Source organism: Cuculus canorus, chromosome 8 (assembly GCF_017976375.1).
Source record: "Cuculus canorus isolate bCucCan1 chromosome 8, bCucCan1.pri, whole genome shotgun sequence".
NCBI lineage: Eukaryota > Metazoa > Chordata > Aves > Cuculiformes > Cuculidae > Cuculus > Cuculus canorus.
Window position 1 is genome coordinate 11,117,004 of NC_071408.1, and position 288,358 is coordinate 11,405,361.

Genomic DNA, 288,358 nt, shown 5'->3' on the forward strand with positions numbered 1-288,358 from the left:
ATAATATTGTCAAATAAAATACTGGCCAAGAGACAGACCTACTAGCTAGGTTGTTGAGGATGTCTATTCAATTAAAAAAAACATGCAAAGAGAAACACAAATATAACAGAACAAGAATGATAAAAAAAAAACATGTTTGCAACAAGAAGTGCCTTTACATTACAGTCCCCCAACCTCAACAAACAACCAAGGAAAAAGATGCACAAAAGATCATATGAAGAGCACCTCTGTTCTGATCACTGTTTTTACTGAGCAAGCATGCCAAGAGAGAAAGAGCTTCACAAACTCTTGCTTTGCAAGAGAAAAAAAATCATTACTGACAATGAATAAATGTTATTAAATCCATATTCTTTTTAAACAAAGGCATTAATATTATCAAAACTCCTGTTACCTTAATTTATTAAAAGACATAATAAAAAGTGATTATATCTTATCTGTTTCCCTAAGAAGGAAGGGATTTTATTATGTAATGAAGTAAAAATATTGAGAGACAGGAATTGCTTTGATTATGTGATGATTTAATTGTTTATTCTGTTACCACAGAAGAGACAGCTTAAATAGCCTTTTGTTGATTTGGTTTTTGTTTCTTTTTTACCTCTGCTGATTTGATGTGCATCCTCACTACATACAAAGAGAAACAACACTAAGCTAGAACAATTGTCAAAGAATACAAGTATTTTTCGCTACCGTGGAGCCCAAGGGTGCTTTATCATAGACTCATAGAATGATTTGGGTTGGAAGGGACCATGGGGCCATCTAGTCCAACCCCCCTGCAAGGAGCAGGGACATCTTCAACTTGATCAGGGTGCTCAGAGCCCCATCCAGCCTCATCTTGAATGTTTCCAGGGATGGGGCACCCACCACCTCTCTGGGCAACCCGTTCCAGCATTTCATCACCCTCAGAGTAAAAAAAAAATATTCCTAATATCTAGTCTAAACCTCTCATTTTTTTAGCTTAAAACCATTACTCCATGTCCTATCGCTACAGGGCCAATTAAAAAGCTTTTCCCCATCTTTTTTATAAGTTCCCTTTAAGTATTGAAAGGCCACAATAAGGTCTACTGAGAGTCTTCTCTTTTCCAAGCTGAACAAGCCCAATTCTCTCAGCCTTTCTCCACAGAAGTGGTGTTCCAGGCTTTGATCACTTTCATGGCCTCCTCTGGACCCACTCCAACAGGTCTGTGCCTTTCCTGTCCTGACGGCTCCAGAACTGGACACAATACTCCAGGTGAAGCGACGTCTTGCCAGAGCAGAGGGGCTGAATCACCTCCCTCACTCTGTTGACTGTCTTTTGATGCAGCACAACACATGGTGTCCAAGACTGTGTGATCCTTACTGACCCTCCCTGCCCCCACTCTGAATATGCGCATAACTGTTCACCTGTGAGCAGAGGGTGGGATGGGCCAGATTACAGAAATGAACACAGCGTCTTGTTGATGAACATCGAGGCAAAAAAACCGTGAGTACTTCAGCTTCATGTGTAGCTGCTGTCACTAAAAACACCTACCCCATTCAGTGAAAGGATACACTTTTTCTTATTTTTATTTAATGCTAGTGTAGTCTTAGGAAAGCTTCTTCTGACCCTTGATGTCCTTGGCAAGTGTCACTCTAGGTGAGCTGCAGCTTTCCTAGTAGTATATATACATGCCAAGGTAATGTACAGTTCACCTTGTACCCTGGTTAAGCCTCAATCTCCGGCACATTAATTATTTTTTCTTCTTTTTCTTCTTCCAGGAACTGGACAAAGAAGTCACCCCACCTCCACCCAGGAATCAAAATTACCTGCATCCCAACACCCTGCATTCCAGAAAATGTCAAGTAGGCTCAAGTCCCCCATAAGAACTGGGACAAGAGATGTCCTTGATTTGTTTAAAGGAGACAACACTCACTCATGTATCCTGATCAGGTGTTTAGAACACACACCTCTGCCATGACCCCAGGGTAGTTTCCAGGCAAGCACACAGAGAAGTAGCTAAGAGCAGAAGAGGCCAAACACACTCTAACTGCTGATGATCAAATTACCTGTGAGCTTTAATTCTTGTCTCTGGAGGCCACCAAAGCCTGCCTGTCTCAGGACACAAGTGTCAATAGAAAATAACAGAGAGACCGATACGGAATAGATAAAATGTAAGAACAACCATTCAAACGGATAAAATGTAAACATATTAACAAAATGTTAAAACGGCATAAAATTGTATAAAAAATGAAAACATAATTATCCAACAATAAAAGATTAAGAAGAATCAAATTCCAAGACAGAACATTGGCTACGCTGCAAACAGAGCACAGCGAAACAGGAAACTTCAGGCAAAACTGAGCTCAAATCTGTGGGTTGGTTGAGAGATCTTTCATTTCCAGAGCTGGGCTCCTTCATGCCGTTTCCATTTATCCAAATCTTGCTGCAGTGTAAAGAGAAAAAAGGGGAAAAGGAGTGAAGATGAAGCCCAATGCACCACAGTGGTTCCTCAGAGCAGGCGACAGTCAATTTCAGAAAAGCTGCCTCCCACAGCCCCACCACATCTTCACCACCAAGCACTTACGTTCACACGTAGGATACTTAATCACTCCATCCATGCACGCTGCTCTGAATGTCTCAGGGCGTGACGTTTGCCGGTGCCACCATTTGCATTCAAACAAAATATAATCCCCAGAAAGATAGGTCCTCAATGAACTTGAAGACTGTAGTTGAATCTTGTTGCTTTCCAAACTCTCCTCATCTATGGTACAATTCTCTGGAAAAAGCACTTTCATCATTTGCCTGCAGACCCCACACCGGACAACTGAGGCTCCCTTTGCCCAGCAAACTTTCCCACTCAGGTACACCAGTCAACAGCTGCTCGGGGGCATGGCCCCTCAACGGCTGTAGTTTACAGGATGATCCCACCCCGTGGCGCCCTGCTGCTATCTCCCCGGTGCTTCCCCAGGAAAGCTAAAGGCTTTCCCCTTGGCTTCAGCACAAAAAATGCAACAACACAGTGGCTAAGCTGTGGCCAGATTGGAGATGACTTACTGCCTGGCTTGCATCGTGGATATTCCAGTTTCCCCTCTACACACTGTACTCGGAAGGGGGGAGATGCTGGGTCTGACACATATCCTCTTTTACAGCAAAACTCAATAAAGTCGCCCGATCTGGAATACAGCTTTTTTCTGAAGATCCATTTCAACTCAACACTGTTTCTGTCCATGTCTTCTTCAGATGCTGTACAGGCCACTTGGAAAAGGCAAAGGAAGAGTGTCGTCACGTCAAACAGATGCACCACAGACCACTTTTATTTCCTCTAGAGCCTACAGAAGTTCTCCGCATCATGACATGCATCCAGCACTTTGCTCTGACCCTCTTTTACTTGCAACAGGACCCAAGTTAAAGGGGAAAAGACCATGGCTGACACCCAACATAGAGCTATGGAGAAGCCTTTTTGTTCTGACACGGGGTGAGATCAAGGCACAGGTGGGGGAAGTCACCAGGCACCGACTGCCTTCCCCTTGGTCTTTTCTGAGGTCCCTCCTTCTTTGCCTGTGCCCAGCACTTCTCTAAATTCATTTCCCCATGGCCATGTAACGGCCGCACCCCAGATTGCCCCAGCACTGCCACTCGCACCCATCCTCCCCACTCACAACCTGCTGACCTTAGCAGCATCCCCAGCTTGGCAACACGCAAGGAGCCCTGCACAAAAAAGGGACTCGTGGTTGTTCTGCCCTGCCAGCATTGCATCCCCAGCACAAGTGCCGGGATATGAGAAAAAGCAGTTGCACCGCCTTTGGCCACACAGCACATGCGCGAACCTACCGAGGCAAACTGGGGGGTTTGTCCACTGCCCGTCAGTACAGGTAATACTCTCAGATCCTTCCAGGACGTAGAGATTTGGGCATTTGTATTTGACCACTGCACCTTGGGCATATTCTCGCATGGGGAAGGAAAGGAGGTCTCCATTTTCAATAACTGGAGGTGGCCCACATTTCCCACCTTTCCCTGGAAGAAAATTCCAGTCAGAGAGAAAGCCACGAGAGCTGAATTGCAACGGAGGCCCGGCCACAGATACTACCGGACAGTAGGTTGGCACTACTCTGGGACCCAGAGGAAAGCAGAGAGAAAGCCAACTACCTGGCAGGCGCAAAAGAGTAAGAGTTTCTCATTTCTCCTGTGCTGGGATTTACAACTGCCATTTACTTGTGTTGTCCACAGCTGGAGTGCTTGCAGCTGTCTGCAGGACTTTCTCTCGTCCTGCGTAACTGTGCAGCGTTTGGCGTGGCTCTGCAGGAGAGCCTGATGCCCACCTCCACCCTGCACTGCCTGAGCCATGAGAAGAGTGGATCCAATTGCAAACATTAACAACTGTCACTGAAATGCACCACTGCAATCCCTAATGGGATAGCCCTCGGGCTCTGTGGGCCACTTATGGCCACTGAGGAGTTCACACTTGCCAACCCTCAAGTGCTGCTGCCTCACAAATTCTTATACCTATCTAAGCACCATGCTGCTGCCAAGTGAGGCCTTCTAATGACCTTGCGTTGGGAAATCTTCAGAAAAGGCCCTAGGTACCAGCAGTGGCAGTCTTTGCACTTGGCATTGTGTTCTGGAGCCACAATATTCAGCCTGGTCTGAATTCAGCTGCTACTTCTACATCCCTTTCAGCTCCCAGCTGGGTAGTGTTGGAGTCAAATGGTTTTGCACTGGTTCACAGGCTGAAACTTTCTGTATGTCTAGTGAAAACAAATGAGGTTATTCAGCGCACACAAGAAACCCCAGGAGACACCAACAGAGTGCCCAGGTATCGGCTCACCCCTCAAATTCTGCCCTTAGTTGATTTAACAGTTGATTTAACTCCGTGGTATTCAAAATATCAATGCATCATCTGCAGTATCTGGATGTCAATTAGCAGGGATGCTGTGGGCTCTGCTCTCTAAAGCCACTTCGGTCACTCAGCTGGTCAACTCACTGAACCAGATACTTGGGAAAATGTGGTTTTGTTTTCCCCAAGTGTGCCAGATATCTGTACTTGTACACAGAAATGAGGCTAATATCTGGAGAAGTAAATGCTACTGTGTCAACCTCATGACAGTGGCACTGTCAGGCAGAGGTACAAAGACAGAGAAATTACCTTTGCACTTTGGCCGCTCTGTCCAGGTCCCATGCTGACATGCTATGGTGGGATCTCCAGTCATCTCAAAACCTTGCCAGCACTGATAGCGAGCATTCTCCCCAGGCAAATACCGTGACTTTTTAACACCTTGAACTTTGCCACCAGGAATTTCTGGAGGAGGTTCACATGTCACATCTGAAAAGAGATACTTCTGCAGTCACAGAATCGTTGAGGTGTTTTCTCTATACAACCGACAGTCCAAGGAATTAATCTTGTTATAATTTCTGTCCAGATTTTCTGCCTCAGGCAAGTCACAGCTCCAAGAGTCCTCCATGGAGAAAGCAAAGAGGTGTGACAGTGGCAGCACCATCTCTCAGGAGATAGCACCGTCAAGGAGAATTTCTAGAAAAAAGCCAGTGTTTCTGTAGCTACACCTCGGTGCACAAGAAGCCAAAGCAGCCAGCCTGCCTGCCAGGGTCATTCCCCAGGGAGTAAGCACAGTCAGCCCCATGGAGATGTGTGGGAGCCAAGCAGCACTTATTCGCCCCACAGCCACAGGCTCGGGCACAAGACACAGGAGCACAGCTCCTGACAGCTCCTTGTCACAGGAACGCTCTTGCCACTTCCATAGCCCTAGCAGATCCTACACGGTTTACATCTGAGTCTCTGTGGGGATCTGCATTGATCAGGTCAGTCAGTGTGCAGCCCTGGAGAAGAACAGCTGTCTCTCTCCCCTGCTGCTTCTTCCATTCAGACAGAGCAGGGCGTTTTAGGCCCTGCTTCTTCAAGACAGTTTTGGTGCTGATAAAAATATCCTCAGTACTTCTAGAAGGCTGAAGCTAAATTGAAGTGCTCTGCAAGGAAGCAATAACAAGCACAAAGTGGGGGTACACAAAGGAACAGAAGTAAAATGGTGAAGTTATTAGAGTATTCGGGTAAACAAACAGTCCCCTCTGAGCTAACAGGTGAGATGAAAGCACAGATCCCTACCTCTGCACAGCGGTGCTTGTGACCATTCTCCATTTGTACAAGTGACATAATTTCCACCTATCATCTGAAAATTCTTTTCACATTCATACTGCACTCGAGCACCGGGCAGATATCTCTCCTGTTGAGCACTAGTAATATGAGCATTGGGAATTTCAGGTGCAGCTCCACAGGTGGCATCTGAAAAGAGAGGAGCAGTTAAGAACAGTAGTGCAGCAACACAACAAACAGAGAATATTGAATTCCAGAGCACTGCTGTTACCGATCAGGAAAAAAAAGATCTGCATTATGCAAACCACTTTCTACAAGTAGAAAAGAAAGAGACGAGAATCTATGTTCTGCAGCGCATCACCAGACACTACTAATTTTGCCTAGAGTGACTGAAAAAAAAGAAAAGGAGTTGCAGAGATCAGCCAAAGGTACGGGTTGGCTCTGTACAGCACTGTGTACCAAAGGGTTGAGGACTGAAGTGATTTCTTTATTATTTGAAGGTAACTTTCAGGAAGTGACATTCTTAGCGATGCACAAATAAGAGACATTACCAGTTATCTCCTCCTTTGCAGCCAGTATCCATTTCTTCATAACCCTCTGGTTTTTGGCTTCTCAGAAGCAAAAAAAATAGGTAGTGTAGCAGTACAATCAAAACAAGTCCCTGGTTGTCTCTATTGGCCTTACTTTCCTGTGTGCCTGAGTTGACATTATTTTAATTCACAGCATGAATGACTAAGAAGCATCATAGAAGAAGTAGAACCTATACCTTCACAGTAGGGTGGTGTTGTCCAATTTCCTTCTCTGCAAATGATTTCAGGGACACCAATAGTCAGGAACCCTGCATCACACTGGTAGCGAATTGTTTCACCGGGCTCATAAATTTTCTTCTTTCTACCTTCAAACTGAGCATTGGCAACTTTTGGAAAACTTCCACACGGCATTTCTGAAAAGACAGAGAAAGCTGATGCTTCTGCTAATGTGATACACATAGAATGATTGTACACTTTCCACCAAACAGATGCTTTAGAGAGCTTTTTCTAGTGTCTACATAGTCATTCACTGACAGGGGATTTTATATAAAAGGTAGCATACGGAAGATTAAATAAGTCATTCCTCTAAATAGCACAGATTTCTGGCAGTGAAATATTTAGATCCTGTTTCTAACCACACCAGAAAATTTTAATAATCCTTGGATTATGAAGATGTGACCAGAACACAATGTCATAGCTGTATAAACAGTATGAAGATTTCAAGAATGCAAAGTAATATTTAAAACTAAACTTCATCTAAAAAGCTGTCCTTGCATCCAGTCTGTTTTTCTCTGAAGACACCTGAAAAATATGGAGTTAGTGTCTCTTACTAATCAAACTCCAGTTTAAAATGCTTTCCATTTCATTGCTAAATGAACTACAAAACAAGTATTTTTGTGTATTACCCAGGCATGTAGGAGCTGAAGTCCAGTTTCCCATAGAGCAAGTTATTTCTGGTGGGCCATTTAACTTGTATCCAGGATGAGGAACATACTTAAGTCTAGCACCAGCCAGATAAATCGTTTTCCCTTCTTTTTCAATTTTTAAGTTTTGATTTTCCAGCCTGGGGACATCAGCACATTCTAGAGGTTGAGGTGGCAAACATGGTCTTTCTATAAAATACAGAAAACACAGATAAACAATAAGGCAAGATACTCAATATTCCAATAACAGATGCTGTCTGAAATGGGAAAGAAAAATATATAATCAACCAAACATAGATTAAATGGCTTGAAAGGAAGATGAAGAAATAGCTAAAATAAGTAACGCAAAACTTCTCTCTCCTTTCCCTCCTACGTGGGGTATCTCTCTTTTCCTTTGAAGCAAAGAAAAGCCATTTTCCTTTTCATACCAAGGAGATACAGTTAAAACAGCGTTAATAACAGGGAAAAATTAATAGCCAGAGAAACAGAAGATACATTATCTTGCTTCGAGATACTGAAATTGAGTTTCTACAATGTTAGCTATTAAATTTTTCTGCCATTAATAAAGTTGTATCAGTATCCTGCAGGGTTGTGTGATGATGACATGACAAAAACGAAAAAGAGAACTTTTTTTTTCCTAACTTATTTCCTGATACGTTCAGTGGATTAAATCTCTACAGAGCCCTCCTGAGACAGGACTGTCCCAACACTTCCTTTTTCTATGCTACTATATAGTGAGTGGACCTAAATTATGTTTTATATTCATTTTGAGTTCATAGTAAATTAGGTTTTATTAGTTGACAGATCATTTTTAAATAATATGTTTGCACTTAATTCCATAATATGAATGACCTAATCCCCATCAAAGTTCCTGTTCAGTAATTGGGAGTAAGACTTTTATTTCAGTAAAAGCTGTTTTATGAACTGCTCAAGAATTTATTTTTTTTATTCTTCTCTATGTCTGCTACTTATCAGCAAATATGAAGACTCACATTCAATGCAAAAAAGAGAAACCATGTGGCATCAGAATTTTGCAGCTTAAAAATACAGACGTGGTTGACACGTTGTGCACATCTGCCACCAGCTGACACCTCATTTGTCCTGTGCTCAGCTATCTCCTATTAATTTCTCAAAACACTTTCTCCAACCTTTTAACAAGTTTACAAGATGTCATATGCACTAGTAGTATTTTAACAATTGCTTTCTTGGCATTTCTTGGACTAGATGGCTTGAGTTATAACACATCATTTATTCTTCTATTACAGGAAGAAGCCACAGAAAGAAAAGGAGAACAATTAAGAAGGAATAAAAATAAAAAACCTCAAAGATTGCTACTACCACAGCTGAATAATACATAATACTATTTTGTTCAGCAGGATACTGTTGTGGGTACCCAGTTAAAATTGAGACTCCATTCTGTACTGCTATAAACATGCACACAGCTCTTGAGGGACTACCTACAACTTTTATATGCCATGTTAAATAAATTTGTGTGAATAGAAAGACTTACTTACTGTCCAGCAGTTGGTTAACTGCACTTTCTTCAGCAATTTATGTGCCATTGTTTTTCTGCAGTTACCTGTTCACGATAATCTTAACATGAATAACACAATCCTCCTGCTGATGACTGCAAATGCATAACACAGAAATTCATAATAAACTAAATGAAAAAAAATAATCCACTACTGACCCAGACAGTGAGGTGGCGATTGCCATTTCCCTTCTATACACGTTATTTCATTCACACCGATGAGCTGGAAACTCTCCAGACATGAAAATGTTATTTTACTCCCATGCTTGTAATTTCTTCCAACTGTTATCTGTTGAGCACCAGGAACCTGAGGCGGAGGTGGGCATGTAGTCTCGTCAGCTAAGGACACATACTCATGTTATAATAGGACGTAAGATAGTGTAACAGTTCATCTCTTATTACAACACGAACAACTAAGAAAACACTGATGTTAGATCATAGCATCTCAAACTTTAATTATAACATCATGATCATATCATTCTGCTTCAGAAACAATAGAGCGGCCCTCAGATGCTCATATGCTTTCAAACTTGTGGAAAAGACCATCACAGTTGTGACAACAATCTAAGTTGGAGCTCCTTGTAGTCCCCCCTTTCACTTACACACAGTTCTACACTCCTCTGGGCTCTCCCTGTTCCTCTCTCTATAAACTACTTTAGGAAAACTGGACCAGCTTCTGAGGTTCTTGTCTTCTTTTGGTTTGCTGTTGTTTTTTTTCTTCATAATTAGCTGATAACAAAGCTAAATAAGAATGACCAAAGGAAACAAAGAAATAAACTTCAGTTTTGCCACTCAAGGAATGAAGGGCTACTCCTGCCAACAGAAACTAAAAGGGAGGAGAGGAGGCAGACCTAGGAAGGAGGAGACCTCAGGGGCTTGATTTGTTGCTTCTAGTGGTTCCATAAAACTGGGAAGGTAGGAACAGTTTGTTTTGAAAGGAATTGCTCCTCAAGCAATTGCTGCTCCGTGTACTTCTCCCACTTCTATGTATCATTTCCCATGAATGTGGCACACCAAAAGCAGGCAATGAGACAATGATTGTTTTACAGTCATGCCTTCTGCAGGCAACATCCTACTTTTCCATAAAAAAAGGTAGACCTGCAGGTATCCAACATTTGGTGTGTATTAGATATGGGGAAACTTAGGTCTGTGCCTTTCTGTTGGTCAACTCAGCTTTTTACTTGTTTCACCAGGAAGCAATTGCAAAAAAAAAAAAAAAAAAAAAAAAAGCAGGGAAAAAAAAAGAAAAATTGAGAACAGAAAAGCTTTGAATGGTGTCAGGAAATTAAAGAACTTTGGCTGCAGCTTGAGCTATGTGCTATTCTCATTTGCACCAGAGTAAAGACCTTTAGAAGAACCAAGCTTAAATTTATCATTGTATCTTTACTCACTCAGAAGTGACAGTGTCAACTCTTCCCATTTGTCAGCGTAGAGATTATCAAGCCTGACTCACTAAAATAGTGTGTTTCTAAACTGAGTTAACAGTTCAAATTATTCCCATAATTATTCAAGACTATCCTTTAGCATATAATCAAGTAAGCACATATATAAGCATGTAAGCATTTCCATTTCTGACTAGTGGCACAGTCACACTAAGAAGCGTTAATAATGAGCATTTTTCATTCCTACATGAAAAGAAGAAATTGTATTCAAATCTCAAAACATACCTGTGCATTCAATATCTGGTGACCATTTTCCAGACACACAAGCTGCCTCTTTAACAATTTTATCAGCTGATGTACATTTATAATATATAACTCCATGGAACCCCTCCTTTTTTGTCTTGGGAAGACGAGCATTGCGCATTAGCCTAACGTGTGTTGGAAGCACACACTGAGGAGATGGATCTGAAAAAAATGAAGAGGAAGAGCTGTTAGATTTAGTCCAGATAATACATACACATTCACCAATAAAGAGGTCACAGTTTTCTAATGCAGGACCATGTGACAGTAATTTTTTCACTGTAGTTTGAGGTAACCCCAAAGATTCCTGAGTTACAGAAACAGAATAACTTTTTGTTCCTACTATCTAAAGCGGAGACTGTTCCCACTCACACAGCAATTATTTTTCTGTTGACAGGATCCTTTTCACTGAGTGTAGTAAACAATATAAAAACTAAGCACTCTTTTCTTCTCTAAAGCTATGAAAATATAGCAAAATGGGTGAGAAATCTTTTACTTGCAAAAACAGGAGAATAAAGAAGTGCTGCTTCACACTGAACAGTCTTCCGTGGAAGCATATCTAACCAGGTTCTTGTCTCCTTAACTGGTGATTCTGAGAGTCAGTACACAAACTACTCATGAAAGTTAAGCAGACTATGTTTTGTGCCAGATTCAATCCTCACATAATAGTAAATAAAGACACTGTGTAGTCAAATCACTGATGAACATAAAATCACTTCTGAAGAAAGGGGGAAACAAGAACTGGATATATCATAAAATATGTTCTGTTAAAGATAAGTGAAGTGCTGAAGTAATTTGTGTAATAAAAGACTCCTTATCGTGTATGGATTTTTTTTCTTAAATTACTGACTTCAATGTAAATTTCTTTCTATTTCTTAGGAAAAGGCTTTGGTTTATATATTTTTAAAAGACATTGCTTTATTTCCATTTATGCACTGCAAAACAAAATGGGAAGATGAAAAAGAAGGGAAAACTACTGATCAGAAAAGCAAAGGACTAATTCACATATAAATGGTGAGGATGGAGTAAGCCCAGCACATTGTGGTTATTTTTAATTTCCAATAGAAGTTTACAAAAAGCAAAATAGTATACACAGACATAAAAATAAAAATAATTAATGCACTTCACTACTACTTTATTGCAGGTATGTCCCTAAGCTTCTGAAGGTTCATTAACAGGGAGAAATGCTGGAATATGGGTGAAAGCAACCATACACCAAACATGTTGATAGATAGTTGATTTCACCCACTGTGCAAGGTCTGCTTTCTTCCCCAAACCTACTCAGAGCGCTTACAAAGTTGTAGGTGCAGAATCTTTCCAAGATGGAGAACATGTTCACGTTTAAAAGAGGAGTAAATTAAAAAAAAAGCCAACTTAGTTGAGATGCATAAAACTATAGTATCTCTGGCTACCTATTGGTCACTGAAGATCTTGAAATTCTGAATAGAATTGCACTCACATATGAAAGATTTATGGAAATATTATGGAAATAGATTACCAGCACACAGAGGTAAAGGCTTCCATTCCCCATTAAGGCATTTTATTTTCATTTTCCTAGAATTGCTAGAGTCTTGTTTACATCCACAAACTACTTCATCACCATGCAAAAACTCAGTCTGGTCTTCCTGATGAAGAACAACATTTGGAATAGAGGAAGGTGATCCACATGGCATTTTGTCTTCTGTTGAAAAGAGCAGAAGTATTTCCCAATAATATTAGTCTCACATGTATAGCTGAAAGAACTTAAATAAAAGTAACTGTATTTGCATTTGGTGAGTCAAACCTACTCCCATTGATTGTAACAACTAAGCTTCAACACAGCTGGAGTATATGTATGTTTTAGTCAGTTTATTAAATCCCTCTGCTGTCCTTTCCCTTCCTTTGCCATCACTGTGGTAATTCCACAGCATGCTCCATGGTAGCTTCAGGTAACATTGTCTTTCCAAACAGTTTTTCATTGGTACATAACCCTAAACTGTAAGAAAAACTTCAATTAATCCCACTCAATTGAATCCCTAAGTGAGATAAATCCAACTCGCCTAGATCCCTGATTCTGATCAGTAAAAATTATATTTGATTATACACATACACATTTGTAATTTGCATTTTCATTATTATTCTTACAAGAACTGAAAGCAACTGTAACATCACTTACAGGGCTGTGGTGTTGTCACATCTGTGTGATAACAGCAGTTCCTGCTTTGGGCTGTCACTGTTGCAGTGGTAGTGACAGCAAAGAGTAATAGTTTGCACAGATCAGCACAGCATGTGAGTGGGTTTTTTTGGAAGGTGGAAAAAGGCATGCAAGGGGAATGAAGGCATATGCCTGCTCTTAATGTGGGAGAGGGAAGATCTATGATAAAAACAGAAATTCGATTTGAAAATCTCTGCATTCAAGTTTGGACCACTCTTCTTTCAAGCCTGTGCACTGAAACTGTTCTCACTATTTCAAGGACTGAAAAGATGCATACTCCATGCTGTACATTTTTAAACCATCAGTGTTGCTCATAGAAGACATCAGACTATGTATATATAGGAACAAAAGACCAGCTTAGACCTGGAGCTGATCAGAACCACTTTTAGGGGTAAAACAAAGAACAGGTATCTAACACATTTAAAATATACAACATATCTAATTCAGAACTTGCAGACCTGTGGAAAAAGAGCAAGGCATAAAAGCATACTAGAAGACCTAAAAATTGCCCAGATCCTGTAAGAAGGAAGAGGAAATCATCAGTATCAACATCTTATTTCTCCCAGTGAATGACTTAAGATAATGATAATGTGCTGAAACTTCCCCTCAAAACACATCAGACTGAAGCCATTGACTTTAGGATCCAAAGAAAAAGTGGAAGGATGGGCATAACACCAGAAAAAGGGGTAAATAAGAGAAAGTGTGTGTATAACAATTGTAATTATAAATTATTTTTATTACTTAGCTATTCAGTATTATTTATATATTTATAATTAATCTTCATATATTATGTCTTTTTTTTCCTTCCTCTTTCTATGATAATTTGATCTAGACTCACAAAAAAATCTTTGATTGGACTGTTAAGATCTCAGTTATACTACTAATAAAGTTTTGGCTTTATATGCAGTGTGTGTTTACTTTCATCTACAACTTGATATTGATGTAATGTTATTCTTGCATATATGTAATTTTAATTGTGAAAATGTCTGTGAAGTATTGGAGTACAGTGAATAGACTTCTCACAAGCAAGAGTTATCTAAATTACCAATGCAAGAGGGAGAAGGTGACCATTGTCCATCAACACATTCTATTTCCTTTGATCCAATCAATTTAAATTCAATGTTGCATTCATATTGCTTTCTATCCCCATGCTGATATCGTTCCACAGAGCCGCCAGCAACACTTCCGTTGGTAATCTCAGGTGGAGGTCCACAGCCTCTGGCATTCACTGAAATCAAGAGATCAAATTTATGCTCTGAAATCAGTAACCTTAGTACAATTATAAGTTAAATGCAACACAAAATAAGTTGAATTTATTGTTTAAAGCTAAGAAAAACCAGTAGACCACATTAAACAGGTCATTGATTTATGTCATGGAACATCTGGATTTATGCTGAGTTGGAGATCACAGAGATATGCATGACTCTGGCTTACTCTACTGTTCTACTACCATGCACTGACAGTTTCCTGCTATCATAAAAAAAAAAAAGAGATTGATAAAACCAACCCAGTTTTAAGAGAAAATGTGTTACATGGATGGCAACTTCAGTATCCTTAAAAAAAAACAAAACAAAAAAAACCCCAACTTATGTTACGAAAATCGCCCAGCAAGTGAGACGCACTGTATGTTGAAAGCATAAGCTTCTGATTGAGTGAATAGAGCTCCTGTTAAAAGGGAGCTAAAAGTGTTCTTGAGATAAAGACCCAACTATAAGAAATATACTTTTTTAAAAATGCAAAAGTGTTCGAGCAAAAAGAAGGACAAGAGCATAGGAGACAACAAAGAAATTGACTGAATGGGGAAGGGAGATGAGAAAGATGAGATTCCTTCATCCTCTCAAGCTGCCCCATGAGAGGGCATAGGACCAGCAAAACACACTCTCTTCAGATGCCTCTAAGTTGTGCCCCGTCTTAAAAAGAATGAGAAGAACAGGGCCACATATCTTCCCTTCTGCATGAGTTTGTTCATCCTACTATATGAAGCTGAGTAATCATAGAATCATAGAATCATTAAGGTTGGAAAACACCTCTAAGACTTAAGAGCCCAACACCATCATGCCTACTAAATAATGTCCTGAAGTGTCACACAGTTTTTGAACACCTTCACAGATGGTAAATCCACCACTTCCTTGGGCAGCCTGTTCCAGTGCTTGACCACTCTTTCAGTGAAGATTTTTTTCCTAATATCCAATCTAAATCTCCCCTGGTACAACTTGAGGCCATTTCCTCTTGTCCTGTCACTTGTTACTTGGGCGAAGAGACCAACATCCACTTCACTACAACCTCCCTCCAGGTAGTTGTGAAGAATGATAAGGTCTCCCGTCAGCCTCCTCTTCTCCAGGCTGAACAGCCTCTATTCCCTCAGTCACTCTTCATAACACTTGTGCTCCAGACCAATCATCAGCTTTGTTTCTGTCCACTGGGATATCCTCTGTACTGCAGCGCTCAAATCAGAACACAGTATTTGAGGTGTGGCCTCACTAGCACTGAATACAGGGCATGATCACTCCCCTAGTCCTGCTGCCCACCACATTTCTGATACAAGCCAGGATGCAGATGGCTTCCTTGGCCACCTGGGCACGCTGTAGGCTCATGTTCAGCTGGCCCCACGTCCCTTTTCTACTGAGCAACTTGCCAGCCACTCTTCTCCAAGCCTGTAATACTGCATGGGGTTATTGTGACTGAAGTCCAGGACCTGGCACCTGGCCTTGTTAAGCCTTATACACTTTAACTTGTCCCATTGACCCAGCCCGTCCAGATCCTTCTGTAGAACCTTCCTACCCTCAAGCAGATCGACACTCCTGCCCAATTTGGTGTCATCTGCAAACTTACTGAGGGAGCACTCAATTTGCTCATCATTGATATTAAACAAGACTAGCCCCAGCTCTGAGCCCTGGAGAACACCACTTGTGACCAGCCACCAACTAGATTTAGCTCCGCTCACCACAACTCACTGGGCTTGGCCATCCAGTCAGTTTTTTACCCAGTAAAAAGTACACTTGTCTAAACCATGAGTTGCCAGCTTATCTAGGAGAATCCTGTGGGAGACATTATCAAAGGCTTTACTGAAGTCCAGGTAGATAACATCCACAGACTCTCCCTTACCCACTTAGGTGGGTCAACTGGTCATAGAAGTAGATCAGGTTTGTCAAGCAGGACCTGCCTATCATGAATCTCTGCTGGCTGGGCCTGGTCTCCTGGTTGTCCTGCACATGCCTGATAAGCACATTCAAGATGAAACACTACATAATCTTCCCTGGTACCGAGGTCAGCCTGACAGGCCTATAGTTCCCCAGACCCTCCTTCTCACCCTTCTTGTAGTTTGGTATCACATTGGCAAGCCTCCAGTCACCTGGGACCTCCCCTATTAACCAGGACTGCTGATAAATGATGGAAAGCTGGCAAGCTCCTCTGCCAGCTCTCTCAATACTCTCAAGTGGATCCCATCTGGCCCCATAGACCTGTGAGTCTACATATGGTATAGCAAGTTGTTAACTGCTTCCTCTTGGATTATGGGGGGTTTAATTATGGGGGGAATTTCACAGGGAAAACCCTTCAATAAGTTTCTTTGCTTGTGTGGCTCTGTGCCACCTCCAAAACATTTATTTTCAATATCATGTGGTCAGAAAAAGGAACATACGGTACAATATCTGGATGGTATCAATGTTAGGCAAAACTCAGGATATTTGAGATACAATAAGAGAGGTCATTACTCAAATTAATCACTCCTGGCTGTCATATTGCACAGTATTTATGCCTTTTTGAATACTGTATAGTTTTTCATACATCATAGTCAATAACGTGGGCAAAATTTTGCACAAGATGTTTATCAGCTCACTTTCAGTCATTGCGGAGCTCCAACTGGCATAACTGAAGCTAACAGAAAGTTAAACACTGAAAGTTACAAAATACAATGAAATGTTTCAAAGAGGACTAGTTCCTGCCTCTTTAGAGATGAAGATGAGATAACTGTATTTGGGAGCAAGACTGGCTTATAGAAGGTGCCCATAGTTGTCTTCAGGAGATTTGCATGTATTTGCATGTATTTCCTACTACAATGAAGTTAACAGATTTACCTTTACACACTGGTGGTGATGGAAACCATCCAAAGTAATAGCACTGAGTAGAGGCGGGTCCCACTCTCATGTAATTTTTTGCACAGGTGAATTTCACAACATCTCCATTGCGGTATTTACCCTCCTTGGGAGAAAAATCTCCATTGGGCAATGTCAGCATTTCACATTCTATTGCTACAAAGGAATAATATTTTAATGTAAAGGGTACACTCTACAAAAAGCACATGAAATACTAATTATTAGAACAAAATCAAAGAATGTCTTAAAGACAAATCTTCACAAAGTGTATACAGAGTTACACTGATTAGCAAACACAACAATATTCACCAAGACATTGGGGCGTTGGACTCCATTCACCGTTTATGCCACACCTTGTGGTAGCAGTTGGCATATTATTTGCAGTTTGATATCCCTCCAAGCATGCATACTCAATTGTATCTTCAGGCATGAACATAGTTTTATTTGCATGGTAATTCAATATCTCCCAATGAGGTTTTTTACACGATTCTGTAGAGCAAAACAAAGTTAGTGCATTTTGTGTCTTTTGGAACCATCATTTCTGCAGGTGCTTCAGCGTGTGCTGGTCTACTGAGCTACTCGATATATTTGATACATTACAAGTTCTGCATTGGCCGAATATGCATGTAGAATATCAAATGTAGAATATTCATATAACATATACTGCATTAATCCTCAGAAATACGTGCATAGAAGTAATATCGAGCATAAATATTTGTTCCTTAGATTCAATTCCTTTCCTTCTACTATATATTATTATTATTATTATTGGTGTCATAACAAACAGTTTGTATTCCTGTTCCCCAAAAACATTTGCGAGAGGGTCAGAAAAAAAATTTGCAAAATCGTAGGTAAGGGCTGTCTGAAATAAAATGACAAGATAAAACATCAGCTTTGTTCAATATCACAAGCTTTGGTATGATAACAATGGAAGATTAAGTCTCTTCTTTTACACTCCTGCACTCCTGTTCAGAAGAGGAAGGAAAACTGCAACAACAGTATGGAAGCATTTATTTGTTGATCTGTTTTTTTCCCCACAAATGTACTTTTTCACACCAGAGCAGACACATGCACAGTGCCTTTTATGCATAGTGACAACATCTTTCTAAATAATGAATACCCTGTTTTTCTAGTTTGGCCACGTTCAATGAAAGTTCTTGGTAGCGTCCCTTGGTTCACAGGCATTTCTTCATAAATCTTCCCTCACAAACGTGAAAGGTGGGAGAACTGAGAGCAAATTTGGGCATAAAGTACTCAGTGATTACTATTACCTTGATGCTACAGGGCCAAAAAGATGGCTCACCTAAGAGACAGAAGATATTTTACTTCCTTACTCACTTCCTTTAAGTTTTCTTTCTTTATTTATTAGAGCCCCAGAAAGGTTAATTTCTGGAAGATCAGTCCTCTGTTTGATTCTCCCCCTGCCGGGGAGAAAACTCTACCAATCTAGATGACAAAAAAATTGTATACAAAGGACATCATGCCTCTGCCAGTGACAATGATAGGGAGCTCTGAAGCCTTTATGCTACTCACTGATGCACTTTGGAGGTGGAGTCCAGCCATTCTCTTGACATTGTATCACTCCTGTTTCTTGTCCTTCTGCAGTTACAAAGCCAGTATGACAACGATAGGTGACCTCCTCCTGTAAATTAAATGTGTTCTTTCCCGAGGTGAAATAACCATTGTCAAAACGGATATTCTGGCATTTTTCTGAAAGAGATGGGCAGAATTTCCTCCAAAACACTGCTAAACTACAGGTTTATAATATGAAGAAGAAGAAGAAGAACAAACGAAATCGCAGCAGGATTTAGATCATTTCTAAGAGCACATGAGTTTCTACATGTGCATTGAGCTCTCTCCCTGGGGGACAAGTGGAAAGTTAAAAGTCAAAGTTCACAGTTACCAACTCATGCAACACAAACAGGGATGGACAGGGATTTGATCTGCTGCAATCTACAAGATTCCAAAATTGCATGTCCACACCTGTTTTCAGTATAAATGAAACTCATGGGCTTGCAGTGCACTGTGCACACATAAAGAGGACCTTCTGTCCATATTGTCAGTGAGGTCATGCTGAATATCACCACAGTGTGCAGGTATCATCTTCTACCAAAGAGAAGTGCACATACAACAAGACTAAAGCAAATTTGTGCCAATTTCTTGCACATTAAAACACTAGTGCAGACAGGACCAATGCTGTAACTGATTTCACAACACTTCAAATACATTGCTTAAGCCTGTCTAAATGGATGAAAATCAGTCATCTTGGTTGTATTTAATGTTCTCATATTCTGAAAGAAAACTTCTGTAGTATGCTAAATTCTTTACTAATAAATTAGTCTGTGAAGGAGTTTTTTTAGAAAAATTTAGAAAATTTTAAGAAATTAACACTACAATGTATAGCGATATTTGTGCACTAGAGAGTCAAGTAAAAATGATACAGAAAAGAAAGACTTTGAGGAACACTGGAGGATGTATTGGAATGTTGGGAGCAGAGCTAATCATACTTTTGTGTAACATCTTCAGAAGTTTAAATTTCACATAAAACTTGTTGTTGTTTATGCCAGCAATGCCCACGATTGTGTAACATTAGGAACCATAAAATTTTATTTTGCTTGTTCCTTGCTATGTTTAAATCTGAGTAGGTGGTGGTCTAAAACATTCCATGGTCGGTGCCTCTGTCAGGGTAGAATTGTTTCCTGAATAAATACTTTAACAGTCTAAGAAAAGTTAGGTTGAGTTATTTCTTTTGTCCATATGAAATTGTTGCCTAAAGTATTTCAAGTTCCTGTGAGACATTCTATCAATGTCAGGCTTATGGAAGTCAGGAGCAAATATTGGAAACGGAGTTAGGAGAGGTAGTCTTCCTATTCCTCCCCACTATCAGTCTGATGCCAATTGGAAAGGAAGCAAGAGAAACAAGGATCAGCTGGCATAGTAAGAAGCTGAAAGAAGACAAGGAAGTACAGATAAGCTGCGTAAAGTGATTACTGTATATTTCATTACTGCACAGCTATTTTTTAAGAAGTTTTCACTACTGAAGACAATGGGATGATGGCTCCCATCCCAGAGCTTCCATTCTAGGAGATCTGAATTAGCCACATGTGAATATTTTAGAGTTTTACATTCTGCACATTTGTACAGTGCTGGACCTCAGCAGCATACAGATATGAGATATGAGAGCTGCATGAGCCAGTTGAGAGAATCACAGCATTGTGTTTCAGTGTAGAGCACCTAAACTTAGAGTTACTAAGCAGTGGGGATAGATTAATGTCGGTGATGTGATGATGGTATTACTGGTTTTAGCTAGAAACCGTAACAAATTATGACACTCACTTTTACGGATACATCTTGGAGGAGGTGACCAATCATCCTTTGTGCATGTGACTTCCCCATCTTCATGTTCAGTTTGATAGTCAGTGTTGCATACATATTTAACTCTTTCACCTTCCTTGTAAACATATTTGCGGCTATATAAGAAATAACCATTTTCCAGGTGTTTGACTTCACAGTTTTCTAAAGAAGGAAGGTAAATACATTTAATCACAGTAATTTGTACAGCAAGAACTGAGGTACATTAATTCTTAGGAAAACATTTACTGAAGAAGCTCCTCCTAGCACTTTCCATATCTTTTTATCCCAAAATGACACTCATGTTCAAACCTGAATGAAAGCATGTTTTGTTTCACTGCCCAAGGTTTAATGGATCAGATGAACAGGAGTGCAAGTCACTGCATAAAGTGCTAAGAATTGACCTAGTAAACAATTGCTTAACTAGCACTAATAAGCAAGAGTGGCTAACTTCAGTGCATCTAGCATCATGTACACCAGCTCTGGTTTGATCTGCTGTCTTTAAAACGTTGGTCTGCCCCGAGTGATTTTCAGCATTTGCCTCCAGGAGATTTTATTGTATCTGTGCAAATGTATCAGCCTCTCAAACCAGCTCTAGAGATTTTTGCAACAGCAAAGCCCAGACGCAAGGAAGATGGCTGAATCCACTGTGGAGGCAAATGTTGTTTACTCATCTGCTACTGGAATTCCAGAAAATAATTGTGGGGAAGTTTGTATTTTGTTAACTCCTACCTTGGAAATAATCTAAGCTTGAGCAAATTATCTCATTCACTGCTTCTATCAGGGCAGATGGAAGGCATTAAGAGAGTGTAGTGGTAAGACTGAGGGTGTGTGAAGGGAAGAGTATGTGACTTCTTTTCTGCTACCTAACCAACTGAGAGCTGGAGGAGTTGCTTTTTACGCATTTAAGGTCCTGTCTACTCAAACTGACCCTCAGCAACCAAGATGTAGAAGTCGGGTACGTGCTGTCATCCTGCAAGGGACAGTCCTTTAACTCAGTGTTAGCATTGGGTTGGTGAAATAATTCTGTAACTCGGCTGGAATCAGATCCTGAGGCCTGACCTTGCCCTGGATGGGCGCCTGCTCAGCCAGGTACCATGTGGCGCTGCTTCCTCTCCCTGCTACTGTATCATAAGCAGCTGCCAGTTTGAGAGAGAAAAATCAGTTTGGGTGGGGAAGAGAAGGGAGCAAGCTGCACAGAAGGAGGAGTGCTTTAACTTTGTCTCATTTTTAGAAATTCTGGGTAATGGCGTTACTAATAAGGGGGTGGAAATGCGGAGGTGGAGAGAAATGTGCAAGAGTAGATCTTGTGATCAGGCATAAACAGGCAGCCTCTCTTGGCTTGCCAAGAAAGTAAACCAGCAGCTCCCAGGCCAGTCTCTTCTGTGCTGGCTGGTAACCCCAGGTGGTGCTTCCAGCGCTTGCAGAAGAGCCTGTTCCCTGCAGCAACACCTGTGGGAATGGGCACCAAGGACCTGTGCAAGCCAGAACATGAAAAACAATTCGGGGGCATCACATTCCTCTCACCCACATCCTCAGCTTTATAGTTAATTTTTATATAAAATGAGGTGTAATGGCTGGGGAGGAACCTGAGAGATATCTGTGTGACAATTTTTTCAAGAGGGAGCGGGGAGCAAGGCCTCACTTTACTGATAATCAAGTCATAGTTACTCAAGCACGTTCGTTATAATTCTGTGGAGGCTGAAAGGTCTGGGAGTCTTTTGGGCAGAGATTTAGGAAAAACTAAATTGCACTCAGTACTGTCTTTACCTGCGGAAGCAAGGGCTGAGGCTTAAAGATCCCTCCGTTGTGAGCTCTGCTGTGTCTTGGGAGTATTTATTATATCTAAGCAAAGACTGTGTCCTGTTTAGCTGTTGCCATAAGTGGATGCTGCCCAGATCTTCAGTGGGGCAGATAGGGGAGCACAGGGGCTCAGCCTTGCAAGATATAACTCAGTAAATTATTGGGTTTTTTGTTTTATTTTCTTTTGCTGATGAGGCCACAGCCTCCTTGCCTTTTATTCCTACCTATGTCTGGCAAAAGAATTCAAGGGCGACATTTCTTCTTATTTAACACTCCCGACATAACCATCTTACATTATGTCATACGTGCTGGATCCTGTGATATTCAAGAATATGAAAATGATTTCATTACATCGGAAAAGTAAAAGTAGCACTTATTTTAAAGGTTTCTGTTATTTTTTTGGAGTCTGATAGGTTAAAAAATTAAAAGGGCATTTCAGCAATTCAAAGTACTATGTGCAATAGAAAAACCTCCTTGCTCTCTTTTGGTTGCGTAGGTTTAAAAAAAAATAAATGAACTGCAAGCTGCTGCAGTGTTTCCAGCCCAGGCAGTGCAGAGCTTGGATCAGCCTGAGAGAACCAGACATGAGGCTGACAGTAACCCCTGGGGAAGCAGGGCGCTCTCCTGTCAGGATCTGCATCATGAAGCTCAGCTCAAATGATTGTGCCGGAGCCTCCTGCCACCTTGAGGGGCGTCAGCAGCATTGGTGAGAGAGAAGTTTCGTGCATTCTGGTTTTAAATAGCTTGTACCTCTCCATCATTAAAAAATGGAGTCGAGAGGAGAGATGTGCTGCAGCATGTGAGCCTGTGGAGTTGTTGCAGAGTTAAAACCTCATGACTTTGAGAAAGAGAAGAGCTTAATGCATTTTTAACCTTTTCCTTAAGCACCAGGGAACTTGCTGTTTAGAAGAATGCTTACTCGGCAGCATGCTGCTTGTTGTTCACCCATTGGACATCTCCCCTGAGGTTTCTCCTGAGCCTTTCAGCTACAGTGTGGTGATTCTTTTAATGCATTGGAGCCTGTATTTGGCCTTTAGCACATGAGAAGTTGGATGTGTTAGGAAGAAATCTGTTCCACTTGCCTTGGGGGAGACATCCTGAGATGCTCCCAGAGAGGGGTAACTTGGGTCAGTATTGAGGAATGGAACTAAAAGAGCAACAGGCTCAGCCATTGGAAATAATGTGATGCCTATGTCATTTGCAGCACAGAAAAGGGAACAGGCACTGGTGAGACCGCACCTCGAATACTGTGTTCAGTTCTGGGCCCCTCACCACAAGAAGGATGTTGAGGCTCTGGAGCGTGTCCAGAGAAGAGCAACAAAGCTGGTGAGGGGGCTGGAGAACAAGTCTTATGAGGAGCGGCTGAGAGAGCTGAGGTTGTTTAGCCTTGAGAAGAGGAGGCTGAGGGGAGACCTTATTACTCTCTACAACTACCTGAAAGGAGGTTGAGGAGAGGAGGGAGCTGGCCTCTTCTCCCAAGTGACAGGGGACAGGACTAGAGGGAATGGCCTGAAGCTCCGTCAGGGGAGGTTCAGGTTGGATATCAGAAAAAAATTCTTCACAGTAAGAGTCATTGGGTACTGGAACAGGCTGCCCAGGGAGGTGGTCGAGTCGCCTTCCCTGGAGGTGTTTAAGGAACGGGTGGATGAAGTACTTAGGGACATGGTTTAGGGAGTGTTAGGAACGGTTGGACTCGATGATCCAATGGGTCCTTTCCAACCTTGTGATTCTGTGATTCTGTGATTCTGTGATTCTGTGATTCTGTGAATGAATGCTATAGCTGTGTTACTTGAATAGCCTGCCCTTTCCTTCAGGCAGGACTCCACTCATTTCCTGCACCAAGCACCACTCCACTGAGGGCAACAGAGAAAGATTAACCTTTTACAATACACTTCCAAGCCCTACTGGTAATTAGGAACTTTACTGTGATGAGATGTATGTTAAGAGAGGAGGCCTCAGCTCACTGCTTTAAACCTATATTCTATAGTTCAATATATCGTTTCCACCTTACGCATTTCCGATTGTAACTTACCAGTAGACAATTTGAGCTCTGCAGATAGGATGACTGTCTGGGTGCAGTCCCAGGTGTCAACTAAAGTAGTTCTACCTTACCAAACTCTTCTTTCTTCCATCTTGTGCTGCGTTGGCACAATGTCTGCTGCACAGACCTTTGATAATTACAACAGAATTGAGCATATAATGCAAATGTACTTACTGAGGCATTTTGGCTCTGGCGTCCAGCCCATTTCAGAACAGATAATTTCAACCCAGTTTTCTCCTTTTGGAGATGAATAACCCGTATTGCAGCGGTAAAGAGCATACTGCCCAAATCTCATTGGAAAGTAGTGGTTTCTGTAGTACTCCAGACTTCCACTTAACCTGCCATTTTCTATGACTGGGTAGTCACATGGTTTCTCTTGAAACAGAATTTAACAGCGACAATATCAATACATGATGACAAAAAGCTCAAGACACAATTAATTCAGCTTCAGCTTCATCATCTGACTGTTTTTTGAAACTGACAGAATCAGAACTGCACACCTTGGCAGATGTCAAGGAGTGCAGGTACAACTGCGCTCTGTTTCTGGCATCTTCGGCATTACCTGTACCTATGCTGGTTCTCTCTATCTCCATTGCAACCAACAGAAATTCCAGTCAATAGTCACAGTGAATGACAAAGGCTGATTCATGAGACCAAATATAAGTATTCTATAGTGAGATGACAGTGTTTCTGTAGAGTGTCTCAACTACATTTTCTATACTGACCATAATGGAAGCCCAGACAGCTTGTTCAGATATAGCAACTGAACTGTGGACTCTTAAAATTGAGATGACTCTCATCACTGCTTACATTTGTAATTTTTGGGATCTTGCACCAAAAACTTTTTCCAGCTTTTCTCATTTTTATTTTAAAACTATAAGAGTTTTCTTTTGTTCTCTCAGTTCCTCAAAAGAACTGACCCTTTTCAGGAAGAAGCCAAAGAGAGAAGGAGCAGATTCCCAGAAATTTACCTAGGATCTCTTGCTTTGCCATAGCAGGCAGATTCCTCCTGAAGTGCTCTGACCTAGAGCCTACATACAGGGGAGATCACCCACTGGACAAACCGCTCAGTAACGAGTGAGGTGGTCTCAGAGTGATACCTGAATTTTAGAAACCACGCATAGATAGAGAAAAAAATTATCCAGATACTAACAGTGCACTTTTTTGGAATAGTTCAAATCATCCAAAGGTTCATTTACAAGGCTGATTTCATCAGGGTTTCTCTCACATCTTATTTTCTAGGTTTTTCTTTTGTTTTCAGTGGCCAAAGATCTACTACTCCTCAGGTCGACCACAAATATTTCCAACAGGGAGTTGACTATGGCATTTTTTAACACATACTTTCACAAATATGATAACAGATAACAGCTTTGTTTATAGACATAATGTATATGTAGATTAAACCATTGTTTCTATAGATGATTTTTCTAAATCATCAAATTAAGCTTTACATCATGAAGAAACACAATGAATAAGCTACTCTCATTTCTCACGCTTAAGTTTTTCTCTTGACCTCTCTTTGATGGAGATATTTCTATCAACTCTACATCTTGGGTTCATTCAGGAGAGCTACTTACGGACACATCCTGGGTCAGGCACCCAGCCATTCTTGGTGCATTCAGCTGTGGTTTTGCCAGTCAGTGTTTTAAAATGATATCCAGGATGACACTGTATTGTAATTATATCACCTGCTACGTATCTCCCTTTTTCAGGTCTAAAGCTCCCATTGGGAATTCTTGGAGCAGAGCATACGATTTCTAAACAAAAAGAGAAAAATAGGCAGCAAATTAGAATAATACGTTTATTTTTGTTGCATAAATTCTTATTCTCATAGTATATTGACCATAACTGCATGCAACTGTTAAAAAGATTTTTCTTAGTGCAAAGAAAAGGTTACATATCTCTCCCACTCTTGGGAGCAATTGTTTTATATATCTATTTAACTAAACTCAAGTAAGAAAGGACTGAATTAGCTGGTTTTGCTACTGCTTTCCATGGAAAACTCCTATCCAGTTGTCTCATCCCTTAAACACTCCATCCTTCAACATCTTCATGGGATATTGGCCACATGTGGATGGATTTCTTTTGTTACAAAACTTTTCTCATTACTAATACCAGAATTTACTTCCAAACACAACAAACGTGGAAAATAACTTTAGGCTAGGCTAACCAGTACAGTAGGGTGTTGGATTCCATCCCGATTCAGTACATTGTACATTTGCACTTTCACGATATCCGTATCCCTCATCACAGCCAAACAGTAGTTGTTCAGAACCTTTGTAAGACTTTTTTGGAGAACGTACATATCCATGCTCAATTTTTGGCACATCACAGATAATCTCTGAAATTGAGAAAGACAAAATTCATATCTTTTATTTATTTTTATTTTCTGAGAATAAAGGTGTATTGGGCAAAAAATTAGGCTTTATTAATTTGACTTCACAAAAACATTTGCATTTAGAAACTGCTTGAAACATATTTGAGAACGCTTAAATAAACTGATTTTGGGTGCCATGTAGAAAGGAGTGGTGTAACAGAGCATCCATAGCAAATTGGTTTATGAGGTGGATTTCCATGCTTTGCTTTGGATTTTAAGGGATCTCAGTATAAGTATAAGGTAGGGGACATTCTGAAATAAACAGGCTAGCTGAAATTTAGGGTTTTCAATTTTTCAGATAATTTCATTGCCTTGTAATTTTCAGTAAAATTAAAGCCTCTCATAGCAGATGACTAGTTAAATCATGGCATCAACTTGAAAAATTAATTCAGCTATCTGGAAAACTCACACTTGAACATCTCACTATCTGCAGAAGAACCTCAGCATCCCCAACTCCTTGCCAATATAAAATTTTCTCTAGACTCACTAAGCCTCTTTTTATTATGTTTCTTCCAATTCCTTAATTGCCTTCACATCCCTTCAGTGGATATGTTCCAATATGCACATGTCTTTCCTGTATTGAGGAGATCAGACTTGGACACAGCACTCCAGATGTGGCCTGATAGTCTCAATAAAACCATTGAGATCTTGGAGTTTCCAAAAACTGTGTTCATAAAGTCAGAAAATATTCAAGGCTTTGTTTTTTAGGCCACAGAGCAGGACACAAAGAATTCTCTTTTTCTGGATTTACTGTGTATTTAGGATGAAAAAGAGCTCAGTGTAACTGTGACTGTTTAAAAAAATTCATTATATTCTGCAAATGTTAAAAGCATGTGTTTAATTCCACTTCATGCTACTCAAATTATAATAAAAGGGGGCTTTAAAGCAGCAAAATGCAGCACTGAAATTGCAAAAAAAAATTGCATGTATCTGACATCCTGACATACGTACTTTGTTCTTCTAAATGCATACTTCCCAATCAGATAATACACACATAATCTAAAAACTTGATGAACTGAATATTCAACAGCAGTCGCTACTGTAAGCCTCCTGGGATTCATTCTTAAATACTGACAATCCAATCCTATATAATCTCTATTCACAAAATGGAAGGAATAATCTTATCCACCAGTACAAGCTACAGGCAGGACAGGGTGGGGTCAATTGCCTGAAAGTAGTTTTGCAGAAAAAAACTTGGCAGTTCTGATGGACAAGTTGAACAGAGGCCGGCGATGTGCCTTTGCAGCAAACAAACAAAACAGCATCCTGGACTCTATTCAGAAGAATGTTGCCAGCAAGTCAAAAAAGGTGATCCTTCCCCTTTATTCAGCACTGGTCAGGCCACATCTGGAGTGCTGTGTCCAAGTCTGATCTCCTCAATACAGGAAAGACATGTACATGCTGGAGCATATCTACTGAAGGGACATAAAGACAACTAAGGAATTGGAAGAAACATAATAAAAAGAGGCTTAGTGAGTCTAAGAAGGCACGGGCAGAGAAAGAGGAGCTTATTTATATGTATACATTCCTAACTGTGGTGGGGCAGGCAGAAAAAAAACGATGGAGCTAGACCCTTCATTGACAGTCAGTGACAAGATGGGAAGCAATGGCTACAAATTGAAATACAGGAAATACCACTTAAAGGTAAGAAAAAACATCTTTACTTAAGAGTGGTCAAACACTGGAATGGGTTACCAGAAAGGCTATGGAGTCTCAGTCCTTAGAGATGTTAAAAAATCAACTAGACGTGGTCTTGAGTGACTTGCCCTAGCTGACTGCTTTGAGTCCTTCAGAGGTCCCTTCAAACCTCACCTATTTAGTGATTCTGTGGTTCTGTGAAAAACTAAACATGAATTAACCTTCTAACTTGTCAAAACACATTAGTCTGAAGAAAGAGAACTCCATCATGATTTTTTTTGGGTTTTTTATATACCCTAAGAACACGAGTGAATTAAAATCATACTTGTTTTTTAAACTTGGTTCGCATAAATTCAAAACTGTTTGTAATTACTTTGGTTAAGTCAACAGTGAAGTGATTGATATACTCAGGCTAATTTCAAAGAAACTGAATGCATCCTGGCAAAACATACAGCTTGTTGTGAAAATGTAGATGGTCCACTATGACTATATTAGTACTCAATATTCTTCGATTTGTCTTTCTGTCCTACTTCTGCATATATGTAAAGGAGATTGTTTAGAGATAAACTATACTTAATTGCTGCAGAACAAAACGAAAGCTTTGTAGTTTCCATATAGTAACCAGTCCTTAGAAGTCTGTGATAATAAAACTTCTTAATCACACATAGTAAATAGTGTTCTTTTTACCTTGGCACTGAGGTACATCACTACTCCATTTTCCATTAGAAGAGCAAATTATTTCTTTAGATCCAATAAGCCTGTATTTTGCCTTACATTCAAAATGTATGACCTGGCCAAAAGAATATTCTTGTCCTAGCTCAAATGCACCAGTCACAATTATTCTTCCATTTTCTGGTGCTTGTACAGGTAAACACTTTGCCACTGAAAAATAAAAACAACAACAAACAAAACAAACAAAACAAACAAAAGGAAAGGAGAGGAAAAAACCAGCCATTTTGAGGTCTACTCTGTTAAATAAATTGTCATACAAAAAGGTTAAAATACAGAAAACTCACTGCAATTTCCTTACACATTTTAAAAATATACACTCTTGTTATGTATTCAGGTATCATTTGCAACAGATATAATACAAAACCCTAGGCAAAAAGACAGACTGACATAGGAAGAAGCTTGCAGACTAGCTCTCATCATCCTCTTCTCTGCCCTTAAAGGCTAAAGACAGAGTGCCCACTGAACTAGATGACTTCCTGAGGTCTTGCCCAATCTAAATTATCCTGAGTCTATGAATTCTATTGATGGTTAGATGAGCCAAGGCTCATTAGTTTAGGCCACTAAACTCAGCTAGGAGGAAACTAGCTAAAAACACACATGCTTTCACATATATACAAAATGCCTCATTCCTGTCTTTTTTAACTGTGTTTTGTAGACATCTACTCTATCAGGGTCTTTAGCTGAAGCAGAGCTTTCAGTCAGTCTAGGGGTGACACGACTCATTTTTGTGAACGCTTTTTAACGAAAGCATGAGTGATTGGGCTACAAAGGCTGAGCAGTCATTATAAGAGTGCTGCTTAACCCAGATTTAAATGTGTGTGTGAATTAATACTGGTAGAGAGATCACAGACTAGTTCTAGATAGTACCAGACAGATAAAAAGACAGTTTGATAAAGAATTAAATGTCAGACTCAATTTACCTTCACAGTGAGGGATGTCATTGCTCCATCCATCTGCCTGACACTCACGGTAATTTCTTTGGCTGAGCATCTGGTATCTTACCAAATAAAAAGTAAACAACGCTAAAATACAGTAGGCTTTATATGTTCTAGCACAGACTACCCAAAATGTGAAAAAATTACTAGTTTTTTGTTTCTTTAATTGCATAAGAACACAAAAAAACCAAACCAGAAATAAGGAAGTTGTCAGTAAGATGGCTTCTTCATTAGAGAGATAGCAAACTTTGGCTACATAACAAATACCTACGGGTGATTTACACACTCAACCGCAGAGCAAAATTCCTGTTGCCTGTGCTGTAGTATGACTGAAAGACACGTGACATCATCAAAATAGGACTTAATCCAAACCAACTGTATGTCGTGCTTTGATGAGGTAGTATTATCTTAGGTTTGAGGGCAACATGGCCACAATGCCCTGCCATGGCTTCTGCTTTGTCTGAACTGTAGACAGAGGAAGTACAGCTAGTCTGAAATGACAGTGAAAAACCGTCTGTACTTAAAAGATTAACAGGAATATTGATTTTGGAACTCTTTGCGGAACTCATACTAGATTCCAGTCATAAAAGACTGCAAAAGCATGGCTACATCAATGTACCATGCTTACAGCTGATTGCATTTCAAGAGAGAAGAATCCAGTCATAGCCATACTTAACTAAGCACAATACTATATGCTTGCCTTGCTGCATCTTTTATTGAGGAAAATGAATAGGGAAGGAAGAGTATCTTCCAAGCAGTCAGTGAAGACATGTTAGTGAGTCTACCTGAAATGCTGACTGCTGACTTTGCTAGCATAACTGCATCGTTACTGCCTACTGAAAGCACTGATTCCAGTTTACAAAGCTGCATTTCCACTAGAACTGGCTGGCTGGTGGAGTCATGAGGCAGCTTTACAGACAGATCACTATTTTAGTTTGCTACTTGGACAGCCATGATTTCAAGTTAGCTACAGTTTTACATAGTTTAGACATCTTGGATGACAGCTTCAGGCACACGAATTCAGTTACTCTAATAGCATCAGACATGAGAAAGGGTTATCTTTATTATTACTGTAATTACAGAAATTTAAATAAAACAGTAATCAAGTAATAAATATTAGTAAGTTGCAGCTGCATTACAAACCACAAATCTATAACTGACACTATTTTTAACATTAACACCTTATCTTAACTCCTACGTATTGAATTAATTACCCATCATTACAACTGTACTCAACTCTGGCACCAAATACAAATTCACTTCCACTGGTAAGTTCAAAGGAACCAAACTCAATATCACCAGGATGTCCACAGGGCTTATCTGGTAAAAACAAACAAACAAACAAACCATGCAATTTCATAGAAATGTGAAAATGTGAAAGATAGCACCTTCCTAGTAGTGATAGGCCTTTCAAAAATTAAAAAATGCGCAGTATTAGCTTGATTAACCTCCCCTTTTTGAATCACTATCCTAAACACAAACCTATTTGCATTAGCATCGGTTGTTTTTTAAAAAAATTAAATAACATATTAGCACTTGTTATTCCTTTAAAACAGCTGAGCTCACCTTAAGCTTTATGATAAATTTAATACCAGAATTTAACGTCAGTTTTTCATACAGCTTGTGATATAAACTGCTCCAAAACTTCCACTACAGAATCTATCATTGACCAGAAATTAAATTTCCTCAATAGAGATGGCGACTGTGCCAAATAAAGACAGATGATCTAAGACCCCAGGAGTCTTCTGGTCCTCAGTCCTTTCTGCTCAAAGTTTCCAATAAGACTTCTTGTGGTCTGACTATTTGCCCTGGATTCCCAAAATAAAAGTAAAGATGAGCACACCATCCCTCTCATTCATCCACTTTTGATGTTATAATACAGACTGCAAAATAAACTGCATAGCTAAAACCCATTAGGCCTCCTCAGAAGAAATCCTTCCTCATCCCTGTTGACCTAGACAAACTAGTAACAATTTTATTAATTGATTTTTACTATGATTTATATTCATCTTCATATGAATGACACTCGGGGCTTAATTTTACATGATCAAATCAAACACATATTCTATTAGTAAAAATGTTGTATGTTGGATGTGCAAGAAAAAAGCTTGTGTGTCTAAAGTTTCTTTGTTTAGAACTCATTTATTACAGAAAAGAAGTATCAGCTGACTAACAAAAATAAACATCAATTTCTTCACCAATTAATTCTTACTTAAATACTTACTTCTGCATTCTGCCTCTGGGAGGCTTTGTGTCCATGCTCCATCAGCACACTCAAACACAATTCGGCCAATTTTTATGTATCCAGGGCGACATCTGTATGTTACTTGAGTACCATGTGGATAGGGAGGTTTGTTCCATAGGTCAGTAGGCACTTCTTTAACCCTCCTAGGAGGAGGTTCTTCACAAGCTAAAATTTGTAAATAAAAATATTGGTGACTGAAGCAGATGCTACAAATGCCAAAATAATTATACAATAGAAAATGCAGCAAGAAATCCTGAGGATATTTGTGATCAAGTGAGCATATGTTTTCTGCTTAATCATCACAAAACAGTAAACTGCCAAGAATCCACATTTGATAGAAATATGAATAATTTACGAAGGACATAAGAACAGTCAAGTGCCAAGAAACCTAATAGGACAGTCATAATTCATGAAACAGACTTCAGTTACAAAGACTGAGGTGATATTAATGCCCTGGTTCTAACCACAGACATCTCTTACCCTTCCATCTGCAGGAACTCCTCCTTCCATTGCCTGTCCTTCCATTACCACAGAGAAAATCTCTGTGCACTCTGTAGAATTTCCTTCCAGTTTTCTTCTGCAGACACCATCATCCTTACTGACATTAAATTCATGTGTCACCTGAAGTTCTGGCAAATCCCCCCTCACTTTTACATTGCCTAAACTTTCTCTCCAGGCTGAGATCACCTGATATTTCCTGCTGTACATGAGATTACTTCTTATGACAAGTTACTTATTACACGATGTAATTGATTCTGGGTATTCACTTTGACCTTTGTCAGCTTCAAAGCATTTTTACTCAGTATGGAAGGTGGATGATGTTGTCTGATATTTCTCATTAGCTCAATTTTATACAGCCCTTCCTTAGAAACTCCTTCCTGGGCCTTCTTCAGTGTACAAGAAATGAATTAATTTTATTAAGAAGGTATTCAACAGCTCGAGAATGAGAAAAATCAGACTAAATAGTAAAGAAATAAATGTTGGGAAGTCGTTAATGAAAGATTAAATGATCTTTCTTAAGAAATATATTTTTTAATTTATTTTTAATAAATGACCTAAATTAAGTGACTAATTTTCTGTGCTTATGTGACTGAAATGTACTTATTTCAAAAGCTGAAGTTTTACCCAGAGTAATAGAGTCTGGATGGTCTAGCAAATTAAATGCAATGAAGTCTATTTTACATCAGAATATGAAAGGTGAGAATTCATCAAGAATAACTAACCTCTGAGAAATTAAGCCTTGTAAAAGAAATGAACCTCTGCATAGAAAATAAATGGGACAACAAATGTCCACCAGTGAAGAAAATTTCTTGATGACTAGATTCATTACTCATTAGAGTGCTGGCACAGTTTAGTAATAAGGTCACAGGTTTCATGAAGGAGCAATACTCTCACTGGTGCTCTCCTATGAATCGCCCAGGTGCTACCTGAAAGTGCCACTACAGGAAAAATATTCAGGATCCTTCCTTATGTGAGGAATGTGGAGTTACGGCTTGCTGGCTGAACTGAACTGTGGGCATTACACCACAGGTCAAGTAGCTGTGATTTCTAATGCAAAGTGAGCAGATTAAACACTCATTCTTCCACATCAAAGTGTGGAAAGTGAATTTGACTGTAGTTGCACAAAGAAATACCCTTGATAATTCATTGTTTTTACTTCAGCCAATGGAACACCTACCCAATTAGAGGCATAATTTCAGAAAATTGTTTAAAAATCAGGAAAAATATTTATTAAAACCCAAAACCCATAAAATGTGAAGTGTTCTGTAGCAATGGCATTTTGAAAACACAAACCAAAAAAGAATGTTAATTGTGAGGTGCAATAGCTACATTTTGGCTGTCTTTAGTAACCAGAAGAAGATGACAAGCTTTGACAGTACTGCTGAGTGCTAAAGGGCATGCACACACATTCATCTTCTTTCCAACTACCTTAATAAGTACGCTCCCTCCTACAAATGATTAAATCTGAGTAAAAAATATTGCTTCTGTCCACTAGAGGGTACTACCCTACTATCAAAAAAGGTAGTAGGTACTTAGACTTCTGAGAGCATGATTAAGACATTCACTTTTTGACAATATTTTTACAAAATGCAGGAATAACTGAAATGAACAAGACTCCTCTAGAGAGTTCTGTCTTTAAAATATGTTAAAACTAGTTTACCACAAAATAAAGTTCTTTGTAATGGTGAGAAAAGGAATGTTTCTAATTCTACCTATTTTTAATTAGAGCTTGTTAAAATTACTGTTCTCAGTCCACAAGCTGAGAAAGCACACTTCAAACTCTATGATTCAAAACCAACATTATTTAGTGCAGGTAGAGCTTCTGTGCTCTATTGCTCCCTTACTACTGAGTCATATTACATTTTTATTGTCTGTTGTGCAGAATGGAGCCTCTTAATTCCACCTAATTTTAGAAAAAATAATAATAATAATTCAAAAAATCATCAAAGAAAATATCCTGATAGTCTCTTCATCATTACGAAGACATATTTCTTTCTGGGTTTATTTCAACTCTCTCTGATTGTTCTTTACCACTCCTGTCCCAATATGAAACTATGCATTACTATCAAGTGTCATGGTATGTATGTGTATTTCTGATTACAGCTAATTATTATTTTGTTGTATTATTTCTTGTATTATTTGTTCTATTATTTCTTCTCTTAGTACCTTGAGAAGAAGAAATCTACTGTCAGCAGATACTTCAAAACATCAATTACATCATACACTCACCTTGTGTACTCAAGAGAATTGAGAGGGATTTATTTTTATATTAGAAAGCATGCACTAAATGCATACCTTCAAATTCTTTAGTGAGAGATCAGGAGAGCTGGAATTAATCATTTAGTATTTATATGTGACTTGACCTGTTAGAAATAGCTGAAGCTGTTTTCTTGCTGTCATTATGCTGGTTTCAACTTCTATAAAGAAAAGCACAAACTACGAATGCAGGTGGAAGTATTTTTCAGGCCTTGAGCAAAAAACAGCTCTTGAACAACTCACATAGACTTTCAACATGAAGCTTGAACTAAAAACCCTGCACGACACATGGTAGTAGTTGTCCTGGATAAGTCAAATATTGCTACATTTGCATTCCTTTCCAATCTCTTCGATCCAAAGAAAACACTATGAAAAGGAAGTGCAAGTTCAGGCAAACTTTCTTTTCAAATTCCAGGACTTTTCTAGACTACTTTGCAAACAAATTAGACTTTATTAGTCATTTTGGAGCCGTATTTCTTGTAAGTATATATAAGAAGGTAATATATTTCAACAATGTCCTAATTTTTCAGTTTTTTAAAAAAAATCCATTCAGTTGTTTTGATTAATAAGATCTTCATAACCTTCACCTACATTGAAAACAACCTGAAATAAGCAGACACACTAGCTCAAAAACACACAGCACCCTTTCTGCAACAGGCTATGTAAAGAAACACAGAAAGAAAGCAAAAGAATTAAAGTAATAAACGTATATTGAACAATGTAAACACAATATTAAGAAAAATAAATTGAACAGAGGAGCAGAAAATATCAGAGGCTTGTGAGAAGATGTCCAGAACATTAGCTACATCTTTAAATATGTATCGAAGCACAGCTGCGTAGATATATCTCAGTTGATGTATTAAAAGCAGTGACATTCAACAATCTGTAAGCTTTTCAGTGAATTTAGTAATCATTCCTCTTTCTCTGATTATCTCACAGACTATTCCAGACAGAATGAAATGTACACTTTTTGAATACTTTCTATTCTAATCTACCAGTTGTTTAGAGGTTCTAGATGTTAGTATAATTAACAAACTGAATGAATAACAAATTAATTTGCTCTAATTTAAAGGAATAATAACTATTAAAAAAGTCACACAACAGTATTTATCCAAATGAAAAGGTGAAATAAGACCTATAACAGGATTCTAAGCATTGCCAGAAGAAATCCCAATTATTTTTGTCAGAAGTTCATTGAATCAGGTGACAATGGAAACACTTTATTTACATATTGTTTTAGTAAACATCTTCACATATACTTTAAAAAAGAGTTGGTTTTTTTACATTAAAGCTTACCTCTTTCTGCACTACAATACATCCAACATAACAGCAGAGCCGTATAACCCAGGAGTGGCATCCTAGAGATTCAGAAACTCAGCAAACGCATTTAGTATCGTAGTCTACTTTTTGACTACTTAGTGTTATTTCCACTCCTATTTCACTCACTGACTGCTTCAGGGACTGACCTTGCAAAGTATTTAATCGCTGATTTCAGCAGTCACTTCCCCTAATCCTCTTGCAACACACAACTACTTTTTTTTTCCCCTCTCCAAACTTTGCTAAATGAATAAATAAATAAACGCCTTGCAATTTTGGTTGACACAGTTCTTCTCTGTGGTCTGCTTGTTTTTACATCATACCTCACTTTTTTCATACTAATGCCTCCTACTCTCAGCTCCATTCTTTTGGTATCCAAAATAAGCTGTATGAATAAATTATTTTGTGATTCCCCGTGTCTTGTATGCTTAGTTAAAACCCCCAAATTCACATTAAATGTATGAAAAAATGAACTTCTGCACTATATGCATAACATTCAAGATCTATTGGAAAATAATTGAAACAAAAAGCAGACAAAGTTGCAAACTGATTTACTAACCCACTGGTTCTTGCATAAGATAACCAACTACCCAGAGCAAAGCAAGTGTACTTGATCAAATACTTTATTAGATACACCTAAGTGATGTTGAAGCATTTGTTTCAGTATCACATGAGAAATTATAAGATGGAGAAGCTGTAAATTAATTATAATATGGATAATGAACTTTCAAAACAAGAATAATAAAGATTGTGCTAAACAAACTATACGTCAAACTGGGCTAACAAAGGACCTCCTCGTGGATTCATGTAAGTAACAGCATTATTAATATTTTCATTAAATGTCTTGGCTTTATAAGTAGTGCACTGCAGTGGAAATGTGCATCACAGGAAGAGTATTATTTCATACTGTGAGTTAGTGAAAAAATATAAGAGCACAAACTGCTCTCAGGAGATGGACACAGAACAGTTGCAGTATCCCATAGAGGTGATGTCTGACTGACATGGATTGTACACATACTGATCCTGTATATGCTCCCAAAAGACCACACAGCATAACTCACAGACTTAGTTAGCCTACTGATACAGGATAAAAATGAATGTGTTTAGAGAGAAGATCTCAAACCGAACCCGAATTCCAAAGCAGCTAAAACTTTATTTTTTCTCAAAATGCAGCTGGATTTAATTGTTTTTTCTTTTAACTTTGGCTATGTTTTGAGTTACCAATTCAAAGGATTGGTCTCAGTGAAAACTGTCACTCAGCTGTTTCACCTACAAGAACTTTTCCAGACAGCATAACATCTCTTCCCTTCCTTCCTCCTTTCTCTTGCCAAGCAACTCCTATGTGGACAATGAACTCTCGCTCTGCTCCATGAACCTGTGATAACTGGTGTGCATCCATTCTGCAGTTACTGGTGCATATGCGATAAATAGAAAGACATTTGCATCTGCCTAAGTTGAGTTTTAAGAAACATCTCCTCGTGGAACATCACTGACTGAATCTTTAATTCCTTTTGTTCTGTGGTAGAGAAGCATGAGCTGCTGCAGGCAGAAGTGCTCTAACTGCACCAAGACGGTTCCACTTGTCTTCTCTGTACTAATGTTATCGCACCACCATATGTGCATGTATTTACATGATTCTGCTGGCTAGTTCCCTTGCAATGGCGAGGAACTTAGAATGGTTCAACCTTCCCTGCTGCAGCAGCGGTATGAACTGCTTTTCAAATGTAGTATTGACACTGCTGCTTTCCAATACCTTAACCCCTGTAGGAAAGCTTGAGACGGCAAAAATCACAAAGGCAATGCGCTAGGAGGCACTCAGACCCAACCCAGAGACAGTGGCTCAAATCAGTTTTCCAACTGTGTTGTATCCTCTGAAGTTATGAAGTTTAAAATAATTCAGGCTTTATCAAATCATTTTTGGGTTATTAAACTACCTGCGAAATCATTACAGGCTTGAAAAATGGTCAAAGATACTTTCAGCTACAGCTGAACAAAAACTGGAACCAAATTGAAAATTTACCATAAATTTCTTGACTGCTTTCCATGAACACAGGCAATGTTAAAACTATTATGCTAAAAGATAACATCAGCAAACAAGAGCAGATAGGCATAAAATTCCTATGAATAAATTTAAGCCAAAAATTAGAAGACTTGCCCAAGTAGTGAGGCTTTGAACTGATCTTTGTGCAGGCATAATGTAGGCTGATACAAAGAAATCTTCTTTGATCACAAAGCAAGGGACCAGACTCCATGCCTTCCAGTCTTATGTTCATGATCTTCTTAGTTGCTGATTAAATTACCCTAACCAAACAGAAATAAAATCCAGAGTTTAATCTTTCTTCCTTTCCTTACCTCTTATATGTGCTATCAACTGAGTCGAAACACCATGCATGAATCATGTCTGACTTCCTTGGTCATCTCCAAAACATCTAATAAAGCAAAGTACAAAAGCAAACCATGCCTCAGAACATGGTTTAGACAACTGGTGTGATCACACTCAGATATTGCTGTGGGCACAGACAACCAAAATATTACCACTTATTCCTAGTACTAGCAAAACTGCATGTCAAGATATAAGCTGATAGGATAGTTCAGGTTGGAAGGAACCTCACAAAGTTATCATGACCAGATACTCCTGCACAAAGTAGAGTCAGTCATAAGGTTACCCAAGTGACTCAAGAGTTCGTTCATTCCTTGCTCAGTCAGTGTAGGGGCTTAACATCAAAATTCAGAGTGTTTGTTCAAACCTGAATAATTTTGGGAACGGTGTGTAGAAGCCATTTTTGTGATAGGAAGACAGATCTAAGGATGTTGGTCTCTTCCAGTAGGGAGCCAGTGATGAGTAGTAATAGGAGATTAGTTAGTCACTGATGTAATAACATCTGACCAGTATAATTTCAGCACGTTCTAACAGCATGCCTGCTGTCACATTTGAGTTTAATGATATCATTAGAGCCTGTAGAATTCTAGAACCAGTCATTGTTTTTCAGAAAATTGTTCATGAGAGGGTGAAGTATATTAATAGTGGGATTATCTTTTCATTGGCAACAGTTGTCTTTCCTTCCACTGGCACACAACTTCTCTAACTCACGATAACATTATATATCACGTGATATCTACAGTTACAACCTAATGGTGTGACAGGGAAAAAATGCACTGTTCATTACTTTAAATCAAATCACAATCATACTGGTTTACTGATTTATTAATAGCACATAATTAATGAGCAATCAGTGAACCATACATTCAGGTTCAGCACGGCAACAACAGGTAAGACACTGTTAATAGATAAAATGCTAATTAAACAGCTAATAAATTTCTTAATTACTTTTCTTTGCCAGTTCCCCAAAGTTCTAACCATGCACACAAGGTTGTGCACCCATCCACACACAGTTACGCACACAGTCCTCTGTTCATACCTGCCTTCTGTAGGAGATGCGGGTGCTTAATGTGTACCTGTGCTGTGCCTTACAACCTGATAACACACACAATGGGGAGAAAACACCACACAAGGTCACCTACACATGCCCAGTTGTGAATCCCTGCATGCTGCACTCCGCACTGTCACTACCTGGGCAGGATGCAGGCTGCTGTTCTCACTGTTCTCCCTAGTGTTATACAGTTTCATTTCCCGCTTATACTTCTTTCCAAACTGGCACCAGCCTTATTCCAAAACTCGCTTTGTAGCTCCCTGCTTGCTGGCAGAGAGCTGGCTTATTTTCCTTGTCCCTGTTAATATGATCAGCCGTGGGGGACACACTCTCAGACACCATGCTTGCTTCAATAGTTGAACTCGCATTCCTGTCATAACAGCTGTTGTTGTTCAGGCCATTTTACCAAGGATGGGCCAGATGGGCATCCTTGCAAACAGAAAAACAATACTAGGAATTCTTTGAATGTTCCTTCTGCTTCTTCTAATGCAAATTTTGCAGCAATGACAGGAGGCATATCATGTCCAATTGCAAAAGCATTTTGTACCATACTTCTGATTGCTCTTGTTTTGGTGCTCTGTACTCAAAATGGAAGTGAAAATTATTTAAAAAGGTGTTCTTTGCAAAAAAAATTAAAAAAAAAATCCTATATAAAAGCAGTTGTCAGTACCCCTTGTTTTAAATGAGATCCTCCCACTCACAGCCAAGTGGAGATTTACTGGAAGGCAATTCAGAGGTTATCACCATTTCCCTCCAGCTCTCTCTCCCCTGCAGTAGTACTGCTATTCCTCTTGTTCTCACAGTTTCTTTCAAGGCCACCACAGACGTTGGAGGACCATGGTGCACCAGGTCCTTTGGTGCACCAGGACCATGGGCAGCCCTGAAGTGGATGCTGTTCTGTTTGGGATCTGTGCTATAATGGTTTGGCATATAAGAACACAAAGACCAGGTCACATTGCGTGCCCTGTGTCTGAATCAGCCTTATAAGGATGATGCTTTCAGTAAAGAGTCTTCCTCACTGGGCTGTGGAAAACATGTCCTCTACCTACCAAGATTTCAGTTTAGACGCATCACAAAACCAAAGACCACCTCCATATAATTTTTTTTTTATTCCTTTCAGAGGAATTATCAAATTGGAAATTCCTCACATTTCTCCTCCTGCCCTAGCTTTGCAGCTTTACAGTGACCTTAAAACTCTGTTCTCACTTTGGGCTATTTCATTATGTTACTGTTTCTGAATCACTATCAAACCTTTTGTGCCAGCAGAACAGCTTGCTACTGCGCAGCCATTTAGACAATAGGCACCAAGGGGAAAGATAGGAGAACTCCAAGAACATTTTCCCCCTGAAGTTTAAATAATTCCAAACATTGCAGTATACTCTGAAAGGTGTATACGGCAGTAGAAGGAAGAGATATACAAAATCAAAATGCAAAATACACAATACAAAGTATATAGGGTCATAAAAGATTTAAAGATATGTAAGAATAGCAAGAATTGTTTAGAAATAAATTCTTCCTTTGGGGAAAACACATGGAACAGTTTGCAGCTTGTGCTGTGACTTGTAGAAATTTATGACTACCAGTTGTTCTGACGTTTTATTATGTCTTAGCATTATGTCTATGGCAGTGCTTTCTTAAAGGACAACTAAAATTATCATCAACTATTCCTGTTACTAGTCCAGCACACAACCCAGCTACCTAGCAAAGAGGTGACATAAGCACTTATTTCTGCAGAAACACTGCAGAAACTTACTGGAAAACATAAATTTTATTTATTCAGATTCTCCTTGCCCCCAGAATGTACTATAAGACTCAGAATGAACCAAAAAATGGGTCTCATCCCTAACAGCCAAGAATCTAGTAAGCATTAACAAATGTACATTTAAACTAATTGCCCTAATTCACTACCAAGTTCCTTTTGAGACAAGGATGTGAAAGAGAAGAGTGGCATTGCAGTGGCAACTCCTTTGCAGCAAGAGAGAAGGGAGAAAATGATGAAGCTTTCTAATTATAATGTGTGGGAACAGAGTATTAGGGAGAGATGGAAGATAAGTAGTTATCTGAATAGGAAATGACAAAAAAGAATAAGGCAAAATCCAAGCAGTCCTTGGATTTGAAATGGAAATAAGTAATTGATCTTTGGTCTAATAGATAAGGCATTATAGTCACCAAAATGGGGAAGGTAAAAAGGCTGTCCTTACCCAAGCAGTAACTGACACACAAAATGATAGGTATAAGAAGAAATGTATGTTAGATTATACGAAATACATGTGCAAGAACTAGTTACTATGGATGCAAGGATCTAAAATTACAATCTCAAATTACTGTGGGCCCTATAAATGTTGCACTGCTCAGCAACATCCCTTTGCTTTCCATGAACCTCAAGAAGTACAAGTATTGGGCAAAGATAAAATGGACAGCTATGTGACTTAAAGGTCATTTTGTCCTCTTGCAACTCAATAGGACACACTTAAATATCCTGGCCTGAACTATGTCCATTACTAAGTATTATTACTATAAAATGGTGATATACATGCTTTTTAGATATATATTTTAGAAAGTAAAAATTGCACTCAACGAGCTTAAATGCTCAAATCCATTACGACATCCTCTTGATAACCATTTCACATATATAGTTTTTTAATCATATACTCCATATACTCATATACTTCAATCACATCACTAAATAGCAGTTCATTATCATGGCAGGCAAATAAGTAGAGTCCTCAAAACACACCTCTCACCAGTTTTTGCTACTGGTTTGATTTAGCCTCACAGATCCACTTGGTTTGCAGGATGCTGTGACTCTCAGTCCAGCATGCCTAACTTTAGTCCTACAAGGCATCTATGTCCTGCTCTTTGGATTTGAGATTGCCAGGCCATAAAGAAAGAAAATATATATACTAACAGATCTCTTAAGAAAATAAAATATTGTCTTCTAACTGAGGAGCATACTTTTATTTTCTGAGATAAACAATACTTATCAGCAAGGACTCTTCATTTCAGAATTTCACCTAGGCACATTTTTACAGATAATGTCATTATGCTTTTTTTTCTACAGAAGACTCCAACTTGCAGACTATTTTGGAAGCAAAATTGCAGCTAAAGTGAATTAAATATTGTTTAAGTACAGTTTACTAATGTAAACCCGAAATAATTTTGTGAATTGTGAATGCTGAGTCCCTAATATTCTATTCAGCAGGCAAAGCTGCAGAACTGACATACTTTCCTATGCTATGAGTATGCTAGTCCCCATTTCTAGTCCCAAACGCAAAATCACACAAACACACTCAAGTGACAATTGATCAACATGCAGAAATGTGAGTGATCCAGAAGTTCTCATTAGCAACATAAACATCCAAATGCTTCTTACTTACGGGGAAAAAAAAAATCAAAAAAGCGAGTACATGGAAAAAAGCCTCAAAATGAACTTGAGCTTTATTAATTTATTTTTCAGTCAATCAGTTTTTCAGCCTGCCTAACCCTTTGCTAGCACCAATAGAAAAATAGCAGGAAGCACATAAACTTTGCAAAGACAGCATTTCCACTTACCATTTTTCATTGCAACCAAGACTGTTCTTTACGGTAAGTGCCTTGTGTATGTCTGCTTAGTGAGTTAACTGAATCCCATTCAGACAATACTAGATGATCTTCCTTGATAGGACAATAAGTATAAGTTCATTCATAAGTACATTACAGAACTGTTTAAAAGGATTCAGTGTGCATTTACTTCATAAATGACTCACCTGTCATTTTTTAAAAGTTTATCTTTACTCATATTCTTTCTTACCCATCATTATTTAGGAGAATAAAAACAACAGCTAGGATGATAACCTCATCTGCTGGGGAAGACAACTCTCTTGAATCATAATATTAAAGTGAAAACCAGTGGAGAAAATAGGATTAGGAACTGTCTGGTAGGACTATTTCAGCACAACAATGCAAAGGACCATCAGTGCTTCAAGGGGCTGAAATTTACCAGTTTGTCATGGGTAAGATTCTTTAACTCCTTGCAGTCAGGTTTGGCTTTATTTACCAGAATAATTTTAGGTATAGATACCAACAGTAAAGAATGTGCCAATGAGTGCCAATAATTAAACTGATTAATAAAGAAAACCTTACAAGTGTTTTGAGTAAAATATCAAAAATGAACCAAATAATCTGATTTACTTTATTACAGTAGAATGCATAATTCAGATTTAGATAGAAGGTAAGAACATCCTGAATTAAGGACAGTATTAATAACTGTGTACCTCCATACACACTGCAGCAGTTTGAAAAGTCCAGAGGCCATCTGCATTAAGCCAGCTGATTTTACCTATATACCATCAAAAATGTAAGTAAGCTAACAAGGAAATCTAAATACCTTTTTTGTTCTTTCTGTACCTTAGTATGATCCAAGAGTCATATACGGTCACTAGCAATAATCTCAGTAACACAGTTCTTAATCCTCCTCTCTCACAGACTTCAGAGTTAAGTACTTGGGAAGAGTCTACCTGTATCTAACTAGTTTTTTGTTTTGTTGGGGTTTTTTTTAAGAAAAAAAGAAAAAGAAAAAAAAGAAAGAAAGAAAAAAAGGAGATACATTGAAGTCTATTTTTAGTCCCCAAGTCAGGGGTACAGATGCTTCTGACACTTCTCAGGGCGAGAATCATCCCAAGAGTACAAACCTACATTTGTTCCTTGAAAGAACTGTGTGGCTCACAGCTTTTCTTTACCACACAAACACAGCAGAAGGAACGCTAGATTGAGTATAGTGACCCAATATAATAGCTCATATATAACAGCATCTGTCTCCAGGAGGATGATACAGCGTCTCCTCAGCTTGAAGGCATACATTTCCCACGTGTTTTGAGTTCTAATCAAAATATTAGATTAAGTTAAATAAAATCCCATCTCTGTCCAATTTTATATATTTAAGAGCTTTTCAGAGTGATCAGGTCAGACAAGTGAAAACACAGTTAGTTTCATATTGCATAAAGTTTATGTTACTTAGGGCACAAAATTAGGCTTCTGATTAAATTGCAGGTCTATAGTCTCAGTTATAAGTTTGCTTTCCATTAGCCCTGCTCAACTCTTTATCTGGTTGCTAGTTTACCAGTCAGTTATTACTGTTCTGAAATGCATTTCCGTGGTAGAACCAGTGCAAAGCTTCTATTGTTACTTAGCTCCTCAAGTATGAAAATAAATATTAAATTAATCGATTAAGGTGGAAAAAATAATGAGGCTGCTAGAAGATACTGTAGAAACACCACTGATTTCCCAACCAGTCTATGATTAATAGACTTCAGAAAAGGACTACAGTTAGCCTAACTACTTTACTTCTATAAGAAACTGTTATAACACATAGGCTCCACCCCACCTTAAGTTTTGGCAAGATGAAAAGATACCCAGGCAGAGAGAGGAAGAAATGTTTTTTTTTTTTAGAAGAAAGAGTCTGTTCTACTGAAGCAGCTGAGAAAGAAAAAATTGCCTGCACATGACAAACACTCTTAAGATGAAAGATCCTGGACTTTTTTATTTCAATTAGATCTCTAGAGAGCTCTGACCTCAGAGCACAGCTTGGGAAAACTGGCAAGAACATGGCAGGGAGGTAGTTCACTATTTCATTTTCCCTATCAGCCAAAGCAAAGAGTGAATTACCTTTGAACTCTTGCCACATATGTGCATTTGTTTTGCTTCAACCAACTACTGTTCTGAGATGCACACCCTCGTAAATGCTGAATGCAGCAAGCTGTGAAAAAGGGTAATCATCATACCCCAGTGACTCCAGCATTTTACAGGACTTGGAATACAATATTGCACTCTCCAAAGAACAGCAATCAGAGAAGGTATGCCGAAACTCTGAACTAAAGAAGCAAGGGAAAACGGATTGTCTGTAACAACAGCAGAGTGAATTTGAGTGCTAAATTGGACTACCTGTTGGTTACCTGTAGCAATCTCGCCACCACAGCATGAAGCTCAGAGCCGGATTCTCAACAGGGCACATGGCTATGTGGTACGCTCCAGGCTGCCATACTTAACGCTGATACTGTATGTGCCATATTAGCTTTTAGCTGGTCTACCTTCTACACAGAAATCCAGCTGAATGGAAAACAGAAGGTTCACTCTTCAATACACTGTATGAATGCATGCACTTAATTAAATATGTGATATGTAAATCACAGCTATAAAATAACTTTTTGTTTATCACTCAGCCTGATCCAGCAAAATCTAAATCTTAAAACTGCACCACTGTTAAGCCTGTTCACAACTTCAGTCTAGGAAAGGAATGCTACAACTGAATAGTTGAGGTGAAGAACTAATCTGGGAATGCAAATGATGACAGGCTGTGAAAATGTAGTAATATTTATGTTTGCCAGAAGTGGGGCATCAGACACAAAGGATGACAGTCTAGATTACAGTGTACGTTTAGGAGCAAATCTAAACACCAATTATTGACTGGGGAGACCATACCTCGAATCCTGTGTTGAGTTCTGGGCCCTTCACTACAAGAAGGATGTTGAGGCTCTGGAGCGTGTCCAGAGAAGAGCAATGAAGCTGGTGAGGGGCTGGAGAACAGATCTTACGAGGAGCAGCTGAGGGAACTGGGGTTGTTTAGCCTTGAGAAGAGGAGGCTGAGAGGAGACCTTATTGCTCTCTACAACTACCGGAAAGGAGGTTGTGGAGAGGAGGGTGCTGGCCTCTTCTCCCAAGTGATGGGACAGGACAAGGGGGGATGACCTCAGCCTGCACCAGGGGAAGTTCAGGCTGGACATCAGAAAAAAGTTTCACAGAAAGGGTCATCAGGTGCTGGCAGAGGCTGCCCAGGGAGGGGGTGGAGTCCCCATCCCTGGTGGTATTTTAAAAGACAGGTAGACAAAGTGCTCAGGGACATGGTTAGTAGCAGGCAGGAACGGTTGGACTCAATGATCCAAGAGGTCTTTTCCAACCTGGTGATTCTATGATTTCCATTTGGTGACAGTGAAATCAAACAAATCATCATATTGGAAATGTGTTTCACCAGTCATATAAGAAATTCTAGACTTTAGTCTAGAGTCTCTCCCAATTTCAGGCATCATCTACAAACTCCACTTCCCTGTATTCTTTCAGGGTCTGTGCACTCCCGGCACAAAAGAAGCGCATCGCTAAGCCAGATGCAAGAGGAGCCACAAAGTTGCCAAAACCCAAGCACGACGCCATGACCCACACGGGGCCGCGGAGAGGCCGCTTACAGCTCTCCGAGACAAAACACCCCATCCAAATCTCGGGGCCTGCAGCGAAGCCCTCCCGAGAACGCCCGGAACGGCGCAGCAGGCGGCCGCAGGGGGCCAGGCTGGGAACCTCCTCCCCCCCCCGGCCCCGCCCCGCAGGAGCCCCCGCGGCAGGAGCCCCCGCGGCAGCAGCCCCGGTCGGCGGGCGGAGGCTCCGCCGCTCGCTGAGGCGGGAGCGCCCACGGCTCCGCTTTGTTGTCGGCCGCGGCTCCCCTCAGGGCGGCGTTCGCTGCGCCCCCCCGCGGCGGGAGGCGGCACCGCCGGCCCGCGCTCCCTCAGCCGCCGCGCGCTCCCTCAGCCGCCGCTGCCGCTGCCGGTGCCGCTGCCGCCGCCACGCCGGGCGTCGGGGGCGACGGCCCCTCCTGCGGGCGGGATGGTGGACCTGGACAGCGAGGTGCCCCCGCTCCCGCCGCGGTACCGCTTTCGGGACTTGCTGCTGGGCGACCAGGGCTGGCAGAGCGACGACAGGTGAGCGGGGGCGGCGGCGGCAGCGCGGAGGTGTTTGTGGGCGCGCCGCCCGCCCGAGCCCGGCCCCGGCCAGAAACTTTGGCGGGAGAGGGGTGTAGAGGCGGCCGCGGGGCTGCGGGCGAGGCGGGGGCGCGAAGCGGGGCCGAACACGGGGACCCCGGGCACAAGGTGGCTGCGCTGCCCGCTGCCGGGTCCCTCCTGATGCCCGGTGTGAGAAACACTCGTTCACTGTTGAAATATTGAAAAGGACAAAGTCTTCGAAGCAAAGGCAATAATATTTTTATTTTTCAATTCAGCGCTGAATCGGATGCCCATCTAAAAAAAAAAGGCATAACATCTTACAATAGCAGTGGATATATATACTAGTTTTAGACAAAGAACCATATCCATCTTCAAAGAATGCTCATTAATGTTTTTTTTTTTTTTTGGATTATCCAGCCGTGTCCGGAGACTCCCTTCAAGTTATCTCCTACAACAGCTGCGTCTTAGAAGACAACTAAGCATATCAATAAATTCTCACTGCCCTAAGACAGATTATCTCTTAACCTAAAATAGCTACATCTTACAAGACAGATGTATGTGATGAGATAGTTAAACATACAAACCAGCTACAGCAAAACTTATCAATTAATTCTCACACCGGCATCCCGCTTCTCTATATACAGTTTCTTTTCATCTCGGATCCCACACTCGGGTGTGACTAGCATGAATGTATTCCTTTACCAATTATTTCAGGGACTGCCAGCATCTTTAGTTACAAACCGATAGGAAAAGGTATTTGTCTCAGGTCCAGTCTTTAAAAGAGAACCCCCCCTTCTGTTAAAGCAAATGAACCAACCAGGAGTATGTTTTTAATGTCAAAATGTGAAATGAGCAGGATGCGTGAGCACCAGCAGCGTCGTGCCGCTCTGCTTGACTGCACAACCGGGTGTGTCAATAGGCTCTTACAGGATCCCAGCTTGCCAGGTTATGTGACACTCACTCTGTAGTAACAGTTTGTTGTGGTCAAATGCGAAATGGTCTTGTAATATATAATGGATGTAATAAATAATGTAATATATAATGGATGTAATAGATAATGGATAAGTTTTAATTCAATATATTTACATTGTCAGATAGAGTCTTTAACACAGTAATTAGAAACTTTGATTTTAATGCTGGTCTACGTTTTTTGGATTTTAGCTACTCCTAAAGAAAGATGGATTCTCATTAATTGGTAATCACAAGATCATGCAGATATGTAACTAATTATTGCCTTTGCTTAGGAGAATATGCTATACACTGTAGTGATTAAACAGATTATGTTTATTCAGACAGTTATGAATTGGTGAATGACATCTTAAGGTAGTCATAAAAAATGAGCTCTGTTGGTTGGGAATGGCAGCATTGTAACTACATAATGGAGAGTTAATGGGTGCGTTTAACAAAATACAGTTTTATAATTTAAAAAAGTAAATTGTAATTATATTCTGCATTCATAACTTCTGATCACAGTATTCTTAGATATTTTAGAAAATGTAGCTCTTGGCATCTTATACCTACATTTTATTTTCTAGCGGAATAGGAAAAAACCCCGCAACCATTCTTATTTTATCAACTTTATTTACTTAGCTAGGGTTTTGATGGCTAAAATAAACAAAATATTCCCTATAGTTCTTTGTGGACCACTCTGTGACTTAACACTTTTCCTGCTCTAGTTTAAATTTCTGTCAAATACTTCCCTGATACCAGTTGTTCGACTTGAACTTTGTAAAGTTACCTTCTATGGAAGAAGCATGACCTGGTCTCAAATAGGAAATAGCATATAAGCAACTGCACAAATCATAGCATCCATTTAGCTATAGAAATGTCTATTTAAGTCTATATGCACTTAACAAAATGAAAATAAATAATCCTTAAAAAGCTATTGATAGAATTATTGCATGACAGTATTATAAAGCATGATCATTGTTGGAGAATTGTAGCAAAAGACTTGTGGGAACTGAATACTTCTCATTTTTTCATTAATATTCTTATAAGCGTCCAGCACATCTGAAATATAAAATATGAACCAGGGCTGCGAATGGCTAGTGGAAATGGCTTTCTAGATCTTCAAGTATTGTCCCGTGCTGAGGCTGGATACAACTGCCCTGTGGCAGGAAGGCTGTGCAGTTGTTTCCTCACAGTGCAGTCATGATTGTGCTTTACACGAGGCTGTGATAGCAGCACTCTCTCCTCCAGCTCTGCAAGTTGCCATAGCAGTCTTTTTTGATACTAGCTTTCAATTAACTGAACAAAGTCCATTCTTAAAAAATCTTGAGTATTGTCTGTTGTTTGTCCATCTTACAATAAGGTCCTGTCTAATTTCTCATTTTTCTGCTCTGATGGATATCACTTTTAATACTGAAATATTGTATTTTGCTACTGTTACAGAAAATAAAACATATGTATTCTGCTTAGAACTATTGTCAAATGGAGTATTTAGACTGTTAGACATACACTCAGGAAATATTTAATGAGAAAAACTGCAGACCTGTGGGGACCATGAGATAAACTGCTTATTAGTTAGTAATGATTACAGTTACACAAGAACTTCTTAATTTTTAATAGTTTGCTCTTTTGTGTTTTCTTTGCACCATCAGTGGTTCAAGTTTGGTTTTGGTGAAGTGTATGGTTTGTATTCAATTCTAATTAGTGTGTGAAACAGATATTGCCAGAGCTTGTGCCCTCTTCAACTGAATGGATATTAACAATGAACAGCATATCTGAACACTAAAATACAGTTGAAGTGGCTTTATAGAATGGCTACACAATGGCAAATGATCAAGATAGTTCATTTTAGGAGGTATTTGTCCTTGGCTGAGATACTGGAAATAATTTTCATGTTTCCAGTTCACTGCAACATCTTACTTCCACCTGCATTCAACTCTGGCGGTCTGATTTATATCAAGGGTTTTCCATCAGTGCAGACTGTGAACTTCAGGTCTGTTACCAGCTGAACTCTGTATCTTCTGTCTCAGTACCATTCCCTTTTTGTTCTTCCCTGTAGAGTCATCCTCGGGTTCTCTCTTTTCTCTTTCCATTCTGTCCTTTCTGGAAATGTGCTTACTTTTTGCTGGCTGGGAGGCATATGTTCCATCTCTGTGTTCACAAATGCTTGTTGATTTTTCGAAGTGGAGAGGAGATATTATAGAATTATTCCTCTCATCTGCCGCAAAGCACCCAGCATTCTGTCACCAGATCATGGTTTTGATAGTGTAGTCTGGCAGTATAGAAATGGTGTAGATCTCTTTTTTTGTTGAAATACATATTTCTGACATAAGCATTGTACCCAATTTTGAAACCTTATTGGTTATGTTTCATTAGGAAGAGAGTTTGCTGAATTATTTCTTTTAAGCGATCCTGTTCATTTATGAAATGCGCACTAAAATGCTTAGCTTAATGTAATAGAACACTGATTCAGGAATTCTGTTCTTAGATCTGTACACATTTGGGTACAGATTTCTAACCTTCATTTTTTCTTGAGGACCTCTCCTACTGAGCTTCACTCAGGCTTCTTTTTTTTTTTTTTTTTTTTTTTGGTGTCTAGATCATGGTCCATTTCTTACCTAGACATCTCCAAAACAGTAAAACCCATCTCCCTGCTTTTGCAATTCTTTTTCAGAAAAATAATCCTACTTGCATAGCTTAGATTCCTAAGCAACCTTGCAGCTGGCTTCAGTAACAGATGGGTTCTGGGCTGCCATACTCCACAAACCACCAAATTGAATCATATATTATTTTTCATAAAAGACGTTACTATGTGCAGAACAACATGGAGAATCTTTGACAAATGCAACTGTCCAGTAAATAAATTATTTTGAATAATTTACGAACATTCTTAAATTTGCTGAGTGACTTTTCCTAAAAGAAATTGGATTTTAAAACCAGTTTTTGTTTTTGAAGGGCTAGATTTTCAAAGTTTCCATTTGAAAACTGTGGAGAGGAAGCTTGATGCATACAGTACACACATTTTATATGGACTAGTTAAATATTCATTTACTCAGGGAGATAAAAAAACTCACCTGTTTTTCCTGTCACTGTATAAAATATTTAAATATTCCCTGGATCAGTCTGAAAAGATTCCACAGGACAGCATGTAAAAGATCAGGCTGGGAGTTAGAGTGTGTGTGTGTGTATCAGGTGGGTGATTTCTGTCTACCAGGTTCCTTCTGGCCATGTAAATAACTCAGTCACTAGGCTGAGTGTAAAGAGAATATTGAGTCCTTGACTTTTTCACTAGTTTTGTAAATATCACTAATACCTCTTTGCGAATCTCACATTCTGCTTTCATTATTGAAAATTTCTGAAATTGAAAGAAACTGTTTTGATTTGCTGGATGTTCTGAGATGTTTCTTGACAATCATAATGTGGTATGTCTTTCAGTTTGGCTGTTGGGGAAGGGAGCATAAGTAAAGGGGGAAGTTGGCGATTAACACGAGTTATTCAGCTGTTAATTCAGTGAGGTTTTACTGAATCCCAATTGTAACAGTATATTATGTAATAAAACATTTAATAAACCTACTGATCATCAATCCTTAGTTTTACCTGCTGTGCTGAAGAGCAACACAATTAAAATAGAAAATATCCTATGAAGTGAAGACCTGACATGTTTAATTTCCTTGTGTAAATATATAGTTACCACGTACTTCAAAATATCCAGACCATGGAATGCTAGAGATGTAAAGGAAGAATTGTAAGTTAAAAAAGTATTTACATTGGTTGGATGGTCGTATTCAGAGAGTAGTAGTCAGTGGCTGGAAGTCCAGATAGAGATCCATGACAAGTGGTGTCCCTCAGGGGTCCATACTGGGACCAATGCTGTTTAATATCTTCATGAATGATGTTGACAGCAAGTTTGCAGGTGACACCAAGCTGTGTGGTGCAGTTGCCACAGTGCAGGGATGGGATGTCATTCAGAGGCACCTGGACAGGCTGGAGAAGTGGGCCTATGAGAACCTCATGAGGTTCAACAAGTCCTACACCTGGATCAGGGCAGTCCCCGATTTCAGTACAGGATGGGGGATGATGTGATTGAGAGTGGCCCTGTGGAGAAGGACTTGGGAGTGCTGGTGGGTGGTAAACTTGACATGAGCTGGCAATGTGTGCTTGCAGCCCAGAAGGCCAACCGTGTCATGGGCTGCATCAAAAGAAGCGTAGCCAGCAGGTCGAGGATTCTGCCCCTCTATTCCTCTCTTGTGAGACCTCATTTGCAGTATTGTGTCCGGTTCTGGAATCCTCAACATAGGAAGGATATGGAACTATTGGAACGGGTCCAGAGGAGGGCTACAAAGATGGTCAGAGGGCTGGAGCACCTCCCATACGAGGACAGGCTGAGAGAGCTGGGGTTGTTCAGCTTGGAGAAGAGAAGGCTCTGAGGAGATCTTATAACAACCTTCCAGTACCTGAAAGGGCATACGAGAAAGCTGGGGAGGGACTGTTCACAAAGGCTTGTAGTGATAGGAATGGGGGCAATGGGTGTAAACTGGAGAGGGGCAGATTTAGAGTTGACGTAAGGAAGAATTTCTTCATGATGAGAGTGGAACAGGTTGCCCAGGAAGTTGTAGATGCCCCATCCCTGGAGGTGTTCAAGGCCGGGTTGGATGGGCCTTGGGCAGCCTGATCTAGTGGGTCGTGTCCCTGCCCATGGCAGGGGGTTGGAACTAGATGATCTTTAAGGTCCCTTCCAACCCAAACTATTCTATGATTCTACATTCTGTTGATATCAATGCTTTTTTAGTAAGGTCAGTCATGTAAATTTAGTGGCTAAGTATCTTATAGAGCATAATTTACCTCAAATTTCTCGGACCATTTATGTACAGATGTCTAGACCTTTCTTTAGAAGCTTATAAATTATAAAAACTGTTTTAGTAAATTTAAGCAAGCCAGGAATGTTTCCCGCCATTGAAGCATGACTGCTCATACTAGTGAATGGCATGCTATGGCCATAGCCAGCAGGCCAAAATTGTCTGTCACTCCTCAGCCTCGGCCCACCTGAATGGCAGCTAAAACCGGAGCAGCTGTGGTCCCAATTCCCTGCCCATGCCTGAAAGGAATGGGAATGAGAGCAATAAGTTTGTGGGTTGGAAACTAAAACTAGAACAGCTTTAATGAAATAATCGTAATAATAAAGGAAATACTACTAATAAGAAAATAAGATATATACACAAATACCTGGAATTGCCACTTCCCGCTTCCCCAAACACTGCTGCAGAGCAGGCACAGGGAAGGAGCTGGACCCAGAAAATGGATTCAGGAATGCACAGATTTGGAATCAGGGCCAAAAAGACAGAGGAGGTCCTCACTGGACATCACTCATTGAGGAAGACAGAATGACCCTTGTGATCCTTCAGTTTCATACTCAGTGTGACATATATGGGTCAGTTTGGGGTCACCTGTCCTGTCTGCCTCTTCCTGCAGGTGTGACCCTTTTTGTCTTTGACTCATGGCACTCCACCACCTCAAGGACAGCCTCAGTTACTATAGGAATAAGTGTAAGTGGTGGCCTTTCTGCTTACCAGTGTCCTGTGTTATCATATCTAGAAAAGCTGCCTGAAAACCGTGCAGTTAACTTTCAGAAAATGAAGTAACTTGGATGAAACTGAGCTGAAGTCAGAAAACTGATTCTATTCTAGCTCAAACCAGAACACTGTCTTGAACACTGCTTTGCCCAGGAACGATTTGGCAGTTTGAGCATCCAAGGAAACACTGAGGAGGCACCCTGGAGGGAGTCACCCAGCTTGGGAAACTGAAACAATGTGCTGATATGTATGTAGCAGTATTGTGCCATTTAAGGTCAGTGCCCGGGGAAGTTTAAATTACTTAAGGATGTATCCAGAGAGAGCCAAATAATTTTATTGTGAGGATAACCTCTACACTTTAACATTACATGCTGCTTCTCTCATGTGTGCTGCTAGTTCCATTTTTTCTGGTCTCCTGTTTACTGTGCAGTTGCACATTCAGGTGATGGTGAACTTATATGGTGGTCTGTGTTGCAGAGAGATCCATTTGTAAAGCACAGACCTGCTTATGCTTGACGCCTTCCTTCCTGAAATCTGCAGTACAGCCCTTGCACATAGGCTATGAGCATGTTTTGTTTCAGAGTCCTTAAAAAAAAATACTTGCTGTTAAGGAGCTTTGGCTTACTGGAATTATTCTTTTCACACAACATTTTAGTGAAAAATAGAAAAAAACATTGACTAGTTTTAAAATATGCAGAGTGAGATTAATTTTATTCACTAAATAAAAATGTGTATAGTATTTTTTTGTTTTATATATCTTTTACACTTTAAATCCCTTTGTGTTTAGGTAAGATTAAGCAGTATGTTGGGCTTTCTTTGGACTTTGCACATCAAAGTAAATTTTATCCATGCTGAATATTTCTAGCAATATTAATTAAGAGACCAGGAAGTACACATTCCAGCATAGAATTGCTGAATTAATAGTCAGTCATGTGAACAAGCCATTTGACAATTGTAAATATCTAATCCATACTACTATTTCATTCTACTGCCTGTTAACTGTAGCATTGGATACAGAGCTAGTACATTCTAGAAAGAAAAAGCAAATCACTATTACCATTTCACTTCAAAATCACATACAACAACTTGAATTGAAAGAACAAAAAAGAACATAAACCCAAATATATTTTCCAACCCTCACCCTCAAAGCATCAGATGTCATAACTTTTCTATATGCTGTTGCAAAAAGTGTTTAAAAATTCACAGTTATTGAACAAAAAATTTATATTTTCCAATACTGTAATCCTTCCCTTCCCTTCCCTTCCCTTCCCTTCCCTTCCCTTCCCTTCCCTTCCCTTCCCTTCCCTTCCCTTCCCTTCCCTTCCCTTCCCTTCCCTTCCCTTCCCTTCCCTTCCCTTCCCTTCCCTTCCCTTCCCTTCCCTTCCCTTCCCTTCCCTTCCCTTCCCTTCCCTTCCCTTCCCTTCCCTTCCCTTCCCTTCCCTTCCCTTCCCTTCCCTTCCCTTCCCTTCCCTTCCCTTCCCCCCCCTCCCCTCCTCTTCCCTTCCCCCCCCTCCCCTCCTCTTCCCTCCCCTTCCGCTCCTCTCCCCTCTCTTTTGCAACAAGACACGTTAACTGATACTGGAAATACATTTAAAATCCTGCTCCTCTACTGAGATGAAAATTTGAGTCATTCTGCTACAATATGTGCTTTCATGATGAAACTATGGAGCTAAATTTTACTTTTGTGCAAGAACTGTTCTTAAATTGGATATTTAAAGGATTAAATTAAAATTGACTTTCCCTTCTGAAGTGCTTACTGCATAAGTGAACATTACCACCTATCTGGAAAGGAAAGACATATAATACAGAACACCTCCACACATCACTTGGACAATTGTATACTGCTGACTGTCATGTTGACTGGTGACTTTCAAGGAACAACTCCCTACTGTAAATCTCAGAAGACACTTTAACAGTCATTTGTCACAGTGTGAATTAGTAAGTAAAGCCCTCCCTTTGCCTTTCCTTTTGGAAATCACCTGAGATTGTTAAACTAAAAGGGGATAAAAAGCCCACACATTTCTGAATCAAGTGATTTAAAATATCTGAGTCTAGATTCAACTCGCACAAAAATTCTACTGTAATTTCCTCAAAAGAAAATTCTATTATGGCTTCTTCAAAATAACCCTTCTCTTCCCTTCAAGAAACACTTAAGTCAATTTGGCCTCCGCTTTTTAGAAAATGTGTTAACTTTTATGAGATTATCGATTTAACAGAGGCTACATAATAACAGGACTTAAGCAAATATTTTCAAATTTATCTTGATTTGTCCTTGTAAGTAAATTTTCAAAACAAATTAAGGATTTAGAAGCCTAAAATCTATTTTAAAAGCCTGATTCTAATTGAAACTGCCAAAATTCTTAACAGTCTAATTCATTAAGAGAGCAAGTGTTTTCTTATCTGTAGTGGGGCTACACGGTAATAGCTGGAAAGTTTGAGTTGCCCTGAACTCTGAAAAAAATTGCTGCATATTCAGTCCAAGCCCTTTCTCCCCGTTCAAAACTGCCTAAATTAAAGAAGCATTAAAGAAAAACATTACATTTTTAAAACCACTACATTGGCGATACTGAGAAGTTGAAGTTTACACTTGCGTGGTAACTTTAGAAGTACAGTCCCACATAAGTAAACTGTTAACTATTTCTCTGTATTTATCTTCCTTCTAAAATTGTCTTAGGATTGGGCCTCTATTATAGGTAAAAGAGGGAATTGATTTACCTATGTGGAAGGAAGAGAAGTAATGCTTTGTGCAGAAGGCAGTTCTGTCAGCCTCATGCTAGTTTATATCTTAGCATCATTCTTGCAACAGCAATGGAAGCAAAATTGCATTGTTTCTCTATTCTACAAACTAGCACACAGGGGGGTTGGGGGAAGGATGTGAAAAAAGAGGAGGAACTCATCAATGTTGTTACAACTGTATCTGTCTGAGGAAGACTTTGGTGTATGCCTCTGTGACAGTTTTCTGGTGCAAAAAAGAGTTTAAGTGTCTCAGCTTAAAAGCTCCCACAGATCAAGTAATCTCCTTCCTCTGGGACAACATGATGCACAGTTTGTAAACGTGCTTAGTACTTCAATCATTACTTAATTATATACTTATTACTATGAAGCTCTTATTTTTCCACCTAGAACTCGATACATGCTGTTTTATGTCTGACAGACACTATAATACTCCATGGGGAACTGAAGTAGTTCTTTCCCAAATGGTTTCTCTCTCAGTTTTATAATTATTATTTTATCACAGCCAAGGATTATGATTCTTTATTTCGTAACAATAAACTTCTGTGCTGCTCTCAGAATGTGCATTACTCTCAGAATGACTCTTCTAGAACAAATGGTAGCATTGTTTGATACTGTCTCCCTTTTATCCTGTAATAATGAAGTAGATCGCTTAGAACATCAGAAATGTTTGAAGGCTCAAAATAGTTTTATTGTAAAATAAATCTGCCAAGCTCTTCAGTGCTACGCATTGAGTTTCCAGACTTGACACTTAAAGGTGATCAACTGTACTGAATTCTGATACGTACAGAGTATGCCCAAGTACTTGTACTAATCCACTAAATGCCTTAAAAATGGATTTTTCATATTTTTTCTAGTAAATGAGCAGGTTGTGTCCTTCCTAAAGGCCTGGACACCATGCTCCCATAATCTCTGTCACTGGAGAGAATGCCATTCCAAACCTCTAAAGGTTCTGCAGCACAGAAGATTCAGTACAGCATGCCTTAAAACAGCTGTTAAAGACTTCAGCCTCCCCCGTGCAATCATCTGCTAATTATGTTAGCAGTCAACTTCCTGGTGGGAAGTAGCAGTAAAACAGAAACAGTCATTAAGAGACCAAAATCCAGTGTTTGTACTCACAGATAAAAATGGCGATATTATTATTTACTCAGAAGTATCTCTTGAGGGAACAAATCCTACCTTCACTCACAGGGCTAACTGTTAGTAAGCTCTGTAGTTTTGCCGTGGAAAGCATATTGCTAAGTCTGACGTCCTTATGCTTGACTTGCCAAGCATTAAGCTATGGTAGATGAGGAAGGAAGGTGTTAGGTTAAAGATCAGTGCAAGATCTCTACTGAGTTAGCAAAAAGAAGAAAACTTTGCCTGTCCTCTGCCTGGGTCTTGCAAGTCTCCTACTAGCTATAGCCATTGATAACTGCATAGCATGAGGGTCATACGTCTGGCAGGGTTTTGAGCAACAGTTTTCACTATGGACTAGGTCTGCCAGGAAAATCCTGCCCTGCCTCCTAGATTCTGTACCCTGAGTCAAACCACCTTGGCTTTTTGTGAATAAGAGAGTTTACCCTTTAGCTTTTTGTGATGTTAAAGTTAATAGCATTTACTGTACTTCAAGTAGCTTTAAATTTAGCGCTCCTTCAAAGTATAGTGATTGTCAAAATATTTAATAAGGAGTAAACACTATAAAATAGCCTCTCTCTTTTATTGTTCTAAATAGCCAAAAATGCTCTAGAGGTTTTATGTTTTTCCCACTCTGTTTTCTCTTCCCCTTGTGACTAGAGAAAACTGCAGCACAAATAAAAACAGTGTTACCAAACCAAACCTGAAACAAATACAGATGGGAAAACCAAGCCGAGTTGCAAATGGAAAACTGTGGTTATATTTATTCCTTATATGACAGTACCTGTTAATACACAACATTACCTGACTCTGGAAGGGGATTTAGTTTCCCACCTTCACACCAAATAAGAAAGAAGCTAAGGGCAATGGTCCCTTATCACCATTGCCCTGAAATTCTCACCAATGAGCACAGACAGCTACAAAGAGACAGTCTAAAAGCTGAGCTCCATGTTTAGCTGAATGTACCCTTTTGAAAAGCAAGCAAGCTATGTTTTCACTGTGTACAACAATCTAGAATTTAATCACTTGTTCAAAGAGGTTTAATCAGTTAAAGAAATAACTTTAATAGACATTTTTGTAGATTTTTAGTATTCACTAAAAAAAAAAACTCAAACACAAAAAGTGGAAAAAAATACTCTGTAATGTGCAGATGTCAATTAATGAACCAGGTTTTATAAAGGCTATAAAAATCTAAGTAGATTTTTCACCCACCGAAGAATATGATAAAAGTGAACCTTATCACACAGGAGTAGTCCCAGATACCATTGTATCTCACTGATGCTGTGGAATTCATTTACAAACTATATTCAGCGACCCACATGATCATTTATGTCTGTACTGAGACTGACCACAGATTGCATGAAAATAACGGTTTAGCTAAAATGATACAACCAACATCAAAATGCACTGAATTAATTTTAAAGGCTAGATTAGGTTTTGTTTCCCACTTTTGCTATTATTTGGCAGTTCACAGATAGCAGTCTGAGGAAAAAAACACAAAGTAAGTTAAATTTGTACTGACGTTATGAATTCATTTAATACAATTGTGGCAGTTACTGTTTATGAAAACTCAAATGATGTTAAGTTTATGTCTTTGTGACTAGCACAACTGGTCATTAAGAATGCTGGCAATTTAGTGTGATGTTGGCATGTGGTAGGAAGGACAAGACTGGATACTAGAAATGTTTCAGAGTACAGAGGAAGCATCTCTGAGGGTGTAGGAGAAAGAGAACTTCCCTGATCCTCAGACAGTCTTCTGACATGTACCATGTGCTAGTTTGAGACTGTTGTGGAAGACCTCAGGCTTTGCTCTTAATTTCAGACAAAAATGAGGTGTTAGATAACCATTATCAAAATTATGAGGTGAATGTCTTCTTCCAAGTGCTATTTAAGTAAAGATGACAGAATTAAACTTTTAAAATATTGTGAAAATGGATATTTTAAATTTTTATTAATCTAAAAGACAATTAAGACCATTAATCAGGAAGGGTAATAGCTCACTCTGAGTAAGAAGACAGATTTAAATAAAGTCTGTAATTATATGTAGCTTGTTAGCTGTGGAGAGAACAGCATCAGACACATGACATTTTAGATATAATAATGACTTTTAAAATACTTGTTCTACTATGTGTTCAAAGTCCTTGAATCGTTGCCGTTCCATAATGAGATATGTACCATTTGTATTAAAATTTTGTGATTAATTTTAAATGTAAACCAAATATACTATGGTCGTATTGTCCAATGTTGGGTCTTTTGCTTTATGCCTTTTCATGAGTCTTTGCCTGAATACTCCTCCTCTTCTTTGTATTTATCTATTAAATATTCACCTTTGTCCTTTGTGTAACTGTTAAACATATGATCACGGGAGACTGAAAGCACATACAGCTCCCATAATTTCAGGGGAATTGCAATAATCTCAAAATCATGTCTATATTCCCTGCTCACAGTAGTTGTTATTCTAATGGCAGCCTTTAGGGTATTGTGTAAGTGTTTGCAGATTGCAAGCCTGGACTGTTTGAATATGTAACTTTAAAAAGAACAGCAAAACCCACTCTTTTTATTTGTAAAGTTACCCAGGTCCTTGTCATGTGTAAAAACCATGTGCAGTATCATCATTTTTTTTGTATTTTTCTTTTTTCTTTTTTACTTTTTAACACTTCAGCTATATATGGAATCTCAGATAAGTTCTTTCTGAGCTTGCTAAAGTATCTGTGGGAAGTTCCTGACAAATTTTATTTGACTTTTTAGTGTTTTTCTCCTTTTAGATCAGTCATGGCTCTTATAATTTCTTATCCTGTAATAAACAAATATTGCTAATCTAAGTAAAGCTGTAGACAAGTGGGGAATTGAGCAGAGTACAGACAACATGAACGAAACATTTAAACTAACTTTATTGTTTTGGATGTAATAGTCTTGCATCTTACATAATTCAGTACTACTTCTATCAGTAGAAGGAAAAATGTAGCTTGCAGAAGAAATACATGTTTGCACAAGAAAAATTAAATTTAAATGGTCGGATGTAAATGTTATTGCATGCTTTAGTGTGTTTTGTGACAACAATCAGTACACATTTTTGGAATATAATCCAGAAAACAATGGCATAATATTTTTATTTACTAAAAATTCTGAAAATAGCAAATCTTGTATCATTATCTTACAAGTACTATTATTAACCGGTGATATTTCCTCTTTGGGAATACTACTGCTTATGACTAGTTCCCAGGAAGAGGTATAAAACTAAACTTTGTTTTTTCTTCATAGAGTTCATATGAAGCTGAGGAATGATCAGAATTAGCTAGGTACTTAGTTTAGATGAAAAAGACTTTGTGCACTTAGTACACAATTTGGTCAGTAAATTTCTGTAATGACTTTCAGTGAGTCTGAAGAGGCTATTTTAATCCTTTCCTTAAAGTGTAGAAAGACGAAATTATACTGAATAGTGAGTTGATGAGAATTAGAACAAAGCCTGATTTTAATTGAAAGTCTAATCTCTTCAAAGCTGAAAAATCTTTGAAGTACTTTTCTGCTTCTCTGATCAGTAAAGATTCACCTTAGATGATTGGACAAAAAAGAGATTTCAGCATTTATTCCCTGCTGCAAGACCTAGTGTAGATAGCATGTAAAAAGCATTGTTTCTTAGAAATTATGCACAAATAGAAAACCCTCCAAATACCAACTCTATTCCTTATTTGCCATGCTCCCCCTCTTCTCATAATCCTTCGCCTCCAACAGGTTTAGAGTTGAAACATCGTATTGTGGAAGTGAAACAATTATATTTTATCTCTCAGATTTCCAGGCTACCTCAAGTGGATTTGCACAAATTCCAATCTGTGCAGCAAGACTGTAGAATGCTAGATTAGTATTGTACAGTATTGTTTTGGCTAGAGTTTCATTCCCTGTGTGTCATTAAGTACTCATCAAAATACTATTAAAGCACTAAACCTACCTGAAGAAAGTTAGCCAAAAAGTGTTCTGACAGTTACAGACATGTAACTGTAACTAATGGGATACCTATGTGCACACATGCACAACCCACAACTACTTTTTCAGTAACTTGCAGAGAGATTTTCATGTTTTTACATTAAATATCACCTTCTACTGCAAGGAGTCCTGTTTATTTCAATGTGAGTCTTTGTGGATCTTAGCCTGAATAAAGAGGTTGTTTGCCACTGAAGAGAAAGCATATGAGGCAATACAGTATTGAGCTTTATGAACAACTTTACTCATCGCATCTTATTAAGGCACCAGATACAACTGCACAGATTTTCGAATATATGAAAACCTCAAAGATAGCTTCAGTTCCCCTTATGACTAGAATGAATATGGGCATAATAGATAAAAAATAAACACAACTAATCTAAACATCCTGTGAATTCATATGCTGATTTTTTTCATTATTAAATGTGAAATGACAGTTTATTTTTCTGTTTGAAGTCCCAGTTTCATAAATGACATACATGTGTACATTTCTACCCCTACAAAGTTGGCATGATGCACTACTAATAATTACTGGCTCCATTCTGTGCTAGTCTGTATGTAGGTTAACAAAGCATTATGCCACTGAACTCCTCTCTTTTAAGTTACATACTATATTTATGGTAGTGCTAGCAGTACTTTAGATCCTAAATAGAGTATTTCAGGCAACATCTTAGTGACAGTGTTTTACCTTCTAAAAATATTCTAGAAGATTGAGAAGTTCACAGATAAGTCATGTATATGTCAAAATACTGAAAATAATATAATAACTTGTTGCTATTCCGTATTTTAAGAATGGAGATGCTTTGGGCACTTTTGAAAATACAAAGAACAAGCAGATATGAAAATGATAACTGAATATTGTAGCACTTGGTTTTCTTGTCAAATAATGAACCGAAACTTTTAACAATTTTTTGTGCGTGCAAAGCATTAAATGAGAATGTAAATATCTTACATCAGAGACAAACTAGCATTTAAAGTGGTGGCATTTAGGCAGCTTGGAGGAAGTTTTGCTTCATAAATTGCTACATAGCTCTCTAGCCATGTACAAAAGATCTAAAACTTCCTCTGAAGTCTTGACTGAGATTTTGATGTTACACAGATAAGTATAAAAAATAAAATTGCAGTGTCAAGTTGATGTTCAGAGTAAAAAAAAGATTAGTCATATGTGTTTAAAGTTAAGTCAATAAATTAATTGAAGGTTTGGTGATTTTCAAGGCACCAGAGAGAGAAGCCAGAGTGGAGTAGAAAATGTATCATTGGTATTTGATCATTTCACCCAGAATACAGTAGTATAAGTAGGATTGCTGGATAAATGCTTATATACTGACATAATTAGACTCCATAAAGAGAGTAGAAACACTTTTTAACAGTATATTTTAATATATCTGAGATGTAGGGAGATCGGAGGATCTTATGGATGGCTATAAATATCTAAAGGGTGAATGTCAAAAGGATGGGCCAAACTCTTTTTGGTGGAGCCTAGCAAGTGGCAGTGGGCACAAACAGGAGCACAGGAAGTTACACCTGAACCTGAGGAGGAACTTTACTGTAAGGGTGACAACAGCTGTCCCAGACAGGCTGCAGAGTCTCTTTCTCTGGAGACATTCAAATCCCACCTGGACACGTTCCTGCGCAACCCTCTCTAGGGGAACCTGCTTTAGCTGGGTGGTTGGACTAGATGTTCTCCAGAGAACATCTCTCTAATGTTCTGTAGAACATCTCCCTTTTGACTCTGACCATGCTGTGATTTCAAAGGGAGAAATAGTTCAACACAATCAACTGGAATAAACTTATTCTGTTGCTAAATTACGTTAGTTTTCTTTTCAACTCTACCAAATTACAAAAAAAAAAAAAAAAAAAACTAAACCCAAAAAACAAACAACAAAAACATTCCCAGAAAAAAAGAAGACTTTAGATAGACCACCAATTTATTTAATCTCTAAGTTTAGACTGAATTCGAACTACAGCTGTCTAAACAAATTTCCCCAAACCAGTCATTGTTTTATGGCTTCATTAATGATAAGAATCTGGATCATTTTAAGGACAAGACATTTTACACTCAGTCATTTTAACTCAGACTCTTTCCTTCACATCAGTGATTATAATGTATATTTCATAACACTGTGAGGTATATAAGCATGATTTTATAAGTTTTATCTATCTGTAGTTTTTGTGGTAACATTTTAGAGTTGGAGAGCAGAGTGCTGAAATAAGCAGGTGACCACGGACAATGCAAGAAGTTCAGGCTCTACAGAAGGGGTTTGAATCAAGACCTCAAAGACATGCAACAGAAGGCCACATTTTCTCTTACCTACCCATCATTAGATGGGTAGATGAGATGATAGAATGTTTAAAATGTAGACAGTGGAATAACCATAGTGTTTCTGCTTTGTCAATGCAGGTAGTAAACTACAAGTCCTAAGCTTTCCATTGTGTCCTGGTGTAGCTTCTTCCACCCTGAGCACATCAACAATTAAACTGTACAGCTTTATCCCATTTCCTGTCCCCCTCTGCCGGAAAGGGTGGAGAGAAAATGAGAGAGAGTGGCTTGTGGGTTGGAAACTAAAATACTTTTAATGAAACAATAATAATGATAAAAGAAAGATAATATTAATAAGAATATAATAAATATGTGAAAGTCTAAAAGCCCATTCAGACTTTGCAGATGACTCTGTCACCACTAACACTGCAGGGCAGGTGGGGGAAGGTCCTGGACTGGACCCAGTGGCAGGCAGAGCTGGACTCAGCAACTGGATACAGGAACTGGATTCTGGAACACATCATTGGAATCGAGCAGGCAGACAGAGCAGGTGTTCCCTGAACGTTACCCATTGAAGAAGAGGGGTAATCTTCATGATCTCTAAGCTTTTATACTGAGTATGAAGTTATGGCGCGGAATATTTCGTTGGTCAAGTTTGGGTTACCTGTCCTGTCTGCCCTTCCCAGCAGGTCGTCAGCCCTTGCCACCAACCCTGGGATGGCCTTAATTTGCACAGGAATAGGTGTGAGCAGTGGCCTCTCTAGCCAACAATGCCCTGTTATTTTGGTAACTATCATGCTTCTGTAGGCAGCCATTCTCTGAAAAACTGTGTTGGTCAGCTTCGGCATCTGAAGTTTTGTAAGAAGCTTAGCTGAAAAGTCAGAGTATCTGTTCTGCTTCAGCTCAAACCAGGACACAATGTCTTTCAGATCATTTCTGAGAACAATGCAATTTCAGAACTTAGAGTTTAGTCACAGAGATACCAGGAGGGGAAGATGGATACATGCAGTTTGTCTGAGCTATTAGAAAAGAAGAAGGAAAGAAAAAAAGTCTTGGAACTTTGGAACTGTCTGGTTTTCTGACTCACACAAACTTGGAAATTTTTCATATTTATTTTCCTTCTCCTTATTAAAGAATATATGCCCTCCATTTTCATTACATAAAAATCCTAGAAAATAGTGAATGAATCAGAATATCAGAATACCTGAAATATCAGAAAACCTGAGACTGAAAAGTTAGCAAAATAGGCTAATTACCTTATAATAAAGGGATGAAGATGGAAAAGTGAGCACAAATCAAAGTTGTTACATCTGCTCTTGCCTTATGGGACACGAAGATGCAATCTTAGCCCACAGTGACACAAACAGCAGAAGCTTATTTAATAGTGCAGGGTATATATGTGCATATAGGGGAAATGTACATTCTTGCCAAAAGAAAATGTCGTGTCAGCATAGGCATTCACTTTCTTTTATATCAACCCTGTTTATTTACTTTTTGAGTAGTTTACTTATATTCCTTATTTTAAGCATTAGATTTTTCACCTTCGGTATCAATCTCCAGAGAACCTTTTCAAATGCCTTACAAAAATTTAAGTACATAATGTTCACTTCAGACTTCCCCCTTATCTATCTCTCCCAATTATCTCATAATGGGGCAGAGTGCTACAGCTCATACTCTATTTATATCTGTCATTTGCTTCATTCTTAGTTTGTTCCCAGGCAAACTCCAACTTGTAGGTCTTGGCATGGGTGCTATTTTCTTTTTAACATCTCTTGATGTTCTAACCAGTACTTATATTTTTATAATTCTGAATATGCATTATAAGAATATTTTTGTTTGCCTTTTGCCATGATCTTATTTAGCTGCTATTCATATCTCCAATACTGTAGTTACAAAATGCATCAATTTAGTATCAGGCATTATAACCTAGTCTCTGTGTCTGGAAACTCCTAACAGTTCAGCAATGATATGATTATGATAGTCAATGAATATCATTAACTATATATGTTCACATCCAATTAGGAATTGTGTAGACGTATTTGTGCTAAGAGCATGGTGTATGCAAATCCACAGAAATTGAAATGACTCCACACTGAGCATTATCTCCTGTGCATTTAAAATATTAACTTGTTCTCCAACTTAAGTGGCTATAGAATTGGATCCTTGAGACTGTTATGTAAGACAAAGCATTCTTAGGAGTTCATAAAGAGAAAAAATGGGAGGAACCCAAGAACATTAGAAGGAAAACATTGTGGTATACCAAACCCTGATTTTGAACTTAATACACGCTTGCCTTGTATTTTTATTATTAATTGTATTTTGGTAAAATCCGGAGACCTTGAATCTAGGTCAGACCCCTATAGAAAAACACAGTAGGGAAAACAGAGGACCATATGGTTCCCACATCAAAAAGAATGTGGCAGAAGTCAAGCAATGTGCCACAAGTGGATGGAGCAGAGGACCAGAATGTATAGATCAAATATGAGTCAAACAATGAGGAATTCAGTGTACTGAACTACCCCTAATCCTGAAGACATACAAAAGACTGATAAACCTGAGAGGCAATTTTAGAGAAAAGAAGATATGAAGTGAGAAAAAAATAAGAATTGTGAAACTAGAAGAATGACTGAAGGAAAAATAGAAAAGGTTACAACAGTAAATGTGCAGATATGTGTTTGTGCAGTAGAGTAGGATGAGGGATTCAGCTCTTGACTGTGGTTGACTACTACTTCTCCAGAATCCCTGTGGCACAAAAATGATGGCCCATAAAAAGCTTACTTTTGGGAATACTGCATTTATGTGCCTTCTTAACTTGAATGTATTTCAAACACAGTTTTGGCTAAACCTGGAAAAGTATCAATTTGGATTTTATGAACACTACAAATTGAAATAGGGAACAATAGCATGCTTTGGTTTGGTAAGCTAGCAGTGTATAATGTTATTTCAGTTGACTGTATACATTTTTACAGCTAAAAGTTGAGATTGGAAGTTTTCTAATTCCCATTATAAAAGGGTGAAAGCTCTTAACAATACTCATTTTTTTCCTCAGCCATATTTCTCCTTGCTTAATTAGATTTCTTTTAAAATTGAAGAGTGACTGCACCAAGGCATACTATTTAGTCTGTTATTTAGCAGATTAAACTGGCCTGCTTGGTCAGTTGTTTAGCAGGCAGTTGCAAGTGATAAGAGGAATTAATGTAAGAGCAGAGCAATTAACACATTGCTGCTTATTCTAATATGGCCTCATTCTGGTATACCCCTTTTTTTCCCCCTCCATCAATGCTATTCCCATGTATATTCCCATATTCTCTCCATTTGTTCTTACCATCAATATTGTTATTATGTAAACAAATCAACAGCTTTTTCCTAATGATGCTGTTTTCTGAAATGCTAAAATGTACACTGGAACTTTTGTATTAGTTAATATTCACCAAATGTTGTTACACAGCCTAATACAGGCAGTGTGATTAAGGAAGGGTTGCAGAAAAACTTCTGTACTATCTTAGAGAGAATAACTTTGTTTGTGAAATGTGCTTTGGATGAATAGTAGCACGATCAAGTAAACAAGTGATGTATTCTGCTTAAACTATCCGTTGGAGCTCTAACATCCAAATAGCTACAGATACGTGATTTTTTTCATAGTGCACTTGGAAATATTTTAGTACTTTAAAAACACTGTTTAGTGGTTTGGCCTACAAAAATATTGTCTAGGTTTAGGGAATTAATTTTGAAAATAAGGTAATAACATTTGTTTAAATTTGAAGGAGACAAAAGTGAAACAAATAAGTATGTATAGCCAGCAAAAGTCTCATGGGTAATGATGCATAACAAGTTGTTATGCTAAATCAAGGCTTAGTTTTAAGCATAGTTATGGATAATACAGATTTTGTTTTTAAAAAAGGCTTGATAGCAACATAAACCCAGACCTATAATCAAATTTATGAATGCAAGTCCATGAACAATCCTTGTTCTGTGTACAATCCTTGAGTAGAGTTTTTGGATGTTGTCTACCTACCCTCCCTTTCCTGCTATTATTTTCATCGTCTGGACAACTGAAGACTTTTTTTTTTTTTTTTTAAATTTTTTTTTGTGGCAGCAAATTTATGCTGTCTTTTGTGACCAATACAAAGAGAGAGTTCATCACTGTAAGTCAATCAGACACTGCAGTTGCACTGGAGTCCTGCTGTTTCCACTAATCCAGTGGGTTTGCTTCTGCCATGCTTTTGCATTACCTATGATAATCACAACTAAGATGAGTTTGATCAAGAAATGTGATACACACAGATACAGTTGAAAACTCTTTGTCCAAAGGAAAGAATATAAATAGTCTTCAATTAGAGCAAATTCCTATTCAGACTCATTTAGAAATTGCCCCTTTGCAAGGGTGATATGAGCAAAGATTCTCCTTGTGGAGCTAGCAGGTTCTTACACTGGTCATAAAGCATCCTAACTTGTTGATGTATCTACTACTAGTTGACAAAAGTCAGGACAAGCCTATTTTACATGTTTGACAGATAAATGATTAGGAGTTTATACCTAATCAAGCAATTAGGTGACAAATCAGGCATTGATTGGTCAGTACTGGCATTTAATGATGGTTGGCAGACAATTGCATTGTTGAGAGCAGTGGAGAGAGCACTGAGCTACTTGTTGATGAGTAAACAACTAATTAGTTCTGAACATGGACAGCTACTGCATCTGTAAACTAAAAACTGCCTATATGACTTTCCTGAAAGCCAGTAGTAACCCAATCAATTAGATGATTTGGATCATCAGTTAGATGATTTGGCAAGGATGTGCATCTGAATATACCTTAATGATTTTGCTGCTTCTGCAGAAAGATCTCAAATCTATCCTGCTAAAAGGCCCCACGCTGAACACATGTACATATTTTCCATATTGTATATACACTTGACTGCAAGTTTGTCACTTATAGACCACAACATTAAAGAGTTTAGCTCATTCAAATTGAAATGGTTGACCTGGAAATGCAGTCTAAGCATAGCCTCATGTCCTGAACAGCGCTGTGTTCCCAGGCCTCTGGCAGCTGCTCTTTCTCTGGAGTGCAAGTGGCAGCAAGCTCTAATCAAAGCTGAAGGCTTATGCCTCTCCTCCTTTCAGGGCTGCTGTTCCCTCCACTGCAGGTTGCAAAAGTAAGGAAACTAAGGACCCCTCTCTTCTATCAGCCTGAGCCCAGCGACTTTGTCTAAAGTACCTACTACCCATGTTACAATCCTGGGCAGCTGCTTTTATTTGCCACTTTCATAGAGTCATAGAATCATTAGGTTGGAAAAGACCTTTGAGATCGTCAACTCCAACAGTACCTTTGTATGCTTCTTTGTGAGGCTCTGCTACTGCTTCCTCTAGCCTATGCGTATTTCATTATGGTAGTTGCTGTTTTATCGGTTTTATCGGTTTTATCATTTGGCCTTTGTGGATTACTGCTGTAATAGTGATTTGGACTGTCAGATTTTTGTTAAAACTCTATAGCACTATATGGCACCTGTCAAATAAGGATTTCAGTTCATTTCTCTGAACATGTAAAATCTTAATTTGCCAGTGCTACCAAGATATTTATGTTTACCTTGCTAGGTAGGTGTATACATGGATTTACCTTCCACACAGCATAAAACTCAGCCAGCCTTCTTCATGCTGTATAAACGTGTGAATGAATCTGCTGCACAGGGCCCTGGAGAACAACTTTGGCACTTATTCCACACTCATCATATTCTTCTGTGGAGGGGATTAGGATGTGACAAAGCAAATTGTGGTGACAGTTATGAGAATTAGGGATGGAAGGAAAGGAGTAAGTGGTAAGGGTGGTAGCAAAACTGAAGAAGTGTTCTACAGTTTTGCTGAAGAAAACAGACGAGAGGTCAAATAATCAAAGAATCAAAGATCTGTGTGTGACAGGCCTATAGAGGTGTACATACAGACTACATGTAATCTTACTGGAGACTAAAATTAGCAACAACTACATTCTGGTGAAGTAAAGGTCTTAATATTCGAAGGTCATAGTGTCTCAAGAGTTTTGCTGCCTACTTTCCCATGTCTTGACAGTAAAATCCACTAGTTTCTGAAAACGTTGTTTGTACAGATAAGAACTTGCCTTTGCAGAATAGGCACATGTGAATTGTAGACCAAGTACCAAACTTTCATTGACTTGAGAGGAGTTTTGAGGAACTGCGTGAATCAGGTTCCTGTATCATAGGAGATATAGAAGACATTTCATTGCCTTCATTCTGAAGTTGGATTTTTAGATCCAGCAACTGGAATATGTTCAGATGTTATTTTCTCAAGGTTAATGTTTATGTACGCTTCAGGTTTATAATTGTTTTAGAGAAATATGCTAAATTTCAGGCTTTGTTTCTCCTCCAAATATCCATAATGTGGACATTTTGTTTGTCTGAAGGAAGCAGCTTTAGAAGATGGAAGAAAGAAAAAAAACGGGTCAGTCTGAATGGGAACAAATGCAATGTTTTCTGAAACTACAGACTATCCCTATTCATCTGATGCTTCTTGTAAAACCTTTCTTAGTATTTCCAGTGAATATAGCCTTATTTTTGCCTTTTTTTTTTTTTTTTTACTGCTGAACTCTGTGGGAAGCTGTTAAGCAACTAAGAGTCATATCATCCCCATATAGTTATTCAGAAAACAATCAAGTAAATTCAGATAGAGGAATGTGAGAAGAATACAGCTTCCAAAAGGGAGGACACAGAATATAGATCGCATCCCACCAGGTCAATGTCTTTCATAGCAATTGTAGTTGTACAGGAAAGAAATTGAAAGCTTCAAAGACTTAAGAAATGTCATATGTTTTGTTTTAATTGTGTCAGAAAAAACAAGCAGTACCAAAATTCAAATGAAAACAAAACTATTCTTTGGGTTGATGAATGCATTTTCTTTGGAAAAATTCAATGGATTTTCTACTTAGAGAGCAATAAAGGAAATAGAAAATGTAACACCTTCTTGAATAAAGCAATTTTCAGTGGGAAAATAAGAACTTGTGATTTTGACATGACATGTTGACATTTCTGTTGTAGAACTCAGAAAATTCCTTTTCTGAAACTTCCCTCCTTATGAAATGTTGATTGGCAATTAAGATTCCATGCACAGATCATGTAAATACAGCAGTTTACACTGGATGCTGTAGTTTAAGACAATTTTTCATAAGCTTGTATTTCATTTTGGGTAGGTGCAGTTAACAGTTTCCTATAATTTTCTGTGTCTTTGGTATAAATGAAGTGTAACTTACTGAATCTCAGAACTTCACTTTGGAAAAAAAACCCTTCAAAATATGTTTTTCTGACTAGGTATAATTATGCTGTGCATTTTTCCTGGAAACATTGAATAAATTGTTGCTTATGATTGAAGATTACCAATTATAACTAGCGTAATAGAGTAAAAATGAAAAGCAGAAGAACCAGCCAAGAGAAGTAACAGAGAAGCAAGGTGGTAACAATAAAAAGCTGTGGATTTCTATTAGAGAAGTATCAATACCTATTTTCTTGTGAATCTGACACTGACCTGCCAGTTTTGTGTAAAAGAGGTGGTATAATTGCAATAGCAAGAAAATTGTTTCATTTTGGGAGAAAAAGAGTAACTAAGTAGTTAAAGCAATAGGGAAATAGCTTGTCTGAATATTTTTATTACACAGTTATTTTACTCAAATCTAAGTGAACAGAATCTTTCCATTGACCAAAGTGGGCATTGGATCAGACCTACTGGGAAGCTGGTTTTGCATTTCAGGTGACATTAACGAGTGATATTTAGAATTATATTTTACACTTGGTGATGTGATTCTTAAAAATGACAGATTGGGATTTACCCACAAACTTTTTTTGTTCCTTTTTTTGATTTTTTTTTTTCTATCCATCTGCTCTCTTTTACTTCTTCCTTCTGCTGCATTTTCAGAAAACTAAATCTTAATTTCTTACTTTTAAAGTAAAAATAAAACTGAGATCTAATCTGTGAGGATACCATGTGCGAACAGCTCTCAGCTTTGTTCCACCTGCTGTTTTTGAAAAGATGCAATCTTGAAAAATCAGGAGGAAGAAAAAGAGAACTTACTGAAGACGAGAGTAACAGAACAGTCAGATACATTTATCTTACATATGAGAAGCAGAATTCGAGTAAACAGTGATTTGGAATTCTCTGGTAATCAAAGGCTAACTTAAGTCACTTGCAAGGGACCAAATATAAGGAGAGTGTTTGCTCAGCATTTCCTTGAAGTCAAGCCATGTTGGACTCAACCTTTCTCTCTTTAAACGTGAGACCTATGCACATGCAGTGGTTTTTGCTGTTTTTTTTTTTTTCTTCTGGACTACAACTCCCATGCAAAAAAAAAGAAAAAGAGAAAAAAAAGTGCTAAGTAACTCCTATGCCTAAACAAAGAAGACATGTTTCATTCACAGGTATTTGGTTTTAATAATATGTGTAAGAAAGGTGTGTGTACCTGTAAACCCCCAATATTTGAAGGGGGTTATATTCTAGAGATGACAAAATCTAGCTGAACAACTTAAGCCTCCTATTTATCCGAACACCTGTTTCTATCTTTGTCTGGATAATCTCCATGACAATGTCCCTCACAGTGTTTAGCTGCTTGCTTTGTAAGAGAAGTGTGAAATGGGGAGCATGCAAACTGAGTCCCAACTTAATAAAATAAAATCTGCAAAGAAATAGCATCACATGTTAAGTGTTGGAGTAGGAGTGAACAACTCCATCACTGCTATCCATCTATTTTGAACATACAGTGGAAATTGTCATTTACTGTCACCATTAAATTTCAGATAGGCCTGAGGAAGAAGTAGCTTTTAAGGGCCATATAGTGCCAACAGTACAAGGGCCCATATGAAGTTTATGCAGTACTTCAGAGTTTTATTTATTAAAGCCAAGATATTTCTTGGCTATCCTAATATGCAGTACTAGAAGTAAGCTGAAAATTGTTGAAATAATTCAAGAGGAGACGAAAGCCAAATATCTCAAAAGACTGAGATATCTCAAGGTGTCAAAATGATAACTTCAAGAGTGTAAAAGTCCAGAGGTACTGGCAGCACAGGCCAGGACTTTGAACACCAGGAGTTCAGAAGAAAAGGAATGAAGTTTAGATTTACTGTTAAACTAAAAGGTAAAGTGACAGGAGATGGACAATGAGAAAGGAGGCGTTACCAGAGTTAAGACTAAATTAATGACACTCAGTGACAAAGAACCTTGAAATTGTTAACAGTGAAATGGAAGGAGGCCTACACAGAAGGCTCTACATTCTGTTTTGACTGGTTAGATTTAGTGGTAGTGGTGCTATGGGAAAGAATTCTTCCTGCAAAAGAAAAAGCAGAGGCAAAAATAACAGAATGAGATTTTGACCGGAAGAGAGAACAGAAGAAGAAGAACAGAAAAGAACAATTCCGGATGGTGAGAGTGTCAAGAAGAAAGGCTTGTTTTTAAAGCAAAGTTCCATGTAGGGATTTACAGCAAAAAAAGGAAACCACAGGAGGGACAGTGTTCTGTTTCCTCAGTGAGGTTCTGTAGCACACAGAGGAGGGCAAAACAGGGTGAGTTCTACAAGGAGCTAGAGAAGACGAACTGCTGAAAAGAAATGGAAGTCTTAATTTTGATGCATGAGTAGGAAGAATGAGGAATTGGAATGAGAGGATGATAGAGAGTAAATGGTAAGCTGAACATGGAGAGAGGTCTCAGAAGACCAAGTAAAGAATTTGAGGACAAGAAGGTAAATAGATGAACGGCTATAAGCAACTTCTAAAACAAACTACCTTTGACCCTGCAGACTGTCTTTAGTGTAGACACAAGTGTGTCTATTGGGGAAAATAAATAAGGTTTTTTTCTGGGAGAGAACAAGCTTGTTACTAAGGTAACAGTTAATTGGCAATGTTACAACAGACAGAAGTTTGGTAAGCATCAATACATGGATTCAGACAGAAGGTTTGCAATGATTAGCATTAAAATACTGTAGTAGAAAATACTGTTAAATTTTAAATCAACGAACCAAGGCATGTTGTTATTCTAAAACCAGAAATTTCAAATTCATTTATACAGTGTATGCTGGGTACCCAGGCAAACTGCTTGACCCTGCATAATGTCTTGTTTATCACAGAGACATAACATTCAATGAATAGACCACTGTAGTTGTAGGACAAGGATCTCTCATCTGACTTTAGTTTCAGAACATCAACGTTTGATAGGGACATATAGTTGTGATACAGAGGAATAGACTGTGTTAGGCACATGAAATCATCCTCCTAAGGCAGTTTCATTACTCATGAATCACTAGCTCTCCTGTTGTCTTTCATAGCAAAGCAACCTTTCCCTTGAAAAAAACCCAAACATTAAATGTTTATTGAATGACAAAGAGAAAAGCTGGTCAGAAAAATAATTTCAGGAAAGCAACAGAGAAATTGTTCTGGTGAACAGAGAATAAAATCTGAGCAGGAAAAACCAAAGATGTGGTAGTTCATAATGGTATCTATGTCTTTTGCTCCTAACGCTATAATACGGTGTTAAATTGCTGTGCAGGCTGACAGCAATGGAAAGTTTTTACAGTATGACTGATATGCAATAAGTTTGTTTCAAACTCTTTTTAACAAGTAGTTGCCAACATTACAAAAGCAAAAAAAACCCCAATGAACATTCCTGCTATTCAGGTGTGGTTAATCGGTGCAACTACGTACAAGTGAACAGTGTCTGGAATCAAACTCATGAAGCGTAGCCCATGACTTACACAGTTAAGAAGCCTTGCATAATGGATTTTCATTGCAGTAGTGTATATATCCTCCATATGAAGTACATTTGCCCAGAGGTTAAAAAGAGTTATTTTCACATGTAATAAATTCACTTTAAACTGTATACTTTCCTCTCCTTGTATGCTTTGGGCTGGTGTAGGAGCAGAAGCATCTTCCTCTAGTGATTTTCTTCCAAAATTTATCTTGAGTGCACTATTTCTTAATGAATCATTCATATTTGTGTTATTAATGTTCTAACCCTAGGAAATAGATTTGCAACAGGAAAATGTATTTGCAATAAGAAATAAGTATGTGATATTTGCAGGGCCACCAAAATGGAGAGGGAGATCGCTCTGAGATTTCCCCATAGTAAAACATCATAGTATTCCCCCCCTGCGTTTTCTTTTTTCTAAATCAAGTGACAAAAAATACAGATTGCAAATTCATTCTTTATTACTGCACCATCACTAGAATGGTGAATTTGTCACTGGTGTTCATGCGTGCAGGACTGAGAAGATAATTTCTTTTCTGAATTTGCAAGACTGATTGTGAATGGGGGATTTAAAAACAGTATTATTATTTGATAGAAAAACATGCATAACCACCCACCACAGAGTTTCAGTCGCTTGCTATCATCTTCCCTTCAAAATCTTTCTCTCAAAGGAATGGAAAACTGAAGATTCTTTGCACAGAAGAGTTTAAAAAATAAGGTAATTTCGTATCTCTATTGCTGTAAGTTACTGCCAAGGACCTGTATAGTATTCATGAAGATAGTTGATGTAATGAGGGCAGCTGATTGTAAAAAGGACCATGAAGCTGGCTTAATCAGACTTTTAAATATATTTCTATTTATATACATAAAAATATAGATAAGCATACATTATTTAAATTGTAAGGAAGAAAATTTTAATTAAGGCCTGAAATTTTTAGCATTTTGGCTTTTGAACAATTAAATAAAGAGAAAGGTTGCATGTGGAAAATATTTCCTGGTGGTAGCAGGTACAAATTTTTTGTTTGTGCAACCTGAAAAAATCTGTTTGGCCTACTTTGTGATGCTATCTTGAATTTGTTTCAATTGAAATAAGCAACATTAATTGGAAACACAGTATAAAGGGTTTGAGCACACATGCAGTTCTAAGCTACAAGGTTATTTATAAATTGTTGATCCTTTATTCTGTTACTTGTGATCAAGCTGAACTCAGCTCATGCTATTTCTATCTTTTTAGCGGTGACACTGATAACACCTGATCTCTATAAATCCATTAGTTATGGTAACATCAAATTACATAGTCAAGTGAATCTAGGTGTATCTGGGAAAACTTCACTAGATTAACTCAGATTCACTGATTTAGAAGATAACTTCTAAATAAATACATACATAGAAAAGAACAAAAGAAATGCCGAGGCACAGATATCATGGCATACACTCCAAGTATTAGGGTGAACAAACATGTCTTTTTTCATGGCAGTTCAAATTTGAACCAGGCAACTGTACTGTGTAAATTGATCTAAAGAAGTACTGCAAAATTTGGGAAAAATAAAGAAATAGTAGGTAATACTGCATGGTACAAGGCAATTATTAGAAGGTGTGGAACTTGTGTTCTGTCATGCAGATTCTTTATAATATCTGACATTGTGAGTGTATCATACAAGACGGTATTACATGAACACTGTTCTGCAGAGATCTTGAAAACATTCATTGGTTTATATAGGTATAATCCCCTATCGGAAAAATACTTACACCTGTCAGGGTTTATTTTGTTAGAAGTCATCTTAAAGAAAAATGCAGGACCATGTGCAGATGTTAGTTTTCATCAGCATAGTGCATGGCAAATGGGTTCAGTAAGGATGCAGCTTTCAAAGACTGTGTCCAAAAGTATCTAGAAAAATACTGAGGCCCTGTATCCACAACACACTCATGTCATGCTCATGCTGCTAGAATGAACTACCAGATTAGAAGGCTACAAAAGAAATTGCATCTTTTCTGTCTTTCCAATAAGCGGGAGGAAACAAGCCACCATTTCCTTCAGCTTATGATGATGAGCTATCATTCAACTACCAGCTTTGATCTGTCGTATTGATTCTGGTGGAACAAGCAGGCCTGGAAAGCCAAATAACCATTTCTCTGTGAAGCTCTAAGCAAATTGAAGTTCTGAGTATTTCAGGACTTGCAAAACTTCAATAAAAGGCAAGCTGCTATGCAGAGTAGCCATCATTAAATCTTTTATTCTATTTTATTGTATTTTTTTTCAATAAGATAAGCTCTGACAATAGCAGTTCACTTTAGCACTTCAAATGCTTCATTTGTAAGCCCCTGTCTACCCCCTAATATTTCAGGTTTGAAATCTAACAGGATTTCACATATATTGGATTGGCAAATAGCAATAAAAAGCATATTGTGTTTCTATTGCAATCCTCTTTTTGTAGGAAAAACGTGACATGTCCCTTCCCATAAAGATGGATTTAATTAAATTGATATAGTCTTTGTCAGAATAGCTGAATTTATACTATTAACAACTTTTCTTGATTCCATTATCAAGAGGTAGAATCATAAACATTTAGAGTTCTTATCATGGGCCATACTTTCACTTTCGAAGGGATTATTTCTGCAAAATCTGCTGTTTTCTAACACAAAAGGAAGATAATGTGTAGATTTGAGGATGGAAGGTAGTATTTTTACTATAGCAAAGTCTGGCTATGGGGTTCAAATGACATTGTAAATAGCAATAGAAAAATGCAGACAAAATTACTTAACTAACCAGGATGCAAACAGATTGATCCCAGTAATTTACAGTCATGGGAAGTGCTTTGCATTAGTGTCCTTGTTGTGAATTAGTATTTTCTTGCTATTCTTTGTATTACAGTGAAATGTACTACTCAAATTACATCTTGACTGAACTAGAAGAGTGGCATGTATACTTGTACTTTAGGTATTTCAAAGGTGCTTCTTACAATTTGAAAGATTCCACTAACATCACTGTTCCTTGGGGTTAAACTAGTGAAGAACACTATTAACAGTATTTCATTTTGAAAAGAAGGTTAAAACCCACACACTTTGTGTTCCCAAGAGAATCATATAACTTCAGTTATTTTTACCATGGGTATATCAGCCGCATATTTGTGCATGCTCAATAAAGTTGAAGCAAACATAAGACCTGTTCCTTAACTTCCAGAAGCAGCTTTTTATGGAATATTCAATGCCTACCACATGCATAGAAAAAGTCAGAAGTGATTGAACTGATTGCATACACAATCTGTATGTTCATCAAACATTTCTAGCCCAGTAACCATCCTCAAGGAACAGTGTTTTAATCCTTCAGCTTGATTTCCTTTTGGTCAGGGTGGTTTGAACTACAAATGTCTTTTACAGGAAGATCAGAAACATGAAAGGCAAATTATTTAAACTACACTTAAATTATTTACCTAGAAATATAGAACAAAACCAAACCTATTCCATAGGCCACGTGATGTGTGTACACATATACTATCCCCCCTGTATTGCATGTGTGCCATTTCATCAAAACTATTTGCTTGTAATTCCAACTGGTATTTAGATCTCTGCAACAAAATGGTCAAGTTTTATATAAGTATGTGACATGGATTTCACTCATTCACTTAAAATATCCTTACTAAGTTGTACTTAAGTCCAGAAAAAGCTTGTTAAAGCCCTTCACTACTACTACTAAGTGATTCAATTAGTATTGAAGCAAGAATCAGAATTTGTGTTACATTCCTGAAATACTCCTTTTCTAGGCTACACTTCATAGTAGGAAAAAGACAGAAAAGAGCAAATAGTTGAGATAAATTTTAAATCATTAAAAGTTTACCACAAAGGTTCAAGTAGAATGAGTGTTCCTCCTAAAAATAAAAAACAGAGTATTAGGTAGGAACAGTATCTGAGGTTTCAGCCCTTATCCCTGCCACTGGCTCCTTCAGCCATTCATTCTTAGCTTTAATTATAATAGCAACCTTTAAGAAACAAAGTGAAGTATTATCAGCCTGGTAGGCAAAGTATTGTCTAGTGTGCATTGATTGTAGATACATGATCATGTATTTCCTGAAAATGTAGAAGGCTGATAGAGTTTTTACTTAGTTTAAAAGTTTAAAAAAGTTTAAAAGTCACGGGTAGGAGAAGGAGGAGTTGATCCACAGAAGTGGTGTTAGCAACATTAATAATCCATTTTGCCATGGAAACTGATGCACTGTGGAATCCCAGTCTGCTGTGAGCATAGGCTGCTAAGGAAGGAGAAGTGCACAGCTGTTAGAAGGCTATCAGAGCAATTCGTAATGGTAGTGATAGGAGGGTGATTAGCTCCCACATCCTTTTTCCTCATTATCATTAAATCACGGCTTACTGTTAACATGTTGTTCTTTCATGATAAGTGACTACTGTAATTTTCTTATTGAAAAATCTCAGAGATTAGTTTAGAATATGTAAAAACAATCATCGACACTGTGCTCCTTTTAAATAATGTCCTTTACTTCAATAGCTGGTGCTGCTTTGTTTACTTACAGAATTGTGTCCTTGAAGACTGAGTATATACACTTAGCATGTGGCAGCTGCCAAATTATGGAAAATGTTTCCCACTAAAACTGTCACTGCATTAATGACAGTAAGTACCTTGGGAAATGTGCAGAAAAGAACTGAAGCAGAGCTCAGGCCTCCACAAAACTACTCACCTAATTAACCCATGGACATGCTCCTTAACTTGCATTGGGTTACCAACTATTTAAGTTGTACTTCTGTTAATGGCAACAGCACAACACTCGATCTCTCTTTAAGCTCAATAAGAGCTCAGAAACAAGTTACTGTTCATTTGATGCTCTGTTCCTCTAGTTTGGTGGCAGTTTCTAGGACATTCCTCTGGGCCCGAACTCTTTGAAATATGCAGTTGCAGCTACTCTTCATTTACAAAGCAAAGGGCAGGCAAGTTCTTCTTCTTTAATTCCAACTTAATTCCAGCCTTAAGTCTTTAATTCCAACTACTTAAAGATGTTGTTACAGAAGGGGTAGAGCCAGATAGGACAGAAAAGCTGGTCTGTGGTAGGGGTCGCTCATACCACTGGGTCAAACATGTCATTACACTAAAATAAATTCAAAGTTCTGTAAGTTAAGGAGCTTAGTGCCAGTATAGATTCTTAAAAATAAGGTTATGTTTTTGCCTCCTCTGAATAGGGGAAGCAGTGTAGTTCTCCATTCTGCAAGGCACGCTACAATAAACCACACCAAAGCTAAACGACTAGCTAAAATTTACTGACCTCACTAAGTGAGTCATAACCTTTTTATGATGTGCTGACCCTGATCTACAAAGTGATATGCCTAAACTTCTGGTAATGAGTAAGCAAGCACAAAAAAGTCATGTTACATGAGACACCATCTATTCTGGGCTCATAACTAAATAATCTTCCAATTTTGTAAGTCTAGAGAAATACAGGGAATGAGACAAGTATTTGAAAGGAAGAGAGAGACTATAGATAACATTAGATTATAAAAAAATTGTTTCAGCAAAGGCTTCAATTGCAAGAAGGAAAGAATAGAAAACAGGATCCTGCTTAAAAAACATGACAGTATATAAAAGAACAATTAACTGAAATACAGTCCTTTGATGACAGAAAAACTACTGAAAAGGAATGCTCAAATAAAGGTCAAGTATGTCTATGAACAGAGAAGGTATGTGCAATTTTGCTGCACATGATGGTATACAGAGAAAGTGAGAAGTATGAAAATAACTCACTGTGATGCCACTTTATTCTTTTGCTCAAAGCAGCACAGAAAGTGTGCTGCGTAAAGTGATTAATTGCTGGAGGAGAACTGGGATTGTCAAGGGAGATCCAGTCAGTTGGGTAGAGCAGGGACTTCAGTGGAAGTAAAGCTAGTGCCACACTCATCCTACAGCAGTGCAGCTCCACAACTCTGGAATGTCCCAAGTTTTTCTGTATTACTGATGCACCTCTGTCCCCCTTGCCAGCCCCTGCAACAGTTTTCTTCTCTCTTCTAGTCTGTAGAACTATTTCATGAATGGTACTCAGACTGAACTGAGGGATAGAAGTATGAAATACATCCTGGCAAATTTTTTGGGGAAAGGAGGAAAAAAGATGTTGCTGTTGCTTTAATATAATCAAGAAGGGGAGTTATCTTCCTTACAATATTGTACGATTGCAATATAATTTTGCTTTCAGATATCAGTATTTCATTGTGACAAAAGCAAAATTCAGAAAGGGTGGTTTGTTTGGTGCATGAGTATTTGAATAAAGGTGAATGCAAACGTGAGTGTTTAACTGAGACATGAATGCTCAAGATATGAACAAGACAGAAAAAAGAAGAATAATTAAAATGTCATTTAACAGGAAGAGAGTTAAACTGAAATGGAGGTTTAACCCAAACATTAAGGAAATCTTCCTTACAAAGATGCAGATATGGGAATAGTCTTCCAATGAAAATATCAAAAACATAGATGCTTCTGATTTTGCAGTGTACGGTCTCCAAGTAGTATGAAAATGATTCTGCATGTAAAGCGGATAAACTAAATAAGTTTTGTGGTTTGTTGTGATTTTTTTTGCCTGTTTGCTTATCCTTTTAACATTAGTCGTTCAAATCCAAGTGAGCTTTTGGCTGAACACTCTCATGTGTTCCTCTACTAATATATAAAGATCAGATGATTAGGGAAACAAAGTATTTTGAAAAAATAATTTATCAACTTCCATATTCAACTAATACTTCCTTTTATATTTCAGGGTGCAAGTTGAATTCTATATGAATGAAAATACATTTAAAGAGAGACTAAAGCTCTTCTTCATCAAAAACCAAAGATCAAGTAAGCAGTTGGATTCATTTCTGTTAAGCATAATTGTGGTACTTTGGGTAAAATCCAATTCCATTGAAGGCAACAGCAGTTATCATTCATTTTCTTCTAAGCTAAAATTTTACCCCATGTAGGAGTCAGTTAAAACTTAAAACCATCGTACTTACTTTGTAGGATCAGATACTAAGTGGTGAGGTTTTATTTCTGTATTGTGATCAAGTTGACTAATGTGCATGGATCTGACATTGCAATGCTCATTGACAAATCGTAAGCTCATATCTAGGAAAGCAAAAAAAACCTCTTAAGATGCTGGAGGAAAAAAGCTGCAGAATTACCTAGCTTGTTGAACTGTTTAGGAAACCAGTGGGGAAGACACACCTTCTGACCACAGAAGTTAAATTCTTGTCTTTAGTCTGATTTAATAATAGAATCGCAGAATCATTGAGTTTGGAAAAGACCTCTAAGATCATCTAGGCCAACTGTAATCTTCATTGACATATGCACTTAAATTCATAGAACATCCTAGAAGACAATATGTGGAGTAGCCAAGATATGAATCTTTTTATATATTCTGTGCACCTGTTCCAAGGGAACAGAAATACTGTATTTTATCAGATCTTGATATATACCAGTGGAGTTATAGCTGAGAAGAGTAACTTAATTTTCCTTTGTGTGGCAGAATTGAATTTCACTCCATTTTCTCTACACATGTTAAGAACTGAAATTACAGTAGCTTTATACATAAAATGTCTAGAATAGAAATAGTATATTTTGGCCTTTGTAATACAGTTAAAATAGTTCCATGGCTTAGTGTCTGGGAAAGAACAAAAAGGAGAAACCAAAGAACTTCTTTTTTTCGATGTCCTGATCTAAAAAAACCCAGACAAAAAATTCTGGGAGACTAGATCAACTTTTTAAAAATAAGACAGACCATAAGATCTTCTGTCTGTAAGAGCTAGTATTAAATAAATACCAGTTTTACATCTCGGAGCATGATGTTTTTATTGGCTAAGCTTCTCTAACTGTTATTTTCAATTTGAGCTTTGGAATTATTTGCTGGTTTCCAAATGGAGAATCAGGCTTAACAAAGTTGTTGGACATTCATCCATGGGGAAAGCTTTATTTATTACACTTACAGACACACAGGAAAAAAAAGTAATCTTAAATAGAGTAGAAAGCAGAGGACTACATCTGCTAGTAAATGACGTGGATAGCCTTCGGAGTATGTGAACTTCTAAAGTTCATCTGGGACACAGGTTTTTCCAAATTATTATGTATTTAACTAGATTTGGTTGGTAAATTTTTTTTCTTTTTTTTTTCCGATTTCTTATTTTTTATTTGAAATGTTTCTTATTCAGTATTAGCACACTTCAGAGCTGTTATTGCATTTTGGACAATATGAAAATAATATGTACAAAACCTCAGCATGCATAGAGAGAAAAAAAGGAGATATGTGAAGAATTTCCTACTCCATTTTATGTTTACAAATCTGTTGTGTTGCAGAGAGAATGAATTTTTGCTCATACATTTTTGTATGTAGGTTGTGGAGTGTCCCTCCACAGAGATATTAAAAAGCATTCTAGACGTGGTCCTGGGCAATCAGCTCTTAAGCGGCCCTACTTTGAGGCGAGGAGTTGGACAAAATGACCTCCAGATGTCCCTTCCAATTTCAACTACTCTGTGATTCTTGTTAGAGATTAATGGGTTTAAGTAGATCTGTATTTTAAATGCAATTAATTGCACTTCAACTTCTTAAATGGTTTTAGTTGTCTTCTACTTTTTTCCCTGTGACTTCACATGTCTAAGTGTTTTATATCTCTATAGCCTTTGACTTCTGATGCTGTTGATAAAGGAGTGTAACGGGGTAAGAAACAAAAGAGAAAAAGCATACTAAACTAGAAAAGAGTATTACTCCTGGTTAGAAAGGCAGTCTCAGAAGCTGTAAGCAACAAACAGCTTTTTTGTTCCAATCTAGTCCACAGCACAGGGAGATTTGATGCATTCTTTGCTAAGAACATCTATAAAATTGTGACCTAACTCACTCTAAATCTCTTTTCACTGACAAGTTAGGAAGGTTCGGAGTAGTACCTTCTTGCCTGAGATAAGCTGAATGAAAAAAAAAAAAAGAGTATTCAGAATTAGTAAGTTCAGTCAAACACGCCTTCTGCTTATACAGATCTTGATACTTGTCCAAATGCTCACAACCAGAATCCTTTAAAATATAATCTCCAAAAACCTGCTGCTGAGATAGTACCTGCCACTCATTCAAGTATACTCATTCAATCCTGCATTAAGACTGAAGGTTTCTCTTGCTCAGAGGTATAATAAATACAAATATAAACATAAATGTAGGTATAAATATAAACGTAAACATAAACATAAACATAAATATAAATATAAATATAAATATAAACATTGCCCTTCAGATCTCGGTCATTGTTCAGTAAGAGCACTGAAAACCTTGTTCATATACTAGGGTGCAACTGCTGTCATTGAGAAAATAATTGTCAGTAGTAAATTTTCAGATGTCATAATTATATCAGACTACACATGTTCAAACAGTTTTTGCTAATCCTTTAGACTTCAAAAGTGAATTTAACACATCAGAGTATAATATCATGTGTTTTGGTCAACCAGAGGAGTCGGTCGTAGAATTTATATGAATTTTCTACAGCATACTGTTCTGATCTAAATCACATACAGACTGGTAGCGTGAAATATCAAATGTTTTGTTCATTATTCAGGTTTTGGAAGTTTCTCTATAAACTGATAAAACAAGCCTTCATCTGTGTCTGTTGTCGACCTTTCACTCAATCCTGAGCAAGCAAATGCCCAATCAAGCTCAACCAATGCATGAAAAGCATTTTACAAAGTTGTCGGTTAGCCCCACTGACACCCTGCCTCCCTCACCCCAAAGGAAAAACATGCTGGTATTGGTATGACTTGCTTGTATTTGCCAAGATCATACACAGCATTATCATAGCCTAAAAGAAGTCCCAAGGGGAAAAAATAAGAGATGTTTCAATTCAGTGGAGATGGAATAAAAGATAACTATCACCAGGATATAAATTTTAACAGTATATTTTGTTCTAACTCCTCAAGCCAGCTGCTACTGAGATGATTTTGCTAGAAAACCAAAAATATGTTAGAGACTTATAAGAAAGGAATAATTGAAAGGGACTGTAAAATCTTCAGCTGCTATCTCTGTCAATCTCACTTTGATTTACATCAGCCCTTTAAATCCGAGGATCAATCCACAAAAATGCTTGTGAGGGAAGAGTCAAGAATTTAGAATAAAAATGAAAGTCGCATTATACTTCACCAGTACTGACTGTATCATTCTGTACTTAAAATGCTTGCGAAAAATAGCAAATACTTGTTCAAACTGAAAAGGAAACATTAGTGTTTGACATGTTTGTATTTATTTCACAAAACAAACAGATTTTGAACTATTACTATAAATTACTTCTTTTAAAGAAGACAAGAAGACAAAGAACACCATGGTTACATGGACACGGTAAAATTACAATCTCATTAAACAATACATAACTGTATAACAGTGTATGATTGATGTAGCTGAATACAAGTGTCAGGCACCAGTGTCAAAACATAGAGATATTCTGTACAAATAACCCTGCTACTTGAACAATCTGGCTGTAAATGGAATAAAAGAAATTAAGTAAAGCAGATCATGTTGATCCACTGACAGCATGTAAAACAGCTAACAAAAATAGCCAGCAAATGGGAGTATGAAATGCTTTCTTTGTAACAACGATAAATGAAAACTTATTTAAAATGCCTTCTCCACTGCCTGTTCTCTTTCCCATATTTGAAATCCTGGATTTGCATGATAGTGGAATAACAGCATTTCTTTCAAAAGAGGCAATATCCCCAACTGTGAGGCTACAGAAAATTTTGACCAGAGAAAATACTTTTTTAGTAGTCCTACATTGATTATTAAAGCTTTAGCAGGAACAACTTGCACATCTTATTTCTAAAGGCTGAGGCATACAGAACTCGGAGAGGTGACCTTCTGAAACAGGATAGACTTGAAATCTGTTCTTCTGTATCTAAACTATAGTAACTAAACCAATCACATATGGTAGACCTGTCCTATTGCTTTACTTTATGCATAATCCACTCCATGATATGCAATCTGTGTCTATGCTAACTAGAACTTTTGGATGAAAGCATGTCTGTTGTGAAAACTCTATTTTATATTCTGTGTGAAAAAGCTGTTCCTATGGACATGCCCAGAGCCTGAAACACTTTTGAGCATAGCCTGGAATAGGTCCACAGAACTTAAATATTTGAAAACTTAAGTAGTTCTAGATCTTTTTGAACTAAGATTTGATAGTTAAGGAGTTTAGGGCAGCAGCCAGGAGCATGGATCCCTTGTATTGATGTAGTTTGTAATCAGAAAAACACCATTTTCTTTTGGCATTTAAGCCAACATATAATTTCAAGTGATCATTGGAAACCAGGCCATTAGCAATGCAGAAGATTCACATCAAGACTAACTTTTACAGAACTGAAAAACAGAAGAAGCAAACAGTAGACTTTTGTAGCTGTCTAAGAAAGTTAGACAACACAAAAGTAGTAAGGAAAAGAAATCCTAGTGAGCTTTATTTGTTTTTTTTTGGGGGGGGGGAGTGGTTTTGTGGGTTGTTTATTGTTTGTTTGTTCTGTTTTGTTTTTTTTCCCTTGAACATTATCAGCTCTTCTTGTTGTAATAGCCTAGTTGTTATAGCAACCATTCATACTCCAGCAGACTTTCACGAAAGAGTGGGTACAGACAAACAATTCATGTTGTCTTCAGCCACAAAAACCTGAAAAAAAAAAAAATAATCATAACATTGTTCAAATAAAGTACTAGGGTTCTACCTAGTCAAATAATAGCATGATAAGACACCTATCTTCTACTTACCTTCAACCTCCTCAATCATATTGGGGAATAAATAGTCTGGTTAATTACTCTTGATAGGACAGCAGTAATCACTAGGTTAATGTTCACAAAACTAATTGCCTATATCAGCTGTGGGACTTCTTTTAGTTGAGACCACAGGATTTTAACCCTTAGCTTACAAATGACAAGATGCTGCAAAAGTCCATCCAGTTCTCGTGTGATAACTGCAACTTTGCATTTTAAAGTAGTAAGCAGTGCTGTGTAACAAACTTAATGATTCTTTCAGCAATTGCATGGTAGAATATTTAATATTTAAAATATTAAAAATTTTCTATTTACTGTTTGCTGTGGATTGCTGTGGATTTTAATGGGAGAGGAACGAGTAGATATAAAAGGTGATGTATCAGTGTTATCTATAAGGTGTTAATTTTGAAGTTAGGATTGAGTAAAGTAAAAATGTAATATTACCATAAGATAATTATAATTCTTTCCTTAAAAGGAAATGTATGCACACAGCTTTGAGTATGCGTAATGAAGTTGTAGTTCTTAAACCACAGAAGTAATTATATTGAGTTCAGCAGACTTGCTAATGTATTTGCAACACAACAACAAAAAATGCTATCTTTACTAAGAATAGGTGCAAATGAAGTCACATCTGTGCAAGACTCAGTCAGTGGTATTCTGCTTTAGACAGAAGGATTCAGCCACGCAGAACTGGACTCCCAATTCACAAGACTGAAAAAAATCAGTGCTTAAAGTGACGTCCCCCCATTTAAACTTAGTTAACTGACAGTTTTAACTTAATTAGCAAAAACTTAGAGCCAAGATTTAGATTCAAATATTTACACTGGTAAAATGTTAAAACTATTGAATTCAATAACAAGATTGAGAATTTGAACTCTAATCCTCTAATGACTAAAATCTGATTAAAGTACAGTCAAGTTCCACTGTAATAGTTAATGGCTCCAGTTAGCACTGAAATAAATTGCCTATGTGGTAGCAGCAAGTGCCCATGTGGATCCCTTTGAAAGAATCGTGTCTTCGTGCAGTAAACTGATGTTTTTTCAGAAGTCCTGTAATATTTTGTGATACATCCTTTCAGCTGGAACATTTCACTATTCACATGATCTGTAGAACAAGCTGTTGATTCTATTCAATTGTGCATTCAGCATGTCTCTCAGATGTCCTGTTTCTTGGACACGTAATTACACAACCTCAGCACTAAATAACTACTGTTTAATATTTTATAAGTTGGGATGGAACTAATATATTCTGTATGAGAAGCTACTGCATGAATACTTTCAGATATTATTTACATACTTGCCATTGCATATCCTCTTCCTGTGGTTAAAAATGTGTCTTCTTCATGTTTCCTTATCTTGCATCTCAAGTTCCACTTGTAGTTCTGGTTCCCCAGAAGACCTAAGGAATGGCATCATGGAAAACGAATGGCATAGAATAGCTTTCAGACAAATAACTATTTCTTTTCATTGAAACTGACTGAGTCTGAACCTAGAGTATTCTGGAAGCTGGAAAGGTGTATCATATGTGTATCTGACAGGCTTGTACTTACATTCTTCTGTACAATATACCAATTGCCCATATCAGGGACAGGTTACTGGCTACATCAACCTTTGCTCTGTTGCAGTATGGCTATTCTAGTTCCTTTTATTTTTACCTTCAAAGATGATAAAATTGTAAAGAACCTAAATTTACTTCTGTGTTTTCTTTCTTTTTAAAATAGGTCTGAGAATACGATTATTCAATTTTTCTCTCAAGCTACTAAGCTGTTTCTTATATATAATTCGTGTGCTCCTGGATGATCCTACACAAGGACTTGGATGGTAATATGTTTTTTTCTTGTTATTCCTGCTCCGAAAGCATTGTTTAAGTCATAAGAAATAAATGAATTTAAGGAAAAAATGTTTGCTATTCTCTTAACAGGGATTTGGTTTTATGTCTTACAGATGTTTTGAAAAAATTACAAAGTTAGTCTTATATTGTGAATGGAAATAAGAACCCAAATAGCAATGTTCTTTTTTCACTTTTCTGCTAAAATAATCCTGGCTGTTTACTCAGATACTGTGCATCAGATTTAGTTGTGCAAACTTAACTCTTTTGGTTGTGTTATTTCATAACATTTCTATGTAACATATTCATGTTTATATTTATAAAAATTCCAAATATCTAATTGCCAGTTTATGCAACGATGATTTTAGGATTTTGCTTAAATTATTTTACTTAAAATCTGTTACAGTCTGCAAGATAGGCTAACTTGCTGGGAATGTAGGTTCAGATACCTGCCAAGAGACTAAGGCACAAACAAGGACAGATATTGCCAATAACCACTTAACTGTTTATTAGAAGAGAAAGAAAGAAAGAAAGAAAGAAAGGAGTAAAAAGAGAAAAGAATAAAGGAAAGGAGAGTGTGTGAGAGAATAGTGCGACTCACCACTGGGCTTTTGCAACGTCCTGCCAGTCTCATGTCCTGGGTGTTGATGGGTGGAGGTGGTGCTCCAGTCTTGACGAAGGGCAGCAAGGTCTGCAGGTTCAGCATCCTTTTACACCTTCTCTTCTGCAGCTGCCATCCAATCTGCTTAAAGGTTGAGTTAGATGGTCCAGTCAGGGCCATCCAGTCTGCTCCCATATTGAGTTAGATGGTCTAGCCAGGGCTAACAGTTAATGCAGCCTTCATTACACAGCCCACTGGCTAAAGCCTGTCAATCCACCTTTTGTGCCCCAAGCTGCCACAAGCAAAAGCATCACAGTTATACAGACTTTATTACATATCTATCTTCTTTGTGCTCTTATTATAGAATTTCAGAGTCTTATTTTCTCTTCAAGCCCTGCCAAACAGTTTAAGACAAACATAAAATCCAGCAGACAAAACCCCAGATACCAGAAACAGACAAAATACATCCTATACTCATGATGTTCTACCGTCATGTTGTCAGCATGGGGTTCTACATGGGTTATTAGGTACTCTGCCTTTCCCATCTCACCATTGTGTATTATGCAATCAACTACCAATTGCAGAAGAAACTATAAATATAATAGTTTAATCAATCCTGTGATTCAGGTATTTGTATCCTGGATATATTTAGATTAGACATAAGGAGAAATTTCTTAACCATGGGAGTGGTGAGACGCTGGAACAAGTTGCCCAGGGAAGCTGTGGCTGCCCCATCCCTGGAGGTGTTCAAGGCCAGGTTGGATGGGCCTTGGGCAGCCTGGTCTACTGGGATGTCCCTGCCCATGACAGGGGCATTAAAACTAGATGATTTTTACGGTCACTTGCAACCCTAACTATTCTATGATTCTATTATTCTATAATTCAATGATTCTATATATTGAATTTTCTCAATTCTGAATGCTAATAAACATCACATTTTATTAACTTACTTATTTTCACTTGAATTGATTATGTTGGCCTTAAAAAAAGAAAACAAAGCCCAGATGAAAATAATAAGCTTGGGATGATAGAACTAGCACTCTTCGCAAAATCTTAGGCAAAGGACAAAGTATGACTTTTAATTTTAATAGTTGAAAATCAGTTAACTTATAAGGGCAGTACTATAAAAAAGCTAGTGCACAGGAGAAATACCATATTTCAAACCAATTGATTCCAAAGCAAAGTGAGTTAACAAATATCAGCTTTACTCAGCAAGTGCATGAGAGGAAGATGAGTGAATGGGAAATACAGAAGATGCAGTTGAGAACTTTTTGGGTCAAAATTTATTGTAAGAAATAAGAACATCTGAAAAAGGACCAGAGAGAAATCTCTGTGGAAAAGCAAGAACTATGAAAACCTATTTTTTGATTCCATATGTATCTTGGAATGTCTCTTCAAGGGGAGAAACTTTGTAGGGAGGAAGCAAGCAAGCAGTAGAGATTTTGCAAAACCTTTAACAGTGTTGGAGAAGAGAAAATCCACCCTTAGAAATTTAGGTGTAGTAGCACATAAACTCATAGATAGAACATCAGCACAGGTATTCTTCAATACTTTTGTATTCATATGCAAAGATTTTTCTGCATCTTGTAGGCTGCTTAATTCCTTAGACCTTTCTTGACATGTTTGTTCCTTCAATCCAAATGTTTAAAAATTCACCAGCTAGAGAGTGTATTTGTCTTTTCTGCATATATTTTTCCCTTGTATTGTGCTGTGGTACATTTAAGAGACTAGTTAGTTTGTTCTGTCTTTGTAAAACATTTGTCTGACTGAGTAGTTTCACAAAAGTCACTTCTGTCTGCTCTCCAAGACCCCAGTCTTAGAAGCTGTGCCAGATGAACCAGCCCTGGGCTCCCATGGTACCCCATTAACATCACTGGTTTTGCCCATAGAGATCCTGAAGGCTTGATACCTAAACTGCTGCCATAATGCATTCTTACCAGTTCCGTGTTAGGAAAAAAAGTCTTTCCTATATACTGTGTCACAGCCTGATGAAAGAAGCTACTTGGTGTGCCGAGACCATCGCCACAGAAATCACTATCACCTCATTGTTTTTAAAGTGACAGTTCTGTGCGGGATGCTTTTCATCACAGATTCCCCCTGCAGATTTATTTCCTGTTTTTCTAAAATGCCTGCACAACTTGCTGGTTTTTATTTATTCCTTCAGGCACAGCAGGCATACAGGGGAGAGCTTGAGACATAAAATGTCCTTGTTAATGGATGCCTTTTAGCACCTGTCCCACTCATACTCTGTGAAAATACAGCTGTTACTAACTTGTGGCCTGAAAATCGTTTTCTTTTCTGCTGACCTTGCTTGCCAAGGATAAACAAGGCTATTTTTCATCATTTACACAAATACATTTCCCACATCCTACCATGACTATTTGAAGGGAGGATTTCTCCCAGCAGTTCAAGGCAAGATAACGTCATATGTACACAGGAGCTATATTTTTACACAGATGTCACCAGTTTCTTACTTGAATTACTGCTGCATGAATCTCAAGCTCTCCTCACATCCTTGCAAGAGGGTACAAAATGTAGTTTGATGCAATCTTTCCCACTGAGACTATGGCTGGCATATGTGCTCTTTCTATCCCAGCTAATCCATGTGATAGAATTTCTGGTATCTCTTGATCTTCAATAATTTTTGAGTACTTAGTTCAGCTTTTGAAAGTCAAATTTCAATTGTTTTGTTTTTAAGTTGGTACACATTCAAAAAGAAATTCTTAAAAAATGTAACCTGAAATGCTTCATAGTCTATCTACAGGTACAGAACACATGTGAAACTAATTTGTAAAAGTTATTTTGTTTTTTAATATATATATACACCCATTGCCTAGTGTTTCAAATTATTGCATGCATTTTATAGAACACATAATAATGTAATTAATATACTTTTCCTCCCATATGTTTTTATGATGATCTTCCCATATAAATTTGCTGATGAAAATGGACTGTGTATGGATGGGATGAAAATGTATCAGTAAGGAATTAAACTGGAGTTGTTCCAGTCAAAACTACACACCTGGAACTATTGATTGGTGAGTTCCTAATTAAAAAAAAAGCAAACTAAAAGTCCACATAATGGTGGGAGGTGGAGGGAAACAGGAAGACAAACACATTTCCATCTGGAATGGTGACAATTTAACATGTAATAGTGATGTTCCAGTAACAAGCAATTGCTTTTGTGATCCTGAATATTCAAACTGCCTTTAATATTTTAATTGTTTTGTTGACTGCATAAGTGAAATGCTGGATTGGATGCTCTTTTAAGATCTGTATTCCATCAATGTTGAAAAAAAATGGATGCCCTTCTTTAAAAAATAATTAGGACTGGAAGTAATGACTAACAGTAAACTATTGTGCCATTTAGTGTGCCAGATCACAGTAGTACTGTATTAAGTGCCTATCATCATCGAATTTAGTAAGTAAATACTAAGACAGCATGAGATTTTTCAAAGATGTGACAATCCCAGTGAGTTAGATACCATTTATATAGTTACACAGATAACAAAAAAATCACATAAAAGAATTGTCAAGTTTTTTTTCCTACTACAAGTAGGATTCCTTTGCATCTTTAGAATCAAAAGGTTAATTTAATTTACTCTTTCTGGAATCACAGGAAATGAAGTAGTAGGCACTAAAGCCACTAAGAGATTTTGTTGTCATTGAATATCGGATTACTTCCATGGGAGCTCAGTGGTTGGTTCTGGATTAGAGTTACAAGCAGTGTCAATACTCAGTATATAACAATTGATTTAAAATTTATATTATTGAGAATTTTTGTAAAAAATGAGGCTGCTCTAATATCCATTCACATGTACAATTTTATTCCCTCCTGATCTTGTTCAAAACAGAAATGAGATTGTGACTACTTTAATAGTTATTTTCTTATTGTAATGAACAGGTCTCCTATTATTTGGGTGAATCGAAGCTTGCCTTTATGGGGATTACAGGTAATATGTAAATGACCAATTTAACTATTTGCATACAAATTGTTGTAGAAAACATTGATTTATAGCATTTTTATGATGTCGAAGGATACTTGGAAAAATTGATATTAACAATGAAATCTACTTACAACAAATCTGTAAAGATGAGCTGATCTGAGCACTGTGATTTTAATTTATATGGCTTTACAATATATTTATAAAGTATTAAAGCTTATAACAAAATATTGTAGCATTAGGTAGCCTTTTCTCTTAGAGTTATCAAGCTCTGTGGAGTCCAGTAGGCACTGCATGCCCTGAGGATGAGTTTAAATTTTGTGATTGCTTATGACAAGTTTCACGGGCTTTCTCATTAAATACACTAGAAACTAACGTTACTTCATGATATAGAAGCCTACATGTATAGAAGAGTATGTCACAAAAGATGCACTACATCAGTGCTTTGTAGGTCTTACAGGTCTTCTGAAGTTTGTGGTTCAGTCCTCTGTGTTCTGGAGCCTGCTTATTTTAGGAGTCATGCTTAGTGCAATGCCGCTATGATGATTTGCACTTCTGTGTAATTTATTATTTTGCTCAGGGAAGAATTCATTGATGAAAATGCCTTTCAATTTCTTGCTTAAAGTATGCACAGTTTGCACAAATTTTGACCTGGACATTCAGATTACTGTTTAATTAAAAAATATCGAGAGATTTATTTGCTTATGTTTACAGTCTTATTATAATATTTTTATTTGATAAATGTAGGAATTTATACAGAATATATATGTATATATGCATATGTATATACACATGCATTCACATTAGGATATATGCAAGGGTTGCAAAAAATGATTTATTTTTATTTGATATACAACCAGATTTTAAATAAAACAATAATACTTACTTGGAGAAACTGATATCATAATTTGATTGCATATTTTAATATTTTCCAATTCATAGAATGTCTTTTGATTCTAGGGAACAATATTGTGAGTGCAAGTAGTGCACTCTTTTGAGTTTTCAGTAGTGAAAAGCATTAGTTTGAAACAGGAAATCCTGTGGCTTGTCTGACTCATTAAATATTTGCTATGCAAAGAATTTAAGTAAATTTTGTGATTAGTTAATATGTATAAAATTTGAAGTATATTTTTTACTATTTTGGTATTTGACTTTTTAAATATTTTAATTCACATAATACATACACAAATTACATACAGTCTAAGTGAAGTTTGATAAGTAGAGCTGTTCCATTTAAATATTAAATTCAACAATGATTCATCTGTATATTTTTTCTGTTTTCTGCTTTTGAATTTATACACAGTAAAAAAGTGTTTTTCCACACATTCATAACATCTTTATAGAAAAATTAACAGCCAAACAGTTTCCATTATTTTAGGTTTCCTTCTACTCTCTCTTTCTCTGTCCTGTGAAAAGATCTTGTTACCTTTTAGAAACAGAAAACTGAAACTTGAGAAACAACCCGGCATACTGTGTATGGAGCTCTCTAAAAACCATGTAAAGGCCACCCTGGAGCATTATAATTGGAAAAGAGCAATGAGACTCAAGTCACAGACTGTGCTTTAGTCAGAAAAAATAACAATATTTAAGGTTCATGCTAAGTGTTGCTAGCTGAGATGGTTTCAGAGAACACATGGAAAGGCTGTTTATTATCTTTAACTTTTCATTGTAATGCTTAATATATGTTCTTTAAAAGCCAGTATTAATACACATATTTTTCACTTCACTTCACTTCACTTAAGGTTTCTGTGGCTTTAATAAGTCTCCTTGAAACTCTGCTGCTGAGTTATCTAAGCTACAAGGTAAGTAGTACATTTAGTTACTTTAGGCAGAATTCATCACAGAATGTTAACAGTGTGAAACGTGTCACTATAAAGTTCATGTGCCTTCATTTGTGCCCACACTGATGTTCAAGCAGGAAGTTGAGAAAAACATGCCTGTAGAGGACAGCATATTATCACAGGCAGCCCTATTCACATTTCCAAAATTTATGAGCAAACAGTAATATCTAGAGAGTGAAAGTCAGAAATGAAATTTCTAATTTTTTTCCATTGTCCATTGGCACACTGTAATTTGAAAACACATTCTCAAAAGTCACCTTGATTTTGGGGCAGTTTCATCTGTAATGCAGTGGACATGATTCTTATCGATGTCAAAGCTGTAGCTGCTCAGTTTCTGTAACTCCAGTTTCAGGCTTCTAAAACGGCACACCAAAAAATAAGAGCAAGAACAAGTTGGTTGTTTTTTTAGCTATGGCTACCTGCATGCTTGTGTTATCTATTTCTCTCATGCTATTGGAATACTGGAACATCTTTGTAAAGTGCCTTGGAATCATCTGATATGAATACAACATATTTTTGTATTTGCATTCTCCTTAAGAAGTTGTATTTTCTTACTACTCTTGCTTTATTTTCTTCATTACATTTTGTTGCGTGTTATACCAATGAGTTTTAGGTATTCTGCATTTTTAGTATCTTTAGGAGAAAAATGCTAAAATAATTTATCAAAGTATGTATGAAAAGAGTTTCTAAAGCTGAAAATATCTTGGAGCATAATATTTTTTAATTTTTTTATTTATTGACATTCAGTAGTTGTCAGAGCCGCTACTTAAGTTAGAGAGTTGTACTTTAGTGTGCTTATCAAGTGATCATGGCATAGATGTTTTCCTTAGCGCCCAATAATGCTAAGAAGCTTAAAACTATCTCCTGTCTAAAAATTATTCTTCTTAATTCTTGTAAGTAGCATATACTATTTAGGTGTTGGGAGTTAAAAGTGTAAATCAATTATAGGTAGAAGTGATCCAAAATTAAGACGTCTAGTGCCAAACCAGGGAAGAGCAATCACAGCTTACACTGTTCCTGAGTTTATTGGAGAGCATTTTATCCCTATCCATTCTGCTTGTGTTCTGCATCAATTCAGTGAGTATAGATGATGAGAAAAACATTTACTTATGAGTATGCAGTGGGTGTACATCTCTGCTATCCTCATTTGCTGCATTTACCTGTCACAGAAGTTGAGGCAATATTATGGTGGCTACATTTCCACTTCTCATAAGGGGATAAGAGTAATGTGAGGAAAAATAATAACACTGAAATGCACTTTGTCAATCCACCTCATGCAAGCCTGTCCTTCCGTCTGGTTCTGTCCTCTTAGTTACAATCTGGAAATGTCATGATAGTGCCATTTACCCCAGGGTCAGGAAGCCGAGAAGGCTTTTATTTCGTCCACTATAAGGTTTTTCTGCACAGCCAGGATGATTGTCTTTGTTCATGTGAATCTTTACCAGATTACTTATCTCATGCCAACGTTTCCAAAGCTTTTATGGCTTAAGCACAAGTCAGCGGATGAGCCAGGAGGAAAACAAAAAGAAAAAGATGATTGTGTTTGCGTTTGTGTGCGCTTTGCAAGGATTTCACAAATTACCTCTAAAATACATTGGTAATTTGAAAGTATACTCTGAGAAATTTACCTTTGTGATACTTGATTGATGACATATGGGAAATGATTCAAGATGCAGAGTAGTGGCACCATAATAGAATAAGATGCTACTGGAACACAATGAATTTGCATTTTTTGTGGCTTTTATATAGGAAGGAATGCTAAGAATGTAGCACTGTATTACACTGCTGATCACTTACATCGAAGAATGGGTGGTTTACAATCTGCATTCTCACCGCTTAACCCATTACATAAGGGTTAAACCTTGGCCAAAATTCTGAATGATATCTACGTTAGGAATTTTTGTTGCCAAAACTGGTCACAGACATTTGGCAATCCTACTACAGCACTGGCACGCAGGCAGTCTTAGCTGCTTTTATCAGTAGCATACATTCTCACTGCAAAATGCAGTTTTGCAGAAGGCATGATGCATCTGCATGCGGAAGCCAGAATCTTACAGGTGCGTGCAGCACTAAGTATCTGGAGCACATCTGCACAGGCATTTTGCCTGCATGATTAAATTATGTGACATTTCCGTACAGCAAAAAAAGAAAGCCTTAACATTAAAAAATGAGGAAATTGGTGAAAACAAAGAATCAGTCAGTTGGGAAAAATGAAATTTTTGTTTGATTTTTTTATTCCTGCAAATAGAACCTCAGCTTACAGTCTTGTAAGTTCACTTCTGTTTACAGGGCTGCTTATCATATGAAATATTTAAGATTATTCAAGTACATCCAACTCCCACCTGTTTCAGTTCTATAGAAGACAGTAATCCCTGCCCCATAGATACAATGGCTGCCAGATGAGAAAAGTTAAAAATTAATTAAAATTATTTGCTATGAGGCTTGTATTTAATTTTCAGTGATTATATCAAATTATTATCTTGGCAGGAAAGATTAATATATCATTGCAACTGAAAATATAGTGCTATATTGCAAATTCTTGTAATATTACCATGATATATGCTGCAATGCTATTTCATTACCTATGATGGAGTATTAATATACAGGGTTAGTAAAGCTTTAAATCATCGAATTCTAAACACCTTATTTTTTTAAATGTATGGATTTCCATCCCAGCATTTAATCATTTACAATCACTGCTCACATGTTGAACAGAAGTAGTTGTATTCCTTTCCTGTAGCTAGCAGTGAGCAGATTAGAAAATGAGTACCACTTTCATTGAAATATGTGGGAAGACCTCTAGTACCATGTTAGCAAGATCAAGTTCCAAAAAGCCCTGAAATATATTGAAGTGTTTGTGGCAGAAATAAAGAATTTTCATCTTGTAGTGCTAATTAAAATAATAAACACTAGATTGTCTTCCTTACTTCTCTTTCCAAAACAGTTGGGAAAGAGAAAATACAAAGTAAAGATAAAACAAGATAAACACAAAGGAAAGAAGGGCTCACTATAGAATACTGCTCTCTTTCATTCCTTAATTTCATTCCTCCTTTTTATACTTACTTTTTAGTAAGTTAATATCTTAATACCAGGATTTAAATTACTAAAGATAAATTTCCAGAACTCTGGAACTAACATGCAGAGGCTAATGAAACAAGATTAAGAAAAAAGGAGCTGGTATTTTTCTTTGGGAAATACTACATATTTGCAATCCTCTTTTGCTTGATATTTTGCCGTGCAGTTCTGTCAGAAGGATGTGCAGAGAGTGGCTCATTATTCAAAACAAATGAGTCACCTATGTATAGGTGTAACCAAACCAGTTGATTTGATGGTTAAATCTGAGTAGGGCATGCCTATATGTCTTTGCAACTCCTAAGGTCTACTAAGACTTTGTCTCTAGTTTTGATGCACTCTATGACAATAAGCATTAAGTTAAGAAAAAAACTCACACTCAAAAGCTAAAACATTGTAATGGAGAATTTTAAAGACTTGAGGATTCTAAGAAAAATATGTAAAAATAGTTACAGATAAAAGAACCTGCCAGCAGGGAAGTCTGTTACTTACATGAGGAGTCACTGAAAAATGAGATAGATTAAAAAGATAAATTCCTTAGGGCAGGAACCTCATAGGGCAGGAACCTTACCTGTGTGTAAGTGTGCGTGTAAAAATAAAAGTAAACTGTCTTTGAGGAACAACAAAGCAAAGACAAGATGTCTGTGTATGACTCCAAGGTATCTAAAAATGCAATAGAAGAAAACATGAGCGTATTATTCTCTGAATAAATGAAACCTTAATTTAATGAAGCTGTTCACAGAATCACAGAATCACAAGGTTGGAAAGGACCCATTGGATCATCGAGTCCAACCATTCCTAACACTCCCTAAACCATGTCCCTAAGCACTTCATCCACCCGTTCCTTAAACACCTCCAGGGAAGGCGACTCGACCACCTCCCTGGGCAGCCTGTTCCAGTACCCAATGACTCTTACTGTGAAGAATTTTTTTTCTGATATCCAACCTGAACCTCCCCTGACGGAGCTTCAGGCCATTCCCTCTTGTCCTGTCCCCTGTCACTTGGCAGAAGAGGCCAGCTCCCTCCTCTCCACAACCTCCTTTCAGGTAGTTGTAGAGAGTAATAAGGTCTCCCCTCAGCCTCCTCTTCTCCAGGCTAAACAACCCCAGCTCTCTCAGTCAGCTCCTCGTAAGACTTGTTCTCCAGCCCCCTCACCAGCTTTGTTGCTCTTCTCTGGACATGCTCCAGAGCCTCAACATCCTTCTTGTGGTGAGGGGTCCAGAACTGAACACAGTATTCGAGGTGCGGTCTCACCAGTGCTGAGTACAGAGGGAGAATAACCTCCCTGGACCTGCTGGTGACCCCATTTCTGATACAAGCCAAGATGCCGTTGACCTTCTTGGACTTTGCTAATCAACCTTCTGAACAGGCCAAAGTCTGCCCTCTGGAAGTTTAATGTGACTGTTTTGCTAACCCCCTTCTTAATCCCACCTAGAACTGAAAACCCTATCATCTCATGATCGCTTAATCCCAGGCGTCCTCCAACCGTCAAATCCCCAACAAGACCTTCTCTATTCACAAACAGCAGGTCTAGGAAGGCAACCTCCCTTGTTGGTTTGCTAACCAGTTGTGCAAGGAAGTTGTCTTCGATGCACTCCAGGAACCTCCTAGACTGTTTCCTTTCTGCTGTATTGTACTCCCAGCAGACATCCGGAAAGTTAAAGTCTCCCACAAGGACAAGAGGCAGAGATTTAGAGACTGTCCCCAGCTGTTTATAGAAGAGCTCATCAGCAGCTTCTTCTTGGCTGGGTGGTCTGTAACAGACTCCTATCACAAAGTCCCCTTTCTTGTGGGCTCCTCTGATTTTAACCCATAGGCACTCGATCCCGTCCTCACCGTAATCCAGTTCAAGAGTATCAAAGCACTCTTTGACATAGAGGGCTACCCCGCCTCCTTTCCTACCCTTCCTGTCCCGCCTGAAGAGTTTATATCCCAACATAGCTGTACTCCAGTTATGTGAGTCATCCCACCACGTTTCTGTGATGGCAATGACATCATAGTCACCTTGCCCTACAACAGCTTCCAGCTCATCCTTCTTATTGCCCATGCTGCGTGCATTGGTGTAAATGCACTTCAGCTGGGCTGATGAACCTTCAGCCCTCGTAAAGGGAAGAGAGTTTATTCTCGATTGACTGGTCCTTGGAATAACTAATTCCACAGACCCAGTTTCATCCTTACTGTCCCCACTTGTACTCGCCCTCACTTGCCCTGTTGTGGTGTACTGGTGGTCCTCTCCAGCACAGCATTCCTCAGCCACCGGTTTCCCACTTCCAGGCTCGTTCCCAACTAGGCTGGTCTCCTCCCCTTCCCCCTTCACATCTAGTTTAAAGCTCTATTTAAGAGCCTAACTAGATTTTTAGAGATAACTTTAGTCCCCCTTGGAGACAAGTATGACCCATCCCTAGTAAGAAAACCTGGGGGTGGGTGGGTCACCCCATGATCAAAGAAGCCAAAGCCTCTCTCCTCACACCAGGCTCGGAGCCAGGCATTAATCATCTGTATGTTCCTGACCTCCTGTTCCATATTCCTTAGTATTGGGATAGAGGTAAACACCACTTGTGCTCCAGAGCCCTCCATCATCTTCCCTAAAGCCCTGAAGTCTCTTTTGATGGCTTTCAGCTTTCTTCGCTGTAAGTCATCATTACCTATTTGAAATACTAACAGGGGATAGTAATCCGTTTCCTTCACCAAGGAAGGGAGTTTCCTATTGATATCCCTCACTGATGCCCCCGGCAAGCAGCAGACCTCCCTGTGGAGCGGGTCTGGTCTGCAGATGGGACCCTCCATTCCTTTAAGAAGGGAATCCCCTAAGACAATCACTCTCCTATTTTTCTTGACAGAGGATGTTTTTAGGGCCCTCCGAGGATGCTGGAGCCTAGGGAATGTTTCCAGGCTGTGGGGACCATCTCCTTCTTCCTCTGCTTCTTCCTGGGGGATAGGTTCTACCTGCAGCGTTTCATATTTATTTCTGAGGGCTATCTGGGGGTTAGTTGTCCGGGTGGGAGGAGCAGGTTTCCTGCGCCGGACAGGAACTTGCTGCCATCCCCCATCTCTTGTTCCCCCTGCCTCACAGATTATAGGATCGAGCTGCTCCGCCGCATTGGCTCCAGCAGCCTGCTGGATTTGTGCGAGGGCACTACTCCAAAGATCTATGTCCCTCTCACATTCCTTGATAGTCCTTAACCTGTTCACCTCCTCCCTCAGCTCTGCCACCATGTGAAGGAGTTCTGCGACTCGTGCACAGCTCCCACAAGTGTAGCCGGTACCAGAGGCACGGGCTGGTGTGGGAGGGGGGCACTGCCTACAGCCCATGTTCATTAGCTAAGAGAAGCAGTTGACCTGTTAATGCAACTTAAATTCTTCTTTTGAGTTGTCTTACTAACTAGGTTATAGTAAGAGATTATATCGTTATATGGAAACAGAGAGCTGCTCTATCAAAAATACAACTTTAAAAATATATAATTTTCTCTGTAAGGTACATTATGAGAAACAGTAAGAAAAATAGGCCAGAATGGCCTATATTCACATTTGACATATGTGTTTAAATCTGAGATGAATGATCTTCCTGAAATTCAGCTGATGAGAGAGACTCCATATGTGGCATTGGAATATCACATGTGTATTTAATCAGAACTCTACGTAAGCCTGCTGTGACATGGTGGGTCTTTTTTTCCTTTTCTTTGAAGGGAAATATCTGGGAACAAATTCTGAGAATACCCTTTCTCCTGGAAGTAATTAATGCCGTCCCTTTCATCATCACGGTAAACATATTTGAATTAATACATTTGCATATTGTACTTTTATAACTGCACAAGTACTCTTAATTTTTATTGAAGTAAATTTGAATCTTATATGGATGACAAATTTGTGCCTGTATGAACAGAAACTTGTCAACAACAAGAAGATGGTTTGCTACTTGAATGAAGTAATAATACAGATCACTTTCCCCTTCCTCACTGGCAGGGGACAAACAAACCACAAACACTCTAACAAACTAGAGCACAATCAATAGACTAAACCAGCTAGATTTAAAAATCTAAGAATCTCTGGTGTCTGCAGTGAAAACTATTCTTCTTTTATAAAGTTATCTTATATACAGTTCATCACAAAGGAAGAAAAAAATGTTACTTGAAGCCATATTTCACACTACAAATATGTTAATTTTTTTTCTCAAGTGTTTAATTGAATAGAAAAGCTCTATTCTTGAATAGAAAGGCTTTTAATGAATTTGTTAATTTTTCTTTCAGATTTTCTGGCCAGACCTAAGAAACCTGTTTATTCCTGTGTTTTTAAATTGTTGGCTGGCAAAACATGCTTTAGAGAATATGATTGTAAGTATGACAAAGGAAATAACTATTTTAGAGTTTTTATTTTTTTACTGTATTGTCTTTAGTGGGATGTTGGCTGTGCAGTCCACAGTCCAAATTTAATAGAAAACTAACCAGATCTGTATTTAGATTATACAAGTGGTCAGGCATTGCAAAACAGCTTTCTGCATCAAAATCAGAAAAAATAAGGGATCAACTGAAATCTCAATTAGTATATATTGTTACTGTGCCAATAAGGGAAAGCTGGAATGGCTGGTTCTTTTGCTACTGTTCCATTCATACACAATTGCAGGGATTTCAACTGCTGCGCCTTAATTGGTCCTTGCATCCTGTAATTTGTAAGATAGACATGAGCAGATAGACCTTAAGGCAGCTTGCGAAAGTATCAGAGTTGTGCAGAAATGAACAAAGAACTAGTTAAATAATCACAGAATCACAGCTGGCTCTTTTGCGCCCTTCTATATGAGCAGCAAATTCTAAGTGCATTTGAAAGACTGCATTTTATCAGGGCACTATATAATTCCTCTAGAATCAGCTTATGCCTTATTAATTCAAAACAAAAAGATGACACCTGTTTTCCATTAATATAGAATGATCTTCATAGAGCCATCCAACGCACACAGTCTGCAATGTTTAACCAAGTCCTCATTTTAATATCTACCTTACTATGTCTTATCTTCACTTGGTAAGTGGCCAGATCCCCTGCTTTTTATTATATATATTGGCTTTTCATCCTGTACTACATGGTGATAAAGCATGCATCGTGGAAATCATGCTTTGAAATAAAAAGAGTAATATGTACTTGCAGTGAAAGTGTTAACCAGCACCTGGTACTACTGGGGTCTTGATACACTGGGTTTGGAAACAGAATGTGTGTGCATGGGAAAGCAATCATTCACAGTCTTAAGGAAGGAAATACAGATGATGTGGAAACACGGGAGAAAGGAGTGGGGAAAAATTTGTATATGTACCGAGATTGTAATTTTAGCAGAAAAGTCACTCAGATTTGAAGAATAGCAACAGAAGTACCCATACTAATTTAGCCTTCCTCTGGCTGGTGTGGCAGACAGAAAAATATGCAAGATCTCAACCTTATCACTCTGATAACCAAGTCATGTTCCTATAAGGAGTATATGGGATAACTGTTAATAATCTAGTTCACAGAAAGTGTAGATTTTATTAATCTAAATTACAGAGAGTAGTGGATGGTAGGTTCAAATAACCAAAATGTGTTACTCTGAAGAACTTTTTACTGCAAGACCTCTAAAACTTGAATTTACAGGAGTTTGGTAAGCATGGAGAAAAATCTGTTGAGGCCGTTAAATCTAAACACAGTTAGTTAATGAAATTAATGAGATTATTAGAGGCCAGGAGAAGATCCACAGGAATCAGCATTTTGTTGCCCCACTTCTATCCTATGCCCTAGGGGTCTGCTGTTGACCACGTCTGGAGACAGATAAAGTAGACTACATGGGTCTTTGGTCTCACCGGGTATGGTCGTGCCGATATTTGTATAAATGGATAGTGCTAATAATGTAGCATGGTAGCTCAGTGAACATACAAAATCTTTTCAGCAGTAGTGCCCAAGAAGCAAATATCCTATGTGGGGAGAAAAAAAGTAGATTAAGAATGTGTGTGTTACAAGGCAGTGTACAAGGGGGAAGTAAAGACAGAAGATGATTCTGTGTGGAAAGGCTAAATCACCTGTATTTATTTTTCTAGACAGTGTGTCTTTGGGTCAGAACACTGATAAAGCTTGATCTGGCATTTTGGACACAGTGATTTGATTTTCTCTTATTTTATTTCTTTAGCTTGTTTTTTGGATAGCCACTGTTATGTGCTGCCTAACCTTTTTGGTAATAACAGTGTAAAATAACACATGGCCTTTTCCAGTCTTGTGCCTCTCTGTCCTTTATTCAAGAACTTTGTTCTAGCTGGTGGCAAAACAAATGGTCCAATTTTACCCTTTGTCTTATGGCCACACAACTGCATAATCACAAATGCTGCCTGTTCTAAGCAGTAATGAATTTCTGTGAGATTAAGTTTCCTATTGAATATTATGACACTTAAAGAGGAGATTTTATGTGAATAGAGACAACAGTACTTGAACCAGAATGCATGTATTTCTGTCACTGTAGCACTTGAACACTTTGAGTTGGCTTTGATTTTCCTTTTAAAATTTTTACAGTAAAAAGCACTGTTGAGTAAGTAAGACTTAGATTAGATACTAGGAAGAACATTTTTACTGTGAGGGTGGTGAGACACTGGCACAGGTTGCCCAGAGAAGGTGTCGATGTTGCATCCCTGGAGGTGTTCGAGGCCAGGTTGGATGGGGCTTTGAGCAACCTGGTCTAGTGGAAAGTATCCCTGCCCATGGCAGGAGGGTTGGAACTAGATCGTCTTTAAGATCCCTTCCAACCCAAACCATTCTATGATTCTGTTCTATCATTATATGAAATGTGCCTTCACCATTTTAATTAACCTATTTCAATATTTTACTGAACTGCTGAAGAAAATATGTATCCAATTCTTAATGAAGTAAGCTAGTAGCAACTTTTCCTAAGAACTCACTGTGACAATCCCTGTTTGAATATGGTATAGAAGCTGCAGCTAAACAGAGCATCTTGCTCGCCATCAGGCTTTTTGATAACTGACTGCAAAACATACAGAAAATGGCAGGGTCACCTACAGTAATTATGTCTGTTCTCAACAGCTGCAGATACCAGGTCTTTATACATAATTATATACTGTCCTATTTTTGACCCTGCTAGACTTCAAAATAAGCTAAATAGGATGAAAACACCCAGTAATGCAATAACTAAGGAAGTGAAGCATTTTTGGAATGACTTAAGAATAGTTGTTCAAGCATCTGCAGCTTGCCTAAGACTGGAGTTCTTTTTAGGCAATTACTATTGCTTACATGAATACGCGTAATGGCATTTTTACACCTTTTGACTTATCTATGAATGACTACATATTACAAAGTATATTTTAAAAATGCATAAAAAATTCTCTATAAACAGTCAAAATCAATTAGCTTAGTATCTTTGGTTATGTTACACTTGAGACAGTGTTTCATTTTAAGAGGCATCATTTAGAGCTTACATGACTTTCTTTGTGCTGAAAGAGGGGTAAAGTCCGTTAAGGATGGCTTTCATCAGACTATCTTTCACATTTTCTGCAACAGCAAGTAGTAACCAAGTGTATTCCCCCTAAACATAGAACAATAATTAAGTTCCACCTCATGCATCATTGTCAAACCCATCAGTTGCATCTCCACAACAAGGCTTATAAAGAGTGGTTACACATGCAGACACATTTCAACTTGTGTCTTATAACTCAAGTGTAACCTTTCAGATGAAAAGTTTAAAAATTAAATAATCTAATTTTACTGCTAATTAGCTAACCTCAACATTTTTAGAAATCATTATTGAATCTATCCTTTGTGCTCAGAATACCATGGGAAAAGTATCCTGTATTTTTTCATACAGTTCACAATTTTCTACATTATTACAGAACAAACAGTAATCACATAACAAGATTTTTGCTCTTTGCTCCACTCTTTGATTTTTGAAGATAATTGTTTATGGATCTGGGCATCTAACTCATTTGCAGATCAAGAAATTCAAAAGATTAACTCCGTGTATTTGTAGTTTAGAGATTACCTGCAAGGTGTTTTTTTTTTCTCTTTTCTTATGATTTCAAAGGTAGATTTGACTATCCAATGATTTTTCATTCCTTAAATACCTCAGTAGCCTCCTATCCAGACCAATTATACATATACTAAAAGATGTGTACTCCTACATGACGCTGTTCAGCAGTTACTGAGTTCTACTGAAAATTACGTACCTAGTCAAAGTATACGTTGTGTCATTTAGCTGATGGATATTGGCACTTGTTTGTCAAATGGAATACTAATCATTTCTGTAAACTGTACAAGAAGACAAATAATGGTGAAGGTCTATTTCAGGCATCTTTCTGTGACACAGTGAGTCATCTATTAAGACATTTTGCTTTTAAAATCAGTGTTACTCATGTATCACCAATGTGGAATTATTAGCTTGTCAAAAAGGTGGCTACAAACTATTTGAAATGGGCATTTATTTTTTTCATACTAATGACTAAGAAGCCTGCACAAACTTCACTTATGTCTTCATTGAAAACTGACTGGGGTCAATCTGAACATTTTTTTTTACCCTTCAGTGCTTTCGATGTAAGTAAATTAGGATGTTTCCACACTGACTTACAGAAAAAATGTTCTATGCCAACACTGTAGCCTCTATTTCAACTACTCAGTTAAAATTCTTGTCTGGAGGAAACAGTATGAGTAAGTTGGTTGTAAGGATGAAAACAAATCCAGACCAAGATATAGTCCAAAGAAGACAAATCAAGACCTTCAGATTTGGAAGGCGTTGTTACAGAAAAAAATCAAATAAAAAAGGATTAATTCTATATAATGGTAGATAAAATAAGACATCTCAATCCTCAAATTCTCTTTATTATCAAGAAGTAGACAGACAACTCAGAGGGCATTGCAGATCTGAAGGGAACTAAATCACCACATGGAGGTCTGTGCTTCTGTGTCCTTCTGTGTTGATTAAATCAGGAGTCTACAAAGGCAGTTCTCCAAGAAAGGTGCCCAGCATTAAGTAGGATGACCTTGAAGAATGTCGGTGGACAATGTAATGTAGAATAAAATGGGCATTTTGGGTCTATATTTTTTTTCTGTGATGCTATGTTTTGTTTCTCGGTGCTCAGGCCAAATCTCAGTTTATGATGTAGAGAGGTTTTCTGCTTTCAAAAACAGTACAAAATTAAACTGGAATTCTGTAATTTAGCTTGATCAAATCCAATGATCCTAAAGTGGTAAAACACATGAAGTCTCAGGGTCTAACAGACTAAATGGGAGTTACAGAATTTCAAACTGAGACTGTTATGGAACATTTAATTGAAAGTTCTAAGTAACTGTAAATAATACAAAATAAATTATTCAACTATTACAGGAATCCCACAAAGTGCTACGGTAATAGCAGTTGTGCTTTTCTTTCTCTGAAATAAAGCAGATCTGTCAGGAAATTGCTTGCTTCAAGCAAAGTATCTCTGTTTTCTGTTTTGAGAGATTCCTGTGCTGTGCTCTCCAGGCATAAACAAATAGATCTAGGAGTAGGCCAGGTAGCACGTGTAGTACCTTCCAAATCCATTGTACTATCTTCTACCTTACCCTTGTCCTGTTTCTCAATTTCTGGAAACAGGGCAGTGGGTACAGGTAGTTTTCCTGAGTGCGTACTGAGGTCTACTTCAGGCACTACCTTAACACTTCCTTAGGTGATGGGACTACAAAAAGGCTGTGCAGCCTCTGAAAGGTCAATAACAAAACATTTCTTTAAATATCCATTTGTTATTTGTGAACAATCTATAAATTCAATTGAAATTTATCTGAACTGTCGCCTTTTGAGAAAACTGTGTGCATGAACACAAAGACAACAGTTTCATCAGCTTTGGAAGCAGAAGCAAATATTACCTGCAAAGTTTATCTTTTCTTAGGTATAGGAATTTCTAAGGTGGCTTTGCTAAAATCTGCTGGATAAGAAGCATGTGAAAACAGACTTTTGCCATGAAGAGTTGCCAGTCTAGATTATTTAAATGAAATACAAATTCAGATAAAACTACTACTGTTTCTAATGGAATCCAGACTTATGGGATGGGTCACACATTTTTCACATTTACTAGCAGTGGGGATCCTTTGCTTACATTGGTATTATTAGCACCTAAGGGCAAAGACTTTGAAAAGTCTTGATGAGAAACTGTAACGGAAAATTACAATGACAAAATGTAATTAAAACCCCAACTTGCTTCTTGAATTAATGCCTTTGCTTATTTTTGTAACTATTGTATTGTGACTGCATAGAGATATTACCATATATAAATTCGTTCTGTTTTCTTTTTTTTTTTTTTTCCTTTCCTTTGGTTGATAGCATGGAATTTCTAATAAAACATTTTTTAAAAAAAATTCTTGCATGTTTAAATTCGAGAATTCAGATCTTAAAAAAGATGATTAGTGCTGTTGAAGAGTGCTGCTTAAAAAGTATAGAATAAGGACAGGCTACTGCAAAAAACTGTTGTTTCTGAAAGGCATAACAGAAATTGTGTTTATTATAGGCAGAGGAAAAGTATGGAAGCTCAATGAAAATTCTTTTTGGCTACCATCAAACATGGTTTCTATGGAAACCTAGATAATCATACAGTGATTTTCATGCTATTTTAGTTATTAATTTGGTAGTGACATAATATTTCCTTTGTTAATCTTTTTAGTTGTTTCTACGTAGTTATTTCTAAAATAATTACATCAGCATCTTTCCCATGCTACGTACGGGGAATTCTTTGTGCAACTGATGGAACATTTAAAACTAGACACACAGACCAACAAGATTAATAATAAGTTGAATAGTCTATTTAGTGTCAAAGTCACAGAGGTTTGAGAGATCAATCTAAATTGTCTTCTGAGTGTGAGAGATACATTTGTAGTCATCTTGTCTTCTGCAAACAAAAAATAATCAGAAAGACTGAATGGTAGCTCAGAAAGCTGCCCTTCACAAAGCCTTTGTAAAACAGAGTGTCAACAACAGACACTTTTTATAAGTCCTCCTTTTTGTATAAATCCTCTTTTTTTTTAATATGTAGAGAAATATTAAATTAAGGAAGTAAACAACATGATTAAGAGATTTCTGTTGTTTTATTACACCTTGGAATATGTGTTGGGCTTCAGGTATTTGTGATCTTTTCAAGTTATAATCAAAACTTTGCTGATTTTCTAGCAAAGGTTGCAGATCATTTATTAACCTGAAAATCAGTAAGTTCCAAACTGAGTTTAGATAGAGGTGTGCAAAGTTAAATTCGAGTAAATTTGAAAGACAAAATAAACTCATCTACATTTTTTGTTCTCTATTGTTGTATGACACTATCTTAATGTTTTGTATGGTATGTTATAGGTCAGGTAAGCCATCCTTGGACAATGTAATGGCAATTTCATGATCTAGTATTCTGTTGTTTTAATCAATATTTTCAATTGACACTAGGAAGAATTTTCAGCATGGCTTGCAAAACCTTTACTCCTGGTGAGAGTTAGACATTAAATTACTTTCCATTCTGAAAGTTCCAGCCTCTGTCTTGTGAATCATTTGTGATTGTTCTCTTCTACTCATTTTTTTTCAGCTAGGTGAATGTACTGAAAACTCAGTAACCAGAATCTGCACATTTAAGTAAAGTATAAAAATAGATGCAAAACCAAACTCTTGCCCAAGGAAGAGATAAAATGTCTCATGTTCTTTCTCAATACTTTCCTCAGTAAGTTTCATGTGATGTAAAAATGTCTCTTAGACACCAAATGCTGCTAGTATTTACAATAATCTGGACAACTTTTCATTAAAGTTGCATTGAGAATATACACAATGTTTTGCAAAGCATTGTGCACTCTGAATATGCCATTGGGCGAACAATTTTTTGGCCTTTATTATGACATCTTGTAATACAGTAATAATATTATCAGATACGTGAGAGGCAAAGGTGGTTCTGGTAGCCAAGACCAGTACTGTTATGAAAAGCATTAAAAAAAAAGCAAATGATTTTGAGTTATATAATATTTGGACTGTTAGAAACAAAATTCTAAAAGACTGCATCTCCATAGTATCCTTTCCTTATCAATCATATTTTGAATCAAGCTACTGCTAATATTAACTAGGTATGGCTTGCCAACATGTGTAAAGCAACACAGAAAATTCTTCAAAGTTAATCTAAATGCAATCCGGCCCTTGTACTTTTGCAGGAACATAGCACTGCACCAAATGACTATAAAGAATAATAGCAAAACCTGCTTTAATTTTCTGTGTCCCTTTGATGTACGTAAGGACAGATCTGGGGTCATAAGTATAATTCCATAATTGTCCCCATGATTTAATAAGGGGGGATTTGGTGAAAATCTGTAAGTGATTATCCAAGGAGCAAGGCCAAATAAGGACTTTCAAAGAGAAATAGAATGCCATATTCTGTTACCAAAAATCAATTACCATATTTTCTTCTGTGGAATATGCATTTGAGATATGTATATCTTCAAAATTATTAGCACTTGAAAAAGACCTACAGAAAAAACCCAGTCAGAGAAAAGGTTTTGGGGGCTGAGACATTGCGAGAGGGTGGTTAACTAAACAAATGTGCAAAGCATGGCAGATATTAGGATGGGGGTTCTCAAGTAAGCTTTCCATTGGTTTTTAAATACACCCCACCCCCCCCCCCCGCTGCTGAATCACAGGTTTGTAAGTAGATATCTTGTGTAAAATATAAATGTTACGTATGCAAAATGTGCATATTACCTTCAGAAAAGGGGTGGCAAGAATAACTTCAGTAAAATAAAATAAAAGTTGATCTGGAATACAACCAGACTCTGCAGGTTGCGAAATATTGTATCACCATATTGGTAAAAGAAATCTTAGGTTTTGCTTTCGTTTTAGGAAGACTGCAATACAAGCAGGTAATGTCACCCTTAAAGAGGCATTTTGATCTATAAAATAAGTGTTTAAAATCTGTCTTCATCTCTTTCATTACTGGAAGGCATTGTATTTTACATCCTTCGTTTTATCTTTGCAGTAAAAAGAAAAACCTAATACTCACAGGCTGTCTTTGAGAACATTATATCATTTCAGACAGTAGCAAAAAAAATGCCATGTGTAACAACAGATGACTAATTATGTTGGACGATGTTACTTCACCATTTTAAATTCAACGCCTGGCAGCAAACCATCATCACTCACTATTCCTGGCTCAAAAATGAAGTTGTCTTTAACATGCAGACTTTAAAAAAAAACATGTCTCTCATTGACTGATTCATTAGGCTGACAAACTATTTTACTTTACTAAAATTTGGTGTTTATGGTGGTTTATGCTAACACATTTAACTGTATTATTAGATGCCATCAGTTATTCTGGTTCTCTGATGAGCAGTAACTCATTATGGTGATTTATAATCAGCATAATTCTTTAGTGATTTGTCTACTTCTGTTGTCTTTTTTGTATTCCAACTGTTTTTTAAGGGTGTGAAGTTTAGCAAAGATCATATTTCTTAAATCAGAAAGTGAAGAGTTAAAAAAGATGGTAATACAACTTTAGCCATGCTAACAGAAGCTGGCATCAGCCACTAGGAATTAAATTATTTACTGACACTGTTTGTATTAGGCATAACTTCATGGAATACTGAAAGGATATCTCAGGATATCTCATAATAGATATCCTATTATGAGAAAGGATATTTCATAAAACTTTGGCAGAGTTAGGGGTGTGATATGAGATGATCTAAAAGAAGATGGATTTTAATTCATTTACAATGAATATTAAAAGAAAAAAAATCTCATTTTTATCTTCTATATCCTTGGTATTCTATTAGAAATTGCTAAAATTTTTAAACAGTTGTTTTTCAAACAGGTAAAGACTACAAGGATAAACAGTCGTCCAAAGGTAGTATCACATTTGAGTGATAAACAGATAAACAGAGAAGTTAAATGTGCATGGATCCCTCTAACTCACCTCTGTGTAATATTGTTTCCATTAGCAATAGGGGCCCTATCCACAATGCCAGAGTTGTCACATGCCAAAAATCACTTACTGAGCTTAAATAAAATTAGTAAAGAATTAAAAGTATGACTCGTTACAAAAATGTTACTTATAAACTTAATCTCTGATAATTATTCGTGGACTTCAACAAAAGTCTTTACCAAAACATATATGTCTGTCAATTGCTTGACCTAGTCAACTTAATTTCAGAGTGCCTGCAAAATTAATCTCTAAATGGTATCTCAGCTCCAATAAAACTGTATTTCTAGCACTGTTAACAAATAGCACTTTCCATTCTCCCTCTCCTCAACAAAGTAGAAATCTGTAAATAAAGTCCCTTTAGGGTAGAATCTAAATAACTAACACTCTGATTAATGAGTTCTGTACTTCCACTGGCAATTAAAATCTTCTCCTAAAAAGAGTTAAAAAAATTAAATTATATTGAATTTTACTATCTCTCAACCTTAGTAAAATATCTAACTTTATGCTTATAAACTCAAATGTAAGCTTAATGGCCCCATCTTTTGCAAAACCAAAGCTATATTTTTTGTCTCTGGAAATCGTGCAGTGCTGCAATATAGGTGAAAAATTTTGTTTACTGTCTATTAGGGTGGACGTGCCTGAGTCACAGCAATAAGGAAGAAAAAATAATTGGTATTCATTTAGTAAACACTTCAGTACAAAACGTGGGTTGACTTTGCAGACTGAAAACCTAACAATGGGCAGGAAATCAAATTCTCAGCTCCTTTGGACACAGAATACTGTATATAATTACATTCCACAGCAAAGCAGTCTGTTTACTAATATATTATAAAAAGAGTAGGAAGTTGTATAAGGAATGGGACTATTTAAAGGTATCCAATACATTATGGTCGCCTGTAATTGCATGCATTCTGCTGATTTGCTTAGCTCTACAATGTAAGTACAAAACTCTGAATGGCATTCCAATAAAATTTTGAGTTACCTTTTAATATTTTCAGGACATTATTATTACCGGATTACATTTATGGTGAACCTTAGTCAACTGTTGAGAGTCAGCACTTATACTTAATTTGCTTTTCAGTTTACAGTGCGTTGTTACCATCAAATTAGATAGAGTCCTATCTTTTACAAGTTTGTTATCTTAGTGATGAGCAGTGAAAACAAAGTAAATGGGAGTATTTTGTGCAAAGAAGTTGAAAATAAAATTACTGATGAGAGGGCACAGCTACATGTGGGTATGTATGTGCACTTACTAGAATTGGATAAATATGGGAAAAATGATTGTGGGTCATGTTTCAACAGTACTCCTTCACTCGATCATTTTGTTGACTTTGTTAATATTCTAAAAATAAAAAAGTAAAAACTGCAGCAAATAAAATGCCAAGTACTTCATCTTGAATATTGAGAGTGGAAGTCTAATTCTAAGGGCTGAAGTGAGTACACAGAAGGAATAAAAATCTTACTGGATATTCTCCATGGGCTAAGCAATTGAGGGTAAATTATACCAAACAAAATGTAGCAGAGACTAACAATGTATTGTGCTGTCAGTCCTGGCAGTCACGGTGAGTCTTTCTTCTTCTGCCTTCATCTTTCCAGTATTGTAACGAGATCATTAATCTCGTACTATTTTGCTGGCTACTTGAATCAGCTCCTGTGTTCACTCAATATCTGCTGGTTATTGGTCATCCTGGTGAAACCTGTGTTCTTCCTTTAAATAATGAGAATAATCAAGTACACTATTTTGAAAATGTAGCTAGTTGGGATTTCATCATAAACCAACATAAACACACTTGTGTTTGTTTAACAGTCACACCTCAGAGTTTGGAACAATCCTGTGAGGTTCTGGATTTTATTGATTTTTAGAAAGAGTTATAGACATAGATTTTTAGACAGAGTTATATGCATAGGTCCATTTGAATTATAGCCAAAGAAATTATCCGTCTTGAAAGTTTTTCTTTAAGCAAACACATGGTCAAAACAGGTGGCCCAAAGAAGAAAACTCAGGTGTAATTTATAAAAACACCTATGACTTTCAGGAAGCTTGTTAGCTATTGTAAAGTTCAGTCTTTTTCACTGAACCGAAATGTCTAGTTGAGAACATCGTCAGGACTCCACCAGTGTTAATGATAGTGAGGTGAAGAAGGAGAAGGGTGATGAAATCATGGAGCTTTCTGGTCAAACCAGACAAGACATAGTCTAAGGTATCCAAATCCTCTGGCTCATAGATAGAAGAAATGCTAGGTTTCTAAGCAGAAACTCAAGCCTTAAAGGAGCCTAATTATGTAATATATGATGTAATATATTGCTTTTATCTCCTAGCAGTTGCCTCCTATAATTTTTCCTTGCACCAGACGTCTGTTTAATGTTTGCCCCGTTTCTGGTATTGCGACAAACCTTAATAAACCAAAATTGAGCCTGCTGATTAAATATGTGTTATTCACAGGACAGTTGTTTCTCTGGTCGCTGCCTAAACAAGTTCTCTCAAGCTAAGACAGCAGATCAGCAAGGAGGTAACTATGAAGCAGAAATACCTTTCCAGTAGGAATACAAACAAGAAAAAAATACTTACATGGCATACATTTTCACTTATGCTCTTGTTTTTTTTTTAACAATAAATTATTATGCAATAAAGGAGTCAAAGCATACCATACGATTATGTTTTTAAAAAAACGAGGGACATACCTTAAGTCACAGAGGTGTTTCTGTACACCTCTTTTGAATTTATTACTACTTTTTTCAGTAAACATTCTACTCATCATGAGACTACAGATAGGGTTCTAAATAGACGAGAGACTGGACATCAGTGCGGTTGTCTTTAGGCCGCCCACACAGCTGCCCATTAACCAGCTTGATGGACTCTACCCTTGAAAAGCAGCAACACTGTATTCTTCCATTTTGCTTGCTATCTGTTTGAACCATCTTTCTCTGTCTTAGAATCATAGACTAGTTTGGGTTGGAAAAGACCTTAAAGATCATCTAGTTCCGTTCCCCCATGCCATGGGCAAGGATATCCCACTAAATCAGTCTGCCCAAGGCCCAATCCAAACTGGCCTTGAACACCTCCAGGGATAGGGTATCCACAACTTCTGTTGGCAACCCGTTCCAGTGTCTCACTGTTCTCATGATGAAAAAATTCTTCCTAATGTCCAGTCTAAATCCACTCCTCTCCAGTTTACACCTGTTCCCCCTCATCCTATCCCCACAAGCCTTTATGAACAGTCCCTCTCCAGCTTTCCTGTAGGCCCCCTTCACGTACTGGAATGTCTCTATAAGATCTCCTCAGAGCCTTCTCTTCTCCAGGCTGAACAAGCCCAACTCTCTCAGCCTGTCCTCGTAGGGAAGGTGCTCCAGCCCTCCGATCATCTTTGTAGCCTCTGGATCTGTTCCAACAGCTCCATATCCTTCTTACTTTGAGGATTCTAGAACTGGACACAGTACTCCAGATGAGGTCTCAGAAGATAAAGAATATCTTAAGAATATCTTAAGAATGTCTTAAGAATATTAGTAATAATAAGAATGTCTTAAGAATACCGTGGAGTGTAGCAGCTAAATTGAGGACAAACTAATAGAAATGCATGTGCATAGGATCTACTTATGTTGTCCAGATCCTGAAAACCCCACTGGCACCTGCAGAAGTATCTGTGTAACTATTTTTCAGATTTTTCTGCACTGTTGCTAAGACCGAAGTCACCCTCCCATAATCAACCAATGTCACATTACTGTCCTTCACAATCTCAACAGTTCTGCAGAAAAATAAGGAAGATAATGACAGTACCCTAAGACTGGAACAGGCTGGTAAGAGCTGAGAACAATCAAAGAAATGAAGCAGAACTTGGATGTTCCAAGGAGGCTACTGCTTTGACAATAACTAGAGGCTTTATTCTTTTCTTTAATAGTACCAAATGCTGACAACACCTATGCATATGGAAGAAGTTTAAATGATGCCATATTTGTGCACATAGCATCAAAAATATTGAAGGGAAACACTCATAATGATAACAGAGAAAAGACCATTGACGAGTTAGTGATTTCAAGCACAGCTTGAAGTTCAAGAAGTGTACACCACTATCCCGATGTGATCTGACTACAGCTATTTACCTTAAATACTATTTATAAATGTAAGTTTTCCAGAAGGAAATCCCATTACTTAAACTTTTCACCTATATTTCACCTGGTTTTATCCAACATCCAGAGATGCAGAAAAGAGATATGTCCACCTAACTTGTCACCTGGAGAAGAAACCTGTCTGCTTGCTTTATTTTATAAATGTAAGGGAGTTACTGCATTTTAAAACAGCACATCTTTATAATTTAAATTATGTTATTTTTACTGATTCTTTATTATAAATACTAGAGAATGTGCTCATTTTCATTGTTAAACATCTTGACAAATTATTTAAAATATCATCTTTAGTTCATAAAAATACACAGATCTACTTAAATAGTAAGTAGTGCAACAATTAACCCCACCTGTAGCAGATTATGTTCTCGTTTAAGTTATCATAAAACTTTTACATTCACTGATCTATAAATATTAATCTGCAGAGTGAACAACTAAGAGTAAACATTGTGCAATAGAAGGAACACAGCAGATCTCTGTCTCTATGTTCCTACATAATTGTAGCATTTCACAGTGGTCTTCATTTGGCCTTCTCAAAATGTTCAAGCCTATTGTGTTCCATTTGCAAAGGGATCTGAACAGGCTGGACCCCTGGGCTGAGGCCAATGGCATGGGGTTCAACAAGGCCAAATGCCGGGTCCTGCACTTGGGGCACAACAACCCTATGCAGTGCTACAGACTGGGGGAAGAGTGGCTGGAGAGCTGCACAGAGGAGAAGGACCTGGGGGTAATGGTTGACAGCCAACTGAACATGAGCCAGCAGTGTGCCCAGGTGGCCAAGAAGGCCAATGGCATCTTGGCTTGTATCAGTAACGGTGTGACCAGCAGGTCCAGGGAGGTTATTCTCCCTCTATACTCGGCACTGGTGAGACTGCACCTTGAATACTGTGTTCAGTTCTGGGCTCCTCACCACAAGAAAGATGTTGAGGCTCTGGAGCGTGTCCAGAGAAGAGCAACAAAGCTGGTGAGGGGGCTGGAGAACAAGTCTTATGAGGAGTGGCTGAGAGAGCTGGGGTTGTTTAGCCTGAAGAAGAGGAGGCTGAGGGGAGACCTTATTGCTCTCTACAACTACCTGAAAGGAGGTTGTGGAGGGGAGGGAGCTGGGCTCTTCTCCCAAGTGACTGAGGACAGGACAAGGGGGAATGGCCTGAAGCTCCGTCAGGGGAGGTTCAGGCTGGATATCAGAAAAAAATTCTTCACAGAAAGAGTCATCAGGCACTGGCAGAGGTTGCCCAGGGAGGTGGTCGAGTCGCCTTCCCTGGAGGTGTTTAAGGAACGGGTGGATGAAGTGCTTAGGGACATGGTTTAGGGAGTGTTAGGAATGGTTGGACTCGATGATCCAGTGGGTCCATTCCAACCTGGTGATTCTATGATTCTATGATTTGTCCTTTGCTGTGTGCAAACCTCTCTCCTTTATTCTCAGAAAGATTATATAAAGGACAGCAAACAGCTGCCATGAGAAACAGATATTTCTCATCTGTTTCTAGCCTACATGTCTGTCTTCTACTTATTCACTCTTTAGTCTTCCAAATCTATTGTTTTTCTCAAGAAATGCTTTTCTCCCTTTTAGATGCCTATCAAAAGAATCCATAAACTCAGTAAAGATATGAAAAGCTTTTTCTAGTAGATGATATTCCATGACTAGTTCTTCTTGCTTCAGTTATATATCACATACACAAATATTGCTATATGGAATAATCACCCTACGAGCTAGTCTTGCAGGACCGAGAATGACAAGGTTAGAATTTGTGAGGTAGACTGTGCTTCATGGGGACCTCAGGGCCTATGTCCTTGCTCAGGAAAAGGCAGCATTCTGATATCAGTCTTACTTCTGCATGCCTCCTGATGATGAAGATTGCTATCGTTGTCTTTATGCTGTTCAGTCCTTTTAGATAACTGGAGATAAAACCAAGTGTGAATGAAAATTTCTGTGAAAAGGATGAGCTTAATGCAGCCATTGAGAGTTGGCTGTCAGAGCATATTAAAAGATTGTGACTGAGATATAAATAAAGCAAGCAGAAATCAGTTTCTCCCATATTTAGAAATAAATTTAACTTCTAACAGAGCTTGGGTACAACTCTGCAACAGAATATTTGCTTTAAGGAAATTTAAGCTGGAAAGAAAATTTCACCTGTGAGCTTCCCAAAAGGCTGTACTCCTCATGCCTATGGTTAAGATAGATAAGACAGGTGGTATCTGCTGTGAATCACAATTTTTAGACTACTCCAGCCTGTATTTACTATTGGTCTGAGTCTCACAACAGGATAAACAATGCATGAATCATAGAATCATTAGGTTGGAAAGGACTCACTGGGTCATCGAGTCCAACCATTCCTAACACTCCCTAAACCATGCCCCTCAGCGCCTCATCCACTCGTCCCTTAAAACACCTCCAGAGAAGGTGACTCAACCACCTCCCTGGGCAGCCTCTGCTAGTGCCCAATGACCCTTTCCATGAAAATTTTTTTTCCTGATGTCCAGTCTGAACCTCCTCTGGTGGAGCTTGAGGCCATTCCCTCTTGTCGTGTCCCCTGTCACTTGGGAAAAGAGCCCAGCTCCCTCCTCTCCACAACCTCCTTTCAGGTAGTTGTAGAAAGCAATAAAGTCTCCCCTCAACCTCCTCTTCTCCAGGCTAAACAACCTCAGCTCTCTCAGCCGCTCCTCGTAAGACAAGTTCTCCAGCCCCCTCACCGGCTTAAATATTACTTATCTGCAAATTTCTGAGAAATTTTTGCTTATGGTATTATTAACCAGAAAATTTTGCAACTGGAGGAAGTTAATTTGGCTTGTCCTGAAGCAATTGATTTAATAGCAGCAACAAAGAGTTGCACTCAAAATGCAAACAAATGTAAGGCTGTCAAGGAGATGTAGAAATGAATAGAAGTGTAGGGAATATCCATCGTTAGTATCCTTGAGAATCAAGTGAAGAGGAAGAATATAATAAGGAGAGAATTTTGACTATCAGAACTGAAGGAAAACTAAGAGGAAAATTCCCAAAATTCTATTCCACAAAAAGTCTGTCCTAAAAAGAAGTTCCAAAAATGGAGGCACTAGGAAAGGAGAAGTTGTCAGGTTTTGAGTCTAATATAAATCTAGATGAATACTTAAGAATGAAATTAAATCTATTTGTCATTAAAATATGCTGTGTTAGGCTGAAAATGAACACAATAATTTTATCTGTAACTTGTAGACCATATCATAATGCTGTAACAATTGTGAAATTGTAAGACCAATCCTATATTGAGTGTTCGTAAAATTGTATTGAATCAACTCATTTCTTAAACAATTATTTAATTCCATGAGTGAGCTTAAATGGGAATAAAAAATTTAGAAAGTTAGATATGTTGTGGACAAACTATCTGAACAGACTAAGTCTAAGGTGTTTTACCCCTACCTATTCACACAAGAAGCTGCATAAATCTAATAAACTACCGTAAAGGAATAGTGATTTCTGGGATTTTACAGACATTGAAAGATATTGCACATTTCAGTAAGAAATGAAAACACTCTTACCATAGGCAGCTTTTTTTTTTTCATGCATTTCCAGTTCTTTACTATTATTGGCTTCTTTTAGCCAACTTTCTATCACAGAATCACAGAATCACAGAATCACAAGGTTGGAAAGGACCCATTGGATCATCGAGTCCAACCATTCCTAACACTCCCTAAACCATGTCCCTAAGCACTTCATCCACCCGTTCCTTAAACACCTCCAGGGAAGGCGACTCGACCACCTCCCTGGGCAGCCTGTTCCAGTACCCAATGACTCTTACTGTGAAGAATTTTTTTCTGATATCCAACCTGAACCTCCCCTGACGGATTCTTTTTAATAAAATCTGATAATTAACATCCAAGTTTAGCATGTTTAAAATCTACCAAGTACATAGTTAAACAAGTTCTGTAGTGGTAGTGGTACAACGCTGGGCTTTGGAAATCAAAATTTTCCATGAGTTACCTCAAAAAAAAACTTATCATCAGACAGATATCCACAGTATTACAGCTAGTTAGCAGTTTTTAGGTTTTCTTCATATTTATAAGGATTTCTATTACTTTTATCATCTATGCTAGAAGATAACTGTGTACTGTTTTTCATTAGGAAATGAAATACATGTGTACTTGATCATAATCAATACCTCTGTCTTCAATTCCTATCCTGATCCTGCATACTGGGTTGGTTGCTTCTTACAGACATCTGACAAATATTTGGATGATTAATCTTTCAATTGTTAATTCAATTTAATTGAGGGAATGTGGGTGGTTTTCATAATTGTTACACCCTTATGAGTATTTCAAGACTAGTGCAGTAAACATTAAGCATGATGTTTCAAAGCATAACATATTGGGTGTATCAAATTAGAAGCTTGCATCTGAATTTTCTAGCACAGCACATATAATTTCTGCTTATTATAAATAGATTACTTAATTATTCTTCCTGAGAAAGGATAGGTATGTAATAGCATCTAATTTTGTAATGCTCTGCAGGTGAAGAGTATCTTGAAGCACTGACTGCATGATTCTATCTCCTGAATAGTAACTCTCTCCTTATGTGAGGAGACCAAAACCTCAGACTCCAGCAGGCTCTTAGCTGCAACACTATTGACGCACTGAAGGTGGAGTGCCAAGGTTTACTTTGTTTACCATCAAAGCTCTGGGGCAGACTGAAAGCATACAAAAATACAGACATTTCTTTGGATTTACAGACTGAAGTCTGCACAGACCTTTTTATGGAAATACACTGAGCTGAATGCTGCCCACGGTGGGACTCTACTTGTGCAGTCTCAATGACCAAAGTCATTTTATTGCAGCTCCGCTTCTCATTTCACAAAACACAGCAGCAGGAGTAGAAAGGTTCTCTGTTTCAACAAATATTTATATACAGTTGGTCATTTCATAATATCCTATGCTGCTTAACAAGATGTTCTGCAGTTTTTGGAAGTCACATGGCTTGCTAGTAGAAGTTTATTTTTATAAGTTGAGCTTTTGCAACCATGAGCTGCATATAATGTACCGATCTTTGGGGAAGGAAAAAGCTTACACTGTACATAAGCAATAATGATATTATCAAACACCATCTTTTAGGATAAAGATACAACTGGAATACAGAAAAAGGTGAACATTCCAGCTGAAAGATTTCCAGATTCTGTCATTTTAACATTTTGGAAATTGCACAACTACTTAACCTAGTAAATTTTTTTTTTTCCTATTTTAATGCTGTTTATTGAAAATTACTTTTCAGAAAATGAATGTTTAGAGAAAAACAGGTTTTATAAAAGACCTGAGAAACCATCATGGGACATGATAAAAATTGAAGTGTTTGATTTTCATAACCTTATAAACTTTGCTTCAGGGTATTTGGACAGGATAGACGTTGTGTGATTGCTCAAAATATGTTCTGATTGTCTCTTCCCTCCTTTACTTGCAGGACCAGAATACAAGCTTGGTAGTGTCTCATAGAGAAAAGATAATCAACATTCAGAGAATATGTATTATCAGTCAGAAGTCAACATATAATATTTCCATGTGCTTCTGATACTATGAATAAATAATAGCATTTCAGTGTCATCCCAGTTATATCAGTATTCAACCCAGAGTTCTGCGAAGTGTAAATCACGTATTTAATGATCCTGTGTAAACTAAATCTCAAGCACTGAAAGTTGTTTCTCTAAAAATGTCTAATTTTAGAATATAGGACAAAACTGCATCTGTCTCTGCCTCAGTGCCTTAAAGAAGACAGAGCACCCCACAGAGACAGCTTGCAGTATGAAAAGCAGGTGGCCTGTGTACAAAGTAGGGTGTTCTCCAGATACAGCATTAATGGAATCATAGAATGGTTTGGGTTGGAAGAGACCCTAAAGATCATCCAGTTCCAACCACCCTGCCATGGGCAGGGAAACCTTCCACTGGAACAGGTTGCTCAAAGCCCCATCAAACCTGGCCTTGAATACCTACTTTCAGGAATGGGGCATCCAAGTCTTTCTGGGCAACCTGTTTCAGTGCCTAACCACCCTCACAGTAAAAAATTTCTTGCTAATATCTAATCTAAATCTACCTTCTTTCAGTTTAAAACCACTATCCTTTGTCCTGTCACTACATGCCCTCATAAAAATTCCCTCCAGCTTTCTTCTAGGCCCTCTTTAGGTACCAGATATACTATATGCTATAAGGTCTCCCCGGAGCCTTCTTTTCTAGGCTGAACAATCCCAGCTCTCTCAGCCTGTCCTGAGCTCCAGCCCTTGGATCATTTTGTAGCCCTCCTCTGGACTCGATGTAACAGATCCATGTCCTTACTGCACCAAGGACTCCAGAAGAGAATGTAGTACTGTAGCTGAGGTCTCACAAGAGCACAGTAGAGGGACAGAATCACCTGCTGGTGACAGTTCTTTGGATGCAGCCCAGGATACAGTTGGCTTTCTGAGCTGCAAGTGCACAATGCCAGCTCCTGTTGAGTGTCTCATCAACCAGCACTCCCAAGTCCTTTTCCTCATTTCAAGGACTTAAGACAGGCAGCAGTTCAATATTAATGTCTTTGTCAAATTGTGAGGACCTTTTGCCAATTTCTTACAAAACTTCTATACACTTATTAGACTTCTAAGAGATACTATATGCCTCCTATAGCAAGATTGAAGTATCAACTGCTCTCTGACTTTAAAACAGTCGTTATTTTACTCTACAGTGTTTATTTCTGTACTGCATGTGGAGACAGGTTATTTACAAACAGTAGTTAGTTTTGGCACATAAAATACAGAAGCAAACGAAGATTCCCAGAACTGGAAAGAAAACTTCCAGTAAAACAAAGACTGAACTCTCAAAGTTCAAATACCTAAACTAAACATGACTAATTTTCAGAGATTACATTATTGTTTTTATTTTTTGTTTTTGAAGTGCAGTAGTTGTAAAGTGTTAACTTCACACTTCTGCTCTGTGTAAGTTTGTAATAAATTTTCTGATACGACTTTTGCTTTAGCAGAACCGTGGCTTGAGTTTCTGTGGTTTTTTTTTCAGTAATACTAACTCCCCTCCCTATTAAACTAATTTTGTATCATTGTTACTGATTGCTTAGGTCCACTATGAAAAGATAGCCTTGCTGAATTTACAGGAAATCTAAAATTGATATAGAAGGTGCTCAATTGGACCTTGTGTTTTAATAAGGCATTTACTGTGTGTTTATTATTACAGTTGTTTATTTTCTCCACAAGGACAAGTTAATGTGAGCATTGCCTTTGCTGAACATTCCTTTCCTGAACATTCCTTTCCTGCTTGAAATAATTATGTTTATTCAGGGCTGAGCAAGTAAATTATTGTTTCTTCAATATGAGAAAGCAGACAAGAACAGTCTGTATTGATGCATGCAGCATTTAAGCATCTTTTAGAAAAGAAGCTTAACAATTTAGAAGAAAAAAGTGGTTACTACTATTCATATAAAGAATTTGGTTATATTACAAGGTGTAGGTTGTGGGGAATGGAGTAACTGATCCATGTGGACTTGGCTTCATGGGCAGTTGATAACTTTCCACTGCTCTCTCTATGCAGTATAATCAGGTAGACCAAATAGATAGGAACTTGCTACAGGTGCTGAGTAATGTTACTTTAGAGGCTGTAGCGGTGAGATTAAAGTATATTATTCTTGGGAGAAGGAGTAAAAGAGATAATATTTCATTTGGTAATTAGATCTCCATAAAGTTGTCTTGTGAAAGTCAGGTGTTTTTTTTTACAGTTTTGTGACCTTTGGCTGTTGTAAAAACAAAAGGCAGAGCAAGAAAAACCCTGGTAAAATTAAGACTTGGTAGTCTAATTTTGGATTTATTGATTTATTGCTTTAAAATTAAATGTAACATACATAAATAACAAATTTAAAATAGCTTCTTTTTCCATACTTTGATGCAGTGCACTCCATTATTTGACATTAACACTGGAAAAGGCTTTAGCTGAAAAACTTCCTTGTCTGAGACCAAAAGAAAGCTTCATTAGCATAGTTCCTTGCAGTCCTTCTGTTAATATTTTCAGGGATGAAAATATAATTATCCTTTTTGTCAAAAAAAAAAAAAAAAGAAAATCTGGGAACATAGTGAAATCATGGAAGATCTAGATTACAACTCCAGTGAAAACTGTGGGAAAAATTGCATAGGAATCTAAAAGTATCGGTTCTGACTGAAGTATGAAACATGCAAACAGCAGGGAAAAAAACTCCACCCTTTTTAGAATATTTTGAGATGTGTGAAAACTACAAATGCTAGAACTTTGAAAAGGAAACTGGCAATTCGATCCATATGTTCTGGAAATGCCACTGCCCACAACTAAATTATTTTTGGAGAACAGAACAGAGAACAGAAGAACAACTACTAAAGCTGTTATAAACACAGGGTCTCCCTGGTGATGCAAAGATCTTACCATAGCAGATATTTATGAGTGACTATTACCATCTGGACAGCATATATGAAAAAATCATCTTTGGTATGTTCTAGAAAAATTACTAAGGAACTCAATATTATTTATCAGTTATGTTTCTAATTCTCCGAGGAGAAATCATTCTGCTAACTCCAAGGGGAGAAAACACTGTTCAAGGTGGCTCATGCATTGATTTTCTTCATATAGGTGAATATAATTTAGAAGTCTGAACAGATCTAAGTAATTCTGCTGTATTAGGGAAGATCATATTTTAAGCTTGGAATTCTTTTTCTGGGTATATTTTTTCAAAGTGACACATTTTTAAAATCAGCACATATGAGATAGTAAGACCTGTGGACACATTCTGCTACTGCTTCTCCAAACCAAAAGCACATCATGCTGATTACAAGAGAAATAATTACCAGTTAACTTGGGCTACTATTTACTTGTTCACCGCAATGTGTCACTGGAAGGAATGAATTTGTTCATTCTGCTATCCAAGACAACCAAGCCTTATATTCTTTATTTTTAGCAAGCAGAATCTTCATACCAGTTGGCATCTTTCACTTTCTACCTGAAGGCTGACCCTGAACACTTATTTCTCTGACAATTTGATAGCCTGCAATTCTCATCTTTGGTTTATTCTAGACAGTCAGTACCCATTTGTACCAACATTATCTTTCTTGTATGCAACACGTATTCTCATAACTAGTTCATGCTAGTATCTCTTGCCACAGAAGGGGGTAGAGGCCAACATAAAGAATTTAAAGAAAGATTTAAAGAAAGCAGTATGTACATTTTCTTGGCCAAACCAGCAAACTCTCCCTGAAAAAGTTAAGAGATGTTTATAAAAAAATCAGAATGGTGGCAACTATATACCATCTGTTTTGTTCTGGTTTAGAAAGGAATTGCATCAATCCATGATGTTCTATATACCACCTCTCCCTCACAACAACCACTAAGCAAAACCTAGCAACAAAGTTATGAGTATCATACTGAAAAAATAAAATAAGTTTCTTTTATAGCTAATGACATTTGAAAATTATATTATTAACACACATCTGTTTTGATGCTATTCTTTGAAAAAATGTCTTTGCTAAACAGTTTATGACCTCTGAAAATAAATACTTCTCTGCACATATAATAATCAAACTTGAACTGACCCTAAGTACAGTTTTTATTTTTCGTGTCTTTATTCATTCTTTTCTACTTAGTATTTGTGGAATTCAGCATCTGGAACGAGCAGGAAACAGGTTGACTCTCTTTGACTCCCTTTATTTCTGCATAGTGACATTTTCCACTGTGGGCTTTGGGGATGTTACACCCAAGATATGGCCTTCAAAGCTGCTTGTTGTCATTATGATCTGTGTTGCTCTTGTGGTGTTGCCCATACAGGTAAATGTTAATTTTTCTTCTCCTTAGATTTGTTTTTGAAACAAAAGAATAACAACTGATATAATTTATGGCTACAATTATTGCTTATAAAATGTCAGAAAAAATAACCCTCTTCTATACTTCCTATTCTGTTTTCTTTCCCTTCCTTTTTCCTTTGCCTCCTGTAGTCTAGATTTATACTAAAAAGTAGAACACTAATAACAGTTTTCAAGTGCTGCTGAAAGCTCTCTGTTCCTGTCATGTACCACAGAACCCTTCCTTTATCCTGAGACATGTGTTTGTTATTAATGGAACAATTTGAAAAAAACCAGTAGCCAGCACTTTCTTTATGAGTATAGCATTTCCTCTGCAGGCTCTCCCTGTTTCTAATCTTGGTTCTCTTCACTTCCTTTCTTACTCTTACAGCTCAGTGCTAACTTGAAAAAAATCTCATTAAATCTGCAACTCAAGCAAATTCCCTTCACAGCTGTGTGTGTTAGTACACACACACAGAGCCAGCAGCACAGCTAGGAATTTTGATGCCTATTTGAGCTTAGGACTTCTTACAGTTTCAACAGGAAAAGGCTGATTTATGAAAATCCAAGTATTTCAAGGAATCAATCAGTTTCATTAAATTTGTTCCAAACATTTCCCAGCTCATGAGGTGAGGTGTGAGGACAGAAACCCTTGGACTACGTGACCGGCCAAGATGTTGACTGTTCCACACTTGGTAATCACCCAGACTTTATGCCAGGAAAAAGGGATGTGGGGAGACGTGTGTGCTTATCAAAGTTTGTAGTAGACCTACTAGAACATGAAGCTCCAAAGTTTCTCACAGACAGTTTCCAGACTCTGCTTCTTTGACACTAAAGCTCATTGTGAGCAGACAACACAGAATCCCTGGGAGGTTGGAAGCTCAAGCTTTCAGCATTAACTTTCTTGAAATTACTTGAACTTTTTAATTATACCTAAATATTTAATGTCTGCATGCACAGACATATGCACTAAGCATATTCTGACTCAGTGAAAATTTTGTAAAGCATATTTTATTGAGAACTAAAATACGCTTTGTTTAAGAAATTTGGAATTTCCTATGAAACAGAAATTTCATCTTTAAGGTAGTTCTGACATAGACTTCAGGCATGAGAGCTCTGCATTACCAATAAACAATCTGGAATCTACTGCCCTTTCACATAACTTTACCTATTAGGAGCTACTTTATTTTTGTAACTCTGTAGTGATAACGAGGCTTCATATAATTTTACATAGACAAAAGATGGGGGTATTCTCTCCTGAGCTTTTGTTCTGCTATAATATGAAATCAATTACTGTTCATGACTCAGTCTCTCCACCAGTTGAATGTGCATGAGAAACTGTGCACAGCGGCTATCACATAGATAGTTACATAGTTAAATTGAGCTCACTATTAAATGCATATTACTTACAAGAATTTTGAAATGGTGTTTATATGCTTTATTGCAGATTATTACAATGACACTGATTGTTACAGTATTCTCCTTACTCTAAAGGATTCAGAATACTAGAGCAGTGTTTGGTGTTAGCCTGCATATATTGTTCTTCTGGCAAAAGCAAATTTGCTGTATTAACAGCAGCTGTGTATTTAACTTGTATCTAAATTTGTAAGACAGATAAGAGAGTTTGCAGAAGGTCACCTTCATAACATTATAAAATCTCTGAGAAGAGTTATTGCTCAAAATAAGTACGAAGGTGCTTCTATCCAATGGTATATACTCACAGTATATACTGAAGTGTGTGAAAATTTAACCTTCCATTTGAGGCAAGCATTTATGTCATTTGGCACTGGAAAAAGATCTCAGATGTATAAAATACATAAAGGAAATAAGGTACAGCCTTCACTCTTTTCTAAAATCTTGGTATTAACAGCAATCTCACAATATTTTTAATGCATTAAACCTGCTATTTGAGTGTGATAGAGACTGGCTTTGCTGCCATGTTTTTCAATCACCCTATTATTCATCACACCCACTTACTAGAGAATGTTTTACAAAGAAAAAAGACATTGTGGGCTAAGTGCATCTTTTCACGGAGGCATGAGATGAACAATGCAGCATTGTTGCTGCACATCTGCTTGTCTATATTTCACTGACAATTGGCATCTCTTGCAGTTTGAACAGCTGGCATATTTGTGGATGGAAAGACAGAAGTCTGGTGGTAACTACAGTCGACATAGAGCTCAGACAGAAAAACATGTTGTGCTGTGTGTTAGCTCTCTGAAGATTGACTTACTTATGGATTTCTTAAATGAATTCTATGCTCATCCCAGATTGCAGGTACTTACAGTGAAAAGAAAAAAAAAAAGCTCAAAACTGATTATTTGTGGACAGCCTTCTGAAATGGTCTTTAATTTGTAAAACTGAAATTGGGAATAGCTGAGTGAATTGGAAATCTATGGTTGCAATAAAAATCTGAGATGCAGTATGGAGGCATTAGTTTTAAATTGAGGTAAATAGACTAAATAGAATCAATTATGGTCTTGTTAAATTATGCCAGTCCTTTTAGAAACAGATATTTCCATGCAAGCTCCTTATATTCTACTCCAAACCAGAAAATAAATGAGAACTGCTCAAATTAATTTTTTCCTGTTGTTTTGGGACTGGATCCAGAACTCCTCACAAGTCACAGCATCTTTTAGTTTTTGCATTTTGCTTTGTTTGTTTGTTTTTTCCAGTAGAGTATTAGATCCTTTTGGAATTGTTGAAATTAAGAAATAGATAGAAATACTTTAAAGGACAAAGACATTGAAAAATTGCACACAAGATTTTCTTAGTGTACACATATTCCCTAGTAATGCAAGCAGATGTCATATGAATGGTTTTATTCATATAAAAGCTTATTTATCTGAGATAGCGATTTGGATTCATTATCATTAGATTTGCTGCAGACCATTTCTTTTACTACATCTCCTCTATGTCTTTTACTAAGTTACCTGTGGTACCATGCTTCATTAACCAGTGCAAAACATCACAAAAATACAGTCCTCAATTTGTGAAGCAGCAAATTGACAAATCCCAAATCCAAAATATTCTCCCAAATAATTAGCTAGTAAGAGGCAAAAGCAAATGCACAAAGAAATCCATTTCTTTATACATACAAACACAAACTGCAATCCCAAATTCAGTTAACTAGCCTGAAGAATGAATCAGACTCTGTGATACACTAAAGAGAAAGAACAAATGCCCTGATACTACTGATGTAGCCTAAAAGAGCTTATACACCTTTCCTTCTCATTTGAAATGGGAAGATGAGGATACGGAATTTGCACCAAATTCAATGCACTAAGCTTTCTGCAGAAGTCTGCATGTCCTAAGGAAAGCTTCTATGGCAAGTCTGTCTTAAACTCTCAGTCTCTCACATTTGATTTCTCTCTCCTTTTCATATGTACACATATGTATGCTTCAGAGCAACCTTAGTTTCCGTAACAAGGACTACCTGCAGCACAGGAAACAGAGTTTGGATCTGCCCATTAATATAGGGGGAAAAAAATTGGAGGAAAATAATTCCATTTTGATTATTTAAAACTTCCTACATTTACCATCTGGAATAACAGAAATGTAAATTGTCTCTTAAAAAAGAATTGTGCTCATATGGAAATGAAAATGTTTCTAAATGGACTTTCGTTGCCAACCTGAAGTGTTTTGCGAGCAGTTGAAAACTGTCCATCGATTTTTATGAAAGAATTCAATATTCTAGCCTGAGATTTATCAGAGACATTTTGGGCACCCTGAGTCACTGTTCACTCATTCTCTAGCAACAATAAATGGTAACGTAAAAAAATAATGACTGTTCCCCCTTATGTTTTTGACAGGACTATTATGTTGTTATTTTGTGTCCTGCTGAAATGGATGCTCAGGTCCGAAGGGTGTTACAAATCCCAATGTGGTCTCAAAGAGTTATCTACCTGCAAGGCTCAGCACTAAAAGATCAAGACCTGTTGAGAGCTAAGTAGGCAAATATTGACCAATATTGTTTTTTTACTTTTGTTTCACCCATACTGTTTGATAAACGTTTGACAAACAAAAAAAAGCCAAGCTAGAAGGAAAGCATGTGTATTTAGAAAGCAAGGCTCTTTGATATAATTTGTTTCTCTTAATAGCTGAACATTTTGAAAGAACAAATGTTAGCAAGCTCTTTCATTTGGCCAAGTTTTTCTTCACTGTCTTTTCTGTCTCAGTTTTAAAGGTATTGAAGCAGAATGACTGTGATTTCTTCTGAAAAAGTGAAACAGTAAATTCCAAAACTGCCAGTATTGCTAGAATTTGTATCTGTTCCTTGAGAAAAGATGGTAAACGTGAAGATAGTTCTCTTGACCAGCTGAAGGGAAAAAAAATAAACAAAAATAATTATCACCATTTGAACACTGCATATTTTTGTTTTCTTCCTAAGTCCAGCCTGGTGGTATAAGCAACTACTCTGCCTCAATATACTCTTCTTTCAGGGCCTTTGTCTCGTCGTGTACTTCCACCACTTCTAAGAAGTCCTCTCTGCCAGTTATTAGTGACTGACAATAATCAAAACACATCAATCAACACGGTTCTTCAACATATCTCCCTTATTGAATCACTTGAAAGTGTGAAGGAATTCACAGTGGAATTAATGTAGAAGCGTCATACCGTTAAACTCTTCCAGAGAGAGGGAAAGGTGATTCTTAGCAAATAACTGATTTAACTTATCTGCATTGCTCTTTATAAGAGCTTATTCAGCAACTCATATGGATATCTAAAATTAAATCAATACCTGTCTGAATATTTTTGTCATTCAGCCTTCTTTACCCCAGGAAGATTATTATAGTTCCAGGAATCTAATCTGTGAGAAGTCTGGTGAGCAGTGGCATCTTCTCAGAGTTCTGCGGCTGAAAAAAACAACTACTTCTATTTCTGTTTAATATTTGAAAATACAATAAAGCTTTTTTTCAGGATTAGGAATTTTTAGAGACATGTTCCTTTTTTTCCTTTCTTGCTGATTTCAAGAAGGAATTCATGTGGGGATTTACCTGGAATTTGTTTGACATATTAGGAGAAGAAAAATTAGGCTATTCCCTAAAGATAATCTTTACTATCATTCATAATATCCTGGAGGTAGTCATCTGTGGAGCGGTGCTTTTTCCTACAGAACATGTAATTGAATATACCTGTCATAAAGTAATTTTCAGCCTCTTCTGAGGGAAGAAGTGTAGTGGGAATTTAATGGAACATTTAATATGAAATATAACTCTACCCAGGTTGCTTGCTGAATTTCTTTTTAATAAGAACATAATGTACTGTGATGGTACCGAGGCAAATGGTAACAACAAAAATAACCAAGAAGCATTTCGTTACCAAAATTTAAACATATATTATGCATGGAATGCAATGTCAAAATAACGTGATAAAGGTCACACCAAAAAGTAAGGGAATACTAGAAGCTGGCTGACTGCATAAGTAGTGAGTAGTCTCTTAACTAAACACTGTATTTTTCTTTATATGCCTTAGTACACAATTCGACTTTATAAAAGTGATATTTGTTCTTGCTTTCTACTTTTGAGAGCTTTAGTGTGCAAATTTATGATGTTCTCTGAATAACGTTCATGTACCCAGCTTTAACAAAAATCGGAATGAATTCTGTTCACACTGATGTGTGTATTGTTCATTAGCATGATTGGAATCTTTATAGATGCTTCAGCATTTGAAACAACGCAGTATTGGATTAAAACAGCTCTCATTCTCTATGCAGCCTAGCACTAGAAAGTGAATACCATGCTTGTTTTTTTCCCCCTATAGCTTTCTCCCTTGTTCTATCATGACCTCAAACTTTTTTTTCTCTCTCCTTTCACTTTCTGTAGTCAACCGTCACAAATCTTAGTCATCTTCAGGTCCACTCTTTTTCTCTACCCTATAGTTTTTCCTTTCATAATTTTCTCTCTATATATTAAGTCCCTTTAATTTCTGCCATCCTCAAGAAGTTGAACTACTTTTTTTGTCTTAGATTCAGTTTTCTGGTTCATAAAAATGGTGTAATCAACAAGGCTTTTTCAATTGTTACAACATGAATAACGTTTCTCTCATAAGGATACTCTGGGTTCTAATAAATGTTTTCAGCATAGATGCTACTAGTGTTTCTGTTGTGTAAGTTCATTACATTCATAGATATTAATCTCAGTTATTATCCTTGTCATCTGTGGTTGAAGTGATTCAAGAAGTTACAAAAAATATTGGAGAAAAAGGTGAATGTGTTCACATAAGGTTTCGCTTCCTTGGAAAATCATCTATTTATACTGTCAGTCTGACTTATCTCATCAGCTCTTATAAAAATCTCATCTAATTTCACTGAATTTTCTTTCCTACAACGTTGTTAAGGACCTTATCTTCCCAATTCTGCTCCCATCCTTAGCTGAAACTACTCATACAGCTCCCATGATTTCTTCCTAATCAGTGCTCAGAAGTGGCTTCCTGTCCTCACTCTTCCACATCAACTGCATTTGACATTATGATTTTGGATATATTGATTTGCCTTTTTTACATTTCACATACTTTAATCTTTTGAAGCTTCTGCTGTTTTCCTACTGCTAGGTGCCAAATGGAAGTCTATATTCACCTGACCTTATCCTTCTCTGCTCTTTATACTTCCTCTGAATGGTCTTAAACAAAACACAAAAATTTAATCACTGTATCTATAGTAAAATCTAAAAAGTTGGCCAAGTTAGATGACATCTCATTATGGATGTCTATTAATCAACTTCAGTTTAGTCACAGACAGTTGTAAATAGATCTTAATTTTTGCTGCCAAAATAAAAGCAGTATGGTAAGCTTGGGATCTTATTGTAGAGCGTCCTGTGGAGAATGAGCCTGCATCTTGCAAGTGTTTTCTCACACAAGCTCTCATTTTTGCCTCACTTAAGACTGTATGTTCTTGATGTATATAATCTTAACTCCCAGAACCCTTGTTTCAGAACACTCTGGAAATATTATTTATGTACCACAACACTTTGCCTCATTGCAGTCCTTCCCTGGTGTACTCTTCTTTATTGTATTAAGGAGTGACCGCTTATTCTCACTTATCCTACAAATCCCAGTCCTTCCTGAGAGGTGACCTTCTGATAAGGCTATAATACTCTTTCGCTCATACAACAGATTAACATGCAAGCTGTGATTTTCATCCATGTTGTCTTTTAAATCTAGAATGAATTTCTCAGAAACGTCTCTATATTAATCCCAGGATTCTCCATTGTATCGTCTCTTCAGTCAGTTCTCTGCTCTGATATTTAGTGAGACCGTTTTGTACTATGATAATTTTTATATTCGAGTATTATTACACCATTTCTTCCTGTTTCCCATGTTTGCATATACTTTTGTTGTTGTTTGTCATACCCCTTAGTGCTTATATGGCAAGGACTGTCTTTTTTTGTCCTGCATTTTTACAGTACATTAAAAAAATGGTCTCTCAGCCTAAGCCTAGGCTCCCAAATGGCCTAAACTAACAACAACCAACTCCATTTTCTATCAGCAGAGGAACTAAACATTTAGGAATCTAAAGTAACCTTCCAGAACCAGAATAGAGTTGCTGTAATGGGCAGAGAATTGCCCATTCATTTTTTCTTGCTTTTGTCTCACTTTTCCCTTTCTCAGAAAACACATTTTGATCATCTGTTTCTTTTTGCCCAGAAAGTCTTGTCTTCCAAAGGAGGTGAACCAACCTATTTCTTTCCTTCTATGTACCAGTAAGTGAAGTAGGAGTCACTGGAGAAGGATATCAAGATCTGAGGCAAGAGAGGAAAAGCCAACTTTGATAAAACCTCCAGTCAGACAGTTTTTTTCCCTGCACTCTTTATTGCATGACCAGTTGTACCCACTAGAGAACAATTAGGTATTAAAAGTTCTCAGAGAGACCATGAACTGAAAACGGTTGATTCATTTAATGCATACATACAGAGAAGTGCTTGTTAATTGTCCCTAATGCATCATTGTACTATTTAACTATCCGTCTTTCTGATGTCACTAGGCAAGACAAGTCTATATTATCTGCCACCTCTCATTTATTCTTATCAATAATATCTTCTACATGCCATGCAGACTGGTGCTATTTAGTCATCGCTTGTATTCAAGGCAGATAAATACTTATTTTGCAAACTCAGAGTATTTGAGGCCACCCTGCTTTTATTACTTTGTCACAGCTTCTGCTGGCACCGGTAAAAGGTTTCCCATAACCTAGTCAGAGAACCTACTGGCACCCCATGCACAAGGTGACTGCTGGTAACATTCAGAGAATGCTGAAATTTCCTCTGTATTTTGTTTCTGTAAGCATACAAGACTATAAAATACAAAACACAAGTCCTTGTAAGTACTTCATTGGTATGTAACAAGCTTGTCTCCCCTCTTCTAGAATGGATGATGCTGAAGCTTGTTTCATTCTGAGTAGCCGCTGTGAGGTGGACCGGACAGCAGCTGTAAGTTCTGAAGAAATAACTAAGAATGAATATGAATACTGTTTATACTGTTACTACCCGTGTTCCCTCTCATGGACTGAGACTTCTGTGAACAGAAGACTAAAATTAGCTTATATGCACAGAGATTTTGTGTGTAGTGTGAACTTTTCTCAGTTAAGCTAATGAGAAGATTTCTATTGGATTCTACAAGGCAAAGATTTCACAAATTTATGAAACATGATCTAATGACTCATTTCACATAACATATCTATCTCTGCTTTTTTAGAAAATCAATTACATGAACTGCGTACTAAAGAAGTTAGGATTTTACAGCACATTTTAGTTACACATCGAACTTTTTTTAAAATGTAAGAATTTATGCAGTCTTACAGGATTTAAAAAAATAAAAACATACTGGTCAATTTTACATGTGAAAAAAAGAAAGATTTCCTTAAATAAGTTACTGTGGTTTTGCCCATTCTCCTGATTATTTGCAGTCAGATAAATAACTGTACAGAAAGGAAGACTGCTAATAGAAGCCTCTATGCAGTGTATCAGTGACAAAAATTAAAACTATTTTAATATGAACTACAATTCTTCAAACTAATGAAATTGCCTACTGATCGCAAATATTGAGGAAAAAAGTCCACTCAGGAGGTATTTATGAGCACAACTTTAATTTTTTCACCATCAGCTACATGCTAAATTATTGCACACTTGGCTGTATTCTGTTTGATCTTGAACTCCAAAGGAAGATCAGAATAAGTCTGAATATTCACAGAGTTAAGATGCTTACAAATTGCCTAGCAAGATTAAATTACTGTTTATAATTCTGTAATTATATTTTAAGGTATCTCAATTAAAAATATGGTTTTGCTGCTACATTATAAGAAATAGCAATTATTTTTCTAAATGTTATTAATGGATACTTTAAACCATTGATAACAAGGCCTTTGCATTATCTATGCAGTATTTCTTAATATATACTCTATCACTTGCTACAATTACTTCATCTGCCATCAAAACGTAGTGATTTCCATACCTACACAAGTAGCTTATCAGAGGAGGAAGAACAAAAAAGGCAAAATAAGCTGGAGCTAGCAAGAAGAAAGGAATAGTTCCTTACTAGGCAAGTGAACCACTAGGAGAAAATGCTATCAAAAGTAACTTAAATACTTGTAGACTATCAACATACAGTGAAAAATATTTTATTCCAAGCTAAAGACCCTGTGCTGGGTTGCAACCCATCAGTTGCAGAAAGCTACAGGACTACCTGAGAAATAAATCTGTGAACTTACTATAACATTCAAACTTACTGAACTAAGAGCTTTGAATTTGATTAATCAGTAATCGACTCCTGAACACACACTGGCAAAAGCCACTGACTTGGCAGCAAGTAATCCTATAGCAGGCAAGTAAGGAAAGCATTCCGAATGTACTGTGTGGAAGTGACAGAGGTGCTAGGGTATTTAAGGATAAAACAAGCAACAGTTCTTGCATATAACAGGGAAAATACTGGTAATTTTTGTGAGACTGAAAAAAGCCAAACTGCTTTGCCTAAATTAGCCATGAAATTTAGAATAAGTCAGCTACAGTATTTTATTTCACAAAATATACTTGACAGTTGTGAAATGATTAGAAATAAGAAAGCCTGTACAAGCCAAGCATGTGATTTACATTGCCTTTGCTAGGTTTATATAGCTTTAAGGACAGCTGCATCAACACAGTACTCCCTTACAGGTAAGCTGTTCGTGTCTGCTCATAACCTCTCCAGACTTTATACAAAGAAAGAACAATTTGCAACTCTGCTAAACTTGCCTACAGGGCAGACAGTGGACTCTACATGGGGCTCACAGAGCTTCCATCCATTCTGGCCAGCACTATTTGGCTTTGGTTACAGAGTTGTGGTCAGCTACAACTCTCTCCAGGCAGACTTTCTGCCCTTAGGGATGATGTACTGCAGGAAATACCAAAATGGTACCTGACACATTTCAGCTACCAGTACAGACTATTACTGAATCTCATTTATCGTTGTATCTGGAGCATACAAATGGGCAAATCTTACCAAAGACACAATCCTGTTCCCTTCCTCTGGAACAGAATGCTCTGTTGGGTGACTAGTTGCCGTGTCGTAATAGTGCAGTTTGTCAACTGCTGCAGTGATACTCTGAGGGTCAATGCTGTTTGAAGTTTTTAAACAAGATATCACCTCTCTCTGTGGCCTTTTTTTTTTTTTTTTGTTGCTCAGTTTTCCTTTTTATAGGGAATGCAATTATTTATACTGCAAGTAGAAAACAGGGCAACTATTTTCTTTTTTTTTAATTATTTTGGTTTTTTACTGCTTCCTTAAGCTCTGAAATGAAATGGATTCAATTCTTACACTGTTCCAGCTCTAGTCACTGCTAAGAACTTCAGTAGCATAGTAAAAGAGGTTATAGTTTGTCACTGGACTGACGGAAGTTCAGTTATCATCCCAGTATCAGTCTTTAAAACTACAACAGATTGTTTACCCCGCTGTGCTTGAAAAGCCAGCAAAATATTAGAAGTCCCTTGGATGCTATCCTACATCTGACAGATGTCAAAACAGAAGTTATCAGATGCATTGAGGAGATTCCCAATCAGAATAGCTGTCGTTACTCATTATTTTTTTCAAAGTCCATGAAGGTTTTTATCTCCCCAGCAGCTACAGTCTGCAGCAGAGAATCTACTAACTTGCTGAGGATAGCACTAGCTGTTCATTGCTTGCTATTTCATTAGTTAATAAGTTTTAGTACCAAAATCTGTGTTGCTTCTGATCCATGGTTCTCATCTGCAGCTCAGAAGAAAAGTACAATAACAGGTGACATGCGGTTACTTCATAAAAATTGTTGTTTGCAGACCAAGATGTGAGTTGCTCATCTGCTGTAGCAAGCAGGACAGACATCTCTTGCACTTCTGGAGAATGCACCACATAAAGGGAGTTGAAATTATACTTCAGTCTGGTGGGCAGTTTTTGGTTTTTAATTGTTGGTATAGAACCAGCAGTCAGTGCCACATCATGAAGTTAGCCAATCACTTCTGTGGGCTGCCTACATTAAATTGCTCCGCTAAACAAAGTTGCATGAAAAGAGTGCATCTGCTGCTTTAACCCAAGGAGGGGTGAGAAAAGAAGTCTCTTTTGAATTATCCTATAGATAACTCATTAATAGACTATATAAATAGATGAATATATGGATATATGAAAGACCACTTCTACTGCTGACAGCTTTGTTCAGATGCTTTTTGAAAATTCAGAAACAGTTGAGTTCAATCTTGCACCTTTCTTTTTCCCCCTTCTGTTAATCAAATTTCCAACCTTACTATGCTGATAATCTAAGTTACACTGCCTTAATAGCATCACAAGATGGATGTACTGCATGAGATAACGAATTTATCAAGTCGTGTGTGGCAAGAAAAAAAAATTTCAGAACTTTAAAAATATAGTTTAAATCAAGGTCTTGCTTTGAGTTCTGATAATTTATATTCCTGTTACATCCACTTTGAAACTTACAGCTTTTGATACATGAACTTAAATATCACCTCTACATTAATCACCATTGATATCAGTGGTAATTTTTCATCACTGACTGTAATTCATCGCATGGGAAGCACACAGAAGACAACCCATTTTTCCCTCATCTCCCAAAGAAGCATATATTATATACTGTGAATAGAAGCATAATTTTGTTTCGGTTGTCTCAGTTTATATAATATACGCACACCTCCTTTTTACTTGGGAGAAATAGGAACATTTTTTAAAGTCACTGCAATATAGTATAGAAATTGCTGCATATGTAAAACAGAGAGCCACCAATATTATATGACCTAACCTAGGAAATCCCTTGAAGTGCCTGCCTGTATTTGCATTTCTGTCCTCTGGAGTGCTTTTCCAGAGTGGAATTTGGGAGTGTAACTGAGCAGAAAAAACCTAGAAACCCAAATAACCAGCTTTTGTGCACAAAGACATGTACATACCAAGTGAAAATAGAGATGAGACAATAATGCAAGATTATGTCAACAGTACACATGCACTGAGTTGTTCTTATGAAGCCATACATAGTATTTGATTTAAATGTTACATATTTGTAGACTTCTTCTTCAAAAAAGAGAGTTATCAAATGGAAAGCAGTTAATGTTTCATAGTGTTAAAACTGCAAATGTGCCAAGCTGTTAATTGTAAAGAGTCTTTCCCTTTCCTCGGCAATTATCTAAAAATATTTTATGTTGAGATTCGTATTTTAGTTTTACAATACTCACTTCTTATGAGCGTAGGTTTGTGTGATTTTTGGTTTTGGGTTTTTTTCAGTAAAAGGGTGTAATTTGAACAATTTTAAGAACCATTCTTCATTCTTATTTTTAAGAATTCTTTCACTTTCTGACAAAACCATGCTTTTCAGACAAAATAATTAAAAAAATCCGAAGAAAATATCTAACATCAAGAAGAAAAGTGGAAAAGTAAACTTACTCTGAAATGTACAACCAAAATTGTATTTACTGGTACAGTTTTAGTTTCTGACAGTTAGCTTAATTTTAGTTCATGTAACTAATACTCTAAAAGGAAATTCACCTAAATTTCATTTAATATAAGCTATATTTCTATGCATGTGGCATACAGGATACAGCCTTTTCTCACCACTTTTGCAAACCAGTGTGGTCTGTGAGTGATTGCTATGGAAAGGAAGGGTGGAAACTGCTAGTGTCAAACCCTGTGCTGTGAAGCCACATCATTGCTGCAAGTGCCTCTGAATGTGTTTCCCTGACACCTCTTGCATAAAAAGATTAGATAATGCCTTCAACAACACAGGTTTTTCAAATCTGTCCTAAATTCACTCCTAAACTCCTCCTGTTATATAGCTGTGTGACTGCCATCTATCCCATTACTTGGCCATTTGCTACTTATAAAGTGTCTTGGCCTTTCATTCCCTTAAGACAAAAGAGCAAAAAACCATGAACACAAAAAGAAACTAAGGAGGGTAAGTCACCATATGCCATAGAAAAAGTGAAGGAAAAGTGACTGCATACAAGGAAAGCTTATAGCAGATTACATCCAAGTTCTGAAATCCTTTGAATGGGCACAGCAATCCTACATCTATGAAACTGCTGACAAGAAAAAAAGTGATACAATATATTTTAGCATCCTCAAAAGGTCTCCCTCTTATGGCTCCATTCTATTATTTCTGTTGGAAAAAGTACTTGCTAATACCTCAATTGACATTAAAATATTATGGTTTGAAAATGTCAGTTACGCTCTGTTCCAGGCAGAGATTTTCCCTTGCATTCACGAGTCTGAAAGCTTTTCTTACTGCTGATGCTGCAAACACAATGAATCATTCTTTGTATTTTATCTTTTAATACCACCAATTTCATGATTAGGCAAGGCATTTCAACCCAAGTATTGCTTCCTACATGCAACTTTCAAATACTACTTTTTAATTCTGAAATAAATAAAAGCTGATACACTGAAATTACCCATATTTAATGAAATTTAATATATGCATGTATTATCACATAATTTACTTTTATGGGATAGCAGTATTTATCCTGTGGTTTACTCAGTCTTGACAGGTAGTAACAAGTACGAAACTAATAAGCTGGGAAATCTCTTGGAAACCTCTGGTCAGTAGCTGTCTAAATCTGACATCAGTTTTGCAAATGTTTTAGCTGCATAAATAATGTAGTCGTGTTTTTAATTAAGCTGATATTTTTTAGAATTATTCACAATTTTAGAGCCTTAATTCCTGTTGTCCTCATTTAATGTTAATTTAAACTCTGAGTCTCTTTGGAAGGACATATCTAATACATTGTTCTTGATTAATTAGACATGAGTCATCACTGCCATCTAAGTTGGTTGCTGTTAGGTCCCCCTGAAGCCATCTTTTATGCAGGCTGAACAAGTTCCAGTCCCTTAGCCTCCCCTTACAGGGCCTCCGCTTCTGTCCCTGACCGCTGTGGTGGCCCCTCTGCTGAACTTGCTCCAGCTTATACATATCTTTGCTCTATCGAGGCCCTACAAACTGGATGCAGTGTCTAGATTCAGTCTGACTTGTGCTGAGTGAAGGGGAATGATTGCTGCCCTCTGTCTATTTACTTTTCTTCTGTTAAAACAGCCCAAGATGCTATCAGCCTGCTCTGCTTCCAGGGCACACTTCCAGCCCATCCTCAGCTTGCTTTTTGCCAGGAGGCCCAGGACTTTTCCAGCAGAGCTGCTGCCTAGCCTGTCAGCCTCCAGCCTGTGCCAATGCAGGTGGTTATGCGGTCTCAGAGACAGGACTCTGCTTGTGCCTTTGCTGAATTTCATGAAGTTCTTGTCAGGCCATTTTTCCGTCTTATCTTGCCCTATTTGAATGGCAGTCCTGACAGTGTTTTGACTGTTCCCTTCCGTTTGGTATCATCTACAAACCTGATGAGTGTGCAATCTTATCCTCTCAGTCATGGATAAAGGTGTTTAACAAAATAATTGCAGTGCAGATCCATGTGACACTCCATTTGCCCCAGGTCTCTGAGTAGCGTACATACCATCTACCACTGCCCTAAGACTCCAATCATCTAACCAGCATTTCACCCATATAGTTTTCCACTCATCTAGGCTGTAATGTTTGAACATGGAAATAAGAATACTATCAAATACACAGCATTCACATACCTAGAGGTAAAGCTTCCCAGATCATCTTTTGTTTGAAGAATGGTAAAACTATTAATTTTTCTGCTGTTGTTGGAGAAATCCCCCAGTCTCCACAATACTGCAAAGATGAGAAAGCAACCCTACAAGGACGTTGGCCTGCTCTCTCTGCACCCATTTGATCCTGTGGGCTCATATGATTTGAGTTTTCTGGAGCAATCCCTATCTAAAATTATCCACTGCTGGTTATTCTGCTCCTGCTTGAAGTCTGCTTCAAAGTAGATGCCTGAGAGACCTGGCCAGTGAACAATGAGATTATCTCAGCCTTGTCTGTGTCTGCAGAATTACTGTGTTGTCTGTGTATGTGTGTATGTGTGTATATATTTATTATATAATATACATAACATGTATATAAAATACATATAAACATCCACACCAGCTGGTGTTTTATAGTCTTAAAATGAGATTTCTTCAATGGAATTAGTCTGATAAGAAGTTCTTTTTCTAATGTAACATAGTTACTTGTATTTCATTGTCATGGCCTCATACTCTTTATTCTAGGATCATCAAACCATTTTAAGAGCTTGGGCAGTTAAAGACTTTGCTCCCAACTGTCCTTTGTATGTGCAAATACTGAAACCTGAGAATAAATTCCACATCAAGTTTGCAGGTAAGTGTAAGATTTCAGCCATTTGAAACACTTGTTAGTATTTGGCAGTTTGTTTCATAAACATGCAAGCGAAGTGAGATTCGCTAGACACATTTATTGGTTACAAACAGATTAAGAGTGCTGTTATAGTGAAATAACATGGGCTAAATATATCCTCTCAAAAGTAAAATCACGTTTTACATTGAAGTCTTATTTATAAGCACTTTTAAGGATTTTTACTCTCTTATGTTCCATAATACACAGAGCAGAACTATTTGATATGTAACGCGTTGTTACTCCTTAATTATAGTTCCAAGTAGGTCTCCAGCTTGCTCTATCCATGTCTTTAATTACTGTCTACTAAATCATTTTGTTCCTAAGGGGGCATATGAGAAGATCTGCTCAGAAAAGGCCAAATTTTATCCACAAACAAATGAAAAAATAATCTTTACATTGGACTGGGTTTTTTTTCTCTGTGGATAAAGAACATTATTTTAGTTACTTTCAGATATTTTGGGAAGAGACATATAATTTAATTCTGTATCCAGTAAAATGCATATATGAGAAACTACAGCATAAAATGCAACATAATGTTAAGAAATCCAAACAAATCCTCTATTATAAAATGAGGTTACCAGCTTAATTTGACAAATTGTTTCTCTGCACTGTGTAGGTAGGTCTCTCTTTCTCTCTCTATGTATAAACACATACATGCATATACATGCACACACACACACAGATATACATGCTCATGCAAAAATACTCAAATACTTCTATAATGAACTCATTTTTGCCTGTCTTTGGAAAAAAATAATTCTTTGAAGCAGAAGCAAAGCTTTCAAATGTAATTTTGAAAATAAAGTTTTCTTGAAGGATATTGTAAGGAAGAAAAGATTGCTGATTCATGCAAACTTCTAAAAAATATCTATGGAAAAATATTAGTCTCCTCCATCATCTCAGAATATGATGAAAGAGTAAATTCCAGTGCAGAACAATTCCAGAGCAACAGTTAAAGCTGTGATTTTAAAACCTACTGAATTTACCACTAGGTTGTAAAGAAGAAGAAAAAAAAGAGCATCAATAGCAGTTCTGAAGTAATAAAAGTGTAATCTCAACTATGAGATGGCACAGCAGGGAATAAGGCTTAGGCTGTAACTAGAGTGATGGTGCTTCTTAATCTCCGCCTTAAAACCACACAGCACAAACATGATCTCTTCTGCATAGCCATGACCACTTTTCTTTATCAGTAACTGTGTTATTTTGCTGTTCTTAATTGCATTTTCAAGAGTTTCATTATTCTTAATGGCTTGTCTCCGTATAGGAGCTTATTTATAACTAGACTTGCAAAACAGAGGTAATTTTTCATGTCTGTTCTGTGTTTCAGATTAAGAATTCAGACCATATTTTCTTTTCTAAAAGCAAGAAACGACTGAAAAATAAAACCTCTTTTTGTAGTATTTACCTCAACTGAGCTCACCTGATGTATCTTACAGCCTTCGTTTTTGTTATGTAGGTCATCAAGGGAATGGGGAGACCTCGTACATTCTGTACCTTATGAGGCCCTCTAATATTAATTACAGTAGGACCGTATTGTAAGTCCAAATATTTATATAGCATCTTACATCCCAAAAGAATTTCACTTGGACCATAGGGATTACTGCATGCATTTCTATACACACTCTCTGCACAAAGAGAATTACACAGGAAATTTTTAGTGCAGTTTTAAATTCGGCAAGGTTATAAACATAGTATAAACATCACCACAGAATGCTTATCTACTGCAAATGGTTAGGCCACTAGAGTGGCCTGATAGAATTATAAGAACAACATTTGTTTGCATACAATTTCCTAAGAGAACCCTACTTTGGCTGTTGATCTCATCCTACTCTTCTTCATCCTGAAATACGTACCCAGAGGGGGCTGCATACTACAGACCTGTCTGAAGTGATTAAAAATAGAATTTGTCATAACCCTATGGAACATTTTTCTAAGTGATTCAGCATTTTTCTAATGATTCAGCATTACTGTCTTAATGCAACAGTTTCTTTTGAATTCAGTATTTCTTTAAAAAATGACTCCTTTCTTCTGGAGGTTTCCGAAAACAATTTTGTGCATTTTTATAAAACCGAAGTATTCAGTAGTAGAATTTCTTCATTTTTTTCTCTTTATACACAGATTTAGAGACTCTTATCTGTCAAAAAGAATGGTTCTGAATTTAGAAAAAATACATCCAAAGGGTTCTGTAAAGTCCTCTTAACAAAAGTCTTAACTTTTAGCTACATTGAAAAATTATTGCTCAGTTTCTCAGCAGCTTATATTAGCTTGACAAGTCATCCTAGATTGCATGAGACAGTCCTAAAATTTAGACCCTGACCATGGTTTCCTATAAAATAGCATCCTGGAGATTTTCTGCCTTAGGCTTCAGGAACAGTGTGCAGGACAAGTAATTGTTATAATTGATTTCCATCTGGTAGACAAAACTTGTGCATTCTTCCTCTCTTTACAACTTACTCTTGTCATCACAGCAAGAGAAGGGAGACCCTTTTCACAGGGTAATATGGCCTGTCAGAGATGCAGGTCTCCTGTCTTTTTACCTCATGCCAGACACACAGCCTTGCATCCTGTGTTTTTTTTTCTTTTTTAATAGTGAAGTTTATCCACTTCAACTCCTTCAGTGGCAGTTATCTATGATTTTCTTATTCTTTCTGCTTTTCCTTTGAACACATGGGCCTCCAAAAGGATATTTATCCTTAATACATGTATCTGACCTTGCATTTCAGCACAAACATGAAAGAAAGTGAAGACTGTCCACAGCAGAGCAATATATACAGTTCAGAGACTGGAGTAAATTGGGTATTTTCTGAGTTGAATTTAGAGCTTTCCTAGAAAATAAATCAATCACCTGTACCTTTAATTTTGAGAAATTATGTATAATCACAGTTCCTGGAACTGGGGACACATTTTGACATTTGCTAGTTATTCAAAATTCGCCAATGAATTAGCACAGATTGGTGAAGTCTGACATTAAACCTTCAGGAATTTATTTGAAAGGAGCATAGTCCAGATTCACAGAAATGGATTTTGAATGCATCTGATGTTTAATCTATGCAATTACAAATAAAAATAATCTAGATATAATGGATGGGCATTTTTCTCTATCTGGTCTGGTAGCAATCATGTTAACTTATCGAACTGACAAAAATAAGGTTTCTCAGAATATTTGTGTCAGGTCTAGGGCATACTTATCACGTGGCTGATGCTGCAGACATAAATCAGTATTTTGAATATGCTTTGTTGTCAAGAACATTACAGAAGTCATAACTCACTGCACTGCATTACTACATCTATTTCAGACAGGCTTAGTAAGAAATTTTCAATACAAACTACAGTTTCTGAGAATTCTAAACAGAATATTTCTTCAGTATAAATGAAATCAAATTATTTCTTTTGGTAAACTAATCTGAAATATTTAATATTCAATTCAAGATAAACTGCAGTGTCCTCTGCTGCTTCACTGCCACACTGAATGAGTAATTGGCTGACTCTAGTAACTGGTGTCACATTACCTGACTGATGTCCCAGACCTGAGGAGTGAGAGGGAGAGCTGTCACCCAGCTTCCTCCCTACCTGTATTAGAAGAGAAATCATGAGATAAAGTTCTGTATAACCCTCACCACAGCTCCACAATAAATGTCATGAACATCAATATAAACCACAGTATCATTACAAGCAAGCTATAATCTGTCAAACAATTGGAGAAATGAGCAAGTTATTTTTTATCTCATCTGCTTCTAATACAAGAACTTAACTGTCGCCAAGAGGAGAAACCCATAGTACCCTCCCTCATGTTTCATCAAATGGCTACAACATTTCTTATCATGGTAATTAGATCAGTGAAGAATCTTTCACCTGGAGGTCTCTGAGAATTCAAAGGCTTCAAAACAATTCTGGTTTAGGTAGGGTATTATTTTCATGTAGCCATTTTAAAGATACATAAAAAGTCATGAAGGGCATAAATATCTCACACGAGGTCAAAGTCTACAACAGGAGTAGAACAGACCTGTGAGTCTAAGCTCCACGGCTCCAGATGTAAAAGCACTTAACAGCACAATGTGAATATCTTACACATATTAAGATGTCTTGTAGGACAGCAGTCTCTGCTCTGTGCTATATTGCCTGTTAACATGATACCTTACATAAAATCTGTCCAAAAAGTCCACCATATATGTTAGAGAGTATAGAACATAAGGAGGCATTAAGTCTTTTCATTTGCATTGTACCATCCATGATTTATTAATTTTCATTTATATATATTAATATATACATATACATGTCAGCATGTACAATTTGGTTCGAGTACAAGAACTAAAATAAAAGACAGTGAGGTGATTTTTTCTGTATATTTTTCCTTGCTCCTATTTTATAGGTATAGTATTAGCTATACTATAACAGCATTCTAAAACAAAAAATAAGGGGAGTTTATTTGGCAAAATCCTATACTGTCACAGGTAGTGGAGAGCATTTAACTGATTTGCATTTTAAACACTAGCCATCCAACTTAAATAATAATTCATACAATGTTGAAAGCATGTGCAGAAGATTTGACAGTTTGAAGTACAGGCCAATATAGAATCATAGAATCATAGAATCATAGAATCATAGAACAGTTAGGTTGGAAGGGATCATTTAGTTCCAACCCCCATGTCATGGGCAGGGACACCTCCCACTAGATCAGGCTGCCCAAGGTCCCATCCAGCCTGGCCTTGAAGACCTCCAGGGATGGGGCAGCCACAGCTTCCCTGAGCAACCTGTTCCAGTGCTTCACCACTATCATGGTGAAGAAATTCTTCCTTATGTCTAGTTTAAATCTGCCCCTCTCCAGTTTACATCTGTTTCCTGTCATCCTATCCCCACAAGCCTTTATGAATAGTCCCTCTCCAGCTTTCCTGTAGCCCCTTCAGGTCTCTATAAGATCTCCTCTGAGCAGTCTCTTCTCCAGGCTGAACAAGCCCAACTCTCTCAGCCTGTCCACATATGGGAGGTGCTCCAGCCCTCTGATCATCTTTGTAGCCCTCCTCTGGCCCCATTCCAACAGCTCCATATCCTTCTTACTTTGAGGATTCCAGAACTGGACACAGTATTCCAGATGAAGTCTCATAAGGAAGGAATAGAGTGGCAGAATCACTTCTCTCACCATGCTGGTCATGCTTCTTTTGATGCAGCCCAGGATATGGTTGGCCTTCTGGGCTGTGAGCGGACATTGCTGGCTCATGTCAAGCTTCTCATTGACTGGCACCCCCAAGTCCTTCTCTGCAGGGCTGCTCTCAAGCTCATCATCCCCCATCCTGAAAATCTGTACTGAAATCGAGGATTGCCCCAACCCAGTTGTAGGACCTTACACTTGGCCTTGTTGAACCTCATGAGGTTCTCACAGGCCCACTTCTCCAGCCTGTCCAGGTCCCTCTGGATGGCATCCCATCCTTAATATAGAGGATGAGATATAATGCCCCTCTCGCTTTCTCTTTTCACTTCCTTTAAATTCCACTACAAGACAGGACAAAAATAGATATGTCTATAGTACTGATCCATCACAGTAAGTACCAAAGTGCAGACATACTTTCTTGTAAGGGCTCTCAAAAACAGAGCCCTGTTTTGTGATTACAAAAGCCAGACAAGGGCTGGGATAGAAAGTATGCGAAGTTGTGAAAAAAATGGAAAATGAAAAACCATCCTTGTCTACATTGCAAGCAGCTGTTAGCAGTTGCCGTCTCTAATTGATCAGCACCCCCGCACTGCGGTATCCTCAGTATGCCACTTCCTGAACTCAACACTATATCTTTGTACAATGCTTGGTGTCTCTATACCAGTTTATGCACAACATCAGAAGGTGTGAAAGATACACTCTGGACTGTGCTACATGGCTTACTCCTCCAGCTAGTGCAGGAAGATAGTGGAATTGGGATTCACAGGACCATTGCATCCTCTCCATGTGTAGCTGCAGGACAGAAAATATGAAGTGGAAGCAAAATTAGCTGTACTCGCACAATCTGAGAGGTAATGTAGATGAGCCAAATCATACACAGCTGGTCTCCAAGTTCAAGGGGAAGATGAAGGTCTGGAGGGAAATTTTGATTGTTCTTATCTTCACCGTTTTCCTAGGCAAAGAAAGGAAGTGACAATGCTGTTCAATGAAAACTGTTTTGGTAAAACAGTTTGTATCTTCTTTTTTTTCTATAGATCACATTGTGTGTGAAGAGGAATTCAAATATGCTATGCTAGCTCTAAATTGTATATGCCCAGCAACCTCTACATTAATCACTCTGCTGGTTCATACATCTAGGGGACAGTAAGTATATACTAACATAATGACAGTAAGTATATACTACCATAATAAAACCTACAACCTTGTAAAAGTTATAGCTGATAGTTTTGGAAAATAACTTTTCCTGAACTCCCAGATAACTACAGTTTTTTTTTTAAAAAACCAGAACTTTCTGCACAATAAAACCATCAAAAACCAGTACAAAATGTTGTAATTTCAAAGTGAAATGCATCTGTGCCACACTATTTAACAATTTGTTGCATGCTGTTGTGCCACTTCCATAGTAGAAGATGTGAAAAATTTGTATTTTCAGTGTGGATCTGTGACTCTTAAGAACACCAACAAGACCCAAGAATACCTGTTTTAATTCAAAGGTCTTTTTTTTTGTACACATTGCTGGCTCATGTCAAGCTTCTCACTGACTGGCACCCCCAAGTCCTTCTCTGCAGGGCTGAGAAAATTAAATTTCCTATTCATTGAGCTAAATAAATGTTTTTCTGATATAATTTAAAATATTATTTGCTATTCAATGCCTGCACACGAAGAAGCAAGCAAACAAGTGAAGTGATGGTTTCTAAGATAATACCCACACTGCTGGAGGGTATACAGAATTACAGCATCTCTATAGAACGCATAGTCACAGCAGAACATCTCTCTATTTACTTAAATAATTTTACCACATCTGGTGTATCTCTGTTATGCTATATTCAGGTTTTCTTATTAAAATGTTGTGAGCATAGAGAGACATTAAAGAGTAAATTCCGAACATATCTGTAGAAATACAATATGTAGACTGCACAAGAAGACATTTGAGGGTCTAATAAAAATGCATACTTTTTTTTCAAGTAAACATGGACCCAGTAATTTCCTGATATTTACAAGCGGAGTTATTTAACCTTCTATATAGCACTTGCAGTATTCCATTGTGTCCAGATGAGGAAAACTAAAACTATTGCTAGTACTTTTACTACTGTGGACAACAAATGTCAAGACTTTAATGACACTGTCAGTACTAGAATCTGTTAATAACATGACAACAAAATACTGTTACCATGCCTTCTAAGAATAATGGTGAAATGCAGTCTTCATCTGCCTAGCTTTGGTTATCTGACATGCACAGAGTACAGAGCTTTTTTTTTGGTTATTTCATTTTATATGTATTTGAAGGAAGAGTAGTATTCTTAACAACTAGCAGAGTTTTCCATAAGCACAAAAGCAGACATATGGAAATGATGCTGTTTTCTGCTGTATTTGAGAACTTTAGCATTTAATTTTTAACTCAGGTCTGTCAATCATTTATCTATATTAGCAACGGTGATACAAAGTAACTATAGTAGAAACCAAAAGCACTTATTTCTTTTGCAATCACCATTAATTGATGTGAACAGATTGTTAAAGTAACTGATTTCTAGTCTGGCCATTGTATCCTGAGCAAAATAATTTTTTTTTTTTTTGCACCAATAGTTGTCAGCATTACTTTCAGTACTGCTTACGGAAATGTGTAAGCGTGCTGGAAAAGACTGAAAAAGTGAAAATGTCTAGTTATTATTTTTGTAATTTAATCAGCACTCATCAGAACATTTAATCCCAGTTCAGCTCCAAAATACAGGAAAATTGCAAAATTTGGACATCTTAGAATATGTATTAAAACTGGATTAATTGATTGAGTAGGTATGACTGTTCTTTAAAACCACTGTATATAACTGTATATTATATATAATATAACCGTATTATATATTATATATAATTCTATAATAATTGATATATACAATTATATATATACAATATATATAATATATTTATAATCTTTTATTATGATACAAAATATTGGAGGAAAATAGACTTTTTTACTTAAACTTCATGTGATTTTACAGAACAGCCCCATGGGAAGCTTTTAGACAACTAACTGGAACCAAGCAGATTTTTAACAGGTAAACATTTTATTTTAGGTGTAAAAGTTAGATATGGAAACATTTTCTTCTGTAATTACATGCCTAGTTCTGCGATTATACACCTACTGTGCTATTTGTTAATACTGTTGCAATAAAAATGGTTTACTTGTTTCCATTTTGAAACAAAATATTTCTGTGCTCAGGGTGGAGAAAAATGGTAAAATAAAGAAAACCAGAAATTATATTAAGATTTTGCAAATGTATGAGTGAACAGAAAGGAGCACATCCCAATATCTTGAGATCTTAGCTCCAAGTGACAAAACACAGAGCACATTCATCAGTTTTATGTCCTGTCTGCATTTGTTATAGCCAGAAAAACTCATGCAGACTGAACCTCCTTTTCACATAAAACTTAAAATAAGAAATTCACAGAAGCCCCGTGCCTGCAAGTTTTGGTGTTAGCTGAAGTTTGGAACATTTCCATTAACAGTCCCTGTGGATAAAGAGTGTTGTCTGCATATAACAAAGGATGATATGGTTAATATGGATCGAGTAATTATTTATAGTCTTGTGGTGAAGGAAAGAAGGCATATGCTTGTCATAGTACACGAGGCATGGTAACTAAAAATGTCCATAGGTTAAATGCTGAAGATTAACAATAAACAAACGTAGAAATGTAGTCTTTCTTACAGATAAAATGGCTGAAGACAAGTGGGTCTTTCCTACATAAGTTATTTTTAATGATCCTTTATCTACTTCAAACAGGAACCAGAAAATCTGCCATCGAGCATCTGAAGAGACTGTCTTAATGAATAGAATGGGCATACTGTGGTTTCACCTGGTTACTTTGCAATAAGTCTACTTAATATGGTGTAAATTTAAAGTGATTCAGCTATATCTCTCCTGATATTAAAGTACATAATCTTATATGCCTATTACTTAGCAGAAAATGCTCTTTAATTCATTAAAATAATTCTCTATACTTACAGATTACCAAGCTTTGATCTAAAGTATTTCTTTCAGATTAGTCTACAGGACCTCTTTAATAGGCATTTGTAGTTTCTATTGCCATGAAATACTGTTCCAATTAATAAGAATTTTACATTTGGTTTAAAATTATTCTCTTTCTATACATGTTTCAGGGAGAGCCAGCAATCACCAGAACAATGGCAGAAAATGTATGGCAGATGCTCTGGTAATGAAGTGTATCATATTAACCTGGAAGAAAGCGTGTTTTTTGCTGAGTATGAGGGGAAAAGCTTCACATATGCTTCTTTCCATGCACATAAAAAGTATGTTTGTTTTCCTATCCACAATTAAATCTCAAACAAATAACTGTTTATTGCTACACATTACTCTGTTTCTGGGTTCCAACGTCTGGCCACAGCTGGTCAGGTAAAAGCTCACATTAGCTCTGTATAGGCCAACTTAGTCTGAGACAATAGAATGGAAAGGATCTATACGATAAGCCTGCAAACCAGAAAAAAATTATAACTTAGAGACTTACATGACATCCCAAGTCCCTTTCCAAGTCCAAAACAATCTAGAAAAGGGTGAGTGGCAGGGTGCAAGCATTTTTTTTGTTTTCAATTTATTTAGGAGTCAGCTGGAAATCTGCCTTCCTTTGTGGTGATTTTATTTTAATTAAAATCTTCAGTCTAAAGGTGGTATATGCTACATTGTGTTGATTGTTCAAAATAAAGCCATATTTTTTCTGTTAGATGCTAACATATCTATTTAGGTTCCAGATCATGCATCTGTTATTCATTTCTGCTCTGTGTGGTGAACATACAAACTGAATGCAAATCATATATGTTGGTATATATTTAACAAAATGAACATATATGAACCCCTGAACACTGAGTTTATTTCATACTTAATAAGTGAGAAAGTGAGAGAAAGATTATTTTTTTTTACTTTAATTCTTTATTTCTCTAGGAGTGAATCAGAAAAATGAAATTTAAAAATGGTTTCCATTACATATGAATAATGCAACCGTTTGACATGACGACTATGTTTTCATATCACATGTCAATTTTTCTACTAATATTTGCTGAGAAGGTACTATTCATCTGATAGAAAAAAAATCTTCAGGAAAAGCATTAGCAGAATATTATCTGGATTGAGAAAAACAGTGGATTCAAATGCCTAGGGATTCATGAGCTCATGGAAATTGCTTGATCAGAAGTGGCCTATTTAGGAGAAAAAATTTTTGAATAGTTGTCATCCAAAAATCTGCAAAAGTTTATAATGCAAAATCTAAAAATTCATTTTACGTTCATTTTTTACAATGGAAATTCTGATATGCATGGGACTATGGAAAATAAACTGTGCCTTTCCTTTTCTAATTAAGGTTTGGAGTCTGTCTGATTGGTATTAGAAAAGAAGATAATAAAAACATTTTGCTGAATCCAGGTCCTCGATATATCATGAGTTCTACAGATATATGCTTTTATATAAATATCACCAAAGAAGAAAATTCTGCTTTTAAGAAGCAAGAAAAGCACAGAAAGAAACATGAATCAAAATTATCTTACCATGGAGCTTCTAGGCTACCTGTACACAGTATAATAGCTGGCATGGGTAAGTAAAAAGCCTCTCAATGTGTTCTTATTCAATGAAGAGTGCATTTTAAAGTGTATTCCTGACATTTTAAGAAATTATAATAGTGTGCAGAAAGATAAAATAGCAAACCCTTGCCCTCATATTTTCCCAAAAAAAATTCCAAGTGAAATTTGGTTATGTTTTTCTTTTACTTGATAATATGGAACTAAATCACTTAAGAGGTGTAAAAAAATAATAATAAAATATATGCAAAGCAAACCAACTGGGAAAATCACATGGGTAATTTGTAATAACTTTTCATAAGCTTCTTTAATTAAAACAATGCTTTTGCTCAATAAAACCCTACAGGTTGTTGGCGCATAAAAATATGGTTTGATTATCTAGGATATGATTTTAAAATAAATTAACAAGAAAACATATAGTAATGATAAGAAAAAGTGCTACTTTACAGGAAAAGGCTTCCTCAGATATAGTTTAAATATTTGTTATACTTTAATGTAATAAAACCAGTCAATATAGCATTCCTTTCAGTCTTTGGCCATATAGTCAGGTAATCCCCACTAAATATGGGAATCTTATTCAAATGTTTTGACAATCACTCTAAGAAAATGCTTTCAACTTTACTTTAGGGACAGTGGCTATTGATTTACAAGATGCTGGATGCCGAATGTCCAGTGGACCTACACTAGCTCTTCCTTCTGAGGGAGGTAAAGAAGGCAGACGGCCCAGTATAGCACCTGTTTTGGAGGTTGCAGACTCATCGTCACTTCAAACATGTGACCTGTTAAGTGACCAGTCGGAAGACGAAACTACCCCATCAGACGAAGAAGTCTCTGCAGGCTTAGAGTATGTATATTAAATATAAAATAAACCACATAATTGAAAATCTAATATTATTTAAATGGCACAGATAATTTTTTTACATGCAGATCAATCCAAGCAGATGTAGCAAGGAAGACCCATAAAGGCCAATTATGGAATTATTATTATTATTTTATGAAATGCTATTGCCTGTTACCAGAATGCTGGTACACCTATTTTGAAATAAATAAAACCCTCAAACCAAATCGATTAACTCCTCCATTTGCTGGAGATTTTCTATCCTCAGTTATAAAGATCTAGTTGTATATTGTAATATTTTTATAACATTTTTATGACCATTTTTCTTACATTCTACAGTTGGAAAGACAAGATTCTATTTGTTTACTTATTTGTAAACAACTAAATATTTCTTCCCTGAGGATGCAGAGATCATTAGATCATTCAATAGGCATGATGAACACCAGGGCTAGGTGTCTGACTTCAGAATGAAGGAATAACAAAAAAAGCAATACGAGATAAAATTATTACATCTAATTTAAAATACTTGTTAGCATGTTACTGAAAGAAACAGTGCATCACTCAGATAAAACCAGAAGATTCAATCCTGTAACTGCAATGCAGATAAGCAATTATGTTTATTGAGATTACTGACAGATGTTAAAACTGAAATACACAATTAAGCCAGTGGCTCACCTAGCACAGTTTCCCATCTCTAACAGTGGCAAGTATTAGAGCCCTCAGGAAAGATCATAAAGCTCCAGCGAAAAAAAAAAAAAAAAAAAAATAGAACAAGTAATCTTAAATCTGCAGATCGAAATAGTAGCGTTTAAAAGGCCTCTTATTAAAAACTAAGGCCAATTAGAGATTTCATTTCATCAGCAAGAGGATGTGCCTTTTAAAATTTGTTCCAGCCATGTTGAAAGTATGTTATTAAAGCAAGAAGATAATTACCTTACTCACTCTTGTAAGCGTTTGGAAGAAAAACAGAGAAGGAAGAGCATAAGTACCAGAATTATTTCTATTTTCTTTCCTTCCTTTTTTTCCTCAGAAGTTTCCAGTACATGTGCTTAAAACACTAAGGCAGCACACTATGGTACATCAGCCAAAAAGATGTGCATACAAAAAAACCTCAAGCAAAATCCTTTTAGTCCACAAAAGCATAACAGCCTTCGCTAAACTGTGTCAAATTGAATGAACCTACAAAACATGTTCCTTTTATCCTTATAAAACGTAGTTAATGTCATATCCTGGTCTCTGCTAGTCTAGAGATAACCACAAAACTTAGACATAGGTATGAAAATCCCATGAAGTAGTTGTATAGTCCACTGTGTTTCAAGAATTTGCTGTGCTGAAAAATGCTTGTTATGTTCTCCTAGGTATGCCAAAGGTTATCCTCCTTACTCTCCATATATTGGAAGCTCTCCCACATTTTGTCATCTTCTGCATGAAAAAGTACCCTTCTGTTGTCTAAGACTAGATAAGGTAAAGAGAGTTTCTGTTAATGAATTAAATTGCATACTGATTTGCATCTAGCATCTGAACAGAATAAATTCTGGTTTCTGCTAGAGATGAGGTTGGTTCAGCATTTACTAATCTGTGATATGTTTTCTCATCCTTTTCATCACCAAGTGTTTATGTCTAATCAGGTCTCTGTCAGGTCATCTGTTACAATTTTCTTCTTCTAATGGTAAAACCCTTTAATTTCACAGCTGAATCTCCTTATTCATATCCACTGAACCTCTTTCATATTTTGATTTTAGGGGTGCCAACATAACTATTATGAAGATGCTAAAGCTTATGGATTCAAAAATAAATTGATCATAGTTGCAGCAGAAACTGCTGGAAATGGCTTATATAACTTTATTGTTCCACTCCGAGCTTATTACCGACCAAAGAAAGAACTGAATCCCATTGTATTGCTCCTGGATAACCCGTAAGTAGACGTGGGGTTTTTTTTTCTGATATGTTTTAAACTCATTTTACCATTTCTTCAGTAGATGATCACTCTTCACATGGCCAACTTAAAATCAAAAACATTATGGCACATTTATCTTTGAGAAAAGTTAGGGACAAAAAAAAAAAAACCTTACGTTCACTGTCTCAGACAAAATTGGCAATTTACTGACTATAAATAGACATAGTGAATGTAAATGTCCTTATTCTTCATGGCCAACATTTCAGCTAAGTATTTCTTTTTAAAAAACTCCAAATAATGTGTTACTGCTTAATTTAAGTGACTTCATAAACACCATAAAAAGCAAGCTGAGTAACAGTTTCACAGGTACATGACAGCATATCAGACAACACTAACCTACTTAACACAAGGCACTTTGTGGCCTGGACCAGTTAAGTGTATTTTTAATAATTTTAGACCCTAAGATAAACAGTTATTTAAGACAGTAGGACACTCACCCACCCAATCACTTTGTCTATGATTATATAAATTGATGGAAGAAAATTAAAACCTGCAATACTGTTGGTACTATCATATCTGTCTAAAGATTGCTGGAATTCTTAGCCTTTCTTGCATTATCTGATTACAATTTAAGAGAAATTCTTCACTGGTAAGACTTTCATTTATAACCTGACAATGAATGAATTTTGGTGTTGGGTTTTTTTCCAACACTTTAGTGTTGCAGATTTGGTATTGTGATTTGGTATTGTCTTCCAAATCATAATTTGGAAGACACAAAAATGAGGTTAACCATATACAGAAAATTAGATCAAGCTGTGACTGAAAGAAATGAGAGCAGCGGAAATGTCTTATAGGTTCTGATTCCAAGCTGACGCTTCCCCTTGCATGTATATGTTCTAGTTTAAGTGATTTATTATACAAAGGCCTGCTATGAAGTGTCCCACTTTTGCCTCAGATAGCTCTTTAGTGAAGCTGTATACATCTTCTGCAAAACAGAAGCTTTATAATGTACATATTATGGCATAAAGTGTATTGTATAAATTGGAAAGGACTTCTCATTTGTCTTTCTTTAATATTAAAAAATTGAGCATAAAGTGCCCTCTAGTGTTTGTTCTCTTTTCCAGCATGGTGCCTGAGTTTACATGCTTTAATGCCGTTGTTACATTTTATGGTTAAACCCACTTTATATTAACATAAAGTAAAAACTATGATCGCTTATTAATACTCTTAGTGTTGTATCTCCCTACACAGCATTCGCAGTGACTGAAGGGCCAGCATTCATGGGACTACAGAAACTACCTGAAAAGCCAGTATGCTTTTCATGTATGCATGAGGTGGAATTCAGACTACCATGCAATTTAATTTGAGTGTTTCAATTTACTTCATTGTACTTAGAAATTCAATCACCTTTGATGAACATATCTGTGCTTTGTTGTTATATTCCTATTTTCTATATTTATGAAGGCACTTTATAACAGTATGTTTATTGTGATATCTACATATCACATCTGTTTTAAGATTTCTGATGTTTCTTCATACTTAAGAAGAAATATGATAACATTTATGATTAAAGAAGCAATGCAATAAAATATAGTATTGTAGTTTTCATATTCCATTTTAAAAATAAGGTTTCATCTAAGATTGTCTTGTTGACATGAATGGAGCTGTTGGGGCAAAACCCAAATGATGATTTGGCTTCCACTCCACATTTTAATTAGAAGTTCTCACTGCTTATTTTAATTACTCCTAAGTCATGCATTGGAGTATAACTGTGTCTGACATCAGTCATTCATTCTTATATTTGGAATTATACTGTGCCATAAAATTTCTGATTTAAGAGGCGCATTTATAAATATAAGCATGTTAATTCTGATCATTATTTATGATCACAGCAAACTTGATTCACAGCTTCTGTAAACCTATTTCCTCTTTTAGGAGATATTATACTGTTAAAGTTTAAAATAAGTTGTTTGTTTTTTTTTTAAAAAAAAAACCTACCAGTTTATTGAAATATTTTAGAACAGATGCTGCTGTTGTGATATTGTGTTTCATTTTGTAATCCCATCTGCTGCTTAGGCCAGATATGCATTTTCTGGATGCAATCTGTTGGTTTCCAATGGTTTACTACATGGTGGGCTCTATCGACAAGTAGGTGAAATTGTTGTTAGAAAACTCAACATTGTAGTGCTCAGTGGTTTGTTGTGTCTTGTCACTGCATGTTTAAGTGTGTGTTGCATTTGAAGACAATCTTTTTGCATGCTTGGTTTGTGTCTGTGTGATATATTTTGGGATTTCAAATTTTTTTATTTAGGTGCTTTTAAATATTTCTACAAATTGCCAGATTACAGCCCTGATTCTAGTGACATTCTATACTCAGTTATAATTTGTTTGGATTTACTGATTAGGGCTTTGTAAAGATAGGTATAGAATGTAGATATTCCTCAACATGTCCAACAGTCTGTCTTCCGCAACTTAAGATACCACCTACTCCTACACTTCTGTCTTCATCCCTGCTAGTAAATAGTTGCATATCTAGGTTTAGCAACCTAGATTTAATCTAAAAATCAGGCAGAAATAAGAGAAGAGCAAGGGGTCATTAACATTTTAGTAAATGCCTCCATGTAGAGTGACAATTTAGAGAAGAAACGTTGTGCTTCACTACATAGCTAATACCGAGTTAGGGCTACAATACCATAATACTCATTCCCCAGGCAGAAATAAGACTTATTTCCTGCCCTGAATTGAGAGAATATATTTTTTCAATGAGAATTCCTGAGATTCAACATTTCTCCATCTTGACCTGTTCTAAGAATTTTAAAATTACTTCTAATAGTGATACAGTTGCAGATTTTCTGTGGTGATACGTTAGTCATTGTGAGATTTGCAAAGAGTCTACAGAAAAGTTTTTCCCTTTCTGTATTTCTTCCTCTAAACTAATAAAGTGTCTCAGGTTGTTAATACCTGTTGCATTCTTAACTGTTAATTCCACAGCAATTATAAAGAGAATTCATACCAGTAGAATAAATTGAATTGACTCAAAGTGTCCACAGTAATTAATAACCCAAAGATGTTAACTTGTTTTATTAACATTGAAAAGCAAACTTCAATTAAACTTGCAGAAATTATTTCAAAATCAAATCCCTCCCTAAAGGTGTTTCGGTTTTAGAACTGAGTGCATGAAAAAAAAGAAGAATTATACAGAATTCTACAGTTTATAGTAATACTAGCATGAAGTTCTCATCTTTTCTGACAATACTATGACATTAATTCCTAGTACAATGACTAATCATGTTTTGTAGGAGGTATCTTTTCACAACTGTTTTCAACAATTCTTTAAAAACACATAGTTCATAGTTATTCCCTGTTTTCCTAAAATTGTTTTCAAATCATATACAATCAATAGAAATCAATCATCTTTACCTAAGAACTACCATGTAAAATACACAAAGGTTCCTTTCTTTTATAGTGGGTGTAGAATACATTCCCAAAGTGCTACGTACTAGCTTTGACTGTCTAACTTATTTGTCATTTGGTCACCTCGTGTGAAATGTCATCATCTTAGAGATAAAACCACCGAAAGGAACTACTCTTGTTTCCCATTCATTTTTGTTAGAAGGGGATGGCCAACACAAAAACAGCGTTACCAAAATTTATTGCTAGCATGAACTTCATCAAAATATGTCACCAAGTAGTAGCTATCTGTTCTACCGTCTTCAGGGATAAATGATTTGAGATGTGTAACTGAATAGATTTCACAGTTTTGAAGAAATCTATTCAGTATTAAGAAAAATACAGCTAGAGTTACCCGAGAAAGAGTATTACAATGCTTCTAATTAAGTATTTTTTAAATTCTCCACAAATTAGCTGAAACTGCTACAATAAGAATAGTTGTTGAAGTTGTGTATTGTTGAAAAGCAGAAAATCTGAGTATTTCAGAATATGCTGTTGTTTTCAGGGATCAACTGAAAGACTGACAAAGCAGAGGTATAGATTGCTCAGAGAACATTTGGAGTTCTGCTTGTGCACTGAAGTTGTTAGTACAGATCATATAAAATACAGCCTTTCTTTTGTACTAGTCAGCCATTGGTGATATTGCAGTTTCACAAGATAATTATAATTATGTATTTGTTTTGGAAGAATATATATAAGATGTAAAATAAATACCACAATTTCTGCAGTTTACCTTACCCAAAATTTCAAAATGACTTTATAATAGCTTACGTAAACTTAGTAACTGAAGACGATCATTACTGAAAAGAACTATCAGAACAATTAAGACTTAATTAATATTATAGATTGCCAAATAAGAAGCAATTATAATGACAAAACAGTTTTTCACCTTGGAAGTAAAAATAGTGATGCAAAAATTCAGTTTTCCAATTTCCCATAGAAACCATTAAATTCAGCCTTGCTTCATATTTTCACTTAAAAATTGCTAGGTTTATCATTACAGAAAAGTCCTTCCTGAACTTCTAAAAAATGTGCTTGGTTTCTATGGGAAATGTTATTGTTAAAAGAACTGAAACATGCGTCATTTTAGAAACAAAGCTATAAGGCATTATGTGAACTGCAACTCGGATGTCTGTGTTTTCGATGGTCAGGCTTTGCAGGAAACAGCAGTGTGCAAAGTTTTACTGATGTACAGCTGCTCCTAAAAGCATCATGAGAACTCTCTCACTCAGATTAACCTAAAAGAGGAATGTATTTGATATCCCATTAGAACATTTATTAGCATTTTGATACCGAAACATAATTGTGGGAGACAGCAACCTGAAGCCTTTATTTGAGTCTGTTCATTGCCAAAAATAACTGCAATGAAGCAAGTTGTTGCAGCATGTAAGGACATATTGTCTTCCCAAGTAACTGCTAAAGGACTTATTTTTAAAAGCTGAAATAAATTTATCCTTTTAGCAAAAGGAGAGGGACTGTAACAACCTACTGAAGCACAGTCTGTATGACTTCATGGAAAATAATTATCCCTTTTCCGTTTTATCAATTACTTGAGATTATATACTTGATATAGATTATATTGGAAGTTGTGATATGTATGTGGAGGTGAAGGGAACCAGCAACTCAGCCTGCAATCTGCAAATTCCAACCATCCCTAATCTTAAGTGTTCTATATTTAAGTTGCTTGTTTCTTTCTCCCTCTTTCTCTTCACAAAAGCCTAGATGACTTATTAAGATGTGGGGTCACCTTTGCAGCTAATATGGTGGTGGTGGACAAAGAAAGTACAATGAGTGCCGAGGAAGACTACATGGCAGATGCTAAGACTATTGTAAATGTTCAGACACTCTTTAGGTAAGGCATTTTTGCAATCTATTTAAACATCCTTATTAACCATAAAATAATGCCTTTTGTACTCAGATAAGATTTTTTTTTCTTTCTTTTATTAAAGTTTTCCCTTATATGAATTTGTGTCTTACATGGGCAAGCCTTTTTCCACCCTGATTTAGCCATATACTGAAATCTCAAATTAAATTCTATGCAGCCCAAAACTGGATGATCATTTTAAAAGCCAACTGTCAGATTAGCAGGAAGGAAAAGAAAGCTTCTCTTGAAGACTTAGGACCAAAGATAGCTGAGAAAAGAATTGTTTCCTCAGGGCAGCAGTCTTTCACAGTAATGCTAAAGACAGTTTGAAAAGCAGATCCTTCGAATGCTAAAAGGTAAGCAATGTGTCACTATCAAGTCAGCAGTAAGTGTTCACATTTTGAATAATTAGTTTTCAACAAAAATTATACTTTTAGGGACATGTATGAAACACTACATATGACACCAACATACTAACGGTCATGAAAGAATAACAGCATACACAGTGAAGAAATAGTCAGTGTAGTAAAGAGATAGTGAAGGTAGTGCTGTGATGAAGAGCTAACCACACTGAGATTTCCTGTTCATTTTTAGAAACTCTTCTGATTAAAGCCTCGCTTTGTGTTAAATGTCTGATCCAACAAGTAATGGAAGATACATGTCCCTTTAAAATGTGAAAAAAAGTGAAAACAAGATGTTAAAACAAATTAAATAAACCACAACAACAAAACAAAAAACCCCTCCACACTATACCAAACACACTACACAGTAAAGCATGAGATGGAATGGACTTGGAACTTCAGTCTAGCACTTCCTGTTCTTCATTCTAGTACGACCTGCACAAAATTAAGTCCTTCCCTAGAGCATTCAGTATCATTCTATATTTCTAACTCTTTCTGTGTTGAGCCTTCCACGTAAGACTGGAGAGAGGTGCATAGTAAAAGTCTTTTGAAGCTGTCAGTGTTTTTAGAGAACTGACCCATTAAACCACAAGTATTTCAATGGAGATCTTTTATTTTTCAATGAAATTGTGTGTGAGAATGTGGTTAAATGCTGTCTGCATTTCTGCATGTGCTCAAAAGAAGCAAAATCTATTACACAAGAGACTTTAGTTCTGTCTCTACCTCTGAGTTTTTGAATTTGTACCCAATACTAGCACAAGTGTGTGTGTTTCATAATCACACCTAAATTTAATTTATAAACTACAATTGGACTTAACCTATGCATCATTCAAATCTACTCTTAAGCATCTTATGTCAGGGTATCTCTCTGAGGTTTTGATGTACATCACTTAAATTTTTCAGAAATGCAGTTTACCTCCAAATTGAAAAATGAGTTGAATAAAACCATAACATCATAGCAGTACACTACGTACCATGTGTATCCAGCTAAAACTTATATAATCGTTCAGTTGTCTTGCACAATGCTTACAACTAGATGGCAGCTTTAACTCATGTATGAACTGTGTCTGGTTTAATATTCATGGTACTTCTTACAACTATAAAAAAAATCATAAATATTTTGATTTAAGCCTTAACAATGCTTTATAAACTTTTGCAAGTAGTGTATTATATATTTTTTTTCATTTCTTTTCTCCCTAGAACACATACAATAATTTCACTGTATTTTTATATTATATAAACGTTGTAGAAATAAGTAAGCTTTGGGAAGAGGCATAAGATAGTGGCATTTACCTGTTCTACAGAATAAACTACATTCATTGCACCAAGGTAAATTGTCTTGTAAATGAACTTTAAAAATACATTTAAAGGCTGTTCGTTACTAAATAAGAGCTACTAATATCAGAAACTAATGAAGAAGAGACTGGACATGGTTGAGGACCACAACACTTAACACAGGCTCTGATGTTAAAGAAGGATTTTAAACCACCAGTGTTTTGCTCTTCTCAAAGATATCACATCAATGAAGAAGATTCCACTTAAGTCTAATCCAGTGAAAACATTCAGGAGACACAGACTCACTGATTTGGTTGTCTCAGAGCAGCTGATCTCATGAGAGTTGGAGGGCAGGCCTGAGAGGTGGTGCAAGCATGCTGCAGTATTGTTGGGTCTAGGTTGCCAGTTCTCATATACCTGTTCTGACACTAATCTCTGATTTATATATTAATGATCTTGCTTTGCTAGAAGAGTGTGTCCCCCTCCACCTTGGAGGAGAGATGCATTGTTTATAAATGACAGGGTTATCAGCACATTTAAGGCTAGAAACTGTTCCATACCAATTAAAAATGTAACACAACACAAGCTTATCTAGCTTAATTATAGTAAAAAGGTATAAAGGTATAAAGAAATGTGACTCAAATGATCACACTAAGAAAGCAAATCTTTAATCCTTTGGGTGGAAAAGAACAAGTTATCATAGTTTAAAAGTACAAGGAGAGATTACTAGTTTCAGACTCAGTCCTAGAGATACTTTTCACTTTTTAACATGAAATATGAAGGCAACTATTGAGTCCATACTGACAGTTATGAGTCCACCTCAGAAAAACTGTGGATTTCCTCAGGCAGCAGTTCTGTACAAGGAGGAATGTTTATATTTACTTTTGCTTTTAGTGGATTTAAATGTTGGCATTTGGGAGGCCCTGTTTTAAAGCTTTTATTAGCTAACATCCTGATGACTATGTTTCAAATACTGCAGGAAACCTGTTGACAGCAGTCCACCCAATAAGTCAATAGTTTGTCTGGTATCTAGCAGTCAGGAGTCAGCCCTTGCACAGCCAGCCTGCTCCTGTGCTGAAAGTTTTAGGGCAGTGTGCCTTATACCCGGGGCTTGAGGCAAGCTAACCCTGACTCTCTGGAAAGTAATTTCCCCCAATTCTGCTAAAAGGCACTCTGAAGTAAAACATGCATTTTACCAATATCAGGTTTGAAACTGATTTTCTAATATAAGTCAGTTTTAATATCTTGGTGATAAACTAAACCCATCTTTAACTGAAACCTAGTGACCTGCATTTTATCTGTAACTTGTACATATTTTATGAGTAGATCAGCTTTTAATTTCCTGTTATTCTTAGTTCTCAATGTTATGTTGTAAGTTTTCAGGTGTGAATGTCTGTCCTTTAATACAGCAATGCAAGAAATTTTCCAACCAGCAGAAGTTTAAGTAATTCTATGCTCCATGATACAGGAATAATGCAGAGGAAATTTGTTCTCCTTCTTCCTCATAACGTAACAGATTTGTTAACCTACTTAATAAGTACAAGTTTATACCTAGAAATCTGATATTATCCAGATTTTTTTTCAGTTTTCATGAGCACTTCACAGGTTTTTATAACACACAGCATAGAAGTGACAATGTACCACAATTACATCTCAAACGTGTGGTTATCATGTATGTAATCAATGTATATAGACTTCATGCCCTAAGTGCTTAGGACATAGGTAGGTTTTTTATAACAATACGGCACCACTCAGAGTTTGTATCAAAGTCTGAGTGTAAGAGCTAAAAAGGTGCAGATGTTCCTGACCATGCTCAGTGCCTTTTGAGCTACAGTGCACACAAATGGTCATTGTTAAGTGATTAATAACTCATGCAGTTTGCCAAGTCCATTTTTCTTTATGTGATCATATTTCATATTTGTTTGTCAGAACATATTTGGGATAGCGTAATCATTACCAGTCTACATTTTGGCATCAACAGACCTAAGAAACCATATTGTAGTAATATGACATTACACATAGCAGCAGATAGTCTTGATATATGTTTCCTCACATTTTGGCTCTGCTTGGGCTGCCATTTCAGTGAAGTTTCTCCCTACAAAAATTAGGGAAGAAGAATAAAGACTTGCAAAAAAGTATGTTGGAGTCCATTGATGCTAAATTACTGAATTCAGCTTCCAGAAAAAGCCCTGTAATTTTTATCTGAATGAAACTGAAGCCACATTTATGATGTCATTAGTACCAGAATTATCTGTTGTCGTGTGTAGATAAGTACTTTCAGGATCAGCAGAACATCATCTTTTCTGACTCTAATCTGTATTGGAAATACTCAAATAATAACCCGAGTTATATTCCAAATTGTTTAGTATTTGCATAAACTACAAATTTCTTTCTAGTTCTTAGAGCCCTGAGGCCTGGGGAGGGGTTCTTTAGTCTCCTTCATGAAAATCTATGTAATTCAGCCAGATCAGAGTTAAATTTTCTTCACTGTTTTTTGTTATGGGAAGCCTGAATTAGTGCTGACTTATACGTATTTTGTTAACTTATAAAAATTTTGTATATGTAAATATTTCAAAATGAGAACATAAGTATACTCAAACATACATTTTCTCAGCAACTCCCAAGAAGTGTCAATTTTCATCTGTGTTGATCAGTCTGTGGACACTGAATATACAAACAGAACTCAAAATTACCACCACTATCCGAAAAGAGAAAGGGTACATAAGACAGTTCTAATAAAATGGTAGTTTACATACAACCAGATGCTAAACGCAGGTTATATAGCTTTGCATTTCTGTGTTCTGTAACTTTAGAAATTATTAAACAAAAACTCTCATGACTAAATGGTTAGTTTCTAAACATTAAAATGTTTTATAGGGAGGATCTTTGAATGTATATTTGCTTCTTTGTGAATTCTATAGAAAATGTTTTGTAGTCACCTCTTCTATTTTACCAGCAGTTCCTTGTGCCAAAAACCACCACAGGTTTCAGGCGCTTCACTAAAAACATGGAACATAAGCACAAGCTACAGCATTATGTAGAATCTCACATTTGTGAATTGTTATAATCAGAGGTATAACTGTTGCATTCTTTTAAAATACAGGTTGTTCTCAAGCCTAAGCATTATCACAGAACTAACTCACCCAGCCAATATGAGATTCATGCAGTTCAGAGCCAAAGATTGCTATTCTCTTGCTCTATCCAAATTAGAAAAGGTAAGGAGATTTGCCTTCCCTGTCCCCAATTTAAATGTTATAATTTTAACATTTGTTCCTGATTTTGTAACAATGCTTTCAAAACAAGTGGGAATAGAGAAATAATTTTACGGTTGCAGAAATAATGTAAAAGATTTTTTTTTCCAAACTCTACCCACATTTAAAAATGAAGTTTGATTTGAGTTCCATCACTTTAGATAATAATAGTAATCTGCCAATCTTCTAGACAGAATTTGCTCAAAGAAAATTGAATTTTTTTTGATAACTGAATATTTAGAACCAGTATGGTTTTCTAAGAGGGTGCCACATGCAATTAATGTGGAAAATATTTCAATTGACTAAATGCAACGTATACAGCTTTTATTATAATGCATTTTTTATTCCAATTTACCTCAAAGGCAATATAACTACACATTGTGCATACATCTCTGTGTATCTGTATGGAATATTTGTGTTACTGTGACAGTTTGAGAACAGCAATTGTTCTCTGTCAAAGGGCAGTGCTGGTGACGATAAGAATACTAACGCTATTTAAATGCTAGATAAAACCTTGTGTTCTATACATTCTAGTGCATGTGTTGGCATCTTCAAGCTGTGGAACAGGGAGGCTGCATGGAGAGAAGTTTTAATTTAATTTGCTTGTCCAAAATACTGTTGCTAAAGCATTAGGTGGAGCACGTGAAGTAACATTGTGCAACTGTTTAACTTGATAAATTCAACGTCAATCCTCTTTTTCGCAGCTATTTGTTGGTGATCTGACCTGCCTACCTCTGCAGCCCACAAAACTTGCTGTATCCCTTTCATAATCTTCCAGGCCATTTTTTGAATTTATGAGAGTAAGAAAAATAATATCACCGTACCAGTTTTCAAGGACAGAGATATTCCACTCCAGTCATTCTAGATATTATTGTTAGGTCTTTTCATGCAGCCTCCCAGCCTCTTCAACTCTGATATCTTACATATCATAGCAAATTTGAATTAATGCTAAAATCATTATCATTGTACCGTATCAGCATATAATTTCCTTTTCCTAGCTGCACAGTAAATTTCCTAGATTTCAGGGATTTCAGAAAGTTCATTGAATTCCAGATATTTCACTATTTATTGTATGATATTCACATAGTTAATTTTAGTGTTTATTTAATGGAAAGCAGCATTTTCATACAAACACAGTCCAGCTCTCAGTTTCTTACGCAGGAATAGTCTTCTGCAAAAATTCAGCCTATCTAAATAAGATAGAATAAGTATTAGAATAGGTAATTTTTATAGAAGTATAGTCAATCTTTTCGTAGAATCTTAGAATCACTAGTTTGGAAAGGAATCACTGGATCATCGAGTCCAACCATTCCTAACAATCCCTAAACCATGCCGCTCAGCACCTCGTCCACCCGTCCCTTAGATGCCTCCAGGGAAGGTGACTCAACCACCTCCCTGGGCAGCCTCTGCCAGTGCCCAATGACTCTTTCCACAAAAATTTTTTTCCTGATGTCCAGCCTGAACCTCCCCTGGCAGAGCTTCAGGCCATTCCCCCTTGTCCCATCCCCTGTCACTTGGGAGAAGAGGCCAGGTCCCTCCTCTCCACAATTTCCTTTCAGGGAGTTGTAGAGAGCAATAAGGTCTCCCCTCAGCCTCTTCTTCTCCAGGCTAAACAACCTCAGTTCCCTCAGCCGATCCTCATAAGACTTGTTCTCCAGCCCACTCACCAGCTTCGTTGCTCTTCTCTGGACACGCTGAAGAGTCTTAACATCCTTCTTGTGGTGAGGGGCCCAGAACTGAACACAGTGCTCAAGGTGGGGTATCATCAGTGCCGAGTAGAGAAGGAGAATAACCTCCCTGGACCTGCTGGTCACACCGCTTCTGATACAAGCCAAGATGTCATTGGCCTTCTTGGCCACCTGGGCACACTGCTGTCTCATGTTCAGTCGGCTGTCAACCAAGACCCCCAGGTCCTTCTCCTCCAGGCAGCTACTAGCCACTCTTCCCCCAGTCTGTAGCACTGCATAGGGTTGTTATAACCCAAGTGCAGGACCCGGCATTTGGCCTTGTCAAACCTCATGCCATCAGTGTCAGCCCAATGGTCCAGCCTGTTCAGATCCCTTTGCAGAGCCTCCCTACCCTCCAGCAGATTGACACTTCCACTTCATCCACAAACTTGCTAAGGGTGCACTCAATGCCTTCATCCAGGTCATTGATAAAGACATTGAACAGGACTGGACACCCGACTTGTGACTGGCCTCCAGCTGGAGTTAACTCCATTTACCACCACTCTCTGGGCCCGGCCATCCAACCAGTTTTCCATCTAGGAGAGTGTGCGCCTGTCCAGGCCAGAGGCTGACAGTTTCTGAAGCAGAATGCTGTGAGAAACTGTGTCAAAGGCGTTACTGAAGTCCAAGAAGACTACATCCACAGCCTTTCCCCCACCCAGTAGTCGAGTCACTTTGTCATAGAAGGCCATCAGGTTAGTTTGGCAAGACCTGCCTTTCATGAACCCATGTTGACTGGGCCTGATCACGCGGTTCTCTTGCATGTGCTTCATGATAGCACTCAAGATCACCTGTTCCATGACTTTCCCCAGCACTGAGGTCAGACTGACAGGCCTGTAGTTCCCTGGATCCTCCCTGCAACCCTTCTTGTAGATGGGCACAACATCAGCCAGCCTCCAGTCCAGTGGAACTTACCCAGTCAGCCAGGACCTCTGGAAGATGATGGAAAGGGGTTTGGAAAGGACATCCGCCAGCTCCTTCAATACTCTTGGGTGGATCCCATCAGGCCCCATAGAATCGTGGGAGTCTAGCTGAGCAAGCAAGTCTCTAACTGCCTCCTCTTGGATCATGGGAGCCTCGTTCTGCTCCTCTAACTCCTGGGTTTGTACACAGAGGGAACAATTTCCCTTACTATTACAGACTGAGGCAAAGAAGGCATTAAGTACTTCAGCCTTGTCCTCTTCCCTTGTCACTGTTGTTCCTTCTGCATCCAATAGGGACTGAATATTCTCTCTAGTTCTCCTTTTCTTGTTAATGTATTTGTAGAAAGATTTTTTATTATCTTTCACAGACTTAGCCATTTTGATTTCTAGTTGGGCCTCAGCCCTCCTGATTTTTTCCCTGCATGATCTCACTTCCTCCCGGTAGTCCACCTAAGACGCCTCTCCCTTCTTCCAAAGCTCATATACATTCCTCTTCTTTTTGATGTCTCTCAAGATCTCTCTACTCAACCAAGCTGATTTTTTCCCTTCCAGCTCCTTTTACAGAATACGGGGATGGCTTGCTTTTACTCAGTTGACTGTCATGCTTACATATTGACCACAAGTTATAAATGTCTAAGTGATCTTTTGTGATTTGTTGGCTTCTGCCTGAAATAGAATGAAGGCTTAATCTTGTTTAGATGGTATTCTGATAAGCACATAAAAGGGAGAACTGTGAGGAAGCTAGACAAAAGTTGTTACACAAAAAGAAGAGCAGTTTGCACTGGGAGACACATCTTCATGTGGATTATGACAGTTCCACAATCCATTAAGATTTGCATCTGTGGCTCCTCCACTTAAGCACTGACTTCCTCAATGGCAACTTCTGGAAGAATAAGCTGGAACTGACTGAAATCTTGCATTGCCAGTTTTTTCAGGGCAACAAGCACCAACAGCTGGATGGTGCCTTCAAGACTATGTTCCAACCGAACTTAGTTCCTTGAGGTACTGTAACCAACAGCATGTTTTTTAAATCATATTCCCTTAATCTATGCAGTATGGTGATAAAGGGGGGTAAGAATAGAAAGCAACAGCTTTCACATCATATGGTGTCTTCAGTTCCTTCTGGATTACTCTGTGGGCTGTAGCCTCTCTACTTCAAAGCAGTGAAAGAAAATCTTGGTTTTCTTTCTTTTTTTTACTTAGGCTCCTTCATTTTTCCAGCAAAGGTTCTGGAAATCATTAGAAATACTATAACTTCTTGCCTATCTTTTTTAACTTATGGTGCAAATATAAAGTTGTGAATGTAGGTTGGCAGCTGAACAGTTAATTAACTTCTTATCCAGATTATGCTTTGCTGAAATAAAGGTAGATAAATTATCTTAAAGAAAGAACATTTTCTTCATAGCTCTTGAAGTTGCTTGCTGTTGCTATTTCCCACTCATTTCTTCTGAACATTTGCAAGAAGTACTTCACAGGTGGTGCTGTAGTTCATTTGATGTTTTAGAACTCCCTCATGTAAAATGAAAGGCAATTAAAAACTCAAGTAGAAATTATCTAATGCAGTTGAACGTACAGTTGATTGTTATTTCTGCATTAAGCACCTCATTTTCAGGAAGACTAAAGAAGTCAGGCGAATTGCTTTCAGGTAGCACTGAAACAAATGTATGAAATTGGCTTTTCAACCTAATGGGCTGCAGAAGAAAGATACACAAATCAGAAGCCTATCTGCTATTGCAGCTGCAATTTTCCTTATTTTAGAGATAAATAAATCTGAACACCAAACTCTGAACTGACGTAGGAGAAAACAGAGGCCCTTATACAACAGAGAAAATGTGAAACAACTTGCCTAAACTTAAAATTTATGTTCTCCATTTGTCTTGGAGAAGAAAAAAAAATAGAAGTTACCACTACCTGTTTCTTGAAATAAAGGGTTTAAAATGTCTTCAATAAGATTCACGCTTTAGTTTTCTATGATTTTTTATTTTTTTTTCCTAAATAAATATTGCAAGTGTTAACTGAAGGATAACAATTCTAAACATTTAAGTGTTCATTTTAAAATATGTACAAATTCCTATATATTTTAATCAAACCAATACTGTGATTTTGTATCTTCCATATGGATAAGCACACACACTTTAGGTGAGCAGGTAGCTACCCATGATGGCCTAGGATATTTGTAGTGACGTAAACAAAGCCAGGCTGCTTTTTTCATCTTAAATTGAGGATAGAGCATTCTGTCTGTTTAAGTAGATTTGAAGTAACATTAAGGAACAGCAAGTAGTAATGATATACGTAAAAAATATAGATTGGTACCTCTTAATAGGTGTAAGTCTTATTTTAAAAGGATCTCTGATGATTTACATAGCTACGATTCCGAAACAATATAATTAATTAGCATACACATTTGTCTGTTGAACTGACAGGTTTTTAGGAAGCTGTTACATATCAACAACAGAAAATGAGTCTGTTCTTGCCAAAAAAGGGAGAAGAGAAGCAATTAAAAACACACTGTCCAAAATATTGTAAATTGTTCTAGAGATAAAGTGTTATTGATCCAAAGTCCCTTTTGCCAAGAAAGGGATTGTAAAGAGGCTTCCATGCCCAGATTTCTAATGAGTCTTTTGACATGGGCAACAACTGACACGTACCAAAACTAATAGTGTACAGGACTGTTCCCTTTAATAAAACACTATCTCTGTTGCCTCTATATGTTCTTGCATGATCCCCACCCCCCATATCCTCATAAATTCATTAAAGCAACTTCATTTGTACACAACAATTACAGCCTATGATGGCAGTTCCCATAATACTGTCTATATCAGAAGAGAATACGTTAAATCTAGATGGGCCCTAGATCTCTTTCAACCACTGACAGAGTAGCAAAAGCAGGACTTGAAGTTAGTTTTGGGTTGGTACTTTGCTGTAGGTATCATAGAATGAACCGTTATGAAGGAGTAGCTATTTATTTAGAAATACTAAAAAAGATAAAAACATGATAAGGAACTCTAAAAGGGTTTGACGCAAATCTAAATAGAGGTAGAAAAGAGGGAAACAAACTGAAAAGCTTATGAACTTAACCTGCTGTGCAGATATTCTCTGGTATTCTGACAGTGTGAAACCCCAAAAGGAAGTAATTAATGAACTTCAAATTAAATGACCCATATTGGAGGAAGCACATGCTTCTCAAATAAAATGTACAACTGTTATTACTTAGAAAGGAAGCAGTAAAAATTCTGAACTTCATGACCTGAACAAAGCCACAAACATAGGAAGCCTGAGGATGAAGTAAAGATCTCAATCTATTAATAGCTATGACTTAAAATGTCATCTATATATGTGAAGGTCTAGAGAACACACTCATACCATGATCTTTTATTTATGTTCCTAGAAATTATCTTAAGGTCTTTAAGTAGCTGTGTCCCCTTCCTTATTAAATCCAAGAAGCATCGGGGAAGGAGCTTCTGGGCATCACATTTATTGTGAAATAAAACTGCTGGGATATTCTAGCATATTTCTGGTTTCTACACCTGCAGTATTCTCTGGGAAGCAAATAAGTTTGCAAGTAATAAAGCAGTACATAATGCAAAGTGCCTGAGTAAAATTGGTATTTCTCAAAAATCTCTTTTGGGTAAGAATAAAGAATAAACAAACCTGTAATAAGACATGGAAGGAAAAATATAAGTTTAAAATATCGAGTGAGAATAGATTTCTGAGGTTCCATTTTAAAATAAAATGAATAGGAATGTCCTTATATTTATCATGTGGATTTTGGATAAAAGTCAAATTGTTCCCCAAATACCTCTTGCTTTTTCCAACTTTTCATGGTATGGAAACAGAATCTGCTGAAAATTTTTCTAAACAGATGGAAGGATAAACATAATGCCCGAGTCACATGATAGGAGGACAGTCACTTCACAGCCAGTTGCCTATAAAATATTTTATGGCATGAATCTAGAAGAACTGATATTTTTTTCAGCTCTACTCGTATGAAGCCACAGAAATCAACAGGTACAACCAGACAACCATCAATGACAAATAGGGATTAGAATGCTGCTGTTTAACAGAACCATAACTTAGAGCAGACTGCTTATTTATCACTGAATCAGAGCATGATTAGGGTTGATAGGGACCTCTGGAGGTCATCTTGCTTCAGGCCCTTGCTCAAGCAGGATGGCTTGAGCAACCTTGTTCAGGATGGTGTCCACAGGGTTTGTAATTTTCTTCAGAGAGAGGGAGAATCCACAATCTCCCTGGGCAACCTGTCCCAGTGCTCAGTCACTCTCACAGTAAAAATGTTTCCTGGTGTTCAGAAGGAACCAACTGTGTTTCAGCGGGTGCCTGATGCCTCTTGTCCTGTTCCCTAGGCACCACTGAAAAGAGCCTGACTTTCTCTTCTCTACATCCTCCCTTCAGGTATTTATACACATTGATAAGATCCTTCCTGAGTCTACCATTCTCTGGGCTAAAGAGTTCCAGCCTTTCCTCCTGGGAGAGGCGCTCCAGTGCCTTGATCTTCTTAGTAGTGCTTTTCTGGAGTACGTTAAGTAACTCCATCTCTTCTTGTACTGAGGAGCCTAGAACTGACACAGTACTCCAAGTGGGGCCTTACAAGTGCCAAGTAGAAGGGAAGGATCACCTTCCTTGACCTGGTAGCAGCAATCCTCCCAATGCAGCCTAGGACACCACTAGCCTTCTTCACCACAAAGGCATGTCACTGGCCCATGTTCAACATGATGTCCACCAGGACCCTCAAGGTCTTTTCTGTGAAGCTGCTTGCCAGCCAGTCAGTTCCCAGCACATACTACTGCATAGGTGTGTGGATGTAAGTGTCTCAATTCCAAGATATGTAACACTTCTATACTTTGAGAACACCTCTTATTCTTCATGACTTCTCTGAAATGTAAACTTGATATTTCTTCTTTTCTTAAAATAACAAAATCATTTCCTACATGCAGTGTTGTCCCCTAATAACTGAAGGAATAGGAAGCACATTGTGGTGTGATTCCTCTGTAAATGAGATGTGATTAAATAAAAAAGGCATAACTATAATTATGTTTTTCTGCATCCCTTCCCCAGAAGCATCGGAACAAGAAGTTTCTACCCCAGTCCATGTCTGATCTCATCTCACATCCTTACATTTACTGAAATACCATTTCTTCCCTTTTGCATCAGGTTCTATGTATGTTTCATGTTCCTCTTCCTAGTAGATTTTCTGGACTTGAACGAGAGTCTACTGTCAGCATCAGGGAACTGGAGCAGGAATAATACGAGCTTTGCTCTAAGCACAGTTGCAATCCCTTAATCATTTTTGAAACGATCTGGTAGAATATGCCCATGCAATTTGAGATGTGATGATTGAAACAACATATGCATTTAGCAAAACCTTTCAGCCTGAAACACTCTAAATACTGAACAAAAATGCTACATATTTGTAGAAAGAAACTATATTCAGAGTAAAGAGATTTTTCACTTTTAATCTCTTTCAAGGTAATACCAATTTAGTGTTTTTCTTATAGTTCTTCCAAAACCATCACTAACAATATGTTATATTTTTTGCTTCCTTAACAGAAAGAGCGGGAGAAAGGATCTAATCTGGCATTTATGTTTCGACTGCCTTTTGCTGCCGGTAGGGTTTTCAGCATCAGTATGTTGGATACTCTGCTTTATCAGGTACTATGAACAATAATGTGACTTAACACAGATATACACTATTACCACCTATTTGATCATACTTAATTATTAGATGATGTTGTTTTCCTATATACAATTCATTAGTGTGTGTCTGTACAAGAAACAATCAAAGGCAAAAGATAATGGAGCATGCTCTATTTGACAGTACATGCTCAACTATCAACACAGTTGTTACCCTGTTCTTGCACAAACCTCTCCACAGTCAAATAAGCAGGGTAGTTTTCATAACGTCTACATAAAATACAGATTTTGCAGACTAATAATGCTTGTACTCTGCAACAAAAAGGCAGTGCCCTTTCCTGCAACGTAGTGTCGCTAGCCACAAAAATCAACAGAATTACATTCATGAGTACTTTACATCTGCATTAAAGTACATGAGTACTTTACATCTGCATTTGCCTCAATTACTTCATTGTGTCCTGTCCTCTTAATCATGTCGCCTGGACCTCCTAGACCAGTCATCCTATCTTAAAATAGCCCATTCTAGCCCTAACAAGAAACATGAGAAGTGGTTACAAAGAGACAGTGGCTGAAAAAAGACACTAATCTTCCAGGATCTAGTTACACAGAATAAGCAGCAATACCACCGTGACCTATACCTAGAGGTAGCCTGTGGATGCTTTTGTATTCAGGCACTAAATATTTTTTTGGGGAAATTAGTTTACTTGATAATTTGGTGCATGAAAGCTGGTTTTTGATCTCACTTATAATTCCAAATAAATTCCCTTGAAGGCAAATTCAACAAAAATAGAAAAATTCCTGGAGCTAAGCTGTTCTCAAAAAATCTTTAGTTCACACATGGTAATAGTTACATGCTCATCTGTTAATTGAAACTTTTTTTTTTCTTTTCTGTTAAAAATCTTGCAGTCATTTGTGAAAGATTATATGATTTCTATCACAAGGCTTCTGCTGGGACTCGATACCACACCAGGATCTGGGTTTCTTTGTTCTGTAAGTTGTTAAAAAAATTACTACAGCCTACCAGAGAAGATTCTCTACTTTCTTCATATGGTGCTTCCTTGTGTGGAAGTCCAAGAAGGACCATCTGTTTCCTCTTTCACCAGGGGAGAAGACAAGAAAACCAGATAGAAAATATATCCATTTTAATTACTTCCATAGCAAACACCCTCATCCTGATGAAAACACAATATATTCTATAAAGCACAAAGTAAAATAGGAAAGACAGGAAAAGTTCATTTTATAGGAAACAGCAATGGCAGTTCAGCAGCCAAATCAAGTGTATAAAAAGCCAGGAAGCGATACCTATATTGTACAGCCTAGCTAGCACATATAGCACTGCTGTTTACCGACAGTAATTTCCATCATAGGCAATAAAGGTCAGAACCAGGTTTTATATAAAGATAAAATGTATTTAATTACTTCAATTTAGGTTTCCAAGTTCAAAAGTCATGTTGTTATAACGTTTGTCAATATTCCACAATGCACACTTCCTTTGTCTACAGGCAAAGGGCAGAAGTGGATTTTACAATAAGATGAGATTTAGTAAATGACTATAGCTTAAGTTTCAGAGTTCAAAGTAATCTTGTTCTTATATATGTCAATATTCCCAAACTCAAAGTTAATTTTTTAATGTACATACAAATAATGTACATACAAAATAATGTACATACAAAAATAAAACCATAAACATTTTTTATTTTTTTATTAAAAATAAACTGTTTTCTACCACACCCATCACAGCTCAGATGGCAAACAGATGAAAAGGGGTTATCTACCAGTTACTTTCTGTGAAACAAATAAAGAATCACAGGATATTGTTCTCAAAAAGAAAGTTATCAATTGCAGTTTAAAATCAATTAATGTTGGTCAATCATTAAGCTTTGTTAAAGTGAATGCAAGATATTTGAATCTCTGAAAAGGGGTATATATATCTTGAACTAAAGCCAGTGCAATATTAATGAATTACTGGAGTTTAAATTCAGACTTTCTTATGCCATTTGTTCTTAATTTATTACTTTCCCCTACTCCCTTCTCCCCAGAAATTCAGCCTGCAGTCTAGTGAGCAGTTATCTGGCTGCATTCAAAATGCCCATGTGTTCTTCAGTCTGGCCATCACCAGGTTTTTACTGCTTCCAATATTTAGCTTATTCTTTGTATTTCAGTCAGCTATGAACACTGAATGAAGGATGCGATGTAAGTTTTTAAGTAATTTTAAAACATGACCAGAAGTAATTTCATAACACTGAACCATTCGCACTGCAGTGTGTCTCGAGGGGAGAACAAAAGAAACCGTGTTTATTAAACTCAACACAATTTCCAGGTTACAGATTACTTATGAGCAAAGGCACAATACTACATGATGATCATTACCAGCTAGTTTTAAGTTATAAATTTTTTTCAAGAGTAGTATAGTGAACAAGTGATAAGCCCTCAAGGCTTAAAAGTCCTCCTTCCTATTATTATTTGTTCAGATGAAAATCACAGAAGAGGATCTATGGATTAGGACATATGCCAGACTATATCAGAAACTTTGTTCTTCTACAGGAGACATTCCAATTGGAGTCTATAGGACAGAATCCCAAAAGCTTACAACATCCGAGGTATGTCAGTTTACTCTTCCTTTCTTTGGATTTGATTATGGAGTATATAATATTCTTTGGTCCTCATAAGAATGGGAACCACTTATTTAAGGAATATGAATATTGTGAATGCTGTATCTGCAAACACATGGAATTCCAGCAACCCGCTGAAGGTCTCTCTCTTCTGACATGTGTACATTCACATTATGTCAGGGCTTATGTTCAGCCCCAGATTTCATGAATACCGAGAGGCAGTCTATGTACAATTTTCATTCCTGTGCTCACCTACAGAGGACTGATTGATTGAAAACAAGGGGCAGCCCAGGGACAGATATGGCAGGCTAGGATAGTTAGCTCTAATCTAAACTTGTGTGTGGTAACTAATAACAGTACCCTTAACGAGCTGTATGACCAGGTCCTGTAGCAGATGTGACAACAATGTCAACACTGTATTTCAAAACAAGTGGCATTTCAATGTTCACATGAATTTCTAATTAGAAATGAGCAACGAGAATAAATTAATGTAATTAAAATTATTGTGTGATTTCTCTAAATTTAGCTGCCAAACAGTGGTAATTGTTGTATATATGTATTTGTGTGTCTGCCATATATAAATGTATACATTTTTCCTCATATATATATATATATATATAAAGAATGAGAACAATAATTTTTCCTGTAACATACATTTTTTGTTTGTGCAGCTTCTTTTTCTGTCATGTCAAAGCCATCAACATTGTCATGTTGTTAAACGATAGCTCAAATACAGCTCTAAAACGCAACAGTGAACAACTTTCTCCTTTCTTCTGAAATACACAATCTACTAATTTCAAAGACAAATAATTTGTACTTTTGCTTCCTTGTTTCAGAGAAATGTTATAAAGCAATAAGCCATGCAATGGTTAATTGGAAGATTTATCTTGAAGGAAGTACAAACATTCAGTTAAAGTTAATTTTGAAGTAAGGGTTACAAAAAGCTGTGCAAGATTCCAGTAAGTTCACTAGTGTCTTTCTTTGTGGATATCATAACAGCTGGCTTTTACAGCTTAGCCAGTCACGGCTTAGGGTGTACTGGTGGATGGGGTTCTTCCTCCCTAGGTGCAGGACTCTGCACTTGCCTTTGTTGAATATCATTACACTCCTCGCTGCCCAACTCTTCAGCCTGTCTAGGTCTTGCTGAATGGCAACACAACTTTCCAATGTATCAGCTACTTCTCCTAGTTTTGTATCATCAGAAAAGTTGCCGAGGGTGTACTGTGCCCTCATCCAGGTCATTGATGGATATGTTAAACCAGACTGTGTCCAGTGCTGACCCCTGGGGAACACTGCTGGCTACAGGCTTCCAACTAGACTCTGATCACAGATCACAACCCTGTGAGTTTTGCCATCCAGCCAGTTCTTAATCCATCTCACTGTCCACTTATTTAACCCCCACCATACGCCAATATTTCTATATTTACATTAGTTAATATTAATTAACTATAGTAATACTTCTGCATATATTTCTATATATATTTCTCCTTTGACACTCCCTTTTTAGCAGGCACATGAGAAGCCCTCACTTCATTCTGATAGTTAAATATAATTCCTTTAAAAAGAAACCAAGCAAGTTTTCAGTGATCTACTTACTAAATAACAAGCAAATCTAGCCTGCCTCTCAATGATCTGCACTTACGACAAACCCTTTCCATTTAATAAAAAAAAAAGAGGAGGTATGAAGTCTTGGAAGTCTTCTTTACTACCTGTGAAGCTGATTTTCTGTGGTTCCTGTTAAACAGGCCATATTTGTTTCTTCAGATTCACTTCTGTTTAAATTGTCTGTTTTCTTTTCCCTCTTCCTTTGTCAGTCACGAGAAATGGCCTCCCAGGTAAGCATTTGCTTGTTGTCTGCCTGTTTCTGGGTGTCATGGTTCAAGCTTGGTTGTCAGGACGCTCCATGCAGCTGCTTACTTGTTCCCTGCAGTGGCATGGGGGGAGAGTCAGAATGGTAAAAATGAATCATCTCGGGGTTTGAGATAGAGACAGTTTAATGGATAAAGCAAAAGCCATGTACACAAGAGAAGCAAAATGAAGAATTCATTCGGTACTTCCCATCAGCAAGCAGGCATTCAGCCATCTCCAGGAAAGCAGGGCTCCATTGTGCATACTTGGTAAGACAAATGACATAACTCTGCAAGTATTCCTTCATCTTCCTCCAGCTTTTATTGTGAACACTGCGCCTTATGGCATAGAATATCCCTTTGCGTAGTTGGATTCAGCTGTCTTTCCCAGCTTCTTGTGCACCCCCAGCCTATTCATCAGCAGGGCACTGTGAGAAACAGAAAAGGCTTTGCCACTGTGTGAAAGCGCTGCTCAGCAATAACTGAAACATCCCCGTGTTCTCAACACTGTTTTCAGCACAAATGCAAAACATAGCCCCATATAAGCTACTATGAAATTTAATTCCATCCCAGCCGAAAACAGTACACTGGGGTAAACCCTAGGAGTAGAATCCATACAGGAAATGGAACTATGCAATACATCATCCTTTAGTAACGAAAGCTTAAAGCAACATTTTACTGGACAGAAATATCTTATTAAAAATCTGAAAGGTGACGGGACTTTCAAAAAAGCCCTGTGGTGTTTGTTCCCCATTGGGCCTGTCTCAGTTGGATTCTGAAGATAACAGGTCATCTTTACAGTCTGGTGAAAGCCTTGATCCTGAACACCTTAAATGCTAATGGACAAAAATCCCCAAGTTTACCATAAAAGGAATAAGAGGCTGTACTTAGCAATGGCTCAGACAGCTGCCATTCTTAGAACCCTAGATGCAAAGGTATGGAGAACAGTAAAGTTACTTTACCATAAAATTTGGAGTTAGATAAAAATAAAGCATTGCTTCCAAATAGAATAGATGAATCTGCACATTAAAACTGTTTTATATATTACACACTTAGCTCCCAGGAAGCAAAAAGACAAGGAACAACTATCCAAGCAACTAATTGTGTTTGGTATTGTAGTGCTGTTACCACAATACTCACAGCCACTCCGACCATCTCAAATGTGAACACCTGTGCGTTTGTGACTACATTCGTATTCCTGCCACATGTTTGGCAAACCGAGCTAGTGTTTACAAGAGTATGAAACATCCTTGAGTGGAAAAATACCTGTGTCCAGCCACACAAGGGAGCAGTCACACCCGTTTGGGTACACAGTCTGATAGTTGAGATGGACACCTGCCTTAAAAAACCCAACCAACCTGAAACTTAAAAATAAATACAGGGTATAAAAATAAATTAAGGGTAACATTTTTCACTTTGTAACACAGATTTTTCTCCAGTAAAACCAGCAGTGACGCGCAGCTTGTTATTTTCCAGAGATTTCACTTTTTCTGTTTTAAGGAAACTAAAATAAAATTTACACACTTCATAAACTATAAGGGGATCAATTGCTCCTGTATAGTATTGGTGATATCATATCATCAGTTATGCTTCTTGTACAGCAGGTTTACAAACTGTACAAAACGGAAATTAAAGGAAAAGAAATTAAAACAACCAAACCTCAAAATAAATGAATGATCTTTACGAAAGTATTTTTAAAGAAAGTTTGAGACTGATTAAAACAGAGGGGGGGACACAGAAGTACCAGGCACTGGGCAGTTATCTTCTGTGTACTAGACAGCTGCCACTGGTGGGCACACCTGCGTGCTGCCTTTGAAAGAGGGTTTGGATTTCTTTTGTTTAACTTTGTCTTTAAATTGTTTAATTTTTTCTCCTGCATACAGGGAAGGGCTGTTCTACACACCTTTCTCAACAGGCACTGTAAAAACTGAACAGTCACCTAAGTAAACACTGAACTTTATTACCTTCATTTATGGTTTAACTCACCTTTCCCAGTGCTTCAAAAAGTCAAGCTAATGATTTACGGATTAACAGAATCAAAAGACGTTCTTTTACTTTGCCTTTCCTGATTAATGTCTGGCTCAAAAAATGTGACTTACCTGGTAATAATTAGGATGATTGGTCCCTGCCTTTCCAGTACTACTGCCAGCAATTCCAGATGGTTGCTTTATCAAGAGCTGGACAAGGAAAACTACCAATGCAGACAGGAAGAAAGGCAAAATTAGACCCTCCTTTGAACTCAGTTTCTATTGGATTTGTTCACACCAAATAGACCCTTCCTGTCCATACGTAGCAACTATGTGGAATGTATTTTGCTTACCTTAATCTAACCTGTAAAATACATGCCAAAAAAAAATGTCAATAATTTAAAATAACAACCAACAGTAATCACCACCAAACAGCATTTCTGTACACAGGGATTCAGGGTTCTGTCTTATGTCCTATTCAAAACAACAGCAGCTAAGTCAGTAATAAAACTTCAAATATCATGTAATTTTTCAAAAACAAACCCCTTTCTATTGCAGACTAAGCTGAAGAGCCTCAATAAATTAATGGGTCTTTGCATGAGGCTTATTGCAAGATCCTAGCCTAGAATATTAAAAATGTGATTTTACTTGAAGTGCTACAACATAAGCAGATTTAATGTTCTTTTTAATTATTGGTTTTGATTGTCATGTTCTTTGGTTTTTTTTTTTTACAGTGATAAAAGCTGTTCTGCGCAAAAGGGAAAAAATCAATGTCTTCCTCACACTGTCAGGCTTACTCATATCAAGTATTATTTTATGGAATTCAGGAAACTTACAGATTCTGTGTGAGCCTCTTAAAGAAAGATTATATTTGACACTGATGAAGTCAACAGAATCATGCTTTCAGATTTTGTATTAAGGTCTTTAGAACTTCAGCAGCTCTTCAGTCAAATTTGCTCTGTTCACTGATCACATCCAACATACTGTGAACTTTTTCTGTTCTTGGGGAGTCATACAAACTGAGTCAGCTCCATTTTGTCACCTTTACTTCAGTTATTTATTGTAAACACTCAACACATTGAAACCAGTCACTTGCTAGTACGATTGCATTGATACCAGCAAGGGTGTCACTATTTCAATGTCTTATAAAGACATATTTCAAAGATCACAATAACACAGGATTATAAGGAAGTAATTTTGAAACTAGAAGCTTAAATTATTAGTTAAATGTAAATTGACATTAAAACAATTTTGAAGTTATCTTTTGAAATGTTTCCTCTTTATTCCCTGTGGGTTTTTTTTATGGTTAGAACTGCATAGGTAGCCCATCCACCTGACTTATTTCAGTACTGCTGTATACATACAGTACTGGTTACTTTTGGGTGGCATGAAGAAACCACAGCAACAGAAGGCCAGAGTTTGGCCCTTAAGTCTGCTTTTTTTTGTTACTATGTGAGTGAAAAAGCAACATTATTATGTTTTAAGGTAGGAATTAGTTACCTCATTTGCAAGAGGTGCTCTGAATCACACTGAAGGCTACGTCAAACGTTCCTATTTTCAGACCCAGAGGCATTCCGGATATTACATGCTGGGAAGTAAAAAATGCCTGGGAATTTGAGACAGAGGTACCAGGCACATTCCACCTGTGTTCTTAAAAGAGTACTCAAAACAGTGCAACTATTTATTAGTGAATCCACAATATATACCTAAAGAGCAGTTACAGAACTTGAATTTCTAAAAATAGGCAGACTTGGAAGTAAGTGGAAAAGTCATTCAGAATGGATTCCTAGATTCAGGAAAGGCAGTATCAGAAGGCTGGAATTGGTCTTTTCGGAATTAAAATGGAATCAGACACTAAATTCTTCACTGCTTTTGGGCTTGAGAAATGTATTTACATCATAAATCAGTTTTTTACATAAAATGTCAAGTCTAGTAAAGGGTGCTCAATTCAGGAATACTTCTTGACTTTTAAGAGCTGAGTCCTTTCAGCTCCACTGCAACCAAAACACTTGTTTAACTGCACTGCTGAGAAGAGAAAAAATATATCAATCTGCTTCCATTTTTTTAAAGCATATTATCTCTCTTGCCATTTTCATTTCAAGTCTCAAATCTCTATCAATGTGGAAGAATGGGAAGACACTAAAGACACCAAAGAACAGATTAGTTATCGTAGCAATCATCGTAACTCGACATCCAGTGATCAGTCTGATCATCCCTTGTTGCGACGAAAAAGCATGCAATGGGCCCGACGGCTGAGCAGAAGAGCACCAAGACACTCTGGTAGAACAGCTGAAAAGATAAACCAGCAGCGAATGAACCTTTACAAGAGGTCAGAAAGACAGGAACTTGCTGAACTTGTGAAAAACAGAATGAAGCATCTGGGCCTTTCTCCAGCAGGATATGGTATGATTGCTGTAATATTTTAAACTCTTTGTTGCTATTGATACAAAATCAAATGAATTGCTAGAGGAGGCTGCTACAGAATACACAGTTATACTTTTACTCAGTCTTTACAAATTAGATACAGTAATACAAGCTCTTTATCTCACACTCCAACTGGATAATGACTATTCTTGCTTCCTTTGTGACTTTCCATAGGAAGATTCAGACTAAATATTTTCTGGAAGTGACACAAGCCATGATAACATTTGATCAACCACAAAGAACTTTTGTAAATATTTATACCAGTAAAAAGAAAATGTTGCTGTATTCCTGCTTTTTTTTTTTTTTTTTTAAACCCTAGTTAAAAGCCAACAGGAAATACTCATTTCATTATTTAAATTTAGGAAGATTATAGACCATATCTAGAGCAGCAAAATCTTGATAGGTAAATCTTTCACGTGATTCTGATTTATGAATTTTCATCATCGCTTCCCTGTTTTGTTACAGATGTGTCTTATTATAAAGGCAGTTTCTACTTTTACATCACCATAAACAACCACATTCTGTAAACAAAAACAACACCCTTCCCTTCCCCTGCCCACCCCCCCCAAACAGAAATGAGTTTTACACATGCAGTCATCTGCAAAGCTGGGTTTTCACATTCCCAGTGCCATCTCTCTGCTCTCCATCACATTTGGATATTTCAAAAGTGTTTCATTCTCTTTCAGAGCGAGCTCACTCCCCACAATCCCACTACAAACTGAACACGGGATGGAAACTTTTCAATTTCCTTGTTCTTTCAGAGTAGCAGGAATCAATCATGTCACTTAGCTTGCTGCAGAAATTAAAACTAACCCTTAGTACTATCGCTAAGCATGTACGTAGAACAATAAAAAGAGGCAGAAAAAACCCAAATATCACAGCTGCTTATGTGTAACTAGGTGTGAGGATGATCTTTAAAGCCAGTTTCACATCTTCAGTGTCCTTTTGACATTGATAACCTAATAATCATAAAATCATAGGCTGGAAAAGGCCTCTAACATTATCAAGTCCAACTGTCAGCCCAACAATGATAATCTCTAGCTTAAATTCAATTACCTGTGAATTCATTTAAGCCAACTGAGACACTACATAGTTCTGACTATGCAAACCTCCAGCAGAAGTGTGATGTTAGTATGGTGGTACAGGTAGGTGCTTGTATAACTAGTTATTTCCCATGAAATGGCTGAAGAAATTAACGCAGAAGCAAAGTCTCTCCTTTTTAGTCCCATTAAATTAAAATAGCAGCACCCCAGGAAGTGTACCAAGAGAAAGATATTGCAGTGAAGGCTACCAAAATATAGCGAGACTTGACTAGGCAAAAAACTTAAAAAAAGAAAAATTTTCCATCAGCCTTCATTTGCAATGTAACATTGGAGGAACAATTTAAAATGAAAGAAAATAAATACCACTTTTCATTCATACAGCATTCACAATACAACTCATTGACACAGGTGATAAAAGGAAACACTTACTAGATAAATAAGGAAAGGAAAATAAAAAGGTTCATGTTGACCAAAGGTGGAAATGGGTAAGAATGCCGTACACCTGCATTTAATCTTGCTTATTGCTTGAATTCAATGCCAACTGACTATGGATGTCCCTACTTCCCACATACTACCTGGTTGGTATACTACATTAAAATTAGGTTGCACTCAGAATTGCTTTGACTCAAAAAAAGTGCAGAATATTCATAGAACACTCAGAAATAAACCAGGATATTTTGAGAGGGGTAACTCAATGGATGCTATGTCAGATAGTTCTAACTCAAGTACAGTTAAAAAGAAGTTGCTAAACTTATTTTAAATCACTTTGACACCTGACACTTTTTGACAGATCTATGAAGCAAAGATAATCTTTTATCAAATCAGTTTGTCAGAAATCAAAGTTTTCACAATTTGTTTGTAAATATAATTAATTTGGTATGTGGGTTTTTTTTGTCCTCTAGATGAAATGAATGATCATCAGAACACCCTTTCCTACATCCTGATCAATCCTTCTCCAGATACAAGATTAGAGCTGAATGATATAGTGTAAGTTAAAGCGCAAAAAAAAAAATGCAAGCCCTTCAATATTTCTCATTTACACTTTCTGCCTGAATTTATTTTATTATCTTTTAGCTGAAAAAGAACCCCAAACTTTCCCATGCATCTGCAAAAAAAACCAGAAAATACGGAGACTTCTACTTAAATGACAGCTAATTATACAAGTGTCTTTATTTAAAACTCACATATAAATATATACTACATTTGTTAGTAATACTCTTACCTTCATACTCTCTCATCCTCCTTTGTATATTTAAAAAATAATCTGAGTCTAGTCGATAGCTTCACAGAATTAATATGCTCACTAAATTCTTATACCTACCAAGTCTTAAAAGAAAGATTAACCCTTCAAATTCAGTGTTTACAAATGGGATTTTATTTTGTGGATTCAAAGTCAAAGTAAAGAGCAGTCGCCTTCTGAATATTATGTGGTACTTATGCCTAAGATGAGGTCCTGCCGTTAGTGTTTGATTTAATACAGGACATTTTTTTCCACTTGCTTACTAGAAATTTTTCAGACTACACACAAAAAAACACAAAACACCAAACCAAAAAAACCCAAATTTGAACTGTGTCTAATGTTTTGAAAGTCAAGAATTTTACATGATTATCTGCCATTCTCTCATACTGAAGTCCAATGTGGTTGCTATAGTAAGGATTACTATTTTATCACACTTGATAGCTGCACATTTATGCCAATGTGGCTTATTCTTATGCAAACCACATATTTCTATGCTTATCTATGACAGAAGCCAAAAGGTATTCACTTAAAATCCTTCTTTCTCTGATTTCCCATACTTATACAATTTTAAGTCTTTCGCATCACTATAGTCCTATTACATTTGTAATCCATTGTGCGTGTTTTAGGTAATATACAAGGCTCAACCAGCATATGAGGAAATTGATTGCTCAAAAGCCTTTCTTGACAGTCTTTACATTTGTTATCTTAGCAAGCTAGTGTTTAGCGTCTTTACCTCATGGAGCTTAAAGGCCAATGATCTCACTGTCTTTGTTGAACAATTAAAACAAAAGCCTTTACATTTCGAGAAATGGGCTGAGGGTTTGCCTTAATAATTCCATGTATCATCTCACCTATTTGCCTTAAGAAGCAAGTACTGAATAGCAGCGTTTTCATTCTATAGCCATGAGATTTTTATATCAAAAGTTCAACATTTTGACTGTCAACAGAGCATGATGTTCTTTTTCTATATTGCAGTTTACTGACATATTTACAAATGGATCTTGCAGTAACACTCCTTGTTCTCTTTCCTTCTAGAATTAGTCATGAGACTAATGAGAACATGATCTAGACAGGAACAGTATGAGTAGGTTTTTTTAATCCCATATTTAAGTAAAGCGTTTTCTTGCACAGAAACAGGTTATATGTTCTGAGCTATGGGAGACAGAAAACGCTGCTATTCTATTTTAGTCCTGACAGGTGAGACATTAACAAAATAATAGAGGGAGGTGATTTTTCCAAATCATGGAGATCAGATGCTTCTGTTGTATATCCACCACAAAGCCAGTACCCCCAGACTCAGAAGCCCACGCTTGGAGGAGCAATGAATGGTCTGTTACTGGGTCAGCTGTAACAGTATTTCTGCGGGAAATATGACAGGGGTTGCTCATACACTTAGAGAAAATGTTAATTCATTTAACGAGGAATTTCTATTTTGCTTTTGAAGAATTTTTCAAGGTCTTTTAGTTAAGTCTAGGGCAAAATATACTCTATATGTACAAGTTCATGGCCTCTAAATATAGAAACTTCAGGGGCACTGCAAAGTAATACCTATCCTTATAAGCACCACATAACATACACACAATCTTTGTCTGGATATTTAAGTACTTTCACTTGGTTTGGCACCAAGTTTTCTGAGGCCACAGGAAAGGATTTCATTTCCCTGCATTTAATTTTTCTTTCTTTGCAAAAAAGAAAAGAGTCAGACATAGGATCTGAATTAAAATTTCAAGTGGCTTCAACAGCACTGCTCATCTTTGGACAAGTTTAAGATACTGGGATTTAATCTAGTTGTCCATCTTCTCTTTAGGAGCATAATGGCACTGGAAAGCACTGATTGATAGTTCATGACACAGAAGTGTTATTTCTGCAGGAGCACAAAGATGCTGCTGTGTCAGTGCCAAAAGCTGTCTAAGATCAGATAGTTTGTCAGTTGAGACAGCTGACAAAACAGTGCAGAACTTACACTTACAAATTAATGGGCAGCACTCTTCCATCCTCACCCTAAGAAAAACAGCTATTTTAAATATCTCAAACTTAGCTTCCAATTCATGAGGCATTTTCCTCAACTATTCAGATCTACTAGATGTTCTTCAAATAAGGGTCCATCTCCAGACTGTCAGCCTGCACTGAGATAAGCAACATCATGCTTTTTATTTAGTGAGCACGTCCATTATTTTCTCGCAAAATTTTTAGAAATTACTCTGTGGACTGATTGTGTCTTCTTTAAGGCATAACAAATAAAGGAGTCGCATAAAGAAATAATGAAAATTATGGGTTAACTGTGCCTAGAACATATAGATGATGTCTAGGCAGACAAGATGAGAAAAGCTTCATTATTAGCATCTATAGTGAGTGGTGTGTCCAGGTTACCCAACAGGAACTAGGCTAAGCACCTTCAAAATAAGTCTCTAAGCCTTCTTCAGGTTTTTTTCAACATTACAGCTTGGACATATTTTGCCCTTGCTTGCACCAAGTCTTCTTAATAAGAGTTATCATTTCTTTTTATAGATACTTGATCCGACCTGATCCATTGGCTTATGCTCCAAATACTGCACCCAGCCGAAAAGACAGCTTCTGCAATACAGTGGGACAAGACACCAGGGAGGAGACACAACTATGATATGTAACTCGTTGCAAAATTAAGAGACAATTTTATACACATGTTGTTTCCACTAACCATTTTGAAAACTGTGTGGTACATTTTATTCAGATTTTGGAAGCAAAATGAAAATGGATAAGTGACCAAATTTAGCAATGTGGTGTCTAGAAACTCTGATTTAAGGATTGTCAGGCTGTGGCCTGTTCAATATGTTAGTTGAACTTCATCAGCTTAACATAATAATGACACCTGTTACTACTTAACCAAGATGAACAAATTAGTTTAAAAGTGACAGATTTCATCATGTGTTTTGCTTAGACGCTTCTAAGCATATTTATCAAGGTGTCAGCATGTTGGTGACTAAGCCTCTGACCTACATCAGTAAAGATTATCTGATCCCCACTAGAGAGGCCATGCATAATTTGTAGTAGAAAAATAATGTTACTACCTAAAGGTGCCAACAAGGCTTTGCATGTCAAGAATCCAGCCTTTTCAGTCTCAGCCTGTCATCCATTTATATTAGAACAGCCTAGTGTCAGTCCCCTCTTAGCCCTCAGGACCTGAGTGTTAGTTCTCTGGGTTTACACAGATCATGTTGTAATGGCATAGCCTCATCACATCTCAGAGGCTGAGATCTGAGGCATAGCCACTGAAAGATTAGCTCAGAGGAGCCCACCTGGTGGAAAGTCCCTATCTCACCCAGGCAACCCCTATATTTGCAAAAGTGATCTGTGTGAAGCTGCAAGCAATGGCAGATGAGGTGAAATATAACCCTTTTAATATTAGTGAGTTTGCCAGAAGCCTGAATAGATTATGATACAAAAGTGAGAGTATCCCCCTAGGGAACAATTCATAACACACGTCCTTCCCATTTCCATGAATATGCCAGAACTGCAAATGTCCCCAGTCATTCATACTGTCCAAATGTGGTATATTTTCATATGAAATTATGTATCACATTGAAAACTAAAGAAATCTTTAACCCATTCCATAAAACAAATGTAATACCACATTTAAAAGCACCATGGATTTGAAGACTCTATTTTGGCATCAAGTACACAAGAAAGCATTTGCTACTGTATGAAACATCTGAAGCTGCTACAGAATCTCTAGTCAACACATACCAGAGTGCCAAAATTGGTCAAGTTTTCTACAGAATTAAGCATGCCTGTACATTGTTTATATTCTTTTATATATTATTTGGTAGAACAATAACTTTTTTTTTTTTCTGAAAAATAAAAAACCCAGTTGCCCAGTGACCAACTCATGGATGTGAGTATGCTTATCAGCATTGTAAGGATGTTGAAATCAAGGCACGTTCATATTATCAATGACAGCAAATCTGCTATTTCTTCCTCTTAATTCTTCCAAAACTTAATTAGCCTGTTCCATATTAAGGCAGAAACCCTAAGCTATGATTATAAAAAACCAGAGTGGACTGAAGCCGTCAGTCAGTCAGATGATGTGCTTTCAGCGTGATTCACACACTGTTCATAGGCATTCTCAGCCTATAGTAGCCACCAGAGATTCAAGGACTCTCTGCCACAAGTATCTTTAGCCACAACTTGATGCCAGACATTTAACAGCTTGTAAAGCAGTAGAAGCAAGCAGTCAAGTGTATCCATTTTCCCACACAACTCAGCAGAATTGCTGCTCAGCTAGACTTGAATAGTAGCATTTAATGTGACCTGGTATTTCTCCAGGCTTAATGAATTTCTGATTGCTCATTAGCCCCAGAAGATTTGCTAAAGCAAGCACAAAGACAGCTGGAGGCACTCGCAGTCTTTAAATTGAATGAAAGACAATATTTCTGAGCACAATACTTGGTTCACTTCAAGCTGGAAGGCAAGCAAGGTAATAAAAACTAACAATGGTTTCTTATGAAGCAGAAGTCATAATCCATGAATAATCCATGAACAACATACCACAAAGTTCTATTATTCAAAATATACTGCCTTTCATGTTGAAAGCAGAACAACTTCGCTTCCTCCAACATATCTTCACAGACAGATCCCATTCCAGGGGATTTAGACGTTTCAAGAACTATCCTGAGCACCTCTACAGTAACACTGAATGGGACAGTACACTCATTCCTTCGGTGGCCAGGAAGGCAGTTCTTTGCCTGTTGTGTGACCATTAATCTTATGTTCACATGCTTTCTACTTATCACAATCATCACAAACATAATACAAGTCTAGATGGACTGGAAACCATTTTGAGGAAGAGTAATCTCAATGCTCGGTTCTGGAGAAGTGATGAAGCTCTAGAATCAAGAGGTCCAAATGCCTGTTGAAGAGAGTAGTTTTATCTGGTCATAGTTCACTCAGAAGGCAGAGAAATTTAGAGCTATGATCACCAGCATAACCAAGAAATTTAATTCTTAACCAGTTGTTAAAAGATGGCCAGACAACCTATGTTTGTTTCTCTCAGTCAAAAAAACTTTGGACAATTTCAGTCTGTGTTTAACTGAATGTAATTTTTGCCTCCTGACTCACTTCTATCCATAACTTTAAGACGCCCATCTTCCCCAACACTACTTTAACATATACCAAGCCTTCTGCTACCCAAAGACACAATCCCAGTGAAGGAAGTGATAACAGGTAGTAATTACTTCATTCTCACAAGGGAATTCTCCAGCAAAGCGAGACCTACCTCTGAAAACTGTCTGCAATAAAAAGGTCACAAAAAGCGTTTCAGTGGAATGCAGTATTTCTTTTACTATCTCATTCCAGTTCCAGAACACACATTAATTCACATGCAAATTAGAATGCACACAGTTTTAGTTTTTAAAACCTGCAGTAGAATGAGTCAGTGAAGTTTTCATGACATTTTGACTTGGAAAAGAACAGCTATTTCCCAGTATATATATTTCCCCTCCCACAAACAGCTTTCTACTACAACTCTTCAAAAACTTTAAAGTGTACAAATATATATATTACTGACTATTTCTTATACATCTTTGTTTACTAATGCACCAATGAAATGCTAAGGAACAAACAGATTTAATGCTTCAGCAGCAGAAGAAAACCGAAATGACATCAAGTGCACCAGAAGTAGCACACAAATCTGTAGTTTCTTGGCAGCTAGGGCTGAGAGCAACCGTTCTGCACTTTTGGAGTACTAATACAAAAGGTTTTGCTCCGTTGAATTCCACTTGATGCCTGAGGGAAATCAGTCACTACTATCTGGAAATAAATTAATAAAAACAAGCAGCAGTGTGTAGTGACATCAAGTTGTACAAGTTTATAAAAAATGCTTTTTCAAGGCAGTGATATAAATACAGAATTATAAAATAAAGCAATCTGCATAAATTATTGTTTTCTATTCTTGTTATTGTATTAGAAACAGCCCACTCCACTTTAAAAGAGACACACCTTGAATAAATGTCTAAAGAAGTACACTTCAGCCACTGTTCCTTGTGCTTGATGCAGGATATGGATTACAGGGAGACAGGAAAAGAGTTATGAATTTATATTAAGTTACAAGAGATGAACAAGACTTTGCTTATGGTCATCTGAAGTTAATCCAAAATATTAATGATGATTTTCTTACGTGCTTCATTAGTGCCTACACTACGAATGCAAGAATGCTGTCAGGAATGATAATTCAACATAAACATAAACTTGCACAGCCTCCCAAGAAGCTTAAAAGGCAAATATTTGTGCTGCTTGCAGTTAAAAACAAGCATTTGAAATTTCTATGAACTAAATATTTCTATGGGTTCTATAAAATCTAGACTGCTTACTGTTAGGAAAATTGGCAATTGGCCTATGCCAATGAAGGAGGAGAGGTTGGGATGCAAAGTATAGAATTAAAAGAGGAAATATTTATTCATGTGCATGAGATATCCCAAAGAATTTGAAATACCCCAAATGTGGTTCTAGATAAGGCTCTAGACCTTTAAATATGGTACAACATGATTTGGCTAATCATGGCTAACACCCACACTACAAATTACTAATAATTCTAAAACTTCTCTGAATCATTTCCTATTTCTTCCTTGGTTCTTGTGCCGGTATGGGCTGGCTGATGAATGACAGGCAATTGTATAGCTTTTAACAGTATATTATTTACTCCCACTAGAAATTGCAAACTGTTATTGCCTCCCTGGCTGTCCAGAGATGTGGCAAACTCAAAATGCAAACAGAGAATCAGTCTATTTATAGTCTATTCTTCAGACAACTGGCAAGTATTTGTTAATACAATCAATTTTCCTGCTTGTGCACTAAGCTTCAGACATAAGCTTTTTTAAGTTTCAGATTTTCTTATCTACAGTATTTTCAATGGTGTGAACTCAGAGCCTATTTTGAATATCAGCTAAGAATGAACACAGAATTGAAGGTGCAGCAAAACTCAGCTATCAGAGTAAAATGCATGTGTGGAAGACTAGACAGTCCTCAAAAAGCTTTAATAGATATTAGACAATCTAAGAAACAATCACAATCAGAAACCAGAATAATGGCTGAAATACAAGGAGATATCTTTGATTTTTACAGGCTTTCATGTAAACACTACAGAAAGTAGAATTTAATTCCAAAGCAAGAAATTTAATGGAGGAATCAAGGTAAAATACACCACTGATTTTAGTCCACTTTATTCCACTATTGAAAATTAGTAAAAAAAGTAGTTTCTATACACATCTAGCATAAGAATCTACAGGCAGATATAATTTATATAGACAGATCAGTTAGATTAAAGTACTTAAGCTGATTTTTGCAATTGGTCTAACCCATGAGAGTGTTGCACAGTTGAGATTATGCTGGGCTAATATAACTCTCAAGACTGTATTTGCTATACCTACATCAGCTGAAACATTTGCAAGCCCACTGTCCTGTTTGGGAATAGCAAGACAGGAAACGTTTTCAGGACCTCATTTTTTTCCACTTAACGAAAAATTTAGTGCCAAAAAAAGGAGTATTTCCTAGAATATGACTGGACTGTGTAATGGTCTGCTGCAAGTTTTCCCCAATGCCAATTCCAGTTTTAATTGCTCAGTTATTTGGCACAATGTTGGTCTCTACATAGGTACTTTAACAAAGAATACATACTGCTTATGCTTCAGTATTTCTACTAGTCTGCCTGTACGAGACATCCAGATGTATTATTCATAGACGCTCCTTTCTCTTAGACCATTGACAATGACAAGATGGAATAAAATTAGAAGTCATGTCACATTTATAATATATCCATATCCCACTATGGTAGCCAGAAAGTTGATAAGTTATCTAAATTCATATCGGATGCACCTACTGCCTGACAAAGGAAGACCCATTTCAGCAAAACTAGACTTACTAAGTACAATTGTTTTAGTGCATATAAATTTGTTTGTGTTAACAGTTAGTTAAGCTGAGGTCAAAGCAGCGCTGCTAAGGAACTTGAGGTTTCTCACAGTAGCTGTGTGCATGATCAGTGAATGCAAAGCTGCTAGAAAGCCACCTTGCACCCGCATTTAGATGTGAGTCTTACATCAGGTATTCCCTGCTCACGCCCGGCTATTTGTCTTATGGCCTGTTCTCCAACTACACATGCGGGATAAGGCTTTGTATAAGAAGGTCTGGAGATAGTCTTGTTAGAACAAGAAGGCATCAGCTCTGTCTGTAAACTACAAACATCTGTTAAAAACAGCTCACACAATTATATACACATATATAAATCATGAGGGAAAAAAAAAAAAAAAGCAAGCAAAAGAGCTCAGCATAGCTATGGCATGGAAAACCAGAAAGGAAGATGTGACCAAGTACAGCAGCTTTTCTGTAGAACATTTTGAGGTCTCAGGAAATCCAAGTCACCAGATAGGTTTTTTACATACCAGTAATTAGGTTGCAACTGAACCAGGGAACTGCTGCAGGACATCAGTCCTTTTGAAGAAAATCTTATGCTGTACACCTGGTTAAGATTCCAATTCTAACCCAAGAGAATTGTCAGTTCTAAGTTTAAGTTCTAAGTTCTAAGCAGTTTAAGCAATGCCTCCAGATTACTTACACTTTGCCCTAGTCACAACACCCTTGTTCCAAGGACAAGGAGCACTATTCCAAAACAAAAGACATACGAAATCCAGAGCATCTGTAACTGCTTACAAACTGGTCCTCTACCAAACAATGCACCTGTCCCTTGAGTTCATCTCTTGTCTCAGATGCAAAGTATTCCCATAACAGGCTACTTAAACTACTTTCTGTGGCTAACCTGGCCAGGTAATCCAGAATTTCTGTCCCTAGCATCATTTCATCATCCACATCTGAAGAGCTACTGTCTGCACAGAGACCAACACATGATGATATAGGCAATACAGGTTTTCTAAAAGCATTTAAGGAATTTGTGACTGTGATAAGCTGACTATAAGCTAATTAAATGGAATCAGTGATCGAAGAATTCAAACAATCCATGGGCCTTTGAGGTATTCTTGACAGCCATACTTTTGCTATGCTCTTGCAGTGTTTGGGGTATATAAAATATTACTCTGGATCAAACAACTTCAGCTTTCAGGCTGATCTCTTCAAATTATTTATTCATATGTCTAGAAAGAAAAGGAATATATTGCAGCTGAACAGCATTCCGGTCACCTTAAAATGTTATGCAAATGTTTGGAAAACAACCCTAATTGTGAATGCGAATCAATATAATAGCTGAGGCAAGAGATTACTTGTTAATTGGATTCCACTGGTATTTTTTTTCCTATACTTTGGATGAATACATCCATTAAAAAACCAAAACTGCGCTGAATAGTGGATGGCTGAAGGGAATATCTCTATACACTGAGATACAAATAGTTGTTCTAAATTGGATAAAACTTAGCCCAAAGTTTTATATCCTATTCCAGCAGCTTCTGAAGTCCAGAAACCTTATATAAAGATCAAGACATCAAATATAAAGAATAGGTTATTTTACTTCTGTACTGACAAGCAGAACAGGAAAAAAACATGCCAGCATCCATAAAAGCAATAACAAAATGCAGTGATTGGTTAGCTTTTTCTGACATAGCTTTGAATTATTTTGGGATGCAAAACATATTACATTTTTACCAGCTAACATCATAACTGGAATACAGTTCTTTCCAATGCCCCGCCGCTCACAACGGTAAGAGTGCTTCTAACATAATTAAGATTTTCTTGAAAAAGATGTTTCCAGAGGAGAGAGGACTATGCAGCTCAAATCTCTTCCATAGGACTACAATCTCTGCCATAACTGTAGGTCACGTCAGTAAGAAGACTTAACGGTGTTCACAGCCAGCCTTACAGAACCAGCAGCACATCTTACAGAGAGCATATTGATTTCATTTCCAAAACAAAAATTAAAGATTTCCCCAAAGCCCAACAGTACAAACTAGAATTTCAAGTGATTTTGTACCACAATAAACATAGAATCAAATCTCAGCACTTTTTTTAAGAGTCCTTCTTTTTATAGGCACAGATAAAAATGTTTTGAAAAGGCTTAGGATGTATTGCAGAAACAAAGAAGTATTTAATGGCTTGCTCTTTCTTTCTGGTGCCAGATACACAGCTCTGCTTGTCAGAGCCAACATTATTCTAACTGCGTAGTCATATTATGCATACAATTTGACACACTCAGTAAACTTAGTAAACTTCTCCAAGTAAACACTGTTTTTTTAACTGAATTGGAAAATCTGCATCGTTGTCAGCTGTAGTAGGCAGGATCCTGAAGGAAGTCCTTTCTCAGTAAGAATTCTTATTACTGGAGTGTGTCTTGGCAAATGTCACTGCAATCACTCAGAAGCTCAGCATGCTTTAGATAAGTTCCCATAATCATATCATGTTGTTAAATCATAGGATCACAAGGTAATACCACTTGAATGGTATGGACTTGAACGGCTCAGGTGTTCTCCAGCCGCCACGCCCCTGCTCAAAGGAGGGGTAGCTATAAGCTCAGACCAGGCTGCCCAGGGCTTTCTCTACTTGTAAGGATGAAAAGTACAATCTAATCCGTAACTCCATCACAGGGCAGAGCAGCTAAACTATTGATGGCATACTAGTGTAACATAAACCTGGATTAGAACATGGTGTAGAGAAAAAGAGTTCAAGCTTCTTCAGGTTTTTGTTGTTGATCATTTTAATTAAGACACCTTATAGTTCATCATTTTCTCCTTTGGACTCTCTGCAAATGGTTTAAATCTTTGGGTGCCTTGGAAAACACATATAAATTAGCTGCTTATCAAGAGGGAAAAAGGGAACTCAGTCTACAACCTTGATTTCCAGAGGTGAATTTCCTAAAGGGAGTGTATTTTGGATTTTTCTGAGCAACTGCAGAAGGTTATTTTCTTCATAGAAAGACATATAAATCAGACTTCTTTATTAAACACCATAATGTATACTTATAAAATGACAGTGGGGAAGTATATATTGTACATGTACTTTCTCACTTCAGCCTCAGATGAGATATTTGGCATTTAAGTGATTGACACTTTGATTTCCACACGCATCTGAAAAGCTTCCTGCAAAGCTACAGGTATTTTTTTCTAGCTGTTCAATTAAAACAGCCAGTTTGCCCATCCAATAATGACTCTAAAAGTCTCTTAGTTCTTATTTGGGGTGGCAGGTAACTTATATTCTTGGTTGGAAATTATGTCTGGAAAGTAATTTACTTCCATAAACATTTTGACTGAAAGTTTTAACTTGTGAGGTTATTAAGCATCATCCTATTTTTTTCCTTAGATATGAGGATATTTTGTATGTCTGAGTACCCAAAAATGGAATTAGATATATTTCTGTCAAAACACTCTATCAGCATTTAACTTTTCTCTGGTTTATTTTATCTCCATAATAACGACTAAGTGGTATCTGGTCAGTGAGGTGTTCTTTGTATACATGACTACAAGGAGGAACAGCAGCTGCATGTATTAATAGAGGTCTGGCAAATCCTGATAATAGATTTTTCTGAAAACATTCAGTGTGTTCTATATTACTATCACCAGCACAGGATATTAAAAATACTTTTTTCTTAAGTCACATTGAAGTGGCATCTGTGGGAATATAATGATACATAATTACATTTGAGCAATATAAAATTAATTTATTAACTTATTATTACATGTTAATAAAAAAATAAGTTTCATTGCATCTTCATTGCTTTTTTTTTCAGTACAGGTGATAAGATCTCTTGCTATATTTTAAAACAGTAAAATAATTAATTGGTGGATAATCCCCCAAAAAATTCTTTAGGCTCCAAGCAGTACCCAGTCAACAGAGAAAGCCTGCTTTATTGAAGAACAATCCTTTAAATGCATATCAATACAAAAACTGTACCCCGGATTCAGGATGTCTGTGAAAGTTAAAAGTTATCACTACATAGACGCTCTGTTTCTAAGAAAATATCTGCTGTTTTGTCCATGATCAAAGAAAGAAACGACTCTCCTCTATGGACCTTTCTGACATATGTCTTTCTTCTTTTCCAGTGTTTTCCAATAGAATATGTGCTCATTTGTCTGAATGCGATGAGATGTAATTATATTACTGTAACGACAAGGAGAAAATGGGACTTTGTATATGTTAAACAATGAACGATTAGATGGAGGTACTATCTGTATTCCCAGTGCATTAAGACAGAGCCCTACATAAACATCTTCCAAATGTATATATTTTATTGTTACAGAAACATTGACAATTTTTGAAGCCAAGTCTCCGGAAAAAACGTAGCCAGTTCCTGAACAAAAAGGAGGGTATTTCTTACGAGGGTATTCTTCTTCTGAGATGTACCATTTACTTTTTGCATTTCGAATAGGCTGCTTCTCTTGCATAAGACAGCCCGTGAAATAATTTTGTGGAGGAGGTGAAAGAGGTCTGAGGAGCTTTTCTATTAGGTATCTTGTATTAACAAAAACATCACTGTCTGTCTTCATAACAAAACTTGCGCCACTGCAATAAGATGCAACCCACTTCATACCCATCAAAGTTTTAAGAGTTAAGTTGCTGTAAGTGTCCAGGAAGTCCTGTTGAATAATATCGTGATATTGCGCACTTTCTCTCAGTAGGACATCATTTGGACCCTTGTTCTCCACACCCAGCATAAACAACCGAATAACCTCATCACCTGGAAACGCAGATTCATTTCCCCAGCTTTTTCTGATGGAATTTCTGTGCAGAATTTCAGAAGATGTAGTTGCTATTAGCAATATCAAGAAAGGTGTTTTATCTTTACACTTCTCTTTTTCATTAATAATGAATTTAAATGACTGTGTTGAAGTGGATCTGTTTTTATTCCCAGATTTCTCATTTTCAGCTGGCAGTTCTCCATTTTCTTTCAATAAAAATTGGTTTAATTTTGAAATAATGTTTTTATGTAAAATATTTTCACTTTCTATCTGAGGATTGTCATACTTCTTGTTAAAAGGCATGTATTTTTCTTCTATGTCATCATCATTATGCTGAACTTTACTTTCAGTTATAGCAGCAAAGTAATTAGAATTAAAAAAATAGAAAATAAAATATATTGCTGTAAAAGAGGTGGAGGCAATCAGGAAAACATTTCTCTTGGCACAATTCCAAGGAAAGGAGAAGAATCCACTACGGTTAGTCATGTTTGCCATTTTGAAAAGATGCAGTAAAAGCTATTTTTTAGTTGGACGAATAATTTGCCAGATGAGAAGTCAATTTGTAATTGTTTTTCTCAGTGACACAGGAATATGAAAGCAATCTGCAGGCCTCTCATTCTTCAGGATTCCTTATTTTTCAATTATTTTATCTTAGAAGAAATTCTAAAATTTTTCATAGGAGAAAAAAGAATTCTTTGTTTCATTTTCAGGCTTTTCTTCCTAAGAGCAACACAATATGAGAAATACAGTAATAAAAAAACCTAAAGAAATACAGCATTAAAAATAATAGTTTTCTCAGACAGAACAGAACTTATTCAGATATATAGCTGGATACTGAGATATATGTTAAATACGTGTGACTTTAATCCAATATTAGAATCAATCTTTAAATATTCTACATATACCTGTCAATACAAAATACCTGTCAATCTTTCAACATTGTAGTCTTCAATACTAAAAGCAGGTTATGGAACACATAAGTGATATGTTATTTCAGATGTGTACAATTATTAAAACACACTAAAAGTACACATTGAAAGTAAAGATTGTAGTTGCTTTTCCAGTTGCTACACCACTTCCCTCTAGGTTGTAAAAATAGGAAAAAGATAGCTTAACTTCATGTGAGCTTTACAGAATGTTATTGTGTAATTGAATAATCCAAAGCTGATTAAATATGTTGTTTGATTATTGATTCACAGCCTTGGAGACTATTGTGATAAATCACATGGCATCACTTTTGGTCATTTAAAAGTTAGACACACAGCTGAAAATGATGTCTAGGCTATGTGAAAAGTTAATGCAGAAAGAGAGGCAGCATTTCCAGAGGCAAACTTAGTCATCAAAGACAGGTGTCTTATACAAGATGAAGTGCCCTTTGCCAGCATCTACGTCTGCAAAGAATACTTAAGACAGCTGGCTTACACTAGATCCATAAATTTTAAATGGCTTCAATTGAGTGAGTTGAATCCCATCCTTCCAGACTGCAAGGATAAGTGAAATATCAATACTGGAACAACGAAAATACTGTAGGTTTGGGTATTTTTTTGTGATTTCCATAACAGCTAGTTTCTAATTCTGGCTTTCTTCAACTATACGATGCAGAAATTTGTAAGTCCTGGAGATGCACCACAGTTTGCAGGGAAAGGGAGATAATCAGATGTATCCACCCAAAGAATAGTAGCACCCAAGAATGCCAGCAGGAAAAAAGTGCAAGTTAACTATTAAGCTTTTTACAAACTAGGCTCTGAAGCGTTCTTTACATATATTCCAAAGTGAAATGCAGAAGTACAGTAAGTCAGGGGTTTTTTTGATTTATTTTTGTTCTGAAACAGTACTTGACAGATGCAACACGTAGCTTACAATCAGTAAAATTCAATACTTCTTACCATCATCTTTGAAAGTGCAGATTCATCCTAGTCATACAGCCATGGTTTCTTGGAACAGATTCTTCAGTAGTGTCTTGCTGCTTCACAAATAAATAACAGATTTAGGACTGAAATAGAGTCAGAGATCCTATCTCTGCACCCATGAAGAACCTAAGGACAAGCTTCTGGGCTCCCCAGGCTCTGACCTAAGTATTTTCCAGAGGAAATATCAATTAACACAAAGGAAAATTCACCAAGGCATTCACTACTCTATTTGAAAGGGAAAAAAATACTCTATCAGCTGTAGCAATGAAGAGATAGTCCATAAAATGAGATTGGATTTAACCATTTTAGACTATGCAATAGAAATGTAAACTAAGAAATTAATTTATGCTCAATTATAATTTAATTTGGATAAAACAGATGTCGATTAATCTGAATTTGAATTCAAAGGTGTGATGCATTACCCTTGGCTGGCATCCTAACATCCACCCAGCTGCTCACCCACTTCCCGTCTCCTCAGCAGAACAAAGGGAAAAAATAGGCTGAAAAAGCTTGCGCTTCAAGATAAAAACAGGTAGATCACTTATCAGATTTCATCAAGGGCAAAACAGACTTGCTGAAAAATAACATTTGTCTTTACCTGGGCTTAACTCGTTTACTTGCCCTTCAGGAAGCCATTGCGATTTAAGGTCCCTCCAGGCTCCTCCTCCGTTTCAGAAATATCTGCTCCAGTGTGAGCTCTTCAATGACTACAGTTCCTTTGGGAAATATCCAACTGCTCTAGGTTTGAGAGAAGAAAGGCATAAGACTATTCTATTATAAACTGGTCAGTAGTTCAAATAGTACAACTCGTGTATCGTTCATAAATATTAAGAACACAGACAGTAATATGTTAGCTCTAGCAATCTTCCTTCTCATGTTTTTAGTTCTTTAGAAACTCTGTATTTGAATTAGCAACTTTTTAAATATCCAGGATCCAGAATCCAAAGGAAATACAAAGCAATATAAGAAAGAACATAGGCAGTACCACTTCAGAGGGTGAGAGGCATTCCTGTATCCATTAATTGCTTTGCTGCTATCTGAAATTTAGGAACTCTGGCACACAAAAATGTGAGAAGAAAAGGTAATTTTCAATGTTGTAAATGTACTTCTTCTGCATGGCAACTTTCTTAATTAAGCTAAAAACATTTTTGTCAAAGTCTTTTTTTGACTTTTGTTGTTTTTAACAGTGCAATTCTATTAGATGAAATCCTGGTTCCATTGTAGAAAGAACAGGAGCTTCCTAAGAAGATTTTTTTCCTAACAGGCAGCTAGAATATTTATCGTTTCAAATTTGATAGAGTTATTACAAGATTAGCAGAGAATTCTTCTTGCTATAAATTATAATTTTTAATATAGAGATGTCAACATAAACCATAACATAATACATATAGTAGTTGCCTCCTTTCTAAAAAGTGATGTTCACATCAGCACGTACTGTAAGCATCTTATTGTACTTTTGCTCACATAAGCTAATGAAACAAGCTATTTACTTAGCTTCTTTCCCTGATTATGACAGTAGGAAAAATAAGATTTCTCTCAAATATTTAAAATATTTTTGTTTTTATATTGCATTTATGCTTAAAATTGTACAGTTCCCTGTTAAAAACAAAAAAAAACCCCACAGAAACACAAACCAAAAAAATAGCTCCTAATTTTTAAAGTCTCTACCAGAAAGCACTTTCATAGTAAGGAGATAAGAGTTAGATGAAAGTCTAACTTAAGCATGCCAGTGTGCTAGTTCAGCTACATAATATCACTGAGGAAAGAGGAAGGGAGAAAAGCAATTACATCTAGAGGCCAGCCAACAAGCCCTCTGTGGATAAGAAAGAAACTTTCCACAACTATTAAATATTGTTTTCTTCCTATGTCCCATCCAGCAATTAGACCTGAGAAATATAAAGTTAGTTGTCATATGATGTATGTCCTATTCCTTGTTATGTCCATGGGTTTTCTTTTTTTTTTTTCTTTTTTTTTTTTAATTAAAATATCACAGAATCACAGAATCACAAGGTTGGAAAGGACCCATTGGATCATCGAGTCCAACCGTTCCTAACACTCCCTAAACCATGTCCCTAAGTACTTCATCCACCCGTTCCTTAAACACCTCCAGGGAAGGCGACTCGACCACCTCCCTGGGCAGCCTGTTCCAGTACCCAATGACTCTTACTGTGAAGAATTTTTTTCTGATATCCAACCTGAACCTCCCCTGACGGAGCTTCAGGCCATTCCCTCTTGTCCTGTCCCCTGTCACTTGGGAGAAGAGGCCAGCTCCCTCCTCTCCACAACCTCCTCTCAGGTAGTTGTAGAGAGTAATAAGGTCTCCCCTCAGCCTCCTCTTCTCAAGGCTAAACAACCCCAGCTCTCTCAGCCGCTCCTCATAAGACTTGTTCTCCAGCCCCCTCACCAGCTTTGTTGCTCTTCTCTGGACACGCTCCAGAGCCTCAACATCCTTCTTGTGGTGAGGGGCCCAGAACTGAACACAGTATTCGAGGTGCGGTCTCACCAGTGCCGAGTACAGAGGGAAAATATATTGCATTCTCAAAAATCACTAACAATATGCAGACAGGAGAAAATTGATTCATACCTAAAAGGATCACCCCAGAAATTTATGAATGGCCAAAGTTCAAAGTTTCCTAGTTTCCCTTAGAAAATGCTGTTGTAGTGGAAAGGAAATGACACAGCTTCTTACCAGCAAAGGCGTTGAAAACTGTGGAGCAGTGGTTCTGAAAGAAGAAGCCTCCATAGATTTAGTTTCTTTTGACAGATGCACCAGAATGTCTCTATTCATCTACATGGAACAAATGGAACCAGACGAGCATAAAAAATGATGATTCATCTTTTACTTGTGTAATTATGAGGTTGGGAAATGTAGCTGTTGAATGGAATACTTTAAACATAGATTTTATGACAGACTGTTATCGGGACACTATAAGATAGAGCTGCACCCCTCCCACCTGCAGTTCAAGGCTATTTATTACCTCATAGCACAATGAGACTTTGAGCTTTTTGTGGGGCCCAAGGCCCATCCAACCTGGCCTTGAACACCTCCAGGGGTGGGGCATCCACAACTTCCCTGGGCAACCTGTGCCAGTGCCTCACCACTCTAATGGTGAGGAAGTTCTTCCTCATGTCTAGTCTAAATCTGCCGCTCTCTAGTTTATACCCATTGCCCCTGGTCCTATCACTACAAAAAGCTGCCACATCGGTAGCCAAAGGTCTAGAAGGACCAGAACTAAAAGTCAGATTCTTTACCGCCAAGTTTTAAGGTCCATTTTGAATATGAGAGTGTGTTGAGCTGTTTGTGCAGAGATATCCATAGAAAACTGAACAAAGAGAGACCTTCTAGAACAAAAGTTGCCCAAAACAGCATCAATTTTAGCTAAGTAATTTCTGATGAATGTCTGCTTGCACCTTTCTAATCTGTGCATAAATAATTTAGACCCCATAATTTCAAAAGCATATATTTAATGCCTTATCACCCTGCCTAAATCCCTAATCCAAACTGATATTCCCATGCTACGCTTCAAATTCAATACTTTTTGAAGCACAGAAAACAAGTACTCTTTTCTTCATTGTGAAGAGTACTTGGTAACTTTTACCTTGTCTCTTCTCACACTTCACTTAGATTCTCAGTTCTGACATGTTTTCTGAACTTCTAACCACACTTGTTCTTTCTCTTCAGTTGCCTCTAATAGATTGATATCTCCCTGGAATGACCAAGCAGACTCATTACTTCAGGTGAAGCTTATCACTTTCAAAATTCCAAATCAAAAGGTCCCTGTGGAAAACTCCTAGTCAATAAGACCTGGTAAAATAGTTGTGGTCATAATAGTCCTGGTCAGGAAAAAAAGGAGACTGAAGATATTAAACAGCAACGGTCCCAGTACAGACCCCTGAGGGACACAACTTGTCACAGATCTCCATCTGGACTTTGAGCTATTGACCACTACTCTTTGAATACGGCCATCCAACCAGTTTCTTATCCACCGAACTATCTAACCACTAAATCCATATATCTCCAATTTAGAGAGAAGATATTGTGGGGGACCGTATCAAAGGCTTTACAATAGTCCAGATAGAGCACATTAGTTAGTTTACCCATGTCCGCTGCTGTGGTTACCCCATCATAGAAAGCCACTAAGTGGTCATACAGGACTTCGCCTTGGTGAAATCATGCTGGCTGGAATGAATCACCTCCATGTCCTCCACGTGCTTTATCATAGCTTCTAAGAGGATCTGTTCCATGATATTCCCAGGCACAGAGGAGAGGCTGACAAGTCGGTAGTTCCCAGGGTTGTCTTTTCTACCCTTTTTAAAAATGGGCACAATGCTACCCTTCTTCCAGTCACCAGGGACTTCTCCTGATTACCATGACTTTTCAAATATCCTGGAGAGTGGCTTGGCAACTACATTGGCCAGTTCCCTCAGGACTCTGAGATGCATCTCAGCAGGTCCCATAGACTTATATATGTTCAGGTTCTTCAGATGGTCACAAACCTGATCCTCCTCTACAGTGTGAGGGGCTTTACCCGTCTGTTCCCCATCCTGTTGTCCCATGACCCAGGAGGGGTGAGGAGAGCAGTTGTCAGTGAAGACTGAGGCAAAAATATTGCTGAGTACCTCAGCCTTCTCTTTGTCTGTTCATATGAGGTCACCATTTTTGATCATCAGGGGGGATACATTCTCTTTAACTTTCCTCTTCTGATTGACGTACCTGTAGGAGTCCTTCTTCTTGGTCTTCGCTTCCGTTGCCAAGTTCAGCTCCAGCTGTGCCTTGGCCTTCCTGATCTCATCCCTACAAAACCGGACAGCGTTCCTATACTCTTCCCAGGTTCCCTGTCCCTGCTTGCACTGCCTGTGCACTTCCCTCTTGTTCTTGAGTTTGACCAGCAGGTCTTGACTCAGCCATGCTGGTCTCTTCCTTTCCCTGCCTGATTTCTTACATATGGGGACTGAATGCTCTTGCGCTTTATGGAAAGCTTCCTTAAATATTTTCCAATTCTGTTCTGCTCCCTTGTCTTGGAGGACCATGTCCCAGAGGTCCTACTGAAAAACTCCTTGAAGAGCTAGAATTCTGCTTTCCTGAAATTTAGGGTCCTGACTATACTCCTTGCCTGTCTCATATCCCTCAGGACCTTGCACTCCACCAGTGCATGATCACTGCAGCCCAGGCTGCCTCCAATCCTAATGTCACTGACGAGGTCAGTTGTATTAGTGACCATCAGGTCTGGTATTGCATGCCCTCGGGTGTCTATTATCTGGACTAAGAAATTATCTTCAATGAACTAAAGGAGTCTCCTGGATTGCCTACAGCTTGCCGTGCTATTTTTCCAATATGTCAGGGTGGCTGAAGTCCCTGAGTAGGATGAGAGTTTGTGAGCATGAAGTTTCCTGTAGCTGGAGAAAGAAGGCTTCATCAGCTGGCTCTCCTTGATGGGATGGCCTGTAGTTCCTTTTGCTGCCTCAGTCTCTTATTCTGACCCTCAAGTTTTCAATCTGTTCGTGGCTACTCCTCAAAGACAGTTCTTCACACTCTATCAATTTCCTCATACAGATGGCAACACCCCTACCCCTTCTTTCTGGCCTGTCCCTTCTGAACAGCCTGTAGCCGTCAACAGCCACATGTTCATGGCTTTCATATGTGTACTATTCGGTGGGAAAAAACCTATCTGGGTGGCTGAGCCCAGAGTGTTGTGGTGAGTGGAGTTCAGTCCAGTTGGTGGCCTGTCACAAGCGGTGTTCCTTAGGGCTCAAAGTTGAGGCAGTCTTGTTTAATATCTTTATCAATTATCTGGACAAGGGAATCAAGTGCACCCTCGTTAAGTTTGCAGATGAAATCAAGTTCTGCAGTACTGTTGATCCGCGTAACGGAAGGAAGTTACACAGGTATCTGCACAGGCTGGGTCAGTGGGCTGAGGCCAGCTATATGGGGTTCAACAAGGCTGAGTATTGGGTCCTGCACCTGGGCCACAACAGCCTTATGCGATGGTACAGGCTTGGTGAAGATTAGCTTGAAAGCTGCCTGACAGATAAGGACCTAAGGGTGTTGTCTGTCAGCCGCATGAACACGAACCAGCAGTGTGCTCAGGTGGCCAAGATGTCCAACAGAATTCTAGCTTTTATCAGAAACGGTGTGACCAGCAGAAGCAGGGAAGTGATCATGCCATGTACTCAGTGCTTGTCAATCCAGCTCTTCATAAGTCAACTTTCTTTCTTGTGTTTTTCTTCCCCTCTCCCAGGATAAGGTTGTATTTCCTCGTCTTCACAGAGGCGACTGACATTGACAGAGATTAGGCAGAAGATTCTATAGTAATTGTTTGTATAGCTGTAACATTCACAGTCACTGGCACTGACACAGATTAAGTAGGAGCATGTATACTGGTTGTTGATGTAGCTACAGTGCTTGTAGGGACTGGCACTGGCTTGGGTTGCTGTCTGTGTAGCTGCAGTGCTTGTGAGGACTGGTACTGGGACATGAGTATCCATGTCTGAATAGCTGCTGTACTCATGATGACCGGTACTAGTACTGGAGTATCCATCATAGTTGTCTGAGTAGCTACGGTACTTGATTTTCTAAGATGAGGTGTCCTTGGTTTTTCTTTCGCAGTACCCATTGTTGGAGCAGCATGCTTGGTGGAAGTTGAAGTGTTTACATACTTTCTACAACCGTATCTTATCGCTTTTATAAAGTATCCCGCCTGAAACAAAATAATTTGATTTAGCAGAAATATCACTTCCAAAAAAAGGATGCTATTTTGATTAAAACGTGCCGTAGGTAACTTTAAAGAAGGCGCAAGATAGTGTGAAGTGCCATAATTCCCCCAGTTTAGAACCCTTACTGGTGGCCAACCCTGCAGTTCCCATTCCCCCGGGCAACGCCGAAAGTGTAATTACTAATTAAGTTCACTAGGTGGCAGCCAAAGCTCGTCGGGAAGCTCATGGCTGAAAATACCGCAAGGTCTGTTAGCATCACGAGGTAAACCGCAAATATTGCTGTCACCCAACGTATATGACTGATAACCACCAAGATGATACTGTTAGCAATTAAGCCATAAAACATCGCACGTCCCTTATACCAAACGGAAGGCAGCCTTGTGGAAACTAACTGCGCACAGAATTCTACAAAGGCACAATATGATATTTTGTGCCTGAAGTTCACAGCTGAAGTCACAGCTAAAAATATTGGAAGATAAACCAGGGCCAGGCAATACATGGTAACAATTATCTTACACCAGCACCTAAAATTGGTAGCAGTCAATACAACACTGAGCACTAGACATTATGAAGAATTTCTTCGTGCTGAGGGTGGTGAGGCACTGGCACAGGTTGCCCAGGGAAGCTGTGGCTACCCCATTCCTGGAGGTGTTCAAGGCCAGGTTGGATGGGCTTTGGGCAGCCTGGGCTAGTGGGAGGTGTCCCTGCCCATGGCAGGGGGGTGGAACTGGATGGTCTTTAAGGTCCCTTCCAACCCAAACTATTCTGTGATTCTATGACCATTAAGCAGCCAGACAGCACACATCCTACAAGCTGTACATAGGCCTGTAACACGTGTATTATTGCAGTAAATAATATTATTTTAGCTAACTGTAGACAGAGTTCTCTACAACAAGATGCAGTAGTATTCTCAAATCCCATACCAGGTTAGCTGTCTGTCTTAATTTCCAACCCCTTCAGCTCTCAAAGAACAAAGGTAAAGTTTTCTGAAATGCACTTTGTGGCTCTCCCTTTGCTGGGATTTGAGCTGCAAGACTCAAACTAAAAATGCCAGAGCTTTACCAGCACAGCTATCCAGAATGCTGCTGGGCTGCACCGAGACCCCAATCGCAGACTTTTCAAATCAAAATCTGTCACGTTTCCAACCGAGCTGTTGGAGCAGGCTAGGTGACCAAAGAGCCTGGAGCGGTTTGGAGTGGCCTGGTTCACTTCAGCCCCATCGTGCCCCCACATCCCACGTTGGGTGCCAGTTTGTGGGGGCGTTCCTCCCTTGGCGCCGGTGGGCGGAGCGTGGGGCTGCCCGGCTCCGCCCCGCGGGTGCTGCCGCTCCCGCAGCCGAGCAGCGCACTCAGAATCGACCGAGCTGAAGAGAGCCTGGAGGGACCTTGAAGAAGCGGACAACAGAGGAACATCGCCGGGAAAGTACCGTAAACAGAAGAAGGAAAGAAACATTTGTAGCCTCCTGATGCCCAAAGAGGGAATTGGGACTGCGCGTTAGCAGCGCGTGATCAGTTACCTGTTGACCAGTTATTTTGAAGTTTGAGCGCGGGGACAGTTGTTAGTAACCAATCAGATAACGCCATGATTTTTGAAATTCAACAGAGTTGCATAAAAGCAGCCTGCTTTTGCCATAAAGGGTCTTCTGTTAATGCAAGTTCAGGAGTGCCTTAATCCCCTCACCAATCACAGCTGTCACCTGTCCCCTCACCTGTCACAGCTTAGCCCCCTCTCAGTCTGGCAAACGTGGGCAGTTGTAGACCTAATTGTTCTGCCCCAGTATAAGGAGTAAAGGATATGATAGTGAGACTTGTGGGTTGGAAAATAAACTAAAGCAGCTCTATTGAAACAATAATAATAATAAGGAAAGTAATAATAATAATAAAATATATACAAAATCAACACCACCACCACCCACCACTGCACATCACCACTGATGCTGCAGGACAGGGATGGGAAAGTCCCAGGCTGAACTCTGGCAGATGGGAGCTGAATTCAGGAACTGGATTCAGGAATAGACAGATGGACGAGGTCCTCGCTGGACACCAGCCATCAAAGAACAATGGACACCAGCTTGACCCTCGTGATCCCTCAGTTTTATACCAAGTATGACGTATATGACGTATATGTGAACTCTAGACTAGAGTCCTTTCCTTTTTTTAACAAGGAAAATTAACAAATCTGTGCACAGCAACTTCAAGTCAATAAGAAACAGACTGAAGTGTGACTGAAATCTACCTAAAGAAGGTATTATATAAATGTAAAGCTAACGTTTCAAACCTCTGTGGATCTTATCATATGCCTGAGGTTTGACTACTGTCACAGTTACAGCTTCTTTTAAATTACGATTTTTACTGCACAGAAGACGTGATCCCTTTAATTTAAAATTCCTCCTCTTACTGTGCTAGTGATTGATGCACAAAAAGACCTTATTTACTTGAGCCTGATGATCATATACACAAAGAAAACATTTTCTTTTTTGTCAGGGTCAAAGATAGCTTCTCTCTAGCCAGGCAGGCTTTTTTTCCTCATTAACTACTCAGACCTGAAGAGTTTGTACACCTACAATTACACAGATGGACAGAGAACAGTGACTCTGCCTACAGCAATCTGACATACCCTCCCTAGCTAAACAGTCACTCCTATTCAGGGAAACAGCAAATAAAAACTTTTCCTTTCCTAATCCCAAACCATACTCAGCAGCCTTCCTCCCATGCTCTGCCATCACTTATAATGTTCTTTTCATGTTTCCTAGAAAATTTGCTTACAAAGCTGAGAGCTTGAAGCCAGTGTTACACCAGACACCAACCCTACTATGGAAACATCCATAGTGGTAACAAGTCAGTCTTCAAATTGAAGTAAACCATGGCTTAGGTGACAGCAGTCAGCCAAGCACATTTGTGTCAGAAATCTACTAGCAGAATCAAGCTTTACTTTATGCAACAAACTACCATACAGATTTCTTGTGTCAGTCTGAAAATAGAGTTATCTCAGTCAGAATCTAGACATATTATTCATAGGAACAGCTGGGCAGTCATTTTTCAACACCTCCTTGTGAGGTATCCAACGTGATTTAACAGCAAGTGAACAAAGAGGGACATAATTCTTAAAAAAATAAGTTATTCTGCAAACCTGTCATCAAAGTTGAGTTTCTGGTACTCACTCTTTAATATTGGTTGTCCATCTCTGAGAGCAAGACAGGAGAGAAATTATGAATATGTTTCAAAACAGCCCTGTATTTATCTTACAAGACCTCAATTCAGGTGCTAATTACAATAAGATAGGACATTCAGAGGAGAAGAGCTCAGTCTGCCCAAAAGTCCTTGGGGAGGAAAAAGGATTAATTTGTATGGGAAAAACAAACTCACCTGTCACTCCTATAAACAGCTTGTATGTGGATGATAATGCTTGCGATTTCACTTGCACATGTGGGCCCATGAGGAAAAAAACATAAAATCATATCATGGTTCCATTTGCAGTTACATTTTTAAATAGAACTGGTTGATGAAATTAGGCTTTTCTGAACAGAAACCTTACGATGAACTGAGCATTTCAACCCTAAAACCAAACCAAAACAGTCCTTTCTCACACTCTTCGTGGATTTGGCTTGCTGAGATACAGCATTTTGTTCCAGCTATGAAATTGTCCTAGAATGCCTAGGGCTTGGCCTGGAAGAGTGATTGAATCCAGGTGCAGAGCATTACAGACTGCATAGGGGACTCTGCTTCTACCTCTTCCCTAGTCTTTTTGGGGGAGCCTTTTTTTTATTGGTAGCATCCTAGGTTATGCAAACTGCTTTGCTTTCCCTCCCCCTCGTGTATATGGGCTTGTTTGGTTCATGAATTTCAGTGTCTGAAAAGACATATAAAGAAAGCTATCACCCTTTTAATGATGGCAACGTTGACAAGCAGGATATGAAACTACCACCCTTATTCTCCGCACAGAGAGGCAGGGTACCACGGATGCAATCCTTTATGTAAAGACAGACAACCACTAAAAACATGCAAGCAGCTGCGTTTTAAGTGAGATTTGTGCATTTCTAAGGAACATATTGTAATAAAGAGAAATATATTGCACTACAGCAAGGATTATGAAATACCTAAGAGACCCATAAAGCACAATTAACAGGATATTGTAGATTATAAAGCTCTAATGACATAAATATGCTATTCATAATTTAAATGAAACTGAACAGTTGTATGTTTCCAAAACTCTTCTTCACATGCACTGTAATGACAAGCGACTTGTTTCAACACTGTGGTGAAACCTGGAACACATTCTGAATGCAGTTTTGGGCTACGGTTAACACGGGGGGGACTCAGAAGGAATAGTTTATATTTTATATGGAAGCGGCTTACCAGTGCATAGACAAACAATAAAAATTAATAAATCAGACTGGTAAACACCATTGCTCATGGCAACATATTTAGCAAGAAAGTTCAGCAGCTTGATTTATCTTTTTAAACTCCAGAAACTGAAGAAAATTTAAACAGAAAGTCAGGATTTGTCTACATATAGCAGATAGCATATGACAAGTCAGGCTGAGAATTAATTATACACTGTCTAATTTCACTCATGTAAACAGCCGCAGCATAAGAATGCACTCCTGGTAGAAAAAGCGTTTGTTAGGGTATAGTGAGGAGCATGGAATGAATGCTTAATTCATAGCTGGCTCTGTACAGTTTTGCACAGACAAGCCTTCAGTTTATCTTCCAAAGTTACTCTATTTACTTAATGTCTCTGAATTTGTGCCTCAGGACATAAACCTTACAAAGATGTTACCACATACCTGCAGCACTTTCTAGCAAGAATATGTTATGCTTTAAGAAACATAATGCAAAAGTAGATTAAAAATTAAGATTTCTTTTTCATTGTAACTGAGTATACCTGTCCATCCTAAGTAGGTGTTTTCTCACATGTACCACCAAATAACCGAGTTTCAAATTCATGGGAATTAATTTAACTTGTCACCTCTTTATTATTTCTTATAATTTCTCAGCTATACCAAGACCTTTTTCTTTACTTTTCATTTAGTAAATACTTCGTGTGTTTTGAGATGGGATTTGGGAACACTAAACATGCTTAGGATGAACTGTTCGACTGGCACTCTCTCATTGATTAGATGCAAAATGAAAGGCTTTTAAAATTAAATTAAAATATAAGTTTTTTCGGGGTCTAAGAAGAACAGATTGAACTCACCAAGTCAGAGCTTTCCACATCTCTTAAATTACAGATCACCTAATTTATAAGTGACACAAAGGGAAAGGAAGACCGAGAACCTAACTTTAATCATCTTTGTTTGGTGAAAAAATTACTAAGAGATGATAGTTCATTAATAATTTTTCATTTTTTTAATCTTACAATTTTTAGAAGGGTAAATATAATTTATCCAAGTAGCTTAATATTGTAGCAGACTGCAAGATTTCTCTTCTTTACAGTACTAGTTTCTTTCTGAGCAAATAGTTTGGACCAAAACATCTAATTGAGAATATGAGGTCCCCTGCTGGGCTGGCATATGATGAAAACCAAAGCATAGAAATAGAGGGATTGGGAAAGGCAGCTTTCCATGTAAGCAGGAGGGTGGTCTGGCCTTTCTGCACCAGAAATTCCTACTCCTGTAGCTGAACAAACACATAATTAAGGCAAAGAATGTGCAATGTTACTCTTGAAAGTGGTGAAAATCTGCCGACTGTGAAGCAGAACTTAATGTATAAACAGTCAGGTTGTAAAGCAATTTAGAAATTCAAGAAGTGATGTAATTCTCATTATCGTTCATGTAACACAGGCAAGTAATAATGATACCATGAGGCATGACTTCTTTATTAGCATAATTTTCTTCTTGATGCTACCATTATGGTTTTCTTATGTTGACAAATGACTGCTGCCCATTCCTACATCTGCTATCCTTTCCCTTAGACAAACTATTTTATGCTTCTGTTCTACCTTTTTTTTTAAACAACAAAATCCCCAAACCCAAACAAAATAAACCCCCAAACAAATTAGTTTTCTGTATTCATTTATGTTGTGGTTATATAAGGTTACAGATAGTTGAATTACTATTATATGTTCATAATAAGGCAAAATTTTACAGTTGTAAACCTTGAGAAATATTAATTCTAATTTTACCTAATCATTCTGGATATATACTCTACTATGGCTGCATTATGGATGGGATGTATTCTGGATGTGTTCTGAATTATAATTTTGGTATGCGGAAAATAAATGGGAAACAATTTTCAGATCAAACAATTAACAATAAAACATTGCGTAGCTCAAAGGTTCATGTAATTGTTAAATTAGTGCAATTATTTACTCTACAACAGAGTCAGCATTTCTAGAGACTGTGAAGATGGTGTTTAAAACATAGAGCTGTCATCATAGGTCCTACAAACTGAATTTTAATACAGAAGAACTTGTAACAATCGGAACTAAGATTCTGAACGAAGAGTTTCCTCCAGTCTTTGAAGTACTTGCTTGATTTTTGGTAATGTTACCTGGCAAAGGTATCTTCCATGAAAATCATGGAGGCTTGGAGCTAGACTGCTGGTCCCTTCGTAGTGAACACAGCCATACAGTAAATCAAAATTAAAGCCTATTAACACATTAGTTTAGGAGCTTTGCAAGTAACAACTTACTTCCTGTTTATATACAAACAGCATGACCAAGAAGTACTGCAGATGTTAATAACAGCTGGCAAACTAATATTTCAAAGTAGGGCAATTCCAGTTATGGAAAATTAAAAACCAGGTAAATCCTCACCTTGCACAGTTGCAGAGTGTGACTCATCACAACATACTTTTCAAAGAAATTTTTAGAGAAAGAAATATAGCATATGCTGACTAGAATATTTCATGTGAAACTATTCCAGATAAAAAAGAAAAAAAAAAGCATTTTTTAAAAGAAAGGAAAGCATTTTTAAATTTGAATTCTTTAAAAATGAACTTTTTACTTGTAAAAACTTTAAATGGATAGTTTTGGCATTTCTACTTTGGATACTGAAATGGTGTAACAAAAATTTCTGTTTGTAAAACTAAAAAGAAAAAATATGTATCTTCAAACAAAAATAAGACAATGGTTCTTTTCATCAGAGGCTTTCCATAAACATGTTAAAAACAGTCTTATGTTTATAACACTTTTTTCTTTCTGAGCTAGGAAAATCTGTAGCTTTTAGCAACAAATCATTAAATATATATGATACAGCATAATACTTCCATATCCTTAATATTTATGAAAAAATTGTACTTAATTCAAAAGCTGTTTTTTTAATGACTGATTCATTATTACCGAAAGATATGTTTTTAAATGCACTACTGTTTCTCTTGAACAAAACCCCATTCAATTGTTAATAGTTACTGAAAAAAATCAAACTGGAAAATCCTATTGCTTCTTTTAATCATGAAGAGAAAGCAAACTAACAGAAAAAGACAATAAAAAGAAAAATAGTTTACCCTTTATCCTCACAAATCAATAGGTTAATCAAAAAAATCTTAAATTACATGACATTGGAATGCCCTACAGAAATGAGCCACTCTAAGATCTATACTATCTTTACCAAGGACAAGATAACCTTAGACAGGGCATTAGATGTAGTGTACAAAATTGATTGTTTCTGTTTAAAAAAAATGTATTTAGGCTAAGTGAACACAAACCTATCACAAAATAGACAGTAAAATATGATTTTACCAAAAGCATCTTTAAAACATTGAAATTAATGAACACAAACAATACAATATTCTTAAAGTATTTAAAGAATTATGCCATAAAGAAAAAAAAATTAAATTAAGCAAAGGAGAAAGTACTTCCATCTGAAAAGAAGCTCCCCTCTCAAAAACCAGTAATGGAAAACCATCAACGGTTTTGCTCTTATCTTAAGAGGGCATTAAGGAATCCAAGAAAACTCCTATGAGGTGGGGAAGCACACATTTTGGAAAGGACAGTCACCCTGCAGGAAGACTTGGATAGATTGGAAGAGTGAGCTAATAAGAAAATTATGAAGGTCTTGAAAAAATTATAAGGTCTTGAACCTGGGAAAACATAATCCAGGAGTGCAGCACAGGCTGGGATCTGGCTGGCTGGGGAGCAGCTCTGTGGAAAGGGGCCTGTGGCTCCCCATGGACTACAAGCTCCAAATGAGTGAACAGTGTGGTGCTGCAGTAAAGAAAGCCAACAGGACACTGGACGGCGTCAACAAGGGCATCACCAGAACAGATAAAGAAGTCATCCCAGTCTGCTCAACACTTGTCAGTTGTATATATATTAATTTCATGTCTAAACTAGTGTCATCCCAATGCATTCTCCTCTGTCATGAAGTTTCTGGGCTACTCAGATTGTAAAGTGGGCAACACAGAGATGTTTTCAGTCACTTAGGCATGAGTCGAGGTACCTGAAACAGGCACCCTATATTTCAAGTAGTGGCACATGTATTATGAAATATCTGACAACGTAAATAGGGATATATCTGAAAGGACAGGTCAAGCCTGGGATACAATTCTGCCTCTAGAACTCCCAGAGAAAATACTCTACTCCAGAGAGCTGCATAAAGCACTAAGCTGGAGCAAAACAAACATTGGCAAGTGCATGCAAATTAACAGCAGACAAGAGAAGCATGTTGAAAGTGCATGACAGACCTTCAGGTCACAACAAGTTCAGCATCAGTTCATTCACAAGTGAATTTCCCACTGTTTCACTAGGCCTGTAATTCCTTCAGAATTCACAACACAAGTCTGCAAGACTTTATCTAACAAAAACGTTATTTGCCATTATCTTAGCCTAATCACCATGACTGCCCCTAGCAGAGTCCACCTGCCTTCAAGGTACTTATCAGAAATGCAACCAAACTTTGTCTATCCAGTAGTGTTCTAGAGTACTTTTCATACATAGCAGTATTTGCTACTCAATATTGATCAATATATGTGTTCTTATGCATAGTTTTGTTTAGTTTAAAAGTAATTTCTAGAAGAAAAAAAAATCTATACATTATCGTAGTGGAGAGCAATGCACTTATCCGAGAACTGTTAGACTGTAACAGCCTGGAATTGCTTCCAACCTGCAGTTTTGGCATATAATGGAATATCATTCCATCACAGAATGTACAGCTGTTGAGGGCACTTAAGTCTAAGCAGCATAATCAGTATTTATTGAATTTTTTCATTCTTTTCCCTACAGGCTTTTTCTGAAACACATTGTGATAGCAGAGATTTGAAATAATGAACTAACCACAAATACTGAGCATTGTAAGACATCAGCAAAATTATTTTCATTGCTTTATGATGATAATTATAACTGTACTACGGTACAAGTGCTAAAAAAAAGCAGCGTGGAGATATTGTTGCTCAATTAAATGGCAGATTTTTTTTCCAGTTAGTAAGTTTGAATGACTGTATTTTTTATAAATGTCAATATTTCACATTATTTTCAAATTTCCTGTCATCAGACACCAAGATGGGAGTACAACATCCTTTTCCAAAGGGAATAAAGACTGAGAAACCTGCTTCCCCTGTGCCCAGCATGTGCATTCAGGAAGGCTGGTAGAGCTGGCTGGTTAATAGACAAAATCAGTATCCCACCATCATTATCAGTGTCTTGCAATACTGAGATTCTAGGAGATGAGCAATTTGAGTAGCTAAATTTAAATTTAGGTTGAACTTCAGGTTTTGGTGAAGTATAAAAATGGTAGCAGTTTGGCTTCAGAGTGATCCGGACTTCTACTTGCCTTAGGCTCAAAGAATTGCAAGTGTCGTGTGTAGCTTTAAATATGTCTAAGAAAAATCCATATTTTTAGCTTCAAAATCTCAAGCCTAATGGACTGTATTCTCTGGCATATCTGTCATTCTAACAATGATGAAACTGCCTGCTCTTAGATCAGATCACATTTTCCTAGAAACTCAGCCAGCTGTTGTCTTAAAAGAAGCAAAAATTGAGATCTTAGCTGCCTTCTGTCCAAAGGGCACTTGTTACTATGACAACTGTTTATCATCCCGCCCTCTTCAAACAAATTTGTTAATGAAGTTAAACATTTAATACATTTAAAAAGCAAATAAACAAACACTTGTGTGAAGAGTCCACAGAGCCCAGTGCTTTCTTCTCTTGTCAGTAGCTTCACAAAAAGCCTGACAGACATTTCAGATTTTCCTGCGGGGAAACAGAAGGATGAAAGCATGGAGGATTTTTGTCTTTGTTTCTCCAGTCCTGAAAATACCTGAACAGTATAGGCAACAGCATCCCACATGTAGAAAATGAAAGGATGTAAAAATATGACTGCTTAAAAATGCTCTCTCATGTAAACACACCATGAAGGGAAATTCAGAAGGAAAAAGCGAGAAACTGAAAAACATCAACAAGTAAAAAGTAACTCACATTTAAAATATGCTTCAGAAATTAGGTAAGTCCATGGATCTATTTCACAACAGAAAACAGCAGGCTAATCCGCATCAAAACGCCATGTTGCTTCTTGTAGTACCGTGCATCATCAAAGAAGCAACATTTGTACACAAAGAGAACATTGCTCCTACATCCTCTTGTCAACTTTGCCAAAATCATTAATTAAAATAATGTACGATATTATTTCATTTTCTGTTTAATACCATACAGACATAGGACTTACATCAAAATCACATTCTTATTCCAAAATTATCTTCCCAGTATCTTCCCAATTTCAACTAGGATAATCATATTTTTTTGTATTTAATCACGAGCACCTGCATCCTAATAGGAATCCTCTAGCCAGTACTTTTTTACCATATGAAAAGCATAAACCCACCCATAGTAAAACAGCAGAGCTTCAGGGAGACTCTCAAAAAAAATTTCTTTTTGTAAAGTATAGAGAAACTGAATCTCTGTCCTGCTTCCTGCACTGGTGCAGGTGAGTCCACTGATATGGAGATACGGGTCCTGACCAGACACATCAGAATCTGGTTAACTAACCAACTGTCTCTTAAACAGAAAAGTCTGTTACAGACTGGAAACCTAACCACTGTAAAAAACTGTTTCACTTGTCCTGTATTGAACTTCCTGAAAAAATGACAGCTCTGTGAGCTATATTTCTGGAAAAATGGTTACATTAGAGTATTTCTACTTTTCACATACCAGTTTACGTTAATCCCCAATCAAAGCGTCAGGTTGAGAACTAGGACAATACTGCTACTGCAATAAGAACATAGTTATGTGTTTATGTGTGAAGAAGTTGTTCATTAATGATGCCTAATATTTACAGTTTGGTTTCTGGTTTCCCACCCTCTTTTATAAACCTACAACTGGTTTGATTCCTGTGCAGGTGATGTGGAAATCCCCAGGCATTTTTCCTCATTGCAGTATAAATTTCTTTCAATCCCCTTGCAAAGACGACGGAAAACTATAGAATGCATCTTGTCCAAGACATCCTTTATTGCATTCTTGTAAGCAGAACAAAATCCCACTTAATTCTTACAGAGACTTTGGCAAAGATCAAAATATAAGCGTAAAGAAAAACCTTAATGTAATGTTTGGAACAGCAGGAAGCATTATAGAACATTAGGAAGAAGCAGGTTCCATTCCACCGAAGTGAAGGACAAGAACATAGAGTTTGCAAAAGTGTCCTCAAAACAAGCAAGTTTTTAAACTGGGTAAATTCCCCTCTAAATTTCACAATCTTCACATTCTTAGAGATACCAAAAGACAAGAAGAATTATTTGGCATTCTGATATTTTTACAGTTATTGTTACAGAGTAAGAATTCATAGGTTTAGTAAATCAGAGCTAGTAGACAGAATAGGATCTGCAGCTATGATTTCCACCTTAAAACTTGCTTATTTAAACACAAGTTAAGTATAATTTTTTTTTAATTTTTATTGCATTCATGAAGAGGTCTGTCAAGGGAATCTTTGTCTTGAGGATTGTGCAAAAATGTTTACTTTCTACTGGACAGATGAGCTGCATTTGCAGGTCTTTAGGACAAATTCTCAGGTGTTGAGGATTTTAAACCAGAATTGCAGGGTTCTCCGATTTCCTGATAAAACTACAGCAAGTGGGGGATTGGTTTTCATTTTCATATGCAAGAAGTGTTTACTGGGTCTGCAGTTCAAATAAATTTCTAATTCATAAATTGTGCCTATTTGTTTTAGAAGCAGTAGAAGCCATTAGAAATATCAAAAATAAAATCCTAACTGTTTTCAAGTTACCTACGTAAATTCACAAGTGTGTTTAAGAAAAACTTTCAAAGCCTCCTTTAAAATAGCCATAAAATATTGTAAACTTCTACAGGGAACATATAATTTAAAAATCAAATATTCTAGACTATTATTTAAAATACAACAAAATTGTAAAAACCCAATGCCAAATGAAAAATTAGTGTTAAAATATTTTGAAATAGATAGTATTTCAAATTATTGGCAATTCTCTCTGTTCAGGTGTAAAAAACATTCACAGAGATCAGTTACGTGAAAAGGAAAAGGAAAAATTACCTAAAAATTATTTTGCATGTGTGAAACAGAACATGTATAAGGCAATTATTACATCTTAACAAAGTGACCTTAGCAGACCACTCAAATTTAGCAGTCTAGTACTTTTGGACAAGTTTTTTTCTGCCTCTCTGTGGTAGATTAATAAGAACTTTAATACTAGATGATAATACTAGCTTTAGATGAAACTCATATTGCTCCAACTTTTTGAAACCTATGATAAATGGAGTGTTTTCATTCTAGGCAGAGCTTTTCTCCATTGAAAAAGCGTATTATATGTACTTGCATTGTATCTCAAATATTGCATATTTCATACAATATTGTTTATGGAAATAATGAATTGAAAAATGCTCTTATGATTTGCAGTTAAGCACAAAAATCCAATTGCCTGTACTTTGAAAGGAATCCATGTCACAGTTTCTTAGTGTTTTATTCCCCACATCTTTTTTTACTTTGGTAGTAGCGGTACTTTTTAAAATCTACAGTTTTATGTACCCAGTCAATCTACACAAATAAACCAAAAAAGGCTTCTCCAACCGAAAAAAATAATTAACTGAGCAGAAACATGAAATACCCATCACAACTATAAAAAAAATATTTTTAGTTCCAAGACTTGATAAGGGACATAGACCAGAATCTCTTGGCATAATTCAAGGTGGAATCTCTTGTGTATTTTGACAGAAACCTGGTAAACATAATAATCAGCACAAGACAGAAATGTCTGTCAAGATGAGAAATATTGACAATGACATGGGTGAGAAAGGTGAGAAAAAACTGTTTCAGGTGGTATTAGCTGCAGGAGAGAAAGACTGAAAAACAGTAATTAGAAAAAGAAAAGGAAGAAAGAAAAGTCTCCTAACTTTTGGATAATTATTTTTTCCATTTAGCTGCTATGTGTGTGCATTTGTTACTTTTATCTTTTATTCCTTCTATGTAAGTGATGTTACTAAGCATGGTATAATGTTAAAATCATAGTCCCCTTACAATTTCCCATGCTTGACCCTCACTTTAAACCCTTAAAACTTTAAAGTCCATAAGCTCCAAATAGCTGCCATTTCAAACAGGTACTCGAACACCTTAATATTTATTCCTTCATGTCTAATGTAGTTTTCTTTCAAAATTCTACTTTTCTGGAATCTTTATTTTTCTGGCAATGCCTTAGTAATAGCTAAAATCTGGAAACGCTTTAATTCTCACCGTCAGTGTTGTAACACATCGGTAAAAGTGCAGCCGTGGCAGCCAACAGTCAGTGCTGCTGCTGCTGCTTACAACGCTGTAAACCCCATCTGCAGAGAATTCTGTTTTTCTTGGTACAACTCATGCTCCTGTTTGACTAATGGTAAAACTGGGAATAATCCAAATCATGTATGCAAGTTACATTTGTTTTACACTCCTGTACCGCCACTGACTCCAACATCACAGTTACTCCTGATTAACATTGCTATAAATCAAACTGCAATCACAGTCTTGGAGTATGTTTTTGAGTCAAAAGCTGGCATTTCAACATAATTACTGCTCCAAACAGAGCTGCGGTTAATGTCCTAATTTTTTTTTTTCAGAATTCTTTGCACTGTAGTTTTCATTTCTGCTGATTTAGCTATGTAATTAGTTTTCAGTGGTGTCAACAGCAAACAAGCTTTGTTCTTGCTATCAAGGCAGCATTTGTTTCACCAGTTACAGAAATTGCATGTTTCACTGAGACTGGGAACAACCATCAGGGCCACAAAAAAACAAAAAAAAGAGGAAACAGAGAAAATGGTAGAAAAATGTATTTAGTTCAAGAACTAGAGTTCAATTTTTTCGTCCCCCCCAAAAATTAGCATCATAGGAGTAGAACATAGGAGAAGTATCACCTATTAAGTGAAACAAGTTCTAACAAGAAGAATAAAGTCAAATGTTTCCTAATCATAATGACTTAAGGAGTTCAATTTGATACTGTTGAAAGAAGAGGGGAGGGTATTTTAACTGCGACTAATTTCCGTAGCCTAATGGTAGCTCTATAGAAAATGTCACTGTTGAGCCACAGAGGTGGCACAGAATTCACCATCACCACCCAACCAAGGAAAAAAAAAAAAAGAGAAAAGCATTTTTTGTGGAAATTTTGAAAGTGAGACTGAAGCACACTGGAGATGCTTTAATTGAAAGCACATTTTCAATTATTCACTTCAGGCACTGACAAGAAACTGGTCAGGACAAAACAAACTCATTATGATTTAATTTATATTACTACACTCTGTGAGGCTGTGTTTAGACTAGTCACCTCAGCCGAGAATTTGCACATTATACTGTCTTTTAACAGGCATTTTATGTTTTAGGATTACCAGTGTATTCCTATCAAATTCAGTGTTGCTAATATGTAATCCTGATTAATTTTATTTTTTTTCTGAGTTGTATGAGAACAAAAGTAATCAGCAGAAGTCAAAATGAAAAGACTCTTCTCTGGATTTTAAGCCTGAATATATACATACCTATTCTAAATTCTATAGTATCATCTGCAAATTGAATATGACTTGTTGAAAAAAAAATAGAAAGGTCATAAACACAAAGCAAATTATTTTTCCTAGTAGAGCAAGACACCAAATGTTTCTAGCTCAAGGACAAATCAACCAAAGAGTAGAATGCGATGGAGTTATTATTATTGCTTTATTGCTGTTATAGTTAATGGATAAATTCAAGAACTAGACATTATAGAAACACTTGATACTCTGCTAAATGCCAAAATGGGATTTCAGCACTGAAAGAGGGATTAAAAAAGAATCCAAACTCTTAAATCCAAAACCACTGTTGCAAGCCCTTGGTCAGCTGCTACTTAAGCTTTAGAGGTACATAAATTACTTACGCCAGGTTTTTACCTTAAATATCTTCCAGCAACTAAAATGCTACTTCCAGGTATTCTTGCAACTTCAAATCTTGACATCAGTCAGGTTGTATCAACCTGTCACACTGAATTGCTCTAGAACTCTTTAGCTGCTAAAATAATTGTTTAAATTGATCAAATCTTTCTTGGAAGTACATGGTGAAGAAATAGGAAGGAAAAGTAATAAGAAAAGGTAGAAGCTGTTTCACACATCTGATCTTTAAAATAAATATTACTCGGAGTACTTTGGTTTAATTAATGTATATGCTCAAGTATAGAAAAACACAGACCTCCAAGGAGAAGACTAGAGATTTTCAGAAACCCTTTAGGCTATTCCGCAAAATGCCAGCCTTCATCTGTCTGAAGAAGACACAATATTAGGAATGATAGTAGTGAAGTAAGGACCACTTACGATTGGTTTGCATTAGTAGATTGAGCACTTACATGCAAATGAAGACATTGTGGTTTGATTCCCCTGCTAGTAATTTTTAAAATGTGTTTTACAGTAAACAATGACTAAATAAAATACTCAATAAGACGGGGTAGCAATGGAATCCTGAAACTTCCCTCTCAGGGGATGGTTTATGTTTTGCTCACATTAAAAGCCTCACTGATTTTAATAAAAACATTTAAGTAAAGGTAGGCATCATTTCAGTCTCTAAAGGACAAAGAACCATTAAATCTAGAGTGCTAGACAATAAGAGTAATTAATAAAAAATTTTCGCATGTGAATTTGAGGTGGCTTTTAAAAACAGTGAAACATTTTTGCTTGTAAATCACATTTGTCACAAACTAATACTGAAATGTACTTTCAGAACACACACACAAACAGATCCAAAATAAAATGATGCACAAAGCAGTGCACATACCCAGTAACAATTTGTGAAAGCTATACTGAATCATTATTTTAAGTCAAAATAAACATCAGAACATGCAAACCTACAGCCACATTTTCAGAAGCAACTGGTGTAATTCAAGCCAGGCACCCTCTAAAGGGTGTCAAGGCACTGAAAATGTCCTAGACCTTCCTTCTTCTGCTTAGCTATGTTCTTCATCTCTTCCTCTATCTCCCCTTTTGGTCTCTTATGATAGCTGTTATTGTGCACTGTTGTTCTCTGGAGCTGAACGGACTAGATAGCAGGTGCCTGATAATTAATTATCTATAGGCAGAAGAGCCCCTCGTGCTAAAAATGTCAGGTGTGCACTACCAGTTCACATACAGGCTTATTTAAGTGGAAAGAAGTATATGCACAAAACTTTTTAAATTATTGCGTCTTTGCTTTTCCTCTCTATCTATATAGAGACAGTAAACAAGTGATAGTATAAATAGTTTATGTTGCATCTTAATATTGGTGTATATGGGGGAGGAGTATATCTATAACTGATTTTATTTTGAGGGAAGACATACTTGTAAAAGATGTCTTTCACATATATTGTGAAAACAAGAATCCTAAAGCTTTATACAATATGCAATTTGTCATTCATAAGATCGGAAAATGCAAAGCTGTCATTTAAGACATTAAACTCATTATTGCAGTGGCAATGGAAAAACCTACAAGGAAACAAAAAGTATAAAAAAAATCTAGTTAAAATATAAACCAGGCATAATCACATGCATCTGAGTTTCCAGGAACTGATCAATGGATCCACTGTCTTTATTAAATAAATTATTCTTGCTGAGAGAATTGTTACGGCTTATTAAGCACTATCATTGCTGTTTACAGACTGCAGACACCTGTCCAATGAGAACTGGACTGAGGCCAGCTAAAAGACTTATCTTCACACAAATAGAGCTCCATATGTTCAAGGGGCTACCTGAATGAAACCTAGCTAATAATTCCTCACAGTATCAAACTCAGTTTGGGATATCATACAGGAAACTGTAGAGAGGGGAATGACAGTCCCCACACTGAGAAAAAATAATTCCAAGGATAAGGAATTAATAAACTAGCAACAGTTCCTTTGACATCTGGTGACCAACAGAATTCTGGCCAGTCAGGAAAATCTGTGCATTACCTATTGCCAAAGTGTTTGCTATGATTTCTGGAAATGAACTTTATTTCACTGTTCGGAAGAAACTTTCAGATTTGCATAGCTGCTAACGAAGTTTTCATAGAATCATAGAATCATAGAATGGTTTGTGTTGGAAAGGACCTTAAAGATCATCTAATTCCACCAGCCCCCTGTCATGGGCATCTTCCACTAGATCAGTCTGCTTAAGGCCCCACCCAACCTTGCCTTGAACACCCCAGGGATCAGGCATCCACAACATCCCCGGGCAACATGTTTCTGTGCCTCACCACCCTCATCGTAAAGAATTTCCATCTAATATCTAATCTAAATTTTCCCCTCTCCAATTTAAAACCATTCCCCTCATCCTGTCACTATGAGCCTGTATGAATAGTCCCTCTCCAGCTTTCTTGTAGGCTCCCTTCAGGTACTGGAAGTTTGCTATAAGGTGTCCTTAGAGCTTTTTCATCTCCAGGCTGAACAACTCCAGCTCTCTCAGCCTGTCCCCCTATGGGAGGTGCTCCAGCCCTCTGATCACCTTTTCATCCCTCCTCTGCACCTGTTCCAACAGTTCAAAATCCTTCTTATGTTGGGGATTCCAGAACTGGACACAATACTCCAGGTGGAGTCTAATGAGAGAGGAGGAAACTTCACCTTCCTTGACCAGCTAACCACGCTTCTTTTGATGCAGCTTAGGGTATGGTTGACCTCCTGGGCTGCGAGCATGCGTTGCTGGCACATGTCAAGCTTCTCATCAATCAGCACCCTTCTCCGCAGGGCAGCTCTCAATCATAACATCCCCCATCCTGTATTGAAACTGCAGATTACCCCGACTCTGGTGTAGGACCCTGCACTTGGCCTTGTTGAACCTCACACAGGCCCACTTCTCCAGCTTGTCCAGGTCCCTTTGGATGACATCCCATCCCTCCAGTGTGGCAACTACTCTACTCAGCTTGGTGTCATCTGGAAACTTGCTGAGGGTGCACTCAACCTCGCTGGCTATATCATTGATATTAAACAGCACTGGTCCCAGTATGGACCCCTGAGGGATACCACTTGTCATAGAATTCCATTTGGACATCGAGCCGTTAACCACTACTCTCTGAATACAACCATCCAATTTCTGATCCACCAAACCGTTCACCAATCAGGAAGTTGTGGGGGATGTTGTGGGGGACCGTGTCAAAGGCTTTACAGAAGTCCAGATAGATTACATCCACCATTTTTTCTGTGTCAACTGATGTGGTTACAGCATCATAAAAAGCCACTAGGTGGTCATGCAGGACTTGCCCTTGGTGAAGCCATGCTGGCTACCATTAATCACCTCCCCATCCTCCATGTGCTTTAGCATGTCTTCTAGGAGGATCTGTTCTATGATTTCCCAGGCACAGAGGAGAGGCTGACAAGTCGGTAGTTCCCAGGGTCATCTTTTCTACCCTTTTTAAAAATGGGCACAATGTTACCCTTCTTCCAGTCACCAGGGACTTCTGATTACCATGACTTTTCAAATATCCTGGAGAGTGGCTTGGCAACCACATTGGCCGGTTCCCTCAGGACTCTGAGATGCATCTCATCAGGTCCCATAGACTTATATATGTTCAGGTTCCTCAGGTGGTCACGAACCTGATCCTCCTCTACAGTGTGAGGGGCTTTACCCGCCTGTTCTCCATCTTGTTGTCCCTTGACCCAGGAGGGGTGAGGAGAGCAGTTGTCAGTGAAGAAGGAGGCAAAAATGTTGTTGAGTACCTCAGCCTTCTCTTCGTCTGTTGATATGAGGTCACCATTTTCGATCACCAGGGAGGATACATTCTCTTTAACCTTCCTCTCCTGTGAGTAGGGTCTGCTTGACATATTGGACTCTCTGCTCCCCTCAGCAGGGAGCCTCCTACAACTATGACTCGCCTTTTCCTTCGCAATGTGAGGTATGTGTGTGTATGTGTGCTTCTGGTCTTGGCCCCTCCTCTGGTGTGGGTGAATCATCACTCACATTATCCTTTGGTCCATCTTTCACTGCTCGAGCCTCGTATCCATTCTGCAGAGGCACCTGAGAGGCGCGGACAAGGAGGGAGTTCATTTCTGCTCTGCTGGTGGGCTTGCTTCCATGTACTACATCTCCTTAAGTCCCTGCCTATACCCTGGTGGGGGGAGGATACCAAATCCCTTTGATCAGGGGCTTTTTCTGGTGTCTGCCTCTCTCCCTGTATCAGGGAGCTCAGGACATGGTTCCACCAGCCTGTCTCTCGCTCGGACTCCCTGATGCTCCTTAGCCTCTCTACTTCCTCTTGCAGCTCTGCCACCAGGCTGAGGAGATCTTCCACCTGCTGGGACCTCACACAGCTGCTGCCCCTGCTGCCCTCTGTTTCCAGTGCAAGCTGGGGGCACTCCCTGCAGCCAGAGGCCTGGATGGCTGCATGTTTTCCTGGGAGCTCAGTCTGGGCGTCCCTTCTGGCAGGTGCAGAGGATGCAGCCTCCCGCCAGATGAACACCATGGCCGGGCTCCCTCTCACCTCCTGAGCATGGAGACTGCATCCTCCCTGCTCGCCCTGCCTCTGAGCCGCTATGGCAGAGTGCCGGGCCTGCCTTTCTGACGAGGCCCACCCCTGTTTGCACATTCCTATTCACTGGGCTCTGGATGCTGCATTCCTAGGGGGATGTTTAAATCTCCCACAGCTGCTTCTAAGTAGTTTTTTTTCCTCTCTTAAAAATAAATGCCTATAGCTTTACCTTTTTCTATTTTCAATTAGTTAATAAAGATAAGTACAGAATCTACTCAACACAGAAGTAATTGATTTTTTTCCTTTAAGTGTGAAGCAAGTATTATAATACCAGGTGTTTTAATCAGCCTAAATCTTTCCTGTCTCATGGGAACAACCCACAGATACTCATAAGGACTAGCAAAGAAACAGCCTGATCAGCGTAGATTATACATCTGTTTATTACAAATAAATACATTACGTTTTGAAATCTTAAAGAATTATAATCAGCATGAAGACAGTTTCTGAGGGAAATCATGTGGAAAATTGACACTGTTTTTTCCCCCTCTATGAAAAAAATAAGGTTTATTGACATAAGGAAATGGACAAGTAATATTGTTATTTGTGAAAGCAGGAGTTTACAACAATTCACTTGGGAGGACTGCATCTAAGTGAATATATTACACACAATATGTTAAAAAATAAATAAGATGAACACTAAACAGATTCCTATGCTTGAAAAATATACTGCATATAAGATTCAAGATTTTAAAATCAGCCCTAGGATAGGAAAGACAATAACATGATTCTGTAGTAATTGGCAATTAACAATTAAATGTAATTACTTCTGGCCAGAAATACCATGCTCATGTTTTCTAACAAAGATGGCACATGCATAACTAACACTTATGATGACAAAGGGACAGTTTGTGATTTTCCACTGTTCTGTAATTGAAATAGGAAGAAAAATTATTAACGAGAAACCAAGCCTTCCTCTAAAGGATTGCAGTGTTTCCCTTCCTACAAGACATGATGGATCTCCTCTGTTGTACTAATTTTCATCACCTTGAAGATTTGCGCTACAGAAAAATTGAAGAGCAAAGCACAGTATTGACTACAGTAAGATGATTACAAAAGGTATTTTTTTCCACTGAATTCTCAATTCATCAATACTGGGCTAAAAGAAATTATCTGCCCCTCATGAATACCAAGCCATTGCCTGTAATAAATACTGAAAATACATTCTGGGAAAATACCAGAGTTCTGAGAAGGACTTAGCATCTCAGAAGAACCTACAGCTGCAGCGGGTGACTTCAATATTCACAGCTCAATACTGTGAATAGCCATGGAGTTCAGCACAAAGTGGAAGGCACTATTGATGCAGGGGCATGTGGAATAATGAAAATAAACCAATCAAAAGCAGTTGAATAGACAACAACAATCAAAGACATAAGGAAACAAAAAAGAAGAGTAAATGAACAGAGATAAATGATAGATGAATGTTATCAAAGAAAACAGGCAAGTAGTGCTGAAATTAGTAAGAAAGATGACAAACAAAAGAATAAGGGGAGGTATTTAAAAAGAAATTGGAATTAAATGTTGAAGAGAAAACAAGACACTGTAGGAGGATGAGATATAACTAGTCTCAAATAACATAACAATAATAGAGAAAATAACAGATAAATCTAAAATAAAAGAATTAAGAAGGAAAATAATAAATCAAGATATAATGGTTACTTCAAAGGCTGTTTTCCATTCCAGGTAAAAACTAATTTTCCATTTCACTTATGAGACTGCATATCTGTTTTATGTCTATTTCAAACAATTTAAAAATACCCTGACATATGCTGTATGTTCAAGCTCCCTAATTTGAGAGCCCACTATTAAGACTCAAAAGGGAACACTTCATAAATTGGCAAATTATGAAGTTGCTTGTAAGCAACCTTTTCTTCCTAGCTCGTTGATACTATTATATGACTTTTGTACCAATTAAATAAAATACTTAAGAACATACTTCCTATTAATTATACAAGTTAGCCACCACTGTTGTCAAGCCTTCTTGAAAATGTAAGGATCTGAATGAAGCGAAAGAGCTGACCTGCGGTTTTACACTCCTAATTATTTTAAAGGTTATTTTATCTAGATTATAAGCTCATTAGTGCAGTGAACTTCCCTCATATGTACTTATCATGAACTACCCAGGAAGCTCTAAGAGAAATATTTTCAGGACACTACTACAACACAAAGAGTGTTGCTGTGAACATTGCAGTTAGGACTGAAGACACAAAAAAGTGAGTTTAAGCCGATAGAATAAAATTTGGATTCCTTTCATTCTGGCTGTGGGGGCCAATTTTAGGACTGTGAATATTGCATTGTGAACACAAAGCTGAGATGTGTTTCATTAAACTTTAATTGGCTATTTTTGGTGTAATTAAATTAACATGCAGTGGTTGGTTTGAGCTTGCAGTGAATCTCAGAGTTAGCAGGAAGGCAAACACGGAGGTGATAGCTTGGAGCTGACACAGTCATCAGGTTTTATGCATTCAGTTGAATTTGTTTCCCTTAAATATCATAATTAGGATACTCAGTCTTAGGTGATAATATGACATACAAATTGAAACAAAGGTTTTTCTAATAGTTGCCTAATAATTCTGAATGCTTCTGGCCTAAAGTGAAAAGGTATACAAACAGTACATAAATATCTATAAACATTCATATACGTATATATGTATCTGTGTGGATGCACTACATCAGTAGATATATATAATAATTATCAATTTTAAAATGAATAGTTGTAGCCATGACGGTTAGTGAAAGGTTTAACAGCCATCTTTCAGTGCTCAGAGACAGAAGAGAGAAACACAGCAGGGCTTACTCTTACTGCAGAAACATGTTCTATGATATTTTTTTGACTCCGTTGGTAGAGTTAAATATAGAAGTAACTAGTTTACTTTTCATAAGATATTGGTTACATAGTCCAGACTCAAATCTGTAAGACTGATCTGTACTTTCATGAAATATCATATTTAGACACTGCAGTTTGTCTTCTATTCCATTTGGTACAGTGTATAAACTCACTTTAATTTTCTCTGTCTTTAATCTGTACTTAGATTTTATTTTAAAACTAGATAAAATATGAGATGTAAGACACTGGTTTTCTAATCAATAATGTGATTTATGCATGAATTCATAAAAATATGAGCCTGACTGTTGGCTGGAAAATGCCATTATACAAAGTTGAATTTAATAGAAACAAATGCCTCTGCCATTTAGAATAGCCACATGCATTTTTTTTTTTATTTCAAAGGCTCGTTTTTACCTGGGAACACTGTCTGTAAAAGTTTGCAAGAAGGAGTAAGGGACTTTCTGCCCCTTTGGCTTTAGGTGTTTCAAAATTTGAATAATTAAAACAATCACCACTTCTTCTGGACTTCCGTATGCCCTTTACAAATAAGGGTCCTGAGTGAACTAAACTTGTAAAAGATTTTACTACAGACAACAGTTTTTCGAGAAGGGAGATTTTATAATTCAAGTGGAAAGGTTGAACAGACTGCTAGAAGCATTGTGATCCCAAGCACTCGGGTACTATTTGACTTAAATTATCTAAAAGTAGACATTATTTGTTTATTTTGATGTAATGGGGAGAAATAATGTTCCTATTGGACTAACATGTAACCCCTATAGTGAAATAAAATGAGTGGCCCCAAAAACTTCAGCAATTTGCCTTTGTCTACAGTTTTATTTATTTGACAGTGTGTCCAAAGAAGCAGAGGAATATGAAGAATAATTTCTGTGTTCTGGTAAGGATCCAGGAATACTATGAAGTGTACAACTGACAGATCCAGAAAAGGAGTAGTGCATGGGAAATTTACCAGTGACTTAGAAAAGTGGTATCTTGCTTCCACAAGGACAAATTTATGTTTTAATTTACAGGATAGGGATCTACAGATACATGGGATGATAAGCAGTTGAGCCCAGAGTAATGACAGCTTTATCAAATCTACACATGCTGAGAAATCACAGCATCATGGTAGAATTAGTAGTGACATAGTTGGCAAACTACTGAGGAGCATGTATTTATGTGAAAAGTATGTTACAGCAGTGCAATAGAATACTAGCAATAGCTATCACAAAAAAACTCCAATATGAAATACCTATATCTGGAAAATTGTAAAGCCTCTGTCTAAAGCATCCCAGATCTTAAAAGCATCCCTGAATTGTCATTCAAGATTATTGCTTTCTTCCTGGGAGTATTGTTAGCTTTTTGTAGCATACATTGTACATTTGATAGGATAACACTATATTATGAGTTTCTGAATAATCTTTAAGTCATCTACTTTTATTATAACACTTCATAGTTTATTTGTCAGCTTATCTTATCAGTAGGACCATTGATTTACTTTTCCTGTACTCTTTTAACAGTAGAATTTGATCATTTCGTTATACACTGCAGCTTAAAACATTATCTATTTGCCTAGTATGGTCTGCTGGGATAGAAAGTACTAGATATGGTCTCTTATGTAAAAATATCTACAGGACTAAATTCAACTGTAGGAAGCAATATTTCTGTGTACTATTCAGAATGAGGTTTGGTGACAAACACAGCAAATTCAATTGGTCTTGCAAGCTCAGGAAAATTCTGAGAATTTGTCTTGCAAAGTCTACCAATCACTTGGATTTTCATGTGTTGTAAAGATCTTGTCCCATGAACTCCACTGTACAAGATGCAACTGCATCTACCACCTTAGACCAGTTTCTTCCTCTAATAAGTAACTGAAGTTCATCCTAAAGTTCCATTTTCAGATTTAAAAAGGTAACTGAACCTAGGCAGGCAGTCTTGTACTTCAATGAAATCTCTCTTTTAAACAGAAAAAACACTACACAAACAAAAGAGGTACTTGAGATTTTAACGCAGAAGATTTAAAATTCATATTTAAATTCAATATTAATTTTCTCTTTTAATAGTACAGTGTGCACTATGGGACATATAAAAATAGATAAAGACACCACGGTATTTCTACCTCTAAAACTGTGATATCGTACTTTATAGAAATACATGTTAAGACATGTTAAGACATTAGTTGAAAATGCTGAGTTAAACTTAAAGATTTCCAGCACCATTTGTATGATTGATAAATATCGGCTGGCAACTTAGAAATAGATTCCTAAATCAAGAACACTCTTTTTAAAAGAAAAACTTCAAAATTTCCATCTTCACAGAATCAGAATCACACAAGGTTGGAAAGGACCCATTGGATCATCGAGTCCAACCATTCCTAACACTCCCTAAACCATGTCCCTAAGCACTTCATCCACCCGTTCCTTAAACACCTCCAGGGAAGGCGACTCGACCACCTCCCTGGGCAGCCTGTTCCAGTACCCAATGACTCTTACTGTGAAGAATTTTTTTCTGATATCCAACCTGAACCTCCCCTGACGGAGCTTCAGGCCATTCCCTCTAGTCCTGTCCCCTGTCACCTGGGAGAAGAGGCCAGCTCCCTCCTCTCCACAACCTCCTTTCAGGTAGTTGTAGAGAGTAATAAGGTCTCCCCTCAGCCTCCTTTTCTCCAGGCTAAACAACCCCAGCTCTCTCAGCCGCTCCTCATAAGACTTGTTCTCCAGCCCCCTCACCAGCTTTGTTGCTCTTCTCTGGTCACGCTCCAGAGCCTCAACATCCTTCTTGTGGTGAGGGGTCCAGAACTGAACACAGTACTCAAGGTGCGGTCTCACCAGTGCTGAGTACAGAGGGAGAATAACCTCCCTGGACCTGCTGGTGACCCCATTTCTGATACAAGCCAAGATGCCATTGGCCTTCTTGGCCACCTGGGCACACTGCTGGCTCATGTTCAGTCGGCTGTCAACCAGCACCCCCAGGTCCTTCTCTTCCGTGCAGCTCTCCAGCCATTCTTCCCCCAGTCTGTAGCGCTGCATAGGGTTGTTGTGCCCCAAGTGCAGGACCCGGCATTTGGCCTTGTTAAACCTCATCCCATTGGTCTCGGCCCAGCAGTCCAGCCTGTTCAGATCCCTTTGCAGAGCCTCCCTACCCTCCAGCAGGTCGACACTTCCTCCCAGCTTAGTGTCATCTGCAAACTTGCTAAGGGTGCACTCGATGCCTTCATCCAGGTCATTGATAAAGACATTGAACAGAGCTGGACCCAGTACTGAGCCCTGAGGAACTCCACTTGTGACTGGCCTCCAGCTGGAGTTAACTCCGTTGACCACCACTCTCTGGGCCCGGCCATCCAACCAGTTTTCAACCCAGGAGAGTGTGCGCCTGTCCAGGCCAGAGGCTGACAGTTTCTGCAGCAGAATGCTGTGAGAAACTGTGTCAAAGGCTTTACTGAAGTCCAAGAAGACTACATCCACAGCCTTTCCCCCATCCAGTAGTCGAGTGATTTTGTCATAGAAGGTGATCAGGTTAGTTTGGCAAGATCTGCCTTTTGTAAACCCATGTTGACTGGGCCTGATCACCCGGTTCTCTTGCATGTGCTTCATGATAGCACTCAAGATCACCTGTTCCATGACTTTCCCTGGCACTGAGGTGAGACTGACAGGCCTGTAGTTCCCCGGATCCTCTCTGCAACCCTTCTTGTATATGGGCACAACATCAGCCAGCCTCCAGTCTAGTGGAACTTCCCCAGTCAGCCAGGACCTCTGGAAGATGATGGATAGGGGTTTGGAAAGGACATCCGCCAGTTCCTTCAATACTCTTGGGTGGATCCCATCCGGCCCCATAGACTTGTGGGCGTCTAGCTGAGCAAGCAAGTCTCTAACCGCCTCCTCTTGGATCACGGGAGCCTCAATCTGCCCCTCTAACTCTTGGATTTGTAAACAGAAGGAATTCATAGTTTAAAAACAAGCAATACCTTCTGCTTCAGGTAATATTTTTTTAAGATTTCAAATTCCATTTATTGTCATTGATCAAAATATTGGTCAATGCATATTACTTCATGTTAAAAATTGAAAAATGGAAAAAAACATATGACAACTTCTCTTTATTTGAAAAGCTATTTTAGTTGAACAATAGCTTTAGCAAGGAAAATCTGACAGGCTCAAGAATGTATTGACCTCATAAAAGTAGCTCCCTTGGGAATTTCTGCCATTACTATTTCTACTGTAAAAAACCACTCATTCACATTGAGTGCTTTCACCTAATTTAAGATCACATAAGATATATTGTTACCTACTTCGGAGTAAACATATACTTCTAAATAGAATTAACCCTCATAAACAAATCTCATCACCTCCCAATCCATAAGGAGAAAGCTTGCTTTATATTTTAACAGAGATAATTTATAGATATTTGGGTGTAAAGACATCATTAATTCAATTCTAAATTATAAGGGAAACAAGCAAGTCAGCAATAGGAAGTGTGAAGAAAGTGATCCTTGGACACAGCGCTGTCCAAAAAAAGCCTTCTCCTCCCGTCTTTCATAGTTCTGCACACTGGAATGAGGAGAGGCATTGATCCTTCATCTCAAATGAGACTGTCCTCATTCATTGCCTTTTCCATTTATTCCTAAAAAAGGCACAGAGTGAAGCCACCAGAACATGAGCTATGGATCTTCCTTTAGGTATGTATCAGAAGTCAGAGCAAGAAAAGCAATGTAATAAGTTCTTGTTTGTAACTACCTAAACTGGAAGACCCAAGTGCTCAAACCATTTTTAGGTAATTTTCAGTTTATGCCAATATATTTCCATTTTCCTATCCATGTTCAGGTTAAAGAGATCAAGATGACCATTCCGTTTTTGCATTTCAGGATATCTGTCTAGTAGGCAGGTACAGTAGCTTCCTCCTCACTATGTCACACTATATGTCTTGTATAACAGTGAATGTGTAAAAAAATGTCCACTTGTTTATGGGAGTATGTAAAAATGTATAATACTATAAATTCATTTTTTCCAATCAGAATATTATTTCACAGACTATTAAACCTCTTTTAAAATAGTAATGTTGTCAGATTACTGAATGCATACTACATTAAAGCTTCTGATTGCTGTTGCTTTATTGAAAAAACTCAACCTACCCTTACTAAAAGAGGGGAAAAAAATCCCAGAGTACTAAATAACAAGGCAAAAAAGCTATCTAGGTTGTTCTTCTCCATCATGTATCTGTGAAACTCCAGTCCAAGTGTGTTGGCTTTCATTTGTCACTACTGAGTTTGTTATAAGTTCTCCAGCTTTTTATTATTTTTTTTTAGATGATTCAAGTATCCTTCAGGAGACAAAATATCTTCTAATAAAAGGATAAAGGCTTATGAGGCTCATTATGACAATATACTTTAACTTGTTATTAGGTGGGTACTGTCAAAAGATACTTATTCATATAAACCTAATGAACAATGTCAGCCATTGTGAGAAAGTGTCACCTCTGGAAGAAAAGAAACCCCATGAAGCTGTCTTAAAAGGAAAAGTGTACTTATACATCAGGTATTCATTGTGCCCCTCATTAGTATTCATTTCTAGCTTTCTCCTAAGTAACAAAAGAACATGGCAAATGGAAAAAAAAGTTACAAGAACAGTAATATTTAAAATGTAGATGTCACTTAGCTTACCAAACTCGTCGTTTTCTTTTTTTCAGGTTATAAACAGCATGCCAAGAAAAATATTTTCTGTGTGTGGTCAATCTGTGTGTTAATATATTTCACAATTTTCTGAGGAACCATTTCAATCCAATACAAGAAATGCTAGATATTTATGATTTTTTCTATTTATATTTTTTCTGTTTATGATTTGACTATATGATTCCAATAACTGTCAGTTTTAATAGCAGAAAAACTTTTCCATTTATTAAATTCTGCTTATTTCTTTAATCTAGTATGTGCTCTAGACTACCTCAGTGTTACAGTTTATCTTTCCTCCACAGACCATTCCAAGAAATCTAGTAGGGAAGAGCAAATCAAACTTAGTAGTGCATACAAACAGAAAGCCGCCGTTTGAAAAACCTTTTCTACACATTTTGGCATCATAGGGTTATCTTGAGTTTTCAGTATGGCACATTGCTTCAATTAGTTGTTAGCTTCTGTTGCCCCAAAATCAGCTTGTGTTGGATCTATCCAATGAAGAGACAGCATACATTTCAGCATAACGTATTTATCCCATGAACACAATTTTGATATTTCTGCGGTCTTTCGTGCCTATATTTTGTCCTCAAGCCATGTTTCTGTGACAAGCTCTTGTTTGCACACCTTGATGAAAAGTGACACGAGGAATTGAGAATCTCTAATATACATCTAAGAACAATTATTCCCTCCAGTTTTTAAAGAAAACTCATATTGCTGATGCAAAATATACCCATGAGGGATTCAGAATATACTAATTAGTAACCAGTTTTTGACTAAGTATTTTCATCTTACTAGGAATACTTTCCAAATCTAGTGTATCTGCACTTGCCAAGTTGCTTTCCTTTGCCTTTATTTAAATTCCTGTTTCTGCAGAAACATAAGCACAGAAAATCTAAGCCTGCAAATTTCACATGATCTAAGTAAAAAAATTGTAGGTATGCTAAGAGGTAAGAATGATCTCCTTCACAGGAAAGCTACATAAGGATGTTGGAGAGAAAAAGGAAAATAAAATCAAAGATAACATGTCTGTTAGTTTAGTACATTTAACTAGTAGTTAGAACTGTTTTTAGTTAAGTGCAAGTTTAAGTAGAGATCACGATGAAATCATAACATCACTGACAGAAAATTGATTTATTAATCAAACTAGACTTGAGAATTAGACACATTAATAGTTAAGTACAGATTTGGCAAAAGGAATATATATAAAACTAAAAAGAGTATATAAATCATACAGGCAATTAGGTGGGTGGAGCTGTCGCTCTGTTGATATCGACTGCTCTAAGTATAGCTGTGAAGTATATGTGATGGGAGAGTTCCTTTCCTCTGACCTGCCTGGGAGTTAGCAACTTTCATCATTCTCCCCAAGCACATACTGCTTAACTGTTCCTCTTGGCTGTTCTGTAGCTGCCCAGGAGAAATGGCTGGAATGGTTTTGAATCCTAAACTAAGAGGGAAAGAAGGAACACAAGAGCGTGTAAACAACAACAACAACAACAACAAAAAAGCTGAATTCTGTGGTCATTCATATAAATAAATAAATAAATATAAATATATATATATAATTATAGCAATACATATCTCCAGTTGTCTGCCACAGTAGCAAACTATTGCTAACTCTGCTGGTAGCCTCAATCCCTGCTTATGTTTCTTATTTTCATTAATATGTGACAGCTTGTGATCTCCTCTCTTAAGCTTAAGACTTTGACAGGTCTTTTCACATTAAAGGCAAAAGGGTTATCTGGAAACGGTTAAACCCTTCAAAACAGTGCAAGTCTCAGGCTAGCTGTCAAATGGTTCAGGGTAAACACACAGTTTTAATTGGAAAAGCTAGATTCCCCACACAGGTTTGAACAATGCCTCTCTCAAGCTAAAAGAAAAAGCTTGTTTGTAAAACTATCTGTTATATAAGTCTGGGATGGTAGAAATACGAGATTACTTCCAGCAACTTCACTTAGCTAATCTCTGCAGGGGCCTGAAAAGCCAAGTGTACCAGATATAAAAATGACTAAAATACTTGCAATCTCAGATGAGCTTGACCCTTTCAATCAGCATCTATTTTGTCCAGGTATCCTACCATCTTAATAATTTTTTCAGTCAAAACTGAGAAGATCACGTGTCTACCTCTAAAATGCTGCAGTGTTTCAGGTTTTCACAAATTAAGTTTGAATTGCCACTGTGCTGTGACATACTTCAGAATATGTGTACATATATATACAATCTAGTACATAATAAAAGGATCTGATGCAACAACATTCAACTCTTTGTGTTTCAACATTTTTTTTATTAAAGTTCATAGGTGCAGAAGAGGAAATAAATTTTACTATATTCATACACTAGTCACTGCTGAAAATGAAAGATTCTTCTTGCAAAGTTTTGTCTTGCAGATCAGAATGGTAGCTGAAAGTACTAGGTATGCTTTGGTGTTTCAAATTCACAATCCCACAACACTGTATTTAAGTACCTGCAATGGCTTTGACAAAAAATGTATATTAAAAAAGAGGAACAGTTATCAAATTTTCCTCCTTCAGCTTGAAAATATATTAGCAAAATCAGACAAAGGCTATGGACATACAGGTTTAATCTCTTGAGTAAAAATTAAATATTAGTGGCTAATATACATTTTCTACTTCTGTGGGTAGCAGTAAAATGCCAATGGGCTTGAATATTCCCCATTTTAATTACATTTTAAAACCAAGATGTAATCAGTCCTGTCATTCCATTTCTAGTAACGTGCAAGCTTTCTGCACAATAAAAAGTTAGCTCAAATATTTCATGAAGTTTGCTTAGATGAAACTAAGAAAATTAGAGATGGTAGGCAGAAAAGGTCCTTTATTTTCTTAGTCTCATAATCTTTCAGAGCCAAACAACAATCTAAGCATTTATAAGCTAGCATCCAAACTAATTAATGGTCTGAAATGACAGACCAATCTCTTTTCCCAATAGCGAAAATTACACAATATGTGAGAACTTTCTCTCTATAATTTCTCTTTAATCCACAGACATATAACTACTTGAATTATTAGACTGGTAAAATATGCTAGTAAAAATGTATTGACAACTGTATCTAAAGAGTGAAGGAACTTTTAGTTTGCAACACACACAAACAAGTAACCAGTAGAGATCAACAGAATCCCAAGTGTGCAGGTAGTGTAGAATACATAGTCTGTGTATAAGTTACAGCCTCAATGCCTGCATAACAGCCAAGATATGCCACAACTGGATCACAAATAGTTCACAAAGAAAGTTCATGGAAAATTAAATGAGACAGACTCGCAAAATAATTCTGTTTGGACTAGTGAATTACAGAAGTCAGCTCAGAATATCATTCTCCAGGCAAAATAAAGTAAAAGGCATGCTTTCAGAAGTTAATTTTTAGAAATTCACTATATGTGAATTGACTCTAGGACAAAGATCACATCTAGTTCTTCATGCTACCTTCTATCTGTGGTTCAACCAATCCAATTTCTTTGCACACTTTGGCTAAGTTGCCAGAAAAGTTTTAAATGTGAATCACAACACTGGCTGCAACATCCAAAAGTCCCAAACCTTCTCTTACAGATCTATTTCACGTTGTTATATATAAAGTGTGAAAAGACATCGCAATGGGTAAAGATACCACCTATTTATCATACATCTATGTTTTACATATGTCTTATTGATTTGGTGTGGCAGTCACCCTGATTACACTGTTTCCCATTGCTTTTAGAGAACAATTTTAACCCGCCTACAGACAAGGAAAATATCCCAAAACTCATGCTTTGCACGGCATGCTCTCCTTTCTTCTGGAAAATTAGAGAAGTCACTGCAATTGAACTAGGTGAATGCAACACAATAAGTCATGAACCTGGGCTGGAATCATTATAGATTATTTTCAGAGCTTTCAACAAAAGATTCTTACAAAGCCCATTTCTTATCTCAATTTTTCAATAGTTTTTGGAAGATCTTGAAAAAATTTAAGTGGCACATACTGAAATGTTAACAATGCACAGAAGAGACACAGTCTTACAATTTTTCTGCAAGCAATCAACATTATCTATAATTTTCCTCCGCAAAATGAAGTCTTAAATAACCACATGACTGCTCAACTTTAACACTGACTGACAAAGGGACATAAATGAGAAAAATGCTCTGGGAAGCATGGTGGAAAACTCAAAAAAGATTATAATCATTAACTATCCAGATAGCGCACTTACTGTTGCTTAGTTTTGGATCACAAACTAAGCACTAAAATAATAAAATCCTTGACAATCTGCATATTCAGCAGTAGTTTGTCTTTTCCAGGTGATCTTAATAATAAACACAGAAAGTGGATGAAGCTTTTGATTGCATTTCTTTTTTTTTTTTTTTTTTTTTTTTAAGCAAACCTCTATTTCTTCAAACTCGGACTTCAGTGTTTTCAGTGGCCTACTTGTAGAAACAATGATCACAGCCGGTATGCTAGTGGCAATTCATACGAAAAACAAGAAAAGCTGCTGAACTTCACTATATAGCTCTTCAAAATGTAAATGCTTTTCAGCACACAGCTGCATGAGAGAGAGCCACAGATACCACAAGCAAGACAGGTTAATGTAAATGAAGCATCTGTGATTGGACAGGCTGTATTTAGCTTATACCAATAGCAATGTAATCAACTTAGCCAAAGCTATAGGACTATATGTTTTTTAAATAGCATATTTTCTAAGAGAAAATACAGAATCTAAGTGTTCAGTTCTGAATTGTAGCATAAAGCTGTACCAGAAGAGGAAGAATGATCTACCTTTGTCAAAATCTGTCTAGCGAACAAAGAAGAACCTATTTTTCAATCTGTGAAAGTGCTGGATACAAATCTCACTCAAAATCCTCTAAAGGATTCCAGAGATAACAGCATAAGAAAGAAGTTCAGTCACATGTTGAACCTCCAACAGCCACATCTGGTTTTATTCCTGGTTTATTCTTCTTTTCTATTATAATGTGCAACTAAGCCTCATCCTTATTTTTATGCTCCATCTGTTTAGGTGCATTCTGTAGCTGCTCTGCCTGATTATGCTGGCACACAGGTACTGCACTCAGAAAAATTTTAAGACGACTCATAAAACACTATTATTTTTTGTAAATAAAATAACAGTATATTGAAATCTAAACACAGGCATCAGAGCAAAAAAAGAATCTTGGGCTGTGAAGAATATCCAAGATGTTTTGTCATTGTTTCCTGGTCAGATGCTTGTCTTTATACTACTGAATTCAACCCCAAATATCTAAAGACTAGTTTAAAATTCAGCTCTGAAAATTTTTGCTTTTCTTCAGAGGAAACCTGCTGGAAACCTGGCTACTGTTGCCAACTTCATGCAGGGAATTAATTTGCTTTGTTGACTGTATTTGTTACAATGTAATATATCCTACTATTAGCATGACATCCTTCTGAAGTCCCATCTCTCTCCGGCATCTGTCTTTAAAACTTAAAAGAAAACTGACCTATCTACTATTATCTGCTGTAAAGGGAATAACACCTGAATGATCATGAAAAAGCACTCAGAAAATTTTATAAAATCTTGGCAACAGAAAGCAGTGAAAAACTTTTTGCTTATCTCTAGTCAACTGATGGTGTAGATTATTCAGAGGATATTTCAAAATGTTTAGATTTTTTTAGTGAAAACTAATTACAAAATTTTAACTATGTCTTCAGTTGATGTATCTGTGTAATATGCTCCCTTGTGAGAGCGGCATGCTTACCTCTATGCAATAAACTCTCTGTAACTTAATGCTTATGAAGACTGCTACCAGTTGTTTAGTATCTGAAAATATTTGCCTATCTTAAATAATGTCACTTATCCAAATGAATAATATAATCTGAAAAATCTCTGCCAAACTTAATGTCTGCTCCCCACACACAAAAAAAGAATGTAATCAGACTTTCACTTAGCTTATAGCAAGAGTATGACCTGATTTAGCTGCCCTCTTTTGTACCACAAGCAACCAGTTGTTGAGGAAAATTACAACAGGTAAATTTTGTACTTATGTTTGTCCAAGCTACCTAATGAATTAATGAATATATTTATAGAATCTGGACTACTGTGCTAAAAACTCATTGATTAAGAAAATATTTGTAAGACATTATCTATACAATGAATAATTTAAAAGAAACCTCTCAAATTATTTTTTTCCACTTGTATGTTGACAGAGGAAGCATTACTGTAGTTTTCCAAAGCAGCTGGGTTGTAACTGAGAAATTCAATTAATTCTGCAGTCACATCTGTCCATATGGTTGTGGCATCCTGAAAAGTACACAGACACCTCCCCCCATTTTCCCAAAACCGTTCTGATAGTTTCCTGGGTTTTGCCTAGGAAAATTACTGTCTCCTTTGCTACTCTCTAACTCCATGGAGAAACTTTTCTCCAAAAAGCAACTACTACTTCTGAACAGCATACCCCTTCTCTTACTCCTAGGACTGTAACACTCTGGATACTACTGAAATTCGCTGTGACAATCTGAGTACAAAGTTTCCTGAAAGTTTTTGTACTTTAGCAAGGCAGAATCCTTTCTACTGGAGGTCCAACAGCAAAGCATCTTGTCAAATCATGTTAAATCTTAAAGAGTTTTTTATATCCTCATTTTGGTGTCACAGATGCTTTTCATTTATAAAAATGTTACCATTTGCTACTCTGAGTTATCCTGGAATTTTAAAATCAAGAGGAAAATAAAGAATTTACAATACAAGAAATTCAGATAAAGAGATTTCCAGTGCTGTATCAGTACTACACAAAAACTATTAAAAAATTAACACTTTTCAGCATTATTTCTTATTCTTTTAAAAGAAAATAATCTACCCTAATTGCCACTACTTTCTTCATTCCTAATCATTTGAGGAATGATTTATGAACCAAAACAAATCATAGTATTTCCTTCTAGAATCTAATACTCTAAAAGTAGCCTTTCAGAGATCCTGCAACATCACTTAAGGCTAAAAGAACCCCCATAATAATAAAGCAGTAAATTACAATACCTTTTTTTCAGCTATCAAAAGAAAGCATACACTTCTCTTTTTTTTTTTTGTTCCTTCACAGTTAAACTGCCTCTTCCATGCCAACAGTCAATATCCTTTTATTTGGCTTGGTTTTGTCCTCATTAGGTATTTGGTTGAAATAACCTGTGGCGCATCAACTGACTTTAACAGATCACTGTAGCTGTCAGATGCTACAAAACGGACCATGAATATGTTTAATTTGAGTGTTACAAGATTTTTTTTTTTCTGTCAGAAAAATGAAATTCTAGCAGTCTATCTAGGAACAGGAGATCTCCAAGGAAATTCAGAAAAGAGATGACATGATACATTACCTAAGATAAAAGGATATGAGACTGAGCAACCCAGAAGCTTTCTTCCACTTCTAAGTTTTAAAGCCAACCAACTAAAATCATGATCCTAAATTACTCTTCCATTGCCTACTTATTATCCAAAATCTGCAAATCATTATTTTCCTTCTGTCCTGACTAAACTCCAATAATACTATAATTTTTCTTCCTTTTCTTGATAGTTTCTCTCTCATCACATTGAACTTCACTTTCATCAGATTCTAAAGTTTTCTATGCATCTGCTGTGCCAGCTCTATTTTTCACTGTATATTCAATTGTAGCTTACTAATTCTCTATTTACTCTTCACACTTTCATTATATTTTATTGCTTTTTAGTCTTCACATCAATGTTTCTCATTCCCTTCTGCTTACTTGTCCATGTCCTTTGAAGATCTGCAGTGTCAAATGATTCCCTAAAGTTTCCCTCCACACAGCATAGCTGTAGTGACTTTGGTTCTGTAAGAAATCTTTATGACTCCATGGTTCTTCTTTAAGTAATTACTCTTCTGTCATTCTAAACCCACATAAAATGTTTTTTATGACAGTAAATGCAGTAGATCACACAAGCATTACAAGAATTAGTTCATGAAACTAAGATGCAAGAAGAGAAAGTCACCTTTCCCCCTTATTTTTTATTAACATTTGTTTCTATTAAGAAAAAAAAAAGATTATTCAAACTACACCTACAAAGAAAATATAAAAAGTGATTAGGTATAACCTCATTTAGATTTATAGTGTTGTAGATGCAGTTTCTAAGCTGGTTCCTTTAGATACAAGTCTGAGTTACCAGCTTTTAAATTGCTGTAGCCAATCCGATTCAGTTGTAAGCACAAGATAAATCAAGCACAATTTTCCTTTCCTCTGGTTTTCAGAAAAGTGGTATAAGAAAATGGTGAAGAATGTAATTAAATCAGGTTTCAGGGGGAAGGTAGAAAAAATTATCAGAACAGCATTTAAAGCACAGAAATGAGGAATAGTCACATTTACCAAAAGTCAAAGTTGTTAGAGGTCAGTAACACGCATTAGAATTTGCTTTGTTTTCTGCAAGGTTATGATTATTCTATTCACAGACTCATGGAATCACTAGGTTGGAAAACTCCTCCTGGATCATCCAGTCCAACCATTCCTATCAACCACTAAACCATGCTCCTGAGTATCTCATCCACCCATCTTTTAAATACCTCCAGGGATAGTGACTCATCCACCTCCCTGGGCAGAATCTGCCAGTGCCAGATGACCCTTTCTGTGAAAATATTTTTCCTCATGTCCAGCCTGAACCTCCCCTTGTGGACCTTGAGGCCATTCCCTCTTGTCCTGTCCCCTGTCACTTGGGAGAGGAGGCCAACACCCTCCTCTCCACAACCTCCTTTCAGGTAGTTGTAGAGAGCAATAAGGTCTCCCCTCAGCCTCCTCTTCTCCAGGCTAAACAACCCCAGCTCTCTCAGCTGCTCCTCATAAGACTTGTTTTCCAGCGCCTTCATCAGCTTCGTTGCTCCTCTGTGGACACGCTCCAGAGCCTCAACATCCTTCTTGTGGTGAGGGGCCCAGAACTGAACAAAGTATTCGGGGTGCTGTCTCACCAGTGCCGAGTACGGGGAATAATAATCTCCCTGGACCTACTGGTCACACCGTTTCTAATACAAGCCAAGATGCCATTGACCTTCTTGGCCACCTGGGCACACTGCTGGGTCATGTTCAGACAGCTGTCAACCAAGACCCCCAGGTCCTTCTCCTCCGTGCAGCTTTCTAGCCACTCTTCTCCTGTCTGTAGCACTGCATAGGGTTGTTGTGCCCCAAGTGCAGGACCGGCATTTGGCCTTGTTAAACCTCATGCCATTGGTCTCAGCCCAGCGGTCCAGCGTGTTCAGACCTTTTGCAGAGCCTCCCTGCCCTCCAGCAGATCCACACTTCCTCCCAGCTTAGTGTCATCTGCAAACTTGCTGAGGGTGCACTCAATGCCTTCATCCAGGTCATTGATAAAGACATTGAACAGGATGGACCCAGCACTGAGCCCTGGGGGACTCCACTTGTGACTGGCCTCCAGCTGGAGTTAACTCCATTGACCACCACTCTCTGGGCCCGGCCATCCAACCAGTTTTTCACCCAGGAGAGTGTGCGCCTGTCCAGGCCAGAGGCTGACAGTTTCTGAAGCACAATGCTGTGAGAAACTGTGTCAAAGACTTTAGCCAAGTCCAAGACAACTACATCCACAGCCTTTCCCTCATCCAGTAGGTGGGTCACTTTGTCATAGAAGGTGATCAGGTTAGTTTGGCAAGACCTGCTTTTTGTGAACCCATGTTGACTGGGCCTGATCACCTGGTTCTCTTGCATTTGCTTCATGATAGCACTCAAGAGCACCCACTCCAGGACTTTCCCCGGCACTGAGGACAGACTGACAAGCCTGTAGTTTCCTGGGTCCTCCCTCCAACCCCTCTTGTAGATGGGTATAACATCAGCCAGCCTCCAGTCCAGTGGAACTTCCCCAGTCAGCCAGGCCTGCTGGAAGATGATGGAAATTCAGATGCTCGTACAGTAAAGCTGGCAGTCAAGGATCTGAAGGAAAGTAAGGAAGAAAATATCTTGCCTGAAAGGCTTTTCTCTTTCTACTCTTGTCCCAGTTGAGTTATTTCACTATTTTACAAGAATGTGAAAAGGCCTTTTATTACAGCATAATATCAAGCCAACAAAAAACCCAAAAAACAATGCAGCTATAAAATTGGTCAATAGTAATCCAGTTAAACTCATCTAAATCTGACTCTTTTAAAACTGGAAGCAAAGACATAAAACTAATGAAGCAATTTAATATTATCTCCATGAGTATCAACGATAATCTTCTCAAAACTAATAGTGCAATTTATGCTATGGGTTATTCGATAACTATATATCACCAATAGAGCATGGGCTTTTTTATTAGTTCGTGATATCACCAGATAGATTTAACCGTAGATATTCTTCTCTATACACCTATCAGTAAAGTGAAATCCCTCTCTCATGTAAGAGCATTGGCCCGAAATTCTTCACAGAGAAAGTCAGTAAGTCTCTGTTTCCTTGCTCTTCTTAAATACTTTTCTAGTCCAAAGAAGGTAATTTGAAATAGTACAGATTGATTTTTATCCAGGTACATGAGAAAATCTCCACAGAACACAAGAAGTTTTCTCATTTTTGTATATCTAGCCACAAGCAGTGGCTAAGTGAAGGGGGGGGAAAAAAAAGGCTGGAGGAAACTGCATATCAGATACCCAAAAAAGACGAACAGGGAGACAGATCATGGATTTAAGCCCTAATTTTGCAATCCAGCAATTAAGCATAGGTGAATTCTACTATAAGCAAATTATTATAATGTCACTAAAACTGCGTGTGATTTAGCACACAGTGATTTATTGGACATTTGGGGGCTGCTGTTGTTTCACAAAGATACTGTCTTCCCCTCTCCATACCCCTCTTTTTTTCAGAAAAACCCTCCAAACAGCAGTAGCCATGTGATTACAGGATTTTAGGGGTGAAATATTATCCAACATCCTGCTTTTAGATTTTATTTATATTTTACAACAAGAGAGCTACACATACGAAAATAGAGTATTATGGGTTTATTAAATTCCTATGAATCCCACAAGAATCAACAAACTGTAAAACAATTAATTTCCTAGTGTTGCCTTTCATATAGTGTTTAGGGCACTGCAGGCAAATATTTAGGATCTTTAAGGATTTTACCACTTTGGAGATGTCAGAACATGAGAAGGCAATCTCATATACCACTGTTTACAAGGGTTTTGCTTAACACTGCAATAAATAGTTGTGAATTTTGGAGAAAAATTAAATCAAAACTTTTTATTAATGGGCAAATCTTCATGTGTTAATTTCTAAAAAGTTACCCTTCATATTATTTATGCTATCATAAGTATTGTGTTTTTTCCCCAGTATTAAACAGGAAAAAAAATTGCCTGTAGTACTGTTGTGCTTCAGTTATGTTCTTAATTAGCTGTCAGGAAGGTCTTAAGTTTACCTTATTTACTGTATTTATGCTTACTCTTCTTTTAGCACACCCTCAGTTTTCATTACTCTGCCAGTCTCAGTTAGAATTAATACCACTCACAGCAGGATAAAAGAACCAAGATAAACTCTATTCCTCTTTTCTTTACATCTGTGTTTCCACTGTTTTCTGTACAGAGACAATAAAACTTAGAGAAACAGACTAGATAATTTTTTTCTTTTTTTTTTCCCCAGTAAACAGAGCTTTGAAGGCATAGCCATTGATTTTGATTGCAGATTTATTATATCAATCAATAATAACAATATTAAGAAAGCAAAGCTGAATAAACAAGGATGAAGATCTATTTTAAAATGCACAGCAACTTAATTTGTTTATTCTTTCAATATCCAGGGATTTTCCCACCTAAATTTGGAGTGAAATTCTAGAATGATGTTCCACTCCCCAGCAGCAAACGAGAAGTAGGGAATAAATCTCAGAATCAGATTCCTTGAATGCATCTGTAGGAAACAGGTACCTGCGATATCCACGATACTTGCAGAATTAAACTAAAACCTCACAATGAAGTAGCCACAGCAGAACTGATATCCAGTCAATACTAGGTAAACCAGATGCAATTTGCATCAGATTTTGTCCAATGCTCTGCACTCCTCCTGGAGCCCAGCTTGCCATCTTACTCCATTACAATTACATTACTCCTATTATAATGCATATTCCTCTTAGATTTCTATATACCACACTGCACATAAACCTTGCCTGGACTCTGCTGCCAGGCTTCTCAAGAACAGGTGTGTTTGGTTACCACTCTATTTTGAACTAGGAATTCCTTTGCAGGAGGCCAGAAGTTTTTCACTGAAGTGTATGAAAAATATTTTCCATCTAAAACCAGTCACTTTCATAGTACATTCCTTACTCACTGTACCTTGGAAACTCAGCAACTACCTTGACTAAATAATGTTTTCTCTGCTCATTCTTTCATTTGATAGTAGTGTTTTGTATCTCCCTTTAGCAAGAAATCTTTCTGAAGACTCGACCCTTTAAGTACGTAGGCTAGACTTCTTTTCTTTACTTATTTGGCCTCACATACGAACTTAAAAATATGCAATGAGGTCTTTCATGGCTTATTCAACATTTAAAAGATGTGAGATCATCTCACATTTCTTTTAAAAAAGCCTCTTTGTTTTTATAACAAAATATCTTCGATATACCAATGCTACTTTGAAAATGAAAATTATTACAGGATTTGAACAAAGTCCAAAAGTAGAGAATCTCTAAGCTGAAAACAACACTATATTAAATAATAAGAGCAAATTCCTAGAAATGAAACATTTTTCTCATACAAAACAAAATCTGAAGTTGCGTGGCATTTTGCTAGCTATTAAATGTCTCCACAGCAGGATACGTTACTTTGTTTGGAATTTAGCTTTCTACATTTAAAAATTAAAATTAACAATATGCAGAATATATACATCTTTATACTTCAGAATAATATACTTGTGCATTTTCAAACTAGTTGCATGCTGCACCAGTGTAAAATCATCATGCTCATTGTATTAATTGAAGTAAAGAGGACAAATCTCATGAAAAATAAATTTTAGGAAGGCAGTTGAAAAAAAAGCTAACTGCACCTTATTGCAGATGAGGATAAGTCCCAGCTAGAAACTTAAGCTGAACAGTATTGTCAGCAATACAGATAGAAGAGAAAGGTACTTTCAGTTAGAGAAAATTCAGTGACAACATTTTAACTAACTGTAATGATCAGTTCATCAGTACTAACTTCCTTTTTTCATTGCATGAAGGAATAAAAAACCTGGGATCTGTGGTTTAAATTCCCATTTCACCTGCTTATAGAAAAGAAAAATTGAATGTGCATTCAATGAGTTATATTAACTTCATACCTACAGCATCTGAGCAACAAAGAAATGATGAAAAGGTTTTCATATTTTAAAGCACTCTAAAACAAACGATCTAACTGAAAGCAGCAACATCAAATAGCTAGAGGCTTTGGGAAGTTCTGCACATTTCCCCAGGGTCCTTCAATATCCTTATACACAAGAGGCCAGTTCCCTTCAAAATGTGTGCCCCACAGACTGCTGCAGCTACATCTTTAGGAATGACATTGACTGATAACCAAATTGGCAAATTCTTTTTCAGGGGTATGCTTTTTTCCACTTCCATTTTAACTTTCATTATGCTCAAGATGTATTTAGTATATGTGGGTCACAAAGATAACTTTTGTAAATCTGCTCCTGAAGGGTATTAACAGTCCCTGAGTTTAGGCCTTCAGAATCACTGTTCACATTTCAATGAAAATTAATTATTTAAAAGGCTTAAAGATATAACCCATAATTAAAGGTAGATGCTGCAACAGGAAGTTGATCTAATTAGCTACATATAGCAGGAAGGATTGGGAAGGACCAAGCGTATCCACTACCTATTCACTGGTTGAATGTAAACTGATTTGACACATATGAATTTTAACATAAAGATGTGTTAGAAGTCGTTTTTCTGGAACTGACCACATAAGGTTCCATCAAAACCAGTACTGCAGATAACAGAGGGAAAGTATTCTACTCTGCAGCATTAAAGATTTTTTGTATTGGAATGAGGATTTTCTGATTAAAATGAGGATTTTTTTTTTTCATTATTTCAATCAACTCTGGTTTTGCCAATACTAATAAGTTTCATTTTCACTTGCAAGAGAAAAATGTGTTTTCCTTGGTGAATAAAAAGTGAACTATCAATCTAATGGCACAACAGGGTACTTCTCTCCAAATGTGTAAGATCCTGAACATATCCCGGAGTCTTATTTTCACATATTTTCCCACACTCCATGATTGTAATGGCAGAAATATTTTTTGTTACCTTAATGACAGTGCTGGTAGCCTTGCCCTTATCATAGGAATAAGCACTAAGCACTTTTCCCCCTCAGTTTTCATAAGCTGATTCTCCTCATTTTCTTGTCATTGCACCATTACAAATATTAATCAATGTAAGTTGGAGAAAAATGCATCTTTGTCTTGCTTTCAATGTTGTTTTCTTGTACTTCACTAAGTCACAGTGAAAAGAAATACGCTAGTTATTGCAAGTAGGGAAAAGAGCTCACCTTGAATATTCATTATTTAGGTGTCATTTGGGCAATGAACTCTAAGTGGACCAACTGCCTTAAAAGGTTCTTTCTCATAAGGTGGAAACATGTCAGTACCCTAACCATGCTGTATGGCAGCAACCACTTGTACACTGAAGTATCAGTCAGAAAGGATGTCCATTGCCTGCCGAAGCTAGCTTCATCTGCTGAAGCTTATCTAGAAACTGTTTCATGTTCATTTTCCTTTCTTTTTTTTCTCAGTTTACCTACCCAGCACTAGCCATTTGTAAAGCACAGCTCTGAAGTTCTGACTGCTTTGAAGTTTTTTCTTCATTCCAGCCTGACTCAGAGCTTCCTAGGGTAAGGATGGTAATGTTTAATCAGCAGTCAGCTGTCAGGCTTTGTCAGGAGAAAAGGCACAACACTTTCAAGTAACTGCATCTTTGTTAAGTCTGCTTAAGCTTTTCAACTACTGCATTCAGGCTGTATGCTGTTTAACACAGGTATTACAATACCTATCCTCTCAATCCTTTGTTGAATTAGGCTCAAACAGGCTATGGCACAAAAAGGAAGAGAGCAGGCTAGACTATTTGGTGACATTAATGAATTGTCCCAGAGGTCGTAAAGGCTCAAAGGATAAGTCAGGCAGTTAAGAACATTAGGCGAAACCAACTTCAATGTGGCTGGACAACCTTACCTTGCCCTGTTACTTTCCATGGGTAGATATTAAGAAATGTGAGACTGAGTCTTTATTTCAGCAGAAATGAAAAGGTGAAAACTACCCTTCTGGTTGCTTCTGCATTCTTCCTTACTAGAGAAACATGTCCTAACTTTAGAAAATGATTTATTTTCTTAGATTTTACTGTATTGATATACTGATATTCCAGCTCCCTTGTTAATTCCAGTGCTTCACAAGTTTTGTTTCCCAGTAACAAGTTAATTCAGCTGCGTCCCTTTTCAGCAGCAGTCTTGTTGGGTACATCCCATATTGTTAGCAGTAGGTTCCCCATAAAACCATCATTGTTCTCTAGAATCTAGCTCTTTGAGTTATGATTAAAACTAGAAGAGGCAGCTGACCGTTTTTGACCTGTACTCCTATTTCTCTTCATATTTCTGCCTTTTGTTGTAGTTCTGCTTCCCAGTTTCTACTGTCAATATCCGTCCTTGTCGCTACTTCAGGGTGAAGAAAATATCTATTTGACTACAATTACGAAAAAAAGACCTTTAGTTACCGTGAAAGCATTTTTCCCCTCCTGGGTACAATCAAGGAAAATCCATATACTGAATATAGGTAAATATTAAATAAAAAAAGCCTAAAAGATATTGGAAACTGGTTAACGTTAAACTTCTCATACCCATTAAAATAGCTCCTTGCAGTGTATCATCAGTTTCAAAGAAAATATTGAAGTGACTTTGTCTGCCACAAAGGAAATCTGAGAGGTGAATATATTTTATCACATTTAAAGTACATGGACTACAATGGCAATATTGTACTGAATTTTTACTTGATAGGGAGCTTCTCTGAATGTGCCTAGGGCAACAAGTAAATTATGTTTTATCTTCTCTCAATGTCAAGTGCACAGTAATACAGAGAACAAAACTACCATACAATTTACAAAATTGGGACTCTGTTATGGGCATACTTAACCACTGAATATCTGCTTATATTTTCTTCCTCCTTCAGTGTTCATTACCTGTGTATTTGAGGAAAATATGCATTGTACTGTGCTGTATTCTCTCTCAAGTCTGGGAAAGTAAGAACACTTCATCACAACAACCACTTCTTAATTCACCCAATTCAGCCTAATGTTGAGTGGGCAACGGCCTGTGCATGGTTTATTGTGTGAAGTAACTGCAGCTCTTGAAAGACAGACTGGAAGATATTTTGTCATCGTTATTGCGATACTTGGTGCACCTGTGAGACTGTGTTTATGTTTGTGCAACCTATGAAATACATAGTTCCATGTTAATACTAACATGGCGTTATCAAAGATTATGAGGATGTAGCTCACATCCTGCCAACACCCAAATCCCTAACATGTGTCTCCAAGACCTGCTGCTATGACAACACCAGAGTCGAGTTCACTGAGGCAAAGCAGGCTCACTGAGTCACGTGGACCAGAAGCTCATCTTGGATAAAGGCTGGCGACAAGTGCTTCAAAAAGTGGAACTCACACGTGCTCTGTGGAGTTGATTCTGCCTAGTTTACCTCAGCATAAAGTTGAGTTATGGCTCCAAAATCTAGATGTGTATGCTACTGTAACAGTATCTTCTAGTACAGTCATGATATGAAAGAATTAAGTGATTTTCTTCTCCCAGCTTAACTTTGTAGGCAGCAGTTGAGAAGTAATTACACATATACAGAATTTCAGAATGTTCTGCATGTTGTTTGAGAGTCAAAAAGAACGCGAAGACCCACAGAATTCAATGATTCAAGTTTTTTTTCTTTGATTTCTATAGGGCTTGTTTCGAGGTTCAAATGCAGGGTTAATTGTTTCTGAACTGTCTAGAAGCAAGTATTATCTACTAATCTTAAAATAAACAAATAAAAGAAATTAGCTATAATGTCTCCTCTTGCTCTAGTACAACCTACCATGTAAATCTTCAAGTTTGTTTAGACACTTAATGATAAACAGATTTTTGTGCAGACTGCATCAGTTCTAATGAGTATTCAGGGACTCTTTTAAGATCAGCCTGATAGGAACAATTTACCATAACAGTCCAAGTCTGTTATGGTCTGTTTGGTCAATCAGGTTGTAATATATAACAACATGTGAGAGTGTGGTGCTTCACTCAATGAATTTCCATGAGAATTGAACTAATTATCTTTGAAAAATTCTAGCCTTAGTGTGTAGTTCATTATTTATACAAAATCAGCATATACACAAATTAGCACTGATAACTGCAGAATATGAGCTGAAGTACAGAAACATGAACATCTTGAAATAAAATGTGTTGTTTTCTTATCTGTTTTTCTCTCTTTTTTATTAAAAAAAAAAATCTTTTTATCTAGCAATAGAGTTAGAAGAACAAGTCTTTGGGACTTCTTGAGAAGTGCTCAAATAGTTTAAGCTGAAATTTAAAGTTGACTTTAGCAAACTTTTTTTCTTTATAAAATTTTTTGTCTTCTTGGTTCAGTGGCTATTTTATACCAGACTGGTGCCCAATAGTCCCTGACTGTACACTGGGAAACTGATGTCAAAGATACGTCCTTCTGTTCTAGACATCTTGCATGTGTCAATAGATGACATTCACTTATGTGGTAGGGAAATACTTGGAGTGACATTTTTCTGAATGCGCAGCAGGAAAGAGAATATAAGCTATCGTTCTTTCCCCCTCACTTTGTATCCTAATTCTTAGGAATTACATATAATTGCTTTCTTAGAACCTATATATAGGACAGAGAAGATAACATAATACAGAATTTGGTACTTGGGATTGCATTTTCTATGGGATATGTTAAAAAAATTACCTAACAGCACTTCAGTATAGAATCATGCTATGGCACATTTCTCCTAAAAACTGCATATTTTGATATTTCCTGTCTATTCATCTTCAGTGAAGCTGTTACAGATAAGAAGTAAAATGTTCTCTTAAAATTTTCTCATTTTACTTTCCATGGACCTCAACAAGCATTATAAATGAAAAACAATTCTAAAACTATTTCATTCTCTCTTTTCCACCAAAATTATTATTATTTATATGTGCATAAATAATCTGTTTATTCTTGGTTTTGTTTCATACACTACTGGCATTCAGGCAGTCAAGTTAAACACAATTTAGTTTTATCTGTAGATACATTTTGTAACCAAATGGGTTGCCTCTCTCCCTAGCTACCAATACTTTATGTAAAAATACAATAATGTTCCAGTCTCAAGCAGTTTGAAAGATCAAGACCGTCTGTTATGTATTATTTGTAATTTATGCACCAGAATCTTTACACCTTGAAGTAAAAAAAAAAAAAATAAAAAAAAAATCACGTTATTATTAACATATTTAGGATTGGGAAAACACAGAGTAGTCTTCCCTAGTTACAAAGATACATGTGCAGTTAATTCTGATGCAACAAATACTTGCCCATGAGAACAATTATTATGCATGTGAATACATAAGTACTGTTCCAAGCCCCTGATTTCACATTAGGTCTCAGTATGCTTCAGACTGACTTGTACTGCATCAATGTCCTTCCCCAGGGCAGGCAGGTAGTAGCTCTGATTACTCAATAGACTTGCACAGTCTTTACCTCCTGAATGTGCGGCAAGTTTTGCTGTTTTGTACTGTGCTACACTGACAAAACACTGCCTCCTCTGTACCTCTAGATAATTTGGAATAATTCATACCTTCTACATGCAGGACCAAGTACAGGAATAGTAGCTGTACTGCTCCTGTGTGACCACGGCAATCATAGATGCTTCTCTCAGTCCTTTGTAAGGAAACTCTCTCTGTCCTTGAACCACATAACGCTGTGGAGCTTGTAGGACAATTACTGGAGCTGTCTTAGCTCCCCCTCAGGTCCTTCACCATATTGCCTGAACTGCCTCAAAAGCCAAACCCCAGCAAATTGCATTGGTGGCTACTTTTACCTTTTCCTTTTGTATACAAATAGTCAAGAATCATAGTCCATAGCCTGTAGGGAGCTACACAAGTACATAGGCACTTGGATACCTTTAAAATTTAGAGAAACCTGCATTTATTCGGTTTTTTTTTTTTTTTTTTATAAGCAGTATGTATCAGCTTGTATTATCGAATAGGATTGCTTTAGTACAGTCAAATGTAAATTAGTGAATTTACTTAAAACTTAGTTCCATGGTTCAAATGTTTCATCGGCAAGTGTTACTCAGGTTGTTTCTAGCCAAATCAAAAAACAATTTTTAAATTAATAGAAAACAAAAACTGTTGTTGAAGGAAATGAAATATTTTGCTTACTACACTGGCCATTTTTACTGTAGAAGTCGTGTTTCAGATGAAAGGAATTTTCAGCTGGCAGTCATGGGAAAAGACATGGAGATCTGCATTATTATGTAGTACTCTAAGATGACAACGTGACACACAAAGAAATCATAATGTCACCTGGCAAGACTTCCTGCCAACTGAAGTATTACAGATAAAATTGTTACAAGTTCACAAAATGGCTCCCTGAGCTGACACCATATGAGAGACCAGGGCACTGTCAAGACAGTAAATGCTCAAATTCTTAGGTCTCTGAGGCTGTCATGTATTTCCTCGACCGTTAAACAAGATGATCATTGACTCCTTTGCCTTGTGCAAAATCAAATGCATGGATGATTTTTAGTAAATAATTACTTCCCAAAGGGAGGGCAGGAATGCTAGACTTTAAGAAATGCCTTCAACGCTTCTAACTTTTTAAAACAGCAGAAAGAAACTGAATGCTAGGATAAATGGCTTAATAAGTGCTTTGTGCTGAGAAACAACAGCCAAAGAAAATTTGTAGTGTCACCACTGTTCATTGGAACTAATTGTTGGCAGAATGACAGACTCAAAGCCTATTTCAGGCTTGGTGACAGGCCACACTGTCAGATCAGGAGTTGAAAGCTACTGTCACAGCAAGATCTGGTAAAGGTCCAAGGTAGAAGCCTTAAGAAAGGAAGTCCAAAGCATAGCTCTGGATACAAAAGACTAAATGCATGATGGGATACAAAGTCAAAGGCTTATATCCAGCTGCAGAGAATGTCCCAAGAGCAAGTACAGACACTGGGCTGTGAACCTTCATTTAAAAGAGGCACTAATCCAACAGGACAGGTTGTGCATTGGAATAAATAAAACAGCAAGAATGTTGGGCAGTGGGTCAGACTTGGGGGGAAAAAAAATGCAGCACTTGTCCCAGCATAAGTCCACTGGCTTAGAGCTGAGGGCAGGCTGGTGCTGTATTGTTTTCCTTTTCAGTTTCTTTCCCATATGTGTTATTAAACTAACTTACACAATATTTTTGAACTGCATTAGCTTTGTAATTTAGTAGGTTCCCTAGTATCAACTTCAACGTATTGACAAAGCACATTTAGAAATCAATCTCCCCACCAGTTGCTGTTAAATTGACTTTTGTATATTAAAGACTCACAAGATTTATAAGCTTCTGACTCAGCCTGTTCATTGATCACTACGCCACATGTTGCAGTTTAGCTCTTAGCCAGCAGCTAAACAATATACAGCAAACTAAACAATATGCAGCCACTCTCTCACCCCTCCCAGCCACTGTGTTGAAATGGGGATGAAATGAAATCAGAAAAGGAAAACTCATGGAGTGAGATAAAAGCAGTATTAACAGAACAATAGAAGGATAACGATGGTGATGAAAATAATATATAGAAAATAACGTATTAAAATACTGCTGCTTACTACCCAATGATTAGCCTACCCCGAGCAGTGAGAGCAGCAAGCAGAGAAAGCAGCAAGCAGAGAACACAGCAACAGCAGTGAGCAGAACACCAAATGTGAAATCCAGATCACCTACTCATCTCATGCCCAAATTCTTATTTTTATACTGAGTATGATGTTATGGTATGGAATAATTGACTGGTCAGTTTGGGTTAGCTGTCCTGGTTCCACACATGCATGCTAGCAAAACATGGGAAACTGAAAAATCCATGATTTCTTAGCAACAGCCAAAAATCCATCAGTGTATTACTAACATTCTTCACATACTAAATCTAAAAACCAGCAGCTGCTGGGAAGAAAACTCTGTTCCAGCCAAACATAAACATTGCTTGGCAACAACTAAAACAATGTTCATTGCCAACATTATTGTCATACTAATTCCAGAACCGAGCAGATACTGGGAAGAAAATTAACTCTATTCCAGCTAAAACCAGGAGACACACTATATCAATTATTTTTTATTACATGCTTTAAACAACTATATATTGCCATTGAAGTCTAAAAAAGTACTTATACAGTTAAAATTAAGAAAGTGCATAACTATACTTTTGGACTGAGTTCACAGTTTAGCTATACAAGGTTGATTCTGTAAGTATAATACTTAGAAAATCATATTAGATAAAACCTTTCTTCAAGAAAAGGCGGCTATTGTAAGATGAACTTCCTGATCCTAATAAAAATGAAACAAAGTTATATATAACTTTGAAAAATTATTAATCGATCTATAAAATAATTAAATTTGTCAGCAGGTAGATGGCTAACTATGATGATGCGTCAAACACATTGCCTGAGAGTGAAAATATTGGTAGAGCAATGGCTACTCCAGAGTCTATAATAAGGGCTATTGGGACTACATCAACAGTAAGGTAATTTATACATTACAGTAGCTGATAAGACCCTTTACATGCATTGAAGACAAAGAATCCTCATATTTATTGTATAATAGAAAAATAGGTTCCTCATCTATGCTGGAACTCACCCTAGTACAATGTCTGGTGAGTATTGCAGGAAAATCATTAAAAGTTCTTAGTAGAAGCAGAGCTAAAATTGACGATATATGTATGACCCTTGATTTGAGTTACAGGCAGAGTCTTTGGCATTATGAAAATGCCACCCTGGAAGACCTGGAATTTTTTTGATTAATTTACAGGACTTGGAAAGGAGAGAGAGTCCTTCATTCTAACCACAACTTTTGTCCACAGACTGTATTAGCATGTTGTAACACAGAACCTGCCTGATGACAGACAAAAAGTTGTTGACAGCACTGTTAAATACTTGAAAGATGATTTGTTTTGGAGTAGGCAGATAAAGCTGATAATAAAATAGTTGGTTTTACAAGGTCATCTGACTTAAAGAGTTTGACAAGATAAAATACAGTTTGTGTGGCAATATGTATTAAGTTGCGGTTTTGACACTGACTTGAAAATAATGCAGCAGAGAGCTGAGAAACCAGATTTTTAAAGGTAGTTCTTGTCTCTTTTATATCTTGAAAATGGCTTATTCTGAATCACTGTCATACTGTCATTTATTTCCTTTTCTGTTACCATTTGATAATCTGTTGTGCAAATACTTAGAAATTATTCATATCCTAAAATTAATTTAGTCAATTTAACTTAGTATTTCTTACACAGACTCTTAAAAACTGCTGTAGACCTATTTTACATCTCACAGATTCTAAGACAGTTATTTTTGCAGCTAGTTTAATTTACTACCTATAACAAAAAGAATGACACAAGTCATTTACTCATCTGACTTTCGTATGGACAAAATATGACTACAGTTCAGTTCCTGCTCAGGACTCAAGACTTTTATCTCCAGTCAGAACTCTATAAAGGATTTGCACCTGGGTTTGATACTACACAAATATTCCAGAAGGACTAAAACTCAGTTACTGAATAAAACTACCAGAAGTTTTAAGCCAATTCAAAGATTTTACATGTGGACACAATTGATTTTAATTCTTTTTTTTAGTTTGCAGATATGCAGAGCTATGCAAACAGAGATTCCTGCCCTCCCTATCTGCTGGATTGTCACATGGACCACTTCGAATATGGGAGGAAGTATCTCTGATGTAACCTTAAGTAGTCCCTGGCTTTGATATATCTGTGCCTTCACTTTTTACCTTACAAATATCAGATCCACTAAAGTAGAAAATCTAAGGCTTAGTTTCATGGTGACAGAGTAGAGATATGAATTTCTTGAATTAGATTTAAAAAACTAACCTTGGAATGGAACAAAAGAGGGGTAGAGAGAGACATCCTCAAGGTGCAACCATGGAACTGGTCTTTCCTTTCACATTTCCTCATTTAACACTGGACTTGCAAACAGTGCTGTCTACCCAAGAACCTAGGGAAGTTTTTGTTCAGTCGCATCAGAGGTGTGACTGCCAGTGTGTCTCTGTTCTTGCAGGATACCCCAGCTTACACTGAAACAATGTCTATCCGCTTCTTACCAACAATGGTCTTTATGATCAGAAAAGGTGACTATTTCCTAGAGACGGATAGAGAAAATCCTTTCTTGTTCTTTGGCTGCTGCACCAATTCAAGATGTTGATTCCGACATTCCTTTCAGATCAGTCATTACAAGTCCGATTAACAGCAAATATTTCTGTCTACCGTATATTTTATGTTTCAAAATACATATCTTTTACCAATCCAAAGACACACACACAAAATAACACCAAAACCCAAAAATCTTAAACAATAAAAGTCAATACAATACTTCAATACTACAATACAATTCAAGTCAATTGAATTTTGAAACAAAAAGCAAACCTAAATGAGAAAAAATCTTCCTTAAAAAAAGTTGTAGTTGCTAACTGACAAGTTTTAAATAATACATCATTTACAAAACTTCATAAAACTTTTTTAATTACTTCATACACTATTTCTTGAAAACAGCTATAAATACTTCTTTTTCCTTCTCCAAAAACCCACACTAATTGATTTTTTTGGCGTATCCTATCCAGTATGATTATCAAAATAATAAAATGGCATATATTTGTATTAAACTTATAGAAATAATAACTGCAAAATGCAAGCTGAAGTTGAGATTACTGTGCTTTGACAAAGTGTTAATCCTGTTACTCGATAAGAAAAATATCTTATTACCACATGGCTGAGTAGAATTTGTCTTTAATTTTTCTTGCTTTTAAGTACTTATGTTTATGTGACAGATAAGTGTAATATTCTTCCTTAGCAACTTTGTCTCTTACTTTTAATTTTTAATACTAGGTGCCATTAAAAGAAATAGAAAAGAGATGAAAAATTTGAAATCTGGAGTACTTTAGAAGTTTAATTTCAATGATGTAATCAGATACAAAAATAAACCAAACAAAACACAGTACCTTTGTGTATTTATTTTTAATCCACAAAAACATTTATGCAAAGGAATTTAATTATTGTAATGCTAATGCACCACTAATGATTGACATAACTTCATAATAAAGAAAGTTAACATTTCTTAAATTTGACAGTAAAATATGCCCATTCCAGATACAACACACATGCCTGCAGTGATGTGTTATCAGCACCTTTTAGAATTGCAAGAATAACTGGCAATTGAAGACAGTTTTGTTGAGGAAGCAAAAAAAAAAAAAGGGAAAAAATTAGGTGAAGGAAGTAAGTAGAAATCCTGTGAATATGCTAGTACCATACAGATATTTTTCCAATTAATTTTGGGAGGTTATTCTGTTAGGACTTTTGTATAAAACCTAATTATCTGATCCTTTAATTTTCATAACAATGGAAACGCATGAGACCCTACTATACACCAATTAGATCTCTCAGTAGAAGTGGCTTGCAGAACTCTTTTGCTTTCCTTTATTGAAATGACAGACACTACTTTGTCCTTCACTGACTATTCCCTTGGTCATAAAAAAAAAAGATCTCCTTAGATTTTAATGAGCTTAAAGGAGGTACAAATTATACCAAACAGAGGTACAAAACACTGTTTCTGAAAAGAAATTATTCAATAGAACATTTAAAGTTAATAATTTTAGAGGAAATTACAGAACATTTTTATTCTAATATATTCTATATGATAAAGATTCAACCTTCTGCCTTTCTAGCTTACTGAAATGAGTTGAACTCTGTGGAATTTTCTTCTTTTTTGTCCATTTTTTTTAAACTTGTGAATGAAATTCTTCTATGTTTGCACAAAAAAAAGGCCAAGTATAACCCCCTCTATCCAGTTGAACTGGGAAAGGCCCCACACCTATTCCTAACTTCTACGATAGTATATACCATGTTCACACAGAATGCAGGCTAAGTGAAGGATATTATCTACAGACACATGCTGTGGGCTCTGCAACAACTAATACAAATCCTGTGCTGTCTTCATGACCTGGCCTTGCTTAAGGTAATCACATTGAATCACAGAATCATTTAGCTTGGAAAAGACACTTAAGGTCATCGAGTCCATCTGTAAACCTAATAACATCAAGTCCACCACTAAAGCATGTCCCTAAGCGCCACACCTAAATGTCTTTTAAGTAACTCCAGGGATAATAAGTCCATCACTTTCCTAGGCAGCTTTTTCCAATGTTTTACAGCCCTTTCTGTGAAGAAATTTTTCATAATATCCAATCTAAATCAGATAAATTAAAAAAGAGAAACTACTATGTCCAGGGGTTTCATGCCACTACTTCCAAAGTGGTCTTCGGGATCAACATTATCCTCCGTGCCCCTTTTTTGTACGTAAGATCTCCAAGTTTATCACGGGCTACAGACTGCCCAGGAAGTTTTCTTTAACACCACTTAGTTTAGTGACATTTTCTAGAAAAGCTTAACTGTAAGTTAAGCTAAACTGAGAGTTTAACTGTAGCAAACCATGTGTACCCTCTTAATCTTGCATAAATTTAACATCATATTGTAGCAAAAAAAAAGGTTTGAATTCTTGATTGTAAAACTGGAAACAAAATTATATGAGAAAAATATCTGTAAAGTAAAACTGGAACTTGCGTGAAATAAAATCATTGTTGTCAACATTATTTGGGAACTTCCAAGGACATTCATCTGCCATAACAGTCCAGGGAGGAACTTAAGAGTATTCTGCCTCTTGAGAATATCCACTTCTGTTCCTTTTCCAGAGTTTTTCTTGCTGTTCTTCAATGCAAACAAAGCCATCAAAGATCCTCCAAGGATATCTTAATTTGCTTATTATTTAACGTGTCCTGCAATATTTTGCATAGCTTTTATTTATACTGTCTATTTAAGAATACTAATGAAGTACCCTTTAATTACCTTTTTTGTTTACTTTTTTTTTTTAGAGAAATTAGACATGACTGAAAGATGTTACTCAAGCAGAAGCACATTACTGAAAAACTTCTAATACATGTATGCAGCTAATCATTATTATACTTTATCCACACAGAAGCGGCATTGGATTCATTTCACATTTTGCACTTGGACGTCACTGGCAAAGTAAAGATCTACTTAGCCAGTATAAGCTGCCGCCAGCCCACCTACATTGAGATAGATGACAAAATTTTAAGATTGAGAATGTTCTTTCTAGACTCAAGTTCTGCATTACTTTCTACAGCTGCACATCTCTGACAGAGCATCTTTCGGTTGGTTAGGCTTTCTTATGAGCCTAAGGTATTGGGTCTTTAATCTCTGTCCTATTTTAATATTGCCATAAGGTACTATAGAAAAGTAGAAGACTGTAAGCATTCAGTACTGTTTCAAGATTACAAGAGAAGCACAAGTGACAAGAAGTCACATTTTGTGTTCCTGAGATAGTTGTGGATGGGACAACGAAAAATGAACTGAAAAGAAGAAAAAAAAAGAATAGCAGTCACCTTCCTCAAAACCACTGCATGTGAATAATGCCTTAGCTTACCAGGTGGACAGGAGATTTGTGGAGAGATATCACATTAAAAATATGCAGAACCTGGAAAAGGGCAATATTTGTCTGTCCTTGGCTAGGAAAATCAAACTGCTCCCTGCCTCATGAAATAGTGTCTGAAAACACACTTTGCTCATCACCTTGCATTATTTTAGTCAATAACTTCAGTGTAAAAATGAAAGCATATATGCAATAAAATGACAGTATTATTACTTATACAGTTTGAGGACAAAAAGTGGCTGTAAAATATGAAGATTTGTGCATTTTTCATTTAATTTACAGGACATTAATAAACATGCTGTAGAAACTCAGCTTGGCTTCTGCAAAATTACTGAGACAACTGATGCCCTGGGATTGGAAGAGATATTAGTAGTATCAATTTGTTCTGGGTTGTATACTATTTTTGTTAATTAAGATTCCCCAAGGAAAATACAGAAGACCAGATAATAGGTAAGATTTCTCATCTCTCCCTTATCACCCACCAGATATAGTGGATATATATGATAAAGATGTCGCATCAGTCATTCAGTTCCATTTTCTGAGAACTGTAAATAATGGAGTTAGCACTGCTAAGCTATATCCCACTTGTACTTCATATACTGAGCTCTGCAGTATCTCTGCTGTCTCTAGCAGCAAGAAGAGCCGAAGTATTCTGTACCATGCACTGTGTTAGTGTGGGAGATCGAAGGGTGAGCATCCTACTTTACAAGCCACTCTTATTCTAGGTAATAAGGTTACATTTAAAAAAGAAAGGTATTATTCCCCATCTAGGTAGTCAGTAAAATATTTAACCAAGGCTACTGATGGCCCAGGCAGTTGAAACTGCTCGGCACACAGAAGACAGACCTCTAATTAAATTAAAATTAGGCATGCAATGATAATTCTTTTTTTCTAGTGAATGCCTACAGCATCTATTGTCATATCCTGAACCATAGTTTAAAACTTAATTTAACACAAATTTGACTAAAAGAATAGAGTAATTCACAGCACTGGACTTACCTTTGAAATGTCTACAGCAGAAGCCTACAGAAGAATTCATTCCTATTCACCAAGGAGTTTTGATATGGACATAAAAAAGAATAGGAATCTGTCTGCATTTTATATAATTTTGCAAGTTTTTGAAATTGCCACACCAAGAATGAAACCTCAAAAGTCATTATGGCTCAGGAACATTTCTTCCTTAAACTACAGTCAACAGTTACAGAAAAGAAGCAGCCCAAACCTTTCTGCTGAATCAATACAAGCCATAGTTAACTGGCTGACAAGTTTGAGCCATTTAAGATCACAAGTCCCATGAAACTTGATGGTACTCAGAGGGGTATTTCAAAATAGAGGACTCACACTGCTCAACATGGAACCTAAGAGGCAGGGACTGGCTCTTGGTTGACGCTTAAGTTCCTACAGCTACTGCAACACAAAAAATCAAATTACCAGAAACCTGCTCATAAGTTTAATATCTTATTTAATCAATCAATCTTGACCACACTTCAGTATATACAGGCCTCTGGCTCATTACTTTTCTTAGATATGAAAACAAATATTTATTCATTTCATTTTTCCTGAGCATTGAAGGATCAAAAAGAATATAAAATAGAAAAATAAAATAAAATAAAATAAAATACTTTTAATGGCTCCAAACCCCTTCGATTTTGGGGATGGATTTCAGAGCATAGAGTTAGTCTTCACCAAGACACACATAACTGTAGTTAGTAATGTACGTGTAACGACCTTCAAATAACACGTAATAATAAATGCTTGTTTATTCTTATTTATTTAACACGGCATAGCTAGCTGGTTGAAGGAGGTGATTGCCCAGCTCTACTCCACACTGGTGCAGCCACACCTTGAGGATTGTGTGTAGTTTTGGGTGCCGCAGTATCAAAAGGACGTCAAGCTACTGGAGGATGTCCAGAGAAGGGCCACGAAGTTGGTGAAGGGTCTAGAGGGGAAATTGTGTGAGAATCGCCTGAGGTTGCTTGGTCTGTTCAGCATGGAGAAGAGGAGACTGAGGGGGGACCTCATAGCAGTTTACTGCTTCCTCACTTGGAGGAGCTGATCTGTTCTCCCTGGTGACCAATGAAAGGACCCAAGGGAATGGCAGGAAGATGTGCCAGGGGAGGTTTAGGGTGGACATTAGGAAAAGGTTCTTCACCCAGAGGGTTGTTGAACAGCTCCCCAGGGAAGAAGTCATGACACCAATCCTAACAATATTCAAGAAGCACTTGGAAGCATGTCACAGACTGATTTTACCGAATATAGACTTCACACTAAGTGCAAACACTTCAAATGTCTTTCATGAGTTCAAAAAAACCCACCTCTGAACTGGAAAGATAAAAGATTGTACAGATTTATTTAAAATCAGTTTCCCTCTATGATATTGGAATAGAAACTGCGATGAAAACACATGAACAAAGGAAAAGTAAATAATGTATTTGTCAGAATATTAATATTACTCTTAAAGAATATCAAAGAGGCAGCCGTCAGCTTAGTTTTAGTATAGAATTACCATACATAGTCCTATTTTGAAGTATGCAGAATACTAATACTAAAATTCTTGATATTTCAGAGCCAACAATTAAAGTTTATCTAGTTGGAACATATGACACACAGTTTAGGAAACAATAAATGTAAGTATTTTCAGGAAATATTTTGTGTTATCATAAGAAAATATATATTACTAATTTCAGGATGGGTCTTTGTTCTTTTTCAAATGCTGTTATTTCTATGGGAATTAACTGCTGACAAGATTCCCAGTAAGTGCCTAGAAATTTTATATTTGACAAACTAAACCTACTGATACAAAAATGTGAAATTTAACAGAGTGCAGAGCAGATATTTAATCAAATGAAAATGTCCTAATTTTAAAATAAAATTAAGAGTAGATGATTCACTCTACTGAGTTATATAATTAATTTCAAATATTTAGTATCACAGCAAGGAAAAAAATTAAAAATCTAATCAATGGACATTAAGCATTAGTTAAACGTAACAGACCATTTCGCCTTTTGTTAAAAGTTAAAATTTAACTCATCGCATCTTCACAACATGGCAATAGCATAAATGATATAAATTTTGGGGTAGTCCAAAAGCTGAAGGAAAAATATCACCTCTCATTTAATCACTTGTAAAATGAGTCTAGACTACATAAATTTGGGACTACATATAAATAATTTTTTTACACTGTATGGAGGTGGATCCCTTGTTCATTTCATATAAACTATCACTGCGGTACTATATAACAGCTTTGTGAGTCAAATCTCAAAGTCTCAGCTCTTACATGCACCGTGCTTCCCTGTCTCAGCGTTAATCTTGCTAGACTAAGCCAAAGCAAGGAGGAAAATCACTAGAAGAAGCTCTAGAAAAAAACCCTGCAGTGAATAATGATGGAGCAGGAGTGTTTCAAGAGCTGTTGATTCAGAATCTTTGATGAGCACTAAATTAATTTTGAAAAGGCTACTATATATGTTGATTAAAAGAGGGTATTTTGATTATACAGGATTTGAAAAATTGCACTAAACTATAAACTGAAATTCCCACTTGTCTGCCAAATTATTTGAAAGGGAATAATTTGTATGTTTTACTGTATGGGGGAGGTGTTTTGCTGAGCTGTAATTAAAAGTTGTTCCTCTATCTATGGAATTTAAATTGTAACTGTAATATAAGAAGGAAATTCAACTTTGTCCTATTGCAGTGCAGCTGGGTATGAGAGGGCTATGTCTATATGTACATCCAGCACATGAGATTCCCTAGGGGATCCAAGGAACTCTGGAGCAACTCTCTGAGCTAAAAAATGGGGCAGCTTGAAGAGATGCTAAAATCCTGATTGACTTAATCAAAAAGCATGTGACTGTTACAGGTGTTCTTCAGATCAAAACTTTGGCCAGTATCACAGATTTCCCCAGGAATAAAGCAACTGATAGGCACTCCCCAAATCCTTAAATGTGTTGATAACATTCTGAAATGAGGACCTGGGTGTCCCAGCAGCTTCCTGGTGTAGAAATAAACTTTACTTTTTATAACAAAGAAGTTGTTTTGTCAGAAGGAACTTTCTGCAGATGAAGAAATGTTCCCATAAGGTGCTCTCATCCACCGATCTTTTAAACACCTTCAGGTATGATGACTTAATCACCTACATGGGCAGCCTGTTCCACTGCTTGATAACACTTTCAGAGAAGAACTTTTTCCTAGTGCCCAGTCTAAACCTCCCATTGCAGCTTGAGGCCATTCCCTCTTGTCCTGCTGCCTGTCACTTGGGCGAAGAGACCAACACCCACCTCTCTGCAACCTTCTTTCAGGTAGTTATAGACAGTGATGAGGTCTCCCCTCAGCCTCTTCTTCTCCAGGCTAAACAACCCCAGCTCTCTCAGATGCTCTTCGTAAGACTTGTTCTCCAGCCCCTTCCCAGCTTCATTGCTCTTCTCTGGACACATCTTAGCACCTCAATATCCTTCTTGTACTGAAGGGCCCCAAACTGAACACAATATTCGAGGTGTGGCCTCAACAGTGCTGAGTACAGGAGCACAATCGCTTCCCTCATCCTGCGGGCCATGCTGTTTCAAAAGAAAGGCCTGAAGAAAAAAGAGTATAAAGAACGATTACCAAAAAAAGACAAAACCTGGAAAAATCTTTAGGTTCATTGCTCAAAATTCACTATTCTGACTCTTACATTTTGCACTGTTTCCTCAGTCATATTTTTTTCAGACTAAGATAAACATTAATATCAACATGTAGGTAGACTCTGCAGCTTTAAGGTATGCAGTATTTAAAAATCTAAACAAATGTTAGTCTGTGTTCATCCACTGTGAAGCTAGCATAAAGGGCAAATTCCTTAGTTTCCACTTCCACAGAAATCACCTTTAGAATCACATTATTTGCTACAGTTTGGTAAGTAACAAAGGTCTGTATAGTTCTCCTGATTATCTCAAATGTCTTTGTTGATTTTCACTTGTACCAAATGCTGCAGGTTTCTAAAATCAAAATACTGCTGTTGGAAGGCATTTCTTTTTTAGGTTGGTCAAATTGAATTGTTTTATTCTTATATCAGGGCATTGCTTGCATTTATTTTCTTTCAAAATATGTAGAGTGCCTGGTAAACACGGAAGAATTGATGGGAATATGATACACACTTTGTAAGCAGTGTAAAAGTCAGCTTCCAAGTTCAGAAGTTGGGAGGCTAGTGCAGGACTAAAATAGTTGTTCATATTATCTGAGACCACTCCCTTAGCACTACCAATTAACATTATTCAATGTAATATAGGAGAGGATTACAGAGAGTTCTATCAGTTTTAGACTGCCTGAAAATCTCATTTGTCCATTTAATCTCACTGTCACACAAAGGTGTACAGAGCTTTTATTTACTTACTATTTTATTGTTGTTTTACAAAGAAACTGCCTTGAGAAACATATCTCTTTTTTCACAGTCTATAGGGCTGTATTAGGAACTCCTTCATCTGGTCATCCATAACATTTTACCCTTCTTTTGTCTGAGAGTATGTGGGAGCTTTAGGTCCCAAACATATAGAGATTTTACATGGAATCTTTTCCTTTACCTTGGACGTACCGTGAATTTAACTTCTCACAAGTAATTCCATAGCATACAGAATTCTTTACTACACTTGAAAACTAATCGATGTCCTTCAGATAATGTTTTGTTCACAAAAAGAATCATATTTTATCAAAAAACACAAAAAAATCCTACCAGCAAAACCCAAACACATTTATATTGCAAGCTGCGTATTTGAAACTTTCCTGGCTTAAGAAATATCTGTTCCTTTTCCACTGTTTACATTAAGAAAAGTAGTGCTTATCAGTAAGGACGAGGGAAATAGTGACTTAAGGAGAAATAAATTTTTAACGCTATCTTTATACTCAGAAATATAGGAAATACATTCTTCCAAAACATTGAAATCTACAGTTATTTAGGGAGCAAGCTGTGCATACCGGACAAAGCTGTGCCCACTGGACTGGGGATTTAGTCTGTCACCTCTAGAATTCAAACGGCCTGTCAACTCAGGTATTGCATGTTAAAGGCAGTAAAGCTGTAACATTTTTATTATTTTTGTAAAGAACATATTTCACAGTCTCTTAGAAGTGAAAAGATGCAAATAAAAAAAAAAGAGTAATTCTCAGTGTTTCCTTTCATGTTGACTTCATGGGCTTGCTTTGATTCTTAACCAGCTCAACTGTTTGAAGACACCCATTCACTTTTTCACTCCAGTCACAAAAAGCAAAGAATGTGTAAACACTATTTACCTCATGTTCCGAGAAGTACCATAACCCCATAGCAATGTAACATATGCATTTTAACTGTTCCAGACTTGAGGGTGCAGCCTTGTTGGAAAAAAAAGAAAAAATAGAAAATAATTATCCTAACTGATGTCAGATGCAGGAGTCAGGTAGAGCAAGTTGTCTTACAAATATGCAAGTAATTTCTTAACTAAACAAGGATGCACTTCTAACAGACGGATCACAAGTTCAGGCTTTTTTAAAAATAAAAAATTAATTCCTTTCTGATTTACCAGATCTTAGGGCAAATAGTTCACAAGTACTTGAAGATGAACTTTTAAAAATATTCAAATTTCTACAAGTCAGGAGAAGAGAGTCTGACTTCTGTAAAGTGAATCAGAACTTAATGTACTTAATAATGAATGATATGCTCTGTTATTACAGTATCTGTAAGGAAGAAAAGCAGCTCATTTTGTTGAACCTTCTCATAAAGGTGTAAATAAGAGAAAGTTAACACAATGGGAGCAGTCTGAATAGTCAGAAGGAGAAGAAAAAGTCTTTAAGGTGAGGGTTTAATCAAGTGAATTCAGGACTATGGAGAGCCAAAACCACACAGAACCCAGAATTTGTGCTGCATAACTTCAGTGTGTTACAAGAAAAGATACAAAAGCAAGTAGCAAAGGATAGACTCATTAACAGCATTATATATTTGACAACAGAGAAAGTACACTTCTCTACCCACTAAGTATGCCTAAAAAAATGCATGGTGATTGTGGTTTTAAAAAGCCCCATTAATGCAATAGATAAACAAGACTTTTACAAATTCATGCATTTAGGTAAGTATCACTTATGTAGACTCCTGGTCTCTTTTGTCATGTTAAATCTGTTCTTTGATAACCGATAATCTGCTTCCTGACTTTATCAATGAAAGTCATAGTTTATAAACGGTATATAAAGAAAAATCCTTTCACTGGGGCACACCTATGCTTTTTTTTTTTCCTGAAGATAAATTAACCATAGAAAAGTGAAACACATTTGGCTGATAAAGCTTTAGAATGGACAGGAAGCATACTAGCAAACAGGTGTTTAACTGTCTTTCTCTTTGGACATTAAGGGTCATTGTTACAGAGAAAAATAGTGAATTATTACTAAGAAGTGTACTGCTTTCAACTGGGATAGAATAAGTTATCTTCTAAACAGCTGTACTTCTAAATAACTGCAGTATTTTAAGTTTAGCATGGGAATAAATTTCTTCGCATGGTTCTCTTCATCCTTGGACTTTGCCTTTGGTGGTCCTTCAACTGTTGTTCTCTCGCACTGAGACCGGTGCCTGATTTTGTGGTCTTTCTGTGATGGTGGTGATCCCTGCACCACCGGAACGTCTGTTCTCACTGTGTTCTCCATCTGGTGGTCATTGCTCATGGCATCTCTTCCCAAGACTGGGCTGAGTTGTTTTTTCTATATGTATATATATATTTTATATTACTTGCAGTAGTGTTAGCACCAGTATTGCTTTTATTAACAATGTTTTCTGTTTCAATATTTGGTTCTTCTTTTCCTTTCCTGATTCTCCTTCCCCACGTGCAGGTGAATCTAGATGATAGACAATCTGTCATTTCGCTGCAGACAAAAAGGCCTAAGCCAGGACAAGAAATATAAAGAGTTCTTTTTTATAGTGGGGCTGATGAAACACTGAAATCAGTTGCCCAGAGAAGTGGTAGATACCTCTTTCATGGAAACATTCAAGATCAGGTTGAACAGTGTTCTGAGCAACCTGATCAAGCTGAAGATGTCTCTGCTTGTTGCAGGAGGGGTGGGACCTGATGACCTTTAAAGGTCCCTTCTATTTAGAATCACAGAATAAAAAAATGGTTAGAGGTGGAAGGAAACTCTGGAGAACATCCTGTCCAATTCTCATGATCAAGCAAGGTCACCTAGAGCAGACTGTGCAGGACTAAAAATTACCTCTTTGTGTGAGCATGACCTTCTAGGAGGTATACTCCATGCAAATTATAAAATATAATTTCTGATGGAATATTCACAGGAGAGACAAAGATGAAAAGTGGACAAAACTAACACTTGCTGTCTTAGTTACATATGGGTTTGGAATGACTACAGAAACTATGGAATACAAATGAGCCTTTTTTCTAACTTAGCTTTTCCTAGAGAAATCGTGTAGGCACTCACTACTTATGAACATTCCATAGTGTTCAATCAAGAAAAGTACCTCTAAAACCAGAAAAGAAGAGGAATAACATAATATTTCCTCATAAGGAAGGATATCAGAAACAAGGCTGATAGTATAATAAAAATTTTAAATGATACTGATTTATTCAAGAGCCTATTCCTGGTCTCTAAAAACCAGTGCGGATAGTTTGCTCTCTAAAATAAACATACAAACTTCTTGAAGAAAAATAAATATTTTTTTCAAAATAAAAAAAAAACCACTACAAACTCTTATTCACAAGTGATGATACATTTCTATATAGTATTTTCTATATGTATCATTTCTCTGAAATTTTGGGTTGTAACATAAATATTTTGATGAATGCATTACTTAAAAATTTATCATGCTTCTTAATATAAATTCTACATAGAATCGTAGAATAGTTTGGGTAGAAGGGAATTTAAAGCCCATCCAGTTCCAACCCGCATGCCATGGGCAGGGACACCTCCCACTAGCTCAGGCTGCGCAAGGACCCATCCAACTTGGCCTTGAACACCTGCAGGGATGAGGTGCCTATAGCCTCCATAGGCAACCCATGCCAGTGCCTCACCACCTTTATCGTGAAGAAATTCCTCCTTATGTCTAATCTAAATCTTCCCTTCTCCAGTTTATAGTCATTGCCCCTCATCCTATCACTACAAGCCTTTATAAAAAGTCCCTCCCCAGCTTTCTTTCAGCCCTTTCAGGTACTGGAAGGTCGCTATAAGTCTTCTCTTTTCCAGGCTGAACAAGCCCAACTCCCTCAACCTGTCCTCATATGGGAGGTGCTCCAGCCCTCTGGTCATCCTCGTAGCCCGTAAGTGTTTATGTAGAAGTTTGAGATAACATGTTGAATACAGAATGATTTTGTTATTTTGCATATTTTTAATATTGAAATTACTTAATTTCATTAACAGAATAAACTGCCATTACAAAATATATTAAAAAATCATATCTTTTTTGAAATCTAATAACTGGGTGATCAAATATAAGGCTTTCTGGGTAGCACAGAAGTCAACAGTCTGTAGCAGGTTTCTGAAGATGATACAAGAGCAGATTTTGAATGATACCAAGAAGTATGCTGAAAGGTTAGCAGCTCTAAAGAATACTACCTTGAGAATATTGCCTTTTATCCTCTAATTTTGAAAAGAAAAAAAGCTGCTGACCTCTGCAGTTTTACAATATTTAATAAGAGTACATAGTAGCTTACTAATAGTAAGCTTACAGTAGCATGTGGTTTTTATGAAGTAAATTTAGTTTTCTAAGTTTTTTGGTTTGAAAAGTTTGAAGATACTTTCAGCTGTTCCTTCAGACTTAGTATCTCGAGTTTCCCCCACTAACTCCTACTTTGATGGCATTATAACTTGCTGCTATTTTGTTAGGAAAATCCAAGACTACCAGACTAGAATTCTAGAATTAGAAATATTACTAAAAATAATAAGTACTGATTATTACTACAGTATGCTGGCATTCCATAGAACTGAAAGTGTATGTTAAAGAGGAATAGTTAATATGCTATTTAAGGGAGGAAATTGTTTTGTATGCCAGACAGGTGGTCATTCCTGTTCCAAGTAAGAGATTCTGAGTTTGTATTAATATTGATCTAAGAACAACGTGTTTTCTTGGAGGTTAAACTTCATCAACTCAAATATATTTGTTTGCCATCACTTTCTTTCTGTCAAATACAGTCACTTTGATAATACTGAGTAAAGAATAATAGAAAAATAATACATTGAAGTTATCTTCCATGCCCTACTGCCTTTAAACAGTAAAAGTTAACTGCTGAGCACAGCAGTGAGTGAAGGACTCATGCAGTGAGCAGATGCTTACCTTGGAATAACATGTGTTAAAAATACTTTCTGTTACAAGTAATTTTGTTTTAACAATCTAAAGCCTCAGCTGCTGTTCTCAAGGACAAAGCTCATGGTACAAAGCTGTCTAAAAAGTAATTTCCCAATTTCCTTTAGACAGAGGCTTTTGTTATTCTTTCTCTAAGTTAAAAATCTTAGATAATATAGTAAAAACAGACGTCAACTAGAGGATACAAAGCTAGCACACAATCCTGTAAAAAGCTGAGTTAAACTCAATCCTTTCTCAAGTCATTCAAATCTAGGGTGCTCCACAGTGTGAGGAGGTGCTTAAGAACTCATGTACAACTGAAGGTCACATAGTGAAGAAGACAACTTTTACAACTATAAAAGGTCAGACCTGCTGGCGTATTTAGCCTTCTCTACATAGTTCCTACAACATAAGCTGTGTATCAAGACATTGCAAACTGCTGATTATGATATACTGGCACAAAGAAATGCCCAGTTTGCATAGAAACAGCATGTAGTTACCAGCCCTGACTTCAGGTATGAGACTTAACTAAGACTAAGCGCACTGCTCCTCCATAAACATCTCCAGCTGTTTGTTGGGGGTTGCCACAATCAGGTATGGCTTAGGCAACTGCAAATATTGTCTAATCTTCAGGGCATCGTCTTTGTCAGGAATCAGGACTATGGACATGAGGGAAGATGATACAATATAAGCTGCCATTTCCTGCTCAACATTCCTGATCTTGAAATTGGACTGTATTCATTTAAGTGATATCTTGACCTTTGGTACAGAGCTGGGTATTAACTGGCACTGCTCATTTTGCCAGAGCAAAAAGCTCACCTTGTATATTTAGAAAAAAATCAAGATGTTTTCAGCTCAAAACTTTTTGAATTACTTTACACCTTGGCATCTTAAACATGACCTTGTTTCTCTCCCTATGTAAAATGATTCTAGTTTTTCCTTAGTGTTCAATTTAGTTATTGGGTAAATTAACCTCTTAAATGTATTAACAAGAAATAAGCTGATTTACACTGGCTTGTCCACCTACAAAGTTAAGGATAAAATTATTGAAAGTATTAGTTTTATACTTTTTTTTAGTTTTCATGTATATGAATATAGAAAAATATTTTGTCTACTCTCCCCTTTAAAAATTTAAAGGGCTTGTTGCAGGGAAGTCTTTGCATACTATCCACTTGTAATTTTGCTGAGCATATTTGTTATGAAGAATATCCCCATTCACATTTCCTGTTCAGATCTCATGTTTCTTTACTCAGATAAGTCATTCTGTGGGACTTATTCTTAGGTAACCAAATTACCATTGACTCTGGTGAATTTCCATCAAGCTGGTCCTCAGCTGGACCACATAAATACGTTCATTCAAGTATGGTTGCAAAAAACAATTCATCAGAAAAACTGATTAATCACATTAAACTATACCAAAAATATAACTCGGGTATTCAAATGTAAAGAAAAAGAAAACAAACAGAAAAAGATTCATGCTTTTATTTAAATGGAATAAGATTTTTCTCTTTCAGTTAAGATTCTTTAAATAACCTTTTTTTCCATAGGTAATTTTTTCCATAGTCAGGTGAACCAGGTAGGGCTACATGCACAGCTAAAAGTTTGAAGGAAAGCTGCATCCTTTACATTACTTTTACGTTCTCAGATCTTTTAAGGTGGTTTCACTGTAGAACCACCAATAGATTTTTCCTCTTCTCAAAAAGCAATATCAGTTGACTAAAGGACAGATTTCTGGCTCTGCAACAGATCATTCTTGTGGTTGATGAACTGCTAAACAAACAAGAAATCAGGACTTTTTAGTACTTAATTTTTGTTGGGTCTAATCAAGAATTAATAATTTTAAATTATGTTTTTCTGTTTACTTCTCTTCATAGAAATTAGAGGTCTTGGGACATTTTCACATACAAGTGGACAAGTTTCCTGATACCACCTCTTAAAATAGTATTTCAAGACTAGAATTACATCTTCAGTTGTCAAAATAACGACAAACTCACAATAATTTTTTCTTTTTTATGATGAAAGAAATTCATGCTTAGGTTACAAATGAAACCATTGTGAGAGTATGCTTTCTCTATCCTCCCTCTCACTTGAGTTTTTCCTATAACTCTGACCAAGCTATGACTGCCAGTGGTAGTCACAATGGATGTGTCTGGCCTAATGGCTGCATCTGGCTCAAGGTGGGTTCTGGGGAGACAGATAACAACAGTATAGCCAAGGCATAATCTGTGGTAATGCACCCGTCTGGCCACAGTGTTCACTGGTGCCCAAGGCAAGCCAAGCTTGAAAGAAGCTGGCATTTGCAGTTGGTATAGAATCACAGAATCATAGAATCATTCAATCGTTTGGGTAGAAGGGACCTTAAGGATCATGTAGTTCCAACCTGCCTGCCAGGGCAGGGAGATCCCACTAGATCAGGCTGCCCAAGGCACCACCCAACTTGGCCTTGAACACCTCCAGGGATGGGGCAGTCACAGCTTCCCTGGGCAACCTGTGCCAGTGTCTCACCACTCTCATAGTGAAAAAATTCCTCCTTATGTCTAGCCTAAATCTGCCCCTCTCCAGTTTGTACCCATTACCTCTTGTCCTATCACTACAAGCCTTTGTAAACAGGCCCTCCCCAGCTCATTTGTAGGCCCGTTTCAGGTACTGTAACGTTCCTATAAGGTCTTCTCTGAGCTTTCTCTTCTCCATGCTGAACAAGCCCACCTCTCTCAGCCTGTCCTCATGTGGAAAGTGCGCCAACCCTCTGATCACCTTTGCAGCCCTCCTCTGTACCCATTCCAGCAGCTCCATATCCTTCTTTTTTTTTTGAACTGGATTACGGTGAGGACGGGATCGAGTGCCTATGGGTTAAAATCAGAGGAGCCCACAAGAAAGGGGACTTTGTGATAGGAGTCTGTTACAGACCACCCAGCCAAGAAGAAGCTGCTGATGAACTCTTCTATAAACAGCTGGGGACAGTCTCTAAATCTCTGCCTCTTGTCCTTGTGGGAGACTTTAACTTTCCAGATGTCTGCTGGGAGTACAATACAGCAGAAAGGAAACAGTCTAGGAGGTTCCTGGAGTGCATCGAAGACAACTTCCTTGCACAACTGGTTAGCGAACCAACAAGGGAGGGTGCCTTCCTAGACCTGCTGTTTGTGAATAGAGAAGGTCTTGTTGGGGATTTGACGGTTGGAGGACACCTGGGATTAAGCGATCATGAGATGATAGGGTTTTCAGTTCTAGGTGGGATAAAGAAGGGGGTTAGCAAAACAGTCACATTAAACTTCCAGAGGGCAGACTTTGGCCTGTTCAGAAGGTTGATTAGCAAAGTCCCGTGGGAAACAGTCCCTCAGGGCAAGGGAGCCCATGAGGGTTGGGCGCTCTTGAAAAATGAAATCCTAGCAGCTCAAGAGCAGGCCATCCCTGTGTTCCGGAAAAGGAGCCGGCGGGGGGAAAAGCCAGCTTGGTGGAGCAGGGAGATCTCAAGATGCGTCAATAAGAAGAAGCAGCTCTATGTGCTCTGGAGGAAAGGACAGGCATCTTGGGTGGACTACAGGGACGAAGTGAGATCGTGCAGGGAAAAAATCAGGAGGGCCAAAGCCCAACTAGAAATAAAACTCGCTAAGTCTGTGAAAGACAACAAAAAGTCTTTCTACAAGTACATTAACAGGAAAAGGAGGACGAGGGAGAATATCCAGTCTCTAGTGGATGCAGAAGGAAAAACAGTGACAGGGGATAAGGACAAGGCTGAGGTACTTAATGCCTTCTTCGCCTCAGTCTTTAATAGCAAAGGAAGTTGTTCCTTCTGTTTACAAATCCAAGAGTTAGAGGGGCAGTTGAGGCTCCCGTGATCCAAGAGGAGGCGGTTAGAGACTTGCTTGCCCAGCTAGACGCCCACAAGTCTATGGGGCCGGATGAGATCCACCCAAGAGTATTGAAGGAACTGGCGGATGTCCTTTCCAAACCCCTATCCATCATCTTCCAGAGGTCCTGGCTGACTGGGGAAGTTCCACTAGACTGGAGGCTGGCTGATGTTGTGCCCATATACAAGAAGGGTTGCAGAGAGGATCCGGGGAACTATAGGCCTGTCAGTCTCACCTCAGTGCCAGGGAAAGTCATGGAACAGGTAATCTTGAGTGCTATCATGAAGCACATGCGAGAGAACCGGGTGATCAGGCCCAGTCAACATGGGTTTACAAAAGGCAGATCTTGCCAAACTAACCTGATCACCTTCTATGACAAAATCACTCGACTACTGGATGGGGGAAAGGCTGTGGATGTAGTCTTCTTGGACTTCAGTAAAGCCTTTGACACAGTTTCTCACAGCATTCTGCTGCAGAAACTGTCAGCCTCTGGCCTGGACAGGCGCACACTCTCCTGGGTTGAAAACTGGTTGGATGGCCGGGCCCAGAGAGTGGTGGTCAATGGAGTTAACTCCAGCTGGAGGCCAGTCACAAGTGGAGTTCCTCAGGGCTCAGTACTGGGTCCAGCTCTGTTCAATGTCTTTATCAATGACCTGGATGAAGGCATTGAGTGCACCCTCAGCAAGTTTGCAGATGACACTAAGCTGGGAGGAAGTGTTGATCTGCTGGAGGGTAGGGAGGCTCTGCAAAGGGATCTGAACAGGCTGGACTGCTGGGCTGAGACCAATGGGATGAGGTTTAACAAGGCCAAATGCCGGGTCCTGCACTTGGGGCACAACAACCCTATGCAGCGCTACAGACTGGGGGAAGAATGGCTGGAGAGCTGCACGGAAGAGAAGGACCTGGGGGTGCTGGTTGACAGCCGACTGAACATGAGCCAGCAGTGTGCCCAGGTGGCCAAGAAGGCCAATGGCATCTTGGCTTGTATCAGAAATGGGGTCACCAGCAGGTCCAGGGAGGTGATTCTCCCTCTGTACTCAGCACTGGTGAGACCGCACCTCGAGTACTGTGTTCAGTTCTGGGCCCCTCACCACAAGAAGGATGTTGAGGCTCTGGAGTGTGTCCAGAGAAGAGCAACAAAGCTGGTGAGGGGGCTGGAGAACAAGTCTTATGAGGAGCGGCTGAGAGAGCTGGGGTTGTTTAGACTGGAGAAAAGGAGGCTGAGGGGAGACCTTATTACTCTCTACAACTACCTGAAAGGAGGTTGTGGAGAGGAGGGAGCTGGCCTCTTCTCCCAGGTGACAGGGGACAGGACTAGAGGGAATGGCCTGAAGCTCCGTCAGGGGAGGTTCAGGTTGGATATCAGAAAAAAATTCTTCACAGTAAGAGTCATTGGGTACTGGAACAGGCTGCCCAGGGAGGTGGTCGAGTCGCCTTCCCTGGAGGTGTTTAAGGAACGGGTGGATGAAGTGCTTAGGGACATGGTTTAGGGAGTGTTAGGAATGGTTGGACTCGATGATCCAATGGGTCCTTTCCAACCTTGTGATTCTGTGATTCTGTGATTCTTATGTGGAGGATTCCAGAACTGGACACAATACTCCAGGTGGTGTCTCACAAGAGAGGAATAGAGGGGTAGAATCACCTCCCTAAACCTGCTGGCCATGTTTCTTTTGATGCAGCCCAGGATACACTTGGCCTTCTGGGCTGCTAGCACACACTCCTGGCTCATGTTAAGCTTCTCATCAATCAGCACCACTGAGTCCTTCTGTGCAGGGCTGCTCTCAATCGTGTCATCCCCCACTCTGTACTGAAATTGGGGATTGCCCCAACCCAGGTGTGGGACCTTGCACTTGGCCTTGTTGAACCTCGTGAGGTTCACACAGGCCCTCTTCTCCAGCTTGTCCAGGTCCCTCTGTATCACATGCTGCCGTTCCGGTGTGGCAACTGTACCACTCAACTTGGTGTCATCTGCAAACTTACTGAGGGTGGACCTGATCTTGCTGTCTGTATCATTGATGAAAATATTAAACAGCACTTGTCCCAGTATGGACCCCTGAGGGACACCACTTGTCATGGATCTCCATCTGGACATCAAGCCATTGACCACTACTCCCTGAATGTGACCATCCAACCAGTTTTCTTGTCCTTTAAGCAGTCCATTCATCAAATCCATATCTTTCCAATTTAGACAGAAGGATGTTGTGGGGGATGTCAAAGGCTTTAAAGAAATCCAGATGGATCACATCCATTGGTTTTCCTGTGTCCATTGCTGTGGTTACCTTATCATAGGAAGCCACTAGGTTGGTCGTACAGGATTTGCCCTTGGTAAGGCCATGCTGGCTGCCATTAATCACCTCCCCGTCCTCCATGTGCTTTAGCATGTTTTCTAGGAGGATCTGTTCCATGCCCTTCTCAGGCACAGAGGTGAGGCTGACAGGTCAGTAGCTCCCAGGATCTTTTCTACCCTTTTTAAAAATGAGCACAACATTCCCCTTCTTCCAGTCACCAGGGACTTCTCCTCATTGCCATGACTTTTCAAATATCCTGGAGAGTGGCTTGGCAACCACATTGGCCAATTCTATCAGGCCTATGAGATGCATCTCATCAGGTGTTCAAGTTCCTCAGTTGTTCATAAACCTGATCCTTCTCTATTGTGGGAGGGGGTTTATCCCCCTGTTCCCCATCTTGTTGTCCCATGGCCCAGGAGGGGTGAGGAGAGCATTTGTCAGTGAAGACTGAGGCAAAAATGTTGTTGAGTACCTCAGCCTTCTCCTTGTCTGTCGACACGAGGTCACCATTTCCAACCATTGGAGGGGGCCACATTCTCTTTAACCTTCCTCTTCTGATTGACGTACCTGTAGAAGCCCTTGTTTATCTTGACTTCTCTTGCCAAGTTCAGCTCCAGCTGTGCCTTGGCCTTCCTGACCTCATCCCTACACAACCAGGCAGTGACCCTATACTCTTCCCAGGTTTCCTGTCCCTGCTTGCACTGTCTATGCAGCGCCCTCTTGTTCTTGAGTTTGACCAGTAGGTCTAGACTCAGCCCCGCTGGTCTCTTCCCTTTGCTGCCTGATTTCCTACATATGAGGACTGAGCACTCTTATGCCTCATGGAAAGCATTCTTAAATATTTGCCAGTTCTGTTCCGCTCCCTTGTCCCCAAGGATCATGTCCCAGGGGTCCTACTGAGTAATTCCTTGAAGTGCTGGAAATCTGCTTTCTTGAAATTTAGCAACCTGACTATGCTCCTCACATACCCCATATCCCTCTGGACCTTGAACTGCACGAATGCATGATCACTGCAGCCCAGGCTGCCTCCAATCCTAATGTCACTGATGAGTTCACTTGAATTAATGACCTTCAGGTTCAGTATTGCATCTCCTTGGGTGGGGGTCTCTATTTGCTAGATAAAGAAATTATCTTCAATGCACTCTAGGAGTCTCCTGGATTGCCTACAGCTTGCCGTGCTACTTTTCCAGCATATATCAGGGTGGTTGAAGTCCCTGAGTCGGATTAGAGTTTGTGAGGGTAAAGCCTCATGCAGTGTGGGGAAGAAGGCCTCAGTGGTTGGCTCTCCCTGATCAGGTGGCCTGTAGTTTACACCAACCACAAGGTTCCTCTTGGTTCCTCGGTCATTTTTGCTGACCCACAAGCTTTCAACCTGTTCGCGTCTACCCTCAATGACAGCTCTTCACATTCTATCCCTTTCCTGAGATAGAGGGTAATGCCCCCACCCCTCCTTCCTGGTTTGTCCCTTCTGAACAGCCTGTAGCCATCAATAGCCACACTCCAGTCATGGGATTCATCCCACTAAGTTTCAGTGATGGCAACTAGATCTAGTGGCATGGTAGCTTCCAGCTCTTCCTGCTTGTTACCCAAGCTTCATGTGTTTTTATAGAGGCATTTCAGCTGGGCTGCTGGTTGCATTGCCTTCTTAATGACCCTTTATTACCTATAAGGTGTTTTGGAGAAGTTTCCTTCCTGACTCCTATTGCCTCAAAAGTACATACTGATGATGTATAGCAAATATGACAGTCAATCATCTTGTTCCAAGTACAGTGAGCAGCCCAAGAGCCCTTTGAGCTCTCCTGCATTGTACTAGGCTGCTTACCAGGATCTCTCCTTGAGCAGGAACACTTCTCAAGGTTACTCCTTAAGGCTGAGAGAATCCATGTCATGTCAGATCCTCAGTATGTGAATTGGGAATAACTACACTGAAACTGTGAAAACTTAGCTAAGTTATATAAAAGATTGATTGCACATATAATTCTTTATACATAAACCTTTGATCAAGTCTGGGGCTAAGTCTGGATCCAGCTGTTCCTAAACTCCTCTCTGAGACGCTGTTTAGGAAACAAGGGGGGGCTCTCTGAACCTCTTGACTCAATGGGAGGATCTTCCTGACAGTTTTGTCTGACCAGTCATCTGTGCAGTAAATAATCGTGTGTCTTGCCATTGAACCTTGTTAAGCCACTGTCACATTTACTATATCAAACTTTGTTAAACTGATCTTTTATATCAATAAACTTATTGCTGCTTCTCTCTTACGAGTGAAGTGCATCACTCCTTCCATGACAACCACAAAACACAAAGCAGATGAAGCTGCTAGAGATTTTCTCAGGAATTTCTACAGTTCAGTCACCCATTTTTCCCGAATGTCATTTCATATGTGTTCACACAATGTACAACAACACAGTTCAGTCATGCAATAGGTAACAGACATTTCTTAACACCTCAGGATCTTTTTCTTATTTTGAAGGCAAAATGTACATACTGATGAGATACAGTCCAACATTATTTTTCCAGAAAGAAACGCACTGTATATTATGATGCTCTTTGTGTTAGTAGTACATCATGATTGAAAATCCCCAAAACAGCAGCACAACATTTTGATAGAGTTTCAGCCCAGGAGATATTTAAGTGTTGAGAGTGCATCTTACTGAGAGTCACACCTCTATAGATACTATATCAACACACAAGAATGTATACTTCATCAATGATGGCAGAGTTACACAGTTTGGGACTTATCCCTCTCTCTTTACCATTACCTATATTACAGGTCAAAAAACCCACTCACCTTCTTATTTCAAACTGCAAGAAAATGGATTAAAGCTTTATCTCTGGTGATCCAACCAGGCTCATGGAGCTCACAAAGAGAAAATCAGAAGGGAAAATTTCTTCAAGTTAGATGACAAAACAGAACATTAGAGGCTTGGCAATAGACAAAATGATTTACCTAAATCTTTTCTCTTAAAGCAGTTTTGGGTTTGTGTTTTTTTTGGTTTTGGTTTTTTTTTTTTTTTTGGTATGGCATTCTTGTATAAAATCTGTAACGAAATTGCATTTCACCAGGATTTCACAATTCAGTCTTTCTCACTGTAAGGTGCACAGTCGTAAATTAGAAGCTATTCTTATAGTGTGAAGAAAATTATCATGCAGGGTCTATCTTTGAGTGAATGCTTTTTCAGTCACAAACAGAGAATGCAAATTATATGGCTTATTTGACAATTAAAGAACCCCCTAGATTCAGATTTCTAATATTATGATCATGATCCGAATTCTGAAAATGATATTGAATGTCTCACGCTTCTATGGAGAATTTTAAACGATCAGCCATTGGGCATACACTTACAAATGCTTGGAAATCTAGGCTCTATTAAAAATAGTATCCTACAAATCAGTATTAAGAAGGCTAAAAATTAACTTTTTAAAAAACGTATATATAATTCTGATTTAGGCAAAATAGTTAAGGACTCCAGTATATGGGCTAGTTTGTGTTTCAAACTGCAAAATATAAACAGCAACTATACCCAAGTCACTACACTGAGCAGCAACCACTTTATGGTTATAAAAAAGCTGCAACAGGACTGCTCAGAGATTTAAATTTTTGCTGAATGAGAATCTATATATATATGACTTGCGTCTGGACAGGTGCCTGAGCTGCTTCGACACAAGCCTCTGTATGTATATGAAGACAACAAGCAGGTCTGTTTCACCAGTGCATTGTTCCCGTATTTCTGACTAATACTGCCTATAACAATATAATCCTTGTAACACGTACATGTAAAATGCATGCAGGTTTTGATGCCTGTATTGTATGCAGGATTTAAAACCATTCTGTGACTTATTAAAGAATTCCTTGTAGTAATACTGATGTTTCTTATTCTAATATAAAGTATAGGAACATCTACTGTCTTAGTCTCCAATGTTTAAAAATTTTTCTATTAACTTGTATTCAAAATTTCCATAGGGGGCAAGCTTGGCGCATATTAAAGCATATCTCATCACAGATTTCTTGTTTGCTCTCTCTGCCTCATTTTCTCTTTTCCTTTTTAAGTCGTCTTCTTTTTATTTTTTTTTTTAAATATCACAAAGTGTGCTCATAGAGATAGCAGCCATTCTCACACAATCAAATTATCTACTGCCTCCTTAGCAACACACATTTCAAGCGTTAGCTAACAGAGATTTTGTTAAGGAGACTTATTACTTCCTGTGGCTGTAAAACTGCACTGAGAAGACAAGCATAGAGCATGAGTGTTCAGCCCCAGCTGTTTTTTGGCATTCTAAGAGAAATAGATTAAACTCTAAACTGATAATGGCTCATATGGAAAGCACAAAATTGCTGAAAAGTATTGTACCTAAAATATAAAATATAATAATGGTCTGCAATAGGAAGTGTCAACAGAATAATATTTGGGATTATGTAAAGTGTCAACAGAATTTCAGACTTTTGCAGTTATTAGGACCTATTACAAATGAAGCTGTATAATTATGAAACCAATCAGATCCCTTTGCTCCCAAACTGGAGGCTTAGGGTAAAATACTATATAAAGATACTTCTTTTTTTCCACTGAGGTCTCGTTTTGACATTGTTGCTTAATAACATTGCCTAATTTAGTGCTGCTGAGTTAAACGTTTTTTTCCTGTTCATGTTAGCTGGGTGGGCTTTTGAGAAGGGTAGGCTGTTCACAACAGAAAAAGCCTCTTTTGATAAAGTTTCCAGTAAGTTTCTATGTGTAAGCAATGCTATTACAATTGTAGTGTTGAATGTTCTCCAAGGGTACCCGCTATTTTCTCACAGGAAGAAAGAATTTAGCTGACTATCTTGGACTAAACTTCAACTACTCTGAATGCAAATTACTTCATTTGTCTGTGCTTAGTGGTGTTGCACCCAGGAACAGCAAAAGTGGCAGCATACAAACTATTCTTTCTCAGGCTAACAGATCATTCATGATCTTCCCAGCAACGCACTCTTCTAGACCTTCTTGTAGGAGAATGCCAACTGTGACAAAGTATGCAAATTTAATTTAATGCTTTAATGGTTTCAGTCTTATTCATTAGAGAGTATGTTTTTTTTTTTAATTAATTTTGCAAAAGATGACTTCTGACCACTTTGAAGTCAAACACGTGTTTGAAATTCATAAACATGCCAAAACCAACAGTGATCTTTCTGTTGATGTTTTTATATATTGTTACCCTATAGCAGATGGCTAAAGAACCTAAGAAAAAGAGATTTTGTACAAAGCAACCAAAATTATGAGCTACAATCTGCAGTTACCACAAAAAAAAAAAAAGCAAAAACCACCCAAATGTTGCAGAAATATGTCTAATGTTTTGAAATGTGTTCTTCTTGCAAAGCATTTAATAAGCTTATACCAGACTATAAAAATATCCTTCACCATGTCAACACCTCTCTGGTCAAGACAAGTTACAACAATATAAAGATCAGAGAAGTTTTTAATGAGCCCTGTCACTTACTGAACTAGATAGTGATAGAAAATTCCACCTGTCTTCATCCTTGAGTATTTCCTGTCAGGCATTACCTATTGAATACTTCCTCCATATCCTTAAATCAGGCTATGGACCCTCAGCCTGATTGCCTTCTCTAAGCTCCTATACACTTACAATATAGACAGAAAACAAGCCTGGGAAAAGAGATTATATGAGGAAATATGTAGAGGCCCTCTTAAAAAAAGACTAAAGATTAACTCATGGCTTCATAGAAGTCAAAAGAAAACTCTACTTGAGTCATAATTTCCTCAGGTTTTGATTTATTGGAATGCTTTTAAAAAATCTGTTCATCAGATTTTAATTACTTCAAAATCAGAATCACAATCCTAACTTAAAGGACCACAAGGGATGCAACTAAACAGGAGCTATAGTTGATTTCCTTTCTACATCCTCCCCTGCCATGACCTTGGAGACATTCAACTGCACTTCCCTGCTTTGCGATATGATTCTTGAGTGTAAATTTTTCTGAGTTTTACTTAATTTTACATTGTACACACTGTGGCAAATTGCCGCCTTAATTTGTTGCTTCAGTTAAAATGGTTCTTCCTTTCTTGAAATTCTTGTTGTTTACAAGATCCACAGTAACTTCAAATAATTTTAAGTTGACTTGAGGGTTTAATTTTTTTCTCGAGTTCTTTTCTGATTTTTGACTTCAAATCCAAGCAAACTCATCGGTAATATATATTAGTTCAACCTGCGATGGGACTGAATTCTAAAATGCACCATGAAGAAAAAAAGACAAAAGGACTGAAAACATAGAAAAGTACAGGACACCATGGTAGCACAATTACACATTTAATTCAGAACTTGGAAGACAGTGTTTATGGCAGAACAAGCAACCTTTATGACTTTAGGCTTTACAGTAACCACAGATTATTTATTATTTCTGGGGTTTTGGGCTAGTTTCTCTTTTTTGGGGGGGAGTGTGTGGTGGGTTTTTTTTAATCATGAAAAGTCTTGTAACCTCTGTAAAGGAGGGTTATTTAAATCACTTTTGCATGAATAACACTCATCTAAAGAGCTGATCAAATCCTTCCATTTTTCTTGCATGCTGTGATTTTTCAAGTTGGTCAGGCAGTGACAATCAAGTTCCAGCTTTTAGCTTAAATGAAAACCTAATCAAGTCATAGCTGATTTTCCTTTGTCCTGCATAATCCTAAGCTAATTTTCACAAGAAGCCAAGAGAGGATGCAATAAGGGCAGTTGACCCAAACTGACCAAGGGGCTATTTTATACCATGGTGTCATGTTCAGTATGGGCGATGAAGCGTGTGGCTCAGTTTGCAGCTTGGAGCAGGCTAGGCGTTGGGTTGGTGGTGGTGGTGGGAGTGTTGAGCGATTTTCATTGTGTAGCACCTGTTTTGCATATCTTTTTATTGTTATTATTGTTGCATTTTGTCTTCCACTGCAACTCTGTTAAACTGTTTTTATCCTAACCTACAAGGTTTACCTCCTTAGTTTCCGATAGCCCTTCCCATCCCACTGCAGGGAAGGAGTGAGTGAGTGAGTGAGTGAGTGACCACATCATTCTTTGTTGCCAGCTGAGGCTAAACTGCAACACTCTTCTTACTGCTCTTTGCCTGAAGTAAACGTGTTTGTTTATTGAAAAGTGATATGGCCTAACTCACATATCAAGTTTAGAAATCTGCAGAAATACAGCAGCAAACCTCATAATCTGCTTTGGAACAGTAATTAAATATTAACTAAGGAAATGGGGAAAGAGGTGACATAAACTAAAATGAAGAGTCACTGCTCATTTGTATTATGGACCAATCGGTATCTGTGGTCCCGGAGAAGCCTAAAACAATACCTGTTTGCCTTGACTGTAGGAAATTAAAGGTAATAAGCATATACAGTGGAGTAAGACAGCATCTAAACATTTAAGATTTGGTCAAAAATGTCTCTCATCACTTGTCTCCACACAATAATCGCTTATTTTCAGTGCGAGTTTTATTTCCTTCTTCTAAATCTGTGAACAGATATCTGTGAGAGATGAACACAGGCTCATTCCCTTGTACCTTCTAAATACCTTTTTCTTTTTTCCCGTGGAAATACACTGTATCCATATTTGCAAGTGTACGTTGTACTAAGGCTGGATTTGTCATAAAGATTAACTTAAAAATAAAGATAATAGAAAAAAATTTGGAATTCTGAAATAATTTTCATTTTATATGGTCATCCTCTGATTTTTCAGTTTAGGAAGGTGCAAGCAATGGCCCAAAGTTTTGCATTCTTCTTCATTGTGATCCTCTCTTCAAAGAGAGTTGCGTTAAAGACATCAGATACATATATATATGCAGGAATGGCTAGAGGTGGGGCTTGAAATAGTGACGTATGGAGACTCGATGACCTCCTGAGGTACTGTCAATCCTCAGCAATTTTATGGAAGGAAAATAGATGGCAAGATTTCTTCTAATGTTGCAGAACCTACTGCCAGGGATAAAAGTAAACAGCAGTGGGCTTGTGCATTCATTGAGTAGATGGAGTCTTGCATTTGCCTGTGCAAATCTCGGGTTTCTTTAATCTTATATTAATGTGTAACTAACATGAAGTCAAATCTTATCATCAATTACAGTAGGCTTCGTAGTGGATAAACAGATAAGGCTAATGGTCTTATTTCTGCTGTCAAGCATTTGGCATCTTTATGGGAGACAAGAGTCTTTTTACACATGGAGGAGAACCAAGGAGAAACAATAATTTTGCAGAGAAACCAGTTAGTTGTGATTTCTAAAATTTCAAGGTGTTTCACGCTGAGTGACAAAAACCAAATACAAATATAATGTAAAACAGAGGTCACTACAAATGGAACTAATAATGCTATAAAGAAGCCTTACAAGGACTGAATGAATAGTAACAAAGAAATAAAACACAGTAATGCACTTTTTATTTAAAAGCATTATTTAATATTCTGGTCTTCAGACTATAGCAGTAAAAGGAACAAATATTTTCATTACTTGTACTTCTCATTTTCAGCTTTATAATGCCATCTCAGCTGTAAAACTTCTAAGGCATACCAGTCATCTTCCATTTATACTTCTTTCAGGATAAAAGAGTAAGTAAAGGATTTCCTCTCCCTAGTGTTTTCTTATTTCTGTCTTGCATGACGTCTCATCAGCAGAACAGGTTTGCTGGGAACAAGTTATTCTCCAATAGGAACAAACGTATCTAACTTCTTTTTCACGTCACGCAAAATATTTTTACTCTGACCACACAACTCCCATTAATCAATCTGCAAGATCGCAGTAATAAACAGTTAGACACTGTCAGAATAGGTGCTCTTTCAGGGCAGTTTGTGCCAGATCAATTTCAGAAACAAAATTAAAGTAGTAACTATGGTAAAAATATAACTTTGTCCAGAACTCAGCCTGGCCACTCCCTTCTGTTTGCAAAGCTGCATGTAGAGCAGACAAGCAGCATGTTATGCAATGTGCGTTCTTTCTATTTTGAGCATGCATAGAAGTTGATGTCAGAAAAGTGCACAGGGCAGTGTACCATACTGCAAAGACTGATACAACAAAAACATTTTATATTATCTGTGAAACAATTATTCTTGTTTCCACAAGGCTATTAGGCACAGGTCAAAGGCATTCAGTCTCACTTATTAGAATACCTCAGTTTTCCTACACTAATTTACAAATTCACAGTCTTTGTACTAGCAGCCCACTATCAGTTCTGAAAATACAGTTTCCTTAATGCATTTCATGCCTGAGCAGCACGAATAACTTGCACACTCGACAAGCATACAAACAGCTATATCAGTTCATGGTCTCTTATATAAAAATATTTTACAGCTCCAAGCATGTATCAAAATATTATTAAAATTAGTGGAAGTTAGATGACTAATTCCTATCAGAACTTTGGAATATTCGAATTAATGAGCTTGGGAACATTGAGGCTAATAAGTGAAAATGTAGTTATTCATAATTAAAAGGCACAGTGTTAGTAAGAACTTTGAACATCAGAAAGTGCATACCAAGCAGACAGCTATGCAGAATCAGCCCACATAACTTATTTGTAGACTGAGTTGCTGTTTTCTAGAATACTTTTCATGATCTCTTGACTGCATGTTAGCCCCAGCAAATTACATTTTGTTAGAAGCTATCAGTTTCACTCTGTGGGAATGACAAAAGATCAATCAAGTCACAAATATGGGCAATGTCTAATATGTTCCTTCAGAGCTAGGAATATTGACAGTCTATATGACAGATGGTTTCTGTATTGCTGGAGAATATTGTGAGATGCTAAACGGCATAGCTTTTGCACTTCCTAGCTTTTATACCAGAGAGACAATTAGATCACTTCATAAAAAAAAGTTGTAAAACACATTTGTGTTGAGATTAGCAAACATCTGAGTGATTAAATCAACAGAGAATGTTCAGAAAATTTTGTAAAGAACATTGTAAATTTAAAATTTAAAATATTTTAAATATATAATTATTTTTAATTATATTTTAACATAAGGTAATGCACGTGTCGAATTACTGCTTTTTCTTTTTCTTTTTTTTTACTGTGCTAAACATGAAACTACCTCTATTCTGCAGTAGAAAATAACAGTTACATTTTTTCAAACAAATTGAAAGAAAAATCAGATTGAGTGTATGGAAGCACCCTTTTTAAACTATTGGGAATGTGTTTTTGAAAATATCTAGTGTCTTGCCTTATCTTAATGATAACCGTCTTATGATGGTCACCTACAATGAATTTAGCAAGTAAACCAGAAGGCTAGCTGTTTAAAGATAGGATAAAGGCAAAATACTCAAGACATCAACCGTATAATTCTGTCCAGAAACAGTAAAAAAAATCCAAACCAAAACAAAAAAACACTAGCTTTGATGAAACCATGACAATCAATTTAACAAGTCACCCACTTATTCCTTTTGCCTTCATTAATAAGATATATATTAATAAGATAGAAACAAATGTTGGGGACATGATCATTTTAATCAGTAGTAGCAAATTACCATTGTCATAGAAATATAGACATTCCCCATTATCAGTTACTCAAATACTGAGAAAACATCTCCTTTTCAGCAACATACAGGAACTAACTAGTTTGCCAGAGAGACTTGGACAGACTGGAGAAATGGGCCCATGGGAACCTCATGAGGTTCAATGAGGTCAAGTGCAAGGTACTACACCTGCGCTGGGGCAATCTCCATTTTCAGTACACATGATTGAAAGCAGCCCTGCAGAGAAGGACTTGGGGGTGCTGGTCCCTGAGAAGCTCAACATGAGCAGGCAATGTGTGCTCGCAGCCCAGAAGGCCAACTGTATCCTGGGCTGCATCAAAAGAAGCGTGACCAGCAGTGCGAGGGAAGTGATTCTGCCCCTTTATTCCTCTTTTGTGAGACCTAATCTGGAATACTGTGTCCAGTTCTGGAATCCTCAATGTAAGAAGGGTATGGAGGTGTTGGAACGGGTCCAGAGGAGAGCTACAAAGATGATCAGAGGGCTGGAGAACCTTTCCTACGAGGACAGGCTGAGAGACCTGGGCTTGTTCAGTCTGGAGAAGAGAAAGCTCAGAGGAGATTTTAGAGCGACCTTCCAGTACCTGAAAGGGATACAAGAAAGATGGGGAGGAGCTATTTTTTAAGGCTTATGGGGATAGGATCAGGGGAAATGGGTATAAACTGGAGAGGGGCAGATTTAGAATGGACATTAGGAAGAATTTCTTCACCATGAGAGTGGTGAGGCACTGGCACAGGTTGCCCAGGGAAGCTGTGGCTGCCCCATCCCTGGAGATTTTCAAGGCCAGGTTGGA

General features: G+C 37.5%; 3 protein-coding genes across 17 annotated transcripts; 1 reads left to right on the forward strand and 2 right to left on the reverse strand.

Moving 5' to 3' along the window:
* Nucleotides 1–1,357: 1,357 nt before the first annotated feature.
* On the reverse strand, nt 1,358–36,350 carry CFH (complement factor H). Its single transcript, XM_054073013.1, has 24 exons — nt 36,189–36,350; nt 32,115–32,300; nt 31,105–31,210; nt 29,876–29,952; nt 28,911–29,105; nt 26,379–26,549; nt 25,786–25,965; nt 24,383–24,583; nt 20,350–20,529; nt 18,547–18,723; nt 17,323–17,502; nt 16,996–17,169; nt 13,965–14,147; nt 12,224–12,406; nt 10,711–10,890; nt 9,203–9,382; nt 7,495–7,701; nt 6,826–7,002; nt 6,072–6,248; nt 5,100–5,276; nt 3,788–3,970; nt 3,011–3,211; nt 2,541–2,732; nt 1,358–2,399 (listed from the first exon to the last, which is right to left on the reverse strand). Exons 1-24 carry the CDS (start codon nt 36,247–36,249, stop codon nt 2,386–2,388), a joined length of 3,942 nt encoding a protein of 1,313 aa, XP_053928988.1. The 5' UTR covers nt 36,250–36,350; the 3' UTR covers nt 1,358–2,385.
* Nucleotides 36,351–47,092: 10,742 nt separating this feature from the next.
* KCNT2 (potassium sodium-activated channel subfamily T member 2) lies at nt 47,093–190,429 on the forward strand. 15 transcript variants are annotated; one of them, XM_054072853.1, is made up of 31 exons: nt 47,101–47,361; nt 81,459–81,538; nt 88,177–88,276; nt 91,866–91,922; nt 92,789–92,837; nt 94,571–94,630; nt 101,428–101,502; nt 101,989–102,072; nt 102,660–102,754; nt 125,370–125,550; nt 127,677–127,841; nt 129,377–129,513; nt 133,927–133,990; nt 141,168–141,276; nt 147,493–147,601; nt 149,452–149,508; nt 150,612–150,761; nt 151,823–152,052; nt 152,664–152,880; nt 154,233–154,338; nt 154,617–154,789; nt 156,848–156,919; nt 159,939–160,073; nt 164,865–164,976; nt 173,231–173,332; nt 174,221–174,304; nt 175,786–175,914; nt 177,741–177,761; nt 181,843–182,143; nt 184,110–184,194; nt 186,956–190,428. In XM_054072853.1, exons 1-31 carry the CDS (start codon nt 47,267–47,269, stop codon nt 187,065–187,067), a joined length of 3,546 nt encoding a protein of 1,181 aa, XP_053928828.1. In that variant the 5' UTR covers nt 47,101–47,266; the 3' UTR covers nt 187,068–190,428. The 15 variants fall into 15 exon arrangements, with proteins under 15 accessions (XP_053928838.1, XP_053928839.1, XP_053928836.1 ...); XM_054072856.1 differs by lacking the exon at nt 149,452–149,508 and having other exon boundaries at nt 186,956–190,429; XM_054072857.1 differs by lacking the exon at nt 91,866–91,922 and having other exon boundaries at nt 186,956–190,429.
* Nucleotides 190,430–190,624: 195 nt separating this feature from the next.
* Nucleotides 190,625–200,051, reverse strand: LOC104054757 (beta-1,3-galactosyltransferase 2). The gene has a single exon (XM_054072869.1). The coding sequence runs from the start codon at nt 197,581–197,583 to the stop codon at nt 196,414–196,416; it is 1,170 nt and encodes a 389-aa protein (XP_053928844.1). The 5' UTR covers nt 197,584–200,051; the 3' UTR covers nt 190,625–196,413.
* Nucleotides 200,052–288,358: the final 88,307 nt, after the last annotated feature.

Excerpts from the sequence above, each read along its gene's own strand:
- LOC104054757 (XM_054072869.1), bottom strand. The coding sequence starts at position 197,583 with ATGGCAAACATGACTAACCGTAGTGGATTCTTCTCCTTTCCTTGGAAT.
- KCNT2 (XM_054072853.1), top strand. The coding sequence starts at position 47,267 with ATGGTGGACCTGGACAGCGAGGTGCCCCCGCTCCCGCCGCGGTACCGC. Across the intron at positions 152,053-152,663 it reads CAGTATAATAGCTGGCATGG|GGACAGTGGCTATTGATTTA; the intron begins GTAAGTAAAAAG and ends ACTTTACTTTAG. Across the intron at positions 175,915-177,740 it reads AAAAGCTTACAACATCCGAG|TCACGAGAAATGGCCTCCCA; the intron begins GTATGTCAGTTT and ends TTCCTTTGTCAG.
- CFH (XM_054073013.1), bottom strand. The coding sequence starts at position 36,249 with ATGCCACTCCTGGGTTATACGGCTCTGCTGTTATGTTGGATGTATTGT. Across the intron at positions 31,211-32,114 it reads CCCAGAGGCAGAATGCAGAA|ATAAGCCCTGTGGACATCCT; the intron begins GTAAGTATTTAA and ends TGTTTTTACCAG. Across the intron at positions 9,383-10,710 it reads ACCAGATATTGAATGCACAG|CTGACGAGACTACATGCCCA; the intron begins GTATGTTTTGAG and ends ATGTGTCCTTAG.